The 282,968-nt window shown below is 41.9% G+C and overlaps 15 protein-coding genes and 1 long non-coding RNA gene across 46 annotated transcripts; 8 read left to right on the forward strand and 8 right to left on the reverse strand.

The window, feature by feature from the left end:
* Positions 1 to 254: 254 nt before the first annotated feature.
* Positions 255 to 5,267, reverse strand: LOC105026206 (pyroglutamyl-peptidase 1). Its single transcript, XM_010897513.4, has 5 exons — positions 5,160 to 5,267; positions 4,228 to 4,280; positions 2,538 to 2,654; positions 2,182 to 2,414; positions 255 to 1,618 (listed from the first exon to the last, which is right to left on the reverse strand). The coding sequence occupies exons 1-5, from the start codon at positions 5,191 to 5,193 to the stop codon at positions 1,426 to 1,428; spliced, it is 630 nt and encodes a 209-aa protein (XP_010895815.1). The 5' UTR covers positions 5,194 to 5,267; the 3' UTR covers positions 255 to 1,425.
* A 93-nt stretch (positions 5,268 to 5,360) lies between these two features.
* lsm4 (LSM4 homolog, U6 small nuclear RNA and mRNA degradation associated) lies at positions 5,361 to 8,914 on the forward strand. Its single transcript, XM_010897515.4, has 5 exons — positions 5,361 to 5,465; positions 5,883 to 5,924; positions 6,084 to 6,182; positions 7,863 to 8,046; positions 8,504 to 8,914. Exons 1-5 carry the CDS (start codon positions 5,463 to 5,465, stop codon positions 8,611 to 8,613), a joined length of 438 nt encoding a protein of 145 aa, XP_010895817.1. The 5' UTR covers positions 5,361 to 5,462; the 3' UTR covers positions 8,614 to 8,914.
* A 10,935-nt stretch (positions 8,915 to 19,849) lies between these two features.
* On the forward strand, positions 19,850 to 23,138 carry LOC105026205 (transcription factor jun-D). Its single transcript, XM_020049214.3, has one exon. It carries the CDS (start codon positions 20,472 to 20,474, stop codon positions 21,291 to 21,293), a length of 822 nt encoding a protein of 273 aa, XP_019904773.2. The 5' UTR covers positions 19,850 to 20,471; the 3' UTR covers positions 21,294 to 23,138.
* Positions 23,139 to 24,389: 1,251 nt separating this feature from the next.
* rab3ab (RAB3A, member RAS oncogene family, b) lies at positions 24,390 to 40,394 on the reverse strand. Of its 2 annotated transcripts, none has more exons than XM_010897511.5 (5): positions 40,310 to 40,394; positions 32,689 to 32,913; positions 31,398 to 31,516; positions 30,637 to 30,761; positions 24,390 to 28,413 (listed from the first exon to the last, which is right to left on the reverse strand). In XM_010897511.5, exons 2-5 carry the CDS (start codon positions 32,911 to 32,913, stop codon positions 28,223 to 28,225), a joined length of 660 nt encoding a protein of 219 aa, XP_010895813.3. In that variant the 5' UTR covers positions 40,310 to 40,394; the 3' UTR covers positions 24,390 to 28,222. The 2 variants fall into 2 exon arrangements, with proteins under 2 accessions (XP_010895813.3, XP_028977347.1); XM_029121514.2 differs by lacking the exon at positions 40,310 to 40,394 and adding an exon at positions 33,371 to 33,622.
* An 824-nt stretch (positions 40,395 to 41,218) lies between these two features.
* On the forward strand, positions 41,219 to 47,079 carry LOC105026202 (mpv17-like protein 2). 3 transcript variants are annotated; one of them, XM_020049215.3, is made up of 6 exons: positions 41,219 to 42,536; positions 43,418 to 43,670; positions 44,704 to 44,865; positions 45,880 to 45,956; positions 46,315 to 46,443; positions 46,888 to 47,079. In XM_020049215.3, exons 2-6 carry the CDS (start codon positions 43,481 to 43,483, stop codon positions 46,978 to 46,980), a joined length of 651 nt encoding a protein of 216 aa, XP_019904774.2. In that variant the 5' UTR covers positions 41,219 to 42,536; positions 43,418 to 43,480; the 3' UTR covers positions 46,981 to 47,079. The 3 variants fall into 3 exon arrangements, with proteins under 3 accessions (XP_019904774.2, XP_010895812.2, XP_034149623.1); XM_010897510.3 differs by lacking the exon at positions 41,219 to 42,536 and adding an exon at positions 42,911 to 43,276; XM_034293732.1 differs by lacking the exon at positions 41,219 to 42,536 and having other exon boundaries at positions 42,911 to 43,670.
* A 1,734-nt stretch (positions 47,080 to 48,813) lies between these two features.
* LOC105026201 lies at positions 48,814 to 51,502 on the forward strand. The gene is made up of 4 exons (XR_829178.3): positions 48,814 to 49,279; positions 50,081 to 50,428; positions 50,623 to 50,783; positions 51,057 to 51,502. It is a non-coding gene; the product is annotated as an uncharacterized LOC105026201 (long non-coding RNA).
* Positions 51,503 to 54,311: 2,809 nt separating this feature from the next.
* Positions 54,312 to 121,675, forward strand: pde4cb (phosphodiesterase 4C, cAMP-specific b). 11 transcript variants are annotated; one of them, XM_034293696.1, is made up of 19 exons: positions 54,312 to 54,468; positions 59,501 to 59,562; positions 63,927 to 64,129; positions 67,397 to 67,409; positions 69,059 to 69,362; positions 106,227 to 106,418; positions 106,675 to 106,716; positions 107,175 to 107,211; positions 108,268 to 108,397; positions 109,348 to 109,460; positions 110,803 to 110,893; positions 112,966 to 113,138; positions 113,592 to 113,690; positions 113,919 to 114,083; positions 114,307 to 114,406; positions 114,791 to 114,945; positions 115,150 to 115,272; positions 117,428 to 117,610; positions 117,909 to 121,675. In XM_034293696.1, exons 1-19 carry the CDS (start codon positions 54,446 to 54,448, stop codon positions 118,449 to 118,451), a joined length of 2,751 nt encoding a protein of 916 aa, XP_034149587.1. In that variant the 5' UTR covers positions 54,312 to 54,445; the 3' UTR covers positions 118,452 to 121,675. The 11 variants fall into 11 exon arrangements, with proteins under 11 accessions (XP_034149587.1, XP_034149588.1, XP_010895803.3 ...); XM_034293697.1 differs by lacking the exon at positions 106,675 to 106,716; XM_010897501.4 differs by lacking the exons at positions 67,397 to 67,409; positions 69,059 to 69,362 and having other exon boundaries at positions 54,314 to 54,468.
* Positions 121,676 to 121,725: 50 nt separating this feature from the next.
* Positions 121,726 to 125,288, reverse strand: LOC105026199 (gamma-interferon-inducible lysosomal thiol reductase). Its single transcript, XM_010897500.3, has 7 exons — positions 125,068 to 125,288; positions 124,195 to 124,383; positions 123,800 to 123,871; positions 123,598 to 123,693; positions 123,321 to 123,473; positions 123,163 to 123,231; positions 121,726 to 123,019 (listed from the first exon to the last, which is right to left on the reverse strand). The coding sequence occupies exons 1-7, from the start codon at positions 125,203 to 125,205 to the stop codon at positions 122,954 to 122,956; spliced, it is 783 nt and encodes a 260-aa protein (XP_010895802.1). The 5' UTR covers positions 125,206 to 125,288; the 3' UTR covers positions 121,726 to 122,953.
* Positions 125,289 to 125,865: 577 nt separating this feature from the next.
* Positions 125,866 to 147,928, reverse strand: LOC105026229 (phosphatidylinositol 3-kinase regulatory subunit gamma). Of its 2 annotated transcripts, none has more exons than XM_034293894.1 (16): positions 147,744 to 147,928; positions 141,621 to 142,335; positions 139,443 to 139,538; positions 138,594 to 138,668; positions 137,229 to 137,369; positions 136,790 to 136,979; positions 135,672 to 135,757; positions 135,264 to 135,369; positions 135,018 to 135,116; positions 134,727 to 134,907; positions 132,788 to 134,278; positions 132,290 to 132,432; positions 132,004 to 132,180; positions 131,848 to 131,919; positions 131,284 to 131,457; positions 125,866 to 130,461 (listed from the first exon to the last, which is right to left on the reverse strand). In XM_034293894.1, the coding sequence occupies exons 2-16, from the start codon at positions 141,943 to 141,945 to the stop codon at positions 130,269 to 130,271; spliced, it is 3,549 nt and encodes a 1,182-aa protein (XP_034149785.1). In that variant the 5' UTR covers positions 141,946 to 142,335; positions 147,744 to 147,928; the 3' UTR covers positions 125,866 to 130,268. The 2 variants fall into 2 exon arrangements, with proteins under 2 accessions (XP_034149785.1, XP_028977574.2); XM_029121741.2 differs by having other exon boundaries at positions 134,153 to 134,278; positions 147,744 to 147,927.
* Positions 147,929 to 150,501: 2,573 nt separating this feature from the next.
* LOC105026197 (microtubule-associated serine/threonine-protein kinase 3) lies at positions 150,502 to 194,485 on the reverse strand. Of its 5 annotated transcripts, XM_020049366.2 has the most exons (28): positions 193,988 to 194,485; positions 183,680 to 183,760; positions 173,011 to 173,099; positions 172,266 to 172,338; positions 170,745 to 170,777; positions 170,367 to 170,445; positions 168,782 to 168,939; positions 167,381 to 167,456; positions 165,524 to 165,733; positions 162,935 to 163,036; positions 162,602 to 162,734; positions 162,427 to 162,494; positions 162,118 to 162,209; positions 161,390 to 161,598; positions 161,138 to 161,276; positions 160,922 to 161,054; positions 160,378 to 160,543; positions 158,749 to 158,850; positions 158,367 to 158,489; positions 157,963 to 158,075; positions 157,665 to 157,816; positions 157,411 to 157,532; positions 156,899 to 157,108; positions 156,540 to 156,757; positions 156,321 to 156,443; positions 156,064 to 156,200; positions 155,375 to 155,565; positions 150,502 to 155,112 (listed from the first exon to the last, which is right to left on the reverse strand). In XM_020049366.2, exons 1-28 carry the CDS (start codon positions 194,032 to 194,034, stop codon positions 154,037 to 154,039), a joined length of 4,455 nt encoding a protein of 1,484 aa, XP_019904925.2. In that variant the 5' UTR covers positions 194,035 to 194,485; the 3' UTR covers positions 150,502 to 154,036. The 5 variants fall into 5 exon arrangements, with proteins under 5 accessions (XP_019904925.2, XP_019904927.2, XP_010895798.2 ...); XM_020049368.2 differs by lacking the exon at positions 183,680 to 183,760 and having other exon boundaries at positions 193,988 to 194,484; XM_010897496.3 differs by lacking the exon at positions 170,745 to 170,777 and having other exon boundaries at positions 193,988 to 194,484.
* Positions 194,486 to 198,594: 4,109 nt separating this feature from the next.
* il12rb1 (interleukin 12 receptor subunit beta 1) lies at positions 198,595 to 208,682 on the forward strand. Of its 2 annotated transcripts, XM_013134792.3 has the most exons (16): positions 198,595 to 199,026; positions 199,436 to 199,550; positions 199,912 to 200,081; positions 200,183 to 200,260; positions 202,293 to 202,345; positions 202,437 to 202,464; positions 202,666 to 202,788; positions 202,895 to 202,974; positions 203,081 to 203,309; positions 203,715 to 203,870; positions 203,982 to 204,083; positions 206,045 to 206,203; positions 206,529 to 206,678; positions 206,956 to 207,022; positions 207,160 to 207,235; positions 208,039 to 208,682. In XM_013134792.3, the coding sequence occupies exons 1-16, from the start codon at positions 198,963 to 198,965 to the stop codon at positions 208,339 to 208,341; spliced, it is 1,953 nt and encodes a 650-aa protein (XP_012990246.2). In that variant the 5' UTR covers positions 198,595 to 198,962; the 3' UTR covers positions 208,342 to 208,682. The 2 variants fall into 2 exon arrangements, with proteins under 2 accessions (XP_012990246.2, XP_019904345.2); XM_020048786.2 differs by lacking the exons at positions 198,595 to 199,026; positions 199,436 to 199,550 and having other exon boundaries at positions 200,012 to 200,081; positions 200,160 to 200,260.
* A 7,919-nt stretch (positions 208,683 to 216,601) lies between these two features.
* LOC106024404 lies at positions 216,602 to 226,708 on the reverse strand. 5 transcript variants are annotated; one of them, XM_029121819.2, is made up of 6 exons: positions 225,371 to 225,529; positions 222,248 to 222,304; positions 220,709 to 220,766; positions 217,308 to 217,502; positions 217,121 to 217,195; positions 216,602 to 216,999 (listed from the first exon to the last, which is right to left on the reverse strand). In XM_029121819.2, exons 1-5 carry the CDS (start codon positions 225,505 to 225,507, stop codon positions 217,130 to 217,132), a joined length of 513 nt encoding a protein of 170 aa, XP_028977652.2. In that variant the 5' UTR covers positions 225,508 to 225,529; the 3' UTR covers positions 216,602 to 216,999; positions 217,121 to 217,129. The 5 variants fall into 5 exon arrangements, with proteins under 5 accessions (XP_028977652.2, XP_028977651.2, XP_034149830.1 ...); XM_029121818.2 differs by having other exon boundaries at positions 217,121 to 217,502; XM_034293939.1 differs by lacking the exons at positions 222,248 to 222,304; positions 225,371 to 225,529 and adding an exon at positions 226,013 to 226,708 and having other exon boundaries at positions 217,121 to 217,502.
* Positions 224,603 to 232,555, forward strand: klhl26 (kelch-like family member 26). 3 transcript variants are annotated; one of them, XM_010902551.5, is made up of 4 exons: positions 224,603 to 225,057; positions 225,384 to 225,436; positions 228,193 to 228,375; positions 228,746 to 232,555. In XM_010902551.5, the coding sequence occupies exons 2-4, from the start codon at positions 225,387 to 225,389 to the stop codon at positions 230,325 to 230,327; spliced, it is 1,815 nt and encodes a 604-aa protein (XP_010900853.1). In that variant the 5' UTR covers positions 224,603 to 225,057; positions 225,384 to 225,386; the 3' UTR covers positions 230,328 to 232,555. The 3 variants fall into 3 exon arrangements, with proteins under 3 accessions (XP_010900853.1, XP_010900857.1, XP_010900854.1); XM_010902555.5 differs by lacking the exons at positions 224,603 to 225,057; positions 225,384 to 225,436 and adding an exon at positions 225,483 to 225,569; XM_010902552.5 differs by lacking the exons at positions 224,603 to 225,057; positions 225,384 to 225,436 and adding an exon at positions 227,459 to 228,068.
* Positions 232,556 to 236,967: 4,412 nt separating this feature from the next.
* Positions 236,968 to 259,120, forward strand: crtc1b (CREB regulated transcription coactivator 1b). 5 transcript variants are annotated; one of them, XM_010902556.4, is made up of 15 exons: positions 236,968 to 237,279; positions 239,395 to 239,511; positions 240,035 to 240,160; positions 240,424 to 240,485; positions 240,834 to 240,928; positions 242,515 to 242,591; positions 242,682 to 242,725; positions 245,730 to 245,947; positions 247,244 to 247,392; positions 250,541 to 250,768; positions 251,632 to 251,718; positions 252,815 to 252,898; positions 255,600 to 255,686; positions 256,616 to 256,790; positions 257,003 to 259,120. In XM_010902556.4, the coding sequence occupies exons 1-15, from the start codon at positions 237,154 to 237,156 to the stop codon at positions 257,212 to 257,214; spliced, it is 1,887 nt and encodes a 628-aa protein (XP_010900858.1). In that variant the 5' UTR covers positions 236,968 to 237,153; the 3' UTR covers positions 257,215 to 259,120. The 5 variants fall into 5 exon arrangements, with proteins under 5 accessions (XP_010900858.1, XP_010900859.1, XP_010900860.1 ...); XM_010902557.3 differs by lacking the exon at positions 252,815 to 252,898; XM_010902558.3 differs by lacking the exon at positions 251,632 to 251,718 and having other exon boundaries at positions 236,969 to 237,279.
* A 5,424-nt stretch (positions 259,121 to 264,544) lies between these two features.
* comp (cartilage oligomeric matrix protein) lies at positions 264,545 to 273,710 on the reverse strand. Of its 2 annotated transcripts, XM_020049386.2 has the most exons (19): positions 273,502 to 273,710; positions 272,003 to 272,076; positions 271,839 to 271,890; positions 271,406 to 271,551; positions 271,126 to 271,263; positions 270,950 to 271,027; positions 270,666 to 270,818; positions 270,325 to 270,429; positions 270,103 to 270,210; positions 269,722 to 269,881; positions 269,501 to 269,619; positions 268,975 to 269,027; positions 268,537 to 268,730; positions 268,250 to 268,428; positions 267,839 to 267,887; positions 267,513 to 267,709; positions 267,014 to 267,186; positions 266,487 to 266,626; positions 264,545 to 265,851 (listed from the first exon to the last, which is right to left on the reverse strand). In XM_020049386.2, the coding sequence occupies exons 1-19, from the start codon at positions 273,554 to 273,556 to the stop codon at positions 265,793 to 265,795; spliced, it is 2,232 nt and encodes a 743-aa protein (XP_019904945.2). In that variant the 5' UTR covers positions 273,557 to 273,710; the 3' UTR covers positions 264,545 to 265,792. The 2 variants fall into 2 exon arrangements, with proteins under 2 accessions (XP_019904945.2, XP_019904947.2); XM_020049388.2 differs by lacking the exon at positions 264,545 to 265,851 and having other exon boundaries at positions 266,546 to 266,845.
* Positions 273,711 to 276,546: 2,836 nt separating this feature from the next.
* Positions 276,547 to 281,789, reverse strand: tmem38a (transmembrane protein 38A). The gene is made up of 6 exons (XM_010902561.4): positions 281,543 to 281,789; positions 279,351 to 279,507; positions 278,982 to 279,166; positions 278,758 to 278,845; positions 278,368 to 278,485; positions 276,547 to 277,357 (listed from the first exon to the last, which is right to left on the reverse strand). Exons 1-6 carry the CDS (start codon positions 281,664 to 281,666, stop codon positions 277,145 to 277,147), a joined length of 885 nt encoding a protein of 294 aa, XP_010900863.1. The 5' UTR covers positions 281,667 to 281,789; the 3' UTR covers positions 276,547 to 277,144.
* Positions 281,790 to 282,968: the final 1,179 nt, after the last annotated feature.

Here is a 282,968-nt window from a genome sequence, read left to right on the forward strand (position 1 = left end):
AACCTATCTGAAATAATCATTCTTCTTTGAGAAAAACAACTTAACTTAACATTTTCAGATAACGACAGTGTAAATATGCAAACACAATGTGCAGCTGACTTTATTAAAAAAACAATCTCCTCTAAAGAAAATGTTGAGGTACATTCCCGAAATTGTCCATCTATAACATATACAGTTAGACCCAAAAGTATTCATACCCATGCCAAATTGTGAGCCATTGTGCATTTTTCTTTGAACAATAGGTTTCTTCTGGCTGGAAATGACATAAATAAATGACAAAACACGGTAAGACATTGTGCTGGAGATACAAATAACGTAACCATTTCTGTTTTTAGTCTTGACTTGTAACTGACTATAGAACTACTGCTGTTCAGCTGTTCTCCATTTATAGGTGATTAGAATGCACTCTCATGGTGGAAATTACAAGACAATTTTAAATGGAATAGAAACTTGCATTCTCTCGAAAATTTGCTAAAAGTTTAAGAGGTATAAATAATGTGGTATATGGCATTTTTCATTAAAAACATTTTGGAAAATGCTTTATTCATTTGTATCTCCTGCACAATATCTTACCGTGTTTTGTCAGTGGTTTATGTCATCCTGCCAGAAGAAACCTATTGGTCAAATACAAATACACTATGGCTCAAAATGTGGCATGGGAATGAATACCTTTGGCCTTAACTGTATATCTAGCTAAACACCTTATAAAAGCACCATTTAATATGCATTAAAGTACTAGCACGACTTTAGCAGCACCTATAGGTGAATGTCTAAAGACTGTAATTTAAAAGCTGATGATGAAAATAGCTCTCTAGGATGCTAACAACCAAAGGCAGAAATTCCCCTTAAAATGACTAAATAAACAAAAGATAGATACCAATAAATAATGTGTGAGGTGAGTTGTAGAAAAGGGCTATTTCACACATTAACCCTGCTTCTAAGATTACAGTGTAAATACGGGGAAGAAAACAAACATGATAGCCTCTCAACATCCCATCCATAAAGAGAGGCACTCTAAGCACAAGCATGTGGCTCAACACTGACAGCTCCAGTAATTCCAGTTCCATTCCTTAGAACACAGGAGGAACAAGTCTTCTTACTCAGGGTACTCTCTCTATGTCATGAAGGTGTGCAGAAAGCTCAGGTTACACCTAAAAAACTGAACCTGGATCAGCTTCACTCACCTCTATCCACAACCATTAGGATATAAAAACATTGGGGTCAGGTCAGGGGTTTAAGGCCACATTGACAAATGACATGAATAAGTGGTTGTGGAGAGAATAAACTGTGTGTCTTTATGGTTGAGATTTCTGAGGTATTATAAAAAAAACCTGTTTGGCTTTTTATGGTTAAGTGCACTGTCTCTGGTGTGTGTGTGTGTGTGTGTGTGTACAGGGCTAAAGGCAAATGGCTTTTGCAGGTCAGCTAGTGCACATGCTGACAGTGGATCTTCCCTTCGGCTTGATCCAGAAGGTCCAGCATCTCTTGAACGATGGCTTGTAGGGCTCTACCCAAGTCCACTTCATTGTAAGGCTTTCCAATCGGAGGCACATGGACGAACGCGGAGCGCCCACGACTCAGATACAGAGAGGTGTAGTAGGTGAAGTCACAGAGGTATCTGTCAGAAGAGAGACCAGTATGAAAATATACGTTTTTTTTTTATGAATGGTTCGGAAGGCATTGTTGAAAAACAACCACTTAAGTTGAACTACATGTACATAGAAATGGAAATCTACAAAGTAACTGCAGATCTGAGTTTCTGTGGATCTTTAATTCGGTTGTGTTTTCTGCTTTGAATTAGCTTATTAAACAAGCACTATTAACCAGAATAAAAAAGTCCTCTACTAGAGGAACACAAGACTGTGCTTCGAGTGTAAACACACAAGGAGAAAGTTATCCACACATACTCAGAGGCTTAAAAAGCTCTGGATCTTTTGACCTGTTGCACCATAATAATAATAATAACAACTTATACTTATATAGCGCCTTTCATAATACCCAAGGTCACTTAACAAATGAGGGGGGACGGGGGACTTGGGGATTAGGGATCAAAGGACTTATTGAAAAGAAATGTTTTAAGGTGCTTTTTGAATATGGGCTAGGGTCCAGATAGTTAGATCTGCAGCCACAGCCTAAAATACTTTCTACAAACACACAAGAACACAGCAGGAGGGTGTTCACCTGCCAGCATCTTTAGAGACGGACACTGCTACCCCTAGGCCAGAGGCTGTCACTCTCTTGCAGACCGATTCCATATCAATAACAGAGTCAATGCAGTCAGGGCCCCCCTCAATGCAACACTGAGAATGGGGACAGAAGCGGCTGTTGTCGAGACCCTTGTAGCCATGGTTACGACCACATTTCTCCAAGGTAACGGTGGTGGCCATACCAGAGACTCCGACATGGACCACTAACTGATACCCCAAGCAGAGAAACAGAAACATTAAAATATTGCACTTACCAAGGTGCATTTCATTGGAATCTTGAATAACTGGTAAGAAGGAAAGGAGGGAGGAGATCATGTATTGCTTTCTTACTTGGGGGTGGTATTGGTTCCAGAGTGATGGAACCAAACTCTGGACGGCCTGGTACTCAACAGGCACCTCGTATACATGCAGGTCTATGTCCTTTCCCAAGCCCAGCTTCTTCAGTTCCTTGTGACAAAAATAAGTTGCTTTTTTTCAAATCAGGATGTTAAACATATGACCCACGATCCAAAGGGAATTTGGAATGAGGATGGTTTGGCTGAATGCACTCAGTAGCCTTTAAAATAAGTAAAACCAAATCAGAGCAATGTACAAATTAAAGTGGACCTGAAGTACATACCTAGTTTATTTTTGCCAGCTAACTAACAAAATCAGCAAAAATGTGACAAAACACGACATTGGCATTGAAGAGCGAACGCAGCCGCTGGTGTTACATGAGTATGCCACCCTTCAGAAAAAGAAACATTACCTGTAATATATTACAAATACAGAGCCTTGCAACAGGCTGATCGATTCATTTATATTGGCAAATTACAAAAGCACATACAGACTGGTGACAAATGAAGGGAACAACCTTAACAAATGAATGGAGGAACAGAACGAATTCAGAGTCTTCCCTATGAGTGGACTGAATGATACAATTAACCAAGTAACACCCTAGTGAACATCCCATCATGCTCTGAGCAGGACCGGTATCCCTCAATTTTGGATCTAAATGACAAAACCTATAGTAAGTGATAGACAGAGCTCTCCACTGCACCACCAAAACACCAAATGAGCATCAACTCCAGTATAGTTCCACATACTCATAGAATCAATAGAAATGCACATTGAAGCTGTTCTGGTGGCTTGTGGAGGCCCAGCATTTTACTGGGACACTTTTTCCTTTAATTTGTCACCTGTCTGTATTTCAGTAGGCAATAATATTTTATTTCTATACTTATTGTATCTGACAAATATTTCACAACATAAAACCAATGTCACCTTACAATAATTGATTTAGTGTTAGTGTCTTAATAATTTTTTTTTCACATGAAAATGTGCAATTCAATAATATGAGCGAATTGGTCAGGGATACCAATAAATAATGCAAATATTTTGTATTCGCTTGTGGTCGTCTTTGTGTTTGTCTATTCAGTCTCTTAACAAATGAGCACACCCTCAATCGATAAAATTCTATGTTAATTGATTGAACTACATATTGATAAGGGAAAATATATTTAATATATAACACTATCTGTAGTCTGAACTAGAGTACATTTGAATTTTTTGCCCTAAGTGTGATCTTGACAGCCGGCTCCATAATACAGGAGAACTGGCCACGCCAGGTCCCATAAATATTGAATAGAAGCTTGTTTGACCATGGTCATGACCCTGCCACAAAGCAGCCCTTTGTTTGCATTTAATATCCTTATCAAGGCTGTCTAGACACCCTGACAACCATTGTCCCCACTCAATATCCCAACACAACCCCAAAGCACCACTTCAGCCCATGTATTGGTTATCTTATGTTATATGGCTATGACAACAACAGTCACAAATTGATTGAGAGAGATTTAATTGTCCTCTTAATACAACAAATTAGTTCTCCCAAAAACAATGCAAGGTATGTACAATTAAGACAGCTTTTCGTTAGTGTCATGGAAAAGGTATTAAGAATATTTTCTTTTCCAGTATACGTTTTTAAATCATTTTATCATCAGCGAAATAGTCGGATGTGAAATATGCAAAATGTACATACCTGGACTGCTACCCAACTGGCATTAATAGTGTGCTCTCCAAAAGGCTCAAAACCTGCACGCCCAGCATAAAAAAGTGACTTATAATCAAAGAACTCAAACGGCAGATTCCTGTGTGTAACATAAACAATTTAAAGTATCATCTTACTACCGGCTAGGGTCTCTCAAAATGCAAAATCCCTTAAAATGTGAACTATTGACTCATGTATTTACAAAAAAGTGACTGTGGCTCCAGTAAGGTTGAGACATGACTCTGAATCCAAGTACAATTCATGTCCAAGTCTGTTCCCTTGGGGACCCAGGGATCTGTCTGGCTGGCTGGGTGGTGAAAAGGAGAGAGCGAGGGGTCGCCAGCTGCTGGCAAGCTCTCTTCTTTTGTGGGGCCCTTGGTTTCCAAGCAAACTACACATCTTTTATCTCGACCAGCCCCTGCCTTCAGCGTGCCTTTGTGTCTGGGGGACAGGACAACTAGGGCATTTTGAAAGCTACAATATGTAAAATTTTCTTGAAATTTTAAATGTTTTATGTAAAACACAAGGAAGACAAAACAAATTGGCCAAAATAGCCTAGGCTACTGCATGTCTGAAATACGACTTTTACATTAGTCTGCTACATATCGTAGGTAGGGAAATACAATAACACATCATGCAATGTCTAAACTTACATTCAGTTATATTAATTGGTTCAGATCTTCGAATACATGAAAAACTATCTTGCCAATTTGACGAACACACAATTAAGGAATGTATACATGTATATGTAAAACGGTAAACTTTTTATATAACTCAGCTACCATGTCAGTTTAAACTTTTCAATATAGCTAAAGTCATTCATGAGCTGCACGCCCTAGTTTGCTTTTATCGAGGTTGACGAAAGAAAGTAGTTGGACTATCTACAATACAGTCGATCAACTAGTAGAGGAAAAAACACTGACCTGTTACAACAACAGTCCGCTTACTATTGTCCATATTCTTTTTAGCTAACTTGAGTATTTTCCTTTGTTATGATTAATTTGATTATGGAAGGACGCTTTTCTGTCTCGGGTTTTGCTGTCCTTTCACAGCTGATCGTTTGTTTCTCGAACTGCTTTTCGCGTCTCGTTTTCCACGCCGAGACTGACGTAATGACGTTGGTGGTGCCGGTTTCGTTAACTTTTGGACGACAACTTCCGTTAGCAGGCATTTGCCTTAAAATACATTAAGTTCAGTTGTTGAATAATTTGAAATCTTCTGTTATAATGGTACGTAGATATTTAATGTATGTACATAAATATGATTACTGTAATAAGTTGCTTGTGTTTCACCGTGAAATGGCTCCACACAGCAGAAACGCGTGGTTGTTTTGTTATACCATGCAGCTAGCTTGATTAGCGTGGCTTGGTTGACTAGCTAGCGATTACTGTAACATGAACGTTGATGAGTTGTTCATGAATTGCGTCCATTCTGCTCGTAGCTAGCTAACTAAAACCATGAAATAGATGGCTACCATGATAAACATTGCTTAAATCTTATGTCAGATTTTCCAGTTTCTGTGTAGCTGGCTATAAGACGAACAATGTAGCTTTAAGCCTCTTAGTGATTTGCATTGCTACCAATGTAGTTATAGTACTGAAATTAGTTAACATTTTTAATATCTAACTTATATTTGACATTTCCAGCTACCTCTATCTTTGTTGAAGACTGCACAGAACCACCCGATGGTAAGGGTTCAATTGTATTTTGCTCACCTGTTGTTTTTTTTGTCTTGTCAGTTAACTTTTTACCTGGTTGTTTATATACATTTGTCCTTAGTTTTTTGGGGGGAGATATGAAACCACAAAGCTTTAAATGTATTTCCAATTATTTCCTCTAATGCTCAGCTGGTAGAATTGAAGAATGGAGAGACGTACAATGGACACTTGGTCAGTTGTGACAACTGGATGAATATCAACTTAAGAGAAGTCATCTGCACCTCAAGGGTAAATGGTTTTGTCTACAAGTATTTGTTGATACTCGAGCTGTGAACACTGATTTCAAATATATATATGACTGCTTGAGAGTAACATCCAAAAATGAATAGGCTTCATCATGGTTCCGCCTTTTACTGAGAAACAAGAAAAGGAACCAGGCAAGCCTAGTTCTGCCAGCCCACGATTAGAAAGGATGAATGTTGTTGCCCTGGCTGGATTCGATCCGTGGTGTCCTGTGTGCCAGTCTTACACCACTACTAGTTCCCTACATTAACTAGCATCCAAACCAACAACAGGATCATTTCACTACATTGAACATGTTAAATTAGAAAGAGATTACTGTAGATGGCTAGCTAATAGCTGTACAGCACCTATCATGAAAACAATGACTCCAGTCAATCCATGGCTGGTTTGTTTCTTTAGAAAACAATGACAGTTGAATAGCCAACCATTACACCATGGAGACGCCGTGGTGAAGATTAGGCTGCCTGCAACATCATCCAGCATGAACAGTTTGGCAGGGGGTCATTAATCGTCTGGTGAGGCATATCCTTAGAGGGTCGCACAGTCCTCCACGTATTAGCCAACGGTACCCTGAATGTTGTTAGGTACCAGGATGAAATTCTTATGCTGGTGCAGTAGGCCCTGGGTTCCTCCTGGTGCAGAAAATTGCCCGGCCTCATGTGGCCAGAGTGTGTAGGCAGTTCCTGGATGATGAAGGCATTGATGCCATTGAGTGGCCCACATGTTCCCCAGACCTGAATCCAACTGAGAACCTCTGGGACATTATGCATTGGTGCATCCAACGCTGCCAAGTAGCACCACAGACTGTCCAGGAGCTCACAGATGCCCTGATCCAGATCTGGGAGGAGATCCCCAGGACACAATCCGCCCTCTCATCAGGACCATGCCCAGACATTGTACGGAGTGCATACAGGCACATGGGGGCCATACACACTATTGAGTCACATTATAAGATGCTGTGATGAAATTCACGCAAGTTGGAACAGCCTGTGATTTCAATTGTTTACTTCGATTTTTGGTGTGAGTTTGAATCCAGGCCTTAATCGGTTGGTGATGTTGGTTTCTATTGACCATTAAGTCATTTTGTTCTCAACAAATGACACAACGTACAGTAAAGATTTAGATTTTTAATATATTTCGTTCATCAAGACCTGATTTAAGTGTTCCCTTTTTCTGAGCAGTGTATAATGTAGCTACAGAAGCTTATAGCAAGCAAAGTTTATCCTGAACAAATCCTAACGGGTGATTTTTGTCCGTGGCGAGGATCGAACACAGATCACCTACGTGGCTGTTCGCATTTCGAACCACTACGCTATTTATCAATGGGTAGTCAGTCAGTCACCCACTCAGTCAGTAAGAGACATATTCGCTCTTCTTGGCCGGCTCTGCTTATGTGGTCTGACAAAAAACATCAGAAAAATGCCCACATCTACCCAGAAGATGGCACTATGGACGGTAGAAACATTCAGCTTGTAGGGGTGTGTCTGCTACGAATCCCGTGTAGGGCAGCCAGTAGAACACTGTGCCTGCAGCGCCTGAGGTGGTGGGTTTGATTCCCAATGGGGGTACGGGTTGGAAACGTAGGCACTCACTTGTGCAAGTCGCTCTGGACAAGGGTGTCGGCGGGGTTACTGGAATGTGGCCTTAACACTTGGCGTTGTTTAGGACGGCGACAAGTTCTGGAGGATGCCCGAGTGTTACATCCGAGGGAGCACCATTAAATACCTGCGCATCCCCGACGAGATCATCGACATGGTGAAGGAGGAGGTGGTGTCCAAGGGACGCGGGCGCGGTGGCATGCAGCAGAACAAACAGCAGGGCAAGGGCCGAGGAGGAGGCGCGGGCAGAGGTAAGGAGCCCTTCTGTCTGCAGGGGCAAATGAGAGCTATTCAGTCAAAGTAGGGCTGGCACGGTCCTTGTATAACCACGTAACCAACTTATGGCTGAGGGCCGCCGTGTGAACCAAAGCCGAAAGGAAGGCTAGACAGCTGGGCGTTTGTGCAGCTCTGTCTGTTTCTGCTCCGACAGCAACGCTGTGAGACTTTGCTGCTCCAACTACAGTTGGGCATTAGAAAATGTCTCCTTGGCTGAAATTAGTAACGTGTTGTAAAAGTCTTTGGTGTCCCGTGTAGCCTTCACCTGCTGGCTCCATGTTGAGGATGCACGTGCGGTTAGGAGTGGAGTACAGGAATGTTTTCTTTATTACTTTGTGTCTGTTTAGTTGGTTATTCTAATCGACCAATAAATGGAATTGCATGGCCATTGCAGGCCTACATTCACGCTGTGTGTCCGTGCTTCGTGTCCAGGTGTGTTTGGGGGTCGTGGTCGCGGCATGCCAGGAGTGGGCCGAGGCCAGCAGCAGCAGGAGAAGAAGCCAGGTGGTGCCAAACCTCAGGGAGTCAAGAATCAGCACTGAGGAGATAGAGGCGGGATATCAGAGAGAAGTGTACAGTAGGTTTCACAGTATGTCAACGCTATTGGTCCGTGGTCACAGTGGCTGGTGTAACAGCCGTCCCGGTTCCCTCTGCTGATTTGCTAGCCGTGTGATGAGCTTGACCTTATCTAATTGTGAGGCCACGCTGTGAGAAAGACAAACTAGTCCACGCAGATGTGAAAATGCAAGGTTGAGTTTTGAAATGTTTTTTTTGCCCTACTTATTGTCTTTGTTTGATTAACAATTTGGACCACCATTTAAAATAAACTCCCCAGTCCATTTTTGTATTGATATTTTGTCGATGTTCTTTTGTTTTATTGTGCCGACGGTCTTTCAACTGACTCCATCCGGTTTCTTCAGTGTAATGTCATCGGTGCAAAGCGCCCATTTTTGAAACCATTTTATTGCCTAGGAACAGAAAGACAAGTTGATTCAGTTATAGGAGGGGTAAATACCTTGTTACTTTAAGATGATGTCACATTTTTTCTCTTTCCCAATTTGCTGTTTCTATATGTACTTTTGTGAATTTTTATTTGCATGTTGTAACATAAAACAATGTTGTAAATTAGACTATTTACGTAAGAACATGAAAATAAATTTTTGTTGTTAAAATCGCTGTACTTTAATATATGAGAAGTATTGTGGCTGTTTTTTAATCAATTGAAGTGAACATTGTCTACGTTTAGGTTTAAGTAAACACAAGAAACCCAACAAAACTCAAACTTACTTTTTAATTTGCACTCACAGCTATAATCAAAAATATAAAACACAGCAGCTCTTTGACAAGAGGCTGCTGGAAGTTATGAGATGTAGTCTTTATTAGCCTACCTCTGACATCTGTTTGGATAAAGCCAAAGTGTTTCCTGCTTATGTCAATACCAAACTCCCTAAGCATTGGTTTTGTGTCCCATGAATGTTGCAAGACCAGTATACCACAGTTCCTTCCTGAAGCATACAAAACTACATATAAAGGTTATGTAGCGCTTATCTGACCGAATGAACAGAATGTTGTTCTCCAAACGTGTCTCATGGCATGAGGAACGCTTGTGTTTTCCTGCTTGTGGTGAATGTAATTAGTTTTTAACAGCACTAGGGGGACGTTGTGAAAGGTTCCATTAACAGGAGTTTCAGTCTAACAGGCTCTTTTTCTGACCTGGCTGGCATTTCTTTTACTTTGCGGCGACCTTAATTGTGAGAGATACTGTTCATCTTATACCTAAATCGATAGGTACGCAATTGCAATGTTTTTATGTCTTGGTGAGCCACAATTACACACCATTGTGGCAAGCTGCTATACGAAAGGTGTGTGTGTGTGTGAGGGAGGTACCACAGTGCTGCCAATCTCTTAAAGGGTTAGGGGTTATGTTTACTTTAACTAGAGCCCAATAGCCCTTCATCCACCCTCTTCAATCAACCAACACAAAGATTACAGGTAAAGTGCAAGATTAATCTAATTCATAATCTTCCTGCCTTTTTGACAACCAGCAAATTGTCAGTTTTTCTCCTTATACCCATTGCTTGCTTAACCAGGAAGTCACCTAATCAACGCGTTGAAGGAAACGCTGTTTAGACTGTTGACCTAGCACAAGGACTCCCCTGCCCGTCCACCCTTTCCCAGCCCTGGGGAATGCCTGGCCAACCGTCCACTAACCGGGCTCTGGAGTTAACCGTCCACTAACCGGGCTCTGGGGTTAACCGTCCACTAACCGGGCTCTGGGGTTAACCGTCCACTAACCGGGCTCTGGAGTTAACCGTCCACTAACCGGGTTCTGGAGTTAACCGTCCACTAACCGGGCTCTGGGGTTAACCGTCCACTAACCGGGCTCTGGAGTTAACCGTCCACTAACCGGGCTCTGGAGTTAACCGTCCACTAACCGGGCTCTGGGGTTAACCGTCCGCTAACCGGGCTCTGGAGTTAACCGTCCACTAACCGGGCTCTGGGGTTAACCGTCCACTAACCGGGCTCTGGGGTTAACCGTCCACTAACCGGGCTCTGGGGTTAACCGTCCACTAACCGGGCTCTGGGGTTAACCGTCCACTAACCGGGCTCTGGGGTTAACCGTCCACTAACCGGGCTCTGGGGTTAACCGTCCACTAACCAGGCTCTGGAGTTAACCGTCCACTAACCGGGCTCTGGGGTTAACCGTGCGCTCTGAAGTTAACTCTCACTGCACTAAAGGAATCATGAAAATGTAAAAGGATTTGGTCACCTTGAATCAATACTACAGTTAACTAAGCTTATATATATTATTTTTTAAATTATTATTATTTTTTTTTTTTTTACAGCTAGTTGCTTTGCTGAAATGTTAGCGGGGATAACTGGTTTTGACTGGATGGAAGGAGTGGGTTACAGTCCAGAGATGGTGGCTGTGCCCTCGTCTTCTCTCGTGTCCTCCCACGCCTCGTTTGCCCACACGCGCACCACTGCGCCAGACTGCCCAATCGCAGCCTCGCTCCCCTCCGTCTCCCGCGTGCGTCATGCTGCCTATTGGTGTTACCATGGAGACGGCTGTCAGTGCCATCACTGTGAGCTACCCGAGGATGCCGGCATTCTGTGGACGTCACTGCTTCCCTTGGGAAACGGGGCTATTTTTACTGCAGGGCGAAAAGATTCCAGCCTGCCCATGTATTTATGGAAACCTGCATTAGATGCAGGCGGCCAGGATAATTTTTCCTCCTTTTTGTTCTACAGTTTCACCATTCATGTTAACGCGAAGCTTTTCCTTTCCTGTAGTTTTGGTATATTTGTCTTTGGTGTAGGTGGGGAAATTAGATCATTTCTGCTTTTCTGAGAGAAGCATGTCATCAGGGCCATTATCTGAGGGTTTTCGGTGGATTTAACATTGTCCTTGTGAGACGTGATGTTACAGGACATTGTTTTCCTTAACGCTGAATGGACTGATTTGAGACATCGTAGGCCTTCAGCATGTGTCAATGTCCAGACCCTCAAGACTGCTTTGATTCCGTTTTGCTTCTGCTTTATGGCACCACTACCAATTCAAACACAAGTGCTTAAACCTTGCATATTTGTGTTGCTTAATGACATTTTCTTACTTGACCCTAGTGTCTTAAAATGTACTCTCATATCTTGAAGCATACATGAAGTGGAAGGGTATGTTGAAAAAAGGCAGTTAAAAGCACTGCATTTGTTTTGGCACTGAGGGCAGGTCAACTTTCTTGTCTGAACCACAGGATTCCTTCCAGACTTAGTTCACTCCAATGATTCATGCTTCTTTTGACTTTCAGGGAAAATCATCTGTGGAATTATTCTAAAAAGGGTGGTTTGAAATGTGAACACTGATAGGCTAAACGATGTGGTATATGAGACTGTATACCATGGGCATGACATCACTTTTTAACTGCTCTAATTGTGTCGGTAATCAATTTAGCGGTCGGTAACCAATTTAGCGGATACTCTTAACTGTGACGTACTGGTCATACAGCACAACCTCTTGTGCCTTATTGCTTACTGATACTGAACTGCGTGCCTTGAACCCTACTCCGAAGTTAGCTGTCACAACTACTCTGATTCGAGTTATACAGGTAAATCTGAAATTTCACATAACAAAAATAAAATAAGGTATCCATTTTAAATCAATATTGAAATGGATGCCAATACCCAGTGAAGTGAGACAACATGGCCCGGTCTCCCTTACATCCCACATACAGTCAGGTCTGGAAATAAGTGGATACTGACACAGGTTTTATTGTGGCTGTCTACCAAAATATATTCAAGTCACAGTTAAATAATGATAATTAAAGTGCAGTCCCTCAGCTTTAATTGGAGGGTATTCACATCCAAATTGGAGGAAGGGATTAGGAATTACAGCTCTTTAATGTGTAGCCCCTTCTTTTTCAAGGGACCAAATGTAATTGGAGAGTTGACTCAAGCTGTTTCATGGACATGTGGGCTATTCCTTCGTTATTAAATGGTCTGGAGTTGATTCCAGGTGTGGCATTCACATTTGGGAGCTGTTGCTGTGAACCTACAACATGCAGTCAAAGAAGCTCTCAATGCAAGTGAAACAGACCATCCTTAGGCTGTAAAAAGAAATGCATCAGAGAGATAGCAGGAACATTAGGAGTGGCTATATCAACAGTTTGGTTCATTCTGAGAAAAAAAAGAACACACTAGTGAGCTCTGCAACACAAAAAGGCCTGGATGTCCACGGAAGACTAGTGGTGGATGATCATAGGATCCTTTCCATGGTAAAGTATCATTATCCAGGTCTACCATGAAGAGAAGACTTCATGAGAGAAAATACAGAGGGTTCACCACAAGGTGCATTCATAAGCCTCAAGAATAGAAAATCCAGATTAGACTTTGCCAAAAAACATGTAAAAAAGCCAGCCCAGTTCTGGAACAGCATTCTTTAGACCGATGAAACTAAGATCAACCTGTACCAGAATGATGGAAAGAAAAGGGTATGGAGAAGGCTTGGAACGGCTCATGATCCGAAGCACACCACATCATCTGTAAAACACGGTGGAGCAGTGTGATGGCATGGGCATGCATGGCTTCCAATGGCACTGGGTCACTAGTGTTTATTGATGATGTGACAGAAGACAGAAGCACCCAGATGAATTCTGAAGTGTATAGGGATATATTGTCTGATCAGATTCAGACAAATTCAGCAAATTTGATTGGACGGTACTTCACTTTACAGTTGGACAATGATCTGAAACATACTGCCAAAGCAACCCATGAGTTTTTTAAGGCAAAGAAGTGAAAAATTCTGCAACGGCCGAGTCAGTCACCTGATCAACCTGATCGAGCATGCATTTCACTTGCTAAAGACAAAACACATGTCCCTGGGTGTAAGGAAAAGGGCTGCTTGCTTTTTTCCAATCTGAAAATTAATTATTCATGTTTTCTAAGAATTATTGCTGAATTTATGCTATACCGCTAATCATTATCTTTCCATCAGGTTCTCCCCACACATTACTTATTTGCATGCCTTTTAAAAAGTGAGATGAGAGTGAATGGAAAAACTCTTAATGTCAGTTTTGTGGACCTATTTTACCTTTGAGTATATTTTTTTCTAGATCTCATGGATGATGATGAATCAACTGGTTTTAGATTTCCACCTTTGTGCTCAGTTGTGTGTTGTGTGGCTGTCAACACATCTGACGAAAATCAAAAAAACACTGTCAAGTGCTTGAGCTTAGTTTTGGTTTGTGGCTTCAAGAGTGTGTGTGCGTGCGTGCGTGTATGTGCGCGGCAGTATTTCAGGAACCGTTGCATGTGAAACTACACATTTACCTGCTTGCACAAAGGTTTTCCCCCTTAGCCGTGAGTGCGGAACATCACCTACACGTTGAAACTGCGTCATGGGCCAACTGGAGGGCACATCACTGGAACAGAACTGAAGACCGGTACCATGAAACTGCTGCAGTAGCTCATTTTAACGGTAAGACACTGCAATACGCTTACTTTGTTCCTTTCAGCCTTTACACCTTTTTACAGTGCTGGAGAATGGCCACACAGAACATCGCAGGCTTCAGCCACCTGGGGGCCGGAGTCTTCAGTGCTGGAGAATGGCCACACTGAACAGGGCAGGCTTCAGCCACCTGGGGGCCGGAGTCTTCAGTGCTGGAGAATGGCCACACTGAACAGGGCAGGCTTCAGCCACCTGGGGGCCGGAGTCTTCAGTGCTGGAGAATGGCCACACTGAACAGGGCAGGCTTCAGCCACCTGGGGGCCGGAGTCTTCAGTGCTGGAGAATGGCCACACAGAACATCGCAGGCTTCAGCCACCTGGGGGCCGGAGTCTTCAGTGCTGGAGAATGGCCACACTGAACAGGGCAGGCTTCAGCCACCTGGGGGCCGGAGTCTTCAGTGCTGGAGAATGGCCACACTGAACAGGGCAGGCTTCAGCCACCTGGGGGCCGGAGTCTTCAGTGCTGGAGAATGGCCATACAGAACATCGCAGGCTTCAGCCACCTGGGGGCCGGAGACTTCAGTGCTGGAGAATGGCCACACTGAACAGGGCAGGCTTCAGCCACCTGGGGGCCGGAGTCTTCAGTGCTGGGGAATGGCCACACTGAAGAGAGCAGGCTTCAGCCACCTGGGGGCCGGAGTCTTCAGTGCTGGAGAATGGACACACTGAACAGGGCAGGCTTCAGCCACCTGGGGGGCCAAGGGCTGTTTTGCGGTGCATCCAGCAAGCAGGTTTCACGACAATCATTATCAGGACAGAGAGACAATTGGAAACAAAGCTTTCAACCCCAGGTGGTCACCCTGTTAAACTCCCTACAGTGGGTTATTATAAAGTATTTACTCCTCCTTGGATTAAAGTGCTCATTTACTTGCATTGCAGATTGAGAGAGAATAGTTTTAATGGGGAGTTTTGAGATTGATGTGCGTAAGTATTTACCTGCCAGCAAATAAGTACAGTGCCCTGTGGAATAATTGGCACCCTGGGTTAATCTGAACTAAAACAGGCTGTGAAAACAATGTGATTGTTTATCAGCTTGATCTTGCATTCATAATATCACATGAATCTAACCTTTTGACTCAGTTTCAACTCCTGCCAAGGTATGCTTGGTTGATGGAGACCTATTCAACTGACCTACTGCTGTAATCCAAGCAAAACGTGCTTGATGCAGTGTCCACACCTTCACAGCCCAAGCATTACCAGTAATAAAAAATCCTTCACTTATGATGTTGGTTACAAGATTAGTTAATAAAGGGGATAAAAAGTCAACATGATTGGTCTTGATTTCAGCCTTTACATCAACAAAAGCTGCCTTCTCACTAAGTGTGTAGACTGCTTCTCACTAAGAGTGTGTAGACTGCCTTCTCACTAAGAGTGTGTAGACTGCCTTCTCACTAAGTGTGTAGACTGCCTTCTCACTAAGAGTGTGTAGACTGCCTTCTCACTAAGAGTGTGTAGACTGCCTTCTCACTAAGAGTGTGTAGACCTTTGATATCAATTGTACAAGCATTGAACATTTCCACAGGACTTTTGAATATCAGGATTGTTGGATGAATTTTTTTATTTGTACTCATGAACTATAAGAGTTACTTAATTGCAAGCAATTTAAAATGTGTTCTCTAAATCTGCCATTTGTATATGTTTGCTGAATATTTTTTTTACTTGAAGTATTAAGTATAAAACATACGTTGTGGAATAATGTGTATACTTCCAGTTAATTTCACTCAGTGATCCCACATTCCTTGTCATGTTAAGAACTAAGGGTATGCAGACTTTTGATCAGGGGTCAGTTCATTTTCTTCCTTTGTTGCCATGTTTTGTTTTATGATTGTGCCATTCTGTTATGGCCTACAGTTGAATGTGAATCCCATAACAAATAAAATACGTTTTCTTTACAAATGGTACATATATTACCAATTCTCCAAGCGCATGCAAATGCTGGAGCACAACTGTAGTTTGTTAAATTTCAGAGTAAAAACAAGAGCCCCTGACAATATGCTATGTCAAAACTCTGAAGAGATTGTGAAGTCTGAACATTGTCTGACTCACAGCTCCCAACAGGAATCTGGCAAAACTATTCATAGTCTTGGGCCAAGACAGTCTGTTCCAACCGTGTTACAACTGTGGACTGGCCAGGAGCCGGCCTATAACCCATTCCAGCCTAATCGCAGCTTAATCCAATTGTCCTAATGGGCTCCACTCATATGTATCAATACAAATGTGCCAAACATCACAAACAGCCACATCCTTAATCCGTCATTCTTTACCTGTGACAAATGACCAACTCGAGTCATCTCATGGGTTAATACTGTGTATTACCCCCTTTAGCATCAATGACAGCGTGCAGTCTTTTGTAATAGTTGTCTATGAGGCCCCAAATTCTTGCAGGTGGTGTAGCTGCCCATTCGTCTTGCCTCCAGGTCATGCAAAATCTTCAATGTAGGTGTAGGTGGGGTGCAAAGTCGTCTTGCATGAACCGCACGTTTGAGATCTCCCCAGAGTGGCTTGATGATATTAAGGTCAGGACACTGCAGTAACCCTGACCCTAACCCTAACCTTTTTCTGCTGTAACAACTGGAGTGTCAACTTGGTCTTGTGCTTAGGGTCATTGTCCTGCTGGAAAGCTGGACCAAGAGCATCCCATACGCAGCTTTCATGCAGAAAAATGCAAGTTGTCTGCCAGTATTATCTTTCCTATGTAGATTGCCAGTGGTCTAGACATTTCTCTCTTTGTAGATGATTCAACAGAAAATTACATGATGTGCTTTGAATTCCTTGGAAGTGGGTTTGTAAACTCTCACAAACTCAAGGGAATTAATAATCTTTCTTGTGATCTTGTCCTTTTGTGTCACCACCCACCTGTATGGTAAAGACCAAACCAGGCCAAGTTCCTAATCTTTATGGAAGTTACTCTCTAATGATTTTTGTATCATTTGCACCTGTTTTTGGTGAACCTATTTTTTTATGTCATTTGTTAAATTGGGTTACCTTTATCAATTGATGTGTTTGGAATTTAGCTCATATCTATCCAAATATGTACAATTTTTGTTACAGCCTCTTTTTGTTAAAGACCATTTTAGTTACAGCCTCTTTTTGTTACAGACCATTTTTGTTACAGTCTCTTTTTGTTATAGCCTCTTTTTGTTACAGACCATTTTTGTTACAGACCATTTTTGTTATAGCCTCTTTTTGTTACAGACCATTTTTGTTATAGCCTCTTTTTGTTACAGACCATTTTTGTTACAGACCATTTTTGTTATAGCCTCTTTTTGTTACAGACCATTTTTGTTACAGACCATTTTTGTTATAGCCTCTTTTTGTTACAGACCATTTTTGTTATAGCCTCTTTTTGTTACAGACCATTTTTGCTATAGCCTCTTTTTGTTACAGACCATTTTTGCTATAGCCTCTTTTTGTTACAGACCATTTTAGTTACAGCCTCTTTTTGTTACAGACCATTTTAGTTACAGCCTCTTTTTGTTACAGACCATTTTTGTTACAGTCTCTTTTTGTTATAGCCTCTTTTTGTTACAGACCATTTTTGTTACAGACCATTTTTGTTATAGCCTCTTTTCGTTACAGACCATTTTTGCTATAGCCTCTTTTTGTTACAGACCATTTTTGTTATAGCCTCATTTTGTTACAGACCATTTTTGCTATAGCCTCTTTTTGTTACAGACCATTTTTGCTATAGCCTCTTTTTGTTACAGATAATTTTTGTTATAGCCTCTTTTTGTTACAGACCATTTTTGTTATAGCCTCTTTTTGTTACAGACCATTTTTGTTATAGCCTCTTTTTGTTACAGACCATTTTTGTTATAGCCTCTTTTTGTTACAGACCATTTTTGCTATAGCCTCTTTTTGTTACAGACCATTTTTGTTACAGATCATCTTTGCTATAGCCTCTTTTTGTTACAGACCATTTTTGTTATGGTCTCTTTTTGTTACAGACCATTTTTGCTATAGCCTCTTTTTGTTACAGACCATTTTTGTTACAGACCATTTTTGCTATAGCCTCTTTTTGTTACAGACCATTTTTGTTATAGCCTCTTTTTGTTACAGACCATTTTTGCTATAGCCTCTTTTTGTTACAGACCATTTTTGTTACAGCCTCTTTGATCCTCCACCGGTATTTTTTTAAAATCACTGAACCACCCCCGCATCCCTTACTACGTTGTATTTAGCCTGTTCAGTGAAGTGTTCACACCTCCCCTTCTTGCCCCTTACTTCCGCCACTGATATATCAGTCGCTGCTTCCTCTCTGACATCACAGGCAGACGTGGTCCACCCCCACGATGCCTTGCAGAGATGGGCCTGCCTGTGACGCACACACTCCTCCTCATTGTAACCCTCGGTGTGCCAAATGCCTGTATGAACGCAGGATATGATAAGGGCAGTTTATGTTGTAAATGCTGAGTGGTAGCAGGAAAATTAGGAGGAAGTGCTTTTGTGGTTTTCCTATCGCTTCTAGGTGTTAAAACAATATGTTCTTGTAATATCACCATATTTATAGAATAACTACAGAAAGTCTAGGCCTTCCTATACTGACTTTGTACACATGGGTCTGATATTCTACTGAATAAGAGTAGCTTGTTCCGAGTCTATTTTATCCAAGACTTAAACGATAGTTCGTTTTAGATTAAGTAAAAACAGCATGGGACCTGAGTCTGCGGTCTTGACATCAGGGGACCATATTCCAATCAACCTTGTAGCTCTTCCATAAATCTGCAATTGTATTAAAGAGGAGTCAGCCTGCATAAATATTTGTTTCAGTGGCTGAATTGAGTGGGGTTAAATATAGATTAAGTTGGTGTACTTACAGGTTATTTGGCTCATACTGGACTGTCCATAACCAAGCAAGAACTGTGTATCCCCACTACACCCTGGGACCATGAACTAGTCATACTGCACATAGACAGGATGACACAGGCAAAGCTGATTAAGAGGTAGGGGATATTCATTGTTTTGTGTGTGTTTGTGATAGAGGCATTCTTGCTCATCCAGCTCTTAACATGTAACTGGGGACTCTAGGACCAATATGTGATAGATGTCTCCCCTGTACGCCTTTTAACAATGACTGAATGTCTTCTTTGTCACGCATTGTGTCACACAGTTTTATATTAATTAGTTACTGGACTATTGACTCTGTAACAACACTCATCTTTGTTAATCAGTTACAGTGAAAATAGTGTGTTATTCTGTTTTATTACTAAAGTGTATCATAAAAACAATCATAGCCAAGTATGCTCTCCATTTGCTTTGTTCTTTTTTGCCGGACTGCATAAGCGGAGCCGGCCAAGAAGAGCGAATGTCTCTTACTGAGTGACTGACTGACTGCCTGAGTCTACCTTGTTAAAGCTTAGTGGTTAGATAAGCAAACCTGCAAACTATAGGTCGTATCTCCTCGCAGACTAAGCCAAGTACGCATTATGAATTGTTCCATATAGAGGAAAACTTTGCTGGCAGTTATATTACGACTGTTTTTGGTGGATTTTCGAAGTACAGATCCGTGCATGCGTTTTGGGTCAGGATAGACCAACATATTTGCTGCCTACAACATACAGTAGTTAGCCTTAACTGAAACTGTATACGGTTATATTGCGACTGTTTCTGGCATGGAAAAGTTAATCTTCAGTCTCGCAATCATTGGCTCAGTTCTTATGATTATTCCTAGGAAGTTAGTGGATATTGTTATTACTAGCTAATAAGCTGTTCAAACGGCCAGTGGCAAAAGCAATACAGTCCATAGAGGCTTGTTTACTTACATCACGATTCTTTGATAAGATAAAGGGGATGGATTTGCAATTGCATTTAGTGCAAAAACATTTTTCTAAGAGAGAATTAGTTGTTTTACTGTACAAAAAGCAAAAGCAATAGAACAGGGAAGAAAACATAACCAACCCCCACGTCTCGATTCAAGGTTTGCTATGACATCAAACCACAATGCACTGCACTGTTTGCAGTTTATCCGCCTTCTCCATGGCAATACTGCTAGGACGTCCCCTTATTCAAATAAAAGACGACGAAACGTCATTTCTGTCCAATCTGAGAGCTCTGAAGTGACATAATGGAACATACGAGGATAGAAAAGCTAGAGGCAGCGTGCGGGCGAAACCAGAATTTTTTAAAAACGTTTGAGGCAGGAGGCTGATCATAGATTGTGTCCTATCAAGGTTTTATTAATACGGAAAAAACGGAAGTCCTCGATTATTAGAGGAAAAGGTGTCTACTACACGTAAAGTGGAGAAAGGGGTAGGGATACCTTTAAAGCGCATTTCTTTGTTTTTACTTAAAATATGCATTGTTTCGACAACTGAAAAGTTATGGGAACCACTATCTTTCTCATGAGAGTGTGCTGATTTTTTACAGCTACTGTCATTTTAAGATTTAGCCTCACGGAAATATGATGAAGAAGGACATACATTTAAACTTGGCAGATGCCACGAACTTAAAGCCCCATCTCCGCGATGCGGAAAACATTCTCAACTCACCGGACCTTGGGCTGCTGAAACTGGCCTCCCCAGAGCTGGAGAGACTTATAATTCAGTCCAACGGAATGGTCACAACAACACCGACCTCTCAGTTCCTTTACCCCAAGTCGATAAGTGACGAACAGGAGTTTGCCGAGGGATTCGTCAAGGCTCTCGAGGACCTGCACAAACAGAATCAGCTTAACGGTGGGACGTGCGCTCAAACGAACAGTCTGGACCTAGGCACCGACGTGGCTCCTGTCACTGTACACATGGACTTGCCCGTCTATACGAACTTGAACAGTTATGGCAATGGGCCTTTGGGAACCACTGTCAATTACTCTACAGACACAGTTCCCTTTCCACCTCCACCCACTCATCATTTAGGTGGAACACAGCAGCAACAAGCGCAAACACGGCTGCAATCTTTAAAGGATGAGCCGCAAACTGTTCCTGACGTGCACAGCTTCGGCGAGAGTCCACCACTGTCTCCAATCAACATGGACACACAGGAGCGCATTAAGGCAGAAAGGAAAAAGCAGCGGAATAGAATTGCAGCGTCCAAGTGCCGAAAGAGAAAACTGGAGAGGATATCTAGACTGGAAGACAAAGTCAAGTCCCTTAAAACTCAAAACAATGACTTAGCCTCAACGGCAAGTGTTCTCCGGGAGCAAGTGGCTCAGCTAAAACAAAAGGTTTTGAATCATGTTAACAACGGTTGTCAGTTGTTGCCACCTCAAATTCAAGTGTACTAGTCGCAGGACATTGGTCAAGCAGCATAAATAAGCTCAGTAGACTGTTATCTTGTTGGCTCTAAAATTTCACCATTGTGTTTGTGTAGAGCCATCGACTTTATAGGATGAAAACTTCGCTAATGTTCATTTTTGTACAATGTTTACATACTATTTATCAAGGGTGTACTGAAATCCCAGGACTGGACCAAACCAGTTTACCGTGTATTATTATATAATATCCTTTTTATTGAACATTCAAAAAAGTATTTGCATGGCAGAATATTGACAAACTCGAATGTTACCTTACAGGGTGTCATTGGGCGCATGTAATTTCTTAGCCTTTTAACGTTTACAAGCAAGCACTTATGAGCTGATAATATGGACATTTTATATTCAGTGCTCCGCGGTGTTCTGTTTCAGTATTTTCTTTTATCAATGTGAAGCTGTCATCTTATGTTGCACTGAATATTTACTTTCACATTCCTATTTTTACTTGGTTCCTGTTATCAAATAAACCTTGCTTAAGAATACAAGACAAATGTTTAGCTCTCTGCTGGTTCACTGTCTGGAATTTGCGCACTATTTTCCCCAAGTGAGAGCAATCCTTTATACTGGTTGTTCTTGTATGAGAAGCTAAATGATGGGGTGCAGTAGGGCATTGCCTGTTACATATTTGGGAATTAAAATAAATTAAAACTTTGGTCCAACTCAACATTAAAACCCAATCATGAGCCTATGTAGCACTATATAGTATGAGCCACCAGACTACAGTATTTTGGTCCTGTGGTACATGTTTTGCTACATTGTTAGACCTATGCTGACGCAGTGGGATTCCATTGTGACATTGTAGCATTTAGATTCAACATGTTGGATACAAATGTATCCATTTCTGACAGGAAGTCTGTTGACTGAATTGTGACCTCTGCTGGTGTAATTTCATAGCCCTATGGCAGATTGTAACTGCCATCCAGTAGATGAGTTTGTGCATTTGACTTGAACTCGTTGTATCAACAAATGTAAACGCCCCGTCAGGCCAACTAAACTAGCAGGTGTACATATGAAACCATTTTCATAGGCCCAAGTTCGGTTAGCACTCATAGTTGTTATAAATCAGGCTTGTATTTGCATCACAGGTAATGTTACAACGGTGATAAATATACAGTATAGGCACCCATAAACAGCCATATGCTCATGAAACAGATGGTCCCAGCTTGCTGGATTTGTGTTATGATGACTAGCTTCTCTTCCCAGTGTCCAAAATGGAATGCAGCTTTGACTGCAGCGTCAGAGGCCTCTCTTAAGATACAGGGCCACTTTCACAGACACCGATTAAGCCTAGTCAAGGAGGAAAAAAATCAAGTTCAGTTGAAAGCTCCATTGAGCTTTTAGTCCTAGACTAGGCTTAATCTATGTTGACGAAACTGGCCCATGGTAGCATAGACACCAGTGAGCAAGACTAGATGAGATTAGCTTGCTTTACATTATTATAGTTTTTTATTGCTTTGGTACTATTTATGCTGGTATGTGGTCTTTTATTGCAAAACTATTATCACAACAGATCATAAAAAAAACTTTATTTTCTTTTAAACATTTCACTGAACACAACACCCTCACTTTTTTTGCCAAGTTAAAAATATATTTTTCTTTTAGTAACACGTCACCCTAAAATACATAAACTTCATGAAGTACTTTCTTTCACAATGTGGTCAGAGTCCTTACCGTGGCTGTCAGGGAAGATTGCCCTAATCTGAAAAGATCAACCAAAAACATAAAGTAATATGCTTTCCCATGAAATAAATCAGTACTGCATGTAAAGTCCCACACCATGGTACATATATTCAGACAATAAATTAATGGTATACTAATTTCTATCCTCAGAACAGCCTGTTGGTCTAAGTGTGCACAGAGGTGCAAATAGATGTGTGCACAGTGGTATAAATAGAAGTGTGGACAGTGGTGTATATAGAAGTGTGGACAGTGGTATAAATAGAAGTGTGCACAGTGATGTAAATAGAAGTGTGGACAGTGGTGTAAATAGAAGTGTGGACAGTGGTGTAAATAGAAGTGTGGACAGTGGTATAAATAGAAGTGTGCACAGTGATGTAAATAGAAGTGTGGACAGTGGTGTAAATAGAAGTGTGGACAGTGGTGTAAATAGAAGTGTGGACAGTGGTGTAAATAGAAGTGTGGACAGTGGTGTATATAGAAGTGTGGACAGTGGTGTAAATAGAAGTGTGGACAGTGGTGTAAATAGAAGTGTGGACAGTGGTATAAATAGAAGTGTGCACAGTGGTGTAAATAGAAGTGTGGACAGTGGTGTAAATAGAAGTGTGCACAGTGGTGTATATAGAAGTGTGGACAGTGGTATAAATAGAAGTGTGGACAGTGGTGTAAATAGAAGTGTGCACAGTGGTGTATATAGAAGTGTGGACAGTGGTATAAATAGAAGTGTGGACAGTGGTGTAAATAGAAGTGTGGACAGTGGTGTAAATAGAAGTGTGCACAGTGGTGTATATAGAAGTGTGGACAGTGGTGTAAATAGAAGTGTGGACAGTGGTATAAATAGAAGTGTGGACAGTGGTGTAAATAGAAGTGTGGACAGTGGTGTAAATAGAAGTGTGCACAGTGGTGTATATAGAAGTGTGGACAGTGGTATAAATAGAAGTGTGGACAGTGGTGTAAATAGAAGTGTGGACAGTGGTGTATATAGAAGTGTGGACAGTGGTATAAATAGAAGTGTGGACAGTGGTGTAAATAGAAGTGTGCACAGTGGTGTAAATAGAAGTGTGGACAGTGGTGTAAATAGAAGTGTGCACAGTGGTGTAAATAGAAGTGTGGACAGTGGTGTAAATAGAAGTGTGCACAGTGGTGTAAATAGAAGTGTGCACAGTGGTGTAAATAGAAGTGTGGACAGTGGTGTAAATAGAAGTGTGCACAGTGGTGTAAATAGAAGTGTGCACAGTGGTGTAAATAGAGGGCCTGGATTGTAATACAAATCAGGCCAGCCATTGAGGACAACAATGACACCCCTGACACCTATGAATGTGTGTATGCAGTTGTATTTTTATGTAAGATGCACAAGTATGTGGTTAATTAAATAATTATAAAGAACTGCAATACTGTAACAGCACAAACTTTTATTTTTGTCATTTAATTCCACAACATATACAGCAGATTCTATAATGTTGATGTTGTAACATTTTGCCACCATACTCCCTTACTGTTATTAGAGGACTACATAATATAATAACTGTTGTAATCCCACAATAGAAAAAAAGTAAAAATCAAGTCAATGGTACTTTACAGAACAGTGTTCAGTGGATGCACAATTTAAAAAACAACAAATAAAATGAATTCCCAAAACAAGCAACACTTTGGGTCTTTGAAAAATTAACAGTGCCATAGCTACCTGGCAAATCAAGGTTTGACTTGGAAAAAAGGTCTCATTCACAACAAAATAAAAAATCTTCAGTTCAACGATACTCGTGACACATTTCAACACGTGTAGTCAAGGCCAATGTTTATTTCTCTGCTGAACCTTTATTATATTCATTTATGTATCCTAAAAGGTCAGTTTAACATGATTATTGACCCTTTTAATATTTACGGCTTAGATTCAATTCCAACCAAATTAGCAGCAACAAAAACGACCCAACACACTTTGACAATTAACCTAAGAATTACACATATATTAATCGCCAACATGGAAAATTCTAAAACCTGTGTGTTTCCATACTTTTTTGTTTACGTAGATATCCTAAAAGGAAAAAAACAAGACACAAATGATGATAATGTGTGCTAATAGCAGATTCACTGTCAGCAAACCTCTACTATGTTTGATGTGTTGTTAAGTTGTACGGCATATTGCTTCATGTTAAAGAAAGGGACATTTTCATTCACAAGCAGGCCTAAGACAAATGCAGACTTTTTTTTCCTTTCTTTTTTGCCAGCCTGGAGTAAACACAACACAATACACACATGAAAAATATGACTAAAATGTTTTAACAGTTTGTTTCACAGGAAGGAAGACAGCTTTGGAGAAGAAAATGACTGCATCTGGATCCTACTGAGATGGCAAACTTAATAGTCATAGTATAAGCGAAGAAGATAATGTTGTAAATGTGTGCTCGATCGCAAGGTACTCGAATTCAAGCTGATTAAATGTTGTTGGTACTGCTTTTGTATTTTTGTTCTTGTTAAACAATTATCTTTATCGTGAGACACAACTCACCAATTTCAACAATTGAGGATGCTTAAAAGACTGATCTATTAGTTTTTTTGCGCTCATCTGTTCTAGTATAGGCCAACCACTGATCAACAACAATATAGGAAAATATTTAAACATTTAAGGGAGATGCTGGTTTCAATCACATACAATTAGTAAGATTTAAATTCCTTAAGATGGAAGCTTGCCTGGAATGAGACTGAATGTCAATTCAAAGACAAAGGTTCACTTGTGTTTTGTGCTAAATGAAACAGCTGACAAAACTATTCTCAATTAGTCCCAAAAGAGTTCAGCATTTCAAATTTACACATGCTTTAGCAAATTGTTGAAATAACACACTCACTGCTAACTAGTGATGGCCATACAAGGCTTCATTACTGTTCTTCTAGCAGCAGGATATTATGCTGGCAGCGCTAACTGAGAATTTCGTTTTCAAAATAAAAGCCATCATTGAAATATATAAGGTAATATAGTTAGCAATTTAGTCTGTACATTTGATGTTTAATGTCCATTCCAATATTGTTCGTGTCTGTTTTGTTACAGACTAGATTGTTAGCCGTAATTGCATTAAGCATTCAACAGTTTTATAGGCTGTGGTACAAAAACAGCCTTTGACAACAAAAAAAGCCAACCTGATCAAAAATGTTGTTTGATTACTGATGTTATTGTACAGGATTTTTGATGGTATGATTGATATTTTTTTTTATCTCAAATGAGCAGTCAATTCTTTTTCAATTTATTCGTTGCCAAATACCACCTCTTAAAATAGCATGCACAGTGCAGTTAATTATTAAAAAAAAACTACAAATTACAATTGAAATGGGTGTAAACATTGAGCTGAGCTAATATGCTGCAGCTATGCTATGATTCCGTGGCTTCACCCTCTGTCCCTGCAAATTAGCATTAATGTTGCTAAGTGTATTTGCGTATCTGAGGGGTAGAAAAAGCCAAGACATTCAGTCCCTGTGTCCAAAAAATAAAATTCTGTTTCATGATAGTGTTATACAGAGTCATGATTGCATGGGAATGTCCTTATATCTACAAAGGATAGTTAAAAGATGAAATATTGATTAAAAGAAGACATATTGGTTTCCTTACCCTGTAACCTGTGTACAAGGTATGACCACAATCTATGTTTTGGCACATTTTCCATGGCAAGACTGTCGACAAATGCTAAAACCTTTATCAAATTAAGTAATTGGACCCATCTTAATGTTTTTTATGGCTTATGAGGAAATCAGCTATGTGATTTTGGTATGCTGCACAACTTTAAATCCCTTTGGAAGATTTGGTCAAATATTATAACATTGGTTCCAAGATTAAAATGGGATTTTTGCTCCAAAAGCTGTAACATTGCCAGGGGAATTAAATCAAAGCATGGACTTCAGTTACACCGGGTCCATAGACCTTTTACAGGGTAAGACAATCAATATATTACTATAGTTTGTGTTAACTGTCCCTTAATACCCAAGAAAAACAGAACATATAAAACAACATGTCATGGAACAACAGGGACTGCTGCTAATATGCATACACAGACATAGAAAATACAAAGAAAAACACACTCTAACACACACATACACACACACACACAACCCAGTTGTATTGTTTGTTTTCTTTATACTGTTGCATTTCTTTAATTGTATTTTGTTTACTTGAAAGTGCTTTACTTGTCATGTTTTATATGCACCCCAGGAAGAGTCGCTGATGCTTTGGCAAAAGCTAAAGGGAATCCAAGTAAATAACACGTCCAAATGAGGATGACAGTAACATTACACAAACCGTACTGAACGCCTTAGGCACCTGGAAGGTCGAACAAAAGTAATTTATTTGGATTGTGTTTATTTGTGTGTATATATATATAATTTATATTTATATTCATGTATATATATTATTATTATTTTTAATAAAAATACTTACTACCCAAATTAATGTCCTTAGTTTGACTTCAAGGTGCCTAAAAGTTATGCACAATACTGCACATTAATTTATAGAAAATCTACAACAGAGATCTTTCATATATCTCTCTGTAGATCTTTATACTTACAAAAAAATCTATTTTTTTGAAATGTGTAACTTGGACATCATATACTTATTATTATTATTACTATTATTTACATACACATTTAAAACACGTAATAAATAAAGATCCATCTCTTCTGGGTTCTTTAGATTAATCAATTTTGTTTGCATATTCCTTGCTTTTTTGTTGTTATGCATGAAATGATCTAACAAAGAAAAAGGTACAAATATATGGTAAAGATTGGACAGAAATACTAGATTGTAATGAGGAATTATGTTAAACCAATTACTGATGTAAATCAAACGTTTACTTATGCAGTATTTCACAAAGAGAGGAAGGACCAGCATATATGTACTACTAGGCTTCAATATCAGCAATCTCTTTTCAAATGACTGACTTCTTATTGGGAAAACATAATGAAATGGCTGATTTCCATCAGACCCCAACAAAGGCTGACATCCGGAAAGCATTTGTTTGAGAGGAGAAAAAGCTACACGATGGATAGAGAGCTTCAGGTCCATACTTTAAGACCACAGAGAGGACCCAAGTAAGAGGAGCAGAAGAAAGGATGGTCAAGGGAGGACCAGAGTGAGTATCACTCATGTGGACTAATAGGGGCATCGGGAAGGAAGGGCTAGCGTTGGGTTGGTGAAGGGACCTGATAATGGGTTGACGGTGGGATGAGGTGGGGTTCGCCAAGCTTTAGCATGCACAGTCCTGGTGGGGGGGTGTGGGCTGTTCGGTCAGCTGAGGCCCTTGTTTGGCTCCAGTGACGGCAGGGTCAGCGGCGTCCAAGCTCTCGGACATCTTTTCACAAATAATATCCACCAGCCGCTCGAACGTCTGCTTCACATTTATGTTGTCCTTGGCACTGGCCTCAAAGAACTCGAACCCTGAAACAGTGTGTTGGATCATAATGTTTTGGAGGGAGTTTGCCAAGCTAACTTGATGTAATCGGTCATTTTGTTTCCTGAAGGTAAGGTTTCCGAGCTAACCATGCTGAAACAGAGAGGTCGCAACCTTGTTGTAATCAATAAAAGCAGCTTCATGCCTGCCGTCGCCTCTTTCCCACAACGCTGCGCTGAAACAATATGCTGGGTTTTATTTCCTGTTGCTGACACTCAGAAGAAGATTGTCACTGGTGGAAACATTAAATCACCTTATATAATGGGCCAATACTGCCGTTGTAATCAACTTCTCAGTTATTAATGATTAGATAACAAATCAGTTAAGTTGTGTTATATTACTCCCATTTCAAAGTGAGTGTGTGTGAAATTTAAAAGACATATAGTTACATATATTTGGCTGTTTGTTCTAGTTTCCAAGATATGCCTATGGTATTGCAATACATTGTCTTAAAAACATAATGTCTGTGCTTCAGAATCCAAAAGTTATTTGTCTTAAATTAATGCTCATCCCTACTTGCAAAAGTGACACATATTCAGATTAGTAAGCTGAAAGCATTGGTTTAATTTTGTCTGCTTTAGCCGGGGAAAAAAAGCAGGCTCCCATTTATATTATCCACTGTTGAAGTCTGCCGCCGGTTGCCAGCACAAATAATAGTTCATAGCCAGTAGATATAATTGACCATATTTGTATTTCCTATATAATTCATTTGGGTGTCTACTGTCTAACGAAACTGTAATTTGAAGATCACACTGCCTTTAATCATTGAATGACGATGCAACATATTCTGGGGAATTAAGACAATTGTGAGTAGGTGAAAGGTATCCAGCCAACTTCCCCTGCATTCTATTTCATCCTGTCATCTCCTCTGCATGGTAGACCACATGATTCTGCTTTCTCTGAACTACAGAGAAATACAAGATAAGCCTAATTGATATTGGCTTCTACTATCATAGACTTTCATTATTTGGAGCTGAATGCTACAGTGATGTGAAATAGTATGGTCCCCCGGGAAAGTTGTCTTTAAATTCCAACCACATTAATAGATGAAAGTAACCCAATTTAACAAATCACACTAAACAATTAAACTTTAAAAGTATTTATGCAATTAAATAAACAGAAATAAAATGTCCTTATACAGAAATCGTTAGTACTCCTCTACTATTACCACCACATAAAATTGTTACATTTTGCAAAACAGGTGCAAATAATTTGAAAATAGATGGAGAGTAACTTGGGCGGGTCCGACCTCCCATAAAGATTAGGAACCCTGTCTGGTTTGATTGTAACCCCATGGTTGAGCAGTGAGACATCATATGAAGATCAAGGCCCTCAGAAGAATTGATGCTCATGATTTGAGGAGGGTTTACAAAACAAGTTATTTCATACAAAGTGGGCAACACTAGCCTGGACTAAGCTAGGGCTGGAGTATTTTGTCGCACTATGAAATGGAATTTCTATTGAGTTTTGATGAATACATGATTGCAAAGCATAATCTTTCAGTGTCATTAGTGAAATGAGTCTTCCTCAGGGAGGCCCAACCCTGTTCCTGGAGATCCACTGTCCTGTAGGTTCTCTCCAACTCAAATTTAGCACACCTGATTCTAATAATTAGCTAGATGAAACGTTAAATCAGGTTAGTCACAAATAGGGTTCCTTCCTAAATATCAATTAGTACAAACAGAGGCGTCGCTAGGATTACAATACATTCGGGGCTTATTTTATTTATTTATTTTGTTCATTTTGAGACCCAGGACTATTCATAAAAGAACCACGGCTATAGCCCCGGACACCCACGCTTAACAACGCCACTGAGTACAAATATGTAAAAAAATTTAAATCCAGACATATTTCTAGGTGGTGTACATACTTTTTCACATTACTTGATTTCAAAGGTCAGAACTGGGTATCCATTTTGGCTCCATGTGAACAGATTTGTATTGATAGGAAACACGTAGCACCTTAAATACTGATGTTCCGCGCCAGTGTAACCTAAGCATTCAGCTGCTGTTCCCGGTCGTGATCAAATGCACACAAGCAACATCAACAAAGCAATTAGAACCAAATAATACTGGTTAACCCACAACTCCAAAGATACTAACTGTCAGATAAGAAACACTGACAAAAATTGTCAGTGTTACTGAATTCACCAGACATGGTCGTGTTTTTGCAATGAGAACTTTGAGCATGGGGATGTGGCGCAAACTCACCCAGGTGTTCAGAGAGCTGCCTGCCCCGGTCCCCTGCCACCATCCTCTCGTCCTCCATGTCACATTTGTTACCCACCAGCAGGACCTGGGCATTGTCCCAGGAATATGTCTTGATCTGAGTCGACCTGCGGCAGGAATAATTAATGGGTCGGTCAATATTGGAAACTATTTCAGTGATTTGAGCAGGTGCTTGAGGTCAAAGGGACCCGATGAAGACCCAAAGGTTGAGGTGTTTCCATTTAATTAACCACATTGAGGTCAAAGGTTGAGGCGTTTCCATTTAATTAACCACACTGAGGTCAAAGGTTGAAGTGTTTCCATTTCATTAACCATACTGAGGTCAAACGGATCGCAGAGTGCATTTCTCTTTCAGTTTTAGCAACCGCTCAGAAACAGAAATTTGGTCCAATGCAGAGCAAACAAGGTTTGAATGCTTCCCATGGCAAAAACTGCATTTTGAGTTAAGGTGAGTTATTGTGTAAGTTTGCACTGGAATGAGGACAAGAGATTAGGAATGTCTGCTATGTTTCAATACATTCCCTGTTACATTCCAGAATCTTAAACTATCTGGAACAAGATCGTTGTCTCTCTTCAGACAACAAACCTTTGTCCAATCCCTACATCTGTCTTTAGGAAGACAAGGTCAACAAAGTTTGACCCCAGTTGGAACTCCTTCAGTCAGGCCTGCACCGTATCAAGGAGCACTGCTCTATTTTGCCAACCACTAGGCCATGTGACCACATTGCCGGGCAACCACTCACCAGTCCTGCACGGCGTTGAACGACTCCTCATTGGTGATGTCGTACATGAGGATGAAGCCCATGGCTCCTCGGTAGTAAGCGGTGGTGATGGTGCGATACCTCTCCTGCCCCGCCGTGTCCTGGGGGAGACACGCAGGTGTGTTTACGACAAGCGATGCGGCTAAATGGCCACCGAATCGGCAAAAAACAAACCATTATAAGAGACACACGGGTGACGACGGCACGTAACGTCAGTGACTCCCCCCCCCCCCCCCCCCATGACTTGCCAACATCTGCCCCCTTTCCTTGGCCCTTGCACAGTGGATGGTGGGTGGGTGGGGGTGGGGTGCAGATTGAGTAACGGCCTCAGCTCTAATGAACGCTCGGCGAATTAGGCCTCCCTGATACTCAACACTCCATCTCTGAGCGGTGGAGCAAAACCATCCCCGATCCCAGCACATCTGACATTAACATTTTAATCATTTCCCAGACGCGTCCATCGTGAGAAAATTACAGTAGTTGCATTCATCTTCAGATAGGTGGGTGTGACAATTGCACTGAGCAGCAGCAGGAAAGACAACCGGCTCTATGGAGCAGCTATCAGCAAAGACTGTGCTAGAAGGAAAAGAAAAAACACCCATGACAATCGCAAGCATTATCTCACAAAGGCAGTGGTGTGGTGAGAGACTCTGCTGTCCTATCTTCAAGGTTGCGGATAGGCTGTAGCTTTTCTGTTATTGTAGGCACATTCCTGCTTTATTCATGAGCAAGGCCTAGCATGTGTGTGGACTCTGAATACACACATAAACAGGGCAAAATGTGTACAGTTTATAGAACAAATGTGTTTATGTTAACGTTTTAGATCATGTTTGAATAGAACCTGCATTGCCATCTTTTTTTATTTAGTTTTTATTTGTATTTTTAAACGTTGTACTCTTGAGTGTGTTATAAGTACTGTACTGTGACAAGGATGTGGGCACATTCAGAATCACCGTCCACTGCGTTTTGATTGGCCAGCGGCCTCTCTCTTCAAAGACTGTGGCCTGGGAAATCCTGAAAACAAAACAAGCCTTTGCTTGACACACTCGATACGTACTGTACATGCCCAGATTGAACACAGAGTTCAAAAACTGATAACAACGTCCTTCATCGACACGTCTCTCAGAAAGTACTGTGTAAAAGCCTGGGATCTGTGGAACTTATCACATCTAGTGATATCATTGCCTCTGTGACCTGACCATATGTTTTTTGTTACTGTTACCAACGTGATGCTGGTCTGATAGGATCAACCGTACAGGGACAGAACTCTCACCCAGATCTGTAGTTTGATCCTCTTGTCGTTCCTGTAGATGGTCTTCACCTTGAAGTCGATTCCCACCGTGCTGACAAAGGCCGGTGTGAAGGAGTCGTCCGCGTAGCGAAACAGGAAGCTGGTCTTGCCCACACTGCTGTTTCCAATGATGAGGATCTTGAACATGTAGTCAAAGTTCTGGTCTGAGGACTCCTTCTGTCCATAAGTAGCTGTAGCTGAAGCCATCTGACAGGGCGAAGAAAGAGTTTTTCTCACCTGACTGACATTCTCCGTTGAACTTGTGAAATATCATGAATAATTGTTTTGATCAGGATCCTTGGGAAGTAATAGAGCAGTACTACAGCAACATTTAAGTAATTCAGTGGACACTCAGAGCAACTTAGCGAGTACATTTTTTTCAATACTTTACCCAGAGAGGATTCAAACCCAGGACTTTGGCATTACAAGCAGAATGCCCTCACTGAGTGTGCTACACATCAGCATTACAATATCACTATTATTACATAGTTTTCCAAAAAAGACCTATCGAAAAGCACACCTAGCACTGGAGGCCATCACGGAACTTCAGACAAACTACACTTAATCTAAAGTGACAAATTCCACATCAGCCTCCAGCCAAACACCACTAGTATAAAAAGGGAGAAAACTCATCCATCACCAAGAGCCATTCATTAGCGCTCACAAAGGCTGAGGAGTGGTGGTCATAAATAATCCACAGGCAGAAGAAACAGGCATAAAGGAACACTTAATCAGGTCCCCTTCAAAGTCACAAGATATTCTCCTCGCCGAAGAAATAGTCCAGTGACGGCTTCTCTGGCACTTCAAAGGTTCTCAGAGAAGAAAACAATTCTCAACAACACATCCTTAACTACACCATTCTAGCTTGTTTCTCAGGAGATGGGGCCATACTGTAGTTGGCTTGCGCTCAGCAGTGTATTTTGAAAGATAGAGCAGTCTTTGTTAAATACAACACGAATGACTTCCAGTGAATGTGACGGGGTCAAACAGATTGACTGCTTTGTCACTTGAACTGTCACATCCCCTGTGGTGGAACACTTCTATATCTCTGTGATTGATCGTATCCAAGCAGAAAGCTATTCTGGACAAACTTGTGGCAAAGATCATATATACACACTTCATGGGAACAGTGACTACAGTTCAACCCGTCAGGTTTGAAGGGGCTGTCTAGTTTTAGAGTGCTCTCTCTACTTAGCCAGGTCAGAACACTCAGACACCCAGAGATGAATCGTAAACTAGACAGGCCCCGGGAAACAGCATAATAAATTCTTTGACTGATCGGTTTGCATAAAACACGAGTTCACTTGTCTTAAAGAGGCACTCCGGGATCTTAATGGGGCCATATGGACAATTTTTACTATACTACTAGCATTAATACAAGCATAAATGATGAGAAGACATTTGCATTAAATGTTCTACCAAATTCTTCAGAGTGCCTGAGATATTACCCAGATATTAAACTATCTTGCCAGTCTCTCTATCTGTTTGTAGCATAACAAACGTGTAATGTTATAAATGTATTTGTTGCATAACAAAACGTGTTATGTTATACATTCATTTGTAGCATAACATACAAATTAGAAGAAAAAAGAGTTTGTACCATACAGTACCAGTCAAACGTTGGGACAACTACTCACTCAGGGGTATTTTTACTGTTCTCCACATTATAGAACAAAAGTGATGACATTCCAACTATGAAATAACATATGGAATCATGCAGCCACCAGAACTGTTAAACAGATCAAAATACATTTCATACTGTAGACTCTTCAAAGTAGCCACCCTTTGCCTTGATGACAGCTTTGCACACTCTTTTTCATTCTTTCAACCAGCTTCATGAAGTAGTCACCTGGAATAAATTTCAATGCCTTGCTAATAGTTCATTTGTGGAATTGATTTACTTCTTAATCCCTTTGAGCCAGTCAGTTGTGTTGTGAAAAGGTAGGGTTGGTATGCAAAAGACCAGCATTATTCTACAAAATGGAAAATAAAAGGAATTAACCTTGAATGAGTAGCTGTGTCCAAACGTTTGACTGGTACTGTACACACACACACCCACATGTGTACGTACAAACAGATGATCCAAGCTCAATCAACTGACAAAACGGAGGATACAAAATGAATTACAAATGGCCTCAAAGCATGTAGGTTTTGATCAAAGTTTATCCATGACATATCAGAGCAAAGTACTAAGTATGTTATAATGTGTCTCCCTATAGTCATGATGACTAAGGTTCCTCTGTGCTTCCTCTGATGATGGATAGCCACTAGCCACAGCCTAACTCGCTGGATTACTGTTGGTTTCAAATAACATGTTTTGAACTCTGGTAAGACTGATCACTAGTATCCACAACATTACGGTTGAGATGATAATGTCCCCAGACCTGACCGTATTTGCTGGATGAGCTTTATTGTGGTATGCAATCAAATGTCATTATTGAAGCCACCCTTGAGCAATGAGTCGAAATGAAATTTAAAAAAACACCATTCTAATTAACTGACAAAAATATGCATATTGCAAGATCATGACACGACGTGAAGCTGCTGGACTTCCAAGTACAAGTTCCGCTGGTCAGGACAACCAATCACACAACTTGGAATAAAAAGACCTTGAGTCATAAGGACTGGGAGTTTCATGATAGACATAGGCTCAAAATAAATCCAGCTAATACCATATACCATGTACATGTCAACCGAAAGAGGAAAGGAAGTGGAGTATCTGTGTCACCTGTGTTTAGTTTCTTTTAAATTAAAGAGCTTGACACCTTAACAGATGGCTGATGCCAGACTATGGGTTCCCACTGGAAGTTTGTTCATCCCCATTTAGTCCTTGATAATCCCAGAAAGTCAGACCTTATGAAAGCACCGTGGTTTATGAGGCAAGTTAATGAGGGGAAAAAAGGACAGTTTGCCACGGGTGCTGAAGTAAACGTCAAAAGAATCTGCAACGTGTACAGCACTATACAGTACATGGGTGCTGTTCCCGGGCGTCTCTGAGGGAATCATTTCAGTCACGCACAGTCTGCGCTCATGAGTATCGTTCGGATTAGTTTTTTTTAAAATAACATTCAAATAAGAATATTTCTGTGTATTTACAAAGGTTAGTCAACGGAGAGTATCTCTTCTCTCGCCAGCACAAGAATCAGAATACATTTTAATTGCCAACTGAACACACTCAGAACTCTCCTGGGTGTAACAGCGCTGACGGTGGCAGACAATTATAGGAACAAAGCATTTTATCTATGCGCTGCGGACGTAGGAAAATATACAAGGGGCGGTGAGCTCTTAAGATAATGTTGTGGCAGCAGTGAGTGAATGACATGGATTCACCACAGCTATTTGGTCCACCGTTCGGAGGTGGCTTGATGTGGTGAGAACAGGCTGATCGGTCTCTGTGGGACAGATGGCAGGTTGCTGAGGGCCACAGCACGGACGACGAAAGCCCCACTGGTGTCCCCCTGCTGGACAGTTTTTTTAGGAGAGGTCGGCAATGATAGTACCTGCAGCTTCCTTGCTTGGTATGAGGCCTCTGTAATGTCATGTTGTAAATTATCCACTTACAGCTTTAGGACGCTAGAATGTGCATGATATTTATAACCCCTCATGAAATCCTTTGCTTTCATACGAGTGATATACTTGAATATACTGTATATTTACAAAGCCATTGTGCTTTAAGCATAAACCCATCCCCAGATGACCCAATGTAGATAGTTTTTTGGTCTCATAGTTAGCAAAACACAACAGATGTCCTTAGCGGAAGATTTAGTGTCTGAAAATATTACTGTAATTCAAAAGATTGCCCCTAAAAAATACAACCTGTGAGGTGTACAGAACTCCAGTTACTACCGTCCTGACCTGTGAGGTGTACAGAACTCCAGTTACTACTGCCCTGACCTGTGAGCTGTACAGAACTCCAGTTACTACTGCCCTGACCTGTGAGCTGCACAGAACAGTAAAAGGTTATCTGCTGTGAAGTGACTTTGCCCAGTAATCCATCAATGTATTGATCAAAAAGAGAAGGCAATCTCCACAAACAATATGCTTAGCAGGCAGGCATTTCCTAGACAGCTCCCTGAATTCTGCTGGATGTACTGAATTAATGTAACCGAAAAAAAAATGTCTTGGACAAAGAGTAATTAAACAAAAGAGGGCCTATATAAGACCGAAACAAGTCAAATTACATTTCATGCGGTGACCTGGTGGTCCAGCGATCTGATGCATTTTTTCCTGATTAACATCGCCATGGGAATAAATCCATCATAACTAACATTCCCATGGGAAAAAATCCACCATAACTAACATTGCCATGGGAAAAAATCCACCATAACTACCATCGCCATGGGAATAAATCCACCATAACTAACATTGCCATGGGAATAAATCCATCATAACTAACATTGCCATGGGAATAAATCCATCATAACTAACATTGCCATGGGAATAAATCCATAATAACCAACATTGCCATGGGAATAAATCCATCATAACTAACATCGCAATGGGAATAAATCCATCATAACTAACATTGCCATGGGAATAAATCCATAATAACCAACATTGCCATGGGAATAAATCCATCATAACTAACATCGCAATGGGAATAAATGCATCATAACTAACATTGCCATGGGAATAAATGCATCATGACTAACATTGCCATGGGAATAAATCCATCATGACTAACATTGCCATGGGAATAAATCCATCATAACTAACATTACCATGGGAATAAAGCAATGGGAACAAATCCATCATAACTAACATATTTACAACAATATTTACCATCATATGTGTCAGTCAATCTGTACAGTAGACCTAGCAGCTAAGTCCAACAGCTCACAGTTTCCTTCATATATATATATATATATATATAATCTCAAAAAAGTGAGTACATCCTTCACATTTTATCTAATATTTAATTATATATTTTCATGTGACAACACTGAAGAAATGACACTTTGCTACAATGTAAAGTAGTGAGTGTACAGCTTGTATAACCGTGTAAATTTGCGGTCCCCTCAAAATAACACAACACACAGCCATTAATGTGAAATTACACCCCTAATTAAAAATGTCCAAATTGTGCCCAAAGTGTCAATATTTTTTGTGGCCACCATTCCAGCACTGCCTTAACCCTCTTGGGCATGGAGTTCACCAGAGCCTCACAGGTTGCCACTGGAGTCCTCTTCCACTCCTCCGTGATGACATCAGGGAGCTGGTGGATGTTAGAGACCTTGCGCTCCTCCACCTTCCATTTGAGGATGCCCCACAGATGCTCAATAGGGTTTAGGTCTGGAGACATGCTTGGCCAGTCCATCACCTTTACCCTCAGCTTCTTTAGCAAGGCAGTGGTCATCTTGGAGGTGTGTTTGGGGTCGTTATGTTGGAATACTGCCCTGCGGCCCAGTCTCCGAAGGGAGGGGATCATGCTCTGCTTCAGTATTTCACAGTACATGTTAGCATTCATGGTTCCCTCAATGAACTGTAGCTCCCCAGTGCCGGCAACACTCATGCAGCCCCAGACCATGACACTCCCACCACCATGCTTGACTGTAGGCAAGACACACCTGTCTTTGTAATATGCAAGACACAGGAGTCTTTGTACTCCTCACCTGGTTGCCCCCACACACACTTGACACCATCTGAACCAAATAAGTCTATCTTGGTCTCATCAGTCCACAGGACATGGTTCCAGTAATCCATGTCCTTAGTCTGCTGGTCTTCAGCAAACTGCTTGCGGGCTTTCTTGTGCAACATCTTTAGTTCCTTCTGGGACGACAGCCACGTTATGGTCTGAGCACTGACAGGCTGACGCCCCAAGACTTCAACCAGCAATACTGGCAGCACTCATACATCTATTTCCCAAAGACAACCTCTGGATATGACGCTGAGCATGTGCACTCAACTTCTTTGGTCGACCATGGCGAGACCTGTTCTGGGTGGAACCTGTCCTGTTAAACCGCTGTATGGTCTTGGCCACCGTGCTGCAGCTCAGTTTCAGGGTCTTGGCAATCTTCTTATAGCCTAGGCCATCTTTATGTAGAGCAACAATTCTTTTTTCAGATCCTCAGAGAGTTCTTTGCCATGAGGTGCCATGTTGAACTTTCAGTGACCAGTATCAGGGAGTGTGAGAGCGATAACACCAAATATAACACACCTGCTCCCCATTCACACCTGAGACCTTATAACACTAACGAGTCACATGACACTGGGGAGGGAAAATGGCTAATTGGGCCCAATTTTGACATTTTCACTTAGGGGTGTACTCAATTTTGTTGCCAGCAGTTTAGACATTAATGGCTGTGTTTGAGTAATTTTGAGGGGACAGCAAATTTACACTGTTATACAAGCTGTACACTCACAACTTTACATTATAGCAAAGTGTAATTTGATATAATTAAATATTTGCAAAAATGTGAAGGGTGTACTCACTTTAGTGATATATTATATATGTATAAATATACTGTAGTATAGTTTATCTACTTTCCTGCTTTCAAATTATGAGTATTTAAAATGGTCCCAATCAAACAGGCAAAAATGCTGAACTCACTCAATCTGTTTTTTTTGTTAGCTGTCAAATTAACTATAACCTGCATTTCTTGTAAAGACTGACAATTGATGAAACAATGTAGATTCATCAAAAAATGCAATGGGAAAATATACATTACAGACTGGACGGTTTGAATGCTGAATGTTGACTGGTAGCCTATCACACAAATACCCAGACCGCCCCTTTCTGATATGGTCCTAAACACGTTGTTTTTCCATCTTTGTGGGGACCAGGAAAAGTATGCCCTATTCGCTCTATGCCCTAAATTCAATAACCTAACCAAACCTTAAAGCATAACCCAACCTAACACCTAGTGAACCGAAAGATTAATAAACCCAAATTCTTACACTAACCCCAAATTTAAGATTTACCCTTAACTAAGCATTTTTCATATTGGGGAACCGGTAAACATAACCCTGCGGGTAGGGTTACTGCGGGGTCCTCTGGCTCTACATGTATATTAAAAAAAGATCCCAAGATCAGGCACACATCATGATCATGGTAGTGTGTGCTATCAAAGCCGTGGTTTTACAATGACCAAACGGATATAAATAGCCAGACCGGCTACTTTTCAGCCTGTTAAGACCAAATCAAGATGAACACCAGTGGAGGGTATTCACAGCGCAGTGGATACCCCAAAAGGCCTGTCAAATTCACATGCATTATACAATGTTTCCTTAATGTAAGAATTCTCTCACGCTACAAATTTGGGATACAGATATATCACGCGCGAACCAGATAGGCTAGATAACCGCTGGCCTATTTAAGGAATTTCGACAGGTTATTTTGCTCCATTGATGCTGTGGTTATTCGAGGTTTGACATTTCAAATATTAAGGTTTACTTCTAAGCAACCCTAATGAAATATTTTATGCATGTACAGTAGTACCGCAATTATATTTCTCTCTTAAGCAAGCATCTTATGTCAAATGAAGGTTATTGTTTTTCCTCATTTATTTTATATGTTGCCGCATTACCATATAACATCCCCAACAAATGTATATCTACACTAACTAGGCCATTAACTAGGTGAAGAAAAACGTAATTTACATACCTTTAAATGTTTGTTTTAGCCCCTACTACACCGATGCACCACCGCGTTTCGCATCTGCAGAAACACCAACGTCATTTGATTGACAGTTGACGACCAGGGTGGGCGGGCCACGACGTTGGTATCGTTTGATTGAAATTTCAAGCCACTAATCCTAGGCCACGCTCACAGAAACGTCCTTAAATATTCAACATGCGATGAACCAAGAGGTATTTATTATTTATCCCCCTACCTTCAGCTTCTCTATAATTGATTTCTAAGAGTTTTAGAGAATGATAAATCGAGTGACCACAATCCCCAACAACTGCAAGCTAAGCATATGATTGTCCCTCTTAATTTTTTGTATAGTAAAGTGCGTAATGTAAATAAATATGACATTTAGTTTGGGACCAAGTATGGCTTTTATTTTGAAACTGTAGTGTCAACCACATAAAGTATTGGCAAGCACTGCACTTTTCATTTTGTTGTAGTGGATATGGATGACTGTGATGAGGATGACAAACAGCCTCTCCCCTTCTCGTTATTCTGGGCAGTGATGAGGAGACTGGCAGCGAGTAGCGTCTGAATGGATGACGAGCACAGTGAGCACCTAACTCTCCAATCTCCTGAGTGCCTCATATTTTGGCCATTAAGGTCATTTGCACACACAATTAGGGGGAACACATGGAAAATGAAACTGCCGAATTGTACAAGCAATTGACCTCATGCTCACTCAACCCGTTGCTAAATCACTGGCTTAAGACCTAGATGTAAACACTTACAGGTGCTATGCCCAGGACAATTTCCCCTTTTTGACCCTGAGTAGGGAAAGAGAAACTGTAAGCCATGGCTCAGTAATCTTTAAATGGCTATTAGAAACTTTGAACATAAGAAGAGGACCTGTTACATTTCGATTTGGCAACCTCACTGGCAGGGACAACTCCTGGCTGCCACAGCCTACTAATATTTTATTTGTGGCTTCCCCTGGAATGCATAATGCATAAGATACACAATGCAAAACACACATCAGAGTTCTTACTTGCAGGCTACCCCTCAACAATGCAACAAGAACAACAATAGAACACACAAAACAAGTGGTAGCAATCAAAGAGTCCGCTACACAAAGTAAACATGTACAAGTGTGTCTGCGTACGTGTGTCTGTCTGTGCGTCTGAGCGAGCATTGTCTCACTGCCCTTTTGTGGCAGGCTGAGCACACACAGTGTAGGCGGGCAGACAGGTCAAGTATTAAGCAATCCGACGGATTTCAAGGTAGGTCTCCGAGCCTCTTAGCATGAGATCCAGTGCGTTGGCAGAGACCCTGTGTTGACTGATGGTGTGTGGGCAGAGTAAGGCTTGGGCGTGAGGGGTCCCCATACACTGCCGGCCCTTTGACAGCCATCATAGATGTCCTGGATGGGTTGGAGCACAGCATCTGATGGCCTGGGCTACATGCTACAGCACCCGACGGCCTGGGCTACATGCTACAGCACCCGACGGCCTGGGCTACATGCTACAGCACCCGATGACCTGGGCTACATGCTACAGCACCCGATGACCTGGGCTACATGCTACAGCACCCGACAGCCTGGGCTACAGGTTAAATGCTCCGCGACCACTGAAGGGACCTGCGGCACGTTACATGCTAGGTGCCAAAGTAGCCGGTCAAAACACTCCAGATGACGTGGCAAAGGTATTTTAAGAGGACACCGGGTTGGCATGGGAGATTTCTTTAGTCACCTCCGGGAGTAGAGTTGCTGTAGCACCCTCTTATCAACACCGGTGGCATTTAGGGATCTGGGCACATCCTCGGCTATGTGGACCTAGGGGAACTTAAAACTGCTGAATGTCCGTGCTGCAGCCATCCGCCGTTTCCTGGAGTCAACCACTTTGTTTTGGTGACGTCACACCGGAGAGGCGCTGGCGTCATCCTCTCACCTCCTCCCTGTAGACTGGTTCCTTGCTGTTGGTCATCAGGGTTACGGTCGTGGTGTTGCCAACACGCTTGACGACGTGGTGTCATTCACAGATGCCACGGTCAGCGTGGTGCTTCAGTTTCATGGGGCTTCAGTTTCGTGAGTCTGTGAGCAGGAGGTACTGTTGCCTCTCCTGACAGGCTGAGGTCTGCCTCTCAGAAAGTCCGGTATCACGTTTCACCGGGTGGTGTTCAGGCCCGGTATGCTGTGCTCAGTGATGCGTTTGGAGGGAACGGTGCTGAATGCTGAACTGTAGTCAACGAACGTCAATCTCACGTAGGTGTTCTTCTCCAGTTGCGGGAATTGGCGTCTTCTGTCGATCTGTTGGGGGTGCTCAGCAAAATGCAGTGGGTCCAGTGATGGTGGGAATCTTCCTTTGATATATTTTCCAGGGGTTACTTTGGTTCGCTTGGGGACTGGGATAATGCCAGTCCCCTTGAAAAAAGGGTGAAGTACAACTTGAGACAGGGACTGGGTTGAAGATGTTTTGCCACACGATGGCGCAATACTCCATAAATTAACAGGTCGTCTAGATGGAGAGTCAAATGGGCTCTCTTAAATCTAATAGGCAGATTTAAAATATGGCATCTCAATAATAATTGAGCTGGCAAGTGTTAAAGCCAAGTTTATAGAACTAATTATATTTTATCTCAGGCAATAGGGCAGCAATCTTCCTTTCTCGCTTCATGGACCCACAGCTATTCCATGTATTTGATCTATTCCAGAGCTAGCTAACCAGCTTAGACTAGTCAGCCTACCACCATGCCCTTGATTAGTGAATTTGGTATGCCATTTCTGTGCGGTTCTGGGATGCAAACCCACTTTCGAATGTCTGGGGTCCAGGGAGGAGAGGTTGAATCCCTCGCCTGCGGGTCCCTACAAGTCATTTACTCCCAGCACTAGGTGGCAATAGCTGCATTATTCCTGGGCTCTTTACATCAGCCGGAAGAGAGGGGTAGCATATTTGGTTTACATCATGTGTTGACGAGGAAGTGTCATTGGCAGTTGTCATTCAGGTACATTATTCAACATTACTTTTACAGTTCTACCTCAAGTAGTTTGCCGTTGTCAGCTAAATTTAAATATCCGATACGTTCGACTTTCTCGATAACGTCAACAAACAATTGATTAACGCGTGTTACGTTTTTGGCCGGCAGGTGCCTTGGTTTGCTAGCTAATGCGTTGGAAGCAGTATACAGCTGGTACCCTGCGAGTCAAGCATGGTGATTCCTCGGGGTAGAGACTTTCTTGTGCGGATTTCATTTTATTGGAAACCCCTTTTGCAAGGAAGATTGCTTTTATTAACAAACACTCTCAGTGGAGGTGTTATGCTGTCTCTCGGAGATATCATACAGCAGACCAGGGAGAAAATGAAAGATCCTGAAAAAATTCGAGACTGGACCCGTACCGGTAAGAGTTTTTTAATTTTTTTTATATATATTTTTTAATCAGTTTAAGTAACTTTATTTCTAATGACATATTCTCCAGCATCATGTAATATTCATGAACAATAACAATTCTCCTCCCAAATCGTGAAATTTTATGTCTTAGAATACTGTAGCGACCCTGTGTTCATTTAAAGTTCTAAGTTGGTCAGTTATGCTTCATTAGGGGGCGGGGCCTGACAGTTAGGTGGGGCTGTTTTACCTGGTGGGATGTCCCGCAGTGAGGAGGGCATCTCTGGGGGCTTGGGGACAGCAGGGGCGGGTCCAGGGGTCTCAGGCCATAGCTTATATAAGGTGGGGTTTTGGGAAGCTCTCGCTCTCTTGTGGCTCCACTCCTGTGTGTGATAGAGAACCGTGACATGTGTACTTGTCTTAGCTAGCTACAGATCTAGGAGAGTTTGTCAAGAGCCTGTGTGTTAACAGGTATTGTTGGGCGTAGACAGTGGCCACACAGCTGTCTTGTTAGGGTTAATAAATTCTACCCGGTGTCCTTTACCTCTGACTCCGACTCCTGATTTAGCATCCCGGCCAGGGGTGTTACAATACCATCAGTGTCCTTTACCAACCATACATTTCTTTTGCACCTTCCCAGTATCACAACAGGTATTAGTTTGTCATACTGTACTACTAATCTTTAGAGTTTAAGCTGGAAAAGTATAGTCAATTTGCACAAAATCAATGTACACACAGAACACACCTAAAAGTATACACAGGCAGGAGGAACACAGTTCCAAACATATGTTTTTTTGAACAAGCTTTTGTGAATCTCAATTAAGACTTAATTATACAAAACAATCAAGTTAGGAATATTAAGAAGAAACAAGCGCTTTCAACTCAATGGAACACATGCAAAAAAAAAGCAGACAAAAAATTGTCCATGTACATTATACACACAAATAGTCCAGTAAGAGTTTTCTATGAATGATAATGATTGAGAAGCACGTATATCACCTTCTTCAAGGCACTTTTGTCAATTTTATTATTTTTGTTCTCCCTAGGACACATGTTTGGAGTGGGTTGCTCAATGGGACCTGTCCTTCACTACTGGTATGGTTGGCTGGACAAAATATTCCTTGGGAAAGCCTTGCACACTGTAGGCAAAAAAGTGCTAGTGGACCAGCTGGTTTGTTCACCAATCCTTGGAGCATGGTACTTTTTAGGTGAGAATGAAATGCAGTGCTGTCTTCATGCTTAGTACATTCATGCTTATTTCCTGTTTCAAAAAAAGTACAGGAACATTGCTTGTTCTTTTGGAATCAATTAAAAGTAGCATTAACCGGCCTTGTGCTGTCTACTCTCATGAAGATAACAGCTAATAACATTATAATATGCAATAAGAAAATACAAGAATCAACTTCCCAGATGTCAAAGTAATACAAGGCGTTTGTAACACCAAGCTGAGAGGCGCAGTCAGGGTTTTCAAGATCGTCAGGCCTGTAAACTAAAGTTTGCTGGTTCTAATCCTCAAGTCGACAAAGTGATAAACCTTGTTGTCTTGATCCTAAGACAATTAACCCTAATTACTCCCAGGTTGTTGCTGTAAATAAGATTGTTGTTAGCATGCTTAGCTGATATAAAATATGAATCACTAACCACTCAAATGACGTCTGAGCCAGCCAAGGTCACCAGGTGAGTGAGTGTAACTTAAGAATGCTTGGATTCACGTGACTTCCTGGTTGGAAAAAAACAAAATGGATTGACAGCGATGTCTAGGAGGAAGGCTTTCCACAATCTCAGACTCTCTGAATGTTTCGTGTTGTTGCAATGATTTTTCCTGGATAGAAAATATATGATGAAAGTAGGAAGGGGGGAGAAAGGCGAGGCCGGCAAATAGATGTACAATAAAAAAAACAAGAGTCGTGTTGGTCTGTTGCTGTTTTCACATTGGGTTTGGAAAATGCCTTGTTTGAAAGGGTGTGTGTGTGTGTGGAATCAAAGGTCAATTGCATTAAGATGCTAGTGAGCTGAGAAGATGGTCTGTGTACGGCACTATTGCGTCAGCAGATGGTAGATTGTGTTAAAGGTTGCCTTGGCTTTATGGCAACATGCGTAGCGAACCCTCAATATGACCATTCAGTGTTATCTTTCTGTTTCATTGTTACACCAACTTTGCACCACATTTAGTAGATATCACAGACTTTCATAAATGCATCCTTCACCTTTGGCTATTGCAGGCATGGGGGTTATGGAGGGACACGGCCTCTCTAAAGGTGCTCTGGAATTCAAAGACAAGTTCTGGGAGTTCTACAAGGTAGCCTAAACACTACGGTTTTGTATGATGTAGAATGTGTTCACTGTTTAATTATGCCACCATAGAATGTTATTTGAATACCGCTGCTATGTGCCCTTCGGCAGTCCTGTCGTCTGAACTAATTGGGACTTTGTATTTGCCGTACGGTTAGAATCTGTCCCGATGCTCTTTCAGCAAACAGCTGTTCGCAGTCGTTCCCCATCGTCTCTGTCGATAGAGGATTAGTGCCCCGAAATGTGTAGCAGAAGTAATGTGTATCTGCGATGTCACTTGGGGGCGACAGAGGGCTCGTTTCACAGAGATGACCTGCTGTTTGTAATCACGTGTAATTTTAACCGTTTGCCTGATCTCATCGTAGGCTGACTGGTGCGTCTGGCCTGCTGCACAACTGATCAACTTCTATTTTCTGTCACCCCAACACCGTGTCCTGTATGTGAACACTGTGACCCTGGGCTGGGACACCTACCTCTCTTACCTCAAACACAGGGTGAGTTAGACAGTCGCAGTAAGATATTGCGATCAATAAGGGAAACGTTGCCTCCTTACTGACTTTCCTGTCAAATACACATAACTACAATATACACTGATCAGCCGTAACATTATGACCACCTGCCTAATATTGCGTAGGTCCCCCCTTTTGCCGCCAAAACAGCCCTGACCCGTCGAGGCGTGGACTCCACAGTAGACCTCTGAAGGTGTGCTGTGGTATCTGGCACCAAGACGTTAGCAGCAGATCCTTTAAGTCCTGGAAGCTGCGAGGTGTTCACTTGCTGCCTAATATATCCCACCCACTGACATGTGCCATGATAACGAGATCATCAGTGTTATTCAATTCACCTGTCAGTGGTCATTATGTTATGGCTGATCGGTGTACACAGTGTTCCAGTATGTTTTTTTTCCATTTAATTAAATGCCATTTGTCTGTTGACAGGAAGATGATCACTTGGGAGATGATGAAATCACTGAGGTGACCCCAGAGGCAATTGGACCGATTGTTCCATCTCAAAGGATTGAGAAGGTTTAGCACTGGACTCTAAAGAGTTTAAGATCAGTGTTTCATTCTTGGAACAGTTTTTCTTTTTTTTTTTTTAAGCACTGCAAATGTATAAAAACAGTATGAATATTTAATGTATATTTTTTGTATGTATTGCATATTGTCATTTACATTTGTTTTTACTACAAATCTTGCCTTAAATGGGATTTACTAGCCCGCTGACTATTTCTTTTGTCAGAATATCAAATTGGAAGAAACATTTGCATAATGAAAAATGTTTTTCCATGTTCTACATTTTACTGCTAAATTATTAGTTTGGTGACCTCATGTGCTACAGCAATGTAGAATTTCAGCAGCTTAAAAACTATTGAAAATGATTAAAACAATGACTGTTAAATAGAGGCCCTTATTTTGAAAAGATTCAGAAAATCAACATTTAAAAGAAGGGTTTTGGTGTTTTTAAATTTTTTTATATTTGGATATTTTATGGCAGATGAGTTGGAATATTATATATGTTAAATGATGCATATCAATAAGATTTTGTAATTTATATGTGAAACAATGAATAATGTGTTAATAATACTACATTAACATTTTGTTGTCAGACCAGATTTGTTTCTGGTCAGGGACAGGGATCAATGTAATGGAAAAACTAAAATGTTTTGATAAAATCAATATACAGTTGTCCAGTAAGGTATTGTCCACACTGAGAATCTAAAACACGCAGGACTCTGTTTACATGCATGTCGTCTGCATTATCCAGAGCGATGATAACAAAGTGAATGGATAATTTTTTTTTTATACATTTCACGTGTGTCTACCAAGTCAGCTAACACAGGTCTTTGGTAAGTGTTTCCTCTAATGACTGCAATTGGGTAATGCAAAGGAGGGCTGTTTCATTGTGGTTACTGTTTAAAAAGTCTGTTACGGTAGAAAGTGCCTTGCAAAACTATTCACATGATTCATCTATCCATACTACTCAATTTCCAATGGTACATTAAAATGTTCTGATTGATATTTTAATTTAAAACACTAACTGAAATATTATACGGTGATATGAGTTATGTGTTTAGAATATTTGTTAGGAAACATTTTTGCATTAGTGTTCCTGTGCATATTAATACTTGGTAGAGCTACCTCTTTCTGTAATAACAGCTATAAGTCTTTGGGGTAATTATGTGCCAGCTTTTGGCCCGTTCTTGGTAGATTTTCTACAGGTTTAGGTCTGTTTAAAAATGAACATTCAAATGATGCCACAGATTCTCAATGGACTTGAGATGAGGACTTTAACCTTAGGACACTCCAATGTTGCTTTGGCCTTGTGCTTAGGATCATTGCATTTCTATTTGTCCTCCCAAGCTTCAGTTTTTTGCAGCTTGAGCTAGATTGTCTTTCAGCATTTCCCTGTACATTGCTCCATCCACACTTCTGAAAAATGTAACATGATCAACAGTCCCTGTTGATGAGAAACACCACCACAGCATGATGTGGTCACCAACATACCTCACTCTAGGCTGGTGTGTCTTGAGGCATTGAGGTATTAGGTTTATACTACACATAGTACTTTGAGTTTTGGCCAACCTTTTCCCAAATTACAGCTGGGTAACTCTTAAGTTTTTGGGCAAACTCCAGATGTGCTTTCAGATAGGTACTTTTTAAGTAACAACTTAATTTGTGTCATCCTCCTATACTGGTCAGTGTTGTGCAGAACTCTTGATAGGGTTGACTGGTGCCCCATTACTCTACTACCCGGAGAACTCTGTGGCTTAAATCTATTTATATTATTATATATTAATATTGATTTATTATTCTTAAACATATTTCCCATATTGGGTTTGAGTATTTTAAATTAAAATATCAAAGACAATTACGTTAAGGTACATTTCCATTTGTAATTCTGTGATAGAATTGGTTAGGTGTCTGAATACTTTTGGAAAACACTGTAGTTGATGAAACAAAATAGGTATTCAAGTTATGTTGTGAATTGGTGTTTTAAGGATATTCATTGTATTGCTGAACTGATCCCACTTTAATGTGTTTAGATAGCAGGCTCCTACCAAACTCCCTCAGCTCTGTGTGCAGCCAGCTTTATTATTAAGCAAACATTGCAAACAAGTTCAAACAGTGATTTGCCAGGTCCAGTCATTGTATGTGCACTGAATTAAAGAACCACACCTCCCTGAATATTCACGAACATCCTGCTTTCAAGGATGTAATAATGTAGGTAGGCTGTTCAATTGAAAGTCACTTCTTTACCTCTAGAACAACATGACGAGAGCAATGATTGTCACTATATTTATCTTGTTTATTCCTGTAGCTGTCTTTCAAGGTAAGTCAAAACATTTTGTTCATAAAAAACGATTTTCTTTGAGAATAATTTACCTTGACTGTACAGAGGAGTCAGCGTTATGTGGAAAAATATGCAAAACAGATAACTGTGAAACCAAGAAATCCAAATGTTTAGGCAATGGGTTCATTTATCGTGCATGTATTAACAGGATTTCTGTGGTCATAGAATATTAAATCGCTAATTAAGGAAGCTGTTGAGAAAAACAATGGGCCAGGGGTGTACCTCAAGCAAATAAGTTTAAGGGGGGGTTAAAGTTGTTAGTTAGTTGGTGATATAGTGTCACCATCAGCTTACATAATATGCCAAATATCTGATGTTTTGTTTTTCATTAGGAAAACAGAAGCGAGATGGGCTTTTTGACACCAGGTTAACCTGTAACTTGGTTGACCCAGTTGTGCTACTCTAATGTTAATCTCAGCAACCACTTCTGAGCCAAATGTTGCTTGTGTGCTGACAGGAGCCATGACAAATAAATGCATACGAGCTTTTTGGCCTAAAGTGTTTTACCACAAATAAATTGTCTCAAAACACTGGATGTCACTATTGTAATCCTATTCATTTGATTTTTTGTTATTATTTTTGCTTTATATGTTTCTAAATTATTGCATAGGTGTTGCATGCCAGGGCACAAGCATTTCATTGTTCAGAATGATGCATGTCATTGAGGGCACTTGACCAACACAAAGACTTTGACTGTTATCAAGGATGTATCAAATGTATTGATTAAATCTCTGCACACCTGTTGAAAAATCAACTAACAACACCCTTCTGACTCACCAGAAAATATGACAAATACACCAACAAAGACTACCAGCCCGTTCATCGAGCCGGTCAGCACCACAGCGGTCCCATCCTCATTAACCAGTACAGCAAATGTGTTCGTCACTAACAGACCTAATACAGATTCTACTGAGACAACTGCCGTTCCAAAGGAATCGACCTCCACATTTACAACTGAGCCTTCCCAATCTCAGCCCGTGCCAGAACCCTCTGCCAACGCCACCAGTCCGATGACAAATAATCACACATTGACTGGAACAGCTCCTGGTGATTCCACATCCTCCAACCTCTTGTCCGCTCTGTTGCCAAAATCTGATTTTACTGTGGGGACAATGAGTTTAAACACAGGTGTGTTTCAGATTCAAGTAATATTACTAGTTGTTTAATCAATGAAATGACTTGCTTGATTTTGAAAGCAAACTGTTACCAAAGGATACATGTTCTTAATGAAAATAACGTATTCCTGTTTCCTATGCTAGTGGCATAATACACTCTTGACATTTATAACATAACCAATTTAATATAATATTATTAATCTTTAGCTTTACAAAGTGATGGGAGACCTGATTTATCAAGAAGCCCCGGCCTGGTAGCTGTCCTCTGCATTTTCTGCATCTGTCTGTGTCTTCTGCTTGTTATTGGCATTGCAAAACTAATTAGTTTGAGGCATTCAAAGTTTCAGAGGCTTGAAGATGTGCCAATGGTGAGTTGAATTTTCAACACAATGTAGTGCTTAAAGTTCAAAGTAAATGACATTCATTTGTGGAAGTGGACAGTTATAAACCAAATTTCATCACAGAATTTAAAATTCTATATTACAATTCACAAAATTAATTCTATATAAATCTAGTTTCCTTTTTTCATGTGCTATGCCTTAAACACCAATCATTGTCACTATAACTCAATGTGCTTAGAGGGTGGACACACAGTATTTGGATATGAATGTATTCTAATTTCTTTTTATTCCTATTTTCAGGGCAAAATCAATGAAGGGTCTCCATTTGCCCATTACCCTACAAAACAATACTGAAAGATAATATGCATCATTGGACACTATTTACATGGAGGTTGGTCAGCAGCATGCTGAAGTCAATGTCTGGACCAAAGTGAAGTGATGTGCCTTTTATTCCTAGGCAGATGACATGCCAAGAACCGGACCATGACGGCATTTACTCAGCGATCCCCATTCTGATCTTTTAAAATCACACCAGATGTTATTTCTCACATGCTTGGTTGAAAAAAGGCGTAGACGGTCATTGGAATGCTTACTTGAGGGACCTTTTACAAAAATGCAGATGAAGAGAATACAAATTAAAATATAATAAAGTAGTGATGCAATGGTAACACATGGGAATATAAATTGTTAAAAGACAAAATGATATGAATAAAAATACCTTGGTGATTCACAAAGATTAGTGTACCTTTATAAAAGTTGATGTGGGGGGGGGTTTGTAATTCAGGTTGTTGTTTGTAAAGACGGGGTAGCAACAGATCATGTACAGTAGCAAAAGTTACAAAAGGAGTTGTACAAAAAGGGGGACATGTTTTTTGGAGTTTTATTGAACTGTATAATGGCTTGGTTTGAATCATTCCAAAACTATCTGATTTGATTGGTCAAAAAGATCAGAAATGGGCATCACACAAAAAAGGGTAGTGCTCTGCTTCTTGAGTTGCATGAAACGGATGATTGCATTGAATGGTGTCTTGTGTCGGTCCCCAGATGAAATGTTCTACTGTTCAGCAAGATAGGGAGGAACATTCTCCAGTTCAGGTAGCTGATAGGTCAGTGCTGTGGGGGGGTGGGGTGGGGTACTGTGCCTGGATACATCCCAGTTTACCCGTGCAACGTGGGCATAGACCAAAATCCCGGGGGACACATGACCCCCCCCCCCCATCCTGAGGAAAACTTTGATTTGTCCCCCCCAATACATCACTGTAAGCATAACTATGTCATTTCAATAATATTAATATGACGCAATGAAAGCACCTATGCTGATTATCGACGCTTAATAGCAGGCTTTTAAGTTTCAAAAGTTGGCGACCCCCCCCCACAGCCCTGAGCAGAGGCACCTCGTGCAGGTACAATGAGTGCATGTGTGAGAATCTGACAGAGTCGGTCGCTGGTGGCTGACTTTCAGTAAGTAGTTCAAACAAAGGATAAGTTGTACATTTCCTTACTTCTAACACTCAATACAACAAAACACATAACCGTGACCAGCCTTCATGTTCACTACATTGAATTACAGGTCACATTTATGTTAGCTAGCGGTTAGCCGACGTTTGCTAGCTATCTACAGTAAAATCAGCCAGTGTTTGCAATTGTTTGAATTCGAGTCAATGAGAGAAGCTTACAGTGCAATGTAGTAGTCCAGTCATTTTAAGCCAAAATGGGGGTCAACCTAGGAACATTTCTAACAGAAGCAAACTCAACAGATTTTGTATCCTAAATATGTCCTGAATAAGATAAAATTAATAAAAATAATCCCATTAGGGGAAAGTTTCGAAAAAGACCTAAATAGCCTATTCATTCGCATATTCATTATTTTTCTCATGTGAATAGGATAACATTTTTAGATATCACCATGAAAATTACTGAGTTAATTACTTACATTAAGACAAACAAAAAATGTATTATACGTTTGTGGAATTATTTTGGTAACATGAGCAAATGGTGCATAATAATGTATGTGCTAATTTGCATAAATACCACAACATATCTAAACATTGGATACAGCCAGGTGAAAATGTCTTGTAGAATCATGTTGACATCTTACAGAAAAAGACTATAGAGGCAAACTAATGTCCCCATAAGGGGCAGAGATTCAGTCATTCATTCAAGTTCCACTCAACTGTCAATCAACTGTCACTAAGCTGTCACTCAGGTAAGAAAGATTTCCTTTCGTTTCTCCTACATGGATTATTCAACATACATTAATAAAACATACCTGGTGATCAACTACAGTTTATTGGGAACGTCTGGAAGTGTGTTAAGCTGTGGTGCGACTATTATTGGTGAAACAATGTCAAGTTTAAGATTGGTGAACAGTTTCATTAGCTAGCTAACACAGTTAATAAAGTGTATTTAATCTTACAGATGGACTTTGTCCAATGGAGTGGGGATGGCACAAGTGTGATGAGGGATTTAAGACAACCCTACCTCCTGCTCCTGAGAAGCTCATAAGGTGCAACTGCCAGTCTGACTGCAGCACCCTGACTATATAGAATGCACCCTGGCCTTTGGACACTGCAGGGGAGTGAGCTGGACAAACTCAATGCAGTTTGGCCTGTGACGAGAATGAAGATGAGTTTCTCTAGTGGTGTATTGTGTACGTAATTTGATTGTTTGATCCAGACACTTTTTATTTTACCTACCTTTTGTCTTCTGCATTCTCCTCACCCTTGTCTCCTGTTCTTCCCTCAGACTCATCCCCCAGAAACAGTCCCACGGACCCAGCCCCAAACCCCATATCTGCAATAATAATTAATAAAGGCTGGTTTAAAGTACTTCTTCCTGCCTCTATGTATTAATGCTCATGGGTTGCCTAAATGGGTTCCATTCAGACCTTAACGTTAAGTCTTTTACTGTTATATGTCAACAAGACATTTTCACCTGGCTATACCCAATGTTCAGATCTGTTGTGGTATTTATGCATATTAGCACATACGTAATTAGATTATGCACCGATTGCACATGTTAACAATTACAAAAAACGTGTAATACATTTTTTTGTTTGTCTTGATGTGAGTAATCAACTCAGTTATTTTCATGGTGATATCTAAAGGTTGAAATGTTTACCCTAATCACGTGAGAAAAATAATGAATAGGCATTATTTGTTTTTTTCCCGAAACTTTACCCTAATGGGATTCTTCTGAGCTTTTTTTTCTCCTTACTCAGGACATATTGAGGATACAAAATCAGTTGAATTTGCTTCTGTTGCAATTTGTCCAGTGATTTCATGCACTGGACTAGTGCTCCTTAGCTGGCAAGGTGATCATGTTCGTATCTAACTTAAAGGCACTCTATATACGTAGCTATTGGTTAAATCCAGTACATTTATTTTGTGTTGGTAGGGTTCACACACAATAGCTGAATTTGAAGAACTACTGTAGTGAGCCAACCGATGGCGGAAACTAAAACAGTATTACAGCACTACTTTTGGTGTCCCCATCAATTATTGCTCTTGAGAAAATGTAATGTAATTATCCCCTCCAAAGTTGATATCAGATTTTCGCCCCTGAACATCATCGTACTCCTAACGAGCGGACGCCACGTCGGTGTCAGAAGTGGGATGGTGGAAATGGGCCTATCAGAACTCAGGGCTAGAGATGTATGAGTAGTGAAGCATGTGGACGTGCCATTCCGTATGGAGGGGGCAGAGATCTTCGCGTAAGTATGATTTCGACCTAGGAGCAATGCTTAAGGTGTTTACCAGTCTAGCCAGAAACCCAGGTTCCATTTCTTGCTAGAATCAATTTAATATAACGTCCACAGCCAGAAGGCCTATTTTTGTATATATTATCTCAGTGGTCTCGGGAGAGTTTGAGGTTGCAAGCGCCTGACCTATCACAAGGAGTCACTCACTAGGCAACCTTGTCTGAAAATCTCCTGACTTTTAATTCAGCTCCACTTGGGAGCCCGACATTATAGGCTACTTTTCAATTTGACCTGTTAAGTAAAAAATATGTTAAAATATATAATGCAAGTCAAACAAAAAACAATTGTAAAATCAAACTAAACTACATAAACACGGACGACTTTCCTTAACACCACCAAACCATCCGAAAGTTACATCTACATGCACTTAAAGTAGCCTATTGCTGGTATGGTTTGTTTTACTTTGCCATCATTGGTTTCTGTTTGACATACATATATTTAAATGTTAAACAAGCGAGTCTAAGCGGATATTATGTTAGCATAAACGGATATTATGTTAGTCTTAAACTATAGTAGATAAGTCTGACCAAAGCCGGGAAAATTGCCAAAAGTAGACCACTTCCTCAGTGAACTACTAGCCTGTCATTGACAAGAAAAGTGAAAATAATTTGAACACACAACTGTTTTATACCCCAAATGCAAAAACGTTCCCCTCCCAGCAACCCATCACCTGCCTTACTATATGTCCGGCTTAATGCGTGCGTACATTGTTTACATCCACAAACATTTCCTGGCATGTGACTGAATCAACGTCATTCGCAACTAAGGCAGCATGCACGGAGTTTGAAGTCTATTCAAGTTAAAGCAATAAAATGGACCGTGATAAAGACCACGGCCTTCAATGAAGAGTGAACAAAAATTTCCTTCATAATTACAATTGTCTTGAAATTGCCTTGAAAGACTCAAAAAGTCGACCGACCAAAGGTAAGATTTTTTTTTTAAGTGTGTCGATGGCGCGCTACTTTAAATAACACATACACTTCGAAAAAAGCTGTGGAGTGTGCGATTAAACTTTATAAGCCTGTTTTAAATTGACAAGAAACTAAATTAAATATGTTTTGATTGTAATTGTCTAAAATGTACCGGTCCAGTCCCGACATAACCGAATAATGTTATTAAACGCATTTCATTAAAAAACAAATGTGCCACTAACTGGAAATCTTGAAGATGAATAATACTTGCCCTAATCATCAATGGCAGGTGTGTCGCTTGTTTGTATTATGTGTGTCTGTATATATCTATGTATATGTTTCTATATGCTTTTGTACACACGCACACAAATACATACATTGGTATACATAGATGAATTAGGGATATAAAACTGATCGTATATTTATAATATCTTATTGCAATCAAATCATTTTAATCTGCACTAGTCTTTACTAATGAAGATTTCTTCCAATGAGTGCTGGCTGCTGTTCAATCCATTTGCCTTTTATTAGATTTTTTTAACCTTAATTAACTGAAACTCAGGTCTGTTTCTCAGCTTTGCCCTGTATTACAACAATAAAAACCACAAAATACACCAAGAAAAAACATCAGAGTAATAACATAAATAACAATAACATTTTTGTTTTATTTAAATTTCAGCCCCTTTTAGGGAGTTTTTCTTAGTCACTGTGCTTCAACACTGTTGTTGCTTGCTCCTTTGGGTTTCAGGCTGGGTGTTTTGTAAAAGCACTTTGTGATAACTGCTGATGTAAAAAGGGCTTTATGGTTACATTTGATTGATTGATTGATTGTTAGTCAGACATTTAAATGACCTTCTAGGCACTAAGACATTCTGCTTAAGGTCGTTTTGAGTGGCATTCCATGAGTGTAGGGTGTAGTATTAAAATACAGTTTTCCCCCGTTCTAAATAAGCCTGTGGTGTCTCCAGGACAAGCCAGTCATGAGAGCATGTTTGATAACTGATGTTTTTCCAACTTATGTCCAAGGTTAGATTTAGTATGACAGCGTTATATATAAATATCACCCAATGTCTCTCTTCTGGAGGTCAGGGAGTCCCAGCCAACTGAAGTGTATAAAATACAATAATATGTATGAAACTGTACACTGGCGATAAGGCTGAATGATTGACTGCATCCAGTGGTTTCAGAACTGAAGTGGGGGCATGCGTACAGTACATCATTTTGTTTCAATGCTGACATGACAAACATTTATTTACTTCTATAAAATAGTTTTAATCTCTATCCTATCCGAACACTCAGTAATGTGTTTTAAAAGACAGATTTTCATCTCACCAAATCCCAAGGTATGTGTATATTCAGAAATGTTTATTTGAGAATGTATTGAAAAATTTCACCAGACCTTAATTGTGGTTTTGAAGTCATACAGTACCATGTGAATTTGGAATGCATTTCCTGGAAATATTTAGTCTCTCTCTCTCTCTCCACCTCCTCTCTTTATCTTCTCTACTTCCTGTTCTCTCTATTTGCTTCCTTTTTCCTCTGTTGTTCTCTCTTTCCTCTCTCTCTCTCTTTCTTTCTCTCTCTCTCACACACACACACACACACACACACACACATGCACAAACCCACACTCAATCACTCACACTCACTCATTTAAAAATGTCCTGCTGATTGAATATAAACAATTCGCTGGCAGGCATGAAAGAAGCAATGTTAACAGTCATAAACTCCTGGAATTCAGAATCCAATTCAGATATTCACTATAGCTACTCTGTTTGTTTAGTGATTGGTGCAGAGTTTGGGATAGCATGGTCTGGGTCATGACAAATATGTGTCCCTCACTGTGCATCCTGTACAAACATTTCACATTAGGTCACATAAGTACCAAGTCAACAATATACTGCGTCAGATTCAGAATTCCTCTGACAGGTCTGTGAAGTGTAAGGAAATCCGTTGTGATAGTTCCTTTTGAATCTGGAAACTTAAAAGAAGCAATCTGTGATTTGTGGCCACTGGTTGGAAAATGTGGGGCTGTCGTGTTAAAAAGGGTCCCCAGAATTTCATGACTAACTGAGGTATGGGTCATTTTACCCATAAGTTATGTACATAAAAACAGCATCTTAAGCATCCAGCCCAAAATGGGAGGTTTCCATCTTTACTGGGCTGCCCAACGCAGTTCTTGGAGATCTACTGCAGGTTATCTCGATAAGCCTAGTTAAGACTAAATTGATTTAGCTTTTCAGCCCACTAATCGCTGCAGTCCGTTATAGGGTTTGAGAGTGAAACCTACAGAATGCAAGATCTTTAGGAAGATGGTTCAGCAGCCTTTGTGTACTGTCTTTGTTTTAGCCTGATATTTGGAGTTTTGAGCAGTACTGTAACAAGCACTTTACAAATAGTGTATTATTTTAATAAAGTTCTGTACTGTAGAATATATGTAAATGCACATACTTCTGATATAAAAATACCTTTTCTGTCCTCTAGATGGGGTGCTACTGCAGATTTTTCCTCTTGCCATCAAACAAAAGATGCAATCTGAGCTTGATTGCTTGCCTAAATATTTGCAGAACTAATGCCAAAATATGCTGTGTTTGTTGTTTGGCAGTCTGTGTGGCTAGATGTTTAATGATGAGAAAAATGTATTTGGTCTCACAAACATTGTAGATATCAGATTTCGTTGGCGAGCTCTACATTGAACAAAACCGCAGGCTGTAATTTGATAAAGACATAATATAAGGGCATATAAATAACAATATAAACGAAAGGTACCATAATAACTTGGAAAGTATGGAGAGCACTCTTTGAGATCAGGGATGGGCTTCTTCGATCACAGTGTGGTCTACAAAATCTGTATTCATGGTAAGGGGCTGCTGTAGCATGGGTGGGTCTGCATTCTCCAATTCATAACCAGCACATGATATAACAGCAAGCATCTGCATTATACTCATTGTGCCATTTGGTGGAGAGAATTATTAGCAATTTTTATGTTTTGGCCTTTGGGCCACTAGTTGACTCTCCGGTCATCTTGGGATGCTTATCTTGTCTCATCACTGTGTCTTTTCCAGTACTAACGTTATTATACACATGCTTCTTTAGTTTAGGACTAATTGGATTTTACCTTCGCATGTATTCATATTGGGACTGCCTGGGCTAACTTAGTCTACCTAATGAGTTATATGGTATGCAAATGGTATGTGAATAAGTCATGGGACTAGGCATGTTTCTCAGTTTTTATAACCCTCCAAAGGTTTAACATGCGATAGTTGGCCCGGTTAAGATTTAACAGCCGTATCTGCTATGAAACCTTTGTGTGCGTCACTGAAAACTTCAAGAGGTTTTGAATATATTTTATGACCCCCTGATTGTGAATGTTCACAGGGTCTGTGTGGTTGTTAAAAGGGTTAAGGAGAGAGCTTGGTTAATATTTGAAAGAGTGTTCAGTTTTATGCACAAACTATTATTTTGTACAGCCTGACATAGCAGGCGTAAAATCCACGCCTGAGCAGTGTTGTAACGTCCAGGGGGAAACAAATGCTAAGTAAAGGGTGACTGTATCCACAAAAACCAATTTGGGCGCACCAAAGGGGGTGGTTTTGCAGACTTCGAGCAGCCAGGATGCTTTGTGATAGGTTTGTTGGCTATTTGGGATTCACCGTATGACGTATTGGCTCACATTCCAAGGGCCAGTCATAAAAATGCGTATCTTGAGTCGTAAACATTATTATTTTTATTCACTGCTATGGAAACAGAAACCGCTTAGAAATTGAATTTGCCACTACACTTTGCTATTTGATGAGCCCACTCTGAAGTATTGTCTGTTATTCTTGTCCATTAACTACTTTTCTTTTTGGAAAACTGTTACATATTCTCGGTGGAAAGTATCTATTCACTAGCATAACTTATTCCTTAGTGTTTACTGGAGAAGCTTATTTTCCAGAGGTTGTTGAGAAATAATGGTATGTTGTGCCCTAGTAAACTGTGTTTTTTTTTCCTGTATAAGGAAGCTCTGAAAGATGGGTCCAGAGAAGGGATGACAAGTCCTCGCCACCTAACCCTCTGTTTGCCTCCCTCAGCGGCCTTCTAACAGCGCCGGGTGACCAGAGCTTCTGCGTCCATGTCTCATTTGTCAACACAGGTAATTAACACTGAAAGCTGAGTTTCCTCCACACCTCCACCGCCTGCCTTTGTCATTAACCCAAGAGGGCTCCTTGTGGGATAAACCTGGGCCAGAACAAAAAAAAAGAGCGTCAATCTCAGAGAATTTAGCAGCTTGCTAATTTTTCCTCCACCGGTTGCATTCATGCGTTAATGCTTTACTACCTCGGTCAAGAGTCCTCAAGTATGTATGTGATTGTGGGTGGACTTGAAATGCCCCTCCTTCATAAAGTCTTATCTGCGCCTCGGGGGCATTCCTCACTCATGACACACTGCTCTGCTCTGTGGTCCGGAACCACACACGCACGCACGCACGCACACACACACACACACACACACACACACACACAGCCCTCTGAAACACTGGGGTTCGGGGGGAAATTATTTCACCGTACTCGAGAGCTCTTACAACCCATTCGAGGTGTCGAAAAGGGATTATGTCCTTTAGCAGTGTTTATTTGGAGAGGAATAAATCTGCAAAGCCATTAGGTTAAATTGTTGTAGTTAAATTTCCATGTGTAATTAGTGGAGACTGCACATGTAACACTGATGAGCACTCCTCTTAATGCTCCGACTCATGTTCTCAGTCATGTTTTTCTATTCCCGCTAATATAATCAATTATTTTAATTGACATTTTGTAAAGAGGCCTCTTGCTGATTCCCCCAGGAGGTGGAGCTCTATAAACAAATGAGACACACACACACACACACACACTTACGCCACTTTCAATACAACCCAGACCTTGGGAAATTGAGAATATAACATATGATGTCAGTGAAAAAAAGTATTGCCAGCTGGACGTTGGAATTTCAAGCCGGAAACCCTTTAAGCTGCCCCTTTAAAGCCTGAAGACGACTGGTGTCATGTTTTGGCCTGGTTGTTTTGAACTGATATATAATGAAATGTCAGGGATGCCAAACATACTGGGTACATTTTAATTAAAAGGGTTTAGAAATGTAAACGGATCTGATCTATTTTCCGTGGCCCTGTGGACAATTTTGCAAACCGAATGCAACCCGAGGGAACGTTCCGCTTTTTTTTTTCCTTAATGTCTGTGCCTTCTGTGAATCCTCTTGGTGCCTCCATACCAGTTGGAGAGTTTCACTCTCCGTTGTTGTGAAAGCAGGTGAAGGTGCTTACGTCATGCTTATCATGTTTGTGAGGTCCTTATCAACCCCCCCCCCGCGGTGGCTCCATCAAATAACCTGGGGCGCGCCGGTTCTTTCATCCCTTGCAGTGTATGAATAAATCAATATTTAGTTTCTGAGTTCGAGGCGGTTTCACACCCGATTGCTCCGTGTGGTAATGTCATCAAGTCAACGGAAGTGCAAGCTGCGCGGAAAAACAAGCTGATGAATTCAACGACTCTGATATAGGCGGGTGCAATATTGGGTTGTGGTTTCTGAGGTGTTTTATTTGTCGTGTGTGTTTGTACCTGTGTGTTACCAGATGTTCTCACATATGTAGTAAATTCTCACTAGTGAGAACATATTGCCTGACTACATTTTTATAAAATACTTTTTTAGGCTTGGGGTTAAGGGGTAGAATTAGACTTAAGGTAATGCATTAGGTGCTGGTTTTGCGGACACAGACTAAGCCTAGTCTAGGATTAAGATAATTGATTGTCTGCATCCTTGCTTGTGTGTTTGTTTGTTCCAATACACAGTTTGTGGATGTAAATACCGTCAAATTAAACCTGTCAGTCTGCACTTCAACCTTTGTTTCATTTTGGTGCTGCTCAGATAAAACAAAAGAGGAATGAGGTGCTGAGGTGAAGGAATGAAAATGAAAACATTCCTTAGCCCAGGACACTTTCACTGAGGACTGATTGTTGGGTCAAATACTTTCTCCAACTGGTTGACCTGTTAGATTGCGTCAACATTAAAGCACATTCATTTTGTTTTCATGTGGTTTTTCTGTTTGTTCATTAATATCTTATTTTGTAGCTGAATATCTATATTTTAGGTATTTTTAGTTTTTACGTCTGCAATAAAAAAATATATATATTGACGCACTAATCTAACATGCATTTGCAAAACATGATCGGTCTAAAAACTTTCATAGATGGCCAGACTTTACACTCCTCTTTTAGTTTCCCTATTAAAGGGGAAACTAAATTGATGCCAGGCTAAAGGCAGTTAACCCATGGACACTACTGGTGTTTACAACAGGGCAGGAATCAATACGCTTCGGTTCGCTCAATTCTCACCCAATAGAACCCAAGTAGAACAGTCAAGCATGGTTTGAGTTGGTGGATTGGGGCACTCAAAGAAAATGAGGGGAATTGATGTGTTCAGCTGAGTCTACTTTGTCGCTCTGGTAATTGTCTTTGGTAAGGCAAGTCCAGTTTATTTGTATTCCACATTTCATACACAGGGGCAATTCAAAGTGTGTTACATTGGGCTAAATGAAAAAACAAACATCACCAGGGTGAATGTGTTTGTGCCATGTTTTTGGTGGTAAACCTACAGTATATGCACATGCATTTCACAATTTCAAAATGTCCTTACACATTTATCCTTTTAGATGATCTTGTCATTCTGGTTTGTAGAGCTACGGCCTGGTTCTGGGTGTGATACCTAGAACTACTCGGTGTCTGACTGGAATCATGCTCAGGACTGTTGTCTCTCTGCGGTGTTGCTCCTGTAGAGATGAATGTGAGATTTGGCATTTAAGTAGTTTAACAGACACCCGTCTCTAGGTGAAGAACCAACAACATGGCCGTTCCAAGGGGCCATGACTAAGTGCTAAATGTGTTACAGTGGACATAAAAAGTCTACACACCCCAGGTTCTTGTGATGTAAAAGAATGAGACAAAGAAAAATCATGTCTGAACTTTTTCCACCTTTAATGTGACCTATAACATGAACAATTCAATTGAAAAACCAACTGAAATCTTTGAGGGAATTCTTCTTATTTTTTATTAAAAAAACGTACAATAACCTGGTTGCAGAAGTGTGCACACCCTTAAACTAATACTTTTTTGAAGCATCTTTTGATTTTATTACCGCACTCTTTTTGGGTAGGAGTCTATCAGCATGGCACATCTTCAGGTGGCAATATTTGCCCACTCTTCTTTGCAAAAGCGCTCCAAGTCTGTTAGATTGCAAGGACATCTCCTGTGCACAGCCCTCTTCAGATCACCCCACAGATGTTCAGTTGGATTCAGGTCTGGGCTCTGGCTGAGCCATTCCAAAATGTTAATCTTCTTCTGGTGAAGCCATACTTTTGTGGATTTGGATGTGTGCTTTGGGTTGTTGTCATGCTGAAAAGTGAACTTCATCTTTCTTACAGACACCTGAAGGTTTTGTGCCAAAATTGGTTGGTATTCATAATTCCTTCCGCCCTGACTAAGGCCCCAGTTCCAGCTGAAAAAAAAACAGCTCCAAAGCATGATGCTGCCACCACCACGCTTCACGGTGGGTATGGTGTTCTTTGGGTGATTTGCAGTGTTGTTTTTCACCAAACATACCTTTTGGAATTATGGCCAAAATGTTCAACCTTGTTTTCATCAGACCGTAACACATTTTCCCACGTGCTTTTGGGGGACTTGATGTTTGTTTTTCAAACTTCAACTGGGCTTTGATGTTTTCTTTGTATGAAAAGGCTTCCGTCTTGCCACCCTACCCCATAGCCCATTCATATGAAGAATACAGGAGATTGTTGTCACATGTAGCACACAGCCAGTACTTGCCATACATTCCTGCAGTTCCTTTAATGTTGCTGTAGGCCTCTTGGAAGCCTCCCTGACCAGTTTTCTTTTCGTCTTTTCATCAATTTTGGAGGGACGTCCAGTTCTTGATAATGTCTCTGTGCCATATTTTCTCCACTTGATGATGACTGTCTTCACTGTGTTCCATGGTATATCTAATGCTTTGGAAATTATTTTGTACCCTTCTTCTGACTGATATCTTTCAACATTGAGATCCCTCATATGCGTTGGAAACTCTCTGTGGACCATGGCTTTTGCTCTGAGAGGCAACTAAGAAAATGTCAGGAAAATCCTACTAGAACAGCCAAACTTTATTAATCAGTCACATTAAATGATGGCAGGTGTGTAATGACTTCTGTTTAACATGAGTTTGAATGTGATTGGTTATTTCTGAACACAGCCACATACCCAGTTATAAGAGGGTGTGCACACTTATGCAACCAGGTTATTGTAAGGTTTTTATTTTTCATTTTCTGACATGATTTATCTTTGTCTCATTCTTTTACATCACAAAAACCTGGCATTTTAGACTTTTTATATCCACTGTAAATTTAAAACTACAACATATTTGTTCAGATCACCTTGCCTACGTGCCGTATTTGCTAATACACATGATGGTCTTTCGCCACAGGGGCGTCGGGATTCGCTCCCTACGGCCAACCTCAGCTATGCAGTCCGGCGTCGCTTCTCAGGGACCCTGCTTTTGCCCCCGCTGTCCCGGCGTCACTCCACCCACACACAGGACCACCGCAGGCTGCTGGACCTGGAGGCCCTCTACAGGAAGGCCCTGTCCGGAGCGAAGGCCACGAGTCTGGAGACCATCAGCGACTGCAAGTCAGTGAGGCAGCTTGCTAACACTCTGGCCTTTTCAGTGAAATGCACGGCCTGTATTTATTAAGGGAGATATAAGGGACTAGATTTTTCCAGTCATTTTCCATCGTAAATTTTGCAGGGTGACCAAGGGGGCAAAGGGATTATTTTTAACTGTGTGTGGAATAAAACCCAAACATGCAAATGATGTCGCAATTTTCTAGGCTGGTTATCTATTCAAGACACATCGCAATGAATATTTCACACATAGCACAGATCAGGATTTTGTTACGCAGAGTGATCCACTTCACTTACAGTAGTTCTATAAACAAAACTTATTTGTTCTGTGATGGTGGACACCCATTTCTTGTTGCAGACATTGTTCGAAAGAGAAGATTGTTTAAAAACTACAGCAGAAATGTAATGAGTTGTATGGTTTATTTGTTGACATTAATGCTTTTTTAATTGGATCACATTCAGCCATCTCTGTAATGCTCTTGCGGCATATCTTAGTTTTGTTGTACTCTCTCATTGCATTTCTACACTCTTAAGACAGCTGCCTCTCTTTGTTTCTCTGTCCTTGAAACTGCACCTGGGACATTTTGGTTTACGAATACATCTACACTTTCAGCCAAGGCTTTTTCTTAGCCTGTCCTGACAAGGAACAATATTATTTCCAGCTAAGGAAATAGGCTAAAGCTTAGAATTTGGTTAGTGTTTGGTTTGGACACCATGTTGCAATTTTCAACATGGCAGATTTCATCTTTTTTTTTTCTTTTACATAAGTGTACAATTTCAACTCAGAAAATGGGGACCAATGACATGGAGAAAATGATAGACACCTGCAAGCTATTACTTGGCTACCCAGTCCTTTGCCAAGGTAACTGCCAACAAATTCTTACTATGGACATCAGTGAGCCTGCTTCATCTTTCAATTGGCAATTTGGCCCACTTTTCTGGAGCAAACTGCTGATATTCTTTGAAGTGTTATACCAACCGCTTTTTTAAGGATGGGATTCAGATTTTGACTCACTGGGCATTGCAGAATATTCCAGTCGTTCTTTTATACCATTTCTGGGTGCTTTTTATATGTGGGGTTGTTGTTCTGCTGGAAGACCAACAACCTTCAACAGAGACTGTGTTTGGACACATGGTTGTACATTGCACTCCAAAACAAAAGTGCTGATTTCATGATGTTTTGCACACATTCAAGGCCACCCATACTAAAAGTTGCACAGCAACCCTACCGTGTTTTTGTACCTCAACCAAAAACGTTTGAAAAGTTCCTGCATTGGTAATCTTATGAAGACCCCACTGCTGGGGGGCATATAGTTAAAGCCAAACATATTTTGCTAACCCTTGATTTTTATAATTAGCCATTTCATCAAGATTAAGTAGAATACGAATACATTTATTAGTTTCTTCGCATTATAATTTCTGATGTGAAAGGTTTTGAGTCAAATTCAATGTGAATTTTTAATTTTATTTCAGAAAATTAAAATAAATGGCTTAGATGAAATTAATGGTAACCAAGACCTAATGTTTGCTAGTACAAACTTTCTTGCGAAGTTTCTTGCAACAATCTATAAAGTTCCTGCACTTCTCTACTTGGACCACTCTTCAGCTGCTAACTGCTCATGATTTGCAATGTTTCAGAGATCCCTTCGCTGAGCTGTTCAGAGTCTGACTCCAGCGTCATTGGTGACCACTTCAGTAAGGTCCACTAAATCTTCATTAGCCATTCCTGGGTGCTTTTGGATGCTTGGGGTTATATTCCTGCCCTAAGAGCCACAATATTTGACAATCTCTGTGTTTGGACACTAGGTTGTGAACTCTGATTTCCGAAATGCCTTCAGCTGATTTCACCCGCAGTGCTCATGCCCTTCATTTGACTGCAGGAGGGGGCGATCATTTCTTTGTGTTTGTCTGTAAACATAGCGCTGATCTTCTTACGCCGGAGGGTTTGAATTCTGTTCCATCGGGCCACCTGACATTTCCCCAGAAGGACTGAAGCTTGTTTAGATGGGTCTTTGCAGGCGTTCAAGCAGGCTTTCTTGTGCCTCTCTTTCAGCAGTGGGGCTTCATGGGCTTCTTGACATTTTACCTTCTTGTTTTAGCTTGGGGCAGATATGATGGGTTGAAACCTTCGGATCTGCTGGTAAATCTTTATTGGTTTTCTGTTTGAACCAGCTTTTGACCACATCTGAGTGTGTGTATCTTCTTGTGTCCATGTTGTCATGGTCGATATGCCACAGTTCCTTGCGCCGCAAATGTCTTAATGCAGCAAACTATTCTATCAGGAATTAATATCAAAGGAATATCAAAGTCCCAAGAGATGGCCTTGTAACCTTGGGAGAGTTTGTTTGACGAGTATTATGTTTCTGACATGCTCAGACAGTTCTTTGGTCTTCACTATCTTTATATTGATATAACCCTGTTAAGTAGCAAGTTCTACCCTGTAGGGTACTGCACCACACTGCACCACCAGTGAGATTACCAAGTGCGCAAGTATCACTTTCCTCTAACCAAATTATTTCAAATTCTCCAGAAGAATGTCAATAATTTTGTCAAGGACATTTTGTTTTGGGTTTAATTTCGGTTTACATTTATTTATTTTCTTGGTTCTGTGCAGTTATGAACACCTGTGATCACATTTGTTTTGTCTGCTTCCGACTTAATTCGGATTCAATTGGGAGATATTGAAATCAAGAGCACAGGTTTGAATATTTTTGTCTGCCTTCAACTGTCTAAGATTCAACAACCTCAGAATCCCACCTAAAGTATGAAAACTAGGTGGAAATATTCTGTGGACCAGTGCTGAATTTGTGTTTCTGCAGATGGATTTGTTTCTGCAGTCACTCTCATGGCGTCTTCCTCACATGACAGCCATCCATTTACTTTTCTTAGTACATACTCATCCACATTATTCTTGGCTGAGCTGAATGTCCATGAATCCAATATCTATTTAAGCCTAGAGGGGGTTAAGAAAAAGCCTGCTATCTGTCTGTCTCTCTACCTGCCTCAGGTTACTGAAGGTCACCTAGTTTGTGTCTGTGTGTCCGCACATCTTGTCGCAGCCCAGCGCTCTATGTTGCCTATCCCCTTTGAACGCTATCTGTTTAAGCTTACTGCTCTGCAGTGTGCTTCGCCACAGCCCAAGACAGGGAAAGATGCAGGTTTCTGTGTGGCAGGCTTTTTGTTGTTGTGGTTGTTTGTTGTTGCTGTGTAACATGAGTTAATGACTCTTCTCTCTTCTGAAATAATGTGTGATTACCACAATGATGGGAAGAGGACAGTGAGAGAGGTCAGTGAATTGATGGGGGAGGGGGGGGAGTCTTGAATATCTCTGTCTGTCGTTCATCTTTTCCTTCCCTCCTCCTTTAGCTTCTCTATTTTCCTTTTTTGGTCCTCCTTTCTCTCTTGTAGTTGGATCACCTCTCTATATCTCTCTTTCGCTCTCTCTATCACACACACACACACACACACACACACACACACACACACACACACACACACACACACACACACACACACACACACACACACACACACACACACACACACACACACTCGCTCTCTCTCGCTCCCTCTCTCTCTTGCTCCTTCTCTCTCTCTCTGTCAATTCCCCTCAGAGCCCATGATGTTGGCAAGGGAGGAAGTGGGAATAGGCTGTAATTGTTTGCATTTTAATTATTACTGTATTTCAGGGATGTGGGTAGTGAACTGCCTTTCCAATTTCTAGCACTATGAAATTATGTTTTTGGAAGGCTCCTTTAAAGGGCAATGTGTAGATTCCTGCCTCAAATATTTACAAGGCTGAATTTAAACAGTAACACTACATTTCACCTCCTCCTTACCTAATTGGACAAAACCAGGATATTATTGGCTAATCCAGAGGGTTTATGGCTGCTGGAGAGTTCTGCAGATGTCTAAAGGGAGTCTGAGACTACATGTCAATGCAAACCCATAGACGGGCCGACAAAAAAGTTTTAATTTGGAATATTGCAAGCTGAGATTGGAATATTGCAAGATGTTTGATGTATTCTGGTCATTTATTCTTGTATTTTTGCTAGTAACATAAATAAAATTGGGCATATGGTCCATTTTTAACTGTGGGCAGCAATGCACTGATAGTTTGATAAGACGAAACAATTATATCCTTTAGTCCAATTTGAATTTAATGAAAGATGACAAACGAAGTGCATTTTGTGTTATCAGGATCTAGGAAGGGGAACTGAAGTTCAAAAGCTCTTTCTTGATAACTGAACACATTTTCTTTCCTATGAAAGAAGCGCTATTCCATTTGAATTAATTGGTATGATTATTGATTATTAGTCTTTGCATACCGTCGTTGGGTTGCTGTAGGCCTATATAATTTCTAGCAACTTTGGAATTATCAAAATAAAGACATTATTTTCTGATTGCTGAACCCGGGGTATCTATTTTTTTCCCTCACGATTCAGACCAAAACTAATTGTAACAGGCATTCGTCATTTTCCGAATTCCCAATCAATGTTGCTCACTTGGTGACGTAATGTGATGGATACCTACCGTCAGTCGTCTCTTTCAGCACCGACGGTAGTGGACTGCTTTATAAACCGCGCGCCAGTGGGAGCTCAACAAACGCGTGGAGTGTTTTCACCTTTCGATATGCTGCCCTTTCTCCGCGATGCTTTCTTTATTACAACATGTTTCATAAATGAACTCTAGTTTTCTTATCTGCCTTGTTATCACATTTGAGCCTACATTTCCAGGATTAACAAACATGTTTGCGGACGGATAAATCTCTCTAGATGAAAGTCAGCATTTGAAGAGATGGTCATATGAATACTTGCATATTACCTTTTAAGCGTTAATAACATTGGTTTGTGGCTATGTTATACTCTGGGGTTGGGTCGATATCAACGCAGAATAACTTTTTTGTCTGACTTACAAGGCGTTACCCCGTTTCAGCACCTCCGCTGACGGACAGCGTACAGTACGGTGCCACTGACGACTGCGCACATAGTTTCCACCGAAGAGGTAGCTTACAGACGTTGGAGGGATCAACGGAGAAAATGGAGTGCACAGGTCTAAGTAGAGAAGGTGCGGGTTCCGCCAAGGCACCCAAACACTTGTGGAGACAACCAAGAACTCACATACGTATCAAGCAGCGTTTTCACTCAGATACCGAGCCTTACTTGAGTCGCAACAGAACTATGGAGAAGCAACGTCCTGGGCTGAAAAAGCCACGAATGTCGTGGCCGTCATTTAAACGGTAATTGTATACATCACTGTAGGTTGTTTTAATTTATCCTAGTAACTCACCTCATAGATCTGATAGAGATTTTGTGAATTGCAACTTTCAAGGTTGACAAGTGTGATGACATTTCGTTTAATTAAACAAACGCTTTAAATGGAATAGGTGATCAACGCACTATGGTGGCAGTCATTTAATACTTAAGGTAAAATAAAGATATATATATATTGTTGGCTACAAAGGTTTTTTTAGCAAGCTCTGCTGCTTCCTTCTAATACATTATTCTGTGAAAAATAGGTGCAGAAATACTGAAGTCAGAAATCTGGAGCAGAGTCCGCATAGCCTTACTGGCTGGTGGGAGAAATGTTTGTTATCAAAGAACCCTAATGTCTGTTTTCAAATTGAGTAAGTTCGATTTTTTTCTTGAGTCAGCATATAATTATGTCTAGTTAAATTGCTCTATTAAATTGTGATGTCTCAACAAGCAACTCCACTTAAGAATGTCAGTAACCTCCCCTCATTCTATTTTGTGTGAAGTGAAGTCAATCAGGATGCACTCATTTAGCTCCTGCTTTAAAAAGATATTGACTTCATGCTAATTTGTGCATAATTCCAGGATCAATACATTTTGCCTTTCTTCAACTCTCCATCCCTTGTCTTTCTTTCCAGAGAATAATTAGTAGGGCTGCTAGAATTTTCACTAAGACCAAAAAAAAATTAAAATACGTTGTTCAGACTGAGTAAATATTAAAGACAAATGCAGACATGAGCATTTACCCCTGAAAGGAAGTGAGGCTAGAATCCTCACAGTCTACAGTCCAAAGCAGATCCTGGCCTGTTTTGGACAAACCGGTGTGAGAGGATGTTGCCTATCGTATTCAAGCCACGTGTGAGCTCCAATTACATTCAAAATAAGATTAGACAGTCAGTGAAAGTCACAGACTTGATCAGTCACCCACAGCGTTACACAGGATTAAAGTGACATCTTCAGCCCGTTTCCCAGTCTGTTATGGGTGTTCCAGGCACGTTTCACCCCAGCGAAACAGGGAGTGTGAATCCGCTCAGGGAGCCTGTCTTTATGAATGCTGTCCATTGGCTGGTGCTGGCTGTTTGGCATTGAAGGCGTTATTGCTTTGAAACCCCAGCAGGCTTCAGGTAGGAGTCGAAACGTGACTCACCGCCTGTGTTCTGCCTCCGTGACACTTCATGTATGTATGAATGGCTGCATCTCTATTGCTCTGTAGCATTTCTATCTTACACCAGTGACTCAGTTCACGTGGCCAAGGCAGAGAGGCTGTGGGCGTGTTATGGTCTTTCATCGCTCTCCGGTAATGGGAACAGCCTGTACAGTCGTTCTCTTGGAGCTCCGTTCAGTCAAAGACAAATGAACTGGCTTGGAGGAGCGGTTCATGATATTGTTCCTGAGACACGGCCTGAAAGCTTGTCTTTCATTTTGTTTTTGTGCACTGATCTCGCCGACGTGTTGGTGAGGACATTTCATCCAAACGCACCTGTTGGCGATGATTAGAAGTTATTCTAATCATCAATGATTGCATTGGACTCTCAATCAGTGCAGTGTTTGGCTAGCAGAGCCTGTAACTGTGGCCTGTGTTGGTTCTGCCGTGGCCAGGCTGTCTTTCAGCGGGCTGTCCAGTAACTCCAGTAACATCTGCAAGACATCACCGAAAATAATAGTATGTCCTTAGTCATGCTATTAGTCATGCTGTTTTACTCTGGTGAGCGAATGGTTGCACTGATATTCTAGACAAATCATTTATCCTGGACTGCTGACACAGTGGGATAAACCATGGACCCTTAGTCCCCTGTATTCCTAATGATGCCAGTAACCTGCCCTCACAGCGCGCTGTTAATTGTAATTCTGATTAATGCAATATTCTAGAATAACCGTGCGACAACGTCACACCTTTTAAGAGTTTGACACAAGATGTCGGAGGACTTTTGTCACCGAGGTTTGTGGTGACCAAACATTAAAAAACACCACAGGCCACCACGGCACATTGAAATGCCTCCAATCACTAAGAGGGCTCCGGAGAAGGTTTGATCTAATCTGATGTTGTATCGGCACAGTACCTGTGTGTGCAGGCTTGCATGTGTCTACATCCTATTCAGTGTTTGGAGAACCCAGTGCTCTGGTGAGGTGAGGGAACCAGACGCCGTGAGATCTCTGGTGGTTCATTTCATTATGGGAATCCCATTGTCTAGTGAAGGCTAAGAGTTAATGTACTTGATTTGTTTTCTTCTGTCAAGAGGTTTGACGGAGACCTTTTCATTGATTATTTTGTTTCATTTTCTTTCTGTTGGCTGGTGCAATATAAATGCAAATCAGTTCAGCTTTAATGGCCTTTATGGACGGATGACCCAGTCTTTAAATAATTGACGTGTTTGGGGCTATGTGTTTCCCTGGGGTGAGAGCTTGGTGTCATATCTTTGCAAGGCCCTCTCCATTTTTAGCCCATTAATTGTTTAAAATATGTTTTGTTAGAAGCTAAATAATAAACAATTATAAATGTAAATTGTTGCTTAACTGTTTTAAATCTAAGAAACACAGCAGACAGACATTTAAATATATGTGATAGCTACTGTATGTTGCCCTGTCTAAGAGTGTCTGCAAAATGGCATAAATGTAAATATGAAAAATATATACTTGATTTATGGTGTCAGATTCTTCTAGAAGATGTTTTTTAAATAATTAGACAGTTGGTATATATTCAGTTTACTGGGTCATAAGTTATTTAAAGGAATCTTTGTCTTTGTGTCCACTGTGTCCAGTCTCCCCAGAGTCTCTGAAACACACAAGGTAATTAGTTGAGGGTCTGGGTCCATAAGAACCTTCAGGATCCCAAAGATTCCAGGGCAGAAGCTGTGCAGGTTCAGGGATATGGCGAAGCTCTTAAGCTGGGTGCCCTCAGAAGCTTGAGACCTGTCACACTTGGAAGAGGTGTCCAGGAATATGCCGTGGAACTCATTCTTGGAGCACTGATGTCTATGTCTGTGAGCTCCTCTGCAATGCGCAGAATTTGTGAGGAGTGAAGGCTGTGAGGTTCATCTGACGCTCTATATAGATTTATGAAGTGATTATGTCAAAGTGTGTGTGTTTCTACTCCATACCAATTTCACATTGGTACTGGTTCTACTTCCAAGAATAACTAAGATGATGGATGCCCATGTTATTAATTGTTTCAGTGAAGGTTAGACTTTTTTTTTTTTCTGCCAACTTTCCAGACACATTACAATGACATGGCCCTTAGCTTTTAACTCTGGTTATTTATCAGTGCTAATTGCATGTCAGTGACTCAGCTTAATGTAATGGGTTGGACAGTCTTTATGTGGCACCTGGGGTTCCTGTGGAGAGAGGTGTGGACGGGCTCGTCTGCGTCTGGTGCTGTTGGTTGGGACGTCGGACAGCGTTTACTCGTCCCGCTCTACTGGCTCCTTGTGGCGGATCATATGGCTGCAAGCTGAGGCTCAGTGATTGAGTGGAGAATGGTCACTCTTTCGGGTGCGTAGGTTCTGGCCAAAACGAGCCCTATGATAAGAAGCAGAAGGCTTTGGCACGAATGTCATTGGAGGACGTCTCGTCTCTGGCAAACCCGATGGGAAGCTGCTGTGCTGGGTCGAGGCCATGGTCGCAGCGTGGAATTAGGAGGAACCCCTTTTCAGGAGGAGGAGGTGGGAGGAACCCTCTGTCAGGAGGAGGGAGGGGGAGGAACCCTTGGTCAGGAGGAGGAACGAGGCGCGAGGAACCCTCTGTCAGGAGGATAATTCCTTTTTCATGGTGTTTTTTCTTTTACTGCAGTCTAGAGTTCTACTATTTGTTTTTAAGCAAATTTCCATTATGAAATGTTTCCAAAATATAATTACTATTATTATAACACAAATAAATATACCTACATAATGATAATGAATATATTACAAAAAGATGTAATCTGTGTCATAGGTCTTACAAGCACTGCTTTCACTGACTCAACAACCCAGGATGCATCCTGTTGCAGCCATGATTCTGTCATTCTGTGTGTGCGGTGACATGATCAGCTCTTTTTGTCCTTCACTGAAATAAAATAAGAAAGGCGTTTAAGTCCGAATCTGCATTGTGATAGATTTGAAAGAGAAGTTTACATGTTGAATTTCCAGATGATTATAGACTGTGGGTGGGATGTGGACAGAAACACATGCTACTTTTTCTGTATTTTGAGGACTGAAAATTGGGTCCCATGACAGAAACGATTAACCCTGACTTAAAAAAATGTGAAACTCGAAATGCGTAAACTGAACGCAGACACATTCTTATGGTAACCCTAACGTGTATCCCAAGCGTAAAACATTTTTTTTTTTACTGAGAATCAGCCAAACAGCCACACTTCTCCCTATTTGGCTATAGTATAGATATAGACATGTTGTCAGACGGTATTGCATTTGTTTGACCCGTAACTCAAGAGGCAAGGACATCCAATCCAGTCCACCTGCAAAAGTAACACTGTTCATCAGGATGCTTGTCCCCAGCTGGGCCTCGTTTGCATTACTGGTACAGAAATGATCTCTACCAATCACTGGGAAAAGCATATCCAAGTGGATCAGCCCATCTATAATAGAACGCCGATTGATTATACTCCTTTTTCATGCTTCCAGACCTAATATCCCCCCATGTTCCAGGCTCACTTTTCATGTCTTATGAGAGCACTGGGATGAGTAATAGCCTGCTCAGGTTCGCTGACGTTTTTCAAGCACACAGTGACTCCTGGTAATGGTGGATTCTGCCGTGTCTTTTAGGAATCCGGCCGGTTATCAGAATTTCTCCGTGGTGCCAGACCAGCCTGTATCTATTATCTTGACCGGGCATATTCTAACAGTTTTAAAACATGGGCTCCTACTGCTAACTCAGAGTGAACCCTGGCTATTCTTTAACAAACACACATCTGCTTGTAGCGGTCCACTGATGACGATGAGTGAGTACATTACTCCCGATTGTGGATGTTGTCTTTGGGAACATGGTGCCGCCATGGTGACGGTTTGTGTTTGGCTGTCGGACTTCCATGACCCCTGACCTGCCAGTCTTAAGGTCCGGATCTGCTTGAATCCAGGTTGCTAACGGCAAAGCGCCATTGGTTGAAATAAAATTCAAATGATCTCCAATGCTCCTGCATGTGATGGAATGTTGAAACGGTTGTATTATTATGGCTTTACTCTAAGGCAATCTGAGAGGGGCACAAGTGCCAAAGAAAGGAGGACTTCAACTGCTTTTAAGCTGTAATCTTGCAGACATGCCACGTTTTTTATACATTTTACATCTGTTTAGGTTTAGTTTGCATCTGTTCCATTTGTACTATAAAGGATGGTCAGCCATGTCTCTGTTAAACCAGCTGTTTTCATAGCGCCAATGATTTTCTCTAGAATGGGAGCTTATGGCAGGAGCGGACAAAATAAATTCTGGTTTTATATTGGTTGACCTCGCAGTCATTCCATTTCAGTGTAAGAACTTCTTCCCTTCACTGTAGACTTTAAAGAGAGAGCAATGCAAAGAATTTCAATAAGGGAGTGAGTTTGGAAATTCTGAAATTGCATATTTTAGAAATAGAATAATTTTTGTGGATGCATTTGTGTCTGCATAAATCTCCAAATTAATTTTACTTCCCTAAAATAATATGGTCAATGTGATGTTACATTTGTTTTGATTGATCTAATATTCATGGATTAAGGATGTTTCCTGTGTTTTATCATTACTGTTTCGTGAGGTTGGTTTCATTTCTTTATTCTGTGTACCATTCAGGGTAGGGTAATATAAAAGTGTTCATGTGTGAATTAGTACCAGGTCCCCCCATAGCTTTGGGAATAGACACCAACCACCCCGCTGGAATCTCACCTCACCATGACGTACTGGAAGGTTCTATGGTGTTATATTCGTAATTATTCTGTGTTGAAATCATTTCTTACTTTTGCACATACACTGCATATTTACCACTGCCGTTCTGTAGTAGCCTCAAGTTAATGGCTGTTGTTACAACTATATAAGGTATGTTTTCAATGATTGGCTTTCATTGTTTTATAGATGTGGATATGTGTCAGTAAAAGGCTTATGTTCACAACAGCCTCACTGAGCATGAACATCGTAAACGTTCATAAACTCTTCCTGCGTGCGTGCGTGCGTGCCGTGATAGATGTGTTTTCACTGGCTGTCTGGAAAAATGTCATATTGCAGCCAGTGTCTGCTTGGACTTCTCTGTTGCACAAACAGAGTAGTGCTAAATAATATTCATTCTATTATTGTAACATTTCCTGGAACCTATGATTTAAGGGTCTGTGAAGGACGGTTTCTTTTTCTTGTATTTTTTTCCACACTAGACAAAGTTGACAACTTGCTGTGCGTCGTTCCTTTTGAGGAAAGTCATGTACTTCCTCCTGTTTGTCTTCCAGAGTGAACGCCTCTCACTAAATGCTCCGGACATTTCCACTCCCGCCGTGACACCATCAATAGCTGTCTTTTTTCCCCCTATTTTTTTCAAACCAAGGAACGTGTGGAACGCCACCACAGAATGACAAGCCTCTGTAATATCCCCGCTGTGTCGGCCTTTAGCCCCTGTCTTTGGAGAGGATCTCGGTCCTCGCGGCCACGCAGTGGCGGTGTTTCCACTGGCGTCGTGGGGCGCGGAGGACTCTCAGGGCTTTATGACAGACTAAGGCCCGGCTTCGCAGTTGAGAGCCGCAGGGGCTGGAATGCCCTTCCCAGCAGAGTCTCCATCCGAGGGCCTGGGATTTGGGGCGGACGGGAATGTAATAAGGATAATTCTGTGCTGCAGTTCTGTGGTCTGGCTGTGCGGTTCCAGTTGCTGGCACTCACTCAGATTGCAGGCACTCACTGGCCTGTTTTGCCATTGGATAGAAGTGCTTTTAGCTTTTGATTACCACAAGGGGGCAGCTAGGGACTAATTTGGGTTTCAGCAGTTCACTAGTGAAACACTACTGTTTTTGTATCAATTCATTATTATAATTAATTTATTATTATTTTTGGTGAATTAGTTATCATTCCCATTCGTGTTTACGGCCATGGCATGTTTTTAGATTACGATCATCTGTATTATAAACAGCCATTTTTACCTTTTTTGACGTTTTGAATTGCACGAAATGGTAATAATTTCTTTGCAGGATTCTGCGCGGGTCTGTCCGTGATGGTGACCATGGTCATTATTGCCACCGCGCTGCACCATTTCTCCCTTAACAGCGCCGTCACTGTGGCGGATGCTGCTGGGAAGGAAGGACACGGGCATGCCCTTAGTTCTAGACAGGTTTTTGAATAAACAGTTTCCTTTTTCGGAGCCCTGGGTTGCCTAGGAGACGTTAACAGAGACATTGGGGATGTGGCGGTGCTGTGTGGTTACGGCAGCTATGGCACAACATCTGCCTGTGGTGTTGACTTCCTGCTCACAACGACAGTGTGGCCTAATAATTTCTAACCTCCATAACTGCCCGTTGCTGCACTCGCGCTGCTCTGCGTACGTTGAAATGTTGATCAGGAGAGGACAATGTTAATAGATGACTTGACTTTTCCGGGAATAACCGTAGTTTTCCAGGACCAAAACTCTGTTTTTGTTTAAATTCTCCGGTGAGGACTCCTATTGTACAGATGGCCGTTACTTTGTGACGACGCACTGGGTTTAAGAAATCCCAACTTAACATAACGTGCACATTTTTATCCGCTGGCTCAGCGTCTTCCAATCCTGACCCCCAGGCCACGAACAGCCAATCCCAGGGCTTGTAGACCCTAGTGCATTGAGGCATCTCCTTGTCATCTCACTAACAGGCAGTGCTACACATGTGATAATGGCCTTTCCTTGTCTGTTCTAGTCCTCTCCGAACTAGGTCTCATTGTTGTAGTCAGCCCGGACCTGTTCTGTACTTCTTTAAACTGCCTGCACAACATTCTAAGACCGATCTCTTCCACTCTTGATGCTCTCAGTTAGTCTCTAGGTAGCATAATTAGTAATGAACAAAATAGAATAGAACTCCGAAGCTTCTCTACTTTGAGATAAACATTTATTTCACATGCGTGTTGTTCAACAGGGTAGGATGGCAGCTAACTGACTCTGTTTTGAACAGATTAGTGTCCCGCGCAGCAAAAGGTGAGTCACACAGTAGGCTTGACAGGATGCAGGCCCACCCTCTGCTTTCCTGTCATCCTGTAATAACCCTGTGAATGAACCCAAACAGCTGATGATTATTATTATCTCACTGGAAATCATGTCTAACATGAGCACTTTATTCTGTCCTCAGAGAACATCCGTCTGACTTGAAGCGCTTATGGATATTTGCCAAAGCCCGCTACAATGTTGAATGTTCCATGACTTTAACACCATAATGGAGGTTATCGCTTATTGATCCTTGTTTACTTGTGTGAGCCACAGGACTATGTAAATTGATTCCCTATTCCATACATATACAGTATTACTGTATTTTAAAGAGGTCCTGGTGGAGATATGATGAGGTACCAGTACAGTATATAACACGTTTCCCCAAATGGAATCATAATTTTATCATGTGTTTCCGGTCTCATGAGCCAGTCAAACGAGTCCTGTGGAGTCCAGTGGGATAAACGTGAGGTAGACGTGGTTGCCTACAAAGGTGTGTTACAAAGACACATTTAAACCAATGAGACGCAGCCTGCTGCCCAGACATTGATTGTCAAGTTATTCCACGGGGAGTTTGTTAGGCAGACGATGTTCCTGTACCTGTATTTGAACTTCAGCTGGTCCTAGAGTGGTGCCGTCAGGAGACTTAATGGAAATGCCCCTTCTGATCTGCGATTGTTTTTCTAATGCCCTGTTTCCAGGCCTACGCCAACAAAACACTCGACAGTTGGCTCATTTGAAGGGCTCCGGAGTCTGAGCTTCATTACTCACCGACACACACTTTTGGTCTGGCCCGGAGTCGCTCGGACAAGCCCTGTATGCGTGTGTGTGGGGTGGCGGAAGCTCTGTAGCAGGGCTGGGAAAACTCAGTGCACCATCTGCTGGCTGCATTTGGCGACAGTTCAGACAACAGCTGTGTTTGTGTAAGTGAGGTTATTCCGGTACTTTGACCATCTGACCTGCATGCATTGGGTCGACCTTGTGTGAGCAGGCCCGTCGGCAAGCAGAACCTTTTAGTAAGGGCCACTGCGTCAGTTGATCATGTTTCACAGAGACCGATAACAAACAGAGTATGATTGCAGGTTGTGAGTTACCTTCCTCTCTTTTTACTACAGCCCTGTCAAAATGTGTGTCAAGATCTTGGGCTTGGTTTTGACCATGAGGCTTCCACTGTGGGACGGTAGTTCCTACTTGGACCAGATGTTGTCTTGTTATCAGGAATTCAGATGAACATTCATGCTCCGATACGGATGTTCTTTTCTATTAAATCTACTCCTTTCCAGTTTATCATGCTAAGGCTATCTTACAAATTGACTGTTGAAAAGCTTAGGAAGCAGTGTGACTTTTCAAAGTGATAGAAAGATTTGCTGCTAGCTACTTTGCCCTCTGAGTCTGGGATCTTTTGCTCAATGCTGCCACATGTACATGAAGCTAACTTACTATGTACAAAATCTTAATTATATGAAGACAGTTTTTCATACAGATTTTTTACTCTAGACATTTTTCAGAATAACTAAAAAGACCTTTCCCAATGCAGTGAATATGTAGACTGTTTTGCTTGTGCTATGTTTTTCTCCAACTGACTGACAATTTTGGCCCAAGGCCTTTCCTTTAAGATGTTTAGTACATGAGGTTAGACGGACGACCTTCCTCTTGAAGAAGAAGAGGTGAAGACGGACACGTTGGTGAAGAATGTGCAGAAAATTACCTCCCAATAGAGGTTTACAAATGGATGGAAAAGGGCTTGGGGGCAACAACTCTATCTGTAGCTCATAGTACAACTTAATGCCCTGCTTTTTTATTATTATCATTAACATACTTGGGTGAAATCAATTACAAATGTTTGGACTGATGAAGGATAGCAAACGCTGCCTGCTCATTTATTTTTAGACTGGGCTTTCGGGAGGATTTTAATCTAAGGTTCATATTTGGACAAGTCTAATGCTGACTTATGTGGGCTGTAGACAAGCATCAGGATAATCTCTATAAACCTTTTCAGTTTTCTCTTACCATATTCAGGCAATTATGTTCAGCAATTTCCTGACCCTCTTCTTTCGAAGTAGCACGATGTTGTTGTTTTGTACTTTTTTTGTTGTTGTTTTATTCATGTACTTTGGCTAACATAGTTACAAGATACTGGTCAGAATAGTTTTATTATTAATTCAATGTCTCTGGAGTTGTCCTAAATGCATAGTCAATCAGGCCACGGATGTTTCTTACTGCTGGTTTAGATGGTTTTCAGATGGTTTTCAGATGGTTTTCAGATGGGTATGGGACTGCTCACCTGAATCAGGAGGGGCCAGAAGATGGTGTCTCCATCACCAACCAACCCACTGGAAGAGAACAGTCCCGCCATGATTATTTTTGCTCCTAGAAACTGTAACTTCTGCTCCTTTTTAAAGATTAGGAGAGGCTCCTCTCACATGACTTTGTCTAGCTTAATGAGCATAATAATCAGCCAAACTGGACTTGTCAACTAAGACATAGTCCTGACTATGAACACAGCAGCTTAGTCTTGTATTTGAAGGGGGAATGTTGAAACGTGGCTCCTACTGGTTAATGTTTACTGGTTGAAAGAGGAAATTATTGTAAACTTCTTAGGGGTTTCTTCACCCCTGCTCCTCTGTGAAAGTAGAAGTCCCTGTAAAACTCCCTCCATATTTAGGCAAGGGGGGAGGGAAAGTTCTTAACACTATGTAAACAGAGCCCTGAGGGGAGGGCACACCACGCTTGTCTGTGTTTGTCAAATGAGACCAGCAACTCCCTGTACCGAGCAAGGTGGGAAATATTCTCTATCCCAAGGAGGGACGTGTAGCAGCCTAGGAAGGTCCAGTGGAACATTCTGTTGAAGGGCACCGTTTTACTCAAACATTGACCAAGTTTTCAGATGTCCGAGAGTGCCTTTGTGTGCTCATTGGCACAAAGACCATTTCAAGCCCATTCCTGAGAGAGCGTCCTGGCGGCCCGGTTACAGTGTGAGAGTGTCAGCTAAGATGTCAGAACATCAGTGTTCCCAGCTGCGTCAGAGTGGAGGACGCGAAGGGAGTCGCCCACGGCAGCATGAGTGAGACGCTCTGGTCTACTGCTTCACTGCTGGTGAGGGCCTCCTCCCCCAGTGGTGTCTGCTGTGCCGAGGTGACCCAGCCACGCCCTGCCAGGGGCTCTTCCTGCGGCTCCCCCAGGATTTCCCCCTGGGATTTCGCCCCGAAACTCCCCGCTGCTCTTCCGAAACCTCCTGATGCATCGCAGCATCACCCTACAGAGGCGCTTCACCCTGTCTCGCACGGCGAGGTAGAGGGCGCGGGCCAATACGATCACAATTCACGGGGTTTGTTGTAGTGTCATGAAGCCTGGCACCCATGAGCTTTCCCAAATGTTGGGTTGATTCCTTTTGGGCGCTAAGTTAAAATGGTCTTAAGTATTTGTTGTTGTTTGTTGGTTTGTACCCAAAGTCAAGTTAAACGTTTCTCAAGTTAACTGTGCAAACCTGACTCTCCGTATTGTTTTGTGATGCCTGATGAATATCCCCCTGAAGGCCTTCAGATGCCACATAGTTACCCCTGTCCCACTTCCCATCTGATGCCAAGGGAGTCAATTGAACTTGTCATGCGGTGTGCTTGCTGACAAAGCCTCCTGGTCTGGTCTGAAGGTAACTCCTAAGTCAAAGTCACGGGTTAACGTTTCTGTTCTCTCTTCTCTCGGCATCTCAATGGAGCCTTGTGTTTGTGGCGCTGCCATTTCGAGCCTTTTGCCTCAGGTGTTCAGCAGGCTGGCCACCATTGTTTTAACATCGAGCTGTATCTGTTCTACAGATTACTTTTCCACTTAACCATCTAGCTATGCAAAGGAGACACCGTTCCTCGCTTAACAAGGGTTAAATGATCCATTTCTTATTTGGGTCTTTGTTGTTACTTGGTCATGTAGTACGCCACTGTATTGTCATCACAGGTGAAATGCCCCCAATCAAGTCATGCAAAAATTACAATGAGCATTGTTTTTTTTCCAGGTAGAATATAAAGGGATAATTTTAAAAGTAATTTTGGGGTAAAAAACTCCCATTCCTTACTTCGCTTACAGCCTGTAGTTAGCGTCATTAGCTTCGTACAAAGTCCTGAATTGAAACCGTCATAGCTGTGCCAGTAAAAGCTACATTGCATTCAGAGATTTACTTGATTATTAAAGATTAATTTTTTTGTGTGTGAATTTTGAGGCTGTAGGCAAGGGGAATTTTACCCAAAAGGGATTTTGGGTTGAACTATCCCTTTAATAGATTTTCAAGAGCTTTCAATTGAAACCTTTCCAAAACAGTTGGTGGTCTTTTCTGGCCATCGGTGACGTCAAAGATGAACTTTCCACTGCCAAGTTCATGACCTGCGTATAATCATTGAGACTTGATGAAGCCAATAGTGTGACCAGAACCATTTAAATCCTCTGTTTGCACAACACGCTGGACCAAACTCACTTCAACTAATGATTTGCCTTCTGTGACCTTGTCCACTTCATCACCCATGTGAATCTCTCATGTTTAGAGCATTTTGAGTGTGTCTTAGGCTGTCATTGAAATACAGTACCATCCGTGGCTGTATTGAGAAAGATATTTTCTTCTTTTGTCCTTATGTTCCAAAAGTTTGAATTTAAGATAAACAATGACTATGAGGTTTAGATTCTCAGAATATTCACGAATATTCTAGGCTATTTCTGTACATGTTGGATTTTAAAAAAATGTCTATATATAGACTTTTCTGTCTTACTCAAATTCCCAGCATGCAAGGCATGTTTTATTGGAGATTAAATCTGGAGATTGGCTTGGCCAGTCAAAAACTTTCCCTTTTTATTTCGCCCTGAAAAACTCCCTGGTTACGATAGCCATATGTTTGGGGTCATTGTCTTGCTCATTGGACAGGACTGTAATGAAATTCTGTCCAATGTGTTTGATGGCATTTCGTGGTGCTATAGCAGATATTTCTTTGCACTTCGGTATTAATTTAGCTGATGTTAGCAGTTACATCATCAATGAAGACAAGCGAGCCAGTGCCAACCTTACACTTTATTTTCAAGACTATTTGGCATGCTGAGATTGACTACTAATAGATATATCAAGCTGATGACTTACAGTAGATATGTGTTATTGATCAGCAGTCTTTTACTTCTAAGTCCGTTAACTGCTACAAAGCTCAATCTCTTTTCCACCATACTCACCAATGACTCAGAAACCTGGATAGTCCTTTGTTTTGAAAAGGGGGTTTTGTGTATGAGAGAGTGAAACACTGTCCCGAAAAAGTACTGCATTATTGTTAATCCAAATATTCTTGCCACAAAACCACATACACAACTCAGACGCACATACAAAACACATTGCTCAGCATTTGACCTTTACAAAAAATCTATCCCTTTAATTTCAAGCAGCATGACCAGCAATATGACTAATTGTTCATCAGGAAACCTGGGCTCAAACAGAAGATGATACACATAACAAAGCTCTCTGGTGGAATGAATGAGTCATTTTAACGGTCCAGTGGGTGTTTTACTATAATGTCTTCCAGAAGATTCACCCACTGAGCACACGTCACAAAGGTGTGTTGGCAGACAGGTTTTTTTTTTTTGTCAGTTGCTTCTCAGGAAAAAGGGCTTCAGATAAGCTCTTTCGATTCTTCCCTTGGATACGGAAACCTTCAGTGTTTATGCAGTATACCTCCTATATTGTAGTTAACCACTCTTTGTATTATTGGTGAAGACCAGCAGAAAGGACTTTGGGGAAAAAAGTTGTTTATCAGCGTGATATTCTACAGAGAAAGCGCGCGCACACAAACTCCTTGATCTTTTCTGTCTGGAGCAGTTACTTGTGCATACGGGGATGATGAACTGTGTTACTGTAAGTAGAACCCCTTTGGGTTAAGGTTTACAACTTAATGGGACCACAATGATTACCCTTCATACTACCTGTCATGGAGGGAAACAATAGTGAAGAATGTACCATGTGTTTGTGTTGTCTGGCCCGCCACGTCCGTGGTGCCTTCTGGTTTAACGTCCAGCTCTACCATGTTGTCTTGGGGTACATCTCCAGTCTACAGACCCACCCCCTGTCCTGCTCCCTGTCAAGCCTACAGACCTCCCCCTCTCTGGCTCCCTGTCAAGCCCACAGTCCTCCCCCTCTCTGGCTCCCTGTCAAGCCTACAGACCTCCCCCTCTCTGGCTCCCTGTCAAGCCTACAGACCTCCCCCTCTCTGGCTCCCTGTCAAGCCTACAGACCTCCCCCTCTCTGGCTCCCTGTCAAGCCTACAGACCTCCCCCTCTCTGGCTCCCTGTCAAGCCTACAGACCTCCCCCTCTCTGGCTCCCTGTCAAGCCTACAGACCTCCCCCTCTCTGGCTCCCTGTCAAGCCTACAGACCTCCCCCTCTCTGGCTCCCTGTCAAGCCTACAGACCTCCCCCTCTCCTGATCTCCTCCTTTGGACAGTGCCTTGCTGTAACCCAGTAATGGATCGAAGAGCCCGTTTGAGTCCTTTTTAATGCTTTAATGGGGCTGTGTAATGGAGGCCTGAGGGTCTGTCTGTAAGGGGTCAGTTCTGACCCGTCAGGGCCTCGTAATGGGGCGAGACATTCCACATAAAAAAAGATTTGAGTTTTGCTTTTTGAAAAACTTCATGACTGATTTTGTTTGACAGGAATCTGTAACGTCATTGCCCTCCCCTGCTTGAGGAACAATGGACAACACGAGTCCGTCGCACTGAGTGTGTTTCAGTCAGCCTGGCAGTGAGATGCTTCTCCCATCCAGATACAGCTAACACATTGAGCTCGCTGGTGAACTGTGATGTAGCGCGGTTAGACTCGTAGTACTTCGTGGTACCCAAACACAGAATTTTCTGGTGGTGTTCTTGTGGGACCACATGACTTGAAGGCCAATTAAACCAAATATTCCCTGGTGAACATTTTAATGACGCAGCTCATTAGAGGTGGGCTTTCGCTCCTCATTCCCCAATCACCTGTGTAGAGGTGAGGGCGGTAGTCGTCTGGTGAATGTTCTAACAGCGTTGTTTAACACCGTGTGGTGTGTGCGGCGTCTAGAACAGAGGTGAAGGGAGTTTGCTGTCTTGAGTGCGTTTGTGTATTTCGTTGCTGGTACCCAACTCCGGGGCCATTGGCCTCTTTCAGCCCAGTCCGAGGTGGATGATAATGACTGTGGTATTTTAATGAACGTCCGCAGGTAACGATGGAGGATCCAGAGCCGGCATGCCTGGTTGGCGTTTCAGATCCACGGAGAGCTGGTGTCTGCTAGCGCTGTCTGCTAGTGCTGTGCGCCGTGCTATCTGGCACTATCACAACTGTGTCATTCACAGACTGATCCGCACAACAGACAAGAGTGACGCTGCAAATGTTGTGGGCAGTGGTTTCCTGACTAATAACGGCTTTCTGTTTTTTCAAGAGCAGAATAGAAAACGCAGAAAAACTGCCTGCCAATAATTGCATTGCTGTTTTTCTCCCGGACTGCGTTGTGTTCACGGTAGCGTGTGGAGCGTGCTGTATGTTCCCGGGTGTGTCCCTGTGTGTGTGAACCTAAGTGCTCCCTGGTCCTCACCCCCTGCTAGCTCTCACTTGTGGAAGCCAACGGGAACAGCATGTCATTATTTAGCTGTAGGGGGAAGGAGGAGGGTTCGGTGTCCTCCCACGTGGCGTCCTGCCCTGGTCAGGGGCTGCCAGGATCCAGAGGGGCAGACTGGCCCGTTAGGCAGCGGAACTGGTCGTCTACGGCAACGAGATTGGAAAGTTTCAGAGAACTTTGAAAGTCCGCCCCCCCCTCCCAGCCCCTCCCCACCCTAGTCTTTTAAAAAAAAACAATTTGGTTTTCATTTTGGCAAAACTTTTTCTCGAGGCACCTGCTCTTATACAAGACGTCGGTTGTACTTTTTTCCATCTCCAGCTTTACGCTCTGCCTCTTCATCTGAAGTCCGGGATTCACCTTTCCTTGGAAGAGGTCAACACTTGATGGAGTTTCTTGGAATTAATATCCTCTGGAACTGAAGGTGTCTTTTTACAGGCTGTTTCACTCTTGGTCTTTTTACAGGCTGTTTCACTCTTGGTCTTGGTATCCTGAAATAGCTCAATCCGGTTGCAGGGACTCGGTTGTGCCCAGTTTGGAGCCCTCCGAAACAGTACCTCTGGGGACTGAGGAATCTCTCCCACACTGAGGAGAGAGGTCAACTCTCGCTCTGCCCTCATTGCTTTTTCCTATTTCCCTTCTTTTTCTCACATTGCTAAAGATCTCTGTAACACACAGGATTTCTCCTTTCTGTAGAGGCAAACTGAGACTGAAAAAGAGTGTCTATGAGAGATTTATTTTAGGAGATAAGGCTTTCTCTCTCTCCTCTCTCTGAGCGGCATTGTACAGTTGTTCAATTTAGGAGCTCGTCTTTGGATTTGGACATCAGACGACACCACTTCAAAGTCTAAATCCTACAACAGCTACTTAAGGAAATCTGTCAGGAGGACTGAACACCACTGGTCTTGTTGAGACCTGTAAAGGCTACAGCACTTGGGACTCGACATTTCTGCCTCTACTCAGCTTCCCTCCTGACAGCCAGTTACGGCTGACCCTGGGTCATCAGAGGGAGGTGCTTCCTCCCCTGCCCTCCACCACCTGACTCATCCTAACCCCAGCGGGGCACACCTGTGATCCGGGGGCTGTTCCAGGAGGGGGACCCACCTCCCTGGGTTTCCCGAGACACAGGCAGCATGCGGCTGGTATAGACCCGGAAGGACAGTCCTTTGGAGTGGATGAGCTCCTTCTGAGCTCCTTCTGAGCTCCTGCTCCTCTCCAAAGCCTTTGTTCTGGATCAGTGTTAACTCGTTTTTTTTGTTTGCACAGCAAGTCATACATTTTTTTTTTTAACCTAAAATGAACAAAGATCCCAGATTCCCCAGGAAGGGGAGCCAGTTGTGCTTCAGCCCAAGCAGCTACGGTCGGAGACACTCCTGCTTAGGGTATGTACCTAATCTGGTATAGGTTATGTATGTAGAACCTGATCTTGTATTGGGAATGTAGAAGCTGATCTTGTATCGGGTATGTGTGTAGAATCTGATCTGGTATTGGTTACGTATGTAGAACCTGATTTGGTATTGGGTATGTATGTAGAACCTGATCTTTCTATTGGGTATGTGTAGAACCTGATCTTTGTATTGGGTATGTATTTAGAACCTTATCTTTTACCAGATGTGTGTACAACCTGATCTTGTTTTGCGTGTATATTTAGAACCTGATTTTGTTATGGGGATGTATGTAGAATCTGATCTGGTATAGGGTATGTATGTAGAACCTTATCTTGTATTGGGTATGCATATCGAACCTGATCTTGTGGCTCTTTAGTTAATATAACTTTTTTAGAGAACATTCAGCTTGAGAGCTGACTGGTTTCATGTTTGTTTTTCTGTTTCAATACCCAGACCCCCTGAGCTGCAGGCTGTTAAACACTGTCATTTACAGTAACAGTCAAAAGTTGGGACATAACTTCTCATTGAAGAGTGTTTCTTTATTTTGACCATTTTTCCACATTGCAGAATAATAGTGAATGCATCAAAACTATGAAATAACACATAGAATCATGCTTTTTTTTCATTGTCTGTTTGGGCGTATTTATGTTTGCTCTGGTGCTCTGACAACTCTACTGTAACAGCCCAAGGGAAAGGAGAGTAGGATCAATAGCATCACCTCAATCTGTTGATGTCGCACTGTGTCTGTGTGTGTGTTTGTGTGTGTGTGTGTGTGTGTGGGGGGGGGGGGGGGGGGGAAACCACCCCCAGGTTTTTTTTTATTCCCTAATTCCACAGGAAAGTCATCCTAAGCATCCCAAAAATAATGGATTTGATGTAAATCTCCCCAAAAAAAAAATTTCATGAAAATGTTTAGTGTGCAACTTACATGAGATCATCTTTAAACTGCCTCTGTACAGCTAGATTTCAAGGTTTTACATTGTCCAGAAATGTTTCTATCGTTTCACTGTCAATAGTCTTTTCAGCGTCATGATGGCTGTTATGTCCCTAATAGGTGTGCATGTGTTGGGTAATTGTGTGTATTGTAGCTTGACTGTCCTTTCTGTGCTTGTTCTGGGATATTTGATATTCATAGGCAGTCATAGATATTTGAAAATGTATGTTTCCTATTTAAGATTCTCTTAGAAGCCGTATATTCTTTAATACATTTCTTACACATGGCTTTCTTTATTCATAATTAAGCTGGTGTCTTGGTGGAAAGTCCACTGTGTTAAAATCACCAGTTATTGTGTGCGTCCAAACACTCATCCCCTATTAGGAGCTAGGCCGCTGCTGGGATGAGTGGGATGAATTAGCCAGGATGACTCATCCGACTAACCTCCACCCCCGATGGCTGAATCCACTGAAGTCTGAATGTACCCTCGGGGGAGCGCTATTTTCTGCAAGATTTGTGTTTTGTTTGTTTGTAGTTTTATCGGTTCTGTTTTCCTGCTTCCCGGTTTAAATGCCTTTCTCTGTAGAAATCTGGTCACATACGTATTCCGTGCTCCCCTTTGTGTGGAAATGTACTTGTGTGTAATGCTGAGCAGCGACCCAGACGTGGTGGAACCTCTATGATGTCATATAATGTCCGGGCTTTTGGAGCCGTTCAGAATTCTGCTTCCGAAATGTGCTGACATCATAGTCACAAGCGAGTCTGTTCGGTACTAGTCACTGACAGACGTTATGTCCCAAATGACGATGACCATCACAGTAATGATCTTCATGTAAGGCCTGATGTCATTCCTGTGAAGGAGGCCTGTATCCAGGTAAATCAGAATGGCACCAGTTGAAGAAGCCTATTGAGGAAGATGTCACATAATGACCCTTGGGTATTGCGTGACAGTAATGCCATTTGTTCAGACTGTGTTTTGCTCTCAAACATGCTACTTCCAAGTGTCAATCTGTCCCTGGCGTTTTTTGCCCCAATTGTGACAGTTTTGAACATCAGACTGATTGGCGGCTTCTGCCACATTGAGATCCGAAGCAAGTCAGCCAGACAAGCGTGTTTGTTCACATGCGTGCGTGTTTGTTCACATGCGTGCGTGTTTAAGAGACGTATTGCTGAATGCTTTGACATGGCACAATAAAACACTGTGTACTGAACACGTTCACATGCTCTCCCAAGTAGCCTGAAGAGAACTGGAATGCTAATCAAGGCAACAATAAGCTCACCCCCGTCCCAGAAAAAAAGCCCACGAGCCTGGAATAGTTCCCAGACCCCATGGGGGGGGGGGGGGTACAACAGTGGCTAATGTGCGTCACCATACCCAGCTCTATGTTTTCAGCATGACTGCCTTTCCATCATCCTCCCCCTCCCAAAACCCTATTGATTTCTGTGTGCCCGGTACAAGGAGAGATGCATTTGGGAATTGGAGTGTCTGTATGCTGTATTTCTCTCTTGTAGTAGCTGGTCATACTAGCAGCTAAAAGCCTGTGCTAGAAGGTAGACCAGACAAGTCAGCAAACATTGTTGTCTTATTACATTGTCCTGCATACTATGTGCGCCAACTTAATGTTTTATAATATTTTTATGTTTAATTATTACATGTTTCAGATGGGGAACTAATCCTGTGTTTTGGCTTAACTGGTATGGGACTGGTATGGGTTTAGTATCTCGGTCTGGAGTGACATCTAGTGGATAAAGCCACTTTGTTTTTATTTAATGTGAAAGAGTTGGTTTTGTCAAGTCCAGTTCACTATATGGGGGTATTAGTGGGTGTTGTGATTTGAAAACAAAATTAATTTGTAAAACAGCAAGTACAAGCACCCGCTTAATTTACCTTTTGACTTTAAGGTCATTTGGTTTTAAGGCTTTGTTTTTAAAACTTCTGCTCTTGGGGAACCTTTGCTGTGTAGAGAATTATCTCAGAAAATTGAGAATACAGCTATAGTAGTGATCTCTGTAAACGTAACTTCTCCCTAAAGTGAATGTAAACATAATGTATACATTTGACAGGTTTCCTTTATAGGAAGAAGTTGCTGTTACATCAGCAGTACACTTTCTAAGCATCAGCAAATTATAAGCCATTCAAAATGTGCCTTTGTCACAAAACAACAGAAAGAAAGCTTGTCACTGTTTGAGAAATGTAACAAAGTGATGTGGCGCAATCACAGAATTGTTTTTGCTGAATTGTTATAAATAGAGACCTCCCATGATGCACTAGACCGTAGAGTCCACATCAACAGGCAGGGACACAGTGATTCAACCCCTCACCAGTGACAGTCCTGCCCGGCTCTAGGGGGGGACACTGCATGGGCAAGCCCACTGCTCCAGTTATGGTTAGTCTCATGGGAGGAGATGGGGAGGCACATTCTTGGCAAGCCACCTAGCCCGATGTCGTTTTCAAGACCCAGCACGTTTGCCAGACATGTTGCACAAGTATTCAATGTTGTGATATAGGTAGCTTATGCAGAGCCAGCCCTAGCCCTACCGAGCCAAGGAGTGAGATTTGGTTTGTGGGGGAAACCCACCTTGCAAAATATGTGACTTACTATCTTGGTGGTGGAGCAAAATCTTTTCTACTCTTTTTGCTATAAGGTATGGAGAATCGATTCCTGTTTTTATGGGCCAGTTACTGTGATACCAGGACGTCAAAACAACACATGTTATGTGAAATGCGATACCGGCCTTCATGTTCAAAGGTTGTTTGAATTGTAATAGATGCAGGACAGAGAAATGGAACTCGATCAACACATTGTAAATGTCATGGAAACGCATAGGAGAAAGATGAGGTCAACTTTGGAGAATAGTTGACGCGCTGTGGGGCTTTATAGTATTCATTTTAGAACATTATTTTCTATGTATAAAATCGTAGAGCTTGACGGTTTTCAGAAGGTTTTCTCCTGGTATTGCCCAAATGGCTGATCCCCTGTGTGATCGTAGGCTAGGCAGATTTTTATATTTTAATATTTCAGAACTGTGCATTTCAATAAAGTGTGTGATTGACTGGCTTTTTTAACTCTCGTTGCATCAGCTGAGAGGGTCATAGGTTGTTTAACTGGGTTGTATTCGGTACTGAATGGAAAAGGTTCTTGCAATGGTAATGAAAATGTGCATATGATATTGGACATTTTTGGCTAGTTTCTCCTGGTTTCAGTCAGTTTTCTTTTGTTTGAGGCTACTGTGACTGGAGGGGAGAAAGTAAAAAAATAAGCATGCATCCCTTCATTGTAAAAACCTGTAGTGTTACAGGATATGCTGTAACTCCCCACCAATCCACATGTCCCCCACTCCTCACTCTGGCCTCTTTGTCCTCCTTCTCACCTCCCTCTGAGGGGAGTGTCCGTCACATCAGAAAAGCTCCCCTTCCAATTGCAGGTCTGCTGACACGTCGGCCAGGGTTCTTTGTCCTCCTCAAATATTTACCCGTGATTTCATCAGGGACGCTCTTGGCCAGCTCATGGGCCGTGTCATTCTACACCTTTGTCTGACCTCATTGATCTGGCTGGGTAGATTTGTTTTAGAGATTAGCTCGTCTGGGATCAGATGAAAACCTAGTGCTATGTAAACTACCATTTAGCAAAAGTGCTTAAATGAGTGTCCAAAGTTAACCTGTGACGGCTGATGGGGCTGTATGCTACTGCTGCAGACAAGTTTTAACAACACCCATTATGACTACTCTCAACCAGCTTTTGTCTTCCGCTAAGGCTTGTTGTTTCAACACCTTCTCAGTTTAATTGTGATCCACTACGATGTGTTCGTGTCCTAGTGTCTTGCCAAAAAGCAGAGAAGTTGAATTAATGTCTTGGGAGATGATGTATAACTATAAATCTGCATGAGTTTAGGTGTTCAGGGTATTTAGGTGTAAGGACTAGAGCTTTTAAAGGGTTAAGTCTGAACTCTGAGAATGCAGGGGCCGGGCTTCAGTTGAGACCACCCCTTTATTGCTCTGACATCACTGTTCAACTGGCATGCATCCACACACACACCCCAACACACACACACACACACTCTGAAAGAGATCGCTGACACACACACACACACACACTGTGAGACTTCCACAAAAAGACACACACTCGCGCACACACACAAACACATTTTATGCACACTCAATACTGTACACAGACAAACACACACACACACACACACTAGAGGGTCCATACATACGTGTGTTCAGCTGTCAGTGGGAGTTGGGACTTGGAGCTGGAAGACATGGGTTGGGAACGCGGAGGGACACTGATGAGCAGGTGGGGGGAATGCGTGAGAGCGTTCTGAACGAGCGATCTTTTCCCAGAGCCAGGCACAAGAATGGAAAGGACCAAAACAAGTTAGTTATTCATGATGGTTTTATTTAAGAATATGTTGGGGGTTTTTTCTGGATAGACAAGGATTTCTGGGGGTTTCAATTTCTTGCGGTGCACTTCGCTTCACTTGCCTCTGGTGACCATGTGCCAAACATGCGCTGAGTGACAAACTCCTCACCAAAACCCCTGCAAACTCTTCTGACGATGTCCTCCAGGAGAAAGCTTTTTGTTGACGACAGAAGCTTTTCAGGAGGAGATTATTTCAATGTTTTTGACAGGAGGAATGTTGGTGGGAAATACCAGAGAGGATATTCCCCAAAGTCTCAGACTTTCTCCCAGGTCCTTGCAGGGATTCTCTTGCTGTTTTGACTTCTCTTGTGGCAGCGTCTTCAGTCCTGCCCGTTTGATATGTCATTCATTTAAGCGGCAATGGGAACCAGGTGCGGCGTGAACAACGCAGCGAGGTCACGCAAAACGAGCCCGACAAGAGGACCCTAGTGCTCCCTTCACAGATCCCACAGGAAGGAAACAATCAGAAGAAGGAGGAAGGAGAGAGTGCGAGACTACGCAGCGGGAGGAAGCCGTGGAGAATTATGAGTTTGCCAACAAACTGCGTGTTCCTGGCCCCCTCCTCGGACCGGTCGTTTAAAGTGCGGAGCGGGAATATCTGTGGCTCGCCGTGTTCTGTCAACATGCCCATTGACATTGTTCAGAAGCGCAGGCGGTAATGCACCTCACCATTATTACCTCTACCACAACATTATCACCTCTAGCTCACCATTATCACCTCTGCTTTCCCAGGTGTTGTTACCACCATACAGAAGGTGGCTGGTTCTAATGCATATTTACAGGCGTGGCAGTCTGATGGATTGAACGTATGCGGTTACTAACTCCATAAAACTTGGTTTAGTTTAGAACTACACACTTTTTGTTTAATCTTCCAAAAACCAACTAGCCTCTCACCAGTTTGCTTTCTACTAATTCCTGCATGCAGCCCTTCTTCCAATTCAGTACCTTGCAAGAAATTCTTTGGGTTAAACTGGATAAAGCCATGAGTACAAGTCGATAGTTTGGATATTTCTCATCACATCTCATCTTCTGGACCATGTTTTCTTGGGGTCTTATCTCTTATACTGGTGTACTACGGTCCAGTTCCATGGTTTCTTCATTCAAGTTGATTCCAGCCCTAAATGCATTATGATTCAATATCATTGAGAGTATCAGCAGGGGTTATCTTACTGGGGTTGCATTATTTACATTTCTTTGATTGAGGATGGCAGCCTATTGGTTAGAGCGCTATTCCAATAACCAAGGGGTTGTTGGGTTCAGTCCTTGGGCCAGAATTTGACAAGGCCCTTAACCTTAATTTAACCTGTAGGCCTCTCTAAACTATGACAACTATTTTAGATCTTTGACTTTCTGAGAGGATTGGTGAAGAGCTGCAATTGTAATGGGACAGAAAGCTACAAAAAGTGGTGATGTTTAACTATAACTGAGTCTAAAACGTATGGTTTTCTCAGAAAATAATTCTGCTTAAGCCAAAGCTTGTTCAGGCTATACGAACTATCCCCAAAAAGCCATTCCCAGTTCAGTGAAAACCATTTTGATGACAGCTGCAACCCGAAGGCTTCGGCACTGACCAATCAACATGCTGCTGAATCAACAAAATCACAGGTCCTTCTATGCCAAGAAAACAGATCATTCCATCTACTGTCTGTCTTAGTGATGGAGGAATATGTTTTGTGCACAGTTGAAGGCTGCCCCTGGGTCGAGTTTCTGACCCAAGGGATGAAAATAAACTATTATTTATTCTGTTACGTTGAAAAAAATAATAATATTGCTCTCTGCTACCTTTTGCTTTACTTGAACCTCTCTCATCTCTCTCTTTCTCTAAGAAGGAATTGTGTGTGTGTGTGTGTGTGTGTGTGTGTGTGTGTGTGTGTGTGGTTGTCCACATTGATTGGGACTATGATTTCAGAACCAATACATTTTGTTTTTGCATATGCTGAAATGGGCAGAGCTGCAGCCCATTTCAGCATATGCCTGAGAGACAGGCCTTTCAATGTTCTTTTCTGGGGCAGAAGTGCGTTTTGTTTCATTATCTGAAAATACAGAGTCCTGAATAACCATGTTGTGACAGGTGATGTGCGGTGATACCGATCAAAACCTATTTGACTACCTTTCCATAATGTGCTGCATCCTGGTAGACCTGAATGGGGCGGTTGTGGTGAACAGAACAGGTGTTACGTTTCCGGGTGTTTGTGACAGCTCATTCCAACTCTCCTAGAAAGCCATCAGAGGGCCCACGACAAGGAGTATAAAAGAGGCGTTTGGCCCCTGAACCTGTGTGCTTTCACAGTAGCTTGCCCAATGTGCCGCTGGAACCCGACCAACGTTAACCCGGTTGGAGAGGTTGCACAATGCGTCGCCCCCTGTAAATCTCAAGGGTCAGTTTGGTCCCATATTTCCTGTTGGCTGCGTTATGCCTGTTAGAAGGCTTTTTAAATAGAGCTTGAACATGCTGTAGTGAACAGACATGTTCGAAAACAATACCAGAGACTTTATAAAGGGCCCTATGACATCTGTGCGCTGAAATAATACAGACATTAAAATAGAATTAACGATATTTTAAATAATTTAACTTAGCAAAGAATTTGCTAAATTTATTTGCCAGTTAGACCATTTTCTCACACGGTCGGACTGGGTGTGTGCGCATACTTCTAATCTTTCACAAAAAAAAGTGGGGGGAAGAGGAGATAATGTTACCCAGGACCCATGGAGGTGCCCAGACATCTGAGCAATCAAAGCATGCAAGTGTAAACAAATCAAATCAATCATAGACGCAAACTGCCAAAATTCCCGCTGTCCCATCACAAACCCCAACAAAACCAACCAAATAAGCAGTCCATGAAGAAATGGTGACCGTTCACACACTTCCAAGTGGAAGTAGAAATTAAATTTCCATTTTCCCTGATGAGAACAAAAGCGGCGACTAGGTAGCAAACAAAGACCATGCTGACTGGGTTTAAGGCTGTCTAATCTGGCCAGTCTAATCTGGCGTCCTTCAAGCCCCGCTGTGCCAGTTTATCTCTCGGGAACCGTTGGTGACATCAGCAGTGAGCCTCAGCCTTTGGTGTCAGTGACATGGAGCTTATGGCACAGATAGGAACACTGCCCAACTTGAACTACCCCATTTCCCCAAAGCCTTAACACTTAGCCACACCGGGCATAAGTGACGAGCCCATCCATGTCCCTTGTTACGTGCCATAATAAATAGCCTCTCTCGACCCTTAATGGAACTTGAAAATGGGGTCACTGGCGATCAAAACAAAATCCTCCAGTTGGGGTTCTAAAATGGATACATAGAAACAGGTGCCCTGTGAGTTCTGGTTCTGGTTCTGGCCAAGCAGTGCAAATAGATGATCGCCATCCACCATGGACACACATAAAAAACGAACGACAAATAGAAAACAGTGTAGGGAGTACCAAAAAAGAAAAAGTATTGCAAACCAAGTGGAAGAATAATCATTTCAGGCTGATAAATAAAATGAGGGTGTTGGCATCTACATGCCTCTCTCCTGACTGAAGCACGGTGCCAACAGCTCCTGAATATCAGCTGACCCCGGACAGGGGAAATATCTTCTGACAATAACCCACCTGGGAATGCCAGACCCGGTACTAGAACCAAACTGGATGACTAAAACTAATAGGGACGTGACAGCAGCGCGTTCTCCGTTCTCCGTTCTCAGCTTGGGAACCGTTAATAGGGTGAGGAAGTGGATGGACCGGTCTCACCCTGGGACTTAATCAGTAGTTTATTGAAAGGCACCTGTTAAAGCCATATGAGCTGTGTTAGAGGAGAACAGCGACCTCGCTCCCCTGAGCTGGTTTGTTCTGCCCTGAGCCCAGCGCCGCCTGCTGGGCCTCCATGCTTCGTCGCCCACCTGCGTAATTGTGGTTGCTCGATGAAATCGGGGGGGTTTCGATTTTGGGGTTCGAGGCTAATGGCCGAATAAAGACCCGGACCACTGGGACTGTAATTAGACTCAGCTGGCAGGTGCGTACGCGTGTGCGTACGTGCACGGAGAGGGCATAATGATTTTGTGTGTGTGTGTGTGTGTGTGTGTGTGTGTGTGTTGGAGAGGGTTGTGATGTGCGTGTGTCTATTCTGAGTGTTGTGGGGGTGTATTGGTCAGTATAACTGATGGGGCCCTGACATGACCACGCCAGCCAATGAATCGGCCCGAACCATTCAGCACACGTTAATGGCGTCACCTCATCCTGTCGCGGTGAGTTATTGTACTGACGGATGTTGTCAATCAGTGACCAGTGTTCTGCCCCCGTCGCAGTCAGTCCGATGACCGAAGAGGCCCTGCTCATGTTACTGACATCCTGGAGCTGAAACACTTTCCCATTGGCCAGGAACCCTGGGTTCAGTTCAATTCTAACATTTCTTGTTAAGTAACTTAGTGGACGCTCCTATCCAGGGCGGCTGCAAATGTTGAATTTATACATTTTCACACTGTTCCCCCATGGGATTCAAACCCACAACGCTGCCAATATGTGCGCTATAAACCGCTCACGGAATGTAGATAATTTTTTTTATAAACTGGAATTTGTTTTAACTGGAACAAATATATATTTTTAATCTTTTCTACATTGTCAACTGTTTGTGTGTTCCTAAATGTGCCTCTGAAGCAGCTTCCTGACTCACTGCATCTGTGGCTTTACATGACGGCTGTTCCAGATGTTGTTGACGTCAGTGTCGCAACATGTGAGCCAATTTAAATCTGCGGTCGCTGCTCACAGACAGGAGACACGCATCCACACACACCCTCTGCCCTTTGATGTGGGAGCAGAGATCAGAGCCTCCCTTCCTTGGCTGTCCACCACAGACAACCACAGTCACTCCTCGCCCTCCTTAAAACCAAATGTTAACCGCTTTGACTTCTCAGCCCCATTAGCCAAGGCTCTTCTCTTCCTCAGTGTACAACGCTTCTCTTCCCCAGTGTACAACGCTTCTCTTCCCCAGTGTACAACGCTTCTCTTCCCCAGTGTACAACGCTTCTCTTCCCCAGTGTACAACGCTTCTCTTCCCCAGTGTACAACGCTTCTCTTCCCCAGTGTACAACGCTTCTCTTCCCCAGTGTACAACTCTTCCTCAATGATAATATGTGGTGGGCCAGATAATACCTACAGCATGTTATTTGCATTCTTCAGATAAACTGAAAATGAAGAACCGCGCCAACACTTCCACTTCAGCTTTTAAAGTCACAATTAGTCCGTCCTTATCATTCACTCTGAGCGAGCTTGACGGAAATGCTAGCTGTTATCTTTTTCTGTTGCCTTTTTATGATTTTGTACAACTTGTGCAAGAGAGCATCACAGTGTGAGTTCCCTTCCATTGGAGTGGGAGCATGTTCACCCCACGCTGAGAGTGCGATAAGAAAGCGTAAGTTAGATGAGGCCCATACCAGCGAGGTCAAGCCGGGACTGCGGTTCTCTGACAGATGGCTTGTGAGGACTAGCGTTAGTGTATTGCTAACACATAGCTAGAGCAGAAACGGAGTCCTCCCCGCTGAAGTTCCATCCCATAGCACCCTCCCGGTTATACTCCATGCTTGGATGCCACAATTCGTCATGACACTGTTCAGTTTTTATGCTATCTTACTTCCTTGCCAGGCAAAGCTGATGGTATCGTAGGAAGTAGTTAAAAGATTAGGTTGTCAATGTATGAATGGGTTGGTTTCAGAGAGCCACTGCTTACCGGAGCTGGTACTAGAGATGTATGTTCCCTTAAAAAATCTCGAGTCCTAGAGAGGAAACCGGAGGGGGGTAAAGAGGCCGATTTCACACCAGCTATAATAGGGTTTAAGTGTATGGGCTTCGGGTTGCAGCCATCTCCAATGACAGGCCCAGATGGGGCCCACCACTGACCTCACCACAGCAGCTTATCTGCCTCTCCCAGTCGTCTGTCAGGGCCCCTCTGACGTCATTGGCCAGGATTGATGGGTGGAATGCGGTGGCATTCTGGTCCCGCCTTAATTTTAATCTGCATACATGGCAGCCTGTGTTTTGCTGTAGGACCCGCTGCTGAACAGGATTGGATTCTCCTGGTTTCCGCTGGAGTAAGTGAAGTCCTGGAGTCTGGGTGGTGGAAGTGGAATTATTCTACATGACTGGTGTGTGTCTGTGTGTCTGTGTGTCTGTGTGTGTCTGTGTGTGTCTGTGTGTGTCTGTGTGTGTCTGTGTGTGTCTGTGTGTGTCTGTGTGTGTGTGTGTGTCTGTGTGTGTGGCTGTGTGTGTCTGTGTGTGTGTGTGTGTGTCTGTGTGTGTGTCTGTGTGTGTCTGTGTGTGTCTGTGTGTTTGTGTGTGTGTGTGTGTGTGTGTGTGTATTTATGAAATATTTTTATGCATGCATCCTCTTAATTTTTTAAGCAATTTTCTTTAAATATGTATACCGTACACATGAATGGAATTATGTAGTAACCAAAAGTGTTAAACAGTGCAAAATTCATTTCATTGGAGTTACCAGCCTCAGAAATTAGCAATTAACTCCACGTCAGATTTCAGCCCAAATAAAAGCTTCACAAAGTTCAAGTAACAGACGTCTCGACATCATCTGTTCAGAGAAGACTGTGTAAATCAGGCCTTTTTTTGTGTGAATCATCTTCTTAATACTAAAGCATGAGAAACATGAGAAATTGACATTAGACTGGGTTAAATCTGTCCTTTGGTCTGATGAGTCAAAATTTGAGATCTTTGGTTCCAACCGCCGTGTCTCTGTTAGGAGTAGAGTGGGGAAACCGATTACCTCTGCAAGTGTGGTTCCCACTGTGAAGCAGGGAGGTGTAACGGTGTGGGGATGCTTTGCTGGTGACACGGTACGCCATACCATCCTGGTTTGTGCTTAGTCGGACTGTGAGTGCTGGTGCGGCTTCAGGTGACCTGGCCTCCACAATCACCCAACTTCATCCTATTGAGATGTTTTGGGATGTGTTGGCCTGCAGAGTGAAGGGGAAGCAGCCAACAAGTGCTCAGCATATCTGGGACCTTCTTCAAGATTATTGGATCCAGAGTTTGAAGAATCTAAAATATCAATATTTTGCTTTCTTTAAAAAAATATATTTTTTAGTTACTACATGATTTCATGTGTGCTATAAAGGTTTTGATGTCTTTACTGTTACTCTACAATAATGGAAAAGAGTAAATGTAAAGAAATACCCCTGAATGAATAGACTAAATGTAAAGAAATACCCCTGAATGAATAGACTAAATGTAAAGAAATATCCCTGAATGAATAGAGTAAATGTAAAGAAATACCCCTGAATGAATAGAGTAAATGTAAAGAAATACCCCTGAATGAATAGAGTAAATGTAAAGAAATACCCCTGAATGAATTGGATAAATGTAAAGAAATACCCCTGAATGAATTGGATAAATGTAAAGAAATACCCCTGAATGAATTGGATAAATGTAAAGAAATACCCCTGAATGAATAGAGTAAATGTAAAGAAATAACCCTGAATGAATTGGATAAATGTAAAGAAATATCCTTGAATGAATAGAGTAAATGTAAAGAAATACCCCTGAATGAATAGAGTAAATGTAAAGAAATACCCCTGAATGAATAGAGTAAATGTAAAGAAATACTTCTGAATGAATAGCTGTGTCTAAACTTTAGACTAGTACTGTGTACACATGTTTTTCTTTGTTTTAATACAAGAGGAAAATAACAGATTTAAAAAAAATATTTGCAGTCAGTTTTTGTTCAGCTACAGTATACTTGTGAACCTGACCCAGACATAAAATTTAGTAAGCAGGTAAAATGGCTTATTAACTTAAACTGCTAATCTGGATTACCATGTTTATGACAGTCCTTTTACATATTCTTAATCCAGTTGTTCAAGCCAGTTCAAAGGTGTGGAAGTTTTGTTGTATTATCATATTAGTTCTTGCAGTGACTGTGCCCACGACTCAGGCATGTCCATGCCTGCTCTGTACCGATTATTCACCTTTTATTCATACAGAGAAATCCACTGAAACCAAGGTATTTTTCCCAGCTGAGCGCTGAACTCAATGGAAACCACGCGCTGAATGCAAATATGACGTACATTAAGAAAGACAAATTGAAATTGATAGTAAAAAGATTCATTCATGAGGAGTTTGAATCTGTGTCTCGGTTCAGACCTTCAGACTACATGTGGTAATGTGTGGACCTCTCTAAGTACAGTAGGTCAGGCTGTGGTGTCTGGAGGGTGGCTCCCTGCCAGTAGGTCAGGGGTTACAGTGAAACATAACAAACAGACAGTGCTCTGTCAACCGCACGTCGCTTCTTACACAAGGACAGCTCATCAGAGCTATATTTGAAACGCAGATATGCAGTTGTTGTTGTACACTTTGGACATTCATACATGATAATGTTTTACGCTGTGAGGTTAAACGTTTGTGGTTGTTTGCGTAACTTGGAGAGCATGTTTTGATGCAGTGGCAGTGTTTCTTCCCGATTACGCCACAGGTGCTGGACCTGATGAGAGTAATAGTTGTTAGCCCACCTAAAACATGTCTTCTAGACTGGCCACAAAAGCATAAGGGACAAAGAGCTCTATACAGGCTAATTTACTAAGCAACAGCAACAGTTAACTTTGGAGTTTGTCCTTTTCAACTTGTGTTGTTAGTCTTACTTATTAAAATGTGTTGAAATGGTGATAGTGTGTACTATTGCCTAATATTAATGTTTTAATTGTGTTTTCATACGTTTGAATGTACTGAAAAAATTGCAATATTAGTTATATTTTTTTAATAGCAATAATAGCAAGATATGAGTTGTTTTATGATGCTCCCCCTGTTATGCCTGTGTGGACTAATAGAGTTGAATTGGACTGAATGCAATTGACCAAAAAGAGGACATAACTGAGACTATCTGAGGGGGTGCTGTTTTTGTTCTGATCTTCCTTTGCTCTTTACCAATCTCCTTACCTAAGAATATGATGTAAAATCTAATATACCTTCTCAACCAGTTGGTTTGTAGATGTACGCACACACACTGAGATTTACACCCATGTACGTACACACACACACACACACACACACACCAAAACAGGTCTCCTCATCTGTTGCTCTACATTTTTTGCTTTAATCCCTTATTTCCTGGTGTGTAAGTGCCCCTGAAACATTGTAGAGACAAGCACATACACACACTTTGATTGTCATAGGTTGACGAAGCCCCCAGAGCTGGTTCTCACGCCACGCAGAAAGACAAGAGAAAGAGAGGGATTTGGCATTTGACTCCAGGCGCTGTCTCATCCTCTGGAAGCCCATGATTGGCGGCAAACATCTGCCTCTGGCTCAGAACAGTGAATGTCCCTTCAGATTGCTGGGGTTCCCATGAGCACTGGAGTGCTACTCAGCTAATGTCAATCACAGGACACAGGCCTCGCTCTGGTCCGTTTGGGAAGGAATGGCCTCATCCGACTTACATACTGTATTTACTAGCTGAGGTTTTCTCCTTATGGGTTAATAAGAGCTTTCAAACGACGTGTCGTCGGCACACAGGTCCTCTCTTCCTTCTATTCACTGATTAAGAGCTGTAGTTGGGGGACGACCTCTGACCTTCATATCTTTTCTTCCTCCATCTGAGAAACAGACCTGAAAGCTTCTTTTGAGTTTTCTCTGAATCATAACCCTTTTACCCAGGAACTAATGGATTGGCTCCCAGATCAGAGGAGGCTTGAAAACAGGGAGGGCTTGTGCTTGCATAGATAAGATGGCATTTCAATGACTTAGTTCCTGTTGAGTGAAGGGATTTACTGCGGTGATTTGTCTGTACTGTCGATGTGCCAGGGTTTAGGTTCTTATTGTCATACAGTATTTACTGAGGTGATTTGTCTGTACTGTCGATGTGCCAGGGTTTAGGTTTCTTATTGTCATACAGTATTTACTGAGGTGATTAGTCTGTGTTGTTGTTGTGCCAGGGTTTAGGTTCTTATTGTCATACAGTATTTACTGAGGTGATTAGTCTGTATTGTTGTTGTGCCAGGGTTTAGGTTCTTATTGTCATACAGTATTTACTGAGGTGATTAGTCTGTATTGTTGTTGTGCCAGGGTTTAGGTTCTTATTGTCATACAGTATTTACTGAGGTGATTAGTCTGTATTGTTGTTGTGCCAGGGTTTAGGTTCTTATTGTCATACAGTATTTACTGAGGTGATTAGTCTGTATTGTTGTTGTGACAGGGTTTAGGTTCTTATTGTCATACAGTATTTACTGAGGTGATTAGTCTGTATTGTTGTTGTGCCAGGGTTTAGGTTCTTATTGTCATACAGTATTTACTGAGGTGATTAGTCTGTATTGTTGTTGTGCCAGGGTTTAGGTTCTTATTGTCATACAGTATTTACTGAGGTGATTAGTCTGTACTGTCGTTGTGCCAGGGTTTTGGTTCTTAATATCTTACAGTATTTACTGTGTGAATTTTTGTTAAGATCTTTCTTGAGCAGTCATGCTAGTTCTCTTCCATACTGCAGTGTTCAGTAGAGTGTTTCTGGGACGTTTATAAAAAATAAACATTAAGGGAATTATAAACTATTACAGAAAACTCTTTGTGGAATATGTCCCAGACCACTCAAATGATATGGAGTTTTATGTCATTTAATCTGCCAACCTGATGCTACTGCCGTCGTGTTGCTAATCAAACACTGTGTCAAAATAGAAACAATAAGCCCTTAGAGTTTCACTAAATTCTTCCTGTGAGGTATGAACAAATTAAATTAAATTTAGAATTGACGCTAATCCTGTTGGTTGCGCGTGCCTGTGTGCGCGTGCCTGTGTGCGCGTGCCTGTGTGCGCGTGCGTGCGTGTGCGAGTGTGCCGCTGGTGGTCCGTTACAGGGAGGTCCGTCTCCCATGACTTGTGACGTTAATCCAGACTTTGAGAGGGGAGATGAGACGCCGGCTGACGTCAGAGTCTGAGAATAATGACAAAACCAAGGTCACAGCCACCATCGGTTCCGATGCATTTTAGAACCAAAAACACCACAGAAATTCTCAGCAGAACGTCAGATTTGGTGCCCTGTTTGCATGCCTGGTAGTTTTGCCATCCTTCGTGTTGCATTATCAGATGAAAAAGTCTTGGTAACAACTCACCTTTTCTGTGGCTCGCATTTCAGATTCACATACTTCAGTTGGTGGTCACATTGCTAGGTGCCCTGTGTATGGAGACACTGGCATGCTGGGCAACAGGCACCGACTGGACTGGCCAACAGAGTGAGGAGATTCCCTTCTGTCCCCAGTAGATGGCACTAGCTGATGGTAACATGTTTACAGCTGAGGGAACTAGCGTTAGCAGGAGAAGCGACCATCGAGGAACACTTGGTCACAGTCTTACGAGCCCAGGTATTTCCTGGTTGTGTTTCTTGAGAATAAGCCATTCCCAGACGAAGCCAAAATAAGTGTCTTCGTCCGCTGCGCTGCGTTATTTATGGAATTGGGAGTGTTGTTGCCTCATGCTAGAGTTGGGAAGGAATTCACCCGAGTCCATTGGTGCACCCCGACTTCTCCAAGCCTCTGGATATGGGGGTGTGGGGGGGGTTCTCAAACATCATTTCATGTGGGTGACTTTTTCAGTTTTCTTGGGTTGTGGTTCTCTTTTGTGAGCTGTTTTATGTGAAGAGTGAGAGGTTTGTCAAGTGCGATCCAGTTATCTCACACGAAGACATGCAGTGGTGACGTTAGAATAGCCCTGTTACCTTCAGACGGTGTACCCCATATTCTGGCTCCATGTACTGTAGTATATACTGAACACTGACAGGAAGCAGTGGTGAACATTTTAGAACAATTTAACTTGTTTTTATTATTATTTAATTCAAAAAGTTGGCTGCTTTACAAGCCTATATTTAATTCTCTATCCTAAAGCATATAAAAAAGAATGCTGTGCTGTGTCATTGAGCAGCATGAAATGAGTATGTGTGAAAGGTGAGAAACCATTTCTTCCCTCCACCTTGTGGTTTATTTATAGACCCGCTGTGCCCACCCCTCAGCTGGACAGAGCTATTCATAGCTGCTGACGTCATTGGCTCTGTCGTGGAGGCCATCCCAGCGTCAGAGCTGGCCCACATTGCCTTGAGGGAATGTATCATTGAGTAAGGTGTGAGGGGGGGGGGCTGGGGGGAGGGGAAATGTGGCGAACCCCGACACTGACGCTTTTATACGGCAACCAATCAGATGGCTCTCTCGGTTCCTCGCTCTCATTGAGGATGTATTACATTGGATTCATGCTTCATCAGATGCCCCTGTTGCTGGACTGCCGAAGCCAGATAAAAGTAGATGCTGCGTGAGACAATTTCAGTATTGGGGAGAATAAAGGACGCTGCGTGTTTTGCAACATTCCTTGAACAATTAATTGTATCTTATCAACATTATCATTGTTGCATTCCCGTATGAACACTTCTCTTAGAAGGCCACTGTGAGAGGGGACTGTTATTGCATGTTTCTGAGGCCCCTGTAAGAACCTCAGATGCACCTGGCCTTCCAGATGTCACTCAGAGACATGCAACACAAGTTCAAATGAAACTCTGGCACGTTACATTGTGCTTGCGAAAGGTCCTCTGTTTCCCCAAAGTGTGGAGGAAAAAGAATTTGAAACATTTGGTAATTATTAAGAGGTCTAAGTCAGGGTGGAGGATACGTACGGTATGGGGAGGAGAACGCTTGGGCTTTAGCCAAATAATAATATGACACCAGCCATGGCAGCATTCAGTATGTTTTGGGCTCTGCACTCCAACATGTACTCCAGACAATGATAGGCTATTATTAGAACCCATCTCCACCTGACCTTGCAGCGGCGACTTGCATACTAACACACCAGCTGACCTGGGACAGCGCTTCTGGGACAAATCCGTTGCTGATAGAGAAGACTCTTGGAATCAATGTGTCTACAGAACCCCATAGAACAGGTAGTAAATCAGCCTGTGGGGGGAAATATATTGTTGTGTAAACGACTTTCGGCTTCCTGTTCTTCCCTCTCCAATCTCCCAGCTGTCTGACTCCATTCTTCAAATATGAAACAGACATTTCCAGAATACACCATTAAACAACCCCAGAATACACCATAACACAACCCCAGAACACACCATAACACAACCCCAGAACACACCATAACACAACCCTAGAACACAACCCCAGAACACACCATAACACAACCCCAGAACACACCATAACACAACCCCAGAACACAACCCCATAACACAACCCCAGAACACAACCCCAGAACACACCGTAACACAACCCCAGAACACACCGTAACACAACCCCAGAACACACCGTAACACAACCCCAGACCACACCATAACACAACCCCAGAACAAACCGTAACACAACCCCAGAACACACCATAACACAACCCCAGAACACACTGTAACACAACCCCAGAACACACCATAACACATCCCCAGAACACACCGTAACACAACCCCAGAACACACCGTAAAACAACCCCAGAACACACTGTAAAACAACCCCAGAACACACCGTAACACAACCCCAGAACAAAACGTAACACAACCCCAGAACACACCGTAACACAACCCCAGACCACACCATAACACAACCCCAGAACAAACCGTAACACAACCCCAGAACACACCATAACACAACCCCAGAACACACTGTAACACAACCCCAGAACACACCATAACACATCCCCAGAACACACCGTAACACAACCCCAGAACACACTGTAAAACAACCCCAGAACACACTGTAAAACAACCCCAGAACACACCGTAACACAACCCCAGAACAAAACGTAACACAACCCCAGAACACACCGTAACACAACCCCAGAACACACCGTAACACAACCCCAGAACACACCATAACACAACCCCAGAACAAACCACTGGTGTCCATCCTTAACCGGGCGTGGAGACCGGTTCCCCCAGTCAGCCTCTAGGTTGACTGTGGATTGTTCACCATGCTGTTTTTAGGTGCCGGTCAGGGTACAGAGTTTGATAGGTGTGTTAGTGCTGCCCCCTGGCCCTGACAGCCTACGTATGTGATGAAGTCAGTCCTGACGCTGGTGTGATCTAGTTAAAGAGATGGCGTGTAAATGTGGTAACTCCTAAAGGCCTGCTATCCTTGGATCAGCTCTTCTTTTATAGTCGATACACTGTGCATCAAAATAGAGGCAGGCAGAGATTGGCCAATGTGTTTTTATTTATTTTTTATATTATGACGTCTTGACCTCTGTTAACCCCGTCCTCCCCTAATGTCCTCCCCTAATGTCCTCCCCTAGTGTCCTCCCCTAGTGTCCTCCCCTAGTGTCCTCCCCTAGTGTCCTCCCCTACTGTCCTCCCCCTCTTCTTGACGTCGATATCCGTGACCGTTTTCTGCTATGACAGTGTCTCTCTGCTGAAAATACCGCCTAGGACGCGTATAAGACGAAGTCTAACCCCTCGGCTCCCCCGTCTGTCCTCCTCAGTTTTGATGTGGAGAATGGGCTTTCGGTGGGGCGCAGCCCCCTGGACCCCCAGGCCAGTCCCGGCTCCGGCCTGGTCCTGCAGGCCAACTACCCACACAGCCAGCGCCGTGAGTCCTTCCTGTACCGCTCCGATTCGGACTTCGACCTCTCTCCCAAAGCCATGTCCCGGAACTCCTCCACAACCAGCGAGCTGTAAGTACCGTGCAGCCCTACGTCTGACCCTTGACCCCTTATCCAGGCCCTTTTTCTCCCTGTCTCTCTCTCTCCCTCTCTCTCTCTCCTCCGTGTTGCTCCTCAATCTCCATCTTTGGATTCTCTGTTGAGAATCCCCCCCCCACCCAAATTAAGTGTAGACGACTTTTTATTTTTATTGTTTGTTTATGGGAGTCTGTCTGTTTCCCTGTGTCAAGTCTGGTTTAGTTACTGGATTCTACCTCTGTCTTTTAAGGGAAGAGGGCTTGAAGCACTGGGAGGTCGGTTGGCTGCCGCGGTGAGAGATGTTTGTGACAAATGGTTTCTATTTGACCTCCCCTTTTAAGGGCTGCGCACCACTGTGTTTGCATATTTAAAACGCTTCCTGCTCTTAACCAACCCCATCACCTCCCCTGCCACCACAAGCATTCCCTTTAACTCCCAAACCCATCCCAAAAGAGAGACGCTGAGCCTACTACTGTTTGTGCTGTGTGAGGCCTGATGTCAGTGGAGAGGCTCATCCCCCAACAACGCAACACGCAACCAGCACAATAAAGAACACAGAACTCTGGGTGTTCCGGCTTCGTTCGGGAAGGTCACAGCGTTTGTCTCTCGCAATGTTACTGTCATGGCGGGGCGTGGGGTCACAGTGTTTGTGTCTTGTGTCAGTATTGCCCATTCAAGGCATTGATTTTGCTTTCTTCACCTGTTCTGTTGAAGGTTTAGCATCTAACTCAGTGTCTCTCTTTACTTCAGACATGGAGAAGACATGATTGTGACGCCATTTGCACAGGTCAGTGCTACGCTCATGCTTTTCCTCTGTAGACACTAACATTCCTTGTTACTGTGAACAGTGAGCCAGTGTTCTGAGCCGCTGTGTAAAACCATGAAGACACAGATTCTTGTTTTTAAGAGGTGGAAGGCTGTTTTTTTTTTTCTCATCTTTCAAACTACACGCATGAAGATGTACAGTCCCGAACAATTTGTTCTTGAAACACTTGCCTGCTTTAATAACTTTTCTTTATCGCAATGAAAGCCATCATTGAAATGTATACAGCAATATAGTTAACAATCTAGTCTGTTAAAAACAACGTTGTTGGAACGGACATTAAACATAAAATGTACAGACTAGATTGTCAACTATATTGTCTTACGTAGTTCAAAGATTGCTTATATTTAGAAAAACGAAATCTGAGTTAGCGCTGCTAGCATAATATCCTGCTGCTAGGAGAACGGTAATGAAGCCTCGTATGGCCGTCACTATGCTTTAATATTGTTTTGACGCCACCTGTGAACCAGTGATATTACGCCAACACAGACCACTAACCTTTACTGGAACGGCCAGTCTAGTAGCCCTTTGTGTGTCGTGGTTACATTCCGTGCCGATGTAGAAGCATCTGTCCAACCCTTCAGGGTTCAGGAAGTACAATCCCTTTCACCATGGTGACGGTTAGATTTCGGAACATGAAGGCACGTTTCAGTGTGTCACCACTGTTCATACATAATGGATGCTTGACCTGCACACGTTCTACACAGATTCATTAAACTGGTCCCAGGTAGTGCGGTAAAGCCAAACTGAACGTTATAACGATAAGGGAAGGCAATTCGGCACAACCAGATCTGCGACCAGGCTACAGGGCTGTAGGGAGAAATCAGTCAGACTCCTACTGTCAGTGTATTGCCTTGGGGACAGACATGGCTCCAGTTAAAATCTGCACCCCAAACACGAGTGTGCTGAAGGAAATCTCTGTTAGAGTATGTTTCAGGAAGTCCTGCTGTTGTCTGTTGGAGATGTGTGTCATGTCGCTAATGCACCAGTACATCAGAGTCTCCTGCTCCCTCTCTGTAGGTGCTTGCCAGTCTCCGGACAGTCAGAAGCAATTTTGCCGTCATAACTCATCTGCAGGATCGACCGAGCAGGAGGTCGTCAGGAAGCAACTCCACTGCAATGCCTGCCAGTAGCAAGCCCAGCATGACAGGTCAGTCTCATACTCATGAACTGATGAGGATGTAGCCACTAAGCCCTTTTTTGTAAATATTATTGGCAAAATGCTGGACAAAATTATATTGGCAAATAGTCCCGTTTTCAGCTGTGGTTGTGTTGTATTTTAATACTTGTCCTAGTTTCTCTGATAACCTAAAATAATGCATCTTGATAGATAAACTCAGGGGTATTGTAAAAAGTAGGTTGTTGTTAAACAAATTGCATGAATGAAAACTGACCTGTTTTTTGATGTTCATAACTCAGCCTGTGGGTACTGAAATAATATTTATTTTATTTTAGATATACCAGTTACGGGTAGACATATACCAGTTACGGGTAGACACATACCAGTTACGGGTAGACATATACCAGTTACGGGTAGACATATACCAGTTACGGGTAGACACATACCAGTTACGGGTAGACACATACCAGTTACGGGTAGACACATACCAGTTACGGGTAGACACATACCAGTTACGGGTAGACACATACCTGTTACGGGTAGACACATACCTGTTACGGGTAGACACATACCTGTTACGGGTAGACACATACCAGTTACGGGTAGACACATACCAGTTACGGGTAGACACATACCAGTTACGGGTAGACACATACCAGTTACGGGTAGACACATACCAGTTACGGGTAGACATATACCAGTTACGGGTAGAGATAAACCTACTGGTAGAGTGCAAGTTCATCAATGCCACCACAAACAGTGAGGAAGACGTTAGGAAGACAAAGAAGAATCCCGCGGCCAGAATCGGAGAGTTCTAGAACGTAGCTGCATCTTGTGACATTCACTGAAAGCGACAAACGAACACCGAATTGGGGTGTATGTGGGACTCCTCTGGTGCAGGACATCTAGGCCTTGACAGGGACGGCCTCTGGTGGTCTTTTCCAGGGCTTTAACAGTAAACTGAGCTTTGACCCCCTCAGAGGAGCCCTACCCGAAGCTGGCCATGGAAACGCTGGAGGAACTCGACTGGTGTCTGGACCAGCTGGAGACCCTGCAGACCAGGCACTCTGTTGGTGAGATGGCTTCCAACAAGGTGAGCTCCGCTTCCACTCAAAACTGTTCAGGATGTTTGTGTGCAAAAGGTCAAATATATACTCTATCTGAAGATGGGAATGGAGTATATGACATTAGTATCTGTTCCTATGAAGAAACGAACAAGGCTAATATTTGTATTTTTCTTGTAAAACGATATAATATGTATAAAGGAATTGTCAGTGGTTGCCTCGAGATTGAGAGTGAAGTGAAGCAGTGGAGTTTCAGTGCGCGCACACACACACACACACACACACACACACACACACACAAGCACAGAACATTTCTCTGCCTGAATGGACTGGTTGATATCTTGCGTTCAGCTGTGTCTCCTGGTTTAGAGCCGGCGCCTTCTGCCTCGATGCATCAACACAGGGTTTGATTGATGTCACGCGGGGGCTTCTGTTTACTTCTTGTAGTCATGGTGACATTTCACAGCGTGCACTGTGCCACAGTGATTGGACACGGCCCAGTATAACAGCTGTGTTGTCAGTGTGATTTCCTCTGCTCCGTGTAATGGATACGACCGCTCGGTTGTTTGGAGACTCGGCCAGGTAGCTCCTCCCGTCCGGACACACACGGAGCCCGTTCCTCCCGCTGAGAGAGTTCACCAGTTGCATCGACTCAACACCTCATTCTGGATGCATCACGCATACCCCTCCCCGTTCACACCCACAACCAATCAAATCCTGCGCATCCAACCAGCCCACGTAGCCGATTGGCTGGGGGGGCAGCCTGCATGCAGGGGAGAAACACACAGGGCGGGGGGGAGAATAGGCTTTCCCGTCACCCCCACCTTCCTCTCAGTCTCTGTGTAAGTGTGGTGGTGGAGCAAGGTGCTGCCGTCAGTGGTCCCCTGCCCTCCACCCTTCATCCCTCCTGCCCCCTCTTCCTCTTCCTCAGCTCTGGGCTCCGGGGGCATCTCATCTTTGGCTGACTGCCGTTTGAACTCTCCCCCCCTTTCAATCTTGGACATACGGACTGTCAGCTTGTTGCTCATTGGATAGACTTATCAAACATGCTGCTGGACTTGATTTGCCAGAGTTGGTTTCTGCTGCCTGCTTGTCTTTATTTCTTTTCTTCAACATGTGTCCACTTGCTTGTCCCGAGGTACTTTGTTTTCTATGTCTTTTCCCAGTCTTTCAGGTGAGTGTGTGGGCGGGGCCCGGGGTGAGTGTGTGGGCGGGGCCCGGGGTGAGTGTGTGGGCGGGGCCCGGGGTGAGTGTGTGGGCGGGGGGCGGGGTGAGTGAGAGGCTGTTTAGTGTCAGAAATTAATTCTAATTGCAAACTGTATATCTGTGTACACACGTGTCATTGATGTTCCGCCTCATCTTGTTCCCCAGTTCAAAAGGATGCTGAACAGAGAGCTCACTCATTTGTCAACCAGCCGGTCGGGAAACCAAGTCTCAGAGTACATTGCCAGCACTTTCCTAGGTGGGTGACAACAAGCAAGTATGACTCTTTAACAGGCATTACTGTGGTGGACATCATGGTTGTGTTGGAAAGGATTCAGTTGGACCTACTTCTAAATGGGAATTTATTTAAAATATTTGTCCTGCTCAAATGGTACATTAAAGCAATATGTTTTTGCTGCATAGGACCTTGGTCATTATGCTTTTGGGATTACAAATCAAAATTAGACAATACAAGTATAGATTCACCCAAATTAGTCTTAATATTAACAAAATCTGAAAACTACATTTAGATATTTTTCCCACAATATTGACAAAATATCCATCTTCTGGGGGGTTTGTCAAATTAGTGGGTCCTTTTGGTGCTAAGCCACTGATGGAGCACCTTCATGTTGCATGATCACAGATTGGTTGCTGGTTTGAATTCCAGAGCTGAAAATATGTTGTTTTGCCACTGACCAAGGTAAGTCCCTCTGGAAGGTTTCACACCTGACATTTTAAGTAACAATAATGTAAATCACATATACTCAAAACAGACATGGTTTTTCCTCTAAAATAAAAAAATGAATTCCAAACCTTTGTAAAATATGGAAGAATTGTTAGACTTAAAAAGCCGAAATAATTTGATCTTGCAAATTGTGTGTTATTGGTCAACAATACACATTATTGTCTTGTTGATGTAGAGGTTCAACAATACACATTATTGTCTTGAGGATGTAGAGGTTCAACAATACACATTATTGTCTTGTTGATGTAGAGGTTCAACAATACACATTATTGTCTTGTTGATGTAGAGGTTCAACAATACACATTATTGTCTTGTTGATGTAGAGGTTCAACAATACACATTATTGTCTTGTTGATGTAGAGGTTCAACAATACACATTATTGTCTTGTTGATGTAGAGGTTCAACAATACACATTATTGTGGGGATTCTGGGTATAGTAGTAACATACAAATACATCATATAGAAAATATGTAGAACATTTCAAAAAGTAACTACAAGAATTGTATTCCTGATATTCCCGATTGTCAAGAATCCGGCATAGTTTTATCAGTTGTTTTTGCCTTATTATTCAGAGATTCCACAGCATTACACATGCGCTTGTGATTCACAGATTGCAAAGGGCTCATTTTGTGCGTCCTGTGTTTCAGTGCTCGAGGTAAACGTGCTCAGATGTCACACACAGGTTACACAGGAGTACACAGACACGCACATTATGGCGTAGAAACGGGACATTTGTCACGCGATTCTGCTCGCTGTGAGCCGGCGTGTCGGGAGGGGAGAGGTAAAAGAGGGACTCCGAAGGAAACGGGCGCCTCGGCATTCCTGGACAGATGGTCTGCCGTTGTCATGGAGACCGTAATATTAGCAGACTGCCTTTTGCGTCAGTTCCCCAGTCTTTAACTAAAACCGTGGCAGAATGGAGCTTCACCAAAACGCTTGCAGGCGAGGGGGAAAATGGAGCCTGCAAATATATGTCAGTTTAACGTAATTTGGTTTGTTTTCACGTTGGCTTTGACCGGAAAGGAAAACTATGGCTTTGGGTGAAAGGAAGAGGAAATATTTTGAGATAGGTGAGATTGATCCTCTTGGTGTGGTTGCATATTGTCTGGCCTACTAATGATTTCCATTAAATGGTATTGTTGAATGATTTATTTATAGTAGATCATGGAATATGATCTGTGTTGTCATTTCAGGGACTGTCTGACCGCCAGGAATCGTGCATGTTTGAGAGATGACATTGGCTGATATTAGTTGAGCAGTGTTCCTAGTTCTTGAGTCTATTTGAATTCACATCTGATTTGTGACGGACATATTTTAGATTAGCTATAATAATTAACAATCAACTTTTAGTGCTCAGTAAATCTACCAACATTGTGTCTGTGTTGATAGCTGACAATGCAGTCATTTGCTTCTACCACCGATACAGCTGTAGTCCAATGTGCGTGTCTTTTTCTCTTGTCTCTGTCTCTCGCATTCTTTCTCCACTTTTCCTGCCCTGTCTCCTTTTTTTTTCCGGCGTCCCTCTCACCCTTTCCTCTCCCGTTTCTTTCTTTGTCTTTCCCTCCCTCCCTCCCTCCCTCTGTAGAAAAGCAACATGATGTGGAGATTATGTCCGGGCCTCCTAAGGAGAAGGACAAAAAGAAGAGGCCCATGTCCCAGATTGTCGCGGTGAAGAAGCCTGGCGTCAGCCTCAGCCTTGCCCCCACCCAGATCCCCCGCTTTGGGGTCACGACCCTGCAGGAGGTTCTACTGGCCAAGGTGGGCAATGCGTGCGTGCGCACACAGATACACAAAAACGAACACACACTTACACAGACGCACAAATACAGACACACAACACAGCTGATAAAGTTACATTGTAAGTTTGTTTCTCGCAAGTGAATCGCAAATGCTGGATATACAGTATGTGTTACTGTTGCTGACATAGCTTGGATAAAAGTGTAGGCTGAATTATGTTGTTACAAAACATTGCTTCCTATCCCGTCACATGTTGACAATCTATTTAACTGTCTATGTCACTCTGTTCCTACAATTTGAGCATTTCTATGACCGGAGGGCTAGTGGTAATTGTAAATATGGTCACATAAATGTCACCGGCTCCAAGGGTTTGTTGAGACATTCAGCCCTCTCGTTCAGAAATGCCTGGAAGCATTTTAAATATTTTCTTTAATTGAAATATCTGATTTGTTCTCACTGAATCTTATGTTCTAGGAATTTGAAGACATCAATAGATGGGGCTTGGATATTTTCAAGGTAGCTGAATTCTCCGGGAATCGTCCATTGACGGTGGTCATGTACTCCATTTTCCAGGTATTACTTTCCCATTACTTTCCCACTCTCCCTTTCCAAATCCATTGTCTCTGTCCATATAGTACAGGACCAAGTGTTCAATTCTCAAGCATTTGCGCCAAACTGTTTAATTCTCTTGTGTAATGGACAAAAGTTTGAGTCCCGGGCGGCACTGCCAAAAGTCGCTCAGGTATTTCCTCTACTCACGAGTGAGTATGCCCTTTGACCCTGCTGCTTCCCCATCGCCAGGAGCGAGAGCTGCTGAAGACCTTTAAGATCCCAGCCGACACCTTCATCACCTTCATGATGACCCTTGAGGACCACTACCATGCCGACGTGGCCTACCACAACAACACCCACGCCGCCGACGTGGTCCAGTCCACCCACGTCCTCCTGTCCACTCCCGCCCTGGAGGTACGAACGCCTCCTTATCAGGAGGACAGACGACCATTTCCACGCTCGTCCTACACTTGAATACGTTTTTATAGACTTGCCCAGGGCTTGACTTCGGGCTTGACTAACTTTCCTGGGGCGTACCGAGGTAGACATGACGCATGAGGTTGAAGAGAATGTCCCCACGTCCCGTGTCACAGTTGGTGTTTGCATGTTGTGACTCCGGTGTGTCCCTTGTTTCCAGGCGGTCTTCACTGACCTGGAGATCATGGCTGCTCTGTTTGCCAGTGCCATACACGATGTGGACCACCCTGGGGTGTCCAACCAGTTCCTCATCAACACAAGTCAGTTCCGTCCCTATCCTGCAGTCTGGCTTATTTCACAGAAAGGATATCCTTTGGAGCGGATTGTGTCAGATCAAGGACTGAAAATACTTCTTGAAAAGCGTCTGTAAGGCAGTGTTAGATAGACAGACATCTTTTGAAGACACACACACAGATACACAAAAATGAACACACACTTACACAGACGCACAAATACAGTCACACAACAAAGCTGATAAAGTGTCATTCTGAGTTTGTTTTTTCGCAAGTGAATCGCAAATGCTGGATATACAGTATGTGTTACTGTTGCTGACAGAGCTTGTAACTTTTGAAGTTTTACAGGAGTGTTAAACTGTGTGTGTGTGTGTGTGTGTGTGTGTGTGTGTGTGTGTGTGTGTACTGTAGACTCTGAGCTAGCTCTGATGTACAATGATGCCTCGGTCCTGGAGAACCACCATCTGGCTGTGGGCTTCAAGCTACTGCAGGAGGAGAACTGTGACATCTTCCAGAACCTCAGCAAGAAACAAAGGCAGTCCCTCAGGAAGATGGTCATTGACATGGTAAAACACTGACTGAAAGGGTTGGGATTACGGTCTGAACTCCTGTCCCTGTTATCTCTGTTGAACAAGATATTTCGATCGAACATCATGATAATATGGACAGTTAGCAGACACGTGTCCTGCCTCCCGCAACAAAGCCAGCATTATGTTCTAACCCAACGGGCAGTGGGACCTTGTGACAATGTGATGAATGGTTCTCTGCAGGTGTTGGCCACAGACATGTCGAAGCACATGCACTTCCTGGCTGACCTGAAGACCATGGTGGAGACCAAGAAGGTGACCAGTCTGGGGGTGCTGCTGCTGGACAACTACTCAGACCGCATCCAGGTCAGAGATCATTTCTACAGTAGTCGACATCACTGGTCCCATCTCAATAGTCTACAGTGGCTTCCTCTTCTACAGTAGTAGACATCACTGGTCCCATCTCAATAGTCTACAGTGGCTTCCTCTTCTACAGTAGTAGACATCACTGGTCCCATCTCAATAGTCTACAGTGGCTTCCTCTTCTACAGTAGTAGACTAGGGAAACCATCACTGGGGAAACTGCTAAGGGTTTGGTAGGCTTCAAAGATTTGTAGCCAGGTAAAATCATTCAGATGGACTCCAGAGTTTTATGTAAACTGTGAGCAATAACTTTTTTTATGGCGATGATATAACAATGTCAATGTCAACTTTATTTATAAAGCACATTTAAAACATCTGTCGTTGACCTGCTGTACAGGACAAAATAACAAAGTATACAGAATATATGAAATTTACAGGTACAAAATTATGTAGATACACATAAGACATAGACAAAATAGCAACTCAGCTAGGATTAAAAGCCAGAGTAAAAAGGTGCATCTTTAGCAAAGACTTAAAAGTGTATATAGTCTGGGTGTTTTGAATATGGTAGGCTATTCCAGAGGATGGGACCACCCACCACAAATGCTCGATCCCCTCTAGTTTTTAGCCTGGCTTTTGGGACAACTAGAAATAACTGGTTAGCAGACCTCAGTGCTCGGGCTGGAGAATGACAATGTAAAAGTTCAGACAGATATAAAGGAGTCTATCCATTTAAAACCTTAAAGACAAGCATTAAAATCTTAAAATCAATCCTGAAACGGACAGGAAGCCAATGGTGGGAGGTCAAAATTGGTGTTAAATGCCCCCCTTTTCTTATATCAGTTAAAAGTCGAATGGTGGCATTTTGTATTAATGGAGCCTATTTAGGGTTTTCTGATCTACCCCTAGGTATAAGGAATTACAGTAATCCAGCCGAGACGTAATAAATGCATGGATAACTATCCCAAAATCCCTCTGAGAAAGATAGACCTTAACCTTTGCCAAAGGTCTTCGCTAAAAGAAGACAGATTTCACTACTAGACTAATTTGCTTATTGAGTTTGATGAAGCTATCAAAGATAAAACCGAGATTCTTAACAAACGGTCTACTATAAGATGCTAGAGGGCCTAGGGTACCAAGAGTTACCTCGTCCACACATAAGAATCTCTGTCTTACTTAAGAAAGTTTAGCTCCAACCAGATTTCGATGTCCTTTTAAGCAGTCAAAGATAGGCTGTACAGAGTCTTTAGATGTGGTTTTTAATCAGCATGTAAATGTGTACATCGTCGGCAAAGCAATGAAAGGAGACATTGTGTTTCTTAAAAATGGACCCCAAGGGCAACGTATATAGTGAAAAAAGGATGGGGCCTAAAATCAAGCCTTGGGGGACCCCACAAGTGAGAGGTGCTCTGGTTGACCAAAACACCTCCTATCAGTCAGGTATGACTGGAACCATTTCAGGACAGTTCCTTTGATGCCAATGGACTGTTCAAGGCATTTCTGTTGTTCAAGTCAACAGTTTCAAGGAGATCATTAAAAACTCTTAACATTGTCAATTGGTTAAGAACTACTCTCTCTAGTATTTTAGAGGGAAAGGGTAGCTTAGAGGTTGAACTACAGCATGTTTAAAAGCAGCTGGAACACACCCAGAAATAAGACAAGTATTAATCAGACTAAGAACACTGGGCCCAACCGTATCAAAAACATATTTTAAAAGATGAGAGGGAATGGAATCCAGGGGACAGTTTGTGGGGCGCATGGTACGAACTACCTTTGTTAATAGTGAGAGTGATACAGGCTCAAACTGATCGAAGACAGCTGAAAAATTAGAGGGAGAAGAAGGATGTAGGGCGGAGGAAGTCAGTCATTTGTTTAGAGAAGCAATCTTTCCAATAAAGATTTTTGGCTGTCCATACCTCTTTGAAGAGGTCTGTTCTTGTGTCGGACATTGCCATCTACTGTTTGACCAGTGCAACTGTCTTAAATATTTGAAGGCTTCATCGTGTCCATGTACATGTTAGTACATGAATTCCAAATAAATGACTGAAATAGAAATGACTATAACAAATGTGCTAAATTACATATATTTTAATACAAAGAATATCGAAAATATAAGAAATACAAAGAACCATCAGAGGGCTTCCTCACTTGTCTCCAGGTTCTCCAGAACATGGTCCACTGCGCTGACCTCAGCAACCCCACCAAACCCCTGGAGCTGTACCGCCAGTGGACGGACCGCATCATGGTGGAGTTCTTCACCCAGGGGGACCGGGAGCGGGAGAAGGGCATGGAGATCAGCCCCATGTGTGACAAACACAACGCCTCCGTTGAGAAGACCCAGGTAATGTTAGGCCCCTGTGTACATCATACTAGTAGCATGCAAACAGGGTCTCTCATGCATGAACACAAAATATCCTGTGGAAACCCATCTGCAGTGCATAACACACCCATCTGTAGATCTTTTTCACTGCATAACAAACCCATCTGCAGTGCATAACAAAACCCTCTGTAGATCTTTTTCACTTCATAACAAACCCATCTGTAGATCTTTTCCACTGCATAACAACAGCTGCTGGCAAATAAGTGTGGTTACTCGTTTCAAGACAGTGTACACCGGTCATCTTTGCGCCCCCCTGCAGGTGGGATTCATCGACTACATCGTCCACCCTCTCTGGGAGACCTGGGCCGACCTGGTGCACCCTGATGCCCAGGACATCCTGGACACCCTGGAGGACAACAGGGAGTGGTACCAGAGCATGATCCAGCGCAGCCCCTCGCCCCCCCCAGAAGACGGGGACCCTGACGACGGGGGGTCAGCGGCCGCACTGGGGGCCACACAGGGCACCCACACTGGGGACAAGTTCCAATTTGAGCTCACCCTAGAGGAGGAGGAGGAGGAGGAGGAGGAAGAAGAAGACTGTGACATTGACTCGGACCTGGAGAGCCCTCCAGCGGAGGAGACCTTTGGGAAGACCCTGTCCCCGACTGGGTCTTTGGAGCCGGGCAGCAGCAGGTACCGGCCCCCCTCCCCTCATCCCGGCCGGGCTCTGAGTCTGGCCCCCATGTCGGTCAGGAGCCCCAGCCGCCTCAGGACGTTGAGCCCCGGGCTGGACGGGGGAGATGGGGAAAGAGACCCGGGCCATGGAGGCAGTAGCGTAGCATACCGGCACCTGGGTACGTAACAGCAACCATGGTTCTGCCACCGGCTCGGTCTGTGGGTCCCAGCAGCCGTTACACATGCAGGGCGGGCCTCTAGTCAAGTCTTTACGAACAATTCCCTTTACACTGGAGACGATTTGAAAAAGCCCCCCCCCTCCGTTATCTTGTAGAACAAGAAGTATCGTTTTAGCCTCTCTTTTTTTTGTTTGCCAGACAAGCCTTTTTAGTCCTGCATTTTGTACCTGAGCCTGGGAGTGAGTTGTCTTACACCCAGTCTATCTGTGTGTGTGTCTAACTGATGGAAGGAACCAACATCAAAGCTCTCTGGTCTCATCAGATCTGCTGATGAACAAAGGAACTCTACTGATGAAACCATGTCTTCCTCAAAACAGTGGAGTAAAGAAATCGGGATATTCTAAGAAATACTGTACAGATAATGGTCAGTTTTACAGGGTCTTGGAGCATTTGCACCATACAATTAGCCGATCAATGTTTGTTTGAATTCAGTAAGCCTAAACTAGTATTTTTATTCTTTTGTATTTTTTAAAATTCTGTGAATTATGCTTTACCAAACCCAGTATGAACCAGAGTAGTGAGAGAATTATGACTTATGCTGGGATTCAATCTGATCACGGGTTATAGGCATTTCAGCTTTTGAAAATCTATTTCCAAGTAGGCAAACGCAGGCACTTTTTACCGCGAAAGGGGGGCGCCGCTGATGCCTTTAGAAGATGCAAATGCCTAAAACCGGCGGTCAGGTTGCATAGCAGCAATAAACCTCAGGGTATGAAGAGAGAAAACACTTCGATTGTAGCATAGACGTCTTGGGTACCCCTTTACCGAGACCGTCTGATTCAAGTTGTTACCTCACAACAAACCACTCTTACAATGTGGCCGCTTTCAGTGGTTCAGATTATGCAAAAAATTGATGAGTTTGAAAGCATTTTGATTATGAAGTTACGGCAGAAGTACCAGTAGAATGATGACGTTCTGAGGTTGATTGGGGTACCCAATACAAGTAGTTTCACATCTAGTCAAAACACCGCTGACACTCAGTTGATATTTTACATTGCTATCACATTTTCTGAAGTTGATTGAGACGATTTTGTTTTCTATATTAAGGATGTCTGTCCAGTCTGTTTGGTCTAGTCAACGTTGTTATGCGGATGTCTCGGCCATCCAGTAGCACTTTACAATCTTTACAAAGTCCGTCTTGTAAAGAGCTTGAGCCTGGTCGTGATTCCAGCGAACAGCTTAATGAAGGTTGTGGGTCTTGTCCTGAACAAAACGTTTGACGGCGGTAGCTCTCAGAGGGTTGTGTAAAGCCATTCCTGTATTAGCTAAGATTGCCTTCACAGTGAATGCTTCATGCTGTGTGTCGACTGGCTCAGTCACAAATTACACACAATCTGTAACTCTTCAACCCCTAAAAATTTACAATCCTGTTAGATCTCCTCTAGTGCCTCAGCAATGGTTTCCACTGTCTTGAAAAAAAATTGTCAGGCTTTCAACTTTTGACGTTGGTAATTGTAAAAAAAAGGTCTGCGTTTATTTAGCAGACATTTCCAAATGAACTACACCATGCTAGTCAGCAATTGAACAATTGATTTGTGTTACTTTTTAGACACACAAACATACGCAAGCGTGGAACCGAAGGAATTAACAACTGCTCAAAGGTCTTCACCCATTCCATGAAAAAAGAAAGGTTCTCTCTCTGCATAGAACAGGGATGGGAACTGTTTGTTGCAGTGATTGTGCTTGTACCCATAGAGGCAGATGTGGGGTTGTACCCCCAGGAATGGAAGGAGGGCCAGATAGAAATTGTTTTGGAACCACTGGTCTATGGTTTGGGTCTGGTTCTGGACCGATCCATAATGTACACTAATTAGGTTCTCATTCAGCAGCATCCAGTGTTTTGGACGTTGCAGATAGAAATGCGATGAAGAGATATATTATTTCCTGCAGTGAACAACAAAGAAATGTCTGTTTTTACACAATACTTTCTGTAGAGGTTTGATATTTCCCCTGAAGATGCCCATGTCTTTAATATATTCTTGACGATAATGATTTAGACAATTTGTGGCATTTGAACAAAACTCTGCTAGCCTATGACAATATGAAATGGTGAACACAAAAGTAATCTGAGTTATTGATTTTAATCAAGTCGTACGTTGACGTCAAAATAGTTCTTTTATACATTTTTTGTTCAATGTTTTTCAAAACAAAAATGTAATACCTTCATTTTATTTGTTTGATAAATTATGCTTTAACTTAAAGGCTAGATAAAATGTTGTCTAGTTGATCTAGGTACTTTCTGCTCTTTGCAGTGCTACACATTTTATTTTCAGTATGCTAATTCCAAGTGAACACAGCAACACTAAAGCATGCCAAGTTAAATTACATCCTTGTGTTTATCGACTGTACCCTTAAGCTCAAAGTTAAGCCAATACTATACATCTAATATTTGCTACAGGGAAGGCTAAATGGACAGATGCTGGAGAATATTATTGGGATAGTTCAAACCAATTCTGCATACTAAAACATTTCCTTACTTTGAAAGCAGTCTACAGACATGAAATGACTGCAATTTTGTTTGTATATAAATAGCCACTGCCAAATATAAGTATGTAAAATCACTGAGCTCTCCCTTTAAGGTAGCACAGTAAAATCTGAAAACCGCACTTTAATGTTGAACAGGAGCCCCAGCATGGTAGACTTGGCTGGGGACTAACACTAAAAACTTTTCCCTCTTTTTCTAGTAAAGTTGTGGGAAAAGCACAGTAGGACTCATATGTCTTTGTGGTGTTCCATTCACTCAGCCATTATTTCAAGAATAAGCAACACCTGAAATAACAGCCTTAATGTAACAGGGACATGGAACTGCATTTTAGGGTAAAACGTACATAAATCAGTGCCATTCAGTGTGAAACGTGTTGATTGTGAGAAGTTAGAATCGTTTCCTTCGTCCTTTTATTGCCTTGCTCTGAAACAAGTGAGAAATGGTGGCGCACCGTTTCTGTTATTGTTCTGTGTCTTTCCCTCAATGTTGTACCGAGTCAGATATTTATTCTTAGTATATGTGTCTGTCAGATTCAGTACTGTAAAGAGATCTTTCTGGAGTTAAAAAAGAAATCTACCACTCCAATATTTGTTTAGAAAATCAGCCTCATTTTAACCTTTTTAAAAGCCAAAAGTTCCTGGAGTTCAGGTTGTTCAACGTGATGCCAATAAATTATATGAAAACCTGGATATGAAAACTTGTCATGTATATAAATGTATAGCATTTTAAGTCTGTTGCTTTGCACTAGTTGTTAATGTGTTGTACTGAGTCCCGGTCTAACCCTGGGACATCTGATTCTGAGCTGGGAGTGTATTCTTCATTCTGCCAAACAAAACATTTAGTTGCAAACAGAACATAACCAGATGAGACCTACCAGTACTGAAATTTCCAATAGAAAATCTAGTTGACGAAACCCATACCGTTTGGTTTAATGGTACTGCTAGTGGTAGATGAGCAAGTATACAGAAAATAAGAAATTCCCCACCTGGGGTTGGTGTCAAACAAGGGTTTGGTTTGCCTAGTTACACTCTAGGAACACCTAGTTAATTGTGGTTGTTGGTTGGTGAATCCATTTCTCTCAAAGTTGGTTGGTGCTGGCGAGTGCAACATAGTTAAGAATGATAGGTGCTAGCCGATTGGTACATTTCGTATAGCTAAATTGTTTTCGAGTTCTTAGAATGCTTTACCACATCATGTTTGCGGACACTGCCACACGAGGGCGATGTGGGCCAAGTTGGTGAAAAAACTGGGATTCATTTTTGAGTACCAAAAAAGCCTGGATTTACATGCAATTTGGGAGGGCGAGGCATATTACTGTGGGATTATAACTGGATCTGTTTTTGGCACAAATTATATCCTAACAATTTTAATTAAACCTACCTATTTTTTTACTCACTTTACCAGGCCTTTTGGATAGCTTTTGCTACAGACTGTCTGAATGACTATTAGCATTCTAACTAACATCCCTGCATCCTTTAAAAGGTATTCTGCAAAGATGATACCCAAATATTGTCTATAACAAACTGTATTATATCAGTAGTGAATATACCATGAGTTTAATTTAAGATATGTCCTTATAGGGGCCCTGCAAATCACATGGCAGGACAGCAAAGCAGCTTTTCTTCATATTTTGATATTTCTGACTAACTGATAAAAGGGAATCATTTATGACATAAACATTACATTGGAGATTAGCCATTGCAACTGACCGCTGTCTGAACACATTTGATTTGCTGAGTATTAATGCCAGCAAGGTGAACAAAATTAGTCTATATCAATTTTAAATGATGTCCATGTAAGGCTTTAAAGAGTTATCACTATCAGCACATAAATCACACTACAACAGTCAACAGAACATATTTCAAGAGTAAATAAATAAGCAATGGGTGCTTTTTGAAAGACCATACAAATCCATTATAGACCATGAGTACATCTGGTTCTGCAAGAACAATTAGAAAATTAATGTTAGTTCCAGCAAAAACTCCTGTCCACTTTCTTCTGTGTTCCAGTGCAGACAGATGGCTTGCCTCCCTGGGGAAAAATATGAATGGTCACATAATTTGAGTTCAGCCCATGACCATGTGAACCATTTTGATCTGAGTATTCAAAATGGAAAACCCAGAATTACATCTAAATGAACATCTGACAAAGACCAGTCACCCTATACAACTCACTTTGTACATTTTGCAGACCAAGTTGAAAAGTGATGACATCGCTTTGTTCTGAATGTCATCAGTGTGTTCCTGCCAAGACACAATACATTTAAATGGCATGACTCTGTTTTGGGGTAAAATGATGAGTCAAAGGTCAGATGAGTCAAAGGTCATCTTACCCCGTTAACAGTTAGCCAGGGCACGTATGTTTTTGCCGGTCTGAGAGCGCTGGTCTTCAGGGCATTCTCGTGCATCAGTTGGAAGCCGAGTTCTCCATCCACACAGGACATGACACTGTCCCACATCACAGTGGGTGCGTACAGCTGTAGGCACTAACAAACACGCAGCGTGTTAGGCCTGGGGCCTCTATGCCCTGAACCCTTGACATAGTCACAGCGAAGTTGCACATACGCATTTTAAATGAAGGCAACACCTGAAAAACTGTTCCATACTCACAGGTTGAGCAGCGCTAAGGACATTGACTGCAGATTCCATACAGTTAATGACATGAAAAGCCCCACTAAACAGGCCCACAGAATGTAGAATACATGCCTGTAGAGAAGGTAGAAATCATTCACTTTTTCATATCAGGGACAGATTCAAATGCATTGTGGTTGAAGTAAGATCGAAGCGGTTCAGATTTTATTAGCAGGCACACCTCAATCATGTTGCCATGACACTCTAGTTGTCCATGTTGACAGGTGAAGGGGCAGTTCCCAAAAGGAAGCTCCTGTGAAAAATGACAAGGGAAAAAGCTGCAGAATTAACATTAATTTCCCTATATATATATATATATATATATACACACACAAAGCTTTTTTTTTGCCATCAAAATGGGGACATCAAAGTTGATTGCCCATAAAATCAACCTAAAACAAAATGGACTTTCTGAATGATGAGGATAGCGTTTTCTGATTTAACCACAGTTTGAGCAATTTTTGTCCCCATTATATAGTAAAGTCAGAAATATGCACACAAACCCATAACTCGATTTGGCTCCAATATGCCCTAGAAAACATGACCCGGCGCTCTCCACCTTGACAATTGACCTACCTGCGAATTGCCATAGGGGACCAGATTGACATCCATGATATCGTGGAGCACAGCCCAGGTGGGGAAGAGCTGCTGGGTGAGGAAGACCCGGCTGCCTGGACACAGGCTTCCATAGTACAGGGTCACCTCCACTCGGGGTACTGCAGAGTTGGACCGGGTGGCGTTGAGCTCTAGACACTGCTTCCGAACCTAGCCATGGTGACAATATGCGACATGTTCAGTCACTCATTGGAGCAGGCTTTTGATTATAAGTAGAAATATCTAGAAATCTCTAGTAGGAATCACTAGTGAAATGAATTGTGTGGTAACCGTGTGGCACTAGCTATCCCCAGTGACAGTTTGAAACTTTCGAAATATTGTTTTAATGGAGTGTTTTCTTTTTGATCGAATAACACCAAATTGTAGATCGAAACTTGAACCTGAACAGCCTGTTGGCCGCGGTCACATGCTCCAAGGAAATGTATGACTTCTGGAGCTCCATTTTAGAAGCATGACTCTCATTCAACCACGGACAAGGGGCTCTTTGATAGAAAAACACTGGTTAGTGAGTATTCCTGACTTAACATATGATCCTTGTCATAAAACATGGGCGTAGAGCTGGAACACCTTCAGGCTTTCTGAGTTGATGCGAAGTTTTAATTTGGATATTTTTTTTTCATTTAATCATTCAACAGAATAACATGTAATAGCCTGCATGATAAACTTATATATTAATACAACTTAAGGCAGACCCCCCCCCCAAAGATAAAAACATACAAACATTCAAATAGATAAGGAAAAGCAGAGCCTAAACATGCCACGACATTCAGCATTATAATAATGACCCCCCACATTAGACGCAAACTACTATGTGTAGTTGGTGTTTACACTTACCCCACATTCTATCGCAATTTCCAGACTTCTACACCACTGTGAGGGGGGGTATTCACAGCCCGGTTTAGGCCTAGACTTCCCTTGGGATTTCATGGAAGTAGAGCAGATGAAAATAACAAATATAGACGCAAACTTCATGTCGCCTGCAGGTATTCAAAACAGACCCGTCCTTGATACCACAGAAAACACTGTGACCAATGTGAAAGGCTAGCGGGTTGGAGCACCTCCCATCAATGATTAAAATCACGCTCAGCTTATATTATATGGGTTCATGTGACCACTCTGGAAAGCCAAAATATTACATAGGACATCCCACAATTGCAAGAACCACACATTTACTGCTCTTCACATGGAGACCAAGTTGGTCGGAAAAACAGGCTCAAGTATAATATTACATTCAGAAGATTTTATCCAAAGGAACTTTAGTCTTGCATTCATTGTACGGGTGGCTGGTTGGGAATCAAACCCATGACCTGTGGCAGTGCAAACCCCATGCTCTACAGACTGAATTAGACAGGACCACAGAGACCAAATGTAAAAGGCCTGAGAAGAATCTTTCTTGATCAACTGACTGACTGAAGGAGAAACTAATAATGTGCAGTTACATCAAAGCAATAGCAATACATGAATCCAGTTAATTAAGTTTCCTGGTAGACCGCAGTAAGGAACATCATCGACCGTAAGACAATGTTATGGAAGTACGTCACAATTCTTTACACTCAGTTGTCTCCTAAGCATGGGATTTAATTTTTTCAGCAAACGTTTCGAAAAAATTACAATAAGCTGGTATTACAATTTTAATATTTTTTATTTAACTTTAGTACCACAGAAAACTATCAGTCTGTGACAAATACAACATATGGAAGTATAATATTGTTTGTCAAGTAATAACCATTTTACAGACCAACGTTGTTTTACTGTCAATTTAAAAGTGCATCTTGCTTTTTATTAGTAATGTAAATTTTTATTTTCCTAATGTTTAGCTATCTCCAACCTATGTCAACAATGTTGGATAGATTGTTACACACAGAATCTTTAAAACGGCAGCAGATACCACACGTACATTATTTCATGGGAGCACAGTTTCCCAAATACAAAATCTAAAAACCAAGTGGTCTTAAAACTTGAAAAATTGTAATACAAACAGAAGGGTAGTTTTGTTCTAGATAACCCCTTTGAAGAGACTGATCTAATTGGTTATTTAGAGACTGTAAACACATGAAAAACACATTGAACAAAAAAATTCAGCAAAACATGCAACAACTTAGAAGATTTTAGTGTTGCAGTTCATAAACAGATATCAGGAAATCAAAACAGTCGTTTTAGGAAAAATGTGAATCGAAGGTAACAAATTGTCAGGCATATGGAAAATGTCTGGGATCTTTTTTTTCAGCTTATGAAACATAATACCAACATTAATGTTGCATTTAAATTGGTCTACAGTGTAAATGTGAAGGTACATCACAAAACATTCACACCAGCTTATTTCATTAGATCTACCTAGGTTATCAACACATAAGAACACACTGAAAAACAGACAGGCCTAACAGCCTTTCATGAAGCCCATTTTAAATTGAGCACTGAAACAGGCCTGAAGAGATATCTGTCCATTAGGAGTAGTGTTTCTGACCTCTGTAAACAAGCCTGTTCAAGTAAAATCTCAACACAACCCCTGAAAAATTAGCTACAGTGCATTTACAGTGGCGGGTTTAAACATTGGCATACTACTACTCAACCCTGTCATTTTGACCCTCTCGGAAGCCATTAACCCACGAGAAGAGGTTGTCATTTTATCTTGTGCACGCTGACAAAACGGTTTGAGAGACCAGAATCCAGCATAGCCTTGTCATAATCTCCAATATAGACCCAAGCTCACTGAAGGGAGGGCAGGGGAAATACTGCATGTAACAATTCCTCGGAGCCGGGCTGAATGTGAAAAGACTGTCTACACCTGGCTTTGGTCATTTTGGGGCAGTCTTACACTGCATGCAGAACCACCAAGTGCAATTTGAAAACAAACACCGATCAACATACGTTTGCTCTCTTTGTCTCTATCATAAGCCAAGAAACCCCACTGTCACAGTTTTCATAGATCCTTTGACTTGAAGGTCAACCGATCTGAGCAGGGCTGTTCAGTTAACAGTCCACTGGCAATGACACTCTCATCTGAAGGGACACTTTACTCCTAACAACCAGATAAACATAGGAAACAAAAGTACCATATGAACAAAAACAAAATGAACATTGCTGACAGCTATGAAATGGATTTTCACCAATTCTGACAAACTTGGCAACCTAACCACTTAGATTGCCAGCTGTGGGCTGAATCTGATGATGTATGACTGCTGGTGTCCCTTACGTTGGATGAAATCCACCATTACGTTTGGGGGAAACCTAACACTCCTAGATACTACAATTACTATAAAATGCCTGGTTCAAACATTTTAAAATGGCTCACTGACTGATTCATTGTGAGCCTAAATTGAGGTTGACTAAGAGGCAACAAGCTGTAGATCTACTAAATTGCTGCATACCACTAATCAAAGTTTGTTTCAGGTTTAACAAGAATATACAGTCATGTGACAAAGCAAGGACAACTCCTGAAGCGCTGGCTTTTTTCTATACATATTTTGACACATGGATATTTGATCTAAATCTAACCATATTCATTGAAAAAAGGCAACCCAATTTTAGAAATCAAACAGAACAACTTTGAAACCATTTACTCAAAATTTAAATGAACTGAAATGCAATTTCCCTACATGGAAAACGTTAGTACACCTTTACCATAAAATAAAAGGACTAAAATTTGAATCATGTGCAAATGACCTGAAAATGATTAGAGTAACTTGGGAGGGTCCAGTCTTCCATAAGATTAAACACCTGATCTGGTTTGGCCTTAACCACATGGGAATATGATAACACATCATGCCAAGATCAAAAGACCAGCGGACCACAGAAAATAAATACTGATGCTGATGCGTCTGAGAGGGTTTACACCGCCATTTCCAAGAAATCCAAAGTACATCATTCCAATGTTGGATCGTGTACAAATAAAGAAAATTCCAGACCACCAGCAATCTAAATTCAGCCCAAGAGCCGACAGAAAGATGCTTGTAGAAATCCCCCAAAACTCAGTGATGAGGTCAAGGGATCCTCAGACCTGTCCTGCCACAACCAATGTCGAAGAGCACGAGCCAATTCTCAGAACGACACTTCACAAACCTGGAGGTCAGGAAGGAAGAACATTCTGCTCTCAAAAAAGTAATATCAAGACATGACTGATATTGGGTGAAGCACTGGAACAATGTGCTCTGGACAGACGAGTCAATTGGTGGAGATGTTTGGCCGCAACGCCAGAAACCACGTTTGGCAAAAACAAGACTGCCTTGCCACCTCAAGGACCACCTCAGAAGAATGTCATTCCAACAGTAATGCATGGAGATGTTGTCATTAAGGTTTGGGGCTGCAGCCTCCGGGCCTGGTCAACTTGCAATCAATGAGTCAAGAATGAATTCCATATTGTACCAGAGGATTCTTGAGGAGAATGTGAGGCCATCTGTCAGAAAGCTGAAGGTGAACAGAACAGGGATCTTCCAACAGGACGACCGAAAACACATGCAACAGAATGGCTCAAACAGAAGAAAATGAAAATGTATGGAATGACCGAGTTAGTATATAATCTTTCACTGACAATTGTCAATAGCGATTACATATCCAAATGTGCAAATATGTACATAAAAAAATAATAATAATCCTGGGGTTGTACTTTTTCACATGACTGCATTGTGTATTACAGTACAAGTTGTGAAGCTTGTGTCCTGGAAAAGAAGTGCATTCATGAAGTGAGTCATGTAGGATCCACTTAAATCTTGAAATAAGGCTAAGTACACCTTGATGATTTGGAAAAATAACTCGGTCACACACCAATGTCACAATGTAGTGGAGTGCGTTGTGTGGAGAGAAAGGCAACAATAATTAGGTTTCTGAACTGTAAGCATCAAAAGAGCTATTCACTTTACATGTAAGGAATGGGAAAGCTACAACATACTCACCACACACCGACTAATGCAGGGACATGCTTAGAGAGTCTACTGCCATTCACAACCTTTCCTTTAATTCAGCCACCAAATTACTCCTGGGAAATCAGATGTGCCCACTGAGCAGTCAGTAGCATTGGCGCAAGGTAAAACTCTGAGGGAGCTGCCCACCCTTGCTCTTTAAGGCAATCCAAGGTCCATTTCAGACTTCCAGTTCTACGCTGTGCGTGATACAAAAAATTTGCGGCAAGGCCTTCATGTAGTCTCTGATCTACAGAGACAGCAGGGAAGACAGAGGATTAAAACAGAAGGCACGTTCACCACTAAGTTCTCCACAATGAAGGACCGCAGAACCAGCTCACATGGCATAACACTGTCTCTCACAGTGAGCTTGGTCCTCAAGCTAGAACAGTGGCCATCCAAGGCTCCAAAGTAATCAACCTCCAACTTTTGTAAAAAGAAAAACAAAAATGCTTTAAGTTAAACACTGGTAAAATGTTCTACAGCCAAGAACGCTTTCCAGATCTCTCCAGTCGCCCAGCCGTGGACAATATGAGCTAAGCTGAGATAACAGAAAAAGGATGCTCAGTCTTAATGTTTTCTGTGCCTCGCATGTTAAATCCTTTAACCAAGCCCTTCCATGCGTAAAGACAACATTTAAAAGTTAATATACTGTTTACACAAATACTAAGTGTTAACTTCACAAAAAGATTCATTAAACCCACCTCAAACTTTAACCTCAAAGAGACCATTTAACAAAATACTTGGTATTTCTTTAGATTTTTTTTCTTCATCATGATATGATGTCATCCTCCTGGGAAAGATGAGCTAACCTATCAGCGGCTCACCGAATCAGGTTCTGTTACCGCTAACCCTAACCATTCTGTAGTTGGCAGTACGCCCACATCATTCTGTAGTTGGCAGTACGCCCACATCATTCTGTAGTTGGCAGTACGCCATCATCACTACAACTCCGCTTTTTAACAAACTTAATAAAGAACATTTGGAGAGAAAACTACTTCACTCACATTGTAATGAATCGTAAGTCATATTTCCAAGAACATCTGGTCACACTGGACAGTTTCTCTAACTGTACACTCAATGTTGTGGTCTACATGGTTGTCTGCATTTCCTTTTGACCCGGTCAGGTGACGCGGCTGCTCATCTGGTCTGCTGCTGGGTCAGGACAGGAAACGCTAGGGTAACGTTCAGTGAGTCGTTGTGCTGGACCAGGGAGGTGTGTCTGTAATGGAGCACCAGCTCCCTGAGGGAGGCGTACAGGTTGTAAGGCTCTGCAAACCCGTAGCCCGTGGAGGTCTTGAAGATCACACAGTGCTTTATGTCCCTGTCCACACTGCAATGAAGCACAGAAGAACACAAGGTTGGACACTATTCTGATCCAAATGTTTCTCAGATGTTTTCAGACCTAGAAAATATTTTCTGATGAGGCTGCTATATGCCTCTGTCCTAAATGTTCATCAGTCCAATAGGTTTGGATGAAGAGAATCAGACATGTTCCAGTTGGCTTGGGTTTATGTCCCGGAATTTTCCCTGCTAGCCAGAGGATCATAACAGTCAACCATTCTTTGCTAGCTACTTGGCTGTCCTCCATATTTCCTCAAAACATATCAGAGGAGTTATGGTGGAATCTTTGGTGAACTCTGAAGTAACTGGTTAAAACAAACACACGAGTGGCTCACCGTAAAGCCAGATTCATTTGTATATTAATATTAATCTTTTAGAACAGCGTCTCTTAAACCTCTCCTCAGGCCTTCGCAGACGTTTAACTGTAGGTTTAGTTTTAACAATAAACTGGCACACCTGATAAGATTAACGAAAGACTGATGTTTACTGTAGTTGACCAGCTGAGCCAGTGAAGAGTCTAATCAAAACAGTGGGGAAAGATGCTTGTGATTGATATTAAGCAAACCAAAGCACTTCATAGGCCGCAATAACAATAGGTATTAACGGAAAGCCACATCTACTGCTGTGGTACTACGTATTAAGCCTGAGCTGGAATGTAAGGATAACTGAAGCCGGCCCGCTTTGTAAAAGCATGAATAGACCTATCTACTTCTGAAGTACACCCCTCAAGTGAGACCGTGTGTGTGTTGTAACACATCAGGCCGTAAAGCAACCCAAACAACAGATCCCAGGTCAGGCTGACGGAACTCACACCACAGAGCAAGCGTAGGAGCCCTTCTGGGATTGGCTGTCTCGGATCAGGAAGGTGCCATCGTCCTTGCCCCTCAACAGCTCCTCGGCTTGTCCACGTTTAATGTTGCCCACGTACCAAGTACGCTCGTCGTGGTGCGGCAGATCTTCCTCCTCGTCCACCAGAGAATAGACGCTGGGAGGACGAACAGGAGAAGAGTGGCGTGCATGGTTATGAAACCGGAGAATTTCACTTTCAAACAGAAAACCTCTGTCACTTCCATGGAAAAATAGCCTATTCTCCAATTCTTTGGTGGCTGATTTCAACCATCCAAAAATTAATACATATACATATATACATATATATATACACATATACATATACACACATATATATATATACATATACATATACACACATATATATATATATATATATATATATATATATATATATATATATATATATATATATATATATATATATATATATATATATATATATATATATATATATATATATATATATATACATACACATATATATATATATTTACTGGCAAATGGCCACATTGGGTGGACTCACTCTTCAATGTCGTTCTTGATCCCCAGCCACTCGTTAATCTTTCTTTGTCGGGTTCCCTTCTGATTGAGCCACCTGGGACGTGGACACAAGACACTTGTAACAAAAGCAGTTCTGCATTGTGTGTGTGAGAGCGAATGAGAGTGGGCTAAAACTTACACCAGGTACTGGTCCCGGGTCTTCCTCAGCTGCATGAGGTCCGGCTTCAGGCTGTTCATCTTCTTGTCGATCTCTCGGTTGTCCGCCGCCTCCTCCTTCAGGTCCTGCTCCAGCCTCCTCTTGCTGTCATGGATCTCAGTCACCCGAGACTTCAGCTTATTTGAATTACTTTGGATTCTGGACAGTACAGCAAAAGGCCGAGAGGTCAACCCACTTCATAATCACCAGGGCCAACTGCTTCCAGCCGGTGTCAGAACGAGGGGAGATCCCAGAGCAGACAACGTACCTCTCCATCTCTTTGCTGTTGCCCTCCCGCTGGAACTTCTCCATGTACTCCTTGCTGTAGCGCTCCTGGGTTTGGCACTGCTCCTCGAAAATCTTGATTGTCTCGTTGAAGGCCTCGATGGCCGTGCGTTTCATCTGTAGCTCCTGGTGTGTGGGGAGGACAGGTGAGGTGGTGGTGACTCCAGGGTCTGTGCTGCCTGGAGCCCAAACGTGTTTGATGTGTACCTGGGAGGTGCGAGTGTACTCCTCATGTTTGATGTGTACCTGGGAGGTGCGAATGTACTCCTGATGTTTGATGTGTACCTGGGAGGTGCGAGTGTACTCCTCATGTTTGATGTGTACCTGGGAGGTGCGAGTGTACTCCTCATGTTTGATGTGTACCTGGGAGGTGCGAGTGTACTCCTCATGTTTGATGTGTACCTGGGAGGTGCGAGTGTACTCCTCATGTTTGATGTGTACCTGGGAGGGTGCGAGTGTACTCCTCATGTTTGATGTGTACCTGGGAGGTGCGAGTGTACTCCTCATGTTTGATGTGTACCTGGGAGGTGCGAGTGTACTCCTCATGTTTGATGTGTACCTGGGAGGTGCGAGTGTACTCCTCATGTTTGATGTGTACCTGGGAGGTGCGAGTGTACTCCTCATGTTTGATGTGTACCTGGGAGGTGCGAGTGTACTCCTCATGTTTGATGTGTACCTGGGAGGTGCGAGTGTACTCCTCATGTTTGATGTGTACCTGGGAGGTGCGAGTGTACTCCTCATGTTTGATGTGTACCTGGGAGGTGCGAGTGTACTCCTCATGTTTGATGTGTACCTGGGAGGTGCGAGTGTACTCCTGATGTTTGATGTGTACCTGGGAGGTGCGAGTGTACTCCTCATGTTTGATGTGTACCTGGGAGGTGCGAGTGTACTCCTCATGTTTGATGTGTACCTGGGAGGTGCGAGTGTACTCCTCATGTTTGATGTGTACCTGGGAGGTGCGAGTGTACTCCTCATGTTTGATGTGTACCTGGGAGGTGCGAGTGTACTCCTCATGTTTGATGTGTACCTGGGAGGTGCGAGTGTACTCCTCATGTTTGATGTGTACCTGGGAGGTGCGAGTGTACTCCTCATGTTTGATGTGTACCTGGGAGGTGCGAGTGTACTCCTCATGTTTGATGTGTACCTGGGAGGTGCGAGTGTACTCCTCATGTTTGATGTGTACCTGGGAGGTGCGAGTGTACTCCTCATGTTTGATGTGTACCTGGGAGGTGCGAGTGTACTCCTCATGTTTGATGTGTACCTGGGAGGTGCGAGTGTACTCCTCATGTTTGATGTGTACCTGGGAGGTGCGAGTGTACTCCTCATGTTTGATGTGTACCTGGGAGGTGCGAGTGTACTCCTCATGTTTGATGTGTACCTGGGAGGTGCGAGTGTACTCCTCATGTTTGATGTGTACCTGGGAGGTGCGAGTGTACTCCTCATGTTTGATGTGTACCTGGGAGGTGCGAGTGTACTCCTCATGTTTGATGTGTACCTGGGAGGTGCGAGTGTACTCCTCATGTTTGATGTGTACCTGGGAGGTGCGAGTGTACTCCTCATGTTTGATGTGTACCTGGGAGGTGCGAGTGTACTCCTCATGTTTGATGTGTACCTGGGAGGTGCGAGTGTACTCCTCATGTTTGATGTGTACCTGGGAGGTGCGAGTGTACTCCTCATGTTTGATGTGTACCTGGGAGGTGCGAGTGTACTCCTCATGTTTGATGTGTACCTGGGAGGTGCGAGTGTACTCCTCATGTTTGATGTGTACCTGGGAGGTGCGAGTGTACTCCTCATGTTTGATGTGTACCTGGGAGGTGCGAGTGTACTCCTCATGTTTGATGTGTACCTGGGAGGTGCGAGTGTACTCCTCATACAGGATGTCGTATGCCTGGCTCTTTTCCTGGTACTGCTCGTGATACACCTTCAGCTGCTCCCCCACTGCTTCCACGTTGTCCTCTTTCACCATCTGATCCTGGAAACAAAAAAGACCACGAGTCCTTAACTACCACGAGTCCTTAACTACCACGAGTCCTTAACTACCACGAGTCCTTAACTACCACGAGTCCTTAACTACCACGAGTCCTTGAGTACCAAGGCGCTTGAGGCGTTACACAGCACATTCAACGAGCGCTCAATTTATTTCAAACAGACAGGGGATGAAGGCAAACAGTCGTCCCATAAACAGAACTGTTTGCATTTCAGACTAGACATTTTAGTGCTCTTTGGGATTCAATTAGTCATTTTACTCAACACACATGCCATAAGAACTGTGTTTTCCTAAGCCTGAGTCTAGTATAAAATCTCTCCTTAACAGCAAAACAGCCCCATTGTTATAAAGCCCAGACCTGGTCCAGAAGCCAAATAAATCTTCAGCCCCTTAAGAACAGGACCCATGACACAGATAACCAAAATCGGCGCACCTGCTGAAATTTGGACACAGGATACAGTAGCCGTGAGTCCAGCTTGGGGTTGTATTGGGCCAGCGACTCGTGGTGATAATGCAGGATGAGCTCCACCACAGAAGAAAAGGTCAACGGCTCAGAGAACCCATACTTGCCGCCTCGGTGGAAGATCTTGATCAGCTTGTTGTTTCCCCCTTTCCTAGAACAAAGTTAGTAGTCGAAACATTCTGCGACCGACTCAAGAGGAATTGTTGAAATGGCCACGGCAGTTAAAACGTGGCTACAGCTCCTCCCATCGAATGCTCCTACCTGAGAGTTAATGTGTATTCGCCTTGAACCTTGCTTGAGGCGTCTCTGACCAAGAATGTGCCATCCGGAGTGTCCCTCATCTTCTCATTCACCTCCTCTCTGGAAACAAAATATATTACGACTACATAATTAAAAGCTGAGATGAGTGACAAGTGACTAACTTTTCTTCCTGAAGCTGAACTTTAAATGACAAAGTGACAGATATTCACCATCACTGGATTCACTAATTAGTCAGAGTGGTTTTACCTGGAAATGTCTCCCCAGTACCACTCTGCATCAGCCATCTTGCCACCATCTCCACTGATGACAGACGATGCCACGGCTTTGGTTTTGGAAGGCTTAGGAGGTAGGGCTGTCAAGACAACCAACACGTGATGTCACAATATACTGGGATGTTCAGAGTAGACCCAAGAGAACCAATGCGATGTCACAATATACTGGAACATTCAGTGTAGACCCAGAAGAACCAAAAGGTGATGTCATAATATAGAGGGACACTCAGTGTAAACCCAGGAGAACCAAAAGGTGATGTCGTAATACACAGACATACTCAGAATAAACCCAGAAGAACCAAAAGGTGATGTCACAATATACAGGGACACTCAGAGTTGATCCAGGAAGTGAACTTGTGAGGTTGTTAGCGTGCAAGATTACCTGGTGGCATTTGTTCCAGCTCCCAGGCCCTGGCCACCAGCAGTCTCTCCAGCACCTGCACAGAAAACAGATGATCTTCTTCTGACCTAGACACAAATCAACACACATAAATCACAGATTACAGACACTCAGTTGGAATTCAACTTTACTGAACAATTTAGTAACATTAGTCGGGAATCAAATACATATATTGACCATTAATTTGCCCAAGTTTGTAAAAAGAAATCTCATGAAAAAAAGATTGCAACAGAGGTTTGAATGAGCCAATAGGAATGCTCCTGTCTGCGAGTGGCTGGCCAATGGGCGTCTACTACTTTGCGCTAATGAAAACAATCTCTTGTAAATAATAGTTTCCCAAACTAAACATTAAAAAAATATATGTATGGGGGAAAAATAAGTTTTCCCATTGATTAACCACCTGCACTAACCTGATAAATTGGTACATGGATTATTCTCATCAATCCAGTATTTTTTCTGCAAACAGTCCCATGGGCTCAAGAAGAACACCGCTAAAAACGTCATCTTCTGGCTAAGGGGCACTTGAATCAAAGGGTAATTAAACTCCACCAAAATAAAACCATTCTCAGATCTCAAGAGAAATCCGTTACATTTGACACTTACAGTTAAAAATAGTCCCCTGGTTCGTTTGTTTTGTTTTGAAGCATCGTTGTGGATTTAGAACATCCCATTGTGCGTTTTCTATTAAAAAGATTGGAATAAGACACCTGAAATCACTAGGGGGAAAAAACTAAATATGAATGATATAAAAAATTAAATAATTTGGAGAAAGATAAAATATTTCTTTAGGACCCTATTTATAGCCCGCTGATTTCAAAGACTAGAATAGCGTCCTTCCGGGAAAGCAGATTGGTAAAGGCCGTAATGTCAGTGTGCGATCCCTTCCCAGCGCCAGACACCTCGAGCAGACAGCAGCATGCACTCATGAGGACGCTTCCCAGCACCACCACACACACAGTTCAACACGTGTTGCAATATTACACGCAAGGGTCCAGAACAAGTATCAAGTCCAAGTCTCATTGCAACTCCAGCGATTCCCTCACGGCACCCACAGGATAACCCTCCCCCTCCCAGCCAGCCCCCCAGGCTGTGAGACTGACCCAGCGCTGAACAGCAGAGGGGTGAAAAGGAGTGAAAGGGAGGCCGGGTCCAGGCCATTGCACTCGGCTCTCTGGGCGACCCGGTCCAGGTGTCGGAGCAGGTACTGCAGGGTAAGCAGGCTCGCTGCAGGTACGGCTGGGGGCACCAGCTCCTTCAGCAGACGCCTGCCCGAGTCCTCGACAGACAGCTCTGGGAAACAAGGAGCAGTGACAACCTTACTGCCTTGGATGCGAGACAAACAAGTAAGCAACGCCAAATACACATATTTCACTTTGCATTTCTTGGGTTAAAAAAAACCACTCACAATTCCTTCAACGCCCGCTGACAGCGCGCTTCAACCCCCCCCCCAACCCCCAACCCCCAGGTCATTATTACAGCGTTTGACTCAGTTCTTATGGAGATATGTGGAGAAGCATTTATGGGCCAAGTCGTGGTTACCTGCTCCCTCGTTTAGGGCGCTCCTCAGGCTGGGATAGACGGACTCTGGGATGACAGGAGAGGGAAGGTCCCGCAGGAATCCCAGCAGGGCCTCAGTGAGACCCCGGACATCGTGCTGGCCCATCTCAGACTCAGGAAGATCTGAAAACCCCCACATGAACGCCTCAGTCAGGCAGCCATTTCTTCTGTCCTACGGCGAGGCCTCCCCACAGTGTTGTGTCACCAGCGTTTCTGGTGCGAGCTAAATGCTCCGTCCGGGAGACAGTGTCCAGACTAGTCCTACAACAGGTGACGGTGTCTGAGAGCCTAAAATAACGACCTCCTGCTCTTCCAGCGCAGCGACAGGCAGGCAGGTCAGACTGGCTGGGTGCTGCTTACTGCTCTGTCATGCCTCAGCTAGCAAACGACAGCTGTCTGAAAAGACCTGCCCGGCCCGGCCCTAGGAAAACAGACAGGCAGCAGGGAGTGTCTGGCATGAGGCAGTCTGTGTATGAGCCGGGGAAGGAGAGAATATTGGTTGGTCTGTCCCCGTGTGGCATGTAGAATGTGTGTTTGAGAGGGAGCAACAGAGTGTGTGTGTGGTGGTGTGGTGGTGTTGGGGGTGGTGGTGGGGCTGTGGGGTCGGCAATGGCACTTGATCTAGCCTCCACCTTCCTGTCTGCACATGCAGATGTCCCGTCAGCTCAAATCTTCGGGAGGCCGTACGCAACATCGCTGTGGCATGGACGTCGCCAGACAAGCCCCAGCACACATGAACCCTAGGAGGACCGGGGTGAATCATCGGACAGTGTTCACACTCTCCATACAAACACCCACGCAGACGGATAAAAGACACGCACATTAAACCAGAGGAACACGAGCTCCTCCAGCCAATTCTAGAGCGTTTAATGCAATCGGTCACAGAGGGGGGAATCCTTGCTCTACCAAGTCCCCAGCACAGCAGGGCCCACAGAGTTGAAGTGCACTCAAAGGCATACAGCTACATATCCTGGGATAACACAGCAGAGCCATGTCTTTTTGATCCGTCTGAACAGGCTGTCCCATCTCTCCACACAGACAAAGGCCATTTCATAAGCCCACCATTGAAGCCAGTAGCAAAGACAAGACAAGACGGAGCAAAGCAATAGAGCGCGCAGAGGATCCTCCAGGAGAGAGAATCACAAGGGCAGCATGGTGGTGTCCCCCCCCGGTTCACATGGGACTGCCCCGTAGCGAACTCCAAGGCAGGGACATATCGTTGAAGTCACACGGTTCTCACTGGAATTGACTGCGGCAGCAAACGATACCAACACGCATAGGTGGGCAAAGGGCTGCGTTCAGGAATGACGCATGCATAACTAGTGCTAGAGAGGAAGAGGGTATTACCAAGATTCAGGCTTGGTCTCTGACCGCCAGCAGCCGAGGAGCCAGATGTCCTATACAGCGTCTCACCCTCCAGACCTGCAAGAGTTTCACACACACTTAAGAACAGCCTCTTCTGTCCTGGCGTGTCTGAATTGTTGGGGGCGTTCCAGCGTAGAGTGCGGAAACATCCAAACACAGCACATATAGCTACAAATATGTGGCTGCTAACCTGGCCTTCCACATGCTAGCCAGAGGCCTGGGAGCCCCTTATAAGAGTGCTTAGTCTCAGACCAGACAGCATGAGGTTGACAGACTGCATAATCTTGTGTAGGTAATTGCAATTGAGAGCAATTTTAGAATGTGTTCAAATCTGACAATCTGTTTAGAAAGTATGTGTTCTTGACCAAGACTATCTATGCTTTTTAAGGCATTGTCCTTTAATTGACCTGATGTTTAGGCTACAATGTAGAGGGATCTCGGGTGGGGCCAGTACACTGCAACTCTCCTGGCAGAAGGTTGGACATAGCAGGATTCACAGATAAGTAACGGTCCAATAATGCAGGATCACCTACTCTCCATTGGTATTTATATATAGTACCCTTGTGCTTTGGATAGTCAAGTGCCAAAAAGTTACCGGTACGCTTTGGCAAAAATCAGTGTACATTAGTGCCAGTAGCGCAATCTTGAAACCTACCGCACAAGTGTTGCCACAACTACGGATGGGTCTGAAGTTATGTTAACAACAATGAAAACAGCAATGGTGACAAGCATTTTAAATTAATCATACATGTTAACTTTGACAGCCCTAATACTTATATAAACATAAAAAATGACTTAATACCTGATAAATGTTTCACACAGCCATTTTACCTTTTCTCTCAATAGCCTCTACCAACTTCACCAAAGTGGGGGGAATGTTTTCTAGGGAAGAAAACGGCAGGAAAAAGTCCCTCAAAGTGGATGTCCCTGGAAGACAAATAGGATGGATTCAAAGATGACAACATAGATTTCCTGTTATAATCAACAACTAAACAAACCTCTACTAAAAGAGCCTATCTATTCAAAACTACAACAACAAGAAACTCTCTTTCAGGCATTGCCTAGATGCCTCCCAATATCAGCACATTTCCCCTCTTCATTACACGTTAAACATGCAAACTTGGTTAACCCCTCGCATACCATCAGTCCCATTCATCCATTCTGTGCTGCCTTTACCCTAGAAGATGGGACATCTCAAATGCCCTGAAGACTAGGATGGTTTGGTGAGAAATTATACAAAAACGGCTTCTCTAACAGAAATCCCAGATCACACCTGTAGGTAGAGGCCTGGCCAGCTTAGCTAGCTGGTGCTCAGGCACAAAAATTTAATCAGGTCTAATAGACAAGTCACAGGCTGTTAATATGCACTCTGCAGGCTGTATCTGCAGGCTGTTAAACTGCACTCCACCAGATGCAATGCTTTCGGAAGGTATTCAGGCCCCTTCAATTTATCCACATTTTGTTGTGTTACAGAGCAAATGTACAATTGATTCAATATATTTTTGCAATTAATCTATACATAATACTCAATAATGAGGAAGCAATGGAGGGTAATCGATTACATTTCAGTAGCATATCTGTCAGACATTTGGAATTTACGTATTGACTGGCGGGAACATACATTATATTTTTGTCAACTTTTTATGGGCTATTCGATGAGTCCCACTTTGGGCTTGGCGTATCCAAATCTTGGATACAGCGCAATATATAATGAAAAACGGAAGGACTGTAATCGTGAACTATAGATCTTTACTCAGGAATTTAAGAGTTCCTGTGCAGTCTCACTGACTAAACACAGATTATGGCGTTCCTGTTTTAATACATATACGATTATTAGGGACACGCCTTGTTTTCGACAACAGCACTGCGTCAACGAAATACATATTGCTCCTCGTAGTGGAAAAGGACGACAAAGTCGTAACTCCATGCAGAACTTGTATATTGGGTCACGAATGGGCTGGGCCTTAAATTCTGATATTGCAGTTGAGCTTTGCTTGCCACGGTTTTTTTTTAAATAAATGCAACAATAAATAATAACAGAAACTAGCGCTCTTCCCATTAGCTGCAAAGAGGGAATGCGGTTTGCAAAGGATTGTGTATATTGGCGTAAGTGTATTAGGTAGTGCCGTAGTTGTTACAATATAAATGTGGTTATAGACGTTTGGAAAACTAAAAACAACCCTATCCCTGGGGCTCGAATTTTCAGGCACAGCTAAATCTTTAAAGTAGAATAAGTTCGGCATTTTTAAACATACAGCTAATCTAGGCTATATGCCATACTTTTAATATTCCCACTTCTATTGGGTCAGTTGTTTGTAGGCTACTATTGTGTGCATATCTCTGAGCAGATTGTCTTTGAGAGAAAATGCGCTAGATCTACGTTTTATCTGCATTTTAAATGGAGAGGGTTATGTCTTCTTCCCTGAAGGCACGGGGAGGGTTATGTGAAAATATATTTAGCTTGGGGGAGGGTCAACCATTTTCATATTTTCGGGGGGCTTCATCTTCTGGATACCCCATAAAAAAAGATCAGTCCCTAAGGTTGAGTACTTTCTAGAATGAACTTATGGTCGTTGTGATAATGAAAGATGAATAGTCACCCCCAGTCTGTGGTCCAGTGCGCTCTGGATCAGGTTTCTCTCCAAGAACCTTTTGGTATTTTGCACCTACTAATCTCACCGGACCAGACAATCTTTTCCCCCATGCTATCAGAGTCCTTTAAGTGCGGTTTGGCAAACTCCAGGCATCATGTCAAAAAGACCAAGCTTTTAATCTTTGAAGGTAAGACAAGTTACTCTTTAATGATTTTAAAATCATGTTACAAGGGTTTTGGTGAATAGGATTTTAATTTTAGCCATTTTATATGATTAAGGTAGGGAAGCACTAACTTTTTCCACATCAGAAAATTACATTCCTGTTTATTTGTCCTTTGTTTATTGCATACATGTTATTTCAACTGAAAATGATTTTGTGTTACTGGAAATAGACAGTGTAGGGCTGAAGTCTTACCTTGCTGCGATGGCGGAGGCTGTGGCCTGGGTACTGCAGGGAGGGGTCTCTGCTGCCTGGGCTGGTTGGGCATCACAAACATCTTCACAGTTCCCACATACTGAACATAAGTCCCAGGAAAGTCTCCCCTCTGCTTGGTGCGCTCGTTAATACCCACAATCCATCCCATGCGTGCCGGGTGCTCCTCGTCCCCATCCTTAAGCCCAAGGGACGCCAGTGACGCCTTGCTGACGGTCAGTATGTCCCCAGGCTGGAGGTCAAGGTCCTCCTCCAAATCTCTGTTGTAGACATACAGCGCTCGAAATTGGAAACCTTCTACAGCCATGTGCAAAGACGTCCAAGTACCACACACACGCTGACCGGAGACGGGCTGAACGTGGTGACAGTGTTTATTGTAATGGCAACCCTACGAAGTTACTTTCACCTTCAACTAAGAAGCATGGCTGAACTCTTGATTGTTGGAAGTCAGAGCTGGCCTGTGTTTGTGAAAAAAAGTACTTTCCTCAGCTTGATCCCACGGTTTAACCAGACAATGTAACAGAGAGACTGATTCGGCAACATGCTCTTTAGAAACACCAAAGACTTGCAGGTCAATTGCTTAACAAGATTTGCGCTCTGATGTGCACTGCTCAATTTTAAAACAAGTGGCTCAAGGTTGTCTCTTCTGACATCTTCATATTTAATACTCCAAGTTTTCTTGGGGAAAAAACTAAATCTACAGAAGACAAAAAAAAATACAGATTTAGAAGAAAATAACGATGCATAACGTTAAGCAAAATCAATATTTTCCAGCCAAGGTAATAAACATCTTTTGCAATAATTAGATGATATTAAAAACCTGTCACAACAAGTAACTGAAATGTTGATAATAAAAATAATGTTTTGCATAATGATACCAACCAGACATTAACTGTTAACATGCATTTAGCTAGCTTAAACAACACAATGTATTCAAACCCTTCACCTCCTAATTTTCTTGTGATAGACCTAATTCACAAGTGATCTAAAGAAATTTGGGCATCAGACTACAAACAATATCATGTAATGACGAGGCGAAAACACTAGAAATGTGCGCCAATATATTTGTAAACAAAAAAAAATATTCACACAAGTATTCAGACCCTTTTTAGCTGCTTTATTCAATTGATAGGACATCATTTAGAAAGGCACACACTGGTCTATAAACAGATTCTACATTTGCATGACACTGAACATTAACTTTTGTTGCTTGCTTTTCTGGGTTTCAGGCTGGGCATCTGTAAAAGCACTTAGTGACAACCAGTGATGTAAAAAGAGCTTCATAAATAAATAGGATTGATTGAAATTTGAGAGCAGAAATCAAGCCATGAAGTTCAAGCAACTCTCCACAAACCTCCATCCATTGAACCTAATTAACCAGGCAAGAAGGGCCTCTGTCAGGGAAGTGACTCAATGGCCACTCTCACAGAGCTTCAGAGTTTCTCTACAGAGATGGGAGAACCTCCCAGGAAGGCCACAATCACTGCAGCATTCCATCAATGGGCCTTCATGGTAGAATGGCTGCTCGGAAGCCACTCACGTAAAAGAAATGTGGCATCCCACCTGGAGTTTGGGAAACGTCAATTAAATGATTCAAATGGCATGAAGGAAAAGATTTGCTGGACTGATGAGACCAATATCAAACTATGAGGCATAAATATCAAGTGCTACATCTTGTAAAAACAAGGTGCCACTCATCGACAGGCTAATTCCGTCCCTACGGTGAAGTATGCCAGTGGGAGCAACATGCTATGGGGATGCTTCTCAGTTGCAGGGACTGGGAGATTGGTCAGGCCTTAGGGAAGGATGGAGCAAAACACATAAGTCCTGTGGCAAAGATTCATTACAACAACCTGGAGCACACAGTCAGAAAAACACAGGAGCGGCTTTGAGACAAGTGTGTACATTTTCTTAATCCAAAGATCAGATTTGGAACCTTTTGAACATCTGTGGGGAGACCTGAAGATCACAGTTCATTCAGGCTGCAGATAGATGCAAATAGATAGGATCTGCAAGGAAGAATGGGAGAAACTTCCCAAATCCAGGTATGCTAAGTCAGTAGAGGCATACCAAAGAAGACTCAAAGCTGTGGCCGCTGCCAAGGTGCTTTTACAAAGCATTCAATAAAGGGTCTGAGTACACGAGATATAATTTTTTCCCCCCCCCAATAAATTGGCACAGATTTCTAAAAAGTCTATTACACTCTATAACACAACATGTGGAGAAAGGGAAGGGGTCTGAATACTTTCCAAAGCCACCCACACACAGATCCTTCACCCCCCTCTAAACATTGCTAATGGGAAAAAACCCAAGGGAAACACTGACAGTCCAAATAAAACCTTGATGGAACTACCGTTTCAAGATGACGAAATATAAGGTGCTATATGGATGTTAAATATAAGGTGCATTAAATGATAGCATTTTTGATATTCTGAATGCAATTTCCTTCCCACTTCTTAAAGTCTGAAAGGATAACTGCTCTCATTAAAAAAAAAAAATAATAATAATAATAATGGTCTTGCTGACATTGACCTACACAAACAAATGGAAAAAAGGCATCAGGCACAACGAGTAGGAATTTGGCTTTTTTAAAATGCAAAATAAACACTTCTGTTAGAGTGGCAGGAAAACAATGAGAGTATTCATTTAATATTGTTGCAACAGTAAGCAGGTTACGGCACCAGGCAGCGTCCGAAGCTCGGCCTCTGTAACACTTGTATGACATAGAATGATGGTAACAACCTTTGTTAAAGAGCGTTATTGTTACTGCTAGAATGTTACATTCAAAGTAAAGGTGGAATGTTTTTCTGCAAATAAACAGTGTGATTAAATGAAATGTAAAAATGTATTTGCCTTAGTTTAATCTTTACGAACCATCTTGGGATTGTTTGTTATAACCTAAACATTTAGACAGTTCATAAGTCATGGAAGATTTATTAAGAATGACAGGAATCCCAGAAACGTGCGTAGACGTGGTGCTATTAAACCTGGATTTAACCTGCGTTTGGAAGGAACATAACCCACATAGCCTACTAAGTCAGTCAATAAATGTATCTCACAGTATTTCTTACTACTCCTCACACTAAAATGTGCACCACTGATCATGCACACCAAATACTTAATATAATGGCACTAATTGTGTAAGTGTGATTAGACCAGAAATGCTTATGCAACGGTCTTCATCGGTCAAGGGGTGAATAGAAAATGTTTGACTCGGCGCGCGCGCACACACACGCACACACACGCACACACACAGCATGTTAACCGCTTACTATGGGATTTTGTGGTGCAAATAATGTACCAAGACATTTGTTTAGTTGAATGAGCTAGAAAAATGATTTCACATGTTTGCTGACATCACAGCATCAATCTGCACCTTCGTCTTCCATGAGGACACAGACACAGGTATTTTATGTTGCCATTATGTTACACATTACATATTCCTAGTGGGGCTCATTGAAACAGGACCTCTGCCCCTTTTCACCAAAACTTGGTGAGTATTTTCTTCGGCCCTGTTGATTATCTGAGAACGCTGTGGCCCAAAATGAGCCACAAAACACAAAGACAAGCACACAGTCCTAAAATGTAATGCAATACTACAGCTAATAAAGAAAAAACTGGTACGTTGAAAAATAAATAACGTCAGAGATCAACACAACATCAAAAGACAACACTCACCCACCTTTAGGCAGAGAGAGAACTGGCTGGGCACAACGGACTTGCAATTTGACAACCTCCAAGTGCAGCCGAAAGGTGCCAGGGTGGACACGTGGCACCAAGATACCCAACCACAAGCCCCAGTCCTCACGCCATCCCTAACTCCGCCCCCTTTCCCGCCTTATCCCCCTTCAAATAAATGGTGTCCTTTTGGTTGTCCTGTGGTGAAATATGCAATTCTGACAATACCACTTCCACAATGTGATCCAACTCCCTCACTCAAGGAGTTGAATGGACATAAATTCTCTTTTTCATAACATGTTAAAAGTCAAATATTTAGATTGTTCCAGCATAACACACTGAATAAAAACATTATATATATAATAAATATTTTGCTGTAAAAGGACGATTTTCATGTCATTACACTTATATTCATAGTTTGAGCACCTCGTGTGGAAGGGCAGGACACAAAAATGGAAAAAACACTCATTCTGAAATAAATAAAAGAAGTCACTGTTGCTACAGAGAAAGAAAGCGGTTTCCTGGATTCCTATTGGGCAGTAGTCAGTCATGTGGCCAGGAATCACCAGAGACACTAACAAATCAAGGAAATGTTCTAATATTAGAAAATACATATTTTTTAAATCTCTAGGCAGTGTGAGCTTTTGACCCTTGAACTCAACCAATTTACATTTCACTTTGCTAATTGTAATGGGTGAAGGATAAGAAATTGATGCCAATTAATTTGTAAAACAGATACAGACAAAATACTTTTACAACATAGTGTGTTGTAAACCTCCATTTATAGGGCCTCTCCCGAGTTGCATCCCAGAAATAAACATCACAAACATGATAAGAAATATGTCAGGGTACATTTTAAAGCAGTATTTATTAATTCACTAGGTGGCTAGTTTATTGGGTACAATGAAAATTGATCATTCCTACAGACCATGTCACGCCTGTGTTGCAGAACAGTTTTTTCTGACGCTTGTTTTTCTATATGACAAATAGTACAAATAGAATGGACTAAATCCTATTTACCTGTGCTAACACATTCTTGGGAATTATGACTTTTTTCAACACTGGATTGAAACCCATTACGTTTTGGTTAATGGCCAAACTCTGATCATTAGGCAAGAGTTGTTCAGCTGAAAACACAGGAGATAACCATCCAGGTTGATCAATTATTGGCTGTTTAATAAAATCACAACACTAATTAAAATATACGCTAAAATCAGCTTTCTGATTAAAGCAAGTCATATTTTGATTCAAACTACTGGAAAATGTACCATTCGATGGAGCTGTAATGTTTGAGCATGTAAACAAATACTTGTCAATTATCAGTCCAGCGATTTGTGCTTGGTTGCGCAAGACAAGAGGGGGAAGAGATGGTTGGTCGGTAGACTAAGCCGATTAAGCACCCTATCACATCGGGAATTTCCACGACTTTCTTATTGGCTAATAAAGGCCAAGTTTGATGGACTGTTCCACCAGACCTACTGCGAATTTAGGGTGGAAGTGTTTGGACACGACATTACAAGAAAGCTAAAGCCACATATCAAAAGAAATTGCTTCTTGAATTTGTAACCGAGGTATATTCATTTTCTGAGTGACATTTTCAATCAATTGAGCAAGCACAGAGGACGAATAAAACAGTTCATTCACGTGATCGAAAAACTACTTAAAATGAATGGGTTATTCTCAATGCTTTGAGCAAAGGCCAAAATGCTAAATTTGCTTACACTGCACGACAGCGATTCAGTTATACCTGTGTTGTGTGTTTTAGACTGAAATGTACTTTTAAAACAAGATTTGTTAAGTCTTATCATATGCGTTGTTCAGTTTGATAGACAGACGTTTTCATAAAAAAGGTTATGTTGTGAAACAAGTATTTTGAAATAGTGCACATTCCCCTGTGCAACGAATTTTTTGTAGATTGATAATCTTAAGACGAAACTGCTGCAAAACAAACATTGGCCTGATTTTCAAGAAATATGAACTACGGTAAATAGTAACATTTTTGAAACAAACATAGGAAACATTTGTTATAAGGCATGCAATTTGACAATCGTAACTAAAGTTTCAAGCATGATGACAGTAATCAACCAAATTTGCAGCCGCACTGATAACCACTGTAACTTACGTTACTAGCTAACAAAACTATATTAAGGACTCGGAAAAAACTACTGCAAGCATAGTTGACTAGTAAGTAACAGTGTTTATTTCGTTTGCTAATAACTACATTATGTGCATGCATGTTAGGAGGCGTTATAGCTGAAGTTATAGGTTAAGAACAGACAAACTTCAACCAACGGCTAGACAATAATTGCGAATATTACGGAGGCTGCTAGCCTGTACGCCAGTTTTGCACTGTAGTTGTGGCTGGACTCATATCCACCATTTTTCTGTTTCGGGGAAAACGTTATAACATAAAAAGTAGCTACTCACCGCGAAATGTCACTATTTACATTGACTCAACTTCTAATTTTGTCCACATTAAAGCACTTTTTTTCTGTTTCTTCAGCAATCACAACCAGAAGTTTACAGAGCCATGCTCCGATAGAAGATGCACGGATTTACTAGCGAAACTTGTGTTGCGTCCTGCTTAACGTGCACCAGTCATACGGAAATAAACGAACGAAGCCGGAATTCCACGAAGTGTTTGTATGTGCAGTACAGTACAGAGTGAAATCGTCGATTTATCCATCTCTTCCATACGGGATTTCAGATCCACTCAAAATAGTGTTTAATTTAGGCTTAACCCACCTCGGCGATTTGACACTTGAGTACAAACAAGGCAATGTTTGTCAAAATATTTGCATCAGTTAAATCTACACATTTTTGTCATAATACAGGTGAAGGTATTGATCAAATTAAACTTGTGTGAAATCGTGTAAGCCTACACAAAACATCTTATTTGAAGTGGATCCCCTGTGTAAAAAGTGCATGTTGAAATTACACAACCTCCTTTTCAGGTTTGGAGATTGTATTGACCACTGTCTCTGCTGGATATATGACAGATGGCCAACCAAAGGGAAATAGCGCTTAACATAACCAGGACAAAACATTTGAAACAATCTAAAAATAAATATTCATCATTCAATATAAGTTCCATATGCAAACAATTTATTAGAAAACAATTTGGAAACAGCCAGTAAAGACAAAATAGATTTCGTGTCACATTTGTACCATGAAAGGCCCACCCCCATCACTCAAGCAGAAGCAGACAGCTGCTGAAAGGCAAAGTCAGAATTCGGCTAAATTGTTAGCATTCCCACTTGAAACCATCAATTCTCTATTACGAAATATCTACACAATAATCTACTTATTAACAAATACATTCGACAGTTCAAACCAACCAGTCATATTAACATGCTAGCCATTCATTTGTTCGAATTTCAACAGCATAGCTACTGGAACCCTATTGGGTTTGTTAGTATTGGTTATAATTATTCTTCAGTTTCTGCTATGGAAAATTAAAGTCCAAATTCCAGTGAGATAATAAGGTGCAGACAGTTGAGTCTCGGCAGATTTGTAATTGACATTGGTTTACGCGGTTAAGTGCAGTGCCATACAAATTAGCAAAATGGTGACGATATGCTGGGACATTTTTAAAAGCAGTATGTATTTGCTTTTGGCACCTATAACGTCGACGGTTTTGAGTTTTCTTAAATACACATAAATACCTACTCTGGGACGAAATGACCGATTCGCATACATCTTGGCGTGTGGCATCACGCTTTAGTTCCCATACTCCAGTATTGCCCAAAATAACTGACCGATATATTTTTTATCAATGTGCGCGAGGTGTAACCCATCAAAACACTCAAATGCAACACATATATTCCAATCTTCATAAAATCTATTCAAAACAACAACAAGTGTGAAAGCACGTTCAGATCGGGGGCACTATGAAGGCCCTCCTAAACCGTTTTTACTAACCGTTAGAAGTCTCGCTAAACCCATTTAAGTGGTTTTGTTTGGCCTGGAGGTGGCGCTCGTGTAAGGGGAAAAGCTCATTGGCTCATAGCTTCCATATGGTTTCAGATGAAAATATCAATATAGCGTTTACACTGGGCACGAGGATGTGCTGGGGTATCTGACCAATGGCTTCAGAAGAGTAGCGTTTTAAAATAGGGCACATTTAAAAAAGTGAAAAATACATTGAAAAATGTATTTTATTTCCACTGTTTTTGTTGTTGTTGATGTTTTGGAAAGTGGGCTAAGAAGCAGAGGAGCTAATTATAGGAAGTTGTATTCTTTGCCTTGCTGGTGGCACAGTGGGTATTCTTCTGAAATCCAGAAACAATGCTTTAACTGCAACTAACTTTAAATGCTTTTGTCTGAATAAGGTGCTGGCCATACATAGAGATAAAAGTTAACAGCATTTCGATAGATTTCTAAGTTGCGAGTCACAAATACATAATGCAACTGTCAAATATCATTGTCAAGAAATATATGCATATAGTTTCACAAACATATGTCAAAATCCCAACACAAATGAATCATTAACATAAACAAAGGATGATTAGCAAATAATTTGATTTTGACATGTTTGTGAAACAATGCAATTTTTTATTTTCAGTTATTTGTATTTGACAGTTGCATTATTCATTTGTGACTCACTGTACAGTTGTGCTCATAAGTTTGCATACCCTGGAAGAAATTGTGGAATTCTGGCATTCATTTTTTTAAATAAGACTGATCATGCAAAAAAAAAAAAAAAATATTTAAGGATTGTGATCATATGAAGCCATTTATTACCACATGTTAGTTTGGCTCCATGTTAAATCATAATGATAAAAGCAATCACCCAAATGGCCCTGATCAAAAGTTTACATACCCTTGAATGTCATTAGACACACAAGATGACACACACAGGTAAAAATTGCAATTAAAGTTGAATTTCCCACACCTATTTAAATTGCAATTAGTGTCTGTGTATAAATAGTCAATACGTTTGTTAGCTCTCACGTGGATGCACTGAGCAGGCTAGATACTGAGCCATGGGGAGCAGAAAATAACTATCAAAAGACCTGCGTAACAAGGTAATGGAACTTTATAAAGATGGAAAAGGATGTAAAAAGATATCCAAAGCCTTGCAAATGCCAGTCGGTACTGTTCAATCACTTATTAAGAAGTGGAAAGTCTGGGATCTCTTGATACCAAGCCAAGGTCAGGTAGACCAAGAAAGATTTCAACCAAAACTGCCAGAAGAATTGTTGGGGATACAAAGAAAAACCCACAGATAACCTCAAGAGAAATACAGGCTGCTCGGGAACATCAATTCACAATGTATAATTCAGAATATCTCCATACATAGTTTTCAACTCACAAAAAAATAAACGGAGAACGGAAACAAACTGCCTTTAAATAAAAGCAACATGAAGACCGTCACACATTATATAGTGTAATCACATAAAATGCACACTGGGGCTATACCTTCAGCATTTCAAACAAAATCACATCATTTAACCAAAGGTGGTGGTGGTGGGAACGACATAAGTTGGACATGCTCTTGCGTGTCCATCCGACCCTGTCAGAGATCACCTTCTCTATAACTAATTTCTGTTAGAAAAAATACAAGATGCCAGGTACTGTAGACCTGATCTGTAGCTGGACCTTGAATCTCACTCCTGGCCCTTGGTGAATCACATGAATCCCTCATGACTTTGACTAAAGAGATCCCTGACTGCCGTGGCAAGAAAAAGTAAAAACACATTACATCCCAGGAGAGTGGAAGATTATCAGATTTCATGTACACACAGGTGGCGAAAAAGAAAACATACTTAAAAAACGATTAGAAAACGGACCTCCAGTCTGTTCAGGGCGTTGCGTGTCAGACCTGGTTGACTACTGTGTGCACAGAGCCAGACACGGAAGAAAACAGTAGAGGCTGAACAAACCTATAGTACCATGCAATCAAGTATCGTGTGTCCTTATTTCATGCAACATGCGTGCAATAGTAAACAGGTAAACAAAATGCATCATACATCATTCCTACATAACAATTAGGAAGTGCCATAAATGGGTCATTGAGTAAAACCTTTAAAACAATGCAGTGTTGATTTGTTCAGACTGTGACACAATAGCTACACCGTACAAGGTATCAAAGAGTGATTTCATCAAGTAGAAATACAGGATTAAAAAATACTGTCTGTTTTAATTACATAGCATTTTCGTTCACTGTAAACAATTCTGACCGGCTTTGTGAGCAAGCATGTCTTATACCCAGTAACTTGCTTTCACCACCACTGACTTCTGGAGCAGTTCATAAAATCTGAAAATATATAGGTGGTCCTTACCTATCAAAGCACCACCCCTCTCATTGGTCATATACATAGAGTTAAATAACAAGTACCAATATTGACACAATATTAACCATCAGGACTACTGTAGTGTATTAAATGACCATACTCAGTGTTCAAAAGAGATTTGAATTGAAGACAAGCATCACCCTGGAATTATCAGGGGCCCATTCTTACAGCCATGGTTGGTCACATCGCATGTGGCTCAGGTCAGTTGGTTGCACTACAAAACATCCATCAAGTACAATAATTATGAATTGGGCACTAACAGATTTAGATATCAAAATATACAGTATACACAAATACATGTACAGTACAAAGGCATTAAACTAGCACATTTCTTTGCTATTAACGCCCAGGGTTCAGGCTGAGGGTACGGGGAGTCACTCCATTGCTGCTATCAACTCACTAGGACATCAGTTTGAAAAAACAACAACCTGGAGTCAAAATATAATTTTCCTTAGTGCATTTCACCCCAGTGTAAACAACAGACTGAAAATAAGAATGGGTTTGTTACTTGAAGGTGTTACCTGGACAGCTGTATGCCAGGATGCAGCTTAAATAGGTCTTAAAGCAGTACTAACTGTGCTTTCTCCTAACACGATGATGCCAACCACTGTCTGTGTGGCACGTGGAGGCACTATTTTAAATTAATAAAACCTTTGTGCTTTTGAAGTGTACTAAAATGTGCCAATTGCCAAGCTACACCCTTGTTCAACTGACTTAAATCCAGTAACGATTTCAGCGAAATAAATAAAACCTGTTGCCATGAGTTTCAGTACTGAAGAACCAGGAAGCCAAGGAGAGTGGACACGGTCAAGGGTAAATTACTAGAATGGTTAGGACAGAATATTGTGCAAAATCTTCACCAGTAAAAAAAAAACTAAAATAGTTGTCTGCCTTTCATGTGAAATAATAGCTTTCAAAACTAAGATTTGAGTAAATACCCTCTGATTAAATGAGATTTGCACTTGAATGCTTGAAAATAATGACTTTGAAGGATCCTCCATTTCCCTGCTACTGTTATGCCCGAAAGCAAGGAAATAAGAGCTGTGGTCACAAAAAAATACAAATGTATGGCTTAAGAGAACACAAGGCAGATAGCTAATAAATTTTTTCTGTGATGCCTTTAAATCAACCAAAACATGATTATATGATTCCAAATATACTTGTAGTATAACTATAAAGTCCTAGCTTTCAAGCCTACATCAGAAAAACTTTAAAATAATCCCTAGAAATAGAAGTGCAACTGAACTGCAAAATCACATTTTGTTTTTAAATGGTTTCTACAAAAAGTAAGCAATTAAGTCACTGTCACACTATATCTATGCAAGTGCAGACAATAGTTCCAATTCTGGTCGCTGCATTCTGACAGTAACTAGCGGTCCGTTAGAGAGCTTTGCAAATCATCTCAGCGCCATGCGGGGTGAGTGAGGGGGACTTCAGACAGGCCTGGGTGGTCTCATCACACGACATATTTGGGCAGGTGGGGCTCCTGCAAGCCCAATTGTGATCGTTGGCTGGGGGATTTGCTCTCTTCCGGCATTTGGTGGTCCCTGGAAAATACTTCCTGGCCAGGTGGGCATTTTAAAAAGATACCGCTGGTTGTTGCTGCAATGAAGCGAGGCCATAATCACATATAGGGAGTCACACAGCCATGTAATAATACAAAGCATGAATAGGATCATTTTGGTTATGAAGTCAGTGTCGTACAAAACAGAAGGTCACAAAACATTTGTGTCACGGACAACGTCCCAGAACATGCCCACAAATGGCAGCACTCAAATAATCAAGTAAGCTGAGGCTAATTGTTAAACTCAGAGGGAAAAGCTCAATTTCCTACACCTAGTGTTGTGTTTCGTCTCCTCTGGAGGAGGTCAGATGGGAGGGACCTTCAAGGGAACTCTCATTTGGCTTCAGTCATGGTAGCTGTATTTCTTAATGAGAAGGCTTGAAAACTAGGCCAAGTTGGTGAGTTCAGTTGCCCTTAAATTTTTTTTCATTCTTAAATTTGGTGTAAGAAATGATCAGTCCAATCTTTTCTTTCCAAAAATGACTTCTATTAGCTCCTATAACAAACAACTTCTTTATGCCATGTTTAAAAATAGACTTTTCTAGAAAAATCATATAGACAAATCGTGTTTTGTGTGCGTAAAGTTTAACCTTGGATAGTCACTTGAATACTGTCCCTTTTCAGACACATTATAAATCCTATTAGCTTATAAAATGAACAGTTAAGACGCAGGAATAAAATACAGCCTATTTCCTAGTGTTATATAGTTACACAACAAAGTGAAATCTAGCAGGAAAAGAAAGTGAATTGTTTCATAGGAAGGGAAATGTTATTTCACCACAGATGTTTCCTTCCTTCAGCAGTGAGTGTCAAGGTGCATCTTGGGAAGATATGGCTGACTGAAATGAGTCAAGGAAATGTCACTTCATTAGTTTATCTTTCTCAGGACTGGCTTCCACTGGAGTAGTGCCGGTTTTCTCGAAGGTGGGCTTGTCTCTGTGCAAAGCAGCTGTTGCCTCTTGTGCGTTACTGGAGATGTTTACCGTAAGGGCAACATCTCTGCTCGGCTGCTGCTGGCCGTTGTCGTTTTCCGTCGAATCGGGCTGCTGCGTCTCACCGCCGCCGCCCTCCTCCTCCTCTTCGTCCGAGCACGGCTCCCAATCATCCTGCTCCTCGCTCTCCGTCGAGCCCTGAACGGCAATCTGAGGCACCAAGCGTTTCGCCACGGCGCCGTCCTCGCTGGGCTGGGACGTGGGCGTCCAGGAGGCTGCCCGCTGCGGAAGCCGGTTGGCCCCCGGGGCGCTGAGCGTCACGGTGAGTGTCGGGCTGGTCTTCTGGTCGTCGGGGTCGTCAAAGCTCACCTCCTGCACGGCCTCCTGCTTCTTGAAGGAGTCCCGGCGCTCCGACAGGTTGAGCTTCCTCATCACCACCAGCTGCTGCGAGCGCTCCGCCGCCCAGTCCCTCAGCCTCTGGTAACTCCCGTACCCCGCCGGCAGCCTCCCATGGTCCCCGACATAGGGGAGCGCCCCCCCGCCACAGACCCCGTCCACGTCCACCTCCTCGCCCCGGAGGGGCACCTCCAGCGTGTGCCTGCGGTGAGCATGCGGCTTCTTGTCGGCGCGGTAGGAGCCGGAGAGCCTCTCGGCGGACTGCACCCTCTTCAGGAGGGGCGAGCGGGGGGGCTCGGCGCTGTGGGGCCGCGCGCAATGCCGGACGATGGCGGGGGGAGACAGGGTGTTTCCGTGGAAGGCGTGGAAGGTCTTGGTGATGCCGGGTAGGGGGGAGGGGGAGCGCTGGGGTGACAGGGGCTGCGGGGAGGAGTTGCAGGCCAGCGGGGACGGGGGTATGCTGCTGGTGGACTTGCGGCGGCACACCTTGGTGAAGCGCTGGGTGGTCAGCTTGGAGCCCAGGCCGTGCAGGGTGCTGGGACGGATGTGGGCGGCCGGGGAGCTGGGAGAGCTGGAGCAGGGAGACGTGCTCTGGGGTGAGTTGATGTCTGAGGGAGAGGTTAAATACACAGTAAGACAAACCGGTTTAAAATCCCCACCAAGGAGCTATCGGAGCTACAGTGCTGTCATATGGACATCCTCACATTGAAAGCAACTAAGTTAGTAGGAGTAGTAGTAACATTTACAGCAGTAGTAGTAGCAGTAATAGTGGCAGTGACAGTATTGGTAGTTGGCTAGTAGTCACAGCGGTATTACTAGCAGCAATAACAGGGTTGTCAGGCTTGTGTGAGCCGGGACCCTTTCTGCTACCTGAAGCCTGGTGGTCGGGGACGGGGCTGCGGCAGGGCGTGGAGGGGCCCGGCGACAGGCTGTGAGTGGGGGAGCCCGGCAGGCTCTCGCTGGACGAAACAGAGTGGTGCTGCAGGCCTCCAGAGTTGAAGCTTCGGCTGTTGTGCATCACGGTGCTCTGCTTGGACAGCTTCTTCAGGACGCTCCGCCGCCTACAACAGACAGAAGGGTTACCAATGGCTACGGCGGGGTTACAAAGGGTAACAAGGGTCATAGCATTATTCATGTTATTATATGGTACGTATATTTTTCAGGATGGATGCTCCCCAAACCTTTTTTTTTTTACACAAACGGTTGCATGATAAGATTGCAGACATCAAAGCCACAAGATGGATTTAGAACTCCATGTTAAAAAGGACAACACTGGTTAGACTGCTGCCCCCGCGACCCGGCCCCGGATGAAGCGGAAGATGATGATGATGATGTTAAAAAAGGACAACGCTGGTATGCATGTTGTTTATTATCATGCATGTAGCGACCTCAATGGACCACCAGGGGGAGACAAAATAGACAATCGCACAATGACCCTTGCTGGATGATTCTGTAAAATAAGGACATAGCGACCCCACCAGGCTAATGTACTGCAACAGCAATATTCCAGTGAATTTAACCACCTATAAAATCATCCCACCCATAACCTCCTCCCTCACCTGTCCTGATTGTCCCTTCTCTTGCTTTTCTTGCAACGTCTTGCCATCTTGCCCTTGTGGGAGGTCTTTCGGGCCGGGCCGACCTTGATCGACGTGTTCTCCAACGCAGTCGTCTGTAGGGACACCTTACCGCCGCTCTTTAAGGAAATCAACAAACATCAGTGAGGGTTTGGAATTCATAAAACGCACAACGCCCTCCTAAGTTTAGGGACCACGGGTGCAGGTTGACACGAGGTTCAGGGGTGCGCCCTCGGTACCTTCAGAAGCAGCTCCATCATCTCAGTGTGGACCAGGCCCTGCACCGACTCCCCGTTCACGTGGGTGACGAGATCGCCGGTTCTCAGACCTGCCTTGTGGGCCGCGCTGCCATCCTCCACGCTCTGTGAAGCAAGAGAAAGAGGTTCAGGAGTCATGGTACTACCGTCGGGACTTGGCGTGCGATTAAGCGTGTGATTCCAGCGCGGAGCAGCACCTACTGAGACCACATGGTGCACAGTGTAGAGGTCGCTGTCACCCATGTAGACGCGGATGGCCTGCACCGTGAAGCCGTACTTCTTCCCGGAGCTGTGGATGATAACGGGCGGCTGCAGGCTGCTGAGGCTGAGCGACAGGTCCCGGATGGGGGACGAGTCCCGGGACGAGGGGTTGGACGAGAACGAGCGCGGGGAGACGGGGCCGATGCCTGGCTGGTCGTCTGGAACAGTACACAGAGTAGAAGGGTATCGCAGTAGTGTGGTTAGGAACAGGATCCTGGTCGTTTTAGCGTTTAAAGGCAAAACTCATTGGCTCTGTGCCATGGTCCCTCTGTCGCCACGGAGACGACAGCGGTATTAACCTGCAGTGATGATCAGGGACAGGGCAGACACGGATGAAGACTTGGGGACTTTGCCCCCAAGCCGCTGTCTGTCTGATGCCCGTCTGTCGGGCGTCTCCAGCTGGTTCCCAAAGCGTCTGGGCACCCTGTGGTCCTTGGGGGAGGAGTGTTTTGCTCCGGTGCTGTTGCTGCGGATCCGGATCCGATGCAGGTTCGACACGACCACCTCGGCTGGAAGACACAGGAATATAAAGGGGCATTTCAGATAGCCACTGGGAATCACAGAGTTTCCCGCTAGGCTCAACAAATTAGCGGTCTGGTCGTGCTGCTGTGGATGTTCAGGAATCACCACTCAGGCTGCGTTATCTAACGGTGACTCATCAACCACGACCGCACTGCTTCAGAAATACAAGATCGGACTATTTTCTCTCCCTTGCTTCAACCTGGCAGAGCACCCTTCAGGTACCAACACCACAGACCACCCTGGCTGGATTGAACCCCAACCCCCGCCTGTGACCCCCGCCTCAGCTCACCTTCATCGTCCGTAGAGAAGGCGAAGCGAGGCATGGTCTCTAGACTGTGGGTGCTGCTTAACACCAAAGGGCCCACACTCCTCTCCGGCTGCGAGGAACTGGATGAGGCCCGCGGGCGAAGGCTGCAAGACAAGAAACGACCAGAGTGACACATTAAACGGACACATCCACGGCCGGTGTAGTCTTCTCGGAGCATTCACCGGCACTTCTCGACTTTGTCGAACTAATCGTCATTTCCATTTCAACCCGCTCACCTGCCCTTGCGATCCTGGCGCTGGCGTTCCTGCCTCGGGACATCGCCTCCCGGGGAGGGGGTAAAGCGCCCATCCCAGCCCTCCTTGTCCTCGCTGTGGCTGCGGTCCGACGAGAAGCTCAGGTTGGACAGGTGTTCTGTGCTGTTGTACACCTGAAAGCATGGCACATCAACATTGGATAGAGTGGCCACGATTCACAGCTTCCCATTACATTACAGGGAATTTCCCTACACTCTAGTAATATTGTTCAAATTTCAATTTGTTCTTTGACCCGAATTTGAAGGAGAAGCCTCCAAACCTTGCTGAAGCGGTTTGACCAGGAGGAGAACTGTCGGATTTCCAGGGAAGACTCTTCATCGTTGGTTTCGTCATCCTCATCCGAGGCCAAATGGTGGTACCGGTCTGAGCGAGCTGAAAACATGACAACCACAAACATTTTGCGGAACTCTGGAACCTGGGCCGTGCCAAATAAATGTGTAATCCTCATTCAAAACACTATGAATTACCACAGAAAACATTGATCATTCAGAAATAGGCAGACATGAACAGCAGATACGTCACTGTGAAGATACGATCTGTGAAGACACTAGACTGGCAATGACAGGAAATGTCCCCATGCACTCACTACCGTACGTCACCCTGGATGGCTGGGAGCACCTGCCGAATGACCGGCTGAACAAGTGGTGGAGAAATGCCACGTACTGTCAAAGTAGCTGGTGTCATCTTCCGCCTCCAGCTGAGGAATGAACTCCGCTTTCTGTCGCAGCAAACCGTTCCAGTCCAGACCCAAGAAAAAGGGGTGTTGTTTGACCTCGGACACTCCGCCTAAAACCAAAAGACCATTTCCATCACAAGGGTGCAGATCTCAGAACATACTGTGACACGGCAAAACGTCCGTTACGCTGCCTGAAATGGAAGACTAAGGCCGGTATCCAATATCCGCACAAGTTAGAACGACAAGGGTGGGCATTTCGCTGAAAGAGCAGTGGGCTGGACTCAAACCACATGCCCACCAGAGGGGGTGGTCCAGACTGCTGGACCTTCCCAGAGAGAGGGATGAGAGTAGGGACACTGGTTGACGCACCTGTTCCCAGGCGCTCCAGTGGGCTCTGCCTCATCAGCCGTGTGATCATGTCCTGAGCATCTGCCGGCAAAGCGTCTTCTCCATCGGGCCAGATGATGTCATCTGTACGTTCGTCAAGCACACGTTAATGGGACCATCTACACACCGAACATGTTGTCTCACTGTTCACTGTCAGCGGTCATTAGAAAAACGTTTCATATACAATGAGTACGACAATAAAGACCCTTGTGTGTTCCGTCCCCACAGGTTGTCTACCGCTAGCAGCTACATTTCACCAAGTACAATGTTGTTAAGCTGCTGGGATTACTAGTCTCCATGGAGGAAGTTATTATATGAAACATGAGAGATATTAAATGCAGAGGATATTTTAAAACCTTTTTAAAATAACACCTTAAAACCGTAAAACTAAGACTTGAATAGGTTGGATTTGAGAATGGCCGATATGTTTGGAACGTTTCCCGAGTCATTCTATGAATACTAAGTTTGATCTGAGACCAGGTGTTTAACTCATGTCCTCTGATGTTAAAATTAGAAAATAGAAGATTTGCTAGTGATATTGAAGAACCAAGGGTCTTCTTGACCTTCTGTCATCAACAAGCCGAGCTGTCAATGACCGTGGCCGTCCAAGAGTAATACTGACGTTTCAGCAGATCAACCACCTGCCTCTCAGAGGGGCAACCCTTGGTGTCAGGTTTTCCCCTTGCTGTATGAAACACGAGTTCAGTCAATTCAATAATTTAAAGGTATATGCAAGGTTCGATGTCTATATTCCCTGTAATTCAGTTCATTAGTTCAATGTTAAATGCTTTGTGTAACTTATTTAGACAAAAAAGTATGATCCATCTAAAATATCTAATTCCACGGTTGCTGTGAGGAAAAGTAGATTATTTTATGGTCAACACTTACATTGTGTCCTGAATCACACAATTTGTTACAGTTTTCGTTACATTTGGGACAAATGCTTGTGTCTCAGATACATGGAGGACGAAATCATCTGCATATAATTGAATATGCTCTTCATCCCTCACATAGTGAATATGCTCTTCATCCCTCACATAGTGAATATGCACTTCATCCCTCACATAGTGAATATGCTCTTCATCCCACACATAGTGAATATGCTCTTCATCCCTCACATAGTGAATATGCTCTTCATCCCTCACATAGTGAATATGCTCTTCATCCCTCACATAGTGAATATGCTCTTCATCCCTCACATAGTGAATATGCTCTTCATCCCTCACATAGTGAATATGCTCTTCATCCCTCACATAGTGAATATGCACTTCATCCCACACATAGTGAATATGCTCTTCATCCCACACATAGTGAATATGCTCTTCATCCCACACATAGTGAATATGCTCTTCATCCCTCACATAGTGAATATGCTCTTCATCCCTCACATAGTGAATATGCACTTCATCCCTCACATATTGAGCTAAAGGTTCAATACAGACATTGAGCAACAGGGGGCGCAGAAGTGGACATAACTTCTAAACAAATTCAGACTTTGGATTTAACAGAATTTTTTGTACTAAACCCAAACTCGATCAATTCCAGGATACAAAGTTATTTCTCATTTACTGATCCATCTTCACATAAAACACAGTGTTCCTGGACACTTACCACTGACCACCTGCCCAAAGAGTTCTTCTGGCGTGTCCCCAAAGAAGGGCACACAGCCCACGAGGAACTCATAGAGGATGACTCCCATGGCCCACCAGTCCACTGGCTTCCCATAGCCCTGCCTCAGGATCACCTCTGGGGCGATGTACTCAGGGGTACCACACACCTAGAGAACAAGACCGTCAGATACCGCAGATATCTACACATTGGAATTTAGTCACACGTTGGTTACGGGAAGATACGTTTATACCGGGTTAAGTACTTCAATCTACACCGGGTAGAGTATTTTAATCCACACCGGGTAGAGTACTTTAATCCACACCGGGTAGAGTACTTTAATCCACACCGGGTAGAGTACTTTAATCCACACCGGGTAGAGTACTTTAATCCACACCGGGTTGAGTACTTTAATCCACACCGGGTTGAGTACTTTAATCCACACATTGGATAAGCCCAGGTACAATTGCTGTCTTACAACTTCCCGCAAAACATTTAGAATGACTGACTGGTAAAGAATAAGGCATTTGAAAAAACACAGACTCACCTGTTTGTCGATGAATTCCCTTGTGTCCTTTTCCATGTGACCCTCATATAGGTTTGTAGTCATGTTCATCAGGCCAATCCTGGACAGGCCAAAGTCAGTCAGTTTGATGTGGCCCATGGAAGTGATCAACAAGCTGCAGGCGGGACAGAGAGGACACGCTGAAACACTTTCTTCAACCTGCAGTGTGTGCACCTTCAAGGCTGGTGCCGGACTCACTTGTCAGGTTTGAGGTCCCGGTGAACGATGCCGTAGTTGTGAAGGTACTCTAGGGCCAGGACCGTCTCGGCAAAGTACATCCGGGTCATGTCCACCGGGAGGGGGCCCATGTTCTTCAACAGGTTGGCACAGTCCCCACCTGCCGAAGACAACCACCGCGTTGAACCTCATCCGGTAAGAATCTCGGTGGAACACATACCTTTCCGGTTACTCTCCATTCGTGGCCCATTTTAAGGTGGAATAACACCTTACCTTCCACATACTCCATCACCATGCACAGGTGGCGCCGGGTCTCGAAGGAGCAGAACATGGAGACCACGAAGGGGTTCTCTGCAAAGGTCAGGATGTCCCGCTCCACAAACACCTGCTGGATCTGGTTCCTCAGCACCAGGTTCTGCCGGTTGATCTTCTTCATGGCGAAACGCTGCCGGGTCTCTCTGTGTCGGACTAGGTACACAGCCCTGCGGGACCCCGAGGGACAGGAGCCATGCGATGAACAGTGGGGTGCAGACAATTACTTCCACAGTTCATGCTCCGTGGAACCTAAGGAATGCAACTACTGTCTTCTCTAAAATGAAAACAAGCGTCCCTGAAGCCGTTTAACAGTACACCAGTAAGTCTTCATTTCAATTGTGAAAGTGTATGGGCTGCAATAATTAAGAGGTCTTATACCTCTTAGATGTAGGACTCTTCCAACATCATCTTTCTTATGATTTTGTATCTATTTTGCCGTGTAATCATTTGTTACATGCATTTCTATAGGGTATAGCAATTTCAATAAAATTTCTGGTTACACAACCTAAAATTTCGAATTGCTATACACGACCCGTCTCACGATCACACACTGTAAAACAACGTCCTCTGCTTGGAACTGATCACTGGTTTAACGTCAGCACGCTGACCACTTATGCACTGATTTAGCATTAGCACGGTAACCGCTTATTCGGTGTGGTGACGCGCCGGCTCGTCGGGTGCCTCACCCATAGGCTCCATTACTGATGAGCTTGATGGTGTCAAAGTCACTCTCCAGGGGTTTCCTGCGCGTTGCGGTGAGCGCCTGGGAACACCTCATCTGCAGCAGACCATGAAAACAACAGAAACAATTGGGACACCGACATACAGAAGCTCCTGTGGAGCCCGTTATCCCACTGGTACCAGTAGATTACACAGCCAGTCCACCAAATTATGTCAAGAAAATTAACGAAAAGGGCCGCTATTGGGCCAATTGAACGTACAGTTTATGTAATTCTGCGTACAAACAAATATAGTACATATCAGGCTAGCCATACCTCCATGGATTCATCAGACTCCACTGTCATTGATGGAGGAGACTCATAGTGTTCAAGCTGAACCATATCTAAAAGGGCAAGGGGGAAATATGCAATGCATGATGATATTGATTGGCTCTGGATGTCAGTCTGGATGTGGGAAACCTAGCTCACAATGTTCAGTCAAAACATTCACCTTCATGGGGGTCACGAGTCAATCCCAGTTGGTTGATTATGTAACGTGGGATGTCCGTCTTAACTCCCTGCCCCATTTTGGCATGACCCTCAGCTGCCTCCAGCAGATGGTAGAACTCTTCCGGGTCAAATTCCTGCCAGTGACATCCATTGTCCATTAGATTAGTTTGAATATAAATCGCCTAGCTACGAAATGTCATAAGCGAAGCAGCAGGTTAAAACTGTTCCCATTCTGTCTGCAACACAGCAGACTAAGAAGAAAAATCAATACATCGCTCCTCAATGCATCGGTCCCATTTTGAAATCAGAACGGGAGGTTTTCTCTCAGGCTCACCAGACACTCAAGCAGCCTTGCCGGGCGGGAAATGATGATCAGGATCTTCTTCACCAGCTGAGTGATGACAGCGACCTCCTCGCTCTGCGAACGATCATACGCCTGGGTTGCAACAACAAAATGTTATCAGCCTCTGCATAGAGGAGCCCATCGAGATGATCACCTTAAGACACTGGAGGGGGGGGGGTTAAAACACTGGACCGATCCTGCCTTTCGGCATACCAAACAGCATGGTCAAGAAAATCGTGTTAAATCAGGTGAAATGGAAATAATACACCCAAATATATCCAAAACAGTATGATTTACTTGCAGACTCAAGACTTCCTGTCTCGAGTATCACACAGAGACAGTTGGACGATGTGCTTTCTGTCTGAACATTCCGAGACCTTCATCACAGAAGCTGCCAAGTGACAATTCTCGCACTCACATTGTGCTGTTTACATTTCTGACAGTTTCCTAAATCTTCATGTCTGGTGAAAAGCAATTTGTTGACACCGCCACACCGTACAGACTTGGACAGACATTTTACAGAACGCTAAATCAACGACTTCTTTGCTGGTCGAGTGTGGGTCATTTCATAGGGAACGGTCAGAGGGACTCACGTTATGTATTGTTTTTACATTAGCAACATTTACAAAATAAAGGTGCTAAAATGTCTTCTGGTGCTCAAGCCAGGACATACTGTCTAGATAGAAGATCCTGGTATTGTGTAGAAAGAAAGCCTGTGTGCAAAGCACTTCCACAGATCTTAGAATTCACCATAGGGGAGGGGCTACATGATCATACAATGCAATTTCTTTTTAAATGTACTGGGAGCTGAGAAAGGAATAGATTATGCAAAATAAATAACACTATTATAAATTGCTCTACGGTTCACAAATCATGTAGGCAATGATGTTAAGCCCTCAACCTATATTTCCACATAGGATACCCCATTTCAACAGCAGAGTCATGTTTCAGTTAGATTGTGTAAGCAGGACCAACGTGAGTCTGCTTGGTTTAAAATGGTGAAAGAAACAATGATTTACAAATGAGAGCAGCTCAGTGGAAATGAATGCGCAGTGCTTTCAAGTCATGTCTAGAAAGACACCCGACACAAAACTGGGGTTTTTGCAAAGAAAATGTAAAACAGGAAATGACGTCACGTCTCACAGGCAACAACCCCACCACATGAGACAGCCTCAGTAACGCTCCGACTCACACGTGAGGGAACAACTCTGACTCACAAAAAGCACAGAGGGAAAACAAAAGAAGCCAACGCAATGAGGACGAACATCTTACAAAAAGGATGAGGAAAAGCAATGTGTTATGGAGATTTGTCTCAATATTCGTAAATAGACCTAGATGTCAGTAAATGGAAGTCAACACTGGCAAATGTTAAGCAGCAGTTGTAAATGTTTTACAGATTTGTGTTTTATTAGTGAAATATGTTTTTACATATTCTCACATTCTATTTATATTTGTGAAACGTGTTTACGTATTTACAGAGAATGTTTTTATTTACAAAATATATTTGTTCACATGTACAAATCCTCATTTTATTCGTGAGCAGTGATGAATACACGCACGGATTTTCTAGATATATTTACGAATATTGAGACACATCTAACTCCATAATGTGTCCCCTGAAAACGTGTTGAATCTGGCCAGAATAACTATACACGCCCGCACGCTCGCCCGCACGCGTATCCCCACGATAATGTGTCAGAGTAGACGCTACATCAAAGAGGTGCACTCTGAGGGGATCCTGACTCCCACCGTGAGTCACCCTTGGGAACGCTGAGGAACGCCGTACAAAGGGCGCGCCCTCCGAAAGAGCACAGGACTGCAGGAGGTTGACATGGCCATACCACGGATTTCAAATATGGCACCTCAGGCCTGCCTGCTCTCTGGAGGTACACCGTCCCTGCTCCTGCCCTGACACACAAGGGGGAGGTGGAAGACGTTGCCATAGAAACTACCGCTCCATCATAACTGGGATGGAGCTGAAAAGATCAGTCCATTTCCAAATCTATTGTGTGCCTTGGGGCTTGAGTGTATTACACTGTGTTTTTGGCAGTTCGTTCCACTAGGCCGGGCACAGCCAATCCCCCTTGATTCAGGACATTTGAACGGTCAGATGTATAACCTACACTCCAAACATGATACGGTTTTATCAACACCGTGACAATGCGTAGAGTACATGGTACAGTCCAGTTTCCTTACGTTGGCCCAAGGCCCGACACCCGAGGTGAAGTTATAGTAACAGGCTATATTCATGGTCAGCGCTGGCCCAAGGCTTCGCTAACTCAGAGCCAGAACAGTCGACTGTAGACCTATGTCAGAAGATCCCTCCGGAGCTGCTGAAAGTACTGCCCATTTTATATATATTCTCTCTTAACCCTGGAAACAAACTCCCCTTCATTCAACCAATAATTAGGACAGCCCTTAAGACTGCTTTACACAGCACAGTAGCAGTAAAACCACATGCAAGTCATGCTAATCCTAATATAACTGATTATCAAGGGTAGTTTGAGAGCACAAGTTTTTAAACTCAAGGGCTTGCGCAGGTTATCGGCCAATCACTGGAGACATGTGCGGCCATCCCACCTCGTGGAGAAGCTTCTCCAGCTTCTCCTGCAGCTCCACAAAGTAGCGCGAGGTGACCAGGCCGGTGCGGGACTTGTCCAGGCAGTCTCGGACCAGCTCCACCAGCTGGTGCTGGATGAAGCCCAGCACGCCGTCAGACAAGGGCAGGCTGCTGTCTGGGGAGCAGGCAGTGACGATGTTCAGTAGACGCTCCTCCATCTGCGCTGTGGCCTGAAGGAACGGTGGAGAAACACATTCAGTCAAAACCAGCGATCAAATGTGGCACTTTTTGGAGCACTACAAACTGGTAGAAGTCAGGGCCAGTATAACCGGCACCCTTGATACATGAAATTGGAGGTGTCTTTTCGTAGTTCTCAATGTTGCATTCAGATTATAGGCTATAAGAGTAAAGTCCCTGATGTTGAGCTCTAATCGAATAGCATCACTGAAACCAGTCAACCAAGATTTTCAGCTTAGTTTCTGGGAATGCAAATCAACACAAAGTTTCAATGAAACAATATTTCTCTGGGACTTTTCCCCCGTAGCATAGATAAGCTTAAAATAAACTATTCACCTCAATTCAACAGTAGCCCTCTGGACGATCATACACCATGCTGTGTATGGGACTGAAATAGGCCTATACACAGCCAGTCTACAGACATTCTGGGTGCTATTATTTTAAGTATGACTGAGAATACATTCTTATATCAAAGAACAACGCTGGAGGACCGAGGGATAAATGCCTTGCTCAGGGACAGAACAACAGATTTTTCCCCTTGCCAGCTCAGGGATTCGATCTGGCAACCTTTCAGTTAGTGGCTCGATGCTACCCGGCAGCCTGTGTTTTTATTAGGCCTTTACAAAGCTACGGGGTGTAACGGTAATCAGAATGACACTGGGAATATAACCCTGTCAACAAAAAAAGTAAAGGAATTTATTCTGGAATAGTTACGAAAGTGAATTAAATATGAATAGGATGGATGTGTATTTTTTTAAGTAAAGATTTTCCCCCTTCTCACCAACGGCAAATGGATGCTTAATTGGTAATATCTGCCCCAGTTTTTTATACATAAAGCTTTTCATCATGTCCCTAGTTGCTTGTAGTGCAATTTTAAACAACTAGCATACAAATGGTGTAAAGCAGGGGTCGACAATTAATGGAATATATCCCTGTGACCAACCGATTAATGTATGAACTCATGATTGTTAGTCGCTTAGCTTGTATTGAAGGGCCTGCTAAATGGAGTACATTATTATGAGAGCGATGATCTAATTGGTACAGATGATCTACAAAATGAATGTTTTTAAAACGCTCAGCCTCGGCTGCAGGATGTGCACTGATACAAGTAAAAGGGCCTCTTTTCTGTGCCACCATCCCGATGTTTTTGAATAATACCTAGAAGATTTAACACTCTTCCCAGATTCAGATCCTATGTCTGTGCTTGGGGACTGCCCTCTTCACTTTCAACCACAGAGACTGACAGGGACATTACTGTTCCTGGCAGAGGCAACCAGGCTTTTGGCTGAAATGTAAGAAATACACTGCCTGGAATCTGATAAATAGCGTTGACACTCAGATGGAAAAAGTGCCATGATTAGATAAACAAAAACAAACTCCATGCATACACCTCAGTAATCTGATATTATACAAGCCTACAATATAGATCAGTATTTGTGGTATGTATTTTTGATGGTCTTTTCAGCTCATCTTTATAAAGCGTGCCATTTTGTATCTGACCTTAATAAATCAGATTATGGTCAGACACAAAACATACAGTGAGTCTGAGTAATAAAATTCAGGGTAAGCTTTGAGTTTGGCAAATTCCAAACGTGCACTGCCTGCTGTATGGCAAAGTGTGAAGTTACAAATTGACATACCTTGGGAAATCTTTCTCTGTAAACATGGTTCATCATGACAATCTCATTATCAAATGAACCCATCGTTCTTCCGGGACTGAAAACAGAAAGAGAGACAAAGCTTGTCAACATCTATCTCTCCACTGACAGTTCTGATTGGCTGGCTGCAATTTCTTCAACAGTGGACAAAATAAACATCCCCAGCAAGGACACGTTATGAAATAATAAACGTGCACCATTTGGGCCCAGATTAAATCCAATCCTTTAAACAATAAAATAAAATAAAAAAATGTAACATTCCCTGTTACACCTTAAGACTTGGGTTGAAAAACCTCTTCAGAATTAGGTCAGGCAATAGATATGGAGCAGAGATAGGCAGTCTGTGTGGCCCATGTAACAGAAAAACAGGGCCTCTGCTGTTCCCTCTTAACCTCAAAGCCCAACAGTTATGGGGACGAAGCAGTGACCCACCCCTTCTGGGCTTCACTTGCCATGAAAGCGGTTCTGTTGCAGCAGGCAGATGGCAGCCTGCCCACCACGTGCTACAGCCCCCCCATGCCCCCCCCCCCCCCTCCACAGGTCCTGGCGGTGCCGCCGTTAGCTAGCACACCGCCCACACACCCGCGCAGCACGGCGTGCCGTGAGAACACGGGGAGCCCAGGGCCTTGGCAGGCGCCACACCGAGCAGACCGGTGCTTCAGCGCTGTTCTCCTAGCCGCCCGGAACCACGCGGCGCGCTCCGGCTGACCCTCCACGGCCCACGGAGGTGGTGCCGGATTCTACCCGTTGCAAAGCGGGATACTTCTTCAGCAAATGATGGGAGTGTTTCACCAGAAGTCGCCTGGATGTGGGACGAGCGCTGGCAAATGCGAACGATGTTGATTTACTTTGAAAACAGGACTGACCACATCTGGGGCAGCAAGGCTGAATGGCACAAAGGAAATTCAATGGCTTGACACCTCATTACTGTTTGTGACACAGCCCACCATTATGCCATTTTAAGGCAGAGTAGACAAAAGCCTGATACTCAGCGATGTGAGGGAGAGCGCCAAGGGAACCCCCGTAGCGGGACCTTTTGAATCCAAGGACAGTGAGTGTACCTGGGCCTTAGGCAGAGGCATTGATCTGAATATGGAAACAGAGTCTCCAAACGTCCGTTCTCTGTGTAAGCACTCCATTGACACATGCGCTCAGCCACACCTCAACAATCTACCGCAACACAAAGGGACGCGACTTCATTAGGAAACCAACAGAACAATGACATTGCCTCACTGGGGTTGGACTAAACACATTGTTTTTGGAGAACGTGCCAATTTGCACATAGTAGCATCCAACACCTTTGGTTAGAAACGACCAAAAAGGAAGCGTCATGTGGTTGATCTACTGGAGCGCACGGCCTCCGAGGGCCGGAGAACAGGTTACCTGAGGCTACGAGAGCGAGGACGCATCAACGGAGAGGGGCGCACCTCCTCGTCAGTCACGCTCTCCGAGCTCCGGAAGTGCTTGAACAGGAAGTGGAGCTCGTCCTGGGTGGGCTGGTAGGGGAGCTGATGGAGACGCTCCTGGGAAGAGGAGGACGACTGGGGGAAAGGGAGAGCGAGGAGTCATTACATGTCCCGTCGGCCCCACCATTCATCTCAACAGACCGAGAACCGGTGTCCTAATCAGTTAAATTAACATTTTCTTGGGTGGTCATGTACACGACTTTGGGGTCACAGAAATGTCCTTGTTTTTGAAAGAACAGCATATTTCTTTTCCATTAATACAACAGAAACCAGAAAAACTGTGAAGACATTGTTAATGTGGTAAATGACTATTGTAGCTGGAAACGTCCGATTTTTTCAGCAACCAAACCTCCTCTGTTCCAATGGCACGTTGTGTTTGCTAAACCAAGTTTATCAATTTAAAAGGCTGGCTATTTGATCAATAGAAAACACTTTTGCGATTACATAAGCACAGATGAAAACTGTTGGGCTGATTAAAGAATCAATAAAGCTGGCCTTCTTTAGACAAGTTCAGCATCTTCAGCACCAGCTTTTGTGGGTTTTATTACAGGCTCAAAGTGGCCAGAAACATAGAACTTTCTTCTGAAACTCATCAATCTATTCTTGCTTGGAGAAATAAAGTTATTCCATGAGAGAAATATCCAAGAAACTGAAGATCTCGTATAACAACGTGTACTACTCCCCTCAAAGAAAAGCGAAAACTGCCTCTAACCAGAATAGAAAGAGTGGTGGGAGGCCATTTACAACAATAGTGTCTATACTATTTCTGATCAATTTGATGTTATTTTAATGGACCACAAAAGTGACCCCAAACTTTTGAACAACGAGCAAATTCTTTAATCATCGTTTTTATGATATTTAAGACACACCAGATGCAACTGCCTGACCTTCCCACCCATGGGTCCCGAATAGCAGTAAATCACAGTGACTCGACAAACCACATCTGTGATGGTCTTTATCTGCCCACACATAAGGGGTCCTCTGAGGAGCAACCCTGAAAGGTCCTTTGTCCCAGCCTGACCTCGTCGCATGTCCCAAGGTTCACCTCATAAAACTACTGGACAATGGAGGACCACATGGCCAGGCGTGTTCACCGCCAGAATGGAGACTTCATCACATTGTCCTTCAGCGGTCTGTCCGAACTGAGGCGGCTGATTTGTTAGCAGAGGAACTTACGCTGCGGGGCGTCTGCTCGCTTTCTACGACACTCTGTAAAAATGCTTTAAGTTGAAACCTGAAACTCTGAAAGTGCAACCATATTGGCAGGGTGAAGCATTTCATACGATGAGCGAGTTGGGGGGTGTGTAACAAACGGAGGCACAGTACAAAAAAAACACAGAGCGTTGGTACACTTGAATACACTCATCCACTAAAAGGCCCAAACACACTGACTCATTCAGACACATCTTTACGCACGAGACGCACGTATATCTTCCTAGTCACGGCTGATGTGGTGTTGTGAAATGGAACTCATGACGGATGGGAGAAGGTCGGAGGCTTACAGAGACGGTGGAACTTGGCGGGTTGGTTCCATAGCCAGAGGAGGGGAGGGACGCCAAAGACCATCTCCTGCCGTCCGCTCTACAGACAAACGGACAGTCACGGCGTTAGAGAACCCCATATCCCAAACTGCCTTATATAACACTGAACTCCGCCCCCACACTATAAAGCCTTGCGTGTCTAGTTACTCCTCTGTTGTTCATGACGTAAAATGCCTTGATTTAACAGTTGGTGTGTCAGGAGTAAATATTCACTTACTGTGACTATGGGCTGATAAAGGGTAAAGTTATGGACTCTTATGGTTTGAGGAAAATGTGGACACAAAATACAAAAGCACGAAAAGGAAATGAAGGACAACAAGATTAGAGAAGAAAAGCTACCTGTCAGTACGAGCCATGTGGCTGAAGTCACTCCAGCAGGGAGGAAGCAAGGAAAAGATGGGGGGTGAACACTTTTAACCGTTACACAGATGAGGTTTGACTTTCGCAGTCTTGTGATTAGATCAAACATGGCTGCCACTGACCTGTGACATTTAGTTTGACAAATAAAGTCTGACAACTGGCGAACGTGTCGCTCTTAATTTGTCTAGCATAGAGTGCCAGCCCAATGCAATCTGAAACAGGGAATCACACTTTATCTAAATAACCAGGATATGGGTAGCTTAAATTATAAGGGGGTTGTATTAGCTTTTTTTCAGCTGATATCACATTTCAAGAGACATTTGGGTAAAAAAAAAAAAAAGAAGGAAAAAATAAAAAGGCATTTCTATCAAATGTCTCAAGGCACTGAGACATTTCTTTATTCTTTATTTAAAATCAGAGGCTTATTATGATGTGCAAAAATGTGTACATTAGTACTGCAGGGATTTATTTTAGGGTGGGAAACTGTATAAGTTGATAATGAACAATTCAGTTAGCAAACGTCATATACAGAAGATACATTAAAATGTATTAATTAAGATGGCCTGATGTGCCTTTGACCATTTAAACAGTTATTTTAGTTTTTTTTTGTTCTCTTGTTTAATTTGAATGGTAAAATCATAACATTAATTAAAGATTCACCAAACAAAACATGATAGTTTGCTGTTGTTTTGAAATAGTGAAAACTCCTAAAAGAACTGTGTTGATATAAATCTGTTGAGTAAAACCTTATTTTTTTGCAATCTGAAAATTTAGCTAAATGTGGATTTCTAAATGTCTGGCTCTTCCATCTGGAGGGAAGTTTATGGGTTCCTTCTTCCAGTCACTTTTTTAAGACAGATACAACTGAAATACAAATTACATTTTAGGACTAAATGCAACTAAGCGGCTTTTAAGGAGCATCGGTATTAAACATTTTCTTCTTTGTTAGAAAACGTTTTCCAACAGAAGAAAAGTTTTGCCAAATATACTAACCACAACAATGTGTTCTTGCTGCCGAATTTGACTTCAACTTTGCCGAGTGTGAAGTAAGTTTAATATTGCATGGGGGATGTGGGATTTCATCACAACTCTGACTTAAGCAACCAATTCGCAATCGGGCTCAATGCATTTTTAACTTGCCTCATTTGCTTTGAACTAAAACCCTTTTCAGGCACTGAGTGTGCCATCATGGGTAAACCCTGCAGCCAATGACAAGAGAGACACGGTCAAGTAAACATTGAAGGGGATCCAACTGTTTGTCAACCGGTCGTTCGTGTGGTGGCGCTGGTCGGTAAATCAATAACTTCCCGGCGTACCGTTCTGAAGTGTTTGAGTAACGTAAAAGGTTTTCAGGGAAGGGAGATCAATATAGACAGGCACCAGAAGACGTTGAGAAAGACCAAAGTTTGATCAGGAGGGACAGGAAAACTGTCCTTAGAGTTTGGATGGACTCACACACAAACATAAATGGTGCTAAAGTGCAGCGAGGTCCCAACATACCTGCGAGCAAAGGGGAAATTGAGGGAGGCACAGGTGGACACATTTCGGGGGCTGTCTAGGGGACTGCTCGCAGCTGAAAAGAAAAGATTACCATCATTACAGTTAGTTAAGCACACATGATAAGAATACGAAATTATAGCTTTGTGGGAATTGAAGTCCCTTTGATATATCTGTACAGAGCCTATGGTACTGTAGTAGATAGACTGAATAACATCTCAAACAGGACCATTGTATGGTACCAAAGAAAACAGCCGTTACCATGAAAGAGCATTCACCACCAACGATCTGTTTTAAAGTAGCACCGTGTTAGTCTACGACAGGATGTGCATCTGTTTAAAACACAACTTTAATTTACACGCAAGTTGTATACATCTTCATGTATTAAGCTACTGGGAACCAAATAAATTAATAAATGTGTGTCCCCTAATCAAATGAGCCTCAACACGACTGAACTTGAGATCTCTGCCAACATGTCTATTCATAGGGTGCACCTGCCAAACAACTTGTGAGGGATATACAGTAAATTCCTTCAGGTTCAAATGCTGAGAGGAGCACCCGTTTCACCAAGAGCAAAATGAATGTTCTCCTGCCCAAAAGGATGTGTCACTCCACCTTTATTTTAAACAAGCAGCACAGAATAAATGGTAGCGCAAAAATTTCACCTGCTATCTTGAAGAGGGCAGCCTACTCTGAAACAGCTAAAAGTGTCAACGTGTGGGACTGCAGTTTCAGCACCGGTTCTTACCAGTGTGGACAGGGAGAGGCGAGAGAGGGCGGGAAAGAGTGGGCGACGGCGTCCCCACACCAAGACTCTTCCTGTTGCTGCTCCGACAACTGTGGAACACAAACCAGAACATGGCTGTCAGTCACCCAGGGACACTTTGGACATCCATTATCCAGTGCTTGAAAACACAAGACATTTCTGCGCTTAAATGACAATGGGAAGAGTTCAAGGCCCTTTGGCGAGAGGACACTACAGAACACATTAAATGATTAAGTACACTTTGAATGTTGTACATAAGTGAATACTGCCAAAAACAGAATGTGATTCATCACCCATTAGGTCATGCACTATTTATAATGGTTTGACAACAAAGAGAGAGAACATCCACAGCAAGAAAGGGCAACGCGGAGTGAAAAAAGGTATTTCAGAAAGGGCGACAGTTGTGTCCACACACGTTCTGTCCACAGCCTTCAGTACATCCAGAGAGCAGCAGAGAATTATATTACAGACTTCAACGGGAGCTATAACTTCACCTATACGAAACCTTGTGCTGAATTACCAAAACAATACTGCAACAAGGTCTAACCCATTCTGCCCATCTGTTTCGGCAATTTAGCCAAGTCTTATCTGGAGCAAATAACATGCCGTTTTAGACAGGACACTGGCTTATGATAAGTGCCATGGGCAATACTGCACTGAGCACATTTCTGGTCTTGTTAGGGGCAACTTGAAAGTTGTGAAAACTTTGTGCCATCTCGTGCTCCTTTACTGTTAAAACCTCTTAGGCTGAAGCAAAAAATATTAACCGTTTTAGACAAAAAAGGTTTTACATTAGGGCTTGGCAATAAATATGGATTACTTTTTACTTGGTCTGTAACATTATGGGGCATCTACTGTGGGAGACTGTAAAGGGCATTATGATGGTTGTATGGCAAAAGAAACCACATTACAAAAACTCACTATTATTATTCTAATTATCATAGGGCCTTCAGAGAACTAAACAAAAGAATACTACTCTGATGCACTCAGGATCGCATTAAGATTAGGCATTGAAATGGGTGGATATTATGTCGATGAATGATGTTAAATAAAAACGTTGCTCTATAGGACCAGGGCAAACTGGAGTTAAGAGGGGTCTCATGAGTCTGCATGGGTTAGCATTTCTTCTACGCCACAACTAACGGGAGCAATTAGGGTAAAGAGCCTTGCTCAATGGCACATCAACGTTACATATGCTCCCTTCCAGGGACCAATATCCGACTCTGATTAGCTACAAAAGAAACAGCAATGGCATACAAGGTACTATGCTGTTGGCCTTCAGAAATGCTTGTCAGTGTATATTTTCACCATTAACAAGTACGTAATTCAGAAAAAATTCTCAGAATACTATGAATAACAATTACCGGATTGTTGATGGACTGTAAGTTATGAAAAAAAATAAAATACAGATACATGATATTAAATATTTACAATGTCCACAAAGTTACGGTCAAGCATGTTTCCATCTGGGTGGCCATCTGATTCTTCTTTCGGAGATTTGTTTTGGGGTTGACATCAGCCAATCCAACAATAAATGCCACCCAAAAAGTATACAAATACAGTAATACGACAACAAGTTGTTTCGCTAGAGCTCACCACGCTCCAAACCCATCCTACCTTTTAGATCGTTTCAGCATCGCTCCTGTTACAAAATGAGACTTGTGAGCTGGAACTGCGGTCCAGTAACTTGGATCCGACATAGTGAACGTTGTTTAGAACGAAAGGGAAACTAAATTTCGACCCAGATGAACAAAGAGTTCAATATCCTTGTAAAATGTGTATACAGAACATGAGAATGTAAGCCATAAGACCATGGGTAGACCCATCGCCGTGGGTGTCTTTTGTGTTGCCCGGGCTAGCAAACCAGCTTGGCTAGACTCACAACATAATTCAACTCCTTCGTGAATTAAACCAGCTTTCGATGCCTATCTCGTTTAATTTTAGCCACAAATCTAGATATATTTTTGTTAACAATGGCATACGGGTGATGGGCTACTCTTCTTGCAAACAATACTCCACTGTTGACTGAGGTAAAACCGGCACTACACCGATTTTAGCCTTCTTCTAAACACACGCACTAGATTCATATACGACGCTGAAAACGAATTGTTGTGACGATAAGGTCATCGACGTACTTGGGCTAAACCATAGCCGTTTATATGAAGGGTAGAGGGGATTACCTCTCGAAAGCCCCTAACCCGGCAACCATCAAAAGTGGTTCATGCTCATATTCACACGATTCTCACCAAGTGGAGCTCAATCGCAACATTATTATTATTTTATTTTTTTTAAACATGTAGGTCTATCTTATTACCTCGCGCTCTAAATTGTTTTATATCATAATTGACAAATATGTTAATAAAAAATATTTACGTTGTTAAAGTTCACACACCCACAACCACAGTCTTCATCTTGTCCTGCCTTTCACTTTAACACGAGTTCAAGAAAAAATACGATGAAAACGTAAACAAGCCCGTTCCCGCCACCAAATAGGAGAGTCATGCAATGATACATTAATAATAATAAAAAATAAGACTTAATGAATGTATGGAAGCACATTTCCACGAACCAAAAAATAAACATCTGCCTAGTCGTTTTGATGCACACTAAATCCTGAAGTCAATATAATGAGATAGGGGCTTGGTTGCATTTTCGTAACCGTACGGTATGGCGGGCTTTCCCAACTCTGGGACAACCGTTTCACATTTTTGCTGTTGCCCGGAACTGGCACATCTGATTCAAATATAACCAAGCCTTTTACTAAATGAATCAATTGTGGTGGTTATTCACGGTTCGCAGATTAACCTGAATGAATACATGTAATAACATTAACCCTTAAGTTATGTTAGGGTCAAATTGACCCGTTTTAACACGTTGATAGGTCTGAAATACCGTTTAGGTTTTAGGTTTTTTTGATCTGCATGAAACTTAACATTTTCAAGGGCCTCTAAAAAAAACTGTTACATTCATAATGTTAGGGTCAAAATGACTTGATGATGGGGAATCAATGAAAATGCTTGTTGAAAATCCTGCTGAGTGCAGATATAGGAGGAGAAACTGTGTTAATACACCTCAAAACACTTATACACACACACACACACTGCACATACAAACTATGCCTGCCATGGTCAGTGTTTGCTTTGTAATGTCCAACATCACACACAAAAAGTTAAATCACCCCTCACCTTTCACAAACACAAGCTGTTATTATCTGTGTTACTATTGGAACTGAACTTTTCTTGCGGGGAAGGCTTTGTTGTGTAGTGTGTGGAAGGACCCAGGGAGTACTGTTCATAACCTTTCTGTGGTGATATCAGTTATAGGGCTGGCTAAGGACCCTGTCCATATGTTATATTGCCGCCTACAAGTCCAAAAATGAATCAGCAGCTAGCTTGTGGGATACAAAGACAAGAATAGAAATATTTCATGCAACCTTGTCACTTGAGCGATTTCAGTTTGTATATTCTCCAGAGTAGTTCACTTCGATTACTGTGACACAAGACCATCACATGGTATATGATTCATGAAGCATGTCGTGTGAGAGCCTTCCCAAAAAACTAGCCTCTGTGAACATCATCATGGCTTACTGTGCAGAGATGACCAGCCCTAGTCCATCTGATTCCCTAACTTTCGATTTGTGTGTAACATGTTTTGACCTCTTGAACATTAGACGTCACGGTTTCCCTGGGATTGTCCTGGTTTCATGCTGGGAGTCCCGGGTCCCGAGAAATATTTGTAAAACACTAAAATGTCCCGGGTTTCCGATATTCACTACCAAATTGTCCCAGTTTTCACCACAATTAAAATAATAATACTGTCAGAGCCAAACAAACAACTGCGTAGAACTTCGTAGCAAAGAAACAACTCTCATCAAAGCTCAAAGCCCCCCCCCAGTTCTACCAACCACAAATAGGCATGATGACCAACATGGGTTTATAAGTGAATACATGTGCGCGTGCATTAACGTGCGGTTACACAAGGGTCACGGTCTGGGGGTTTGAAAATGTGGTCACCCTAGGTTAATTTTGTCCATCATAGCAAAGAGATACATTTCTGTTTTTGGGATAAAAACTATTGTTCATCATATGATAAATGTGGTTTAAATGGACTATATAATAAAATAAAACTAGTAAATGTTAGAATTTATATGAGTAATGAGTTGATTAAGTCAAACATTTGTTGCGGGCTAAAATATCAATAGTGAGTACTGGGTAGCAATTTAACACCCCGGGTCAATTTGACCCGCTAACATAATGAGTGAAAGCAAAATGTTAACATAACTCAAGGGTTAAAAAAAAACATGTACTAAGGTAGCTACACTGTATTAAACGCTTCTTCAATTCACTGACTGACCTGAAAAAAACATATTAGACTTTTCTGTTGAAACGAGACAGACTTTCTGCATCAGAATTATAACAAAGAAAATCCGCTCTTCCAACTTGTTTTGTGAGCCGAACTGGAAAAGGCATATCTGCAATGGCTAGGGGTTATTTAGCTAAAAACTCACGGAGAATCCTCCAAGTTTGTTTAAAACTCCAGATTGGCAGATTTTTTGCCTTTCCAGAAAACGCCAACAATGATGGACAAAGATTTATTGATAAAACATTAGGCTATATCTGCTCTCGACAAAAGTAGCATACGCAGCTGCTAACACCTTAAGATGTTAACAAATCTCCGCCAACATCACTGCAGTATAGAAAAGAAAAACTAGGGCAAGAAAAACGGAAGAAAAGAAAACTAGGGCAATCAATTTGATAAAGTTGATAATAAACAAAACATGTAACGAATGATTAGTTGGGTCAACGTAAGACGCAGCATAAAAACAAGAAAACACTGAAATACGCTTGGTGCTCAGCACTTAAAAACGTGTCAAAAACAAGTGTCTGCTTTCCATAGATCTCCATATTAGTTTGTTTCCATGAGTTACGTGTTGAAGGGAAACATCTTTCTTCTCACATGCATATTTCAGCTCATGAACGAAACGTTCGCCAGTAGCACTACTAAACCGATCCTACCCGTGAGCGTGGAGTTTATTAACATGCCCTTTATAAAACTCAATTTTTGCTTGTTTTCCATTTAATTTAAAACTGCTTTCTCAAGCTGTTTTATAGAGATTGGGCAAGATAACAAAGAAAATACAAGAGCATATTTACATATCGTACTTTATTTAAATATTACATTTTTCATATTGGTCTTAATTTTAGATCCTGCTTTTCATCAGGCATTAATCATTTGTCCTGGATTAGTGTTGTATCCTTTGCCAAATTAACTAAAAATGTATCTTCAGTAGCTATTGACAAAAAAAATTGCGAGCTCCAACCAAGATAGACTACCGTGGGTTAGCCTACCGTTGTACCAAGGTATGCAAGTTATAATAATGATACAATAAGTACTTAAAATTAGATAATATGTAATATTGATTGGATGTAGTCTAACTGTAATATAATGAGATGTAATGTAATTAGATGTAATGTGACTGTAATGTAAAGGCAATATAAAAACAAAAGGACGACAAGTGTTTAAAGGGCTTTGGGCCACCATAGGTGGCCAGAACACCTTAAATACATATTGGTATAGAGACAACAAGTGTCTGGAACTGTAATGCAATGTGACATCTTCTGACTTATATATTTAATTTGAACACGTCCGTAGTCACTGCTTCTGTCCAGATTTTGCCACTACCATGTTTAAGAGAACAGAGGTTGGAAAACATGGCATTCACTTCACATTAATGTCCTGTATGAATAAGTAAAAAAGGAAGCCTTAGTTTAATAATAAAAAAATATATATATTATATATTATACTGCTTCAAATCATCCATTCTGTTTGCAGGCCTTATTTAAGAATTTTTGTTATTTTTGCATTATAATTTCAGAAAATGTCAATACTATATCTTCAATATTTGCAGAATGATGGTGTTTTACCGTTATTTGATATTCACCTGTAGATAAAATATATCAGAGGTATGATCCAAAATTATTTTTTTCGTATAATTGCAATTTGGCGACCAGTTTATAATAGCAATCCGGAATCTCAGGGGTTTCTGGTCTATGGCCGATATACCACAGCTAAGAGCAGCATCCAGGTACTCCTAGCTGTGGTATATTGCCTAGGAATAGTCCTTAGCAATAGGGCATTTTAATGCATAAAAATAACCACGTATTTTGTGTACTGTGAATTATACATTGGACAAAATGTTAATATACAGTACACCAATAATTTCGGTATGATAATACATCTAAGAAGCAAATGGGGATTTTTGGAGCCCCATTTGTAGATCTTTTGTGTCCATGAGTGTAATCACGCTGTCTGATGTCTGTATGTTTATTCATGCTGTCTGAAGTCTGTGTGTTAAGGCGATCCACTAAAATCAAGTGACACATTAACACATTTTACCTCTGAGAGGGACTTAACTGTGTGGCACGATGAATACATTTATACAACAGACAAACTGGTAGGACATGCTTAACACACCAGGGGAAATGTATTAAAAGCAATTAATTGATATGCAGTCAAATTCAAGTACACTCACCACACATTTTCTGTCACTCTGAATACAGAGGAAATAAAAAGACTGTATTATAATATAATGTATGGACAAAAAAAAAGGAAATTATTACAACCGCTGCGTAATATGCAAATAAAGACAGAATGCAATGATGTGAAAATAAGTTATGCCTACCTTTAATTGAAAATAGTACAAAGACAACATATCAAATGTTGAAATTGAGAAATGTTATTGTTTTTGGAAAAATACATGCCCATTTGGATTAGGTGATCAGCTTGGCACTACAAAGGAGCGTCTGAGACTGCTGCGTCCCTTGACAGGCCCCATGAGTAAAAGGTTTTCCACTAAAGGTTCTAATCACACTTGATTTTAAAACACCCACGCTTGGAGGAAAGTACATTCTCCTGCAAACAACCAGAACTGCGCTTGTGGCTGCCTGCTTAGCTACTACTCCCTTTTAAACGCGGAAATTCATGGCTTACTGAGGTATAGTCAATCTACTTCCAGACCAAATTTAGAGGTTTCAAAAGTTATTTTGTTAATCGTAAAATGTCCAGATGGCATCTTTCATACATGTACAACTGTGGAAAGAATTAAGAGACCACTGCACCTTTTTCTTTCCTTTCCAAAAAAGTTGAAAAGGAAGGTTTTGAGTGAGGAACAGAAGTTTCTTAATTTTAACCCTTCTGTTCCTCACTCAAAACCTTCCTTTTTTTGGAAAGGAAAGAAAAAGGTGCAGTGGTCTCTTAACTTTTTCCGGAGCTGTATATCAAGGGTAGGAACAGGCTGTATTGTCTAGGCTTAGTTACTGTACTCTCCTGTGTTGTCTAGACTTAGTTACTGTACTCTCCTGTGTTGTCTAGACTTAGTTACTGTATTCTCCTGTGTTGTCTAGACTTAGTTACTGTACTCTCCTGTGTTGTCTAGACTTAGTTACGGTACTCTCCTGTATTGTCTAGACTTAGTTACTGTACTCTCCTGTGTTGTCTAGACTTAGTTACTGTACTCTCCTGTGTTGTCTAGACTTAGTTACGGTACTCTCCTGTATTGTCTAGACATAGTTACTGTACTCTCCTGTGTTGTCTAGACTTAGTTACTGTACTCTCCTGTGTTGTCTAGACTTAGTTACTGTACTCTCCTGTATTGTCTAGACTTAGTTACTGTACTCTCCTGTGTTGTCTAGACTTAGTTACTGTACTCTCCTGTATTGTCTAGACTGCCTCATTAATACTGTTGCTGTCATGTTCTCTCTCATAATTTAACAAATATGTTTAGGAGAAGGATACCCACGCAATTTAAAATCAAAACACTTAATTCTAGATTACACCTGTCAATATATAGATGGCTAAAAATGACCACAAACTGCAGATTGAGGAGCAGTTCAACAACAACTCAGAACCCCGATGCATGTGGCAGGGCATCCAAGCCATCACAGACTACTGGCCAAAGAACCCCAGCCCCACAGCCTCCATCACCGACAAGTTAAACAGGTTCTGCGCTCGCTTCAACAGGAACAACAAAGCGGCAGCCATTAAAGCTGAACTCCCCCCGGACACCCCTCCTCAGACTATGCACTGAGCTGAGCAGGGTGAATGCACGCAAGGCTGCTGGTCCTGATGGCGTCGCCGGCGTTTGCTCAGAGCATGTGCTGGGCAGCTGACTGAGGTCTTCACTGACATTTTCAACCTGTCACTGGCCCAGGCCGTGGTCCCCACATGCTTCAAGACGGAAACCACTGTGCCAGTGCTGAAGCAGTCGTCTGCATCTAGCCTGAATGACTTCTGACCTGTCGCACTCAGCCCCACGATCATGAAGTGCTTTGAAAGACTGGTCCTGGCCCACCTTATGTCTTGCCTCCCCCAAACACTGGATCCCTACCAGTTTGCCTACCGGTCGAACAGGTCTACAGAGGATGCCATCTCCACAACTTTACACTCTGCCTTGACCCACCTGGACAAAACCAACACCTATGTGAGAATGCTATAAATAGACTTTAGCTCAGCATTCAACACAGTCATCCCCTCTAGGCTGGTCAACAAACTACATGACCTAGGTATCAGCCCCTCACTACAACTGGACCTTGGTCTTCCTAACTAACAGACCCCAGTCTGTCTTCACCTCCTCCACCCTGATCCTGAACACTGGCGTTCCACAAAGCTACATGCTGAGCCCCCTCCTGTACGCCCTCTTCACCCACAACTGCGTTCCTGTACACAGTTCCAACACCATCGTCAAGTTCACAGATGACACCATGGTGGTAGCCCTGATAAGTGACAATGACGAGTCAGCCTACAGGGAGGTCAAGTGCCTGGCAGCAAGGCACATGCTACCTTACACCTTCAATTTGCTTCAATTGCACATTTTGAATTGCCATTTGTCCTTGCATTTGCCTCACTGCACAACTATTCATTCCTCGTGTAACATACATAATACTTAATACTTGTATATTTTCTGCCCTCCTCTGTTTGACTTCATTGCACATTTAGAATTGCGACTTGTACTGCATTTGTCTTCACTGCACATCTATACATTCCACTTGTAACATACACTATACTTGAAACTTGTACATTTCCTGCTCTCTTCTTTTTGCACTTCTGGTTAGATGCTAACTGTATTTTGTTGTACTGTACTTGTACTTGTTCAATTACAATAAAGTTGAATCTAATCTAAATACTTTGCAATTCTTTGTTTGCAAGATAAAAACTATCACTAAAATGATCACTATAATCTAAATGTTGTTTCCGTGGCTTTCATTTCTGTGTATAATACTTGTCAACTGTATTATATCTTTTTATTTATTAAATAAAAAATGATAGCCTAATGCACAACTTTAAAAAATATTGTTATCTTTCTCTCATTTCCATTGACGTAAAGGTCAATCAAGGTGGTGCATTAAATCCCAGCTGAAGCATTAATGTTCTTATTCTTATGTAATGTTGAAGGCAGACAACAACTTAAAAAAAAGTACCACTATAAAATGACTCATACAAACGCTGAAGGAGTGAGCAGCAATCAACCTTAAACCAAACCTATGTACCATAGCATCTGCCAAGTGGGAGCAACCTAGTGACAAACAACCAAACAAACACACCATGTCTGTTTCAAAACAGGTGGAGTATAACCAATTTCTAATACCAAAATACGGCCTAATACCCCATTGTCAAGACAATGTATTCCCAAATCAATGTTTCCATGGTCATTATATTACCTGGAAAAAACTACAAAAATAGCAAATATGAGACGGTTGCCAGGGTAAACTGAAATCAATCCAGCTAGATTTAAGTAACAAGTGGATTTAACACCACTTCGACATGAAATTGATTAGTGAAAAGGACAGAGCTCTGATGGGCAGGGCATGCATTTTTCTACATAACTTTTTGAGATTTTATGTAGAATTTGTAGTATTTGAGATGAGAAGAGTTGTCCTATGACATTTTGCCTGACTAGTATATGATGGTGCATGCTGGGAGGCTAAAGAGGGAGTTACAGTTGGATTAAGAGCTTGATAAATATTTGATTTGAGTAAAGGGTATGGAATGGGTGAAGAGATTTGAGGACTGACGCGCAAAGAGCTCTAGGTGGTGATCGACTAAATAATTTAATGTAAACAAAATTAAGATGTTCTGTAATCTTTAAATGTCAACAACTGCTCTGTGAACAGAACTGAACAACAATCTGGGTTGTTTTGCCAAAATATGAAGATTAAAACAGCATAGTGATCAGTACATAGCATGCTGGATGCGGATTCTGTTGGCCCAATCACTTTTTGTTCTGCAGCGTACTGCTGGGGTTGCCAAGCAACCCAGTGGCTGAAAAGCCCAAACTTGATTGATGTATTTTATTGTCTTTTACCAATAAAATATGTCCTCCAAATGAACTCCGATAGTTCAGGTACTTTGAGCAACGGCATTTGGCACGTCGCAACTTTTTATCTAAACAAAACATTCAAGTGGTTTCATTGGGGGGGGGGGGCGCTTTTGTTGGACAAGTTATATTTGAAGTCCTTTCCACGATGAGCCGCGTCTGCTATGAAGCTAACTTAACTTCACTGTTCCTTGAGGGGAGTAGTTTGTAAGCTGGCCTGTCGGGACAGATGCACGTGTGTATGTGAGGCTGTGTGCTGCATGTGGGCGTCTTTCTTACCTCCAGGGATGCAGGGTTTGTAAGGGGCTGCAGGGGCTGCATGGACTCAATAGTGTTGGACTCTGGCAAGTGGGTGACAAACTGTAAGGCAAGACACGGGTCACATGGATCAGTGTGCTGACTTCAGCACGGTAACTGTTGCCTACCAGTGACTGAATACACCCCCAAGTCTCACTTTCGTTGGCTGACATTATAGGTCTGTGATAGACACCTGGCAACTGTTTGCAAATGGCAGCGCCCCCTTCCACATAGCCGCTGTTTTGGGATAACTGAGAGTAGCTGATTTTGTACGAGTGACAGTCTTTCATCAGATAGCTATAGGTGTTCTATAGAAGGCACCAGGCCATGTTACCGTTTCATTTGCTGTTTTACAATACTGTATTATTCTAGTCAAGGTCTATTTCTATAACCTTGATTGTTGCATTGACCTGGTCTGATACCCCACTGTAAACACTATCTGAGACTCCGGACACATAGATTGGTGATTTTGCAGAAGTGATTTAAAATGCTGTCCTGCTCCCATTTTTTTTTTTTACATTGGAATGCAAAAGTATTCACCCCTGATTGACCTTAACAAAATGATATTCAATCATTGTCATGACTACAGTATGGACATGCTTGACGCTGGCAAAGACTGGGTTGTTTTTCACAGAAAAAGAAACAAGATGCAGAGAAGCACACGCAGAAATATACTGACAAACATGCTTCAGTGACTGGGGGAGGAATGTACCTTTTGACAAGACAAAAATCAATGACACAATATGTATATTCAGACCCTTTACCATGACACTCTGAATTGAGCTCAGATGCATCTTTTGTCCTTTGGTCATCCTTGGGATGTCTCTACAATTAAATATAGTGAACATGATTGAGAAAGGCAAGTCCCATACTTCACAGTGCCTGTCGGAATGTGTCGAAGCACTTGAACATCCCTTTGGAGACCTGAAGATTGCAGTTCGTCAACGCTTCCCATGCAATCGCAAAAACTTCAGAGGATCAACAAGGAAGAATGGGAGAAACTGAGAAAATCCAGGTGTGCAAAGCTGGTAGAGACATACCGAAGAAGACTCAAAGCTGTGATCACTGCCAAAAGCCCTTCCACAAAGTATTGAATAAAGGGTCTGAATGTACATGACATAATTCATGTAACAAGGACTCTAGAAGGATATAACTCATTTTAATATGGATATTATCATTAAGGGATCCATTTAAAATACAAACCCGATTCCAAAAAAGTTGGGACACTGTTCAATTGTGAATAAAAACAGAATGCAATGATGTTTTTATTCAGAATACAAAATAGCTGACATATTTTATTCAGAATACAAAATAGCTGACATATTTTATTCAGAATAAAAAATAGCTGACATATCAAATGTTTAAACTGAGAAAATGTATAACTTTAATATGTTGTTCTAGAACTTGGATATAACTGTCAGCATTGATGGTGCCTTTCCAGATGTGTAGGCTGCCCATGCCACACGCACTCATGCAACCCCATACCATCAGAGATGCAGGCTTCTGAACTGAGCGCTGATAACAACTTGGGTTGTCCTTGTCCTCTTTAGTCTGGATGACATGGCGTCCCAGTTTTCCATGATGAACTTCAAATTTTGATTCCTCTGACCTCAGAACACTTTTCCACTTTGCCACAGTCCATTTTAAATTATCCTTGGCCCAGAGAAAACGCCTGCGCTTCTGGATCTGTTCAGATACGGCTTGTTTTTTTACCTATAGAGATTTAGCCCGGCAACAACAAATGGCACGGTGGATTGTGTTCACTGACTATGTTTTCTGGAAATATTCCTGAGCCCATGTTGTGATTTCCATCACAGTATCATTCCTGTATGAGATGCAGTGCCATCTGATGGCCCGAAGATCACGGGCATCCAGTATGGTTTTCCGGCCTTGACCCTTACGCACAGAGATTGTTCCAGATTCTCTGAATCTTTGGATGATATTATGCACTGTAGATGATGATAACTTCAAACTCTTTGCAATTTTTCTCTGAGAAACTCCTTTCTGATATTGCTCCACTATTTTTCGCCGCAGCATTGGGGGAATTAGTGATCCTCTGCCCATCTTGACTTCTGAGAGACACTGCCACTCTGAGAGGCTCTTTTTATACCCAATCATGTTGCCAATTGACATAATAAGTTGCAAATTGGTCCTCCAGCTGTTCCTTATCTGTACATTTAACTTTTCCGGCCTCTTATTGCTACCTGTCCCAACTTTTTTGGAATGTGTAGCTCTCATGAAATCCAAAATGAGCCAATATTTGGCGTGACATTACAAAATGTCTCACTTTCAACATTCGATATGTTATCTATATTCTATTGTGAATTAAATATAAGTTTATGAGATTTGTAAATTATTCCATTCCTTTTTTACTCACAATTTGTACAGCGTCCCAACTTTTTTGGAATCGGGTTTATAAGTCCACTAGTTGGCCAGTGAGCATCATGTCCTTCAAATTGAAAAAAACAACAGACACTTATTTATTATAGGATCATGAGTCAAAAACAAGATTATGCCAGGACACTGGTCTTGAGATACAGACCCAGAGGACTGAGACCATGAAAACTTAAAGTTGTAGAATATAAAATGTATTATCCATGTGGAAGCTAGATGAATTGCATCAAACCGTTTTAATTTAAACCAACTCTCCTCAATCCCCCATGTATTTCAGTTTCAAATTTTCTAAAAAAAGTTGGGGCGCTTTGTAAATGTAAAGAAACACAGAATGCAATGATGTGCAAATAATTTAAACCCAATATTCAATACAAAATTGTACAAAGATAACATATCAAATGGTGAAACTGATAAATGTTATTGTTTCATGAAAAATATCTGCCCACTTTCAATTTGATGCCAGCAACAAAAAAGCTGGGACAGGGACAACAAAAGACTGGAAAAGTTGTGTAATACTAAAAAACAACTGGTAGAACATCTCACAACTAATTAGGTTAATTGGCAATAGGTCAGTGACATGATCAGGTATAAAAAGGGCATCCCAGAGAGCATGTGTCTTGGAGAAGTAAAGATCGGGAGGGGTTCACCACTCTGTGAAAGACAAATAGTGCAACAATTTTAGAATATCAAGGCCAAAAACCAATATTGGATGGCTGTGATCTTCGGCCCCCCAGGTGGCACTGCATTAAAAACAAACACGATTCTGTAGTGGACATCACTGCATTAAAAACAAACATGATTCTGTAGTGGAAATCACTGCATTAAAAACAAACACGATTCTGTAGTGGAAATCACTGCATTAAAAACAAACACGATTCTGTAGTGGACATCACTGCATTAAAAACAAACATGATTCTGTAGTGGAAATCACTGCATTAAAAACAAACACGATTCTGTAGTGGAAATCACTGCATTAAAAACAAACATGATTCTGTAGTGGAAATCACTGCATTAAAAACAGACACGATTCTGTAGTGGAAATCACTGCATTAAAAACAAACATGATTCTGTAGTGGAAATCACTGCATGGGCTCAGGAACACTTCTGAAAACCATTGTCTGGGAACACAGTACATCGATTGCATCCGCAAATTAAAACCATCTACCATGCAAAAAAAAACAACATATATAAACAAGATCCAGAAACACCACCACCTTCTCTGGGCTCGAGCTCATTTAAGATGGACTGAGGCGAAGTGTAAAACTGTCCTGTGGTCTGACAAATCAAAATTAGAAATTATTTTTAGGAAATATGGACGCTGTGTTCTCTGGGCTAAAGAAGAGAGGGACCATCCAGCTTATTATCAGCGCATAGTTCAAAAGCCAGCTTCCGTGGGTGTGCATTAGTGTACATGGCATGGGTGACTTGCACATCTGTGAAGGCACCATTAATGCTGAACAAAATGTACAGGTTCTGGAGCAAGATATGCTGCCATGTCTTTCTCAGGGAAGTTTATTTCAGCAAGACAGTGCCAAATCACATTCTGCACGTATTACAACAGCATGGCTCTGTAGTAAAAGAGTCCAAGAGCAAAACTGGCCTTCCTGCAGTCCAGACCTGTCACCCACTGAAAACATTTGGCGCATCATGAAACGTAAAAAAAACGACAAAGGAGACCCTGAGCTTTTGAGCAGCTGAAATCCTATAACAAGCAGGAATGGGAAAACATTACACTTTGAAAACTACAGCCATTACTCCTCAGTTCCCAAACCCCTACACAGTGTTGTTAAAAGAAGAGGTGATGCAACAGTGTGGTAAACATGCCTCTGTCCAAACTTTTTTGAGATGTGTTGCTGGAATCAAATTCAAAATGTTCCAAAAACCACACAATTTCTCAGTAATTTCTTGTCTTTGTACTATTTTCCCAGCTTTTTGTAGAAACAGGGTTGTATATATTATAGGTAGTGTTGTTCAAATCTTTGTTCAACGTACAATTTTCAGCTGGCTCCTTAACCAATATTGGGGGGGGGGGGTTGTCATGGAGCCTGTATCTGATGAGGGTTAAAACTGCTGCTGGAGGTGACTTCTGCCAGGCTGAACACCACAGGTACTGTCTCCTCCCACGATGCATTTCTTCTCTCTCTGTATAAATGCTGGTGTGACTATACTTTGTTAACTATCTACAACAGCAGATGACCACTTCAAAGCCAAAGTAAATGAACATTTACTCATTGCTATCCAGATTTATCTCATTCTCTATATTTCCACAACAGCTGAAAGAATTACCATATTCACCCAGCATGTCAACATAAGCCTCTTCGGCAGGCTAGCTTTTCAAAGTTGCTGACCCAGCTGGAAGGCCGGCTATATAAGTAGATTTTCATTTACAGATCTGGGCGTTGCACATCACATCTGCAAAACTGTTGATATGGTCTCAGTATTCCTGGAACAGGAGGCTCTTCAGAAACCAGCGCAAAACATAAAACTGGACACTGCATCATTGAGAGGAGCTAGTCTCACTAGTAATAAAGAGAGCTGGTTGGGAAAAACAAGCATCTCCAAGACAACAGTGAATTACGTTATCTCATAATTACTCATCGCTCACACCTCATTATGTCCTCATCAATTCAATAGATGTTTTCTCACCCCTCTAACCCAGCTATGCTCTAAATAACAATGGCCCCACGTCGTGCGTCACCTTCTAAATAATCCGATTGAAGACCTCCACCCACTCGATTAGTGTTCTGTTTACATCTGGTTTAGGTAGACGTTTTGCGGCCGCTGCTTTTGCTGCATCACACCTTCAGACCCTTTCGTCTTGTGATAATGACTTGACGTGTGAAGTGTTCTGTGAACACAGTGCTCGTTTAGAAAAGGGGGTCCGCCCTGCAAAAATTGGGGTCAATACCGTGTGCTGAGCTTGTGATCTATGGGAGAGTGAGGTTTTTGGAGAGGAAGCTCCTACGCTTTATGGATCAATGTCTTGTGGGCAGCAGGCAGGAAGCCCCTGGCTACATTGCCTCATGAAGGAGAGTGGGTGGAAGGAAGAGAAATGCAGCAATGTAAAGGCAACAAGGGAGGCAGGAATCACAGTGAAGCTGTTTGAAAATGGGTTCAGGTTTCCAAAATGACGGCCATTTGACAAGGGTGATATGTGAATTAGGATTTTGGTAATGATAAATACCGTATCATGTGCTAGTGGCCTAAATCAAACCCATTTATTCTTACAATAACTCAGAATATGGGAGATGATCTTTGTGCACTGAACCATAACCACGGGAAGTAGGGGTGCCGTGCCCCTCCCCCCCGCACCTCCCAACCAATTTAGGAAAATTATTACTACTGTTTGACTGCACACGACGCCCAGTCCATAGTTCGTCTGTTCAGTGGCAACAAGGCACAAATCACCACTGCCGATGGCCACACATCATCCAAGGGTCCGGTAGTGCTACCAATGGGCACCAGTCATCCAAGGGTCCCGTAGTGCTACCAATGGGCACCAGTCATCCAAGGGTCCCGTAGTGCTACCAATGGGCACCTGTCATCCAAGGGTCCGGTAGTGCTACCAATGGGCTCCAGTCATCCAAGGGTCCGGTAGTGCTACCAATGGGCACCAGTCATCCAAGGGTCCGGTAGTGCTACCAATGGGCACCAGTCATCCAAGGGTCCGGAAGTGCTACCAATGGGCACCAGTCATCCAAGGGTCCGGTAGTGCTACCAATGGGCACCAGTCATCCAAGGGTTCGGTAGTGCTACCAATGGGCACCAGTCATCCAAGGGTCCGGTAGTGCTACCAATGGGCACCAGTCATCCAAGGGTCCCGTAGTGCTACCAATGGGCACCAGTCATCCATCCAGTTTGTGTGTCACTCGTCAATACTGTCGACTGTGTATCGAGTCCCGTTGGACCGTTGTCAGCACCCCCAGATCAAAACGTCGGCACAGTGGGTCTTTTGATAAGCACTGTTCAAACTGCTGATGTAGACTTCATTGATTAGTTTGCATTTAAATGTGGCCTAAAAGAACATCCATACGCACCCCTGCATCCTTGCGTAATGTGGGCTAACAGGCTGGCTGCAGTGCCCTTTTTTATTTGAAGGCTTTAAAAAGCAAGCTATTGATCATATGTCAATAGACAAAAGACAGGAGGTGTTTCCGCATCACAATAATCACACAATCATGTTCAGGTTAAATCCTCCGTAGCCTAGAAACTGAGTTGATCTCAACATACAGTACTGTTCGGAAAACGCATATAGATGTCTATAGCATGTTTCTATATTTTAAGTGTTCTTGGAAACATGTCAGTGTTTCAGCACATAGTCAATAGGGATTGTAGCTCATTGTGAACTCTAAGACACTAATGTGGTTAGCTGTTTTCATTATATAGTCTGGCCTACATGCATGAATCTGGGTTGTGTTCAATTCAGAATTTCCTGTTTGACGCTCACTCAACACGTGGGTTTACACGCTAATTGAATTTGCCAGACAACACAGCATGTAGAATTTAAATTTGTGTTTGAATGACAGGAAGCTGAAATTATTACATTGAAATGTACACCTGGATAGCATTTCACTATTCTCTGTACATTCTATCAGGAAATCACGTTCAAATTCTTAACCATAGAATAGACAATAACAAAAACCATGCAACCACATTATCTTTTATTTATAGGCTTGTTCTGGCCCTGACAAAAACTATGCATAAAATTTTAGATCTACATGTATTTTGTAAGGAAATAAATTAACACATTTTATATTTCTAAAACAATTTTCAAGTTGCCGGCATAGAACAAGAACTTGTTAATAAATGTTTGTCATTGTGCTTTAGTAGAATCTCCTGACTCCAGGTCAACAGGACTTCCTGCTGTATCACTCTAACGTAAAAGTTAATAAAAAATTAAAGATAGAGTTCGACTGCTTCTCACAAAAGATGGTTTGCGTGTCTCCTCACATTCCCCAAGTTCAAAACAAAATCCGGCAGAGTATTATGAAGACACAGTATTATGAAGACACAGTATTATGAAGACACAGTATTATGAAGACAGTATTATGAAGACACAGTATTATGAAGACACAGTATTATAAAGACAGTATTATGAAGACAGTATTATGAAGACACAGTATTACACATGAGTCATGATCACATGGAACTCTCTTTCATCTTTAATTACAGAAGCGAACAGCAAAATGACCTTTAAAAGACTTCAAAACATGGAGTCTAAAAGACTATGGCACACCAAGGACTGTGGAGAGAAAAACAAACACAATATCTAAAACACACTCACACACTAACACGCACAGACACAATCCACACAGACACAGGGTTTCCCCCTAGTGAGCGACACAAAAACTCAAAGAGCATCAGCCAAGAAAAATGCCTATGGCGTCAGGTGATAGAATGCTACATTGTGTTTGGTCTCATTAGATAAACTGGCACACGTTTGACATGCTGTAATCACCAAGAGATCACTCTCTGCAAATAAATGATCACCAGCATTTCAAAGACCAACAAGGCTTTCCCCACAACTCTGGGATTTTGTAAAATAGGTCACAATGGCAACTCGTAAAAAATCCTTAAATGTACAGTAAGGTTTGAATATATCGCTCCACTGGCCAATTTTTTTTATTTTTTATTTTTATAAATGCCGTTTTTTTTCCTCTTGGATAGGCTAACACCGATTTGTTTTACAGGACAAAATCCCTTCCATCGCATTGTGTTAGCATAAGGGTAACACACGTGCCAGCTTATCTGATGAGACCCAGCACTTTCATTAGCTGACGCTTAAACTTACTCTAGAACTTAAATGTATGTAATGTATGCATGCATGGACCAATTGTTTTTACTTGTGTTTGATACAAGTTGTAGGGCTGTTTTGGTCTGTCAGTATGTCAGTGACTAAAAATGTCTTATGAACTGTGTTTTCTCTAGGTCCCAGGAAAAGCAGCTGTTCCTAATTGGGTTCCAAAAAGCTAATTGGGTTCCAAATTAATAAATTAACTTCCCAAAATAAACTGCAAAGCACATGGTGTACATTTGTTGGCCTTGTTTTGGGGCAGAGGTCTTTACAATAATAGCCAGCATGCATCTCAATCATACTTGTTCACATGCAAATGCTAATTAATTTAACTGAAAAGACAACCCATCTCAGAATATAAAATGACATTCACATGAATATTTTGTCTTCCTTAATCGTTAATATTGGGAATATGTCCCGAAAATCTATAGTTTGAACACTCAAATGTCTCATGTTGTTAGCGCACACCACAGGGTGATGTAAATACTTGCCCATGCTCAACTATTGTGGGTGACTGTATGACAGCCAAGTCTTGCACCTTGCTTATCTCAATATCTGCGGTGCTGCTTGTGGCAACTTCATTTTTCTGTGTCAATTCTGAACTGAGCAGAACCTGACGTAAACAATAGAATAGTATCTCTTCCTGAGGTTAGATTTCCCACTGTGCAAAATCCTTTTAGAAAGATGTGTTTTCAACCAGAAAGAAGTCTCTTCAACGTCTTGTTCTAGAAGGATTACCTTAAATTGTCCCACTGATTTTCCTTGGTTCCCCAGACAACACACAATTATTCAGTATCATTGGCCTACGACAGTTTTGCACACATTATAGTCATTAGTGAAGTCTACAGTACACATCCTTTACATATGATTCACATTTAACTGCCTAAAAGCAAATCTACAATCCAATTACGCTTGATTTTTCCCAATGATCTACACAAAAGTACTGTAGACAATATTTCAAATGAATAAACAAAATAAACAATGTTATTAATTGCATGTCTTCAAACCCCGGAGTTAGTTCTTGGAGGAAGCCATTTTAGGCTTCCATTACAGCTCTATAATGTTTAATATGATTATACTGATTATTAGGAATACATTCATGTATAGATTCTGTCCAAATTAGTCACCATCATAACATTTGGCTAGCAGTAAATGGTGGACAGTAATATTGAATCCGTGCCTCTGATTTTACTATGAGGTTAAAATTAAGACTGAAGCCTTAGGAACACTCAACACCTATTGGAAAGCCATTCTAGTATCTTTAGCAATCCAATGGTATGTTTTTAGAAGCTTGCTACTAGTTTTTGCCTTTTAGCTTTGCTCTTTCACTCAATCTTATTTAATTTATGAAGCCCCTTTACCTCAGCAGTTGTCAGAAACTGCTTTAAGAAATACCCAGTATGAAACCCCAAAGAGCAAAAAAAAATAGTAAATGCACAGTGGCTAGGGAAAACTCCATAGTAGGGTCTTTGCATATTTTGTTTGGATCCTAAGGAACTTCCCAATCCCTGCCAATGACAAGCATACCCATCACATGACATCTCAAAACTCGAAAATAGAACAATATTGAAAACACTACAAATTATAGGCCTTGATTAACAAGGAAGAAAACCTGCGCTTAAAATGCACTCGTAAGCATCCATTATGTATTGAGGCTGTAAAGTAATACTGCATGATAACAGGGCAACAAATATTTCACTAAAAGCATTGGAAAACCTAGTGTTATGTCAAACAGTGTGGCGTCAGCACAAAGTCAAGGACATGCTTGTCATCTGTGGAGTTGGAAGAGTTGTCAGGCTCAAAATATTTTTGGTTATCAAAAATTATTAACAGCTGTAACGGCTGCCAATTGGCGTCCCACTAAGGAATAACTCTAGGGTGTAAAGAGAAGCGTTGAATGCATGTTTATTTTGGATTTAAAATGTTCTATAACTTTCTTTCGCCTGTGAAAATGTGGAGTATGTGGCGTAGCACTGCATGGGGGGTTAATAAATGTAATCCCTTTTGTAATACATTTTAAACCAGCAAAATGTGAAGACTAAAAAAGGGGAGGACATTGACCAGACAATGACATTTGTAAAATAAAAAACATGCTCACTTACTCCAAAGTAAGGGAAGGGATTTTAAGCTTGTCCCTTCTAGACTTCATCGTTTTACGATTCCTGCCAAGTGGGACCTCACTTGACCGTAGGTTGCACCTCACTTGTAACAGTGCGGCACTGGTGATTTCGCTGACCGTTTCTCTATCATCGTACGGCGGGAACTAAAAATAACTGTCAACAACCTATCGTTCATCCGTGGATTCAGCATATCGTCGCTTGCTAAAACGTGTCAACGAAAGCATAGTCTGTATAGGAAATCCGTTTCTGTAAATGAGCGAGTCAAGTGTGCAGTCCAAAGCGCACCAGCACTGAACTGAGGAGCGACAGTGCGGTTGGAACGTTGGTCACTCCTGTGACTATAGCGGGGGCAGATGGCTCGAGCGGGGGCGAGGGCAATGAGGGTAATAAGGTTTGATCAAACTAATCAAGCGCCTGGAAAAAAGGGTATTGAGAAAAAGCTGTCAAAATAAAAATAAAAAAAATACTGCAAGATTACCAAATTAAATATAGCTTTCCTTGCGGTTTGTTGGAGAACAAGGTGCAAATAACCGAGGTGGGGTAGTGGTTGTTCAGTCCTCCTTATTGTGAGATGAGTCTGCTAAATATAAAAAAGTAAACTACGGATAATATAATCGTCCTATTTGTTTAAAATGCAGCGGTGACATTTTTATACTGTGGTAAAAATGAAAGTAAAATCTTCCAAATTAAACGAACACCCCTATCTTGTGCCTTGGTATAAACCATTTATTTCCACCGAAGGCGCTCGTGTCAACTGCTTGAATACCGCCAGGCGAGGGTGATAAGCATGGTGTCGTGCAGTCGCAACCCGAAACGATTCGTTCTTCTTAAATGCTCAAGTGTTGAGCACAAGCTGGTGGTGTAGCCTGTTTGTTAATACAAATCGGTTTCCATCAATAACATTAAATCATCTATGTTGCTTCATGTATATTTTTGCTTTATATATTTCTTTATTCTAAAGTAGGCCTACTATTTAGGTATCGTGTGACAAGAATTTCATTATGCAGGATGTAACTGTTATTCGGTGCATTTGATAAATACACTTTTGAACTTGAAATTGATGCAGTTACTGATCGTAGCCACGGTCTTTGGTCGTGTAACGCCACGTTGCCATGAAATTATCGGAGCTACCCTACTGTGAATGTATTTATCCACGAGATCAAACGCTTGACTAAACATGTCACTTGGGAAAAACGAGTAAAGGAACCTAGAGTCAGTAAAAAGACACCCTGTGTAATCTTGACTATTTTGCATCCAGATATATTATCTGTGTTTTGTGAGTGTTTACATAAAATTAAGTGGAGTAAAAAAAAAAACGGCCTTTATTATGACCCTTTGCTGGTCCCCACAAGGGAAAAGTCAATGTCACATTATACGGATTAGGTTTAGGGTCAAACTTACAATTTTGGCTCGGGTTAGAATTGGGATTTGAGTATTGTATTTAGGTTTGAGGTTTGGTTGTATTTAGGCATACACATTAGTTAAAGTTAGGGCTAAAGTTAAAGTTAGTTTTCTGTTTCCCCACCGGAATTGAATTTCCAGACTGAAATGGTTTAATCGTATTTATTTTTTGGGAGGGGGGTTATTTATCACATGTAAATCACAAATCCCAGTTTGGTAGCATGTTTTAGGGCAGTAAGTCTTAGAACTAACTTTAAACATTCAGATATGTTGCAAGTATATGAAAATTCTAAAGTGTGTGTGGGTGGGGCAGGGGGCTTATCAGAGTTGTATTGTCTGTAAGTGTTTAGTGTTTGTTCATGTGCTTGTTCACATTTTACTGAACTGGAGGCGATGGCAAGTCGTGTGTGCTAAGCATGTTTACATGTGCTGCCCAAGTTTTCATGCATTGCGAATGTCCATCTGCGTGTGCGTATGTGTGTCGATAGAATTCCTGCATGTATATTATTCCAATAACAACTGGGCCACAGCAGTTACTAAGACAGAACATGGTTACTGGTAGTTGCTAGGAGCCTGCACACACTAGATATGACCCTACGTATCAGTGATATTGAATGCTTGGAAGGAAACATTTTGGATTACCAGGATACACTCCCCCTGATCATCTCCATCATATAAAAGCAATAAAACGACAACTCTTTTGTCAGCAATATGTACAGCATTGTCATGTGGAACAATAGATCCTGTGTCCATTAGTTAGTATAGATTATTAATATTTAGGACATGAATTGGACTTCCCTAGCCTGGAAAAGTAGCATCTCACATTGCACTCCCTGTTGGCACACAATGTGGAATAGGGGCATGTGGTGTTAGCTAAATAAACTGGTACCCAGGCTAGGGATTCCCTGTTGATGTTTTCCTCTTGTTTTGAGGAGCTTGGTGCTTGGAATAGCAGAGGAGAGCAGGTTCCTCGGTTACCATGGTGACAGGGCATATACCTTCAACTCACTATTGTGTAAATATCTCTTCACCACCCGGATGGGCATGCAGGCAGAACAGAAACAATAGTGCACCATGTGAGCTACAGCTTACTTTGCTAACATATTTAATGCACAGTTTTCTAAGGCACTGCTTTGCAATGCAGCTGTGCCACTGTGACCCAGGTTCATATCCTGTTGTGGTCTCCTCCAAAGCTGTAGTTTCCAGCAGTGTGTAAAAAGCAGAATGTTCTGGTGATATGCTCTTGCTACAACACAGGTTCCGACCTTTCAACTCTACCAGGCATGCTGGGAGTCTGTTTCCCGGCAAGAGACAAAGCCAAGCACTGGTTAAAAAGTAATTATATTCTATGGTCAGCATATTGAAATGAACCAGCCATTAAAACAAAAGTCACATCTTTTACAGCTTGTTCCAAGTCTCAATCCTTGTGGATGTATGCGATGTTATAGATTGGTATAACATAACACTAAATATATTTATATACATATATATCGATCTCTGAGGCCTACACAACTATGAAAGCTATCAATCAATCAGTCACATTTATTTATAAAGCCCTTTTACATCAGCAGCTGTCACAAAGTGCTTTTACAAAACCCCTGGCCTTAAACCCCAAGGAGCAAACAACAGTAGTGTTGAATTTAGGTGGCTAGGGAAAACTCCTCAAGAAGGCCAAAATTTAGGAAGAAACCTAAAGAGGACCCAGGCTCAGAGGGGAGACCAGTCCTCTCCTGGCTGAGTCGGGTGAACATATTATAATACAAATTATAACAATTAATAAATGCGTGTGGGCTGAGTCCAGAGTCTATTTAAACTTAGTCCAGGTCGGAAGCATGACCAGATGGACAAGGACAGGGACAACACGGGGGAGGCGTCAGCACAGTGGCAGCTGAAATCGTCAGGTATCATCTTGATCTGCAACTCAACCTGGAAGACTTTGGACAGGGACAGCAACAAGTCTTTCAAGCCAGGTACTCCTCAGGTGTTGGCCAAGACCTCATGTCCCCCTATGTTTAAAAACAGCAGGAGACAGGGAAAATTTAGAAAATGCATTCCTTAGATCTACAAGGATTTGTAGTAGAGAAGGAGAACTGACCCTACTCCCCCAGCACAATAATATAGCACCATATGGCACTATCCTTCAGACCTTAACAGACCTTAACAGACCGACATACCATCACACACTCAATAACTCATACAAGCTCACACAATCAAGAAGATTTCAGGCCAAATCCCATGTTAGATTGCTAACGACAAGTGTGTCCTAATAGTTGAATGCTTACTTTGCTTTTCCAAAAATGCTAATTGAAATAAATATAATGTTAAGTTTTGAATGGCTGATACATACTTTAACCAATCATAAAAGACCAAGAGACATTTTAATTGAATGTCCATTCTCCGCAGAGTAGTTTGGTTGTGACCTGAAACGGGATAAAACCAGTTAATCACAAAAGCATGATATTGTCTATTTGTCAGACCCAGAAATAATTATACAAATAAATAGTTCAGTTGTTTTCTACAATGATATTTTGTCAAATAAACAGAACTCACGCTCACACATAAATGTTAATATCTCCGAATATGACGGTTCCTTTTTGGTTTGTTGATTTAATTTAATTTAAAGTCAGGTGGAATAGATTTTCTTCATTTATACATGTGTGTGTTACTTAGGCAATATTAACAGAAATGTGTTCACTTCAGAGAAATGGGAAATGGGAATCCAATTTGAGGATCTAAGAGAGAGGAAGGTTTGATCCATAATTGGCCACACGCTTTGCTGATTTATTTACAAAATAAAATTATCCACAACTGAGTCAGACAGAACCTATCTGTCTGACTCAGAAACTCGGTTTCTGGGACCTATCCAATGTTTGTAAATGTTTGCTACTTTGGAGTCCTTATGGAGCTGTTTGAACTGATTGGTTTCTAAATCCAATCAGAACGTCTTGGAGTTATTTCGATCCAGACTCTTTGTGGGTTTGAAACAGGTGGGTTAGGCCAGAGTGAAAACACAGAACGCGTAAAGCAACGTGTTCAAAACATGTCATTGGCTTTGCTACTCTGATTGGTCAGAGATCATCTAATCACTGTCCACTTGTTTCAGTGCAACTCCTGTCATTTGTAGCGTGAACAACTGCAGTGAAGGGCTTGTTGAAATATGTGGCGAACCGTGGTGCAGATATTCAGTTGCTATTGCCAGGTGAAATTCAGATAGCCGGGCAACATCCTTTTTCTAACAATGCATCTGAAACACCTTTGTTCATTCCCCAACAGAGAGCACAGCCCCCACCCCAACACTGTGGTTTGTGGCTGAGACGGCTTTGCTCTACATTATTACCTGAGAAAGAACGAGAAAGCGACATTTCTCACCTAACAGTTTCATTTACAAGAAGAGTAACTGAAACAAGTTAGAGAAGAGGAGCCGTCGACAGCTGCATGGAACATTGTCGAAAACAGTAGCCCCAAGTCTCTTTTGCCCTACACGGACCGATCAAACCATTATGTGCACCTCTTTGGACACTTTACTCGCTAACTCAGTCTAGAGGTTGCTGAGGAAATGGACACAATGGAACAGTGGTTCTTACCAGGGTTTCTGGCTCTTTCTATGGTTCTCGGTGAAGGTAGGATCATCTTTATCTCTTCTCACTAACTCTCCAGTGTCTCAGTAACTTCCAGGGACTCCTGGTTCAGGGTCAGTTCAGTTCTGCTTATCCACAGTGACACAGAAGAAACTGTGCCAAAACATAAAAAACAGATAAGATTCATTCATTTTGGAAGCTTTGGGGCGGAAGCATTGGGTCAGCTTATCAGAGCAGCGTGGTTTTCACAAACAGCAGATTGTGACAGGACTGCTACTGATAATCTACATTATCTACGTAACTACAGATTTAATATATCTGAATTTAATTAAAGATTGTATTTGATACATTAGAATAGCATAGATTCTATACATAGAATATATTCAGTTTAACTCAACAGACTCTGATAAGGGTGGATCAGCTACTCATTTAAACTCTTTTCATAATAAAGGGCCAACTTGTGATTTTAGTCCTGAATGCTACAAGCAATCTGAAGAATCTACCACCTATACATGTGAATGGAGTCCACAGTTTGTGAAGAATGCCACCTATGAACTTTTTTTCAGGTAATTTAACTAGCTTTGTGTGGTTTGCGGACATAATATGCAGTTCAGAGACTTATAATTCAGGTTGTAGTTTTTCTTCTGCCATGACACTGGCAGTGACCGCCAATTTCCGGTTATCTCGTGACAAAGCAATTGATTCATTTTAGGGAATAATAATTTTTTAATAAAGAACATTTCAGCATTAACTAAGCATGTGCAGACTAAGTGTTGTGGAATGTCTGTGTGTGTCTGTGTGTGTGTGTGTGTGTGTGTGTGTGTGTGTGTGTGTGTGTGTAGCTGTATGCACAGTAAATAAGGCTGACACAATTAAGACAGGTCATCCTTCTGGACCAAATGTTGTTGCCGTCCTGAACTTTTTCAGGCGCTCCAATTCCACAGCGGATACATCCCTGGGCTCTAGCAACAGCAGCTATATCCATGTGACTGATGATAAACTGATCACCAAAGTGTCGGTGGATGTATGGGTGGTCGCTCACACAAAATACAAGAGCTGCAACTCATTCACATTCTCTGGTATACTCAGTGAAAGAGGTAAATTAACCCAATTCAGTTGTTTTTACAAGGGATTACTGAAATGACCGCGGGATGATTCATCCCAAGATTCATTAGCATTTCTTTTGTTCTTATTGCAGTCAAGTATGGAGCTCCCCAAATGATTTCTATGTCAAGAACCTCAAGTAATCTCACCCTCCGCTGGGGAAACAAGAAAGGTAATGAAGTCAGTCAGTGTCGAGGACAGATTTAAGGGAGGGCAGGAGCTTAAAGTAAAAATGTTCCTCCATTTAATGGTTTATAATAAATCATCAAGTTTGTAGCTAGGCCTCGGGTCAGACAGTTAAAGCAGTACCAGTGCACTAGGGCCTACAATAATTATTCAAAGTCAATACTTTTCCCGGCCACCCCCATGATAAATACAGACTGGACCCTGCATCCTGGGCACGGGGGAGGGTTCCTCCTCGGAGGGGGACTGGTTGGTCACCCCCCCCAATTTTAGATATATCAATAATGGGAAAGTCCTGAAAATCCTGATACCCTTTACCCTGAACCCCCAAAATGAAACACAACAATACACCCTTGCTCATGTTTCTGCATGGCAGGCCCTCTAGATATTTTCAGACGGGGTTCTGCATGCTTTTCCCTCTAGATATTTTCAGACAGGGTTCTGCATGCTTTTCCCTCTAGATATTTTCAGATGGGGTTCTGCATGCTTTTCCCTCTAGATATTTTCAGACGGGGTTCTGCATGCTTTTCCCTCCAGATATTTTCAGATGGGGTTCTGCATGCTTTTCCCTCTAGATATTTTCAGACGGGGTTCTGCATGCTTTTCCCTCTAGATATTTTCAGACAGGGTTCTGCATGCTTTTCCCTCTAGATATTTTCAGACGGGGTTCTGCATGCTTTTCCCTCTAGATATTTTCAGACGGGGTTCTGCATGCTTTTCCCTCCAGATATTTTCAGACGGGGTTCTGCATGCTTTTCCCTCTAGATATTTTCAGATGGGGTTCTGCATGCTTTTCCCTCCAGATATTTTCAGACGGGGTTCTGCATGCTTTTCCCTCTAGATATTTTCAGACGGGGTTCTGCATGCTTTTCCCTCCAGATATTTTCAGATGGGGTTCTGCATGCTTTTCCCTCTAGATATTTTCAGACGGGGTTCTGCATGCTTTTCCCTCTAGATATTTTCAGACGGGGTTCTGCATGCTTTTCCCTCTAGATATTTTCAGACGGGGTTCTGCATGCTTTTCCCTCTAGATATTTTCAGATGGGGTTCTGCATGCTTTTCCCTCCAGATATTTTCAGACGGGGTTCTGCATGCTTTTCCCTCTAGATATTTTCAGACGGGGTTCTGCATGCTTTTCCCTCCAGATATTTTCAGATGGGGTTCTGCATGGTTTTCCCTCTAGATATTTTCAGACGGGGTTCTGCATGCTTTTCCCTCTAGATATTTTCAGACGGGGTTCTGCATGTTTTTCCCTCTAGATATTTTCAGACGGGGTTCTGCATGCTTTTCCCTCCAGATATTTTCAGACGGGGTTCTGCATGCTTTTCCCTCTAGATATTTTCAGACGGGGTTCTGCATGCTTTTCCCTCCAGATATTTTCAGATGGGGTTCTGCATGCTTTTCCCTCTAGATATTTTCAGACGGGGTTCTGCATGCTTTTCCCTCTAGATATTTTCAGACGGGGTTCTGCATGCTTTTCCCTCTAGATATTTTCAGACGGGGTTCTGCATGCTTTTCCCTCCAGATATTTTCAGACGGGGTTCTGCATGCTTTTCCCTCTAGATATTTTCAGACGGGGTTCTGCATGCTTTTCCCTCCAGATATTTTCAGACGGGGTTCTGCATGCTTTTCCCTCTAGATATTTTCAGACGGGGTTCTGCATGCTTTTCCCTCTAGATATTTTCAGACGGGGTTCTGCATGCTTTTCCCTCTAGATATTTTCAGACGGGGTTCTGCATGCTTTTCACTCTAGATATTTTCAGACGGGGTTCTGCATGCTTTTCCCTCCAGATATTTTCAGAAGGGGTCATGCTGTTGTACACCAGTGTGCACACTGTGAGCACATTCCACCCAGACTTTGTCTCCGCTACTTGAGCTTACAGTTTAGTGGACAGTTTGGCTTGGTCTAGAAGGGGATGATGATGATGAAGTAATGCCACAGGGTACAAGGTGTAACCAGTCTTGTGATAAGCACGAACAATGTGACATGGCAACCCTCTCACCAGCGCACTTTCCTAAAGGTGATGCAGTGGATGTCGAGGTCAGAAGAAGAGAGAACAGCTCAGGGACATGGGTGAGACTTGTCACCATTATCCCATAAAATGGTATCTTAAATACAGCAGATTCCTATTTTACCCAACTTTTTATAATGTTCACTTTTCCAGAATACTTCCAAATTCCAAGTCAATAAAGGTAAGCTCTTTGGGGAAATAAGCAGCCCTCTGTTGAAAATGTCCGCCTGTTTTGTTGTATTTCCTTTGCACTTAATGGACAACTAATATAAATACATGTTTGTTACTTTATTGCAGTGGGGTTCAAAGTATAATACAGCTTTAGTGTTAATGAATGTGAATACGTATTAGCGAGACCTGCACTAAACTTGTGTTTGTGCAGCCATGCTCACCCTTGAGGATCTCCAGCACCAACAAGTGTACCAACTGCAGCTTAGACAAAAGTCCAAGATCGCCAAACATCCCTTGTGGAGTGACTGGACTCCGATCCTTAATGTTCCCACTGGTAAGCAATGGATATGTAAACAAGTGGGGCAGGTGGTTACAGCCTGCATTCAAACAGGGCTTTGCCTTTTTAAGAATGTTTGTTTGAAATTGTAATTTTGTTGCAGAAATCCAAGATCCACCAGAGGTTAACTGGACAGTCGTAGATTTCAGCAATGGTACCCGTCTACTTAAATTGAATTGGGGTGTAAGTTAAAAAATGCTAAGTAACGCTAATTACGATTAGGATCTATTGGGGTGGGATTACACATTTTCTACATTATTCAAAATGTTTACACAACTATATTTTCCAGATATCAACTTATCCAGTATCTGTCGGACAGGTGAATTATAACCTTTCTCTGCATATTTGGCCTTGCCAAACAAATCAGAAGAACTGGAGCAATATCAAATCCACTGAGTTCAATGTTTCTGTGACTTATTCTGCTGTCAGTGGTTCAATTGCTGCTTTTAATAAGGTGGGAAATGTACAACAGAGAAATTTCCTTATCCCAGCAAAACATCTTACAAATTGCAGCAAGGGTAAGTACTGTGTGGTTTTTTGTGTATGCATGTTATGCTTCATACTATGCACATACAGCAAATATAGTGCTGCTTGAATTTTTGCTGCTATAAACTGGATACCAAGGCAATTAGATCAGTAAAAACGCATTGTGATGTCATACATGTGGTGTACGTTCTCATATACCTATTAGCCAATCTCCATTCAGGATTTAAACCACCCAGGTTATGAGACCAACATATATACCATGGCTAATGGGCGTGTCTAGGCTTTCTGCGATGCGTCATGCCTGAGAACAGCTCGTAGGCATGTTATATTGGCTATATACCACACAACCCACGCCTTATTGTTTACATGTATATTCACCTTTACACAATTATATAACTTTTCTTTAATCCAAATTGTGTTATCTTTCCCTCAACTAGCTTGGCGTATTGACAAACCCACTCCACACAAGTATGTGCCGGTCCTTAAGAAATCCTGCCTGGAGTGGTACAAGCTGACAGATGGAGAAACATCACCACACAAAGTGAATATAATAGTTAAACAAGTGAACGAAACACTACAAACTATCAGAAAAGGTAATGGAGACCTTAACTCATGTTTTTTAAATAAGAATTTGTTGGTGTCTTTATAACAGGTGTGACTGTGCAGGTGAGCTAAAGAAAGTCAACGTGTTTGTTTTGTTTCAGAAATGGACGACTACCTGCCCTACTACTATTTCGTTCACCATCAATCCGACAAACGGCTACCGCAAACAATAGAAATGTGCCTCATGTATAAAATGGAGGGAGGTGAGCAACACCCCGATAATTAGACTAAGCTGTAATCTTAGTCTGTGCACTTATTTACTCTTTTGTCCTTCCACTCAAAAGACAAAGGGTTCCTATTGTTTACAGGGGGGAATGAAGACCTACGGCATGTTGATATTTCACTTTATGCACAACTTAATTCCACAGTGTGTGGTGTGTAGTATCTAGAAATGCATGCTACAGGTCATTCTGATTTTACGGCCTGTATTGAAGTCTTTGGCAAGTTCGTTTTGAATGTTGTGGGAACTGAGGTCCAAGCTATGACTTTGGGATTAATAGAGTGGTTGAAAAATTTACTCTGAACAGCCCAGCACCGTGCAGCTCGATTTGCATTCGGCAGAGAACACCAGAATTGGCAGGTTCGCCATTGGCGCCCTGTTCTCTTCACAGATAAGAGCGGGTTCACGCTGAGCACAAGTGACAGATGTAAAAGAGTCTGGAGACGGCGTGAGAAATGTCATGCTGCTTGCAACATCATCCAGCATGACCGGTTTGGTGGTGGGTCAGGGATGGTCTGGGGAGGCATATCCTTGGAGGGTCGCCCAGACATGCTAGCCTGCGGGACATTGACTGCTGTTAGGTACCTGGATGAAATGGGTTCCTCCTGGTGCAGGACATTGCCCGGCCTCATGTGACAAGAGTGTGTAGGCAGTTCCTGGATGACGGAGGCATTGATTTCATTGACTGGCGCTAACGTGCCCCAGACCTGAATCCAATTGAGAACCTCTGGGACGTTATGTATCGCCGCCAAGTAGTGCCACAGACCTTCCAGGACCTCACTGATGCCCTGATCCAGGTCTGGGAGGAGATCCCCCAGGACACCATCCGTCGTCTCATGAGGAGCCTGCCCAGACGTTGTGGGGAGTGTATACAGGCACGTGGGGGCCATACACACTACTGAGTCACATTATGAGTTGAAGTGATGAAATTCACACAAGTTGGAACAGCCTGTGATTTCAGTTGTTTACTTACATTTTTGGTGTGTGTTTAAAATCCAGCCCTCAATCGGTTGATGATTTTGGTTTCCATTGACCGTTGTTACATCATTTTGTTCTCAACTAATTACACAACATACAGTAAAGATTTTCATCTTTAATATATTTCCTTCATCGAGATCTGATGTGTGATTTAAGTGTTCCCTTAATTTTTTGCAGCAGTGGAGTAAGAAATAGACTCCAATACACCAATCTTGTTGTTAGCCAATGTATCTTCTACAAAAATTGGAAGAGGTAGCTTCCATCTTGGGACATTACTTTTTGATAATATTATGAGAATTACATTATTTAAAATTTAAGCCTAAACACTAATATGGGGGGCCTTTGGGGGGGGGGCAAAACATTGGCCCTCACTCATGAAACCTTCTCAGAAATGATCTCAGATTAAAGTGTGATTATTTATGTTCCAAGTATGTCCATAGTATTGGCATGAGTGACTTTAAACCAGCAAGGCAAAGCAAGTTTATTTGTCTATGGCATTACATACACAAAGGCAATTCAAACCTTACAAACGCATGAACAACAGAAACAAGATAAAAAAATGAAGCAAAGAATTAAAGGAATAAATCATGCATTGATAAGGTAGTGATAATGTTTTTTTCATATGTGTTATATTCCTTATCATCTCATTTTATATTACCTATTATTATTAGTAGTAGTATTATAACTGTGGTTGTTGTCACTGAGGATATGATTGTTGCTTATCATGGTAATTGTCTTATTGCAAATTTAAGCTCTGCCAAATTTTTTTGACCTTGGCTTACACAGTCTCTGACCAGATGTGAGTTTGATCTTAATGATAATATTGATGAATACCAGCTGTCGGTGAAATGACCATATCATTCTTTTAAGATCAAATTTGATCGTACCCACATTTCATGAATGAGGGCCTACCTGTCGGTAGTGAACTTTGATGTACAGCCTCAAACAAATATGTTTTATTTTCAGTGCCCAGGAAGGCACCTGAGAATGTTACTGTTCATTCAACAACCACTTCTGCAGTGCTGCACTGGAACCATATTCCTCTGTCACACCGACAAGGGTTCCTTACATACTATAAAATCTGCTACAGAAGAACCCAAAATGGCAAAGGCAACGCTAAAACCGGTGAAGTCCTGCTTTTTACTACGCAAGTTGGTATTCTGCAGTGTGGCAGTGCTTGACTTGGACTGGAACAGTACGGAACGGTGTTCCAGTACTTCAAATTTTAGGCAAACAGCGTTTCGGTTACTTTTTTAGGCAAAAGAGAGAGCCTTATTGCAACAAACCTTATTAACACACACATTTTGATGAACATTGTCTAATGTGCAATTTGACAGTTCCTGCTCTTATTGTAGCCCAAGTCAAGCACTGTTCTGTGGTGAACGTGTCATTGATTGAATTTGAACAGACACTGTAAATGTATTAATATAAAATGTCTGTCTCTTATCAGAGTGTCACAACATTTCAGCGTCAGAAACAGAGTACAGTATTCAAAACCTGACACCTCAGTCCACATACGAAATCCAACTCTCTGGTGGAACAGTGGCTGGGTTTGGGCCACCAGAAACCATCAATGTCATGACTCAAACCCAGTTTCCTGGTAGGAATCAACATTATATGATAATATTAACTATTTTTAAGAAACAAACTAAGCTATATCTGAGAATTATCAAAAAGGTCAAGTGTTTTTTTTTAATAATGAGAGTAAGAATAATGTTATGACTTATCTTTACCACTTGTGATTTTCACGTTTCACATGAGTGATATGTACAGTACTACTTCTGTCCGTATTATGTGTTCATGCAGATTTAAGGTGCTTAACCCATGCAAACCAACAGAATATAATACATATCTTCTTCATCTTCTCCTCCTATAAGGCTGGATCATACCTGTTGTCGTTTTAATTGGAATATCAATAACACTATGTTTCATTTACATAAAGAGGTGAGCTGAATCTTTTTCCCATGCCATCACAACCTCAGGGATAACGATTTAAGGAGTCATCCAGTGTGGACTATTTGTAATTTTCTAATGTCACGCATACCAATCACAGCATCTACATCTTTTATTCAATTTGCCAGACATCAAAGCAAGATCTTTCCACCAATACCACGTCCTGTGGTTGTGGAATATTCGATCTTTCGAGTGAGAAATCAGGTAAGATCCATTTAACAATTTTCATATTGACGACTTGGGATCTTTCTCCTCCGTGTAGGACTTCACATTCCTAGAATCTTTGGACCTATGTTAAAATGTATCCATTTATTCAATTCTTAAGAATGTTGTTGAAAAAACTTTTTTACAGGAAACACTGAAATGGGTTCTTTGTAGAGTTATTTTAAAGGTTCCGTCTACAATCTTGTGTACAATGATCCCCGCACTTTCAGTTTGAAGAAACCCTTAAGGATCCCCTCGGTATCTTTTCATTTTTTAATGGAGACTAGATTTATGCCATAGCCAATACTGATGGAGCACTTCCTGACATCCACTGAGCATCGTGAAGCTGACACCATAAAAGGCAGGGTTGGTGATTCAGGTGATTGGTCTATTTGAAAACGCTGTCTTGAGGAAAGCACCTGCTGAGCCAGCAAAGTACAGCTGAGGCGAGAAGAAAGTGTCTTCCGCACAACAGTTGTTGCAAACTTTCCATTCTTTTAACAAACCATGTTGCACACCAAAACATACTGAACAGCTAGTTCATATACAACTGTAAATTAGGTCAGCTTTTTTGTGTTAACAGTTTTTTAATCATTTGTAACTGTTGTATTATACTTGTACAGCATGTAATTACCTTTCATTGTCCCAGGGTTCATACTGTTATCATTTAAACACTGGCCCAACTGTTCAAGTTCCTTAGAAAGGTTTCATGTAAAGTCTTGATTCGGTCCTCAACGGGTGTCTCTTTGTTTACCCAGGACATTTATGATTAGGTCCTGAATGAATGTCTGTTGTCTACCCAGGACATGGATGAGATTAAGGAGGAGGTACATGAGCTGCAGCTGCACGACAAGAGGAGCAAAGAGCCCAAATCTGAGGAGACCAATCTGCTTAACGTGTGCAGGAGATATGAGTGTGAAGACACTGATGAGAACAGCCTGGGAGATCCAATGAGCCCTGAATACGAGGGCCAGGTGTTACGGCTAGAAACTGTCGATTCAAACCCAGCAGAGACTGACTGTGAGGTGGCCATGCTTATGTACAGGAATGGTCTGGTCTTTGACATGAAGGCCGAATACACAGAGGATGCTGGAACCCCCTTGTAAACCTCACAGCAGTCATTTGAATCATTCTTGTTGATAACTTAATTAGGATAAATATTGGCATATTTCACGGTGACTGTTTTCCTGGGATCTGATCGTAAACGGTCAAATCTTATTTTTTTTTACTTAGATGTTGAAATAAAGACCAATGCCGATGGGACATATTCAGACAACTTAAAACTAAGGAATGGGAACCACTGTGGTAATTGACTAAAAAGTAAATAAAATCAATTAGATGACCCTGATTCCCAAACATTTGGGACACTGCGTGAAATGCAAATAGTGACAGAATGCAGTGATGTACAAATCATTTAATCCCAATATTTTATTTAAAAAAATGGTACAAAGACAACATATCAAATGTTGAAACTGAGTAATGTTTTTGGGAAAAATAAATGCCTGTTTTCAATTTGATGCCAACAAAATTTTACCACTGTGTTGCATCACCTCTTCTTTTAACAATACTCTGTAAGCGTTTGTGAATTGAGGAAAACAAAAGTGTGGGGTCTTTTTTGTCATATTTTTCATTTCATAATGCGCCAAATGTTTTCAATGGGTGACAGGTCTGGACTGCAGGCAGGATAATTTAGCACCCAAACTCTTTTAATGCGAAGTCATGCTGTTGTACGATCAGAATGTGGTTTGGCATTGTCTTGCTGAAATAAGCAAGGCCTTCCCTGTCTGGATGGCAGCGTATGTTGCTCTGAAATCTGTATATAATGTTCAGCATTAATGATGCCTTCCCAGATGTGCAAGTGACCCTGAGGGCCCGAAGATCACGGCCATCCAGTATTGTTTTTCAGCCTTGCATACAGAGATTTCTCCAGATTCTCTGCATCTTTTAATGACATAATGTACTGCACTGTAGAGGATGAGATCCCCAAACTGTTTGCAATTTAACATTGAGAATCATTATTCTTAAATTGTTGCACTATTTGCCCGAGCAGTCTTTCACAGACTGGTGAATCCCTCCGTCTTTACTTTTGAAAGACTCATCCGCGCTGGGATATTATTTTAGACCCCATATTTTTTTTAGATGTTTCTGTCCTGTTGCCAATTAACATAATTCATTGTGAGATATTCCACTAGGTTTTTCTTTTCGCATTACACAACTTTTCCAGTCTTTTGTTGCCCCTGTTCCTGCTTTTTTGGAAACATGCTGCTGGCATCAAATTCAAAGTGGGCATATATTTTTCAAGAAATAATAAAATGTCTCAGTAAAAACATTTGATATGTTGTCTTTGTAATATTTTCTATTGAATGTAGGGTTTACATGTTTTGCATCATTGCATTCTGTTTTTATTTCCATGTTACACATCATCCCAACTGTTTTGGAAACAGTGTTGAATGTTGATGCATTCAAGTGGGTTTTAGAGTACAGGCTAGTGGAAGCCCACTTATTGCAAGTGTATCATGTAATATATGTGCATAATATATATATCATATCTCAGTTGATTATACATCCCAAATGTATAATTTATTAATAATAACTTTACACTGTGTATTGTCATTTTTCACTGAACCAAACTAAATAAACAATTTTTGCATCAGGTAAGACACATGACATGCTTCATAAAAAGCCTTAATATACATTTTGTGATTATTGTATTGAATCCGTGTCGGTGCCCCCCAAATCAGCCGTTACTTTCCCTGGGGTCCACTGAAAACCTAACAGACAATAGAGAATGTATAGATTGATCAAGTAAAACCAATGAAGTAATAACACACTGTAAACGCACATACATGTGTATATAACATGTCATAAAGCGTCTACAAGCTTATAAGTATCACCAACAATGCCACAGCCTGTATCTGTTGCTTAGTTGGACAATATAGCATTTTTCATGCATGTTGACATTACTCAGCTAGTTCATAAACAGATCATTATTATATTCCTGTTGATGTTAGCTGCGGATGAAATAATACAGGATAATGGCTTTTTATATACTGTATGTATTATTTTCTTCTAGACAATAACCTTGTTAGCTGTGTTGATATGTGTAGTGACTTATTTAAAAATGTCTCAGAATAGTATAGAGAAATGACTTACTGTATCATTATGATGCTTTATTTTAAGTCTTAAGTAGGCTGCAGAAATCCACTCTGCTCATAATAACTTTTACTCTGTGGGGTATACAGGAAATAGTGAAATAACAGTCTGAAACATCACACGTATGTTACCAGGGTGACCATTGCTTACTCATTCAGTATTTACAGTTGGTTGTGTTTCATTGTGACCTACTTAGAAAATAAAACATTTCTGATGGCAAAGGGATTCATATTTAAGAAACACAGTAATTTCTGATAACTATCTATTGTGGGGAAGTTCTGAGTCATTTAGTATTGTCAAGTGAACCACAAACATTGAACCTGTTATCACAAACCATTTAACCATAATGTTCATAGATGATCAGGGTTGGGTTGGTTACTTTTTAAATGTAATCCGTTAAAGTTACAAGTTACCTGTCCACATTTGTAATCAATAAGGTAAATTTTGATTACTCAAACTCAGTAACGTAATCTGATTTAAATGTATTTAAAATTACTTTGAATTACTTTCAGATTACTTTCATATTAAGAGGCATTTAAAAAAAATAGAAATAGCCAGTTATAACCAGTTGAACAACTTTTGCGGGATCAATCAATGTTAAGAGTTTACATAGCTGGTCAAAAATCGAATATGCATTTTACTTATGGGTTATGTATATTGGCTTTAGAAAGGGATAAACCATTGATTTCTACTTCAGTATGATTGGGCTACATCACTACATTACACGCTAAATGTCTGACAGATATTCAGTCATTCCAATTAATCCAATAACCCCTGATCTTCCAGAATCTTACTTTTTATCTGAACATAACCCTAAGAATGTTTTAGTCTATTCTGTTATTTCTGTTTTATTCATGTTTTTAATTGCTTCAAAATGTTGTAGAAAAATAAATGGCAATTTCACGAAAGGGAGAAATTATATATATATATATATATATATATATATATATATATATATATATGTATATATATATATTTATATGTATATATATATATATATATATATATAAAAAATATATATATCATATCTCAGTTGATTATACTACCCAAATGTATAATGTTTGCTGTGACAATGTTCATTTGTTGTCCTGTATTTGCTGTATTCGATAACATCATGTGGTGCTGAAGTTAGTGGGGAGGGGTGGATCTTGTGAAATAGTACACACTGTTGCTCTACCATGTAGATCAATTCTCTATGAGGAAGAGACGGTCTACCAGTGTCTTTTACTCATACCACATACTCTATGAGTAAAAGACCCTGGTAGACAGTCAAACACTACTGTATGTCAGGGAGGTTTAGGCTCATGGACACATTATGTAAAAAAAAAAAATAATAATAACTTTACACAGTGTATTGTCATTTCTCACTGAACCAAACTAAATAGGTTTTTCGCGTCAGGTAAGAGACATGACATACTTCATAATAAGTATTAATATACATTTTGTGATTATTGTATTGAACACGTGTCGGTGCCCCCCAAATCAGCCGTTACTTTCCCTGGGGTCCACTGAAAACCTAACAGACAATAGAGAATGTATAGATTGATCAAGTAAAACCAATGAAGTAATAACACACTGTAAACGCACATACATGTGTATATAACATGTCATAAAGCGTCTACAAGCTTATAAGTATCACCAACAATGCCACAGCCTGTTTCTGTTGCTTAGTTGGACAATATAGCATTTTTCATGCATGTTGACATTACTCAGCTAGTTCATAAACAGATCATTATTATATTCCTGTTGATGTTAGCTGCGGATGAAATAATACAGGATAATGGCTTTTTATATACTGTATGTATTATTTTCTTCTAGACAATAACCTTGTTAGCTGTGTTGATATGTGTAGTGACTTATTTAAAAATGTCTCAGAATAGTATAGAGAAATGACTTACTGTATCATTATGATGCTTTATTTTAAGTCTTAAGTAGGCTGCAGAAATCCACTCTGCTCATAATAACTTTTACTCTGTGGGGTATACAGGAAATAGTGAAATAACAGTCTGAAACATCACACGTATGTTACCAGGGTGACCATTGCTTACTCATTCAGTATTTATGGTTGGTTGTGTTTCATTATGACCTACTTAGAAAATAAAACATTTCTGATGGCAAAGGGATTCATATTTAAGAAACACAGTAATTTCTGATAACTATCTATTGTGGGGAAGTTCTGAGTCATTTACTATTGTCAAGTGAACCACAAACATGGAACCTGTTATCACAAACCATTTAACCATAATGTTCATAGATGATCAGGGTTGGGTTGGTTACTTTTTAAATGTAATCCGTTAAAGTTACAAGTTACCTGTCCACATTTGTAATTAATAAGGTACATTTTGATTACTCAAACTCAGTAACGTAATCTGATTTAAATGTATTTAAAATTACTTTGAATTACTTTCAGATTACTTTCATATTAAGAGGCATTTGAAAACAAATAGAAATAGCCAGTTATAACCAGTTGAACACCTTTTGCGGGATCAATCAATGTTAAAAGTTTACATAGCTGGTCAAAAACCGAATATGCATTTTACTTATGGGTTATGTACATTGGTTTTGGAAAGGGATAAATCATTGATTTCTACTTCAGTATGATTGGGCTACATCTCTACATTACACGCTAAAGGTCTGTCAGATATTCAGTCATTCCATCCATCCATCCATCCATCCATCTTCTTCCGCTTCATCCGGGGCCGGGTCACGGGGGCAGCAGTCTAAGCAGAGATACCCAGACTTCCCTCTCCCCAGACACTTCCTCCAGCTCTTCCGGGGGGACACCGAGGCGTTCCCAGGCCAGCTGGGAGACATAGTCCCTCCAGCGTGTCCTAGGTCTTCCCCGGGGTCTCCTCCCGGTGGGACGGGCCCGGAACACCTTCCTGGGAAGGCGTTCAGGAGGCATCCGGAACAGAGGCCCATGCCACCTCAGCTGACCCCTCTCGATGTGGAGGAGCAGCGGCTCTACTCTGAGCTCCTCCCGGGTGACCGAGCGTCTCACCCTATCTCTAAGGGATCGCCCAGCCACCCTGCGGAGAAAGCTCATTTCGGCCGCTTGTATCCGGGATCATAGGTGAGAGTAGGAACGTAGATTGACCGGTAAATCGAGAGCTTCGCCTTGCGGCTCAGCTCTTTCTTCACCACAACAGACCGATACATCGACCGCATTACTGCAGAAGCTGCACCGATCCGTCTGTCAATCGCCTGTTCCATCCTTCCCTCACTCGTGAACAAGACCCTTAGATACTTAGACTCCTCCACTTGAGACAAGAACTCTCCACCAACCTGAAGTGGACAAGCCACCCTTTTCTAACTGAGGACCATGGCCTCGGATATGGAGGTACTGATTTTCATCCCAACCGCTTCACACTCGGCTACAAACCGTCCCAGTGCATGCTGAAGGTCCTGGTTTGAAGGGGCCAACATTCAGTCATTCCAATTAGTCCAATAACCCTTGATCTTCCAGAATCTGACTTTTTATCTGAACATAACCCTAAGAATGTTTTAGTCTATTCTGTTATTTGTGTTTTATTCATGTTTTAATTGCTTCAAAGTGTTGTAGTAAAATAAATGGCAATTTCTTGAAAAGGAGAAATTATATATATATATATATATGTATATATATATAGATATGTATATATATATACACACACTCACCTAAAGGATTATTAGGAACACCTGTTCAATTTCTCATTAATGCAATTATCTAATCAACCAATCACATGGCAGTTGCTTCAATGCATTTAGGGGTGTGGTCCTGGTCAAGATAATCTCCTGAACTCCAACTGATGTCAGACATGGGAAAGAAAGGGGATTTAAGCAATTTTGAGCGTGGCATGGTTGGTGGTGCCAGACCGGGCCGGTCTGAGTATTACACAATCTGCTCAGTTACTGGGATTTCACGCACAACCATTTCTTGGGTTTACAAAAGAATGGTGTGAAAAGGGAAAAACATCCAGTATGCGGCAGTCCTGTGGGCGGAAATGCCTTGTTGATGCTAGAGGTCAGAGGAGAATGGGCCGACTGATTCAAGCTGATAGAAGAGCAACTTTGAATGAAATAACCACTTGTTACAACTGAGGTATGCAGCAAAGCATTTGTGAAGCCACAACACGCACAACCTTGAGGCGGATGGGCTACAACAGCAGAAGACCCCACCGGGTACCACTCATCTCCACTACAAATAGGAAAAAGAGGGCTACAATTTGCACGAGCTCACCAAAATTGGACAGTTGAAGACTGGAAGAATATTGCCTGGTCTGATGAGTCTTGATTTCCGTCGAGACATTCAGATGGTAGAGTCAGAATTTTGCGTAAACAGAATGAGAACATGGATCCATCATGCCTTGTTACCACTGTGCAGGCTGGTGGTAGTGGTGTAATGGTGTGGGGGATGTTTCTTGGCACACTTTAGGCCCCTTAGTGCCAATTGGGCATCGTTTAAATGCACGGCCTACCTGAGCATTGTTTCTGACCATGTCCATCCCTTTATGACCACCATGTACCCATCCTCTGATGGCTACTTCTAGCAGGATAATGCACCATGTCACAAAGCTCGAATCATTTCAAATTGGTTTCTGGAACATAACAATGAGTTCACTGTACTGAAATGGTCCCCACAGTCACCAGATCTCAACCCAATAGAGCATCTTTGGGATGTGGTGGAACGGGAACTTCGTGCCCTGGATGTGCATCCCACAAATCTCCATCAACTGCAAGATGCTATCCTATCAATATGGGCCAACATTTCTAGAGAATGCTTTCAGCACCTTGTTGAATCAATGCCACGTAGAATTATGGCAGTTCTGAAGACGAAAGGGGGTGAAACGCAGTATTAGTATGGTGTTCCTAATAATCCTTTAGTGAGTGTATATATGTATATTTTTAAATATACAGTGGGGCAAAAAAGTATTTAGTCAGCTACCAATTATGCAAGTTCTCCCACTTAAAAAGATGAGAGAGGCCTGTAATTTTCATCATAGGTACACTTCAACTATGAGAGACAAAATGAGAAAAATAATTCAGAAAATCTCATTGTAGGATTTTTTATTAATTTATTGGTAAATTATGGTGGAAAATTAGTATTTAGTCAATAACAAAAGTTAATCTCAATACTTTGTTATATACCCTTTGTTGGCAATGACAGAGGTCAAACGTTTCCTGTAAGTCTTCACAAGGTTTTCACACACAGTTGCTGGTATTTTGGCCCATTCCTCCATGCAGGTCTCCTCTAGAGCAGTGATGTTTTGGGGCTGTCGCTGGGCAACACAGACTTCCAACTCCCTCCAAAGATTTTCTATGGGATTGAGATCTGGTGACTGGCTAGGCCACTCCAGGACCTTGAAATGCTTCTTATGAAGCCACTCTTCGTTGCCCCGGAGCGATGTGTTTGGATCATTGTCATGCTGAAAGACCCAGCCAACGTTTATCTTCAATGCCCTTGCTGATAGAAGGAGGTTTTCACTAAAATCTCACAATACATGGCCCCATTCATTCTTTCCTTTACACGTATCAGACGTCCTGGTCCCTTTGCAGAAAAACAGCAAATACCAATTAATTAATTAAAAATCCTACAATGTGATTTTCAGGATCTTTTTTTCTCATTTTGTCTCTCATAGTTGAAGTGTACCTATGATGAGAATTACAGGCCTCTCTCATCTTTTTAAGTGGGAGAACTTACACAATTGGTGGCCGACTAAATACATTTTTGCCGCACTGTATATATCATATCTCAGTTGATTATACTTCCCAAATGTATAATGTTTGCTGTGACAATGTTCATTTGTTGTCAGTGTGTACTATTTCTTGTGAAATAGTACACACTGTTGCTCTACCATGCTCATGGACACATTATGTAAAAAACGGTGTATTGTAATTTCTCACTGAACCAAACTAAATATTTTTTTTTGGCGTCAGGTAAGAGACATGACATACTTCATAATAAGCCTTAATATAATTATTGTGTTTATTTTATCGAATCATTAAAGTCAATGTTGACAGCAGCCAATGATAACAAATTAATGCAATTTTCTGTAATGCAAAGCAAGCAGAATCTCATGGCCTACCTGTATGGACGCAGTTGAGGTGGCTGCATCAAATGAAAATCATTTATCCTTTGGCAGAGTGCTTCCCAACACACCTTTCTCCTAAATGTCGTATAAATAAATTCCATATAATTTTTTATCTTGAAAGCAGCGCCATGTTACAACTATCTAACAAATAGTTGCCTAAACTTCTAGACAATTCCTGTGCATCTCTTCCTGGCTGTGTTGTTTGGTGCATTTGCTGAGAGTGTTGTTAACTGCTCCAAGTTTGCAAATCTTGAATAAAGAGCTCCCTGAACCACACTGTGGTGGTCCCTGTTCACAGTTAACCTTGGAGTCCCCGGGAACGATCAGTGAACGGAGTTAGCCAGCCCATCCTTGTCGCCAAATTGTTGTGGAAATAACTAAATGGGAAAGGCACAGAGACTGCAGATTCTTTTCACAAGTAAAGCTTTATTCAAGTTCGGTGCATTTGACAAATAGTTGGAGGCAGAGAAACCATCTGCAAAATGGGGGAGACAGGAGACGTGGCAGCTGCTTTCGCAGCCATGTCAGCTACAGCGTTACCTTTAGAGACGGGATCAGAGGCGTTAGTATGAGCCTGACATTTGCACACAGAAATGGAGTCTGGTAGTAAGATAGAGTCCAGTAGATTAGCAACTGCCCTAGAGTGACAGAATTGTCTAACCAGATGCTGTTAGGAACCCAGGCTGGCGCCACAGAGTACCACAGTCATGCACGACCCCAAAGGCATATCTGCTGTCTGTGGAGATATTAACAGACTGATGTTGGGCTAGAATACAGGCTCTAGTGAGCGCAAACAGTTCAGCTGCCTGAGCAGAGAGGTGTGAGGGTAATCTAGCACTTTCAACAACCTCTAATGCTGAAGTTATGGCATATGCTACCAAGGGCTCCCCCTTGGGGAAACGCTGTGTTGAGCCATCCACAAAAAACTCAAGATGAGCATTATCAATGGGTGTGTCTGAGAGGTCGGGTTGTGGCAGAGCCCGAGAGACTAGCTCCAAATGCTTGGAGTAGTACGCCACCGGCCGCTGCTTCCCACCATGGTCCTGTGTCAAAACAGAAGACATGAACCAATTTTTTTCACAGACAAAGAGGTTAAACCGCTTCGCATGACCCAGTAAACCTAAACAGGGAGAGGTAGACAGGGAGTGTTTGAGACGATCCAGGAAGGCCCTGAAGCAGTGGGGAATCAACAACTAGCAATGAGACCATCGGCAATAGAGGCATAGATCTGTCAACACCATGAACACCCCGCTGGGCAGGGGCAGCCCAATAGAATGCAACACACCAAACATGCATTTAGAACCATCTTTCATGGTAATCCAATCATTCACGTCCAGCATAGTTTCCAGCCAGGGGCCAGCATCCTCCCAGATAACCTGATCTGTCTTGTTATCTGGACCTCTAATACACAGTTGTCTGGTCCTATATACACATTCCTGCATATCACCGTCTCAGACCCTGGTTTGACTAGCCATCTCTTCTCGTAGTTTAAGTCCCTAACCAATGGGGAGAAATGAGAAGTACAATATAATCCTGCTTCAGGCATGACCAAACCATTTTGTATCCAGAAAGATTGCACAATGGAGTAGATTTCTCCATGACACATAAGGTCTGCATCTGGTCGTAAATCCCATGCATAATGCCAATCTGGACCTGTCTGAATGTCAATCTCTGACAGTCCTCCTGTGGCTGTGTAATTACAAGACCATCCGGTTCACAGGTAACTTTCACGCCCAATTTGCACATGAGGTCTCTGCCAGCCAAATGGCAGGGACAACATGTACACTCACCTAAAGGATTATTAGGAACACCATACTAATACTGTGTTTGACCCCCTTTCGCCTTCAGAACTGCCTTAATTCTACGTGGCATTGATTCAACAAGGTGCTGAAAACATTCTTTAGAAATGTTGGCCCATATTGACAGGATAGCATCTTGCAGTTGATGGAGATTTGTGGGATGCACATCCAGGGCACGAAGCTCCCGTTCCACCACATCCCAAAGATGCTCTATTGGGTTGAGATCTGGTGACTGTGGGGACCATTTCAGTACAGTGAACTCATTGTCATGTTCAAGAAACCAATTTGAAATGATTCGAGCTTTGTGACATGGTGCATTATCCTGCTGGAAGTAGCCATCAGAGGATGGGTACATGGTGGTCATAAAGGGATGGACATGGTCAGAAACAATTCTCAGGTAGGCCGTGGCATTTAAATGATGCCCAATTGGCACTAAGGGGCCTAAAGTGTGGCAAGAAAACATCCCCCACACCATTACACCACTACCACCAGCCTGCACAGTGGTAACAAGGCATGATGGATCCATGTTCTCATTCTGTTTACGCAAAATTCTGACTCCATCTCCACTACCATCTGAATGTCTCGACGGAAATCAAGACTCATCAGACCAGGCAACATTCTTCCAGTCTTCAACTGTCCAATTTTGGTGAGCTCGTGCAAATTGTAGCCTCTTTTTCCTATTTGTAGTGGATATGAGTGGTACCCGGTGGGGTCTTCTGCTGTTGTAGCCCATCCGCCTCAAGGTTGTGCGTGTTGTGGCTTCACAAATGCTTTGCTGCATACCTCAGTTGTAACGAGTGGTTATTTCAGTCAAAGTTGCTCTTCTATCAGCTTGAATCAGTCGGCCCATTCTCCTCTGACCTCTAGCATCAACAAGGCATTTTCGCCCACAGGACTGCCGCATACTGGATGTTTGTGGTTGTGGAGGCAAGAACTCGGGCCTGGGAGGAGTTGGGTGAGGCCATGGAGAAGGACTATCGGCTGGCTGTTATAGTTCTCAGAGCTGGTCAGGCCACTGTATTTCCTGAAACACTTCTCCAACCTGTCTCTGTAGTCTTCCAGGGATTCTTTAGGACCCAGTACACAACTGTGGATCACAGCTCAATCAGTCACTGTGGGGTAGGCAGTCTTTATTCTCTCCAGGAGAAGAGTAAGTTGAGTTTGGTATGCCCCGACTGCGGACCAGAGAAAGTCCTCATTGAACCCCTCCTGGACGTCTGCCCAGCGTAGTTTCATCCTGGAACGCGTGATGTGTGCGATCTCTGCTTCCGACGGCTTGTACAGGCGCACCAACTTGATCATGTGAATCCCAAACTCAGCTGAGTCCTTGGTGGGATCTGGCATTTCATTAGCAATGTCCTTGAGTTCATCCTGTCTCCAAGTCTTTTGGATGCTGACCTCAGGCATCCATTCGTTATGGCCAGCCTGTCCTTGGGCTGGCCCTGGCTGTGGGTTAGGGTAAGCCACCAATGGAGCCAGAAGGAAAGCCTGGTCAGGGTCGGCTGATCGTCCGGACCTGGTAGCCATGGGAGCTGGTTCAGGAAAAGGAATGAAGGTGGTGTGGGAGGAGGGAGTGGAGGCAGACAGAAGGTTAAACCCTGTAGGGGAGACCATGAGGTTTTCCAGCTTCGGGTAGAGGAGTGGCAGGGGCGGCGCCTGGGTTGGAGATAGAGAAGGTCCTGGGACCGGTGCTGGTACAGGATCAGGTAGAGGAGTGGCAGGGGCGGCGCCTGGGTTGTAGATAGAGAAGGGCCCGGGACCGGCGCTGGTACAGTAGATGCAGGGATTGGAGTACAGTAAGGAGGTGGAATGTCACGTTCATCATCCTCTGTATTCCTATTCCTTTTCTTCACTTTCTCATCACCCTCTGTCACACGTTCCTTTACCATTATCTTTTTACTCCCACTCTCTAGCCTTCTCTCAGCCTCTCCCTCCCACTTAACATAGTTATCCCACTTTACTTGATCTTTCTTTCCTTTCTTACTGTTTTCAAACTCTTTTAACTTCCTTCTACATTCTTTTAACTTAGCCTCGCTAAATGTTCCCTTTAATGGAAAAATACCATTAATGCCACAATACCACTTGTCCTGATACATCCGTGCCCCACATATCCACCATTATCTTTACTGGTCCATTCAGTGGATCTGGCAGGCAGGCTTTGTTTTTACTGCTGCGATTCCCCATGGTATCCACTCACCCGTCCCCATGGTATCCACTCACCCGTCACCATGGTATCCACTCACCCGTCACCATGGTATCCACTCACCCGTCCCCAAGGTATCCACTCACCCGTCCCCATGGTATCCACTCACCCGTCACCATGGTATCCACTCACCCGTCCCCATGGTATCCACTCACCCGTCCCCATGGTATCCACTCACCCGTCCCCATGGTATCCACTCACCCGTCACCATGGTATCCACTCACCCGTCCCCATGGTATCCACTCACCCGTCCCCATGGTATCCGCTCCCCCGTCACCATGGTATCCGCTCCCCCGTCACCTGTACTAAAAACAGATGATGACACACATACAAGAATAACTTTTTAGTTCATGAGGGAGTAATCTCTATTTTCACACTTGTCAACAAACCAAACAAGAATTTTGCCAATTCTTTATTATATTTTTTAAAAGTTATTTATTACTTTTTATTTTTTAGAATATTTTAGGTTTTTGAATATGTTTATTTCATTATCTTTCATGTATACATCTATGCCATGTCATAGCAATTATCTTTTCTATACATGCATCTTATATTTATCCTAGATTAATTAGTTTCCCAAAAACTGTTTACTGCGCAGCCTGTTCCACGAGGGGCCCCACGGGCCCAAACAGGTTTTATTAAAAGGTCTTTAGAATCTTTCCCCCAATGGTGTTATTGTAAGAAGAAACTCAGTTTCACCCTTCCGTTTTTTTATGGTCGGGATGGCGTATCCATCCACTTACGCTCCCTGCTAGGTCCGAGGCTGGTCCCTTCTGCTCTGGCCTAGATGGAGTGTGAGCTCCCTAAACCACACTGTGGTGGTCCCTGCGCACAGTTAACCTTGGAGTTCCCGGAACGATCAGTGAACGGAGTTAGACATCCCATCCTTGTCGCCAAATTGTTGTGGAAATAACTAAATGGGAAAGGCACAGAGACTCCAGATTCTTTTCACAAGTTAAGCTTTATTCAAGATATGCAAACCTGGAGCAGTTAACAACACTCTCAGCAGAGTCAGTTCAAAAGCTCCCTGTTGAAGGTTGAGCTCAGGCCTATATACATTCAGTACAGCCCACTGTATCCCCCTCCTATGTATGGTTAGTCTATATGTCTTTGGCTTAGAAAGATAACAAGATGTTTACAGCCCTTGAGAAGTTCAGCCAACACTATAACTATCTGTTGTAGGCACATCCTGTACAAGTGAGCAGAGCCAAAACATACACTCACCTAAAGGATTATTAGGAACACCTGTTCAATTTCTCATTAATGCAATTATCCAATCAACCAATCACATGGCAGTTGCTTCAATGCATTTAGGGGTGTGGTCCTGGTCAAGACAATCTCCTGAACTCCAAACTGAATATCAGAATGGGTAAGAAAGGTGATTTAAGCAATTTTGAGCGTGGCATGGTTGTTGGTGCCAGACCGGGCCGGTCTGAGTATTTCACAATCTGCTCAGTTACTGGGATTTTCACGCACAACCATTCCTAGGGTTTACAAAGAATGGTGTGAAAAGGGAAAAACATCCAGTATGCGGCAGTCCTGAGGGCAAAAATGCCTTGTTGATGCTAGAGGTCAGAGGAGAATGGGCTGACTGATTCAAGCTGATAGAAGAGCAACTTTGACTGAATTAACCACTTGTTACAACCGAGGTATGCAGCAAAGCATTTGTGAAGCCACAACACGCACAACCTTGAGGCGGATGGGCTACAACAGCTGAAGACCCCACCGGGTACCACTCATCTCCACTACAAATAGAAAAAAGATGCTACAATTTGCACGAGCTCACCAAAATTGGACAGTTGAAGAATGGAAGAATGTTGCCTGGTCTGATGAGTCTCGATTTCTGTTGAGACATTCAGATGGTAGAGTCAGAATTTGGCGTAAACAGAATGAGAACATGGATCCATCATGCCTTGTTACCACTGTGCAGGCTGGTGATGGTGGTGTAATGGTGTGGGGGATGTTTTCTTGGCACACTTTAGGCCCCTTAGTGCCAATTGGGCATCGTTTAAATGCCACGGCCTACCTGAGCATTGTTTCTGACCATGTCCATCCCTTTATGACCACCATGTACCCATCCTCTGATGGCTACTTCCAGTGGGGTTGGGTTAGCTAAATGACTCAGAATGTTGGGTTACTTGATTTAACCAGACAAGTGGTTATTTTGACATAGCAGGTCAGGGTTTTCTACAATCTGGTGTGGTTACTTTTATTCATGTTTTTATCCACCCAGCTTTGAGCATATTTCTTAGTTTCTTGCTGGGTTAATTTTGTTTTAAGTCCTCATTTTTATTTAACAAAATGCATTTATTTTGTTAAATAAAGCATAATACAGAGCAGGACGACAAACTGCCAATTCCTCCCTTGTCTACAGGATACACTACGAAAACTGCAAAGAAGTGAAATAAGACTAGCTCTCTATAATTTTTTTTTTTACAGAAAATCCTACCTAGTGCATCTTTAACATTCCCACCCAGTTAGGCAAAAATAAAATGAAAATATAATCACATTTCATAATCTTACATTATATTTGTTAATAAAGGCTAATCTAATTTCAGATTTGCTAGCTTGATAATGATGGGGTATTTTAAAAGATTAAATATATATATATATATATATATATATATATATATATATATTATAAATCACCCATTCGGTTTTATCACCCACTTTGTTTCCGATGCTGCAACAAGACGAGTACAACTTTAACAATTAACCATAGATGCTTATTTGAGGGAAGCTATGTGGATATCCTTTACACTGACAGTGGTAGGCCTTTTCTTTTGCAGTATGGCTAACCAGAACAGCACCCTGCGTTGCATGTTCTCAGCCCCAGAAATCGTTGATTGAATACATCACAAGGGACAAGATGCTTAACAAACAAGTACTGCGTGTGAATGAGTGGAAACATTCTCAATAATATTATGATTAACAGATAATACAAGCCCTATCACATTTAATTATATATACACACATGACTTTTCAAAAGTATGGGGTCACTTAGAAAAGCACATTTTCAAGCAAATTACAACAACAAATTGATCCGAAATACAGTGTAGACATTGTTAATGTTGTAAATGACTACTGTAGCTGGAAATGGCTGATTTTCAGTGAAATATCTACACATGGGTACAGAGAACCATTATCAGCAGCCATCAGTCCTATATTCCAATGGCACGTTGTGTTTGCTAATCCAAGTTTATCATTTTAAAAGGTTAATTGATCATTAGAAAACCATTTTGTGATTATGTTAGCACTGCTGAAAACTGTTGTGCTGATTAAAGAAGCAATAAAACGGAATAGACTAGTTCAGTATCAGCGTCTGTAGGTTTGATTACAGGCTCAAAATGTCCAGACACAAATAATTTTCTTTTGAAACTCATCAGTATATTCTTGTTATGAGAAATTAAGGCTATTCCATGTGAGAAACTGCCAAGAAACTATTTTTTTTCATACAACGATGTGTAGTACTCCCTTCACAGAACAACGCAAACTGGCTGTAATCAGAATATAGATGTGTGGGAGGCCCAGGTGCACAACTGAGCAAGAGGTCAGATACATTAGAGTTTCTAGTTTAAAAAACAGAAGCCTCACAGGTCCTCAACTGATGGTAGCATCATTAAATAGTACCCACAAAAAAAACAGTCCCTACATCAACAATGAAGGCCAGGATGGTGGCCTTCTATGCATAGTTGCCATATCTCAGACTGGCCAATAAAAAAAGGTTAAGAATAGCAAAAGAGCACTGACTAGAAAGCCAGCATCCAGGAGTCACCCCTTCACTGCTGACGTTACCCACCACTGCTGGTGTTACTACATGTACTATTTGATAATGACTCTTTAGTTGTGGTTACTAAATCACCGCACTCCCTCTCCTGCATGTTCTTGGTTCGTCTCATTTCTGTAAGTTACCGTAATTTTGCGCCTGCGGGTTTTTTCAATTTCTTTATTAAAGTATTTAGTAGACATCATGAAATATTTTATATTTTTATCCATGTTCGATTAAGATTCGATTTCGTTGACGTTGATACCTTCTACCTCAGTGTTTCTCAATTGGGGCTGTACCTTGAAAGAGACGCAAAGTGTTCGGGTTAAACACACTTGACTCCGCCCACATTGAACCTGGTGAACAGCACACTGCCGTCAGGGGCTTCTCTGCTCTAAAACTACTGGCCAATGTGACAGTGGTGGTGCTTTGACTTATAATAACATAATTGCATGTCCTACTCCTTGCACGTTTCTACGTGTAAAACAGTATGTAGACCTTTTTTTTTTTGTAAGTTATGTTGGTAGTTACGCTTCACAGGGTAGGCGTTTCCAAACAGAAACGTCGTACAATTTGCGAATATTCCTCAATGGCATCTCGGTTAGGCTCGTTTTTGGCTGTGGCACCTCCTTTCTTTTTCGAGGTGCCAGTACTTCTAATTTTGGAGTATGGCCAGTACTTCTAATTTTAGACAAACACCGATCTGGTTACTTTTGTAGGCTAAAGAGAATGCCTTATTGGAACAAGCGTTATTAACACATACATTTTGATTAGCATTGTCTAATGTGCAATTTGGCAGTTCCTGCTCTTATTTTATTCCAAGTCAATCGGTAAGTTGGGTGCTATCGAGACTTAATTATGAACATCTTTCGTTAGCAGTTCACTAATGTGATCACAGCACATCCTAGTGGTGAACAAGTATAGCGCGTGCGCTCATCACACAACCAAGTGTAGTCATACACACAGCACGACATAACAGCACATGATATATTGAGTGCAGAGGTCACGATTTTCCAGTAGGGAAGAAAACAACATATATTTTCAGTAGTTAGCTTATCGATAGGCTTGATGCTTTTATTTGATTATGAATGGGGCAGTTATGCCTTTGATCTGCTATATTTACAAATAATGTCTTATGCATACCGTACTGTGCTAGAAGATGGCGGAGTCGGACGGTGGGGATTTCGCCGCGAATCGTCTGCAGAACAGGTGAGAATGGCACCAGTACTGTAGTGGAAACCGTAAATTAGACCAAAATGCGCCAACGGATAAATGGCCATATGCCAATGCGAGAGAACATTTAGGGTGGATCGTAAGGAATATCCGAGGACACTCGGCCGAGGTAAAGTTAGTTTTATATACAGACGTTCAACATAATGTCGCTAATGAATACTTGTTCAACAAACTATTGGTTGTAATAGTAGGCTTTTTTGGAATTAAGTGCACTTGTTTTGATGTTTTTATGACATGATAGTCCATTTAAAAGTTACTGTGGATTACAGATTCAAATGCGTTTTTTATTAATTTGATGTAATAATTTCATGAATTTGATCCCAGTTTATATTTTCACACAAATCAATAGATGAAAGCCTGATGTTTTAGGGGAAAAGTTCACACAACTGGCTTGGTAAGAATGGTTATTTTCATGGTTAAACAGTCTAACACGTGAGAAAATGTGACAAATGTGTCATTGCAAAACCAGGGTTAGAATCCTGCTTGCAGATTAGCCTGGGGGTCTCTGACCAAAACCATCCAGGTTTGGGGAGTTAGTATTCAAATGACTACCTTGCCTTGTTACACTCTAGTGACTCCTTGTTGGTGCTTGGGTCCCTGTGAGCTCAGTAGAGTTAGAAGGCTGGGGAGGGCTTCCTTTTGGCGCACAAGGACATCTGGTTTAAACTTCCCAGTGGAGCGAGCAGTGCGATAAGATCCCAAGCGGCGGCAGGAGTTCTTTGGAAGACATATCTCAACATCGGCTGTCCCAAATCCACTAGAAGTTGATGCAATGAAGCCTGATCATTGTATACAATTATATTTAAATGACTTCACCTGTTATCCTGTTTTTCCTTCCAGCAAATTAATTCTGTCGTGGATAAAAAATAATGTTTGGCAGAATGATTACACCCCAGCTAAACGGTTTGGCATGGATGTCTAGGACAAAGGCTTGCTGTGATCTTCACATTTCCTGACCCTTTTAGGAATTTTGGGCAGAATCTCAAATGACACACGTACAAAAACTAAGTACCTCATTGTGTAAACATTTAATTCTAACTATGATTTTCCTTCTGAAATGGTAGGAGGGATTTGTTAGTTTCAATGTTTTTTTTAATAGAAGGCAAACATGATTCTGGTCATTAAAGTGTCCAACGTATATAGATTGGTTGCTGCCCCTTTAACTTTTTACATCGCCAACCTGAAATAACCATTTCATGGGTTGTCAGACACAAAAGCAAATTATTTTCAAAACATCTGCTCTATTTTTTTTCATTACATTTGAGTGCATGGGTCCAGTCAAGTATATATTGTTTCACATGTATAATTTAAATCTTTAAATCGGTTGAAGTCACTGCCTTCATTGTGACCGGGAGTTAAAACCTAGTTGCAGCAGACTGACTAAGCCTGGGGGGAGGGGGGCTCGCATGTGGCAGGTCAAATTGGCTCAGCACTGTCCAGAGTTGGGGCGGTTAGTAATGGACCAGGGCGGCCTTCATGGTAGCGGGGAGACGTTTTGACCGGGGGGTGGCTCTATCTGATGTCTGTCCATTCCAGCAGATCTGGTATTGTCGGATGATGCGTGGCCATCGACAGTTTTGCAGCGCGTCCCACAAATGAGCAGATGACATGTGCTCATCGGCGTTAGTGATTTGCCTAAGTGTTTAACAATGAATGTCTGTTAAAAGTCTGAATAACTATACATTTGTTATTTATGTCAAATGTATAGTGCACAATGAGGTAGAAAGTATGTCAGGCTTTTGGAATTCTTTCATAATATTTTTACATGTTTAGTTAGGACAAGTAGTTTGAGCATATTTTTTTCAGCTATGCTGTACCTAAACTGGCACACCTGATTTCAATTAGTCAGTCATAATGATTAGTTGATTAATTGAATCAGGTGTGCCAAGCGTTATTAAAAAAGTGAAACATTGGAATATTGTGGGATACCTTGTTCTAACAGCTGATAACAGTGTTTCATAGCTAAAACTATTTAATTTAATCTGCTTCATATTAATGATAATGTATAGCTGTGTCTTAGTGTTACTTTTTTAAAGCCCCTCAATTCATACAGTATTTTCATCCAAACTTTTCCCCTGAAAACCAATTTAAACAAATTTGGACTCATGCTTTTCCTTTGCGCTTGTTCCATTAGGTTACAAAACATCCATGCAGTCATAATAATTGAATTATGTTTAATTGATGAGCTGAACATGAAACTAGCCCTCTGACAGTTACAGTACCAGAGCCAACACTAAACATGCTGTATACATTTTACATCTGAATAATCAGAGTCGTTCTCCCATTATATATTGTCCAGATGACAAGTTTAGAACCATTAACGGACTGCACCATGAATAGGAATAGCCAATACCCCAAGAAAACTACCTCAATGGCTGACTTTACCTTTGATGCTTTTGAGGTCATATCATAGCTGAGCAACTTGTGGGACTGGAATTTCTGTGGTGAACAATTAAAAGCTATCAATAACAGAATGTGTGGTCGGGAGAAACAGAAGAAATGTATTCCCATGAAGCATCTGAATTATTCAAGAGAGAAGGGCTGTTGGGAGGAGAGTTCTGATGCAGCTGCTGGGAAAACAGATGGACAAAGTGCAGGGAAGCAAATGGTCAGCTTTGTTTCCTGTGCTGCAACAAGACGAGTACAACTTTAACAAGTCATCTAGATGCTTATTTGAGGGAAGCTAAGTTGATATCCTTTACACTGACAGTGGTAGGCCTTTTCTTTTGCAGTATGGCTAACAAGAATAGCACCCTGCGTTGCACGTTCTCAGCCCCAAGCCACAGCGCTACACTCCTGCAGGGCTTGTCAGTCCTGCGAGCCCAGGGGCACCTGCTGGATGTGGTGCTGGCGATCAACGAGGAGCGCTTCCAGGTCCATAAGGCGGTGCTGGCCTCCTGCAGTGACTACTTCAGGTGAGACTGGTGCTGTGTCTCCAAGATGGAGACACTTTTTACATTTATACTGATTTGGAGAACTGGGCTCCAAGATATCTGACTTGATAGTTTATCTATATAGCCAATGTGGAAAAGAGAAAATTTTTGCTTTTGTGGGAAATATTTTGTACATTAAAAGACCAGATGGGAGATTGTAGAGAGAACATGGAGCGATACGTCTGTAGTATGTGCATGATATACAGTTTATGTAGTTTGATTTTCATGAGTTGATTTTGCAGGTCCAGTAAGGTATTTAAGTGTCAAATTTACCTGAGATGTTTTTTGAAAGGATGAATGTCAATTTAACCAGTTTTTAGACAGTTATTTGCCTTTTTCAATTGACCCACAGAGCCATGTTCACCGGAGGTATGAGGGAGTCAAACCAGGACACCATTGAGCTGAAGGGCTTGTCTGCCCGTGGTCTTAAACACATCATTGACTTTGCTTATAGCGCAGAGGTCACGCTGGACCTGGACTGCATTCAGGATGTACTGGGAGCAGCTGTCTTCCTTCAGATGGTCCCAGTCGTCGAGCTCTGCGAGGAGTTCCTCAAGTCAGCCATGAGTGTAGAGACCTGCTTGAACATTGGCCAAATGGCCACCACCTTCAACCTGTCCTCACTCAAGGAGTCGGTGGACGCCTTCACCTTCCGCCACTTCCTGCAGATCGCCAAGGAGGAGGACTTCTTGCACATTCCCACGGAGCGCCTGGTCTTCTTCCTGCAGAGCAACATGCTGAAAAACTGCTGCGAGATCGACCTGTTCCACGCTGCCATCCGCTGGCTGCAGCACGACGAGGGACGCCGAACCAGAGCTAACGAGGTGCTCTGCCATGTGCGATTCCCCCTCATGCGCTCCTCCGAGCTGGTGGACAGCGTGCAGACGGTGGGCATCATGGTGGAGGATGTGCTGTGCCGGCAATACCTCCTGGAGGCCTTCAACTACCAGATCCTCCCCTTCCGTCAGCATGAGATGCAGTCCCCGCGGACCATGATCCGCTCGGACGTGGTTTCGCTTATTACCTTTGGCGGGACGCCCTACACCGACAACGATCGCACGGTGAGCAGTAAGGTGTTCTATCTGCCGGACGTTGCAGCGCGTCAGTTCAAGGAACTAACCGAGATGGAGGCCGGATCCAGCCACGCTTGCGTGTCAGTGCTCGACAACTTCGTGTACATAGTCGGCGGGCAACAACTGCAGTACCGAAGCGGCGAAGGCGCGGTTGACGTCTGCTTTCGCTACGACCCGCACCTGAGCAAATGGCTGCGCATTCAGCCCATGCAGGAGGGACGCATTCAGTTTCAGCTCAATGTCCTTCAAGGACAACTCTATGCCACCGGAGGGCGAAACCGATCCGGAAGTCTGTCCTCCGTCGAGTGCTACTGCCCCAAGAGAAACGAGTGGACCTACGTGGAGCCGCTAAAACGCAGAATCTGGGGCCACGCCGGAAGTCCTTGTGGCGACAAGCTCTACATCTCGGGGGGTTACGGTGTTTCCGTAGACGACAAGAAAACAATGCACTGTTACGACCCCGCGTCTGACCAGTGGGACTTCAAATCGCCCATGAACGAGCCCAGAGTTCTTCATGCTATGATCAGCGCCAAAGACCGTGTGTACTGCCTGGGCGGTCGCATGGACCACGTCGACCGCTGCTTTGATGTCCTGGCAGTCGAGTATTACGTTCCTGAGAATGACCAGTGGACCACTGTTAGCCCCATGCGGGCAGGGCAATCTGAGGCAGGCTGCTGTTTGTTAGATCAAAAGATTTATATAGTTGGAGGCTACAATTGGCATCTAAACAATGTCACAAGCATCGTGCAAGTGTACAACACTGAGGCCGATGAGTGGGAACGGGATTTGCACTTCCCTGAGTCTTTTGCAGGAATTGCGTGTACACCGATCATACTTCCACAAAACACCACACAGCGGTAAACCTGCAGGACCCCAAGTGACCGTGACCATTGGTTTCCATGTGGTCTTGCTGCTTACTGTTACAGCTTACTGAGCTGTCATTAATAACAACACAGAGCATCGCATGAAATGTCATGCAATCTCAGTGGTAATCTTGGTTATATGAGGGCACAGGCTCTGTGTGTATTTGATGCAATGGGTGGAAATACTAATATGGTTTTGCTATACTATACAGTGTTACTAGGTCTTACTAAATCTTCCATCGTATGGACCGCAATTATGTGCTGGATCTTAATTGAGCTGTGTCAGGTATTTGCGTGAAGGCTAGGGCTAGTGTATGTTTTGTAAGTGGCTGCTATCACGGTTGGACAAACATTTCATTCCGGTAAATTCAAGAAAGTACACTGACATTCAAATTCCAAATTCCAGTGCTCTTCTATACTGTGTAAAGAGGAACAATTTGAATTTCAGTGTGTACTTCGTGAACTGACCGGAACTCGAAGGGAATTGATCCCAACCCTGGCAGTTAGCCACAGTCAAAAACCTGTTAACTAACAGATTTGCAGGATATGACATAATATGCAAATGCAGAAAGGGAGTGGTTAGCATGTTGGGATGGAGTGCAATAATTCAAATCATAATTTTAACAGTTTTTCTATTACATTTAATGACATTTGACGGCAGAGTACTAGTGATGTAAAAGGTACTTTTAAGAATATATATTTTCAGTAGCTCTCCTAATGTTTTACGTTTATTTTAGTAAATTTTATCTACTTTTACTCTGCAACGTAACCTGCTCTATTTCAGTATCAAGAGGCTGTATTCCGAGGAACTAAAGGAGTGACATGTAGCCCAAACTAAGAAGCTAAAATGTCTCTCTTGGCAGCTAAATACTTTTTTTTAAAAGTGTTTTGTGTGAATATTTGAGGTGATCAGTGGTTAGTTCTCCTTGTGTAGGAATGCTGTAGGTTTCCAGCTAGGGTTGGGAAGTATCACGATATTCATATAGTTATATCACCTTTCTTCCATCCGGAGGTTTACAGAATTACCGGCATTACAAAAGAAAATGCACAAATAAGCCCATTGGAGTTCTATTACCAAAATGCAAACTAATTGGGCTACTGTAAACAAACTGATTGTAAAGACAGGCAGTCTAGCTCATTGAGCTGTACAAGCATAGGTAGGTGCCAGTGACCAGGGGTGTTGATTTGGGAAGGACAGCAGGGTCAGTTCCCCCTGAATATATGTACTGTACAGATCATTTATCAGAAGGTCTTTTTGGAGTTGTCAAACAGTGCAGAATCATTCACAGTGGTTCTCCATGTACTTATTAATTCAGCTACTTTCTTAGCTAACTAGCAAGTAAAAACAAATGACTCATCGCCAGCTGTGGATTTCTTCCTTTGTGATTTTCAAACAAATAAATACCAAAGGAAGATATAATGGGACCAGGCTCAGCTGTGATAGCTTAGAATGTGAAATTAAAAACAATATGCTTTATTTAATATATATCACAAATGTTGACTTCAGGTATTTCATTAAAGCACCTACAAAAATCAAAGAGAACCTCAAATATTTACAACAGCTATTAAAACAGGCTATTTCGAAATATCCTGGGATACAGTATACCGACCAAGCCTACTTCCTACATATTATTTGGTGTCATACTGTGTATATCAATATACTGTGTATTGCAGTGAAGTGTTATGTCTCGTCCAACACCTGTAGTGTTTAGTGGTGATAAACAAGTGGGGTTGAGTAGATCCACATACTGAATTCACCGGTCCGTTATTGCCACAGTTTTGAACCTCAGAGTTATGAACAAGGGGCTGTAGGGTTAAGATAATCACTGGGTGCAAAGAACAGCACATTAGACAAACTCGAGCATTAAGTATATGTGATTATTTTAAGTGGTTACATTTGCGTTTTCATAAGGAGTTGATTATTTGTGAGACTGTAAATACAGTAACTAACAAATACTGATTTGTTACTGTCTATCACTCAAGTTACAGTAGCCGGGAGTCCGGAGGGCAGTTTGTAACGGTCCATTTTATTTGGATGCACAACATGTCCATGGCTGAAAACGTCACCCGTTTGCCTTAGTGTTTTCGATGTTTTGTCTGTTCAACTCAGAAGCACACATTTACTGTATTTATAATTTAAGTGCATTATAAGTGGAGTCCACTGAAATCAAAGGAGAATGTAGACTTTTGTGTATATTAACGAACATTAAACAATAAATGAAAACAGCTAGCCTCTGGTGGAATTGTGATTTTAAAGAACTTCAAAATGTTATTGGTATGACAGATTCATGTAAATTGAAGTCAAACCTTATTCACAATTCTAGAAAATTCATACTTAAAATTATTTATTACCTTTTGTTTGTCAGTTATTTGTTAGTGAGTCTTCCAATTTACACATCCTCACTCAATAATAAAAAATAAAATAATATATGATGATGATGGGAATCACTGACAAAAAGCAATAATCAATATGCTGTATGTTTAATATTCAATTTGTCTATTTCGAAACCGTGATATGATTTTTAAAGCATATTCTGATTGGAAAGCCGTTCTGTTGCGTCTGCCATTACTTTTTTTTGTGCAATTGTCATGGAGAAAATGTTATTGCATCCAATGGGTTAAGCAGATTTTAGTGTTTTATCATGCACTTTGGTACTTTTTTTTTAATCATTATTTTGCTATTTATTTTGCTAGTCACATGGTTTTCACTAGTGACTAGCATATTCGTAACACGATGCTGCCTACTGTACCACAGTTCTTGACAATACAAGGGGAGCTGACCTTGCTTATTGTGGGTTGGCCAAGAAACCAGCGGGAGGCAGAGCTGTACGCTCATGTTGGGTTCAGTGGTGTAGTGGGGGTATCAAGTAAATGTAAAGATTTATAGCAAGTTTTCCAGGAACAAATGCAAACCCCCAGGTGTTAAGTAGAGTCCATAGAGAATGTACGCAATACCGTTGTTGACAAGAAATGCGTTTTAGATTGGTTTAATATAATTCACTTACTGTCAGTCTAACGACGAAAGCTCAAGCTGATACCCAGCTCCTGTAGTTGGGGCCGAGGCAAAATCATATGGCAAGCCGTTTAAACATTTATTCGGCAGTTGGAGATATCTAATTCAGTTTTGACTAGTCAGTTTTAAACGACTATTGCCATATCTTTAAATCAGTTGCATATCCGAAATGTCTATTGTTGATATCTTCAACTGAATTATGACTAGTTGTAATTACAGTTCCAGATATCTATAATGTAATTCTGACTAGTCACGATTCCAGTTCAAGGTATCTTAAATCCCCCTCAATATAAGTTATCTAGATCGTTCTTTTGCGATATCTTAAATAACATTTTAACCCTTGTGCACCCCTCAAATTTACTACCCTTTGGACAACTTTGTGGACAAAAATTTACACGTACAATAAACTGAAAAATATTTATACATCAATATTTCTTTCAGCTTTTTTTTTATTATAAATCTCTTAAACAACTTGAAACCTGCTCAAAACAACCAAACATTCAATCATTTTCAGGATTTTAACCCTTTAAATGCCAACTTGATTGTTTGAATGACTCTAATGGCAGTGAGATGAATTTTTTTTTTTTTTTATGGAAGTCAATGGGCCATTTTTGTCCACGAAGGTGTCAAGAGGGTGCAAAATTCATAAACAGAGTATGAAAGACATGAAAGAGTTAAAGATATTGGATTTCAAAACATTTACAAAAAAAATCATGCCCCTAGCTGCAACACAGACAAAATTATACCCAAATCAAAAAAATAATGAGAAAAATTTACAAAAATGCCCAAGGGGCGCACAAGGGTTAACTGTAGTCATAAATCAGTTGTAGATATATTGAACTGGAATTCTGACTAGTCTGAATTAAGTTGAAGATATCTGAAACTGGAATTACAGCCAGTCATAATGTAATTGTAGATATCTATTATCAAGTTATAGATATTTTCGAATGAATTTTGATTGGAGAACTTTCAGTCAAAATATAATTACAGATATCTTGATTTGGGGTTTTAGTTAGGCAAAATTACGTTGCGGATATCTGTAGTTACAGTAGTCAGGAGCGGGAGTGAGTGGCTTGCTTGTATTGAAACATGTTACTACTCTTCTACCGTATGACAAGCATTAACCGCCATGATCAGACCTGCTTGAGGCCGATGTTCTAGTTTTTGACAGAATTTTGAATGCAGTACACGACGGAATATTTACTTTATTTCAAAAGTCGATTATTTAAAAAAGGAAATACTCTTGTTGGCCACAAAATCCCCGATGATAAGCGCGTTCTATTTCATTAAATTTTTTAACTATATTATCCACAACTGAAAGCGCCATTCCTGCTATCACCGAAATGCGTTGCTGGGCCGATATGATATGGCAGAGGTGTCAAACCGGTTCCACGGAGGGCCGAGTGTCTGCAGGTTTTTGCTCTCTCCTTGTACTTGATTGGTTAATTAGGTCACTGATTGGTTAGTTTCTACCCTCACCTGGTTGTGTAGGTATGAACTAGGAACCAATTTATAGGAAAAACCAAAAACCTGCCGACACTCGGCCCTTTGTGGAACCGGTTCGACACCTGTGTGATATGGTATGAGAAACGTCATGCAAAACGAAATAGTCATAATGACGTTTGAAATATCTGCAACAATTATTTTGATTAGTCAAAACTAAATTAAAGATATCTTCAATTTCCATTTGGTATGTGTAACTAGTCGAGTGTCGTTTTCCGGGAGGTCGATTGCTGATACCTGTAATTCACTTTTGACTAGTCAAAACTGAATTAGATATCTTTAACTGTAGTTTTGACAAGTCAGAATGACGTTACAGATATCTTGAATCAAAATTCTGACTAATCACAATGTAATTACGACTAGTCAAAATGACGGTGTTGATATCTGTAATGTTAAATCCGGATAGTCAAGTATAGCGAATAAATGTTAAAACGGCTTGCCATAAAATCACGCGCTACATTTGCGACGCCATTGTGGTCGTGTGCACGTGTCCACATTTGTGCGCACATACTTAGTCTCGCTGAATTTCGGGAGTAGCGGGGCAAATCATTAGACATTCTATACTGTAGGGGAGGTCACCTAGATATCTTAGATTTCTTATGGCATTTCATATACATTTGTGAATGTCAAGAAAAGTGGCAAGAAAAGTATAAACAAAAGAGTGGGCTAAAAAGTACATATTGTTTTGGTTATCGATTGGAATGCCTGGAAATCAGGCAATTCATTTTATTATATTGAATTAGAAGGCAATGGGTTAAAAACATACCGTAGCTATCTGTATGAAATTTCTTATCCGTTTATGGCCATCTAAGTAATTTGTAACACTGATTGATCCTGCAATCAAAATCATGTATTTTTGTTGCTTTGTTGAATGGACAGTGGAGAGTTTTTGCTGGCGAAATAGAAGACAGATTCAAACATGATTCAGCAGTATATATGCACCAGAGGAAGCAGTTTTACCACTGCATCACCTAACCCCAACCTAGTTGTTTTATTGTGTCTCCTACATTTTAGATAAGTAAACTACAAGTAACTGGAAATAATCAGATTGTCTTAATGAGTCTGAGTACTTCAAAAGAAAGCATTTTAATGTAGTGTAGTAAACATTTTAAATTACATTAAGCTGTCATTTAGAATGACAAGTTGTTTTCTGAAGTTACACTAAGGATCTTACCGCTCTAGGATGATGCGCAGCTTGTTGAGCTTGAGGCGAGCTGGCATCTAATTGGACGTTTCTTATAAGACTTGATCACAGTTGATGTGTGTACTTGGGAATCTTAGCAGCTGACGACTTTGACAGATACTGAGCAAGCGCCACTGGGCTTCCTTCTGTCCTTCAAGGCTTGTGCAAACAGCTCTGGATCTTCCACTACATTTTCTGTCTTCACCTTGCCCAGGTGCCATTTCTTTATGGAAAGCCTCTTACGCACATTACAGCTGCAGCACGAATTCAGCCCACTGCCCTTTAAGGATATAGTTGTATCCGCTACCGCTTTTGGCAACCCCAGAATTATTCAAATGGACACTTGTTTTATGGTTTGCAACAGAACTTGGATACACCCCAGATGTTGAGTTTTTTTTTTTTTAATCAAACGTGGATAACTGTTGTTTTCAAATGTTCCTTTATCTGATCTGATTTTCATCACAATTATCGTCATTTTTTGTCCCCCAGCCACATGTAAGGTACATTCGAAATGTACCTGACATATCCCCCCCCCCCCCCCCCCCCAATAATTGAATAACAGACATGACCATTCTGTGTAATGTTTATTGAAAAATAGATTACAGATCATACAAGTTTCCGTTTTAAACTCACATTGAAAAACAACCAAATATGTGAAGAAAAAAAAATCTAACCAAAAGGCATGAGGGAAAAGTTTGATAACAGATTTTTTGGGAAATCTTCGTTGCATGTTGCGTTTTTAATACGTATTTTGTGCTTTATGTCAAAACGTTTCTAGAAATATATTTTTGTGTTCGTATTTGTTTTGTGTTTCTGTTTGTATTTCTTAATTAGAGCAATGATATGTATAGACTACAATAGAACAAACCTGTATGCAGTCCAGATAGTGTACTGAAAAAAACCGTTGTTAACCGTTGATGTTGATTATGTTTAATGACAACGGTTATTATATTCCTATTTAAAGACATGATGATACTCATCATGAGATTTCCATTAAATACAATAGTAAAATTGTATGTACTGCAGCATTAGATTTGTTTTTAATTTAATAGCTACGCGTAATGACGACAAAACCATCGTATCCAAGCGTTGTGCGTAACGTTCCATTGAGAAGAAGAGCAAAAGATGGCGAGCTCAAATAATCCACGCAAATTTAGCGAAAAAATCGCTTTACATAATCAGAAACAGGCAGAGGAGACTGCAGCTTTCGAGGAGGTGATGAAAGACCTAAACATTACCAGAGCTGCTCGGGTAAGTCACTCGTATTGTTAAGTAAATCGGTTGCTAGTCTAGCTAGCTAACGTTAGCTACTGGCAATCCCGTTCAAGCTTGCTATGTAGCTGCAGGCAGCATGTTTTTATGACAAGTTGTTTTTAGCCAGCTGGAATGATTACTTTACAATGGCAGCTCACTACTGGTATTTTGATACACTTCATTGATTTGGCTGTTATTTTTTTTCAATCAAGTTGTAACCTACTAGCTGGCTTATAAGTTATTTATCCCGCGAGCTGTCTTTGTTGATGTTTGTAAAATAGCCAGCCAGGTAGGTTACAGGCAGCAGCAAGCTAGCAAGCAGACACCTGCTCATATTCATTTTCCCCGTGCATTCTCAGCATCATTGTGCAACGTACTAGCATACTAGGTTCACTGTAACAAGCTATATTGTACGTTTTGATGTGTTTGACAGACTGTAACGTTTGTTTTACCTGCTAGAACACTGCTTAACTCCAATGCTTACAAGCCATTTTGAGATTTTGCCATTTGCAATTGTTTTCCATATATGCCATGCAATGGGTTTGCATGTTTGCAAACTACCAAACCATGCCCTTTCTGAAAGTGAGTAATATCTGTAATGCGAATAATTGGCTATTGGTTGGTTTCTGGCAACGCTTTTTGTCATGCTGGGTTGTTTAAAATGCCGTTGGACTGTTTTCAACGTCACCAAGTCAGGCTTTTGTTCAATCCATCATTCATGCAATTCATTAATAAACCGTAAACGGTTGTCTATTCATACTTTTGTTGCGTGGATTAATCTTTCTTCCCTCGCTGGCATTTAAAAGTTGATAGCTCACAATGGGTTTCAGTACCCATACCGCCTTCTGTTGGACAAACAGTGTAATGTGTATTGAAAGAAGCAACATTTACCCAATTTTATTCGAAATCTTCTGGGATATGTCTAGGCTATATACAGGTGCTGGTCATAAAATTAGAATATCATCAAAAAGTTGATTTATTTCAGTAATTCCATTCAAAAAGTGAAATTTAAAATTTTTATGATAATATCTAACAACTAATGAAAACCCCAAATTCAGTATCTCAGAAAATTAGAATATTGTGAAAAGGTTCAATATTGAAGACACCTGGTGCCACACTCTAATCAGCTAATTAACCCAAAACACCTGCAAAGGCCTTTAAATGGTCTCTCAGTCTAGTTCTGTAGTCAACACAATCATGGGGAAGACTGCTGACTTGACATGTCCAAAAGACAACCATTGACACCTTGCACAAGGAGGGCAAGACACAAAAGGTCATAGCTAAAGAGGCTGGCTGTTCACAGAGCTCTGTGTCCAAGCACATTAATAGAGAGGCGAAGGGAAGGAAAATATGTGGTAGAAAAAAGTGTCTTGGTGTAATTTATTGGTGAAATAAATAAACTTTTTGGTGATATTCTAATTTTATGACCAGCACCTGTAGGGGTTGCTTCTGATTAGCCTAATGTATTTGCAGACTAATAAACAGAGACATATTACTACAAATGTTGCCTGCCATATTGTAACAAACCTACGGGTTATGAATTGTATATGGTAATGATAAATGGAATAATATATGCAGTTTTCTATTGAACTTTTTTTTGTGTCGTAGACTAGGCTTAATCTGTGTGTGCGAAACCGGCCCCAGGAGTACAGCAGCGTGGTTGTTTTAGGACACAGCTTCACATGTCCTAAAATGGGTTTCAGTGTACATGGTGTTTCTGGCAATTTTATTGTTCATGCTTTATTTTAAAGATTGTATATTAAGACATCATTTCCGGTGTAAAACCCCTCTTGGCAAATGTGTCTATCATTGCAGTCAGATTCCTTATGCAATCATCATAGCTTCCGGCTGTGGTTTGGGCCTACTGACTTCTCTACTTAAGGGACAGCACTGATGTTGCACTCATTTGATAGATTCAGTTAAGAACTAAGCAGTTTGCAACCCATATTAACCTATATTTTCATGGCCTTATCTCATATTGTCTTTTTAGATGTGGTCCATTCAATATTTTACCCTGGTTTACTTTTATATGAACATTTTTGTATCATTTTTCATATAGGCCTATCTGTTTAATCATTCATTCACGCTTTCATGCCATTTTACTTTGCACAGTTGCAGTTACAGAAGACCCAGTATTTGCAACTAGGGCAGATTCGTGGACAGTACTGTGGAGGCTCACTGCCCAATGTCAATCAGATTGGAAATAGCAACATTGACCTGCCTTTTCAGGTGAGCTTTCAGCTTCTCCACCAGTTGGTAAAACTTTATTTTGATTTGTGTCATTAAAGAATTACAAAAACTCACCTGAGGAAAATGTCAATCTTTGAAAGCTTCCATGATAGGTGAAGTTTCACCGTCGAGATATCCTGTATTTTTTTTATCAAATTCAAAACACATCACGTAGCCTATATTGCAAAAGTGCAGAGATTGGTCTTTGTGTATTAGTAGTGATCCGTTGCCTTTTTCTGGTAAGCCTTTTCTCAGAAGAAAGCTAACTTTGCATCAGACACCCTCAACCCATCTTGAAATATATATACATATAAGGAAAATTGCTAGTGGCCTATCATTGCTTTCTATACCATGGCTTTCCATTTTTTAAATATGTTGTTAACTTGAGCATGAGTATGATGGCCCATAGCTTGACCCATTTTAAACTATTCCTTTTGCGCCATATTACACCAAGACATTTTAACAGTATGTTTCTGGTGTTTTAAATGCCCGGTTTTTCTCGTATGGTTGTTTTCCTGTCCAGAACTCTGCTTTGGACACCAGTCGGTCTACCAGGCATCACGGGCTGGTGGACCGTGTTTACCGCGATCGGAGCCGCATCACCTCCCCTCACCGCCGGCCCCTCTCTGTGGACAAACATGGCCGCCAGATATCCTTCTGCACTCAGCTAATTATTTTTAAGTTAAGAACAAATCGGCCTTCATAAAATGTAATTAATTTAATTGGTTAAGTAGCTCAGTTAACTCGATTACCATTGCTCTTGTTTAAAACATTGTGCTGTTGTCGATTTCGGCTAATTCTTACTATTTGCTCTTTGTTGTATGAATGCAGATGGTTAGTTTGACCATTGTGAAAATAACTCCTGCTTGATTTTATATTTCACTGCTGGCTTTGTTCTTAACTGAGGTTCACATTGACAGCTGCCCCTATGGCTCGGTCTACCTCTCGCCCCCTCCGGATACCAGTTGGAGGAGGTAGGCCAATAATGACCACTTCATATTCTGAACAGTATTCAGTCAGAAACCGTATGCTGTGGTTCGGTGGTCTAAACCGCTTTCTCCCGTGCTCGTGTAACGCTGAGGTTTGGGTTTCAATCTGACCGACTGCTCTTTCAGCAAAAGCACTCTCCTCTATCTTTCACCTCATGTCTGTTAACACACACAATGCCTGAATTCTTTATTTGTTTTGAAGAAATGGTATGTTCAGTTTAACAGATTAAATGTGTTTGACCGAGGTGCTGACAAATAACATGTCAGAGGTCTGGTGGAAGATTCAGGACCACAGACGCCATTTCTTGAGCTCTTTTTGTTCTAACGCTATAGGACAAACTCAGACTCAGCCCTACATCAGAGCGCCATGAACCCTGTGCCCCAGGACTCGTTTGCTGGCGGATCACAAGAGCTCCAGCCTAAAAGGGGTAATGGAAGATCCAGTTACATGGGCATGAAACAGCTTCTATTTATTCAGGCTTGATCCAATTTACTTATGCATGAATCCACAGCTGAGGAGTCTTATGGATCATTTATGACATGAAGGGGGTTGGGTTCCACTATCAGGTCTTGTCAGTTTTTGAGTTGTTGCTCTCTTTCTGTAATGCCCTTGCCTTTTTGATTTAGGTATACAACGAAGCACTGTTGGCCGATGAGAGAAATATTGTTATATTGAGTCAAACTTAATACATTTCTTGAAGGGACGTTATCTCCTGATTATGGCCCTAATATTTATTTTAATTTACTCTTGAATATAATTTGTCACCAACTGAAAAGCTGGGTTTTAAGAGCCAGCACTCACACCATGTCAAAAAACTCTTAATTGAATTCAAACAATACAATAGCTAGAAGTCAAGCAAAGATACTTCACATTTTCCAACGCTGTTTTATTTTACTGTTAAATGAAACTTACATTTGTTTACGGGGTGATAGACCTACATTATTATAATGAGAAAAAAGGTTTTCTTTTCAGAAGTAATGCCTAAAAGAAGAAAAAAAAGTTATGCTACGTATGCAACCGCTAATGATCACGTTGATAATAGAAAATGTCGAAAAATTATCTATTCGTTATAAACCTTAAAAAGGAACCAGGCAAGCCTAGTTCAGTCGTCCCTGGCTAGTTTCGATCTGCAGTTTTCTGCGTGACTGACTGTCTTTAACCATTACGCTATTTAAACAGCAGCAATGCAACTTTTACCTCAGCTATTACATTTTTGCTGAAATAACACGGACAACAGAATGTTTATTAATGGAACGGAAGTGTACTCTTGTACAAAGATTACTGTAGATGGCTAGCTAATAGCTATACAGCCTACCTATAACGAAAAACAATGACAAAAATCCCTCCATGGCCGGTTTATTTCTTTAGAAAAAGTCATACAATTGTTCTCTTAAAAATATACGATTTGTGGCATTGCTGGGTTTACATATATTGTTGTGCGATGGCTGAAAAGTAATGGATAAATGTGGATAAATATTTGTGAGAGGCAATAATTGGAACGACAGAGGGGAATCGAACCCTGGTCAAAACATTGAAGTTGGGGATATTCCCCAATAAATACCACAGGACTTGCTGGGCTTTAACGGATCCTAATGTAGCAGCCGGCAAAGTTTTTGTCTGTCCTGAACGAATCCTAATGTAGCAGCCGGCAAAGTTTTTGTCTGTCCTGAACGAATCCTAATGTAGCAGCCGGCAAAGTTTTTGTCTATCCTGAACAAATCCTAATGTAGCAGCCGGCAAAGTGAGTTTACACTGGAGCATGACTCTGATGCAGGATGCACCTGAAGAGAGAACCCATTGAAGCCATTATGACAGTGAAGGAAGAGAGATTAGCAATCTAAAACTCTGAAATCTTCCATTTTATTTTCAATAATGTGTGCTTGCTGTAACTTGAGTTTTGGTTTGGCTTAAATAGCTACCCCCCCCCCCCCCCAATTAGTTTAACCACAGCACATGGGCTGATTCATCTTTGATACTATTTAGTTACCTCTTGCTCTTTTTTTCCCCATGAAGTGCTGCTGCTTACAGTTCCTGGGACTGAGAAGGCTGAATCCGAAGCAGATAAGGAAACGCAGTGGGATAACAAAAAGGTAGAGATGTGAGGTGTAGCCCACACCGTAGTACCCCTGCCTGCTCATACTTACGATTGCTTTTCTTATGACTGTGCTTTTCCCTTTTAGAATGACTCATCAAGGACCAAGTCCTGTGAAGTGCCTGGGATCAAGTGAGTTATTGCTATCGCTGATTAGATTAGATTCAACTTTGTCATTGAACAAGTACAATACAAAGGAATGAAATCTAACCGGAAGTGCTAATAGAAGAGGGCAGAAAATTTGCAAGCATTAAGTGGGTGTATTACAAGGGGACAGAGTTGGGGAGTAGCGGATTACAAGTAATCGGATTACAAGTATTGTAATCAGTTTACAGATATTTTAGAAAAAAAATTCATTACTTTTGGATTACTTCAATTGAAAAATAATGTGTGTGAAATAATTGACACGCTATATGCTTGGTTTTTTTATTTAATGTTTTAAAAACATTGTTATTTGAACGAAAATAACAATTGAGCGCCGGAGTTGTTGTGTGTGTGATCATCATGCGCGCAAACGTGGACTCGCATAAGCAGTTTAGTGACTGATGAAGCGGTAGTTTAATTGATAAAAACATTGTGTATCTATATTAGCCGACTCATTTAAAGGTGATTTAGTTATCTACTCGACGCATCTTTCTCAGAACAATGATAGGCGATAGGCCTACCTCGTGTTATATATTATATAGTTGAAGTTTCAAGGTTTATTTGTCAAATGCACTGAACAACACAGCCGAGAAGTGTTGCACTGAAAAACTCAGACAGGAAATGTTTTTGAAGATTAGGCAACTATTTGTTAGATAGCTGTAACATGGGCTGCCTTCAAAATAAAACATTGTATGGAATTAATCACGATATTTAAGGAGAAAAGGTGTGTTGTGAAGCACTCTGCCGAAGGATGATGATATGCATTTGACGCAACCACCTCAACTCCGTCCATACAGGTAGGCAATGTGATTCTGTATGGAGCTAGATGTCTCAATATTCTTAAATATATCTAGAAAATCTGTGCGTATATTCATCACAGCTCACAAACAAAAATAGGATTTGTAAATGTGAAAAAATATTTTGTAAATAAAAATATTCTGTGTAAATATGTAATATGTTTTACAAATAAAACACAAATCTTCAAAACATTTACAACTGTTGCTTAACATTTACAAGTGTTGACTTACATTTACAAATCTTAAGTATATTTATGGATCAGAATTGTATATTTACACATTTTTGAGACACATTTCCTTTGATCGACAAGTTCTTGTGTGCGTGGTTTCAGTCAGAGGGCTCACTTGGTGGGACTTATGGAATATCCGGACTGGATCCTGGTAGATTGGAGTCTATAGGTAGCTAGGACACGTTTTTCCTGAAATGTGAGTATAACGTTTATTTGTATAACAATATTTGATTGCATCACCAATGGGTAATACAACGCTGAGCGTGTTTTCGACTTCAGGCAACTAACTTAAGTACAGTTGGTTATGTCAGCCTACATCTGGTTGGCTAGCTAGCCAGCTAGTAGGCTACTGTAGCTGAACTAAAGTAATGAAGGTATCTAACCTTGGGTTATCGTCCCTTAATGCACTGTCCTTTACTGTATCAATATGGGACCCGATTTGCACACCCTACTTTAAGCTTGGATTGACACGAAAGTATTTGTAAATGTTAAGCAACAGTTGTAAATTTTTTACAGATGTTTTATTTGTGAAATATGTTTACATATTTAAAGTATTTTTATTTGTGAGTTCTGAATATAAGCACTGATTTTCTAGATATTAACGAATATTGAGACATCTAATTCCATAATTCTGCTTGCTTTGCATCTCAGAATATTGCATCCATTGGTTGACATAGGCTTTTGACGACATTGACTTTAAGCTAAGAGTGCTAAGGTGTGTTATCTCAGTTTATTTCTATCATTTGCAATTTTGAAAATCAATTGCTAGTGGTCCTATTAATCATGTTATGTTCGCAGGGGTAAAACGTATTTGTGTATGGGTGTTCACGATTGCAAACGTGAGTTTGCGTGCCTGGGGTTTCTGCAACATTTTGACAATGTTGGTGATTGCGGAGCAAAACCTCAGATTACAGTAGATTAATGTACGCGCGAAAAGCTACGGAAAGTATTACGGATAATTTTTATATACAACAATGTCAATACCCTTTTTGAGAAATTGCCATTTGTTTTTCAACAATGTTTTAAAGCAATTATAAACATGAATAAAACAAATAGCAGAAGGTTAACACATCCTTCGATTTTGGTTTATGTTCAGATAAACAGCCATATTCTGGAATACAGAGTTATTGGATTAATTGGAACAACTGAATATCTGACAGACATTGAGCGTGTTATGTAGAGATGTAGCCCAATCATATTGAAGTAAAAAGCATTGGTTTAGAAACCCTTTCCAAAGGCGCTGTACAAAACCATAAGTTAAAATGCAAATTCAGTTTTTTAGCCAACTATGTAAACTCTAACACTGACTGATACCGCAAAGGGTGTTCAACTGGTTATAGGCTATTCCTATTTGTTTTCTCATGCCTTTTAATATGAAGGTAATCTAAATGTAATTCAGAGTAATACGATTACGTTACTGATTTTGAGTAATCTAAAAGTTATGTTACTGATTACAAATGTGGACAGGTAACTTGTAACTGTAACATACCCAAACCTGCAAGTGCAATGTATAGATCTGCAATGAAGGCAAATGCAGTACAAATAGCAATACTAAATGCGCAATTAAGACAAATAGAGGAGGACAGAAAAGTGGGATAAATAGTTGTGCGGGTTCAAATGGCGATTCTAAATGGCGTTCTAAATGCTATTGAAGGAGTAAGGTAGCATGTGCACAAATGGCAGCAATGAGGTTCAGAGGTAGACATGTGTATGTAACAACTGAAAAATGCAAGTATGATGGCAATTCTAAGTGCGCAATGAAGGCAAGTTGAAGGTGCAAGGTGGCATGTGCAACTGACATGCCAACTTGAAATCCCAACTCATATCCCGTGACGCGGTCTTCTGAGGCAACCGCGTGAAGGGGCTGCGTGAAAAAGATCACCGGTCACACTCAAATATGATACCAAATGTACGCCAGACGTGTTTTAGAAGAAGTATACCGCTTTTCTGTCTCCCCCCCCCCAGTATATTTCCATCACCCGATCAGGAAGTGAACACGTCATTGGCCCCAGCCACGCTCAACACAGGAGGCTCCCTGCCTGATCTGACCAACATCCAGTTCCCCCCACCGCTACCTACTCCACTGGACCCGGACGATATTGTGGCGTTTCCTTCCCTTAGCTCCAGCACAGGCAGTCTAACCACCAACCTAACCCAGCTTGGCATCAGTGCTGCCAGTCACGGTGAGAGGACGATCATGTGACAGATGCCAACACATTTGGAAGTTCCTTCTAAAAAAGCTAATTGTTTTGCCAAGAAAACTTTTTGCTATACCTACCTACCATTTGTCTTGGGAGGGCAAAGAGATCCCTCTAATTACCCCATACAACCCGTTAGGGATACAGTTTATTTCTCCAGTGGTGTGGGGACAACGTGGTCACATTGACGTAGTCGTGTCCACAGGGCGGCAGCATTAAATGCCACAGCGTCGGCTATGCTACTTATCATTGTGGCATACAGATTGTTCAGTATTACACGCTATTACTGCCTCGTTCGTCAACATATAAACATTATTTTACTATTTTTATGGAAGTTATGCGAGGATCCAAGAGCTAGCGGTGGTTTTTATCCATCAAACCACCCACAGCTAGCATTGGGTTTTATCCACCAAAACGCCCACAGCTAGCAATGGGTTTTATCCACCAAAACGCCCACAGCTAGCAGTGTGTTTTATCCACCAAAAGGAAGGTTTTGAGTGAGGAACAGAAGGGTTCAAATTATGAGACCACTGCAAATTGAAAGGGAGCTCCAGAAAGGGAGCGGTAGGTAAATTAAAGCTATGGGAGAATTAGTTCCAATTCCATGGCTCCGCTGCTTCTTTTCGTTTGACTCCAATGCTATCTGACTACTAGACTACAAGGTTAGCCACTTAACTTGCTCACTGGTGAGCTCAACAGCTACAGTGGATATAAAAAGTCTACACACCCCTGTGAAAATGACAAGTTTTTGTGATGTAAAAGAATTAGACAAAGAGAAATCATGTCAGAACTTTTTCCACTTTTAATGTGACCTATAATGTGAACAATTCAATTGAATTTCAACAATGAGATACCTCGGAAGCTTTGGAAGCTCTCTGTGGACCATGGCTTTTGCTCTGAGATGCAACTAAGAAAATGTCAGGAAAATCCTTCTAGAACAGCTGAACTTTATTTGTGATTAATCAGAGTCACTTTAAATGATGGCAGGTGTGTAATGACCTCTATTTAGCATGAGTTTGAATGTGATTGGTTTGTCTGAACACAGCCACACCGCCAGTTATAAGAGGGTGTGCACACTTATGCAACCAGGTTATTGTAAGGTTTTTATTTTTCATTTCCCCCCTCGAAGATTTGTTTGTTCTTCAATTGAATTGTTACTAAAGTCACGTCAGACCGGCAGCTGGAATGAGAACAAACATGGTTTAGTTATGCAGTGACCCTTCTACACGACAAGTTTCATTGCCCCTTCAAAGACGTGCGCATGTCCCTGACGTGTCCCAGGTATCACCACCACCCCTCAGCCCACCATGACGGTAACTGGCCAGCGTCGACAGCCTGCGCTGATTCCCCTAACGCTCAACGCAGACGCCCAACCACTGCCGTCCCCACAGCAGCTCTCACCCACCCTGACGCCCCCTCTTAACATCCAGGTGAGATGTTTTTCTCACAGTCAGCTGTGGTATTATTGAACCGCAACAAAGGGATATCAAAAGCCTGATTCGTATATTGTTTATATTCGTATAAGTCAAATTCACAGCTGTTTTTTGTTTCTGTTGAGTTCAGTACATGGTGATCCTGAAGTATTACGTTTTTATTTTTATTTTTTAATCACACTCATCAATGAGTTTGTTTACAAGAAAAGGAACCAGGCAAGCTTTGTTCGGCCGGCCCACAATTAGAAGGGATGAATGTTGTTGCCCTGGCTGGATTCATACCGGGGTCTTCAATGTGAGAGGTTGTTTCTTTAACCACTGCACCATGAAGCCATACGTATGCCGAGTGTCTGTGTAGTGTCTCGACATCTGATCATTTAGTCACGCATTAACATCACGCCAAGTTTGAATATTTTGCTAGACACCATTAAGCATTGTGTTAAACAGACTAACATTGCTTCCAGTTTACTTCCACCACAAATAACATCTATGAACTGTATGGCTTTTGCCACTGGCCATTTTAACAGCATTTTAGCCAGTAATAGGCTAGTATCTAACTTACTACTTGGAATAGAATTGAGCCATTGCTAGTGAGACTGAGTATCAACTTAACACTGCCAAAGCTATTTAATTTAAGGCACAATAACGCTAGTTTTTCTTTCATTGGTGAATGACATTGATACAATGCTGCAATTCGTTATACTATACTTGTACTGTTTTTAGTAAAGTGAAAAGATAAGAGAATCATGGAAACCCCTCCTTTTTTAGCCTAGATTACCCCTTTGAAAATACACCAGGAATTATCGCAATATAACTGTAAACAGTTTTATTGTAGGCTTACTGCAAGGTAGCTACTGACAGTTAGGTTGAACTTCATTGTCATTGAACAGTACAAGTACAGTACAACGAAATGCAGTCAAAAAAGGTTGTATCCAGCGACGTTTTTGTCTATCCTGAACAAATCCTAATGCATAATTTTTTGACAACGGCGCGGTTCGACCGCTGGTCCCCTGCGTGGGTGTCCGTGCCTCAAACCGCTACGCTATTTACCAAGGGATAGTCAATCTGTCACTCACTCACTCAGCAACTCAGTCACTGAGATGTCCGGCAGACACGGTCAGGCAAAAACAGATTTTGATGAAGGGAGAATCACTCTTTGAAACACGCTAGCCAAATGGAATGGTTGTGGGGAAAATGTTAGAAATACTTATGTTTCTCAGTTCTGTTGCATCTTACATATAGTTAGCTAGCTAGACCAACATTTACAGTGGGGCAAAAAAGTATTTAGTCAGCCACCAATTATGCAAGTTCTCCCACAAAGATGAGAGAGTCCTGTGATTTTCATCATAGGTACACTTCAACTATGAGAGACAAAATGAGAAAAGAAATCCAGAAAATCACATTGTAGGATTTTTTATGAATTTATTGGTAAATTCCTTGGTAAAGTATTTGGTCACCTACAAACGAGCAAGATTTCTGGCTCTCACAGACCTATAACTTCCTCTTTAGGAGGCTCCTCTGTCCTCCACTCGTTACCTGTATTAATGGCACCTGTTCGAACTTATCAGTATAAAAGACACCTGTCCACAACCTCAAACAGTCACACTCCAAACTCCACTATGGCCAAGACCAAAGAGCTGTCAGAGGACACCAGAAACAAAACCTGCACCACGCTGGGAAGACTGAATCTGCAATAGGTAAGCAGCTTGGTGTGGAGAAATCCACTGTGGGAGCAATTATAAGAAAATGGAAGACATACAAGAACACTGATAATCTCCCTCGATCTGGGGCTCCACACAAGATCTCACCCCGTGGGGTCAAAATGATCACAAGTACGGTGAGCAAAAATCCCAGAACCACACAGGGGGACCTAGTGAATGACCTGCAGAGAGCTACCAAAGGCTACCATCAGTAACACACTACGCCGCCAGGGACTCAAATCCTGCAGTGCCAGACGTGTCCCCCTGCTTAAGCCAGTACAGATCCAGACCCGTCTGAGGTTTGCTAGAGAGCATTTGGATGGTCCAGAAGAGGATTGGGAGAATGTCATATGGTCAGATGAAACCAAAATAGAACTTTTTGGAAAAACTCAACTCGTCGTGTTTGGAGGAGAAAGAATGCTGAGTTGCGTCCAAAGAACACCATACCTACTGTGAAGCATGGGGGTGGAAACATCATGCTTTGGGGCTGTTTTTCTGCAAAGGGACCAGGATGACTGATCCATGTAAAGGAAAGGATGAATGGGGCCATGTATCATGAGTTTTTTTAGTAAAACCTCCTTCCATCAGCAAGGGCATTGAAGATGAAACGTGGCTGGGTCTTTCAGCATGACAATGATCCCAAACACACCGCCCTGGCAACTAAGGAGTGGCTTTGTAAGAAGCATTTCAAGGTCCTGGAGTGGCCTAGCCAGTCACCAGATCTCAACCCCATAGAACATCTTTGGAGGGAGTTGAGTCCGTGTTGCCCAGCGACAGCCCCAAAACATCACTGCTCTAGAGGAAATCTGCATGGAGGAATGGGCCAAAATACCACCAACTGTGTGAAAACCTTGTAAAGACTTACAGAAAACATTTGACCTCTGTCCTTGCCAACAAAGGGTATATAACAAAGTATTGAGATTAACTTTTGCTATTGACCAAATACTTATTTTCCACCATAATTTACCAATAAATTCATAAAAAATCCTACAATGTGATTTTCTGGAATTTCTTTTCTCATTTTGTCTCTCATAGTTGCAGTGTACCTATGATGAAAATTACAGGCCTCTCTCATCTTTTTAAGTGGGAGAATTTGCACACCTGGTGGCTGACTAAATACATTGTTGCCCCACTGTACACATGATTTCCATTTTATTCATGTTACCTTCACTTTATTTTGCATTTGATTGTTATGGATATTGTTCTGTAATGTTCAGGAAGATAGTATGTAACATTAACTGCACCTTTTATATATTAAGTGATGTAATGAATACAGTTGAATTCCTTTCATATAATCTGTTTCACCAACCAATTAGCCAATTTGGCCAGCTACCTCCCACCACTAATAATAATGTTGTACCCTTATCTACCCTTTGTCGTTTCACCCAGACGTTTCGTAACCCCAGTTAAGTGACTGCCCTTTTCCCCTCCTGCTTCATTACCAGGCCGTGGCGATGGACGCACTGACCCTGGAGCAGCAGTTATCCCAGTACGCATTCTTCAGCCAGCTGACGGCCCAGGCGCAGGCCCAGGTGCTCAGTGACCTTCAGCAGCAGCAGGCCCTGCCCCCGGGTATCAGGCTGATCACCCTCCCCTTGGCCCCCGCCCCCGCCGCCACACAGTCCTCCCCGGGCAGCCAGGTGCAGACCACCACCAGCATCAACCTTAACTCGGTGAGTCGTGGCAAAACCACGCGGAACCCCGGGACGCAAACCGCGCCGCCTGATTACCGGGGGAGAAGCCTGCGCTGTAGGCCTGAATGTACCGTTCGCTTCCGGTGCTTGCTTTGGCGCTTCGCATCTCTATGCTTCTGTATGATCTGCCCTTGCTTCCAATTTAAAGCAAGGGCAGAGGTTAAGTTCAGTAAATACACATTTCTCATATTCCCTTCTGGTGGAGGAGCGGTGTGGTGTGTCTGGCGTGCTTTATGTAGTGGTGGCGGTCTGAGACGCGGGCTGTCATCCCATTGCTGGTCCAGAACTGTTACCTGACTAGTAGATCGATGGTGGATCATGAAAGCGTATGTGCATATCAGCCAGAAAGTCACTGATTTAACTAAACAAGGATTGATACAAAATGGGAACTGAATCTCAGTATCACTAAATGTAGACAGAGTAAAATGGTTACTTACGGTTCCCTTTTCCAAAAATGCAGCGTTTATTAAGTGGCATTGAGGAAGTGTGAGAGACATTTTGTGATATGTCGAGCAACGCTTGCAGTCTGCTCTGTCATTTTTCTGACCTAATTAGATTAGATGAATGTTGCTCACTAGCTTTAGCTAGCACCAAACATTCGGCTTTGGATTGAGTTTGTCGCATGCCTGTTGGAACCTAGACCGCTTCACCAAATCCCAGTGAAGTCTGAGTTCCATTTGGTTCGCTTCTGCAATGGCTGAATGGTTTAATGATTTCATCGTTCAGATTGAACTGCGGATAGAAGTATAAGGTAGCGATCACCTCAGGCTGTCCTCTGGGCCTCGTCACAGTGTTCTGTGGCTAAAGACTGCTGCACTAGTTAACACTTTTCCCTCCAACAGTATCGCAATCAGACCGGCTCTCCGGCCAATCAGTCTCCAACCTCACCAGGCTCCAATCAAGGCTTCTCCCCTGGAGGCTCGCCTCAAGTAAGGGCGACGGCACTAAGCTGGTGCTTGGCTGCTCCTCATCCCAGCTTCTTGCTCCCAACCGTGGTGTCAGCAATCCCACCCCCCCATTTCCTCTTATTTTAGACCACTGCTCGCTGTCTGCTTTTCATATTGGCTGAGGTTTTGAGTGATGTCGCATTGCAACTTTTTGTGTTTTTTAAAACCAAAAAAGATATGTCCCGTGTCCGGTGGACCTGGAGGAGAACCTGTATTATCAATATGTTTTGTTTTGGATCTGGAGCCCAGAGGTACAGCTTGGACTACCAGAGTTGTCATGGTTTGAGTCCAACCCACTGTCACTCTGGCTCTCACCATCTCCTACCTTCTCCTGGCTCTTCTTTCACTGTCATATCTCAGTAATAATATCAAATATTTTTAAATTAATAAAATAAAACAAGAAATATGCTGATTTTCACATTTTGGACTGGTCCAACTGCTATGAATGTTTTGTAGGTATTTTTGCTTTAATGCAATCTTAAGTAATTGTTAAAATTAATCTAACATGCAAAACCTGAACAGGCACTTAGTTAGTACAGCACAAACCAATGCTTGTAATGTGTGAATGAACAATAACTTGCAAAAGTGGAAATCAACTCCAATTTCTGTATCATTTGATGCAATATTTAATAATTAAAATACAGATTTGAGATTTCCTTTAATGGAGTTACATGGTAACAGAGTTACAAATGTGTAAATAGCATTTAGATATAGTCGGAGTTTGATTCTGTTACCGTATTGGCAACCAAACACTGCACTGAAGGAGAGTTGAGGTCAATACTATACTGTACTGTACAATATAGAACTCTATTGTTTTGAATAACACTTGACTAACCTACACATCTCTGCTCTTTGGTAAACTGTACGGTGCTGTACAGCAAATTTCAGACTTGTCAAACGTAGACAAATACTGTGTAAGTACAGATGGTTGTTGGTGCAGACATCAAACTCTGGAAAGTGTTTTATTTTAGTCACGTGATACAACCCAACCGCTGTCCAATCTCTGAATTGATTAACTCCGTGCCAGGATCATAATTTCAGAGAGATCTTAAGGGCTTTAATATTTTTTGCTTTACAGAACTTTGAATATCCCACTCCGATCAGTCCCCTGACATCTCCTGGTTCTCAGTCTGTTACGCGGACAGGACGGAAAAACACTACGGTACGAGTAGAGGAAGAGTTTGTTTCATGGTTTACTCTTGGTGGGCTTTTTGTAACATACCGGGAACTCAAAACATTTTGCTTTGCCAACCAGGAATATCTCACTTTTGTGTGGACCCTATTACATCCTGTAGGAATTTTTATCAGGCAATCAGTCGTTCTCTTTCATGTACAATGCCGTGGGAATTTATTTGCCCTATTTCTGATTTTCTTCTTATGTTTTGGGATCTTCATCCAAAACATTGTTAATATAGGGGAACCTGACTGAATTTATAAAAAAAATAATTTGCCTTGTGGAAACCGATCACTCTCTCTATTTGATCACTCTCCTATTTTTAATGGTCTAATGAACAGATTTAATTCTCCATTAGACTTCACTTATACAGAGCAGAGTTGATGGATCCTTCAATGATTTTGCCAGATTTGCCATGATCCACGCTGCTTTAAAATGATTGCCAAGGTTGCCAAAATGTACAGGTCTACTTGTTAATTGTCCACTTGTCAAGACTAGTTTAAATATGTCTACATTTTAGTCATTTTGCGGACACTCATCCAGTTTGCCGTAATGATTGCTTACAGTTTCATACTTTTTCCATACTGACCCCCTGTGGGAATTGAACCCACAACCCTGGTGTTGAAAGTAATATACACTTATCAAGCGAGCATGGGACAACTTAAAATGTTTGACTGTGATTAAACATACTTAAGGCGGCACAACCAGTTATTGAGCGCAAGTAATGCATTGTGTTCATCAAATAAGTACGTTTAATTCACTTGGGTTACCTTTTGTTTTATATTAGGCTTCAATTGAAGATCTTAACAACATGTACATCCAAAAAGTTGAATCCGAGAAATCAGGAGTGAATGTTTATTTACTGCATTATATGCCCCCTGATGCTGATAACAAGCGGGTACTTGAGGAAATACACAGACCTCTGAACAATTTTCTTACCGCCCCGCCCATCCTACCGCCCCGCCCCTTCTACCGCCCCATCCCACATACTGCCCTGTCCTGCCAATGAAATGTCTTTGGGGTCTTCATAGTGGGGCAATTACAGACAAAAAAGCAATTGGGTATGGGCCTCTTGTTGCTTGCTGATAACAAGGTTAGGCGTTTCCTAATGATTCCTGTGTGGTTTAACAAAAATATGACTCCATCTACTAATTTAGTAGTACATTTGTATTCACAACCGGGCTGAATACTTGTATTGTATTTTTATTTTGTTAATTCTTAAAAAAAAAAAAAACTACATTAAATGTATTTAAATCACACTTTGTGAACAAAAGGGGTCGTTGGTTCACACGGAAAATGTCATAGTCAGGGAATAACTTAATCAGCACTTTAAGCTCATTCAGGAAGTCACCAAGAGCACCTGGCAGACGATAGATGACCACAATGTTAAGCTTGGAAAGGCCTCAATGGCAGCATGGAATTAAAAAAGCTTATAGGGAGCTGAGCAAGAGAGAAGAGAATCTACAGTTAGAAGAAATAAGTTGCCCTGCGTCTTGGACTATGGACCGGTGGTCTTGGACTACGGGAAAACACAATCAGATGAAGAGAGAGCACCCGGAGTAGCAGTGTTTTCTTGGTAAATCCATGTTTCAGTCAGGGCGAGGGAGTCAAAATCCTGGAGGACAACATGGGCTGAGCTTAATTCTGTTCTGTTGACATCAGATTGAAAGTTCCCAATACTGCCAGATAGCAGGTATTCCACCTGGTTTGTCCGGTCTGGGAACACATTTTGTCCCGTTTAACATGGGACAAAGGAGAGGTACGACAGTACAACTGATTGGGTATTTTCCTCTCTTACCTTCCTCGAATAACTCTGCAAAACAACTCTGCAGAACTGTTTTAGTTTTGGCAACAGTCTTGGCTACAGGCGACAACACTGCTGCTAGACAAAATGCTGTTTCAGGCTGACGCTTGAGGAAATGAAGATTCCCACCCCAATTTAAAGCTGCCTGGGGAAGGCCAAACCACATTAATTAAGACCGCAAATACAACCTAAAACAAAGCAACTGCTACACAACTTCACAGATTAACTGGCCTATTGAGAGCAAAAACAAACTACTTGATTGCTTCTAAATAACAAGATAAAGCCAACAAAGCATCAAAAAGAAAAAAGCACTTCTGAGAGTAGATCAGGCAAGCTCCTATGTTCAATTAACTTGAGCCTGTTGGGAGTTCCTGAGATAATACCAGTTGACCTTGGACATCACGGAATTAGTAGAGAGCAGGAAGTCAATATGACTCACTCCACGGGCAAGTTAAGGAAACTTAATTAGCATCTATTTGTAAGGTTTATTTTGCTAACTCACACTATCAACTTTCTAAAAAGGACCAGATTTTTTAATATACATTCTGCTGATTATTAAGTGCTATTTCTCTTGGGGTTTTTTCAATCTACTGCTGAAGTGTATTGTAGATGTAATATTTTTTTTAACATGGCTTGAATAGGCATGACAGTGTTATCAGATGCTTGTGTTGCACCATCGTAAACAGACATTTTTTTAACTGCTTGAGTCTTCTCGCTTGTGATTTGCCTCATGCTTGTGCTTTGTTACGTCTCACGACTGTAGCTTTCCCATTTAAATCCCTGAGATAACCTGCAAAAAAAGCCTGGATTAACTATTCATGGGTCTATTCATTTCCATTAAATGTTTTGTAGAACTTGTAATTAGTGGTTCTATGTCTCTTTCAGCACATTCCAGTGGTGGGCAGTATTTTTGGGGATTCATTCTACGATCAACAGTTAGCGTCCAGGCAGACCAATGCGCTCTCACACCAGGTGATTACTTCAGCCACTGCAACTATTTTCACTGCCACCCCCTATCCCCAAATATATCCATATACACTGCTCAAAAAAAATTAAGGGAACATGCAATCATCACAGTATAACACCAAGTCAAACTTTAGGGATATCAATCTGTCCAGTTTGATAAAAGGGAATGTTTTTTTCTCAGGTTGGTGACCACAGACAATTGCTCTCTCCTTATCCTTCCTGACTGATTCTTCTCAAGTTTTGCATGTTCTTGTCAGTACTGGTAGCATGAGGCAGTACCTGCAGCCCATTCAGGTTGCACAAGTAGTCCAGCTCCTCCAGGATGGCACATCCATACTTGCCGTTACAAGAAGGCTTGCTGTATCTCCCAGTAAAGTCTCAAGAGCATGGAGGAGATAACAGGAGACAGGCCATTACATAAGGAGAGCTGGATAGGCCCATCGAAGGGCATCAACCCAGCAGCAGGACCGGTATCTGCTCCTTTGTGCGAGGAGGAACAGGAGGAGCACTGCCAGAGCCCTACAAAATGACCTCCAGTGGGCTACTGGTGTGCATGTTTCTAACCAAACGGTCAGAAACAGACTGCTTGAGGGTGGCTTGAGTCCAGACGTTGTGGGGAGTGCATACAGGCACATGGGGGCCATACACACTACTGAGTCACATTATGAGTTGAAGTGATGAAATTCAGGCAAGGTGGAACAGCCTGTGATTTCAGTTGTTTACTTAGATTTGAACAGTAACCATTGTTACGTCATTTTATTCTCAAATAATTACATAACGTACAGTAAAGATTTAGAAATTTCCTTCATCGAGATCCTATGTGTGCTTTATCAAGTGTTCCCCATAATCATTTTGAGCGGTGAACTTCTAAGTGGTGCCTCGTCTCTGTATTCCATTGCCTGACTGATTACACATGTCTTTTTTTACTTACACAGCTGGAGCAGTTCAACATGATTGAGAACCCGATCAGCTCCAACAGCCTGTACAGCCAGTGCTCCACCCTAAACTACACACAGGCAGCCATGATGGGCCTGACAGGGAGCAGCCTGCACGACTCCCAGCAGCTGGGCTACAGTAGCCATGGCAACATCCCAAACATCATCCTCACAGGTAGAAAGCGGCAGCTGAGCCGATTGGCAAGCACGTTCAAGTAATTCATTAATCTCGGCCTGATGAGTCAGTTGTTTTACGACGGTGAATCATATTATTATTAAAAACATTTTTTTTCATTTGTTACAGTTTAAGTGAAAAGAGTTGCATTGATCTAGTTGGTGTTTCGATTTATTGAATGTCAAACGTTTCTCCAAAATCTTGAATTTTAGTCACAGGCGAGTCTCCGCCCAGCCTTTCTAAGGAGTTAACTAACTCGCTGGCCGGCGTTGGGGATGTCAGCTTTGATGCGGATTCGCAGTTCCCATTGGACGAGCTGAAGATTGACCCACTCACCCTGGATGGACTGCATATGCTCAATGACCCTGACATGGTTCTGGCTGACCCAGCCACTGAGGACACTTTCAGAATGGACAGGCTGTGATGTAAAGTCCTGATTGTGGCCAGGCAATAAAATAACCCTGGGACGAATGGGGAAACGAGGCATTGTGGGGGGTGAATCATCTCCCCAGTTGCATGGCCGTTCATCTACTCAACCTCATGCGCAAGTCCTGAAAATATTTGCCACCAAATGCCATTGTGTAGGAGGACATGCAGTGGTTTGTTGGTGTAGGCAGTGGCATTGCTATCATTTCCAGTTAGATTGTTGGCTGGTCAGAGCTTTGCTAGCCTGCTGCATTAACTTTATATCATTATTTACCATATTTCGAAGTGTCGCAGTTGAGAAAAGATTTGATATCTTTTCACGATTATTTTGTTTAGTTTTATTTTATTTTTTTAACACAGATCTACATTTTGCGTTTTAAAAACAAAACAAAAAGAAAACACTAGGACAGTGTGCTGCCCCATACCTGTTCAAATTCATAAGGATTCTCTTAAACCTACCTACCTACCATAACAGCTTTATACTTCACACAAAGCTTTATTTTTTTGTGACTACCAAATGTAAATGTACTGGGTGTATGTTGGAATGTGTTCAATGTTTAAATGTATGTATGTTTATTTATTTAAATATTTAATAATTCAGTTGAATGTATTTTTTTATGTAGCATTTTCCTATGTTTGAGTTTGATGCCAAAATTGCTCTGCTGTGGCTGTATTGTACAATCTGCAATGATGTTATTTATGTGTCTATTTATGAATTGCTAACCTACATATTTATATATTTATTTAGCTACTCTTAACATGAGTACAAATCCTCCCCATATTTGCTTAGAAGCCGGCTATAAAATCTTGCTATATGGAATCAAATGCCTCTTAAAATTGTGCATCCTATTCAATATTTTAAGTGTTTTTTTCACTTACATGGGCCCGTAGTCGTTTTTCTTGTGCCAACTCAGTCTTACGTTTGCCATAAGTAATGCATTTACAGTACAGAGTTACCTTTAGCTCCTGATGAGATTTACTCAAATATGACAATTAAAACAAATGCCAATTTCCCAAACTAAGGTGGCCATATTTCTCTTTTGCCCATGAAAATCTATATCCAGATTGAATGCATCCTAAATACCTGAAGGGTAGAAACTCCTCAGAAACATATTGAACTTGTCACTGTGAGATCACCTGATTTTGCCTTACATATTGAGTATTATACTGTTTTTAAGTGTATCTAATGTGACCGTGTAGTTTTTTTTTTTACATCATGTAACATGTTCTTCTATTTGAGAGGAATTTTAACTCTTAGTAACAAAATGTGTTTGTGTAGTGTAAAGTTTGACAAATCACTGTACTGTATTTTGTACTGGTACACTTTCTAACCAAGTTATTGATGTTTTGTAAAAAAAAAAAAAAAAAAAAGAGAAAAAAAAAACAGGGGAAACGGACATGTTGGATTATAGTTGGTGTTGAAGAGTGCAAATATGAGGAGGGTTTCTGCTCCTTAAAGGGGAACTGACAAAAATGCATAGTAAATGATTTTGTGCTTCTTACCTAAGATTTTGGTAGACAATAGTGATAAAGTAGTAATGTTACTGATCTTAATTAAAATGTACTTCTTCCCTCCAGATTAGGGCTGGTAGAAAAGCGATCTGAACCTTTCAATTTTATGCACACAGTGAAATTTGTACCTTTCTATAATTTGTATGTTACTGATTCATATTGTAACACTGTTTCGGTAGTTGATTAGCACATTTTTATGCTCAAGGTAGCAGTAAATGTCAACCATCTATTTGTTTGGTAATCAACACTATCATCCTTTAGTTTTTCGGTTCACCTTTAAAATGTTGATGCTGTAGCTGTCCGGGATCATGTTTCCATGGACGGTGTATTTTATATATACACCATCTATACTGTGTGTGTGTATACACATACATACACACACACACATATATATATATATATACTGTAGCAGTCAAAAAGTTGGACACCTACTCATTTAAGTCTTTTTATTATTTTGCATAATGTAGAATTATAGTGAAGACATCAAAATTATAACACATGGAATCATGTGGTATCCACACTGTGTTCTCTCAACCAGCTTCATGAGAAAGTCACAAGGAATGTATTTCAATGAACACAGGTGCATTGTTAAGTTAATTTGTTTCCTTTTAGATGAATTTGAGCCAGTCAGTTGTGTTGTGACAAGGTAGGGTTGCTAAACAGAAGACCATCATTATGTTTGTACTGTAGTAGTCCGTATTATGGAAAGAATAAGCAAAGAGAAACATCCGTCATTGTTTTAAGACAAGAAGGTCAGTCAATTCAGAAAACTTTGAACGTTTCTTCAAGTACGGTCTCCGAAATCAAGTGTTGTGATGAAACTCTCATGAGGACCACCACAAGAAAGGAAAACCGATGGAAATCTGTTAATTTATTTTCCTTTTGCTCATGAAAAGATTTTTGGTTCAAACCAGTATGTCTATTTGAGCCAAACTCTGCATGTGTGGATCCCCAACATGAGATATGGAGGAGATGGTGTGTGGTTGCTTTGTTAGTGTCATTGTCTGTGATTTATGTAGAATTGGAGGCACACTCTAACAGCATGCCTGCCACAGCATTCTGCAGCGATATGTCACCCCACCTGGTTTGCGCTTAGTTGGACAATCATTTGTTTGTCCACAGGATAGTGACCCAAAACACACCTCCAGCCTATATAACGGCTATTTAACCCAGGAGAGTGATGGTTCTGCATCAGATGACCTGGCCTCCAAAATCCCCTGACCTCAGCCCAATTGTGATGATTAGGGAGGCATTCGACTGCAGAGAGAAGGAAAAGTGCTGTGCGTATTTAGGAACTCCTTTAATACTGTTGGAAAAGCATTTCAAGTGACTACCATGAAGTTGGTTGAGAGAATCCCAAGAGTGTGCAAAGCTGTCATCAAGGCAAGGGTGGCTGCTTTGAAGAAACTACAATATGAAACATTTTTGAAGAAAAAAAGCAAAAAGAAAGCTCTTCTGTTTTACACTTTTTTGGTTACTCTGAATCAGCAAGGGTTTTATTGCCAAGTAAGTTTCACACCAAGGCATTTTTTCTGGCTGTTGGTGCAACAATCAACAGAATAAGGGAAGTAAAAACAAAAGAGAACCGTTAGGGAAGATTCCATGATTCCATGTGTTATTTCATAGTTTTGATGTCTTCACAATTTTTCTGCAATGTGGAAAATGGTAAAAATTAAGAAATACCCTTAAATGAATAGGTGTATCCAAACATTTGACTGATGCTGTATATGCAGTACCAGTATATATATTATTTATATATACAGCAAACATATGTTTACAGTGAAGGGAATTGGAATATCACCCCAAACAATGTTAACGATATGTAAAATGGATTCACAGTTGAGTTACTTCGGACCTCAGAAATTTTGTTTTGCCGACTCAGTTCATGTACATTTCATTCATCATATGCTATTGACTTTGTTTATCAAATACAGAGACTGTTTTGCTTAAAAATATGTTATTCTTATGCAAATCGGAATAAACGAAATCTGACCATAGCATTGCTAGAATATAGATATACACTCACCTAAAAGATTATTAGGAACACCTGTTCAATTTCTTATTAATGCAATTATCCAATCAACCAATCACATGGCAGTTGCTTCAATGCATTTAGGGGTGTGGTCCTGGTCAAGACAATCTCCTGAACTCCAAACTGAATGTCAGAATGGGAAAGAAAGGTGATTTAAGCAATTTTGAGCGTGGCATTGTTGTTGGTGCCAGACGTGCCGGTCTGAGTATTTCACGATCTGCTCAGTTACTGGGATTTTCACACACAACCATTTCTAGGGTTTACAAAGAATGGTGTGAAAAGGGAAAAACATCCAGTATGCGGCAGTCCTGTGGGCGAAAATGCCTTGTTGATGCTAGAGGTCAGAGGAGAATGGGCCGACTGATTCAATCAGATAGAAGAGCAACTTTGACTGAAATAACTTGTTACAACTGAGGTATGCAGCAAAGCATTTGTGAAGCCTCAACCTTGAGGTGGATGGGCTACAACAGCAAAAGACCCCACCGGGTACCACTCATCTCCACTACAAATAGGAAAAAGGTGCTACAGTTTGCACAAGCTCACCAAAATTGGACAGTTGAAGACTGGAAGAATGTTGCCTGGTCTGATGAGTCTCGATTTCTATTGAGACATTCAGATGGTAGAGTCAGAATTTGGCATAACATGCCTTGTTACCACTGTGCAGGCTGGTGGTGGTGGTGTAATGGTGTGGGGGATGTTTTCTTGGCACACTTTTGGCACACCAATTGGGCATCGTTTAAATGCCATGGCCTACCTGAGCATTCTTTCTGACCATGTCCATCCCTTTATGACCACAATGTACCCATCCTCTGATGGCTACTTCCAGCAGGATAATGCACCATGTCACAAAGCTCGAATCATTTCAAATTGGTTTCATGACAATGAGTTCACTGTACTGAAATGGCCCCCACAGTCACCAGATCTCAACCCAATAGAGCATCTTTGGGATGTGGTGGAACGGGAGCTTCGTGCCCTGGATGTGCATCCCACAAATCTCCATCAACTGCAAGATGCTATCCTATCAATATGGGCCAATATTTCTAAAGAATGCTTTCAGCACCTTGTTGAATCAATGCCACGTAGAATTAAGGCAGTTCTGAAGGCGAAAGGGGGTCAAACACAGTATTAGTATGGTGTTCCTAATAATCCTTTAGGTGAGTGTAGGTTATTGCAATCTGGAAATGCATTGTTATACAAAAAAACTACTCTAATTCAGTTCCTGAGTATTGTACATTCTCTGCAAACACGTTTTAGTTTTGTCTGAACATGTAAAAAAAAAATCTGATGCATCCTGTATGTATGCTACAGCTGAAACAAAATGACTCTATGACAAATGAAAGTGATCATCAGAAAAAGGCCTTCATTCACCAAGCAAGTTTGTTTTAAATGCTCTACATTGTAGTAAAAACAGTAGAACTCCTGTTCGGAAGGGGATTTCATTTGCCAGTTGTTTCTAATGATTCCTGTAAATCGTTTACTTTTCCGGTGACTATATTAACTCAGTTTCTGCATAACGCCATCTGATTTCTGATATATGAATGTAACATTGTCTTTTAACGAATTACATTAATCAAAATGATAGTCCTTAATCCCATATTCCCCCCATTCCCTCGTTATTAATTAGCTACTAGCTTGCTTTAGCACCTATAGTTCACTGTTGGACCTCACGGTTTTGAATCAAATTGTCCCCTTCTGTGGCAGCACTTTCTGTGGCGTAACGGTGAAGAATTTGCTGCCAAAGCAAGTAACCAATTATTCAGTTGAACAGATGGTATGTTTTCTGCCTTTATGAGTTCTGGTTCACTCTAGAAGATTTTGGTTCACTTCTAAAAATGTCATACCTCCAAGTTGTTTGTTGAGATTATTCCATTCCACAAAGTGGTATCTTGAGTTGGAGCTGTTCAATCAGTAAATTATTTTATTTTATTTCCTGATCCCCGAAGTTATAGCCTAATTAGAAAACATGGAGACCAATCTTTCAATGCTAACCACCTTTCTTGCAGTTTTACTCAACTCATTCTGAGCTTGTAAATGTACATATTTGTCACATGACAGATGTGAATACAAGCACAGCAGGTGATGTGGTTATAACATGCATTAGTTTGCACATACTTTGTAATTGGTGTTACCAACCAAATTTCAGTTATAAAAAAGTTATTAAAAAAACACTAACTACTTAAAAATGGTACTTACGCTCTGTATTGGCAGACAAACTTGACTGTTGACAGAACTTAGTATTAGTTGCATGAATATTGTCGGTCCAAGTTGCAAATAATTCAACATTCATGATGACTTTAACAGTATTTGAACGATGGCTAGCTAGCTAACCTAAATGGAGGCAATAATGTGTAATTAATTCAAATTTGATTTCAGCGACTGCATTTTAAGTAAAGTTTATTACATGCTTTCAATACATGGTACGGTATGTGGTTAAACTATTGCTTATGCACGCTACCTTTTGAATGTGAAGAGTGACTGTTCTCTGTCAATGCTGACCGTTTCACCCAAGATTTGAAGAAATGCTACGCTCTTTTGTGCGTAAAGTAATTTGTTTCAGATGTGACATAAGCTTATCCCTTATTTTAGGTAGCAAAATCAGAAAGGGCTTGTTCCAATGCATCTTGTTCTTGCATAATGTTAAAAAGGAATCGCACTCAGGATGTATATTTATGTGTCAATGAATGGAAAATACTGCTCTGTATCGGGGGAATGGAAATGAATTAAGCTGACGTGAACGCCAGTATTGACAGTAGTTTTTGCAGTAAAAAGACAGAAGAGAGCATGAGTGGAACTCATCCTTGAGGAAAATGGCGAGTAGTTATCTTGTCACAAAATCACACTGTCACTGCCAAAGAAACTGTCATTGTCAAATTCCCTCAGCTACACAAATGCAAAGGTACTTTCACTTTGGAATGTAAGGGAGAATTCTATTTTCTGTCCCAGAATTTAAATTGACTCCACACCAAATTGCTTCTAAAATTATTTTCATTGAAGTGTGGTCCCCTAAGATAAACACTTTGGCAAGCTTTTCCAATTAGTGAAGAGTCTTGTATAGGTATTCCCTGGTTCAGCTTCATGTGCATATTACATTATATTTAACCACTGTAAAGCATATTGAGATGTATAGTATTTATTTGTTGTGTACCTCCTTATGTGACCCCTTTGTATGATGAAACCAACCTACTATGTACATAGTCTTGATCAATTAAAACGGTCTTGTCATTTTCACCAGGGGTTTACTAAATGTGCACATGCATGATGTTTGAACTATATCACATTGTCCTTATGTTATGTAATTTATATTTTGTAATCTGTATTTCTGTGTTTTTAAAATATCATTTTGAATACCGGTGCATGTTAGTGATTTCAGTCTGAAAATGTTCATGGTATCATGAGCAGTTGTTCGTGGCTTCACAGGTTTGTTTATTCAGTAGTAGTTTTTGGACAGTTCAACTAACAAAACAAATCAGTGGAGAATGAAGATCAAATGAGAACCGGTCCATTTGGTTCCATGCGCCTGTCCTCACTTCAAATTGAACAACATTTCTGTCTTCCTGACAGCAGTTTAGGGGCGTTCCTAAACAGACAATTTTATCTGTAGATTAAGGCCACACTGATCAATGAAGCATAAAACCCAATCTGGTCAAACTGGTCATTTGTGGTTTGTGGGAAAGATTAGTTTCATTTTGAATAGACCTATAGATATTTTAGCCAATCAAAGACAGCCAGTAAGTGCACTGACCAATTAGAAAAATGCATGCAGACAGGGATCCCATTTGTAAATTGTTTTATGTCCTTTACAGATCACTGTGACCGTGCTTCATACAAAATAACGAAATTGTGAAAAGAACAAAGACAAATTATGACCTCCGTAATCTTTAGGTTAGTAATGTAGTGCTCTGGGTTGTGACCCTGCGGCTTTTGGCCGTGAAAACAGATTTTCCTGATAGAAATGCATAATAACTACTGTCCATTATCTACTGACTCCTACTGGGAATGGATAGGAAATCACAGGTACAACCAGTGTGTGATTTTGGCCTTGTCCTAAAAGTATAAATGAGTCGAACTTTGAACCAGTTGATGGACGTGTTATTTTAGCGTGTTATTTTAGCATTTTAGCACACATACATTTAAACACCTACCAATTTGATTTTCATTCTTAATGGCTCAGTGTGGCCACATCATATGAGCATTACATTTTTCATCACAGCTTTGTCCTAACATTAAGTTCTACACATTTAGTACATAGAAAGGCAAAGGACAGGTCAACATTTGTTATTATACAACATTTATTCCTAGGACAGAAGTCTTCAAGGTCTTAACAGTAATTGAACACATCTAATGCATTGAAAAAATACACAATATGTACTGTATATGTATATTTTTTATAGGGTCCCTGACAAAGATACAAATATTTACTGGTAACACCCTGATTATTCAAAACACATTTTCACATTTCTATACGGTAGACAGAGTAGTACTGAACATAGTGGGAAAAGAAGCCCCTAAGGACCTGGAAATTACTTCTGTCAAAAAGCAGAACACCCTGTCAATGTTGACAGTGACCAATATCAGTCAGTCAGTCTCCATTTTGCTGAGTCATATCCAACAGGGTACATCTGAAAACTACAGGGAAAAATAATGCTCTTTACAGGAGCCAGGATGCTGTTTCTGAGGCAGTCATCTGCTGTTTAGTAATAGTCATTTTGTGAGTTCTTGTGTTTGTCCTGTTTCACGCTTGTATAGTGTCTATTATACATGTGTTTGGGGTTTGCATCTCACACTGAAGGCGAGGCATCGTCAGAGAGTGCGGTCACTGCCGTGGGATCAGCCATTACTGACGGCAACCCTGAAGCTATCATGCTATCATTGCCTTGCTCAAGGGCAGGATGGAAACAAAACGTTCAACCTCGCTCTTTCTGCGCTTCAACTTTTAACTGACAGGTTACCTGCCACACATTCTGGATTACTGGGTTTTGTGGATGGGATGACGTCCCGGTCTGGTTTGAGACGAATTTGTGTGGATGCTCTATTAGAACTGCAGCTGAACCTGTCGGGCTTGGTAGGAGTCAAAGTCCTCAGGGATTGTATCTAAAGGGAGAAATTATGACGAGTCAGTATGGAATAATTGCAAGGAAATGAATCGTGTAAGTTTAGATGGCTTTGTAAAGTACATGAAGATGTGCTTCAATACTAATCAGCTGATGCTTTCCAAGACCAGACAGATTGGCGACATTATTTGAAAATACTGAAATTTCAAGATGTTGAATATTTAAATAAACACAAAAGCATGTATTTGATTTTGTGTTTATAAATATTTTTTGACCAAAAATAATTGTCAAAAGAATTGGTTGCATGTCCACTAAGAGTACATTTGAATGTGTATAAATACAGTATAACTTAATTACAATGCATAGGTGGACTGTGCATATGTCTTAGGCTCCTGTAGGTCGATCTAAAGCCGTTTATTTGGGTAGTAAATGTTTATTTGTAAAATATTTATATGAAATATATAATAATATATATTGTATGTGTAGTTCCTCTGTAGCCACAGACCGGTATCATCAAGTTCTCAGTAATTTAATTGTCTGTGTGATGATCTCTGGATGAAGCAAAAGGCAATCATTGCTGAATGAATTCCCTGAAGTCCTCATCCGCCTGTACTTCCTGCTTGATGGATATTCTGTGAGTGTACTGGAAGGGGGCGGGGGGGGGGTTCTGCTTACCATTGCAGCGGTAGCGTAGGTTAGCCCAGATGATGTTCTCCTGGGAGAAGCAGAAGACACCCAATCTACCTCCTCTCATGGTGGTGTCTATGATGATGCCTGTGTCAGCCACTACCTGAGGGCCCTCGTAGAAACGCACCCTGAACGTGACACACAGACGCAGAGACAGGAAAGACAATCAAACACAACAAAAAGCTGCTGTCACACCCGCCACCTAATTCTTTTTTTTTTCATGCCAAATCAGATCAGACATTTTCGCAGTTGCCAAGCAGAGATCAGAATTGGGTTACTTGCGCACTTCCAGTCACAGTAAGACACTCAAACCAGAATAGTTGTATTAGGTCTGGAGGATGTGGCCTCTAGTGGGAAAGAATACCCCACATATTTAGTCAGACGCAAATAACATAAAATGTAGCCGGTTCAATCAATTCTACATCTAATCCCACAAATTATAATGGAATGCATTATCTAAGGAAACCACAAACTGCTTGAAAAAAATCAAGGTGTGTCTGTTACCAGCCTAATACCTGATATAGCCATCATGAGGCCTGTGTTGTAAGAACCAGCGGTAGGAGGTCTTGTCCTTCCAGCCAACGTTACGGGCGTCTTTCCAAAGCAGTTTCACCTGGTCACTGGTGTCGCCGGTGTGCCACAAAGAGTTACGTAGATGCTCTCCTGGTCCCGTTTTGGACTTCACCGCCTAGTCAACGTCACAATAGCATAGTAAAAGAGACTATGAGTCTCAAAGGGCTCCCGTTTTACACAACTGTGGATCATTTCAAGTTGATCTGGGCATGCGTTTCAAAACTTTAACTCAACGATAAGAAATCCTCTGCTGTGCAGGTTTTTTTTTACTCCAGGACAGACTTGATCCTGGTGTAGTAAGCTGGCCCTGAGTATGACTTAGAAAAGGGCTCGCTGTGTCTAGTTCACAATACTGACAGAGTTGTAAAGTTTTTGCATGAATTTAGACGTGAACATCTGAACAGTGACTATTACTGCATTGCTAGTTAATCGTTTTTCTACCTTCAGTTGGATCCCTGGTTCTGCCACAGCGCGGAATGGGTTGGCCTGCCAGTAGATCTGCTCAACCTGTTTCCACATCACTACGTAAAAGGAGGAAGAGTCCTGGTACCCGAAGATGAAGCCTGCATAGTCGTCATCGGTCACCGTATTCACGTGGAACGTCCCTTCAAAGTCAACGCCGTTGAAGGCGGTGTAACCTGGGGGGGGGGGGGGGGGGGGGGGGGGTTTGGGGGTGCCATGAGGTCTGGTCAGGGTGCGTTGGAGGAGGTCATACATAACTCTGTGTACATAAGGTACACTAGACACAGCACGACTGTTGCTCTTACCAACTGCCAGTCCAGGGTCACTGTTCATGGTTTGGACGATCTCCCGTCCCTGCGGAAAAAGAAGAAAAGAAACTGCTAGAACGTAAGCCGTTAACGTGACTCTGATTTGGATATACTGTAACATACATCAACTTGTTGGATTGGATTGACTTCAATTGGTGCATCCCTGTACGTATACCCTGATTTAGCACCACCCATCCCTGTACGTATACCTGATTTAGCACCACCCATCCCTGTACGTATACCTGATTTAGCACCACCCATCCCTGTACGTATACCTGATTTAGCACCACCCATCCCTGTACGTATACCTGATTTAGCACCACCCATCCCTGTACGTATACCTGATTTAGCACCACCCATCCCTGTACGTATACCCTGATTTAGCACCACCCATCCCTGTACGTATACCTGATTTAGCACCACCCAGTTGGGGTCAGTCTGTGCGTCTCCCTCTGGGTCCAGAACCACTGTCTGGTAGGCCCTGAAGTCTGTCAGAGTGACCTCAGCGTTCTCCGGACACACGTCGATGCTGTCGATGACGGTGTCGTTGTCAAAATCGTTCTCACACACGTTCCCGACACCATCGCCTGCGTGAGGGAGATCAACGCATTGTTAGGCTTTGAAAACATAGGATAATATTGCTGTCAACAGTACATCATGCTGTCAACAACATGGAACTGGGCTGCCGGACTCACTGTCGAAGTCCTCCTGCAGGGGGTTGGGGATGAGGCGGCAGTTGTCCGGTCCCGGGGGCAGAAGGTCGGGAATACCGTCATCGTCGTCATCATCGTCACACTCGTCTCCCCGGCCGTCCTTGTCTGTGTCCAGCTGGGCACTGTTGATGACCGCGGGGCAGTTGTCCTGAGAGTCCTGGTGACCGTCACCATCACTGAGGACATCGGAGGACAGTGGGAGCAGACCAAGACAGAGATGTGGTTAGCTCGGGGCTTATCGTTTTACAGTCATCCAAGCTGTTTTGCGATACCCACATTTATCGAGTCGACTGGAAGTTATGACATTTATCAAATTTGAATAGTCTGGTGTTTTTTTGGTGAGGGAGTACCGAAGGACTGGAAGGCCACGAACAGGCCTACGCAGGTTAAAAGCAGGGAAAGGTGGTCACACGAACATACCTATCCTTATTGGTGTCACAAGGGTCTCCTATCAAGTCGTTGTCCATATCCAACTGTGTGGTCACATAAATACAGGATCACTTAAGCAATTTTAATATCAATTCCTCTGTTAAAGGACAACTTATTTTTTAACAACTTAATGTGAGATGGTTCTTTACCCTGAAAATTGTATACCTGCCAAGAGAAACAATTTTACAAAAACACCTGAAATCCACTATATATTTGATTTAATGTAACTTAAAAGTGATCTGACGGTTAAAAAACAATAAAGCTTAGATGCTCACATTATTTACATTCATTTTCAGATAGCGGTGGCTAAGGCTTGCCAAAGTTTGTAATCGCTGTTTACAGAAAATTAAAACATGGATTATTGCTTCTCTTGGCCGATTGACTAATGTCAAGTGGAGAAACCATCTGATATCTATTTATAAAAAAATTGAAATTCCTCTTTAAGCACAATATACTGTAATGACTCTACAAAGCCTACAGTGCATGAAGAGCCAACCATGGAATTCAGAAACCAGACCTGGTCAGGGTTGCGGACGTAAGGACAGCTGTCACAGGCATCACCGACTTTGTCCCCATCTCGGTCCTTCTGGTCCACATTGGGAACACGTTTGCAGTTGTCCAAGTTATTGGGGATACCTGTTGCAGGTAAAACTGGTTGTGTCACATGTCGACTGACACTCATGACAGCAATGTCAGATTTAGGCTTGTCATGGTCAAATACCACACGTGGCGACATACCATCACCATCGATGTCTTCGTCACATTCATCACCCAGCCTGTCGACATCTGTGTCTTTCTGGTCGTTGTTCTTGATAATACGGCAGTTGTCGCAGGCGTCTCCGAAGTTGTCATCGTCCACATTTCTTTGGTCTACATTTGGCACCAACACACAATTGTCCTGCAAAAGATGCATCAGAGTCTGTCAGAGCCTGACGACAAAAGGACGACTAATAAAGACTAGTCATATGCATGACACCAAAACGTCAACCGCTGGAGATAAGAACCAATAACGTGTGTTCAGGAGAGTCTGTCAGAGCCTGATGACTAAAGGACGACTAATAAAGACTAGTCATATGTATGACATCAAAACGTCAGTGGCTGGAGATAGGAACCAATAACCTGTGTGTTCAGGATTCCGTCCCCATCTGCATCCTCATCGCAGGCGTCTCCTATGCCGTCCTTGTCGGCGTCCTCTTGGCCAGAATTGGGCACAGTTAGACAGTTGTCCTGCGTGAAGCAAATCACAGAGTGGCTTTTGTTTCACTTTTTCTCTTGCTTTCTGTTGAAAATAATATATTCAGACTTTTACAGTATTTGCAGTGACATACTTCAGCGGCATACCTTGTCACAGTTCCTCTCGGCGCATTCAAGTTTCTCATCAGGGAAGCCGTCAATGTCAATATCAGAGCCGCAGAAGAAGCCATTGCCAGCCCATCCCACTGCACACTGTGAATCAGGGTGAAGTTAACATTATGGCATCTGGAAAGTCAATTAACGTCCCATTTCAACTGTGTAACGACGGAATCTCCAACACCTGTGTAGTTACTTAGTAGGAGTAAGACCTGTGTGGCTACTAAGTTGTTACTAAGTTACAGCCACAGTTGTGTTAAAGATATAGACAAAAAACTGAAATACCACCAGGCTGTTCACATTGATCCAATGCAGCAGAATTATGGCCTTACCTGACACTCTTTTTTACCCTCTCGTTGGACGATGCAGTCTGCGCTGGCATGGCAAGGGTTGGGCTGGCCATTACCACACGCTCTCTCAGGCTTACAGCCCTTACGCTGATCTCCAACATAACCTGCCTTACAAGGCCCACACCTGAACGAGCCCTGACCAGAACATACACAGGACTCAGTTCCCCACCTTCGAGACCTCAAAAGTGGAAAGACCCCAGGGTCTTCTAATGGTTTGTTTTAAATATATATTTGACTAGAATTATTTTTTATCAAATTTTACTTACAGGTGTGTTAATGCAATTGGAATTTTCCACGCAGCCGCCATTTCTGGACCCTTGGCACTCATTGATGTCCTTGCAGACCTGAGTCACATGTTTACAGAAAGTATTTTACACCTTCAGAAAATGTACTTAAATCTCGTAATCCTCATGAGCTACTTAACTTGATCCAAGATGGCTACCTGTTTGTTCTTGGTGGCATAGGAGAGCCCCACTCCCTGTGCCTGGGGGCTGGTGTAGCCAGCAGGACAGGGGCCACAGCGGTACCCTGGGGAGGTGTTGATGCAGCGAACACCCATGTGGCAGGGCGTCACAGCACACTACAGGAACAGAGACGGGACAGGGGTGGTCCAACATGTGACACAATCTGACACTTCAAAAGGAATTTCGTCTTTTCGTTTTCCATTGAATGAGCAGGGACTGGACCGACACCAACTGACGACACGTTTCGGGGGGTCCTACCTCGTCCACGTCCTTGCAGTGGGTCCCGTCGCCAACCATGCCCTCGGGGCAGGGCCCACACCTGATGCCCTCAGGGGTCCCAGTGCATTTAACCCCTGGGTGGCAGGGATTTGGGTGGCAGGAGGGCGGAAGGGGAGCCCGCATCCCTGGGGAGAGAGGGTGATACACAGCATGTCAGCGCAGAAGGCCGCCTGACAGAATGTTCCAGACTCGACCGTTCTTATGTCCAATGGCTCCATCTGCTGCTGGTTGGGAAACCTTTCGTGGCCATTTTTCTGTTTTCCGTTTCATTCCAATCTGTTGACCTATGTACTCCACTTTAAACATAACACATTATACAACAATGTAATGGATGGATTAATTTACACCGTGCAACTGAGATCAGCTGTCCAGACTTACACCATTCATATGTTGATGTCAATATATTACTCACCGCAGGCTTCACACTCCATCACTGTGTTCTTTAGAAACACAATCTCTTGGATCTGCGTTCAAACAGGCAGAAGACACTTTTAGTGGACCTTATAATGTACATGACCAGCTAATGTCCTGTCATCACACAGAGCGATGACCTTCAGGTCCAATTAGAGACTTCACCTGTTGCTTCAGCAGTTCTTTGATCTCAGCCAGGGCCTGATTCGTTCCCTTGATCTGATTGATGATTTCGCCATCTGAGTTTGAAAATAAAGCATTAAATAACATTGCACTTGTGATGGATGAGCACACACACGGTTCGTATATTAACAATGGATAGATCATATCCAATTAATCTTGCTCCTGTTTGCTAGCTTAGTATAAGTTTCAACCGAAACCAAAATAACTAATGTCAGTTGACAGAACAGACCTTGTATACAAAATACAGTGAATGGGTAAGTGTGTCCAAACAATTGACTGGTACTGGACATTTTTTACATTTTAGGATGCCAAGATAAACTCAGATGAATATCACCCCGTCCCGGGTCCTCCACCTGAATGTGGGTGCCTCACAAAGCACCTCGTTTTGCCTCATAACTCGTCCTGTGACATTGTTTGGGATGCACATCTGTGTCTGACTGAAGTCGTTGGTTAGCAGTGTGTTGGAGGGGATACACTGTGCGGATCTCACTCTATAAAACAACCCAATGCACTGTCGGTTCATCGTCCATACTTCTGCTGTTTTTATCCCCCCCCAGCCAGTAGTGCCGACATGCCAGGATTGTCCATGGGCCGGAATCACGTGCAGTGTGAAAGATGTAAAACGGGAGCTTGAAAAGAACGGAACAGGTCCCGTCGTGGAGCCCGTGGCTTTCAAAGTCACTCTGGGTTTTAATTTATAGACTCTTCTGGAAGTTAGATTCACAGGCCCTGGTGGCTGGGCCACACCCAGGAAAAGCCTTCCCAGCTGGATATGATGGTGGGACAGCAGGGGGTCTGGGGCCTGGTTGTGCCGCTCCTCTGGGAACCTGCTTGATGTAATTATTGACTCTGGCCCACTCCCCAGGGGGTTGCAGTATGTCAGAGTGGCCTGAGCCTGGAGGACAGGAGGAAGGGAAGTGTGCTCTTCCCATTAGGAACTGCAATGCCTTCTGAATGAATTCCAAGCCCACAGTCTCCTGCCGGGAACACAGTAACCACACTGCCTGGGTGATTTACTCACATGGCCTGACTGACAAGTTGCTCAATAGCATTCTGAGTTTGCAGTTAGCACATTTGAAAGTGTGAATGTGAATTAGCCCACTGGCTATGAAGATTCTGTTTTGCTAATTCATCCCAAATGATTTCACTGCATAATTTTTTAGGAATATCCTCAATAAGAATAGTTAACTTATTTTGGGGTGAGTAACAAATAAAAAAAATTTACACTGATATGATCTTACATGTCATTTACAAACCATTTGACAAACATCACTGACACAATATTTTGCCTCTTCATTTTTACTTTTCCGACTTAAAAAAAAAAAATGAAACCCCGAATTTTGAAGCATTTCTGAGCATCAGTTTAGGATTTATATCGTAGCGTGTTACCAGACCTATTTGAAATCTTTCCTAAATTTTTGACATGCAAGCATATGTGTAGTTCTTTTCCAGTAAAGCTACTGAAGTGATGAACGACATACCCCTTTGACCAGCTACTACACTGAGGAAAAACCCCAGCGCCACGATCCGCAGCATGTCCTCGGTCGCACTTTGACGTCCCTCTGACAACAGACAGGTGTGAAGGTAGGTAAGGTCTGGATCCCCCGTGTGAAACCTCGTGCAGTTAGGCCAGGTCCTTCATCTGAGTGACTCCATCTGCCGTAGTACCGGGGCTCATATAGTGGGGTTTGGAAAGAGAGTGGGCTTGTTCCTCTCCTGCACGCCTTTTTATGTGTCCCTCCGAGTGACACCACCCCTCCACACATTCACCCTGAAATATCCCTGTACCACAGTACCAAGGCCAACACTAGCCCATAACATGGTGCTTTCTCAACACTGGATATCGTCAATGATTGAAAAACACGATCTACATAACATGTTCTGATCATTGTTTCAATTGTTGTAAAAAAAAAATTGTATTTTGTAAGATGATTTTGAAGGGAAAGTCATATAACCAGATTTACAACTAACTGGATTCTGTTACAACCAGGTCAAGAAGACTCAACGAGTACATAAGCTAACCATGACCAGTATATAACATGCCATTATAACGGCGTGGTTACAACTCTTGGCTGCTAGTAGGCCTAATCGTTTTAGCCAGTAAAAGAAAAGAAAAGTGACATGAACTGAAACTAACAACTAACCATTTTTTTCTGATCCCTATACTCCACATCCAAATTTCTGTAAAACATTTGAAAGGTGACCTGATCCACTGTAGATTTAGCTTGAGCCCTGATTTACCATGGATTTCAAAGTAAACTGAAATCGCCTGCGCCAGTGAATATTTGTGTTGTGTTCTATTTGCCAGTGATGGAACCAGCAGATGTTGGTCACATTCCAGTGCAGACACCCCTGAGGCTTTGTGGTGCGCGCATCTTGATCGGTTTCCATGACTCTCAACGCATATATCCTGACTTCCTCTCTTACCCTCACTATGAGAAAAGACGCCTCCTGGTTCCTCGCTGGAGAAACAAATCAAGAAGTCCAGAAATCTGTCTTTGCTGCTGGCCTGAAGGCTTTGATGGATAGGTCAGAAGGTAAACATAATTAAATTACATTTGACTGTCTCTTTGTCTTTCTCTACCAACAGTCGACTCTCAGGGAAGGGATAAGTAAAACCAAAGACTGGGAGACACCTCTTTTCCACTACAATGTTTCTTTACGCTTTTTGGACACAGACTTAAAGGTTGGATGGAAATGAGGTGATGCATGATTTGTTTCCTTACAAGTCTCTTTTGATGTGAGGTCCAACTGGAACATTTTAATATATTCTGTAGCTGTCTGTTTAAACTGTGAGCCAGACAGACCAAACTGAGAGTACAAGGAACCTTTCAGGGTGTCCTCGTATTTCTTAGTGATGATGTGGTTTGAAATGAAAAACAAACAGCAATGTTTTCTTTATTTGAGGTCTGACTTATGTGCACACAAATAAATGGAATGCTGATCCTTTAGTGATCTTTTCTACTGCTGTGAAGACTTTAATGTCAAGGGTCAGGGGTTGTGCCCAGCTTGGGACCTTCTGTAATTAGTGATGGTTCATTGGTCATGCTTATGGTGATGTTACAAAGGACAGAAAGTTGGACTAGAGCAAACAAACACAGTGGTAGCTCTTGGTTACAACACCATTTTGAGTTCATTATGACAACTTACAAATATATTTTTGCAATGAAACTGACTTTTAAAGTAATGTCAGTAGTACTAGTAGTACTACACTCACCTAAAGGATTATTAGGAACACCTGTTCAATTTCTCATTAATGCAATTATCTAATCAACCAATCACATGGCAGTTGCTTCAATGCATTTAGGGGTGTGGTCCTGGTCAAGACAATCTCCTGAACTCCAAACTGAATGTCAGAATGGGAAAGAAAGGTGATTTAAGCAATTTTGAGCATGGCATGGTTGTTGGTGCCAGGCGGGCCGGTCTGAGTATTTCACAATCTGCTCAGTTACTGGGATTTTCACGCACAACCATTTCTAGGGTTTACAAAGAATGGTGTGAAAAGGGAAAAACATTCAGTATGCGGCAGTCCTGTGAGCGAAAATGCCTTGTTGATGATAGAGGTCAAAGGAGAATGGGCCAACTGATTCAAGCTGATAGAAGAGCAACTTTGACTGAAATAACCACTCGTTACAACCGAGGTATGCAGCAAAGCATTTGTGAAGCCACAACACGCACAACCTTGAGGCAGATGGGCTACAACAGCAGAAAACCCCACCGGGTACCACTCATCTCAACTACAAATAGTAAAAAAGAGGCTACAATTTGCACAAGCACACCAAAATGGTCTGATGAGTCTCGATTTCTGTTGAGACATTCAGATGGTAGAGTCAGAATTTTGCGTAAACAGAATGAGAACATGGATCCATCATGCCTTGTTACCACTGTGCAGGCTGGTGGTGGTGGTGTAATGGTGTGGGGGATGTTTTCTTGGCACACTTTAGACCCCTTAGTGCCAATTGGGCATTGTTTCTGACCATGTCCATCCCTTAATGACCACCATGTACCCATCCTCTGATGGCTACTTCCAGCAGGATAATGCACCATGTCACAAAGCTCGAATCATTTCAAATTGGTTTCTTGAACATGACAATGAGTTCACTGTACTGAAATGGCCCCCACAGTCACCAGATCTCAACCCAATAGAGCATCTTTGGGATGTGGTGGAACGGGAGCTTTCTGCCCTGGATGTGCATCCCACAAATCTCCATCAACTGCAAGATGCTATCCTATCAATATGGGCCAACATTTCTAAAGAATGCTTTCAGCACCTTGTTGAATCAATGCTACGTAGAATTATGGCAGTTCTGAAGGCGAAAGGGGGTGAAACACAGTATTAGTATGGTGTTCCTAATAATCCTTTAGGTGAGTGTATGTTCTCCAAGACATGCAACTTAAAGGGTTCAACATTAAAAAAAGAATAAAATCATTATCACCCTGTGTTTTGCAAGATTTTGTTGAAACTTTGTAAGGCTACATTGTACAAATATCATACTAAACAAATTAAACCAAGTGTCACAACATCAGAATTTTTACTTGCCTTTATTGATAAAGGACAATAATGTAAAAAGCAGCCAAGTCTTCTTCACATTATCTTGTTTACTTGTGTTGTATTGTCTGATTGATTCTGTTGTCTGATCCTCTGACCTAGAGACAGATTGTGCTTTTGATTCAATTTCCTTTAGCTAGTAAAAATAGTGTTAACCGGCTTTTAACTAAAAACCATAGCTTACAGCCAAAAACACTTTTAACAAAAGCCTTCCTAAAACAATCAAGTCATTTCTGGTACACTGTTCACCACATGCTGTAGCACACAGTTGCAGAGTAATTCACAGATGAAAAATAAATACGTTAATAAATAAGTACATACGTACTGGCTGGGACGATGATATCAGTGTGACACTTTGGTGAAATATATTTACAGAATCCCAATACTGTATAATCTGTCAAAGAAAGCACCATTTGCTTCAATAGAAAGGGGCCTCGTTTGGTAAACATCAAACGGGCCCCTTCACCTAGCAAGGAATGGGAGACTCCATCATGCCTGAACTGAGGGCTGGACCATGAGGAGAGATCAGATGAGGGAACCTTTCCCCCAGTTTCACTGGTGTGGTGCTTTGCCTTCTACTCTGCTTTCTTGGATTTCCTCTTGCGAGTCCCTTCGCCCAGATCCTCCTTGGTTTTGACCGGCGAAATGGGGGCGATGGGGGCGGGCGCGGGGGCCACGTGGTGCTCCTCCTCACCACCTCCGAGAGGGGAGCCAAAGAGCAAGTGGCATACCCAAGACTCGATGAGGATGAAGGGAGAGCCGTGAGAGTGGCGGGCCGTCAATATCACCTGAGAGGAACATAGATCATCTGTGTGATAATACCGTTTTGGAGTTGCCATATTAGAATCACTATACATGTCAGTTAATTTCTGATACTGTTAGCAAATAAGAGTGTGTGAGATGTATGTATACAGTAGCATGGTCAATATCAGTTCCATAAGGAAAAATGTTCAGAGTACAAATCTACATCCAATCCATGATCTGGAAATGGAGTGACGAAAAGGAGATGGCTAAAATCAACAAGCCAGTGGAACCATTACTCCTAATGATGTCATTTATAGGCACAGTTAAAATTCCATAATCTGAAAAAGTTATCTGAGCTCACATACTCAGAATTATTCTGGAATGCATTTCATGTTTCCCATCTGATCCCGCTCTTCCAGTTAGGACATAGTCTCGTGATGGCTCACTTCACCTTTTTTATAAAGATAGTAATGATGCCACAAATTCAGCAGCCGCGTTGGTCCAAATCGGGTTCACTGCTCTTTCATCAAAAAACTCCTTCGCTTTTTCACATATACATTTGATAAATATTCTACTATACATATATTTTAAAGGAGATATTTGGTAAGTTCAGCCCTCCAGCGTCTTTTTGGGGAATTAACTGAAACAATGAATATATGACTCTTGATTGGCTTAGCAGAAAATTTGGTAACTACAAGCTAACAATCTTTATTCAAACTCAGTGAGTGCATATGATGTCATGAAACTTAAAAAAGATGGATGACTTTGACACACTACCTGTGAAAATAATTACTTTTAACAACTTTGGAACAAACTCAAATGCTCGGATGGTAAGTAAAGTCCATGGAGATTATACACAAGCATTCTAACTACCAAGCTAGCCAACCTTGTGTACACAGTACCTTTACCAGAACGATGTAGCGATGTGGTAACATTTAACCTGAATTACCATATCTGTATTATTTCCTCCTGTTAGTTAACCAAGTGTTTGGTGAGATAACAACCCTGCGTGACAGTATGGCATACGCCCAAAACGATTTTCTTCAGGACATACCTTGGTAGTCGCCATGAACAGAGTGAAAAGACAGATGAGTGTGCTTTTCGACACAGGAAGCAAGTGTGCCTCCTGAAGTGTAAACAGAATGGCTCCATACAGGCTGGCTTTGGTTGGGCTGGAGAGAGGGGAACAAACACGACACATAATAACAGATATGACACAATGAAAATATCCAGAATTATCCATTTACCAGCTTTATAAAGACTATCCACATCAGATTGCTGCGACAGAGAGAAAAAATGCACTTGTCTAAAAAACTAGAGCTTGTGCACCCTGGAGGCTTAGGTCACTGACAATCAGGAAAAAAAGTATCTTAATGCTTGAGGAGGCCGCCACAAATGTCGGTGGCTGACATTAACCACGGAGCCATGATGGAAACCAACTCACAATGACATGTTGAGGAGTTCATTGGTCTCGGGCCTCCACACACCACGCAGCAGTTGCTCGAAATTGGACATGAGGGCCACCCCTGACCCTGGGAGGATATAAATAGAAAGTGGAAACAATTAGGACATCCCTCCACCAGTGTTCATCCAGAATTCTGCCTTCCTCCCCACCACAGGATGGCCTGACACCAGGCTGCAGAGGAGGACGAGCGGGGAGGGGCCGACCTTTGACGTAGCCCACGATGACCATGATGATCCAGCCGTGGTGATAGGCGTGGTGGGCGTGGTGAACGCCGGCGGCAATTTTACGAGTGCGGACGACTTCCTTTAAGGCTACCAGCACCAGCTTGACGGGCATGAAAGCCACACATTTGTAGAAGAGGTTGAGTGGGCAGAAAAAGATGAGGTACCTGTGGTCGCATTTTGGTGAACGGGAAGGAAACAAAAGAGTACGTCTTAAGGGGGTTTCTTCAGAAAAACATTTTAAGATAACATAATTAATTTAAAGAACTACAAGCATAAACTGAAAAGAAAAGTTAAATTTTCAAACAAAATCTAACCAGTGGTGGACATCAAGCATTGGAAAGAACTTACCAAACAGCAGATGCTAAGAGGATGTGGCTGTTGTATTGAAAATAGTCCACAGGGCAACTTCCGAGAAAAATGTCTGCTAAAATGTAGCTCCCAAAGCAATAAAGCATAGCGCATATCCAAGATGCCACAGGGCTCCTGCGGGCCACCTCCCCTGACCCTGCAGAAAAAATGAGGACTTAGATATTTTGTCTACATGATCTTAGGGGAAGAAGGCTACACTAAAGCCACCCAGTTACGTTTCAGTTCACTCTCCACTCCACAACTGCTTGGTGAAGAATCATCATTAGTAGGCTAAATCTAAAACATCACAGGCCCGAAATTTGCAAGATCAGGTCACTTTTGCGGGCATATATTAAAGGAATGTTTCATTTAACCTGTTAAAAGCAAACAAACAAAGTGGGAATACAGATTGATTTAAAATGTATAATTAATGGAAATCCTTGTGTGTAGTTCCCAGTAGTTGGTCTGGATTTATGATTGGCAAAATATAATTACAAAACACTACCAAGTTTCTAAGTTGGTTTAACTTCTACCATGCTGCAAAACGTAGTAGTGACTAAATGAACCACATGTTGTTCACCACACCCTGGCACTGTTTACATCAGTAACTTCATCAATAATCTGTTATACATTATATGCTTTACATGTTAATTTGTATTAAATATTTGTAATGTAATAAATACGAACAACCTTTAATACCATTGTTAATGCTCATAAATGTGTGTGTGTATTTACTATTATGTTTTAGATGTTTTTTATAGCTCTCATGTGCAGGTCACGTGTATACCAGCAGTTACTATTACCGTAATGATCCACTTAGCTAACTCATTACATGGAGTTACTCAAGGACAAAGTTAGAGTACACAAACCGCAGGGAAAGGTCTCTGATTGGGGTTTTTGTCCTGGTTAAATAAAGGATAGATAAAATAAAATGACCTACAACCAAACAAGCCACAAAGTAAAGCCAAAGCCATGATTAAACGTTTATAACGTTGTGGATCAATGTACTGTAGAGTTTTGGAGTAAATCTGAGTGTGCGAGTCGCCCTATATGGTGCCAGAACTGCCCAGATCTAAAAAGACAGGTGTGATTCTCATGGAGGAGCAAATAGCCTTCTGTTTGACAGAAAACCGACCCCGGAAAATGTGGCCTAAAAATACACGTTGTTCTATTGCTTTCCCTGTCTAAAGGCAACTGGCAGGCCTGACATAAATTCGACACCCCCTGACCATTAACAATCCCAGCCCCCAGACTCATTCATGGGTTTCAAAGAAAAGCTAGTATTAAGGAACCACTGGAAACAGGTGCCTTAGATGTGAGTTTATATGAACTCTTATTCTGACCATTACTGGAGAGGGAATCCACTCCACCTGTTTTTCACTAACTCATAATTAACGTTTCCAAAGAGGCTAAGTATTGAGTCTGTGTTTTCATACCAGGTTTTTGTATCGGTCTCTGTCATTTATATAAAAAAAACGTTTTAAGGGATTTCAAAGTCCTTTCACTATTACCAAATGCTTTTCTTTGATTACTGTCCCTTAATGTATGTGAACTTGGGAGGTCCATGGAGGTGGAATACTGCTGCAATTTTTTAGAATAGTGCATATTCACTTTGAGGCCAACAAGGTCTTACAAACACCATTAAAAAGGTTCTGTGAACAAACCTACTCAAAAGTAGAGGACACGTTCGGTGGTGTGTAGTCCACAGACATCTATTTAAGGACATTCTATTTATTGCATAGGGGCGAAAGCTTTGGTATGCAACCAGTCACTATCAAATTTCAGAAGACCCTGTCTGTTTGAATGGTTAAACTTTGGGAAATGCCAGGTATCAAAGAAAACTGGATTAATCAAACTCTAGTGGTTTCTTAATTCTTCTATTAGAGTGGAGCAAGCTGCCGCTGCAAATGTTATTCAAAGGACAAATACAAATTCCATTTAAGTTTTAAAAAGTTTGTGACATACTAAAGTCTACATCACCAATACGTTGCCCCCTTATTGTGCCATGTATCAATTGCTGTTATAGTTTTCACAGATTGACAACCAAAGGGCCAGGGTTATGTAACCTCAATATATTTCAGCATTGACCTGTATATTTAATATTTCCATCTCCAATACTACACTAAATCAATTAAATTGTATATGTCAATCTATTTATTACATGCATTTACGGGGATAAAAACGACACTTACCAGGTTCATACTTGAGGTAGAGTATTGACACGATGTAATAAGCAAGATCAAAGACAGGAAACATTCCCATTTTTGAGAAAGTTTGGGCAAGATCGCCCAAATTGAGGACTCCCAATACCTCCATGATTTTAAGATGTATAACGCTACTGCATGTATTTTATGATTACTGCGTAATGTCCCGCGACTCGCCACGAAGCCCCCGTCTTGCACGAGTAAAAACTGACACTCAAGTCAGCCTATTAATATACCTCATCTGCACAGCCTTGTAATTTGTCCACTGCCGAGCGTTTTTTCTATGCCAACTGGTCTTATTTGTCAGCTGCGTGGACATACGTAACACGCTGCAGAAAATGACAGATACGCTTTCGTTTTTGTGTCCCAAATTTGTATTAGACATGTAGCAATATCGATTGTTTTATCACATTTGTGAAGGACAGCTGGTCAAATAAAAAGTGAAGATGTATCATCGTGCACCGCCAATAACATACTGCTGGTTACAATGACCGACAATACGATGCACATGACCGGTTAATGCTCGATTGAACGTTTTTGTGTGGCCTAAATCGTGGGATGGGTGGCCTAAGCACAACAAAATATGGAAAGGCTATTGGGGAAAAAAGGACAGATTATTATTAAAAAGGATGATTATTATTTGATACATAGAAATACTAATTATTTGATACATATGAAGAATTCCTCTGACTGGCTCATGGTAGACTACAATAAAGGCATTCATAGTAAAGCATGTAAAATAAAACATAATAGATTCATGGAATAGCGATCGTTTGGTGTATGGTGAAAATTGTAAACACTATTTCACTGAAATGAATACATTTAGTTTATTTACTCGAAAGCCTCCTCAACCTATATATCTGCATCCATGTGTGTGTCTATCCCACAACAGACCAAGCTACATGCTCGTTCAATGCAATTGGTGGACAGCCTCCGCTATGCAGATATTTATGCTGCGCAATGTAAAGAATGGTGTGGTAAGTGTAGCCACTGGCGCACGGGGCTGCCCCTAGTGTCTGAAAGTCAAACATTTTAATGTATGAAACAGAAATATAAACAGAAAATGGAATAATTTCAAAGATTTTACCGGGTTACAGTTCATAAGGAAATTAGAGAACTGAAAAAGATGGATTAGGCACTAATATTATGGATGGCACATGACTGGGAGTACATTGCATATGGAACATGTTTAGGTTCTTTTAGTTAGATTTACCAAACATCAAAAAAACATGGGACAATTTACTTTTTTCAGTGTACTAGATTAAACCTTCACATGGGTTTATGAAAATGCTGTCAGGATGGGGCTTATTTGTAGCATTTTTCACATTGACATATGTATTAAAACTATTTGCCATGAGACTACAAATTGAGCTGAGAATTCAAACCTAAGTAGCCAGGCCTTCATCAGAGTGGA

Source organism: Esox lucius, chromosome 8 (genome assembly GCF_011004845.1).
Source record: "Esox lucius isolate fEsoLuc1 chromosome 8, fEsoLuc1.pri, whole genome shotgun sequence".
NCBI classification, from domain to species: Eukaryota; Metazoa; Chordata; class Actinopteri; order Esociformes; family Esocidae; genus Esox; species Esox lucius.

Bases quoted from the DNA above. Each gene is read 5' to 3' on its own strand.
- LOC105026206 (XM_010897513.4), bottom strand. From the start codon at position 5,193: ATGGACAATAGTAAGCGGACTGTTGTTGTAACAG. The intron at 4,281-5,159 runs GTCAGTGTTTTT...CTGGGCGTGCAG, and splicing joins GCGGACTGTTGTTGTAACAG to GTTTTGAGCCTTTTGGAGAG. The intron at 2,655-4,227 runs GTATGTACATTT...TTTTGTCACAAG, and splicing joins CCAGTTGGGTAGCAGTCCAG to GAACTGAAGAAGCTGGGCTT.
- lsm4 (XM_010897515.4), top strand. The intron at 5,925-6,083 runs GTAAGGGTTCAA...TCTAATGCTCAG, and splicing joins CTGCACAGAACCACCCGATG to CTGGTAGAATTGAAGAATGG. The intron at 6,183-7,862 runs GTAAATGGTTTT...GGCGTTGTTTAG, and splicing joins AAGTCATCTGCACCTCAAGG to GACGGCGACAAGTTCTGGAG.
- LOC105026205 (XM_020049214.3), top strand. From the start codon at position 20,472: ATGATGAAGAAGGACATACATTTAAACTTGGCAGATGCCACGAACTTA.
- rab3ab (XM_010897511.5), bottom strand. From the start codon at position 32,913: ATGGCTTCAGCTACAGCTACTTATGGACAGAAGGAGTCCTCAGACCAG. The intron at 30,762-31,397 runs GTGAGTGGTTGC...TTCCTGCCGCAG, and splicing joins TTCAACGCCGTGCAGGACTG to GTCGACTCAGATCAAGACAT. The intron at 28,414-30,636 runs GTGAGTTTGCGC...ACACTGTTTCAG, and splicing joins GCAGCTCTCTGAACACCTGG to GGTTCGAGTTCTTTGAGGCC.
- LOC105026202 (XM_020049215.3), top strand. From the start codon at position 43,481: ATGGTGATTCCTCGGGGTAGAGACTTTCTTGTGCGGATTTCATTTTAT. The intron at 43,671-44,703 runs GTAAGAGTTTTT...TGTTCTCCCTAG, and splicing joins TCGAGACTGGACCCGTACCG to GACACATGTTTGGAGTGGGT. The intron at 44,866-45,879 runs GTGAGAATGAAA...TGGCTATTGCAG, and splicing joins TGGAGCATGGTACTTTTTAG to GCATGGGGGTTATGGAGGGA.
- pde4cb (XM_034293696.1), top strand. From the start codon at position 54,446: ATGGAGGGGGCAGAGATCTTCGC. The intron at 106,717-107,174 runs GTGAGAGATGTT...TCTTTACTTCAG, and splicing joins GAGGTCGGTTGGCTGCCGCG to ACATGGAGAAGACATGATTG. The intron at 109,461-110,802 runs GTGAGCTCCGCT...CTTGTTCCCCAG, and splicing joins GTGAGATGGCTTCCAACAAG to TTCAAAAGGATGCTGAACAG.
- LOC105026199 (XM_010897500.3), bottom strand. From the start codon at position 125,205: ATGAAGTTTGCGTCTATATTTGTTATTTTCATCTGCTCTACTTCCATG. The intron at 124,384-125,067 runs GTAAGTGTAAAC...CACCATGGCTAG, and splicing joins AAATTGCGATAGAATGTGGG to GTTCGGAAGCAGTGTCTAGA. The intron at 123,232-123,320 runs GTAAGATGACCT...GTGTCTTGGCAG, and splicing joins CCTGGCTAACTGTTAACGGG to GAACACACTGATGACATTCA.
- LOC105026229 (XM_034293894.1), bottom strand. From the start codon at position 141,945: ATGGCTGTAGAAGGTTTCCAATTTCGAGCGCTGTATGTCTACAACAGA. The intron at 135,117-135,263 runs GTAAAACCACTC...TTTTGTTTCCAG, and splicing joins TACTGGGGAGACATTTCCAG to AGAGGAGGTGAATGAGAAGA. The intron at 132,181-132,289 runs GTACGTTGTCTG...TGTACTGTCCAG, and splicing joins AACAGCAAAGAGATGGAGAG to AATCCAAAGTAATTCAAATA.
- LOC105026197 (XM_020049366.2), bottom strand. From the start codon at position 194,034: ATGAAGTCTAGAAGGGACAAGCTTAAAATCCCTTCCCTTACTTTGGA. The intron at 167,457-168,781 runs GTAACCTGTTCT...TTCTGTTTTCAG, and splicing joins CCTCGCTCTCGTAGCCTCAG to TCCCGGAAGAACGATGGGTT. The intron at 157,533-157,664 runs GTGAGCGGGTTG...CTTGTCTTGCAG, and splicing joins CGCCAGGATCGCAAGGGCAG to CCTTCGCCCGCGGGCCTCAT.
- il12rb1 (XM_013134792.3), top strand. From the start codon at position 198,963: ATGGACACAATGGAACAGTGGTTCTTACCAGGGTTTCTGGCTCTTTCT. The intron at 202,975-203,080 runs GTAAGTTAAAAA...TATATTTTCCAG, and splicing joins TACTTAAATTGAATTGGGGT to ATATCAACTTATCCAGTATC. The intron at 207,236-208,038 runs GTAAGATCCATT...TTGTCTACCCAG, and splicing joins TCTTTCGAGTGAGAAATCAG to GACATGGATGAGATTAAGGA.
- klhl26 (XM_010902551.5), top strand. From the start codon at position 225,387: ATGGCGGAGTCGGACGGTGGGGATTTCGCCGCGAATCGTCTGCAGAAC. The intron at 225,437-228,192 runs GTGAGAATGGCA...TTTCTTTTGCAG, and splicing joins GCGAATCGTCTGCAGAACAG to TATGGCTAACAAGAATAGCA. The intron at 228,376-228,745 runs GTGAGACTGGTG...ATTGACCCACAG, and splicing joins TCCTGCAGTGACTACTTCAG to AGCCATGTTCACCGGAGGTA.
- LOC106024404 (XM_029121818.2), bottom strand. From the start codon at position 225,507: ATGGCCATTTATCCGTTGGCGCATTTTGGTCTAATTTACGGTTTCCAC. The intron at 222,305-225,370 runs GTATGCATAAGA...ATGTCTCAACAG, and splicing joins CCATCTTCTAGCACAGTACG to AAATCGAGACTCATCAGACC. The intron at 220,767-222,247 runs GTGAGCTCGTGC...ATCTGTTTTTAG, and splicing joins TCTTCAACTGTCCAATTTTG to TACAGGTGACGGGGGAGCGG.
- crtc1b (XM_010902556.4), top strand. From the start codon at position 237,154: ATGGCGAGCTCAAATAATCCACGCAAATTTAGCGAAAAAATCGCTTTA. The intron at 255,687-256,615 runs GTGATTACTTCA...TTACTTACACAG, and splicing joins CCAATGCGCTCTCACACCAG to CTGGAGCAGTTCAACATGAT. The intron at 256,791-257,002 runs GTAGAAAGCGGC...CTTGAATTTTAG, and splicing joins CCCAAACATCATCCTCACAG to TCACAGGCGAGTCTCCGCCC.
- comp (XM_020049386.2), bottom strand. From the start codon at position 273,556: ATGCTGCGGATCGTGGCGCTGGGGTTTTTCCTCAGTGTAGTAGCTGGT. The intron at 271,891-272,002 runs GTGAAGTCTCTA...GTTTGAACGCAG, and splicing joins AAGAACTGCTGAAGCAACAG to ATCCAAGAGATTGTGTTTCT. The intron at 267,710-267,838 runs GTAAGAGCAACA...CCCCCCCCCCAG, and splicing joins TGACCCTGGACTGGCAGTTG to GTTACACCGCCTTCAACGGC.
- tmem38a (XM_010902561.4), bottom strand. From the start codon at position 281,666: ATGGAGGTATTGGGAGTCCTCAATTTGGGCGATCTTGCCCAAACTTTC. The intron at 279,508-281,542 runs GTAAGTGTCGTT...TTTTTTCTGCAG, and splicing joins CTACCTCAAGTATGAACCTG to GGTCAGGGGAGGTGGCCCGC. The intron at 278,486-278,757 runs GTGAGTTGGTTT...CCCTCTCTCCAG, and splicing joins GAACTCCTCAACATGTCATT to CCCAACCAAAGCCAGCCTGT.